This window comes from Mustela putorius, unplaced genomic scaffold (assembly GCF_011764305.1).
Source record: "Mustela putorius furo isolate JIRA1106 unplaced genomic scaffold, ASM1176430v1.1 tig00003909_pilon_pilon_pilon, whole genome shotgun sequence".
NCBI lineage: Eukaryota > Metazoa > Chordata > Mammalia > Carnivora > Mustelidae > Mustela > Mustela putorius.
This window is the reverse complement of record NW_025422057.1, coordinates 8,564,678-8,850,407: the sequence shown is the minus strand read 5'-3', so window position 1 is coordinate 8,850,407 and position 285,730 is coordinate 8,564,678. Positions and strand designations below refer to the sequence as shown.

At 45.0% G+C, this 285,730-nt stretch overlaps 8 protein-coding genes and 5 long non-coding RNA genes across 19 annotated transcripts; 8 read left to right on the top strand and 5 right to left on the bottom strand.

Moving 5' to 3' along the window:
• Window positions 1–45,550: 45,550 nt before the first annotated feature.
• LOC123386917 (deleted in malignant brain tumors 1 protein-like) lies at window positions 45,551–122,219 on the top strand (the record flags this gene model as incomplete). The annotated part of the gene is made up of 38 exons (XM_045068873.1): window positions 45,551–45,644; window positions 46,552–46,869; window positions 47,018–47,089; window positions 52,071–52,139; window positions 52,408–52,479; window positions 59,130–59,447; window positions 60,373–60,402; window positions 61,286–61,357; window positions 63,150–63,467; window positions 63,614–63,643; window positions 64,823–64,861; window positions 66,458–66,605; window positions 67,666–67,856; window positions 69,066–69,095; window positions 69,690–69,731; window positions 70,620–70,937; window positions 72,430–72,459; window positions 73,219–73,536; window positions 74,098–74,130; window positions 76,088–76,120; window positions 77,671–77,824; window positions 79,580–79,797; window positions 80,875–81,192; window positions 81,585–81,626; window positions 84,185–84,214; window positions 84,711–84,864; window positions 87,549–87,766; window positions 88,501–88,812; window positions 90,873–91,026; window positions 91,900–92,117; window positions 92,903–93,214; window positions 94,834–94,897; window positions 99,131–99,324; window positions 110,698–110,736; window positions 112,199–112,510; window positions 114,551–114,726; window positions 117,264–117,649; window positions 121,500–122,219. Coding segments are annotated over 38 exons (6,168 nt in total), but the record flags the coding sequence as incomplete, so codon positions are not given.
• Window positions 92,934–95,547, top strand: LOC123388740. The gene is made up of 3 exons (XR_006603261.1): window positions 92,934–93,214; window positions 94,609–94,659; window positions 95,509–95,547. It is a non-coding gene; the product is annotated as an uncharacterized LOC123388740 (long non-coding RNA).
• Window positions 102,717–106,641, top strand: LOC101682673. Its single transcript, XR_006603260.1, has 4 exons — window positions 102,717–102,806; window positions 105,226–105,267; window positions 106,064–106,102; window positions 106,609–106,641. It is a non-coding gene; the product is annotated as an uncharacterized LOC101682673 (long non-coding RNA).
• Window positions 122,220–126,307: 4,088 nt separating the features above from the next.
• On the bottom strand, window positions 126,308–144,576 carry CUZD1 (CUB and zona pellucida like domains 1). Its single transcript, XM_004751782.3, has 9 exons — window positions 144,462–144,576; window positions 141,359–141,509; window positions 139,180–139,394; window positions 137,673–137,823; window positions 136,908–137,125; window positions 136,270–136,442; window positions 134,818–135,209; window positions 128,039–128,307; window positions 126,308–126,802 (listed from the first exon to the last, which is right to left on the bottom strand). The coding sequence occupies exons 1-9, from the start codon at window positions 144,547–144,549 to the stop codon at window positions 126,627–126,629; spliced, it is 1,833 nt and encodes a 610-aa protein (XP_004751839.1). The 5' UTR covers window positions 144,550–144,576; the 3' UTR covers window positions 126,308–126,626.
• A 3,558-nt stretch (window positions 144,577–148,134) lies between these two features.
• FAM24B (family with sequence similarity 24 member B) lies at window positions 148,135–151,221 on the bottom strand. 2 transcript variants are annotated; one of them, XM_045068438.1, is made up of 3 exons: window positions 151,203–151,221; window positions 149,417–149,543; window positions 148,135–148,457 (listed from the first exon to the last, which is right to left on the bottom strand). In XM_045068438.1, exons 2-3 carry the CDS (start codon window positions 149,506–149,508, stop codon window positions 148,268–148,270), a joined length of 282 nt encoding a protein of 93 aa, XP_044924373.1. In that variant the 5' UTR covers window positions 149,509–149,543; window positions 151,203–151,221; the 3' UTR covers window positions 148,135–148,267. The 2 variants fall into 2 exon arrangements, with proteins under 2 accessions (XP_044924373.1, XP_004751840.1); XM_004751783.3 differs by lacking the exon at window positions 151,203–151,221 and adding an exon at window positions 150,207–151,196.
• Window positions 149,290–153,010, top strand: LOC123388651. The gene is made up of 2 exons (XR_006603111.1): window positions 149,290–149,369; window positions 152,409–153,010. It is a non-coding gene; the product is annotated as an uncharacterized LOC123388651 (long non-coding RNA).
• Window positions 151,268–161,835, bottom strand: LOC106003446. Its single transcript, XR_001179268.2, has 3 exons — window positions 161,589–161,835; window positions 154,115–154,630; window positions 151,268–151,323 (listed from the first exon to the last, which is right to left on the bottom strand). It is a non-coding gene; the product is annotated as an uncharacterized LOC106003446 (long non-coding RNA).
• A 157-nt stretch (window positions 161,836–161,992) lies between these two features.
• LOC101678554 (ATPase PAAT) lies at window positions 161,993–174,865 on the top strand. Its single transcript, XM_004751786.3, has 6 exons — window positions 161,993–162,168; window positions 162,789–162,992; window positions 164,110–164,182; window positions 166,414–166,620; window positions 168,060–168,514; window positions 173,709–174,865. Exons 1-6 carry the CDS (start codon window positions 162,005–162,007, stop codon window positions 173,941–173,943), a joined length of 1,338 nt encoding a protein of 445 aa, XP_004751843.1. The 5' UTR covers window positions 161,993–162,004; the 3' UTR covers window positions 173,944–174,865.
• Window positions 174,866–186,658: 11,793 nt separating this feature from the next.
• Window positions 186,659–212,272, bottom strand: CUNH10orf88 (chromosome unknown C10orf88 homolog). The gene is made up of 7 exons (XM_013055730.2): window positions 211,943–212,272; window positions 211,116–211,319; window positions 210,103–210,172; window positions 205,672–205,878; window positions 198,415–198,869; window positions 193,685–195,303; window positions 186,659–186,983 (listed from the first exon to the last, which is right to left on the bottom strand). The coding sequence occupies exons 1-6, from the start codon at window positions 212,104–212,106 to the stop codon at window positions 195,069–195,071; spliced, it is 1,335 nt and encodes a 444-aa protein (XP_012911184.1). The 5' UTR covers window positions 212,107–212,272; the 3' UTR covers window positions 186,659–186,983; window positions 193,685–195,068.
• An 812-nt stretch (window positions 212,273–213,084) lies between these two features.
• LOC123388649 lies at window positions 213,085–215,941 on the top strand. The gene is made up of 2 exons (XR_006603110.1): window positions 213,085–213,172; window positions 215,315–215,941. It is a non-coding gene; the product is annotated as an uncharacterized LOC123388649 (long non-coding RNA).
• A 2,923-nt stretch (window positions 215,942–218,864) lies between these two features.
• PSTK (phosphoseryl-tRNA kinase) lies at window positions 218,865–228,807 on the top strand. Its single transcript, XM_013055732.2, has 6 exons — window positions 218,865–219,436; window positions 221,582–221,873; window positions 222,121–222,319; window positions 225,110–225,185; window positions 225,676–225,769; window positions 228,538–228,807. The coding sequence occupies exons 1-6, from the start codon at window positions 218,990–218,992 to the stop codon at window positions 228,735–228,737; spliced, it is 1,308 nt and encodes a 435-aa protein (XP_012911186.1). The 5' UTR covers window positions 218,865–218,989; the 3' UTR covers window positions 228,738–228,807.
• A 681-nt stretch (window positions 228,808–229,488) lies between these two features.
• Window positions 229,489–246,277, bottom strand: IKZF5 (IKAROS family zinc finger 5). Of its 6 annotated transcripts, none has more exons than XM_004751760.3 (5): window positions 246,125–246,276; window positions 244,537–244,685; window positions 236,953–237,152; window positions 234,759–234,941; window positions 229,489–233,558 (listed from the first exon to the last, which is right to left on the bottom strand). In XM_004751760.3, the coding sequence occupies exons 3-5, from the start codon at window positions 237,083–237,085 to the stop codon at window positions 232,615–232,617; spliced, it is 1,260 nt and encodes a 419-aa protein (XP_004751817.1). In that variant the 5' UTR covers window positions 237,086–237,152; window positions 244,537–244,685; window positions 246,125–246,276; the 3' UTR covers window positions 229,489–232,614. The 6 variants fall into 6 exon arrangements, with proteins under 6 accessions (XP_004751817.1, XP_004751819.1, XP_004751818.1 ...); XM_004751762.3 differs by having other exon boundaries at window positions 236,953–237,138; XM_004751761.3 differs by lacking the exon at window positions 246,125–246,276 and adding an exon at window positions 245,862–246,113.
• A 114-nt stretch (window positions 246,278–246,391) lies between these two features.
• Window positions 246,392–284,791, top strand: ACADSB (acyl-CoA dehydrogenase short/branched chain). Its single transcript, XM_004751768.3, has 11 exons — window positions 246,392–246,540; window positions 267,164–267,323; window positions 267,540–267,640; window positions 270,405–270,611; window positions 271,093–271,263; window positions 271,997–272,122; window positions 273,803–273,895; window positions 276,395–276,484; window positions 278,147–278,284; window positions 280,336–280,435; window positions 281,359–284,791. The coding sequence occupies exons 1-11, from the start codon at window positions 246,499–246,501 to the stop codon at window positions 281,427–281,429; spliced, it is 1,299 nt and encodes a 432-aa protein (XP_004751825.2). The 5' UTR covers window positions 246,392–246,498; the 3' UTR covers window positions 281,430–284,791.
• Window positions 284,792–285,730: the final 939 nt, after the last annotated feature.

Here is a 285,730-nt window from a genome sequence, read left to right as displayed (position 1 = left end):
GAATGGATAAGGAAGATGATGTGGTGTATAGTGGTATATATACACAATGAAATATTACTCGGCCATCAAAAAGAATGAGATCTTGCCATTTGCAACGATGTGCGCAGAACTGGAGGACATTACTCTAAGCTAAATCGGTCAGTCAGAGAAAGACAAATACCATATGCTCTCACTCACCTGTGGAATTTAAGAAACAAAACAGACAAACATAGGGGAAAGGAAGGGAAAATAAAATAAGAGAAAAACAGAGGGAGAGGTAAACCATGAGAGACTCTTAACTCTAGGAAATAAACTGAGGGCTGCTGGAGGGGAGGTGGGTGGCGGGACGGGGTGGCTGGGGGATGGGCATGAAGGAGCGCACGTGATGGGATGAGCGCTGGGTGTGACACGCAACTGAAGAATCACTAAATTCTCCCTCTGAAACTAAAAAAAATAAGAAACGTCTTAAGTGAGTCTTACTGATCCAAGCATCAGGGAGACAATAGCAAAAGTGTGATCCCTAACACGTGGGCAGTGTAGAGCATCCACTTCTAGTGGGCTTGGAGGGCTCAGGGGTAGATGCGTGCAACACAGCGTGGCTCGGGGATGCAGGCAGCACTCAGCACATGTCCACTGCTCCAGGCGAGTCCCTCAGGAGACTCTGGCCTCATCAGGTGGACTGAGACCCAGGAACAAGAGGCCGGCCAGTCCCTGCAAGATTTCATTCATGACCTCTGCCTTTCCCTGGCTCTAACTTCCTGACACTACAGTGATGTTTGCAAGGTGGGCACAAACTTAATGGGATAAATGAAACTTTGGACTGAGATAGGAACCAGTGAACTAACGTTTTCCTTTGAACACCTACAAAAAACAGAAAGTGTTGGCTTCTTTAAATGTCCCCCTAGTGCAACCTGACTGCATTTTGCTTTAGTGAAGGAGTTTATTGCTTCTGTACTTGGTGAACACATAAGAATAGGAGTTTCTGTTAATTCTTAGCACTTTTCAGGAGCAGCTTCTCCCCCAAGTGACCCTTCCCCCTCTCACATGTCAGTACTTAATGCAATCCACTCCTTAGGACTGCAGGCCCCAGGAAAGAAAGACAGGTAGGGAGAATCACAAGGTTCAGAGAGAGACCAGAGTGAGATTGGGGCAGGGGGCGGCTGTCCAGGGTCCAGTGCAGGGTAGGGAATGGAGCAGGGGCTCTCTGGACACAACTTCCTGACCTGAGACAAACAGCCTTCTGCTTCAAATGCTTTAAAAATGCAACTAGTTTAGCCAAATACTGGAAATAATGTCAGTTTCCAACAGTAAAAGACAAGTAGGATAAACTATGGGGCATTCTCTACTTGAAATATTACATAGCTTTTCAGAATCATGTTTTCAAAGAACATTTAAACAAGAAATTTCTCAAGTTATAATGGTAGGACTGGGTTTTTTGTTTTTGTTTTTTGTTTTTCGTTTTAGAGCAGTAGTTAAACCATACCGCCATATATAAATTGTGAACCCAAAATTGATGATGAGAGAATTAATAAACACAACACAACAAAAGGCTTATTATATGCCCTAAAAAGCTTTAGGAGGAATATTCTAACACACTCGTCATGTGCAGCTTGGTGTGGTGATTTTGCTTTCTTCTGCAAACTTTCATGTGCTTTACATACTTCTTTAGAGAACATATATTACCTTCATTATGCTAACAACAGAAAGTTACAACGTGCACATCTGCTTTTGATTGAATTCAGCCCTCAGTTCCCGTGTGTTCTTGCATAGCCGTACACAGATTGACAAAAAAGCCAAGGAGCAGGTTTAGCCCTGGAGAGGTACTCCAGGGTCTTTAGTTGGACTGCTACCCGCATCCAGCAGGTACAACATTATTATCCCTGTTCTACAAAAGGAGTAAATAATAAGTGAGATTAAGTCACCTGCCCAACATCACATGGGCCATCAGTAGCAGAAGTGGAGATTAGAACCCAGGTCCTCTTGTTATGAGAATACTATGATGTCAGTACTTACCACAACTTATTAGAGCTAAAACTTACGGTGTTCCTAGATGGCTCAGTTGGCTGAGCAACAAACTCCTGATTTTGGCTCAGGTCCTGATCTCCAGGTGAAGAGATGTAACCCCAAGGGGCTCTGCACTCAGTGGGGATCTGCTTCTCTCCCTGTCCCTCTGACCCTCTTCCCCCCAACCCGGCCACTGGCACAAGCTCTAGTGTGCATGCACTCCTCTCTCTCTCTCTCTCTCTAAAATAAATAAATATTAGGGAAAAAAGCCAAAGTTTATATTCTCCCTGGGATAATACAGTATCAAAAAGGAGATGATTGAAGTCTTTCATCATTTCATTAAAACTGTCATTTTTGTGTATATCCTATTGTTGTCAATATTGCAAAGAACACTGGAACTCTGTCTTTTCATGCTGCGGAGTCCTCCTGGGGCTTCAATGCTCCTTGCCCCTTGTCATGTCCTGATCTGTGAGCCCAGGTTGGTTCAGCAGCATCCTAGGCCTGGCCCCATGGGTGCCTTTGGAGCACTAGCACCACGGCAGTCCAGAATCAATCTGCCTGAATGCATGGTCTCGCCTGACATTGAGACGGCTACTACTCTGCCTCATCCAGCTGTCCCTGTTCACATGATAGCTTCTCAGTCCTCCTGCTTTCAGTAACTCCTTCTCCTCCCACTGTTTCCTTCTGCCCCGTTTCACTGTTCCCCCAAGCATTTAGCCAGTGACATGCTGTATATCTTATTTGATCTGCATTGTCCATCTTGCCTTAGAACCTGGGGCTCCAAGTACAAGGGTTGTTGTCTGTTTTGTTGGCTAATGGGGTGTGATTGTAGCTCATTAGGGAGGTGCTCAGTCACACCTCACTTTGCCCTCCATCCAGGGCAATGACACTAGAAAATAAAACCCGTTATTGACCTTTTGCTCAAAAGATGTAAGAAAGGAAATATTTGGAAGAAAACCCATCTAGTTAAAAATCCTTTGAAGTGTTAGGGGTACAAAAGAGAAAGGGAGGTTGGTGGATCCTTGAGAAGCCCAGGATGAGATTCCCCAGATAATATTGGGGATTGTGGGATCTGAGAGAAACAAGACTTCTGTGTCTCCCACTGTCTGGAAACCTGAGTTGTAGTTCCCCCAAGGTCTTACAGTGTGAGGACAAGAGGAGAGAGAGCTGGGGGGTTGGCCACTGAAGTGGTTCATATCCCTGAAAGGTCTACAGAAGTTAGAGGAGGGAGAGAGACCATGTGTGAACAAAGGAACTGGGCAACCTGACAGGGTCATGGTTATGACCAGGGATGCAGAAGAGAGCAGTGAGGACCCTATAACCTGGGGCCAGATAGGACATGGACATCTTACTGACTACCATTGTGGAGGGACACAGTAGATGGAAGTATAGACAACAGCCAACATCCAGGAACCAGGGATGCTCCACTGAAGGTCTGACCCGAGATAGGACTCCAGGGTCTTAGGAAGGGGAGAGGGGAAAGCCTGAATTTACTGAAAATAAACCTGAATTTACTGAAAACCTGGATTTACTGAAAATAAACCTGAAATGGCAGGGCTTATTCGGACTTACTTTAACTAAATCCTGTAGTCTACCTGAGATAGAATGAGGGTTCCAAAGAGAGGTTGGGTTATAGGAAAACAAATAGATACTAGCTTTTGGCCTGTCAAATATTGTGCAACTCCAGTTGCTTTCATTTATGTAACACACTCTCTTTTTATATCTGTATTTTGTCTGCTTGGCTAAATTTGACTGAATTTTTCCTACAAAGTCATGGCATTGAGACTATCAGAAAAATTCAGTCTCTGGGATGAGGACATCTGTTGAGAAAGAGTATTCTTGCTCACACAAAGTACATCTCTTACATATGCCTATTTTTACTGAATCGTCCCCATCACCCTCCAAAGGGGGAAAGAGAGTAGTGCCTCGGTTTCAAAGATGAAGAAGAGAAAGTTCAGTGCAGCTAAGTTTATTATCTGAAATCACAATGGAGGGAACAAGACTCAGAGCAAAGGAGGATTCTTTGTGATTATGGGACAATTTGCTACTATAAGCCAATGACCTAAGTTGAGAAAAACTATCCATTAAAGAAACAATCACTTGAAGGGCATCAGACATCAGGCATCGATTTCCAAATTCAGCTCAGCAAATATTTAAGTACAAGGCATCATGCTAAGCATATTATAAGAAAGCAATATTATAAGCAGGATTATACGTGATACCAAGAGAAGACCTTCCTTCCACAGAGGGTGTCAAGCCAGTGGGGAAATAAGACGAAAACTCTAGTAGTTACAACTACGGCAGAATATACTGGGTGTTATAAGAGGTGTACCAAGTAGGTGCTGTAGGAATTAGAGAATGTAGTTGGGGAACAAAGAAAAACTTCAAGGAGGGAGGAAAGCAGGTATGGGTTTTGAAGGATGGGTAGATTTCAGCAGCTTCTTCCTCTAGGACGTACCCGCATGAAGGAGAATGATGCCTTCAGTGACGTCCAGGACTCCCATGGCCTCTCTTTCCCACTAAGGAACTGGGGGATCCCATCTGCCTAGTCAGGTGCCAGCATACAATTTGTCCGTTCTCTCTGATTTCACCTTCCAACTATTCCACAGGATGCTTCTGACAAGTAGACTCAACCTTTCCCCATTGTAAGTATTCCCCATTGTAAATATATACAAAAGCAAAGGAGTTGTCCCCTGCTCTGAATGCTGGCCAATCCAAACCTGAAAAAAGCATCAGATTGCAGGGCCCGCCCCCACAGGGGAGTCTGGAGAGCATATAAAGTGGGAGCCTCATGTATCCCGGTAGCTTGAAGCCTTCCCACCATGGGCTGCTCAGCCCTCCTTTGGCTCCTGGTCTTCTACGCCACTATTCCGCGTGAAACAGGTATTGCAGCTGGTGGCCCAGCACCATTTTGCTTATGCTTTGTTCCAAGTTTCAGAGGGGAAGATGAATGGTCCACCGGCACGCTTTGGGAAAGTTTAGGATTAAATCCAGACAAACAGAGCTTTTATGGTGTCTAATGCAAGCCAGCCACTGACGAGATGTCGCATAATCGTGATTGATTTAGGGGAGTTGAGTCAAATATTTTCTGTAAGATTTATTATCTGTGAACAAGGCATTTGCCAGTTTATTGCTCTTTCAAAACATGGCTCTGTTTTTAGGATTCTGGAAGATATGGAAAAGAATTAACATTTGCCTGTAGGATAATTAAGTAAGAGTTTTGAATAGGTTCTTTGGCTCATATATTGATATTCAGCACTAGAAGTTTGATCTACTGACATGATTTCTTTATTATTGCCGAACAGCGTTGTAAAAGGTGTAGTAAAAGAATGTCTTGGGGCGCCCGGGTGGCTCAGTCGGTTGAACGTTCAACTCTTGGTTTCGCCTCAGGTCATAATCTCATGGCTCACAAGGTTGAGGCCCGAGGTGGGCTTCATGCTCAGTGGGGAGTCTTCTTGAAGATTCTCACCTTCTGACCTTCCCCTTACTTGTGCATGTTCTCTTTCTCTGTCTCCCTCTGTGTCTCTCAAATAAATAAATAAAAAGATCTTTTTAAAAAGCAAACATCTTAGCCTGAAATATTTGGCATGGCATAAAGTTATTGGGACTTGACTCATGAAGTCTTTTGAAAATCTGTACATTTCTATAAAAAATTTATCAGTTTAGTATTTAGCCTTAATCTGTATTCCATGTTTAGTCCTTTAAAGGAAATCTCAATTTAATTTGGAACTAAATGGCTTTGGAGGAAACTAGTAAAGTCCTTTGTTGCTTGGCTTTCCCACTTATACTGACAAATGAAAATTTGAATTTACTCTTGACCAACAAATATCTTGAAAATGATTTTCATTAACAATCAAGAAAAACATAAGTCATCCACCACAGAATTGTGTTTGATCAATTCAAATTTTATATCCAAGGTCTTTTTTCATTTTGCAAGTAACTGTATAGATATATTTATGTCAGCTACTCAACCATATTTATTAAAACATAGTAGGGTGTTAAGAAGGGCTTAAGTGACTTTTTGAATCCTTTGGGGCCTGTGCCTTGCCTCCCTTCTATATGTCCAATGAGGTACAAGTTTGGGCCTAACTTTCTGGCCATGTGGGCCTGGGCAAGTGTTTGAAGATTTTATTTATTTATTTGACAGACAGAGATCACAAGTAGGCAGAGAGGCAGGCAGAGAGAGAGGAGGAAGCAGGCTCCCTGCTGAGCAGAGAGCCCGATGTGGGACTCGATCCCATGACCCTGAGATCATGACCTGAGCCGAAGGCAGCAGCTTAGCCCACTGAGCCACCCAGGCGCCCCTGGGCAAGTGTTTGAATCGCTGCATGCTGCTGTTTCCTCTCACATAAAAGGGGTTAATTGGATTGTTGGGGAGATTTAATGAAATAATGTTTGCAATTTACTTGGAAGAGTGCCTCAGGCATAGAAAATAGTCACTCAATGTCAACTGTTGTTTTAAATGTTGTAAATTCTCAACTGTGTATTTTCAACTGAGAAGAAATGAAAATACAGTTATCAGATTCAGATAAAATCTTACTGTGATGTTTCCATTGCCCAGGAAACCAAGATATTTTCCAATATTCAGTAACAGGTTTCAAAAAATAGATTTAAAATTTTTAACATGGGAACAGGGAAGTTCTCTTCTTCTAGCCAATCAATATTATGCAAGTAGGTACTCTGGAGATTTATGAATTATACCAAATTGATGTGGGAAATTGATGGGGTTTTCTGAAAGGAACGTTTTTGGAAATTTCTGAGGTTGTTCAAAATTCAAGTTAGTCGTATTTGTTTCAGTAGTGGCAGAGATGTTCCTGACTCTAATGGTGCTGAAATCCACCAGTAGCAAATGGGGTTTAAGTGTGAATGAAAGTGATTCCTGGAACAATCTGGAAGGAATCTTAATGAGCTCTGCCCCCAGGGTTTATTTGGAGTATATTGCTACTCTTTCAAAGTGGAAATGGCCTATGATTTCATCTGTCTGGAATTAGGTGTCCAAAGAATTTAGGATAGATGTGAAGGGAGAAAATGGAAACCAACTTGATGGATAAGTGGGTTTAATGATTTCTGGGAACTGAGACAAAAACCACCCTAAATTTCAGTGATTCTCCTAAGACTATACTGTAATAACTACTTGTGTTATTGCAAGTATGTGTTGGGGACCCCAGGAACAAAGATTAGCCCCAATTCTGAACCTAAAGCCTCTTCTCATCACACTGAAAGACCAAGTTCCAGTGAAGAAAATCTGTCAATATAAGTGCTATTTATTGCACGGCTTATCCAGTTACACCAAGATTCAACTCTCTTCTTCCTCTGCCTTATCCTGCTTTCCTTGAAATTTGCAAAATTACTGACAAGCACCAACACTACTTGCCCACCAAAGGCACACCTTCTTACACCCATGGACCCATTTTCTCAGCATAGTTCCTGGTCCATTAGAAGACACTTCATAAATAAATGAATTCTGAATAAATGAGTGAAAAATCAATGAGCAGGAATACCATACCATTGAGTAACGAGTGCTCACTGGATCCTCTCAAAATAAAGACAGCAGGATCATAGGGTCATTTCCCCCTGATTCCTTAAATCAAAGGATATTTGAAAGGCTCAGTAGCTCTTACAGACATGATTTTCAAATACCAGTTATCACTGAGGTCATTTTCTCCCTAACTCTCTGCTGTCTCCTTGCTTTGCCCCCTCCTCCAGCTCTTTGGTCCAGGCTTTATACTGTCACCTCCCCTGAACCCCAAGATGAGTACATCACTCTACACTTTCTCTGGGGGTGCTCCCAAGCTTCCAGGAACCCATGGATTAGTGATATGATCTGGCCTGTTGGCTTTATTGGGCTCCTCACACGGATTGCACAAGAGTCTTGCAGACAATGGGAGCAGTGAGACCTCCTGGGAAGCATACCCAGAAATGCAGCCATAGTTCAGTGCAGTCTTATGGGCATCAGCAGGGATTTGGGGAACTTGCACGCCACTGGAGCTCAGGAGATATTAAGGTAACTCACATAGAAAATGTGAGGACAAAGGACAATTTGTCAGCCGCCGATGAAAGGAGGAGTATTTCTAAAGATGTGATTGTTCCCTGGTGTTGAATTTATCTGATCAACACAATCCAAGCTCAATAGTCAAAATAGTTTCTAAAACCACATTATGATCAAGTTACCATTGGTTCAGCTGTGGCACTGGGCCCGTTCTGCCTGGAGCTCTGAAACCCTGACCACAATCTCCTCACCTTCCCTCACACCACAGCCCTACCCTCTTCACTTGGCCCTGCCTCTGCAGTTCCTCGGGCCCCAAGCTTCATCCCTAGCACCAGAGTGGGTGGGAAACCCATGGTGTCCAATCTCAGCGGAGCCCCTCAGCTGCCACAGCTGCCCGGTTGTCCCATTCACCCCTGGTCAAACCTTCAGCAGGTATCGTACACCTGTTGATGCTCTCAAGGCTGACCCCTCTGAGGGCCAGCCTCCCCCTCCCCCACATATACACGTGCTCACACACATGCTCACTTTCATTCACACACATTTTGTGTATACACAAATTCCCACACACACCAAAGAACACTCCTACACACTCACCCACATAAACGGTCTTACATAAACACATATACTCTCACACTCACACTCTGTCATGTACACAAACCCTCACACACATCCTCTCACACACACACTCACACACACACACACACTCATGCACATGAACTCTCACACACACACTCATGTGCACAAACACACACTCATGCACAAACACACTCTAACACACATATGCACGTGCATACACACACATTCTCAGGACCAATCCATTTCTGCCATCTTTTCCTCCTTGTTTTCAGCCCAAAGTTAACCCTGTCAGTGCTCATTCCCTGTCCCCAGTACCCTGCTGTCACTCACAAGGCTGTCTGCTATGTCCTTTCTCTAGTCTTAAGTTTTCCCCTCATCCGGGCTTCTTATCTCACATATGCTCCACCCCCTAACACTCCGGCCATCTGATGAAGGCAGCTGGGAGGCCAATCTTTTTTGTTTTTTTTTTAAGATTTTATTTATTTATTTGACAGAGACACAGCGAGAGAGAGAACACAAGCAGGGGGAGTGGGAGAGGGAGAAGCAGGCTCCCCTCTGAGCAGGGGGCCCGATACGGAGCTCGATCCTGGACCCTGGGATCATGACCTGAGCCGAAGGCAAATGCTTAATGACTGAGCCACCCAGGTTCCCCTGTGAGACCAATCTTAAGAAACATCATCCAACATTTTATTTTCCCCCTTCTATAGGCCCAGAGCTGCCATCACAGACCAAGCACAGGGCATCTTCTGCCTTGTTCCCTAGAGTAGCCTGCACCCCAGTTTACTCCCTACATTTGATTCTGACTCACTTCCAGCTACACCTGCCTTGTGCTGTCTATCATGTCTGTTCTCCAAGCAAGAATGCCAAACAACACCTCCACCATCACTTGAAAAGTCTAGGCTTCTCTTCCTATCATTCAAAACCCAAAAAACTAATCTTTTCCTCTGATCCATCTTTATAACTCTCCCTCCAACACAGAGTCGTGGTTCAGATGGCTCCCTTCTCGATTCCTCTGTAAAAGGGGTTCATTCCTATTTATCCTCTTCCTCTAAATTTAGCCCACCCATTCTTCAAGGTCTATCTGCCACCCCACACCCTTGATTCATTTTCCTGTCATTTGGTGAGTGCCCAGCAGATTCCAGGCACCGTGCTCGGAGCATGGTCCCTTCTACTCAGATCTCCTGATCTGACTTGGGGGGAGGACAAGACATGAACAGGTAGCCCCAAACCAGTAAATATCCAATGAGTTATTGAGATACTATCATTTGCCATCAGATCCCCAGTGCCCAGCACATAGTAGGTGCTCAGTGATATTTGTTAAACTTTAATGGACTGAACATAAGAACTTGGGGAGGTCAGGTTTTCAATCATGGAGAAAACATAAAGTTTCCAGCTGGAAATTGGTCTTTCTTGGATGGCTAGGTTACCATGTTGATATAAGTGGTTATGACATTTCAGGAAATTTCAAGAAAAGCTCATGAAGTCATGGGTGAATCTGAACCTTCCTTCTGAGAAAGGGAAAACAAGTTGCTCATAGGAGAGGAACTGGAAAGTGATGTGATGTGTTGGGGTTCGGGAGCAAATAGTCAAGAAAGAATTCTTGAGACATTGTCAGTGCAAAAAGGGTTGTTTCATTAAAGCATGGGGATAGGACCTGGGGCAGAAAGCGCTGCCCTAGAGCTGTGAGGAGTGACTGATTATATACTTTCAAGTTGGGAGAGGGATTAGGGATAGTGTAAGTGTCTAGGGAATTTGGAAGCAAGGGCTCCAGGACCTTGCAGAATCATCTACTACTGTCTATTAAACCTTAGTTCCGAGACCCTTCAGATGGATATCAGTGGGCCATATGTTTGGAGGATGATTGCTAACATATCTTGGGGCAGGTTGTAGAGATAAAGGAAGTTTCCAAAGGGATTTTCATATGTTAAAGAAGATTTGTAGGATCCTGGAGTTCTGGCTAATGTCAAGGTAATGTTACGATTTGCCCTTAGCTAAGTATTCACATCTAGGTGGTTGAGTTCCTGGGGGAAGGTTACTCTGCCTGTCACCTGGACAGGTGACATGGACTAAAGTGAGAAAAGACTGAGTTAAGAAAACTACTTTAAAAAAAAAAAAGGTCATGGTAGTCCACACACAAAGGAAACAAAACACACAAACCTAGTTCAAGGTGGTCACAGTTGGTCTGGGACGGCTTCAGTAGGTGTTCTGCGTGTCAGCCCCCAGGCCACCTTATTGGGCCTGAGCAGCACACATCACGGGGCTTCTCTGATAATCTAGGGGGCTGACAGTTGTGAGTGTGCTTGGAAAAGTGTAAAGTTGGGTGTAAGCGTCAGAGTTGCTCATGCACAGGATGGACTGAAGTGGCATCAAAAATGAAGGGGTTTAGCCACTTGGTAGGAGGCTGTAGGAGGTGTGGGATGAAAAGGAAAGAAGTGGGAGTGAGCGACTAATTGTCTAGACTCTGGAACCACATCCCAGCACTGCCACTTATAAGCTGTGGCGTCTGGGAAATGTACCTGGCTTCTTTGTGCCTTGACTTCCTGATCTGTTAAAATGTGCATGGAGGCACTAATAGAATCTTCTCAAGTCAACTGTGGTTTTTTCAAGCCAGTTAAACTCATGACAAGAACACAGCAGGGGTTAAATAAAGGACAGGTATCATTATTAACAACACCAACTTAGCTGAGGTCTAGAAGCCTCCCTTCCCCACGGAGTGGGGGGACCTCTCTTGGGTCTTGCAGCCCAGACTACGCATCTGCTTGCTGGGTTACATTCTGTCTGGTCTAGTGCTCAATCTCTGTAGTGGTCACGGGTTTTGGGTTTTTTTTTTCCCAGCCACAAGTACCAGGTCTGTGTTTTCTGATATGTCCCCAGGGCCTTATCCAATGACGAGGAATAGCAGGGCCGCCCCAGCAGACCCAGATGTATATGAACTATTTTAAATCCACTCAACAACTTCATGGCCTTTGTCACTGGACGGTTTGTCCACGAGCGTGGTGTCACTTCATAAAGGCTGAAAGAAGAGAGGAACAGAAGGGCACAGGGCGCACAGTGCAAAATCCACCCAAGGGGGAGCTCTGGAGGATATCACCTATTTGTTTGCTCGAAGGCAATGCTTAGATTAAAGTTATCATGCCCAGCCCAAAAAACTTAGGGGCCAGGAAATAATGGACAGCTGGGTTTATGCAGAGCAGCACCCAAACATCTCATCCCTTAGCAAATCTACTTTAAAAGACAAAGCCAAACACATAAAATAATTAATAAGTATTAATTAAATACCCTTCCAAAGAAAAAAGAAGTGAGAAAAATAAAAATAGAAAAATAAGTAAAAAGCAAAAAAAAAAAAAAAAAAAAAACAGAAAAGAAAAAGAAAAGAAAAAAGGAGGAGGTAAATTGTTTTAAAAAGATGAACTCAGGAGATACTAGAAAACATCAGTTTAAAACTAAAAGGCAGGGTCACATGGGTGACTCAGTCAGTTAAGCGTCTGCTTTCAGTTCAGGTCATGATCCCAGGGTTCTGTGTTGGGGATCCCTACACAGCAGTGAGTCTGCTTCTCTCTCTGCCCCTCCCCCTGCTTGTGCTTTCTCTCTCTCCTGCTTTCAAATAAATAAATAAAATCTTAAAAAAAGAAAAGAAAAGAAAATGCTCGAGATTAGGTACAGATAGCTGAGGACGTCTGATAATGTGTACTGGCTGGTGAAAACTTGGAATTACCAGTATAAATACTTATCTGATTAAAAGGAAGTGATAAGACCCAGTATACCTCAAGACAAGAGCTTAAGGAAAAGTGATTCCAGAACATAGGTTCTCAAACTCCACAGCACGCCAGAACCGATTGGGTTGGTAAACATTCAGATTCTTGGGTTCTCAGGTTCTCTCTGCTGAACCTGTGCGTCCGAGAGTTTGGGATGGGGCTGGGGCAGATGCTCTCTGATGCTAGGCCCTGTCAGGTCTCCCTCTGGGGAGGCTGTTTTCTCACTCCCTGGGCTGAACATACAGATTTTAACCTGGCTGTACTTCTCAGGTTGCTCCAGGAGGGACATCAGAGGACCCACAGAAAACCTATGGAAAGGACATTCTAAGAGAAGCACCGTGCAAGGCTTGCCTCCGGGGCAGCTGGATGGTGAGTCAGAGCTGGTCCATCCCCTTGGCTTGGAGGAAGCAGGGCCAAGGGCGGGTGGCCCATCCAGGGTTGTAGGGAAATGGAGAATCTGTGAATGGCCCTGGGGTTGCATGAGTAGCTCATCCCTGAAAATAAAGGAGTCCCATTTCCATTTCTGTTTCACAAGACAGGGGTCTTTATCTAATTTCATGGTTCTGACACATGAGAGACTGACTTAAAAGTCCCTCTCTCAAGTGCTCTTAAATGTTGGGGTAAGCCAAAATCAACCCCCAGAGCTTGCAGAATGGGAAAAATCCCAGGTTCCCTCGGAGACATGGGGTACACTCCAGGAGTCTGATCTTTAGCAAACCTCTCGAGAGATTCGAATACGCAGGGTCTGTGAAGACCAGGCTTTGAGAAGCCCTGCTCTGCCGCCTCTGGGACATAAGGAGCAGGCCGGGGCGGGGGCGGGGGTGGTGAGTGGGGAAGGGGTGCAGGGAACGGCCAGATGTCAGCAGCCAGCCCTTGGGAGATCCTATCAGCCTCCTCAGCTCTCTGGTGACAGTGGGTGAGGGGTAGAAAGTGACCATTGCCAGCTCGTCGGTGCTCCCTCTGCACAGGGCAATTTAGATGCTTTTGGTTCATTGATCTCTCTTGAGGCCTGTGCACTTATCACATTCCCCATCATTTACAGATGAGGAATGGGAGGTGGGCGGACCTACACAAATTGTGTAGCTAGTGAATGATGAGAGCAGCAGCAAAGCCAGAGCCAGCTGTGCACCTCCGTGTCCCAGTAAGCCCTTCCCGCCCCGAGCATTGGGAATGCCAGCGAGCGATGCCCAGCAAATGCTCAGAGAGTTCAAGTGTGGGTGCGCACTGGTCGGGCTGCAGCTTCCTGGGGAGTCCAGCAGTGTGGGTGCTTCTTGCACAGCTGTTTTCCCCCAGCAAGCTCAACTTGGCACTGACAATAAGAGTGACACGTGAAAACGGTCCAAGCATCCAGGAGGTATTTCTTAAGCTGCTCTATCAAGGAGCCCAGACTTGGAGAGTTCCTACCTAAGATGTAGATGTTCTTGCCAGACCAGAAGGGAGGATCCAGAATCAAGTGCTTCTGAAAAGACCAAAGCAAAGCCAGATGTCCCGCTACACAGCCCTCCCGTGGTTGACACCCCCCCAACAGGAGGGCCCTACAGAGATAATGAGCTAGGTGTTTCCTGCTGCCCCTCCCTGATGGGACCCCCAGGAAGCTGTACCGGGTTTCCTCCATGGTAAGATGGGGACAATAATACCCCACAAGGTAGTTGTGAGTCTCTAAAAGATGTCTGTTGTGAAGGACTTAAGCCGGTGCCTGGAGCCCCGGTGGCCCTCCATGAATAGGTTCAATGTCAGGATGAGGTCGCTGGTGAGGAACGTGGTGACTCCACCAACACTCTGGGTGGGGGGACTGACTCTCTCCCAAAGACTGGCTCGCTGTGCAGCTCGTGGAAGGCTCTGGCAGGTGTTCGGGCCGTGTCGAGGTGTACTTTGAAGGCATATGGCACACCGTGTGTGACGACTTTTGGGACAAGAAGGAAGCACAGGTGGTGTGTCGGCAGCTGGGCTGCGGGACAGCCGTCTCCGCCCCGGGAAAGGCCCACTATGGCCAGGGCTCAGGCCCCATCCTTCTGGACGATGTGCAGTGCTCGGGGACTGAGGCCAATCTGGGACAGTGCTCCCACGCCGGCTGGTTCACCCACAACTGTGAGCATGGGGAAGACGCCGGTGTCACCTGCCTGGGTAAATGCCTTCCTCTCTTCTCTGGGACTTGAATTGCCATTTTTTCCCCTCATTCATGTCCTCGGTATCTTCCCAACACAGCCAGACACCTAATCTTTTTTTTTAAAGATTGCATGATTGGTTGATTGATTGATTGGAGAGTGAGAGAGAGCACACAGAGGGAAAGGGAGAAACAGAGTCCTCACTGAGCAGAGAACCCGACATGGGGCTTCATCCCAGGACCCCGGGATCATGACCTGAGCTGAACAGAGGCTTAACCCACAGAGACACCCAGGTGCCCCAAGGACACCCCAAATCTAACCCCCCCCAATTTTTGTGTCTATTTGAGAAGCCAAGGTTAGCCTATTACAAAAAAAAAAAATCTCTAGGTTTGAATCGAAAAGGCTTAGCCCAGGCCCAGGACGGACTACATCATTGCAGGTCGCAGTGCAAGATGAACGCGCGGGTCTCCTTTTCCAGAAATTACTTAAGAATTTCAAGACAGCAACAGCCAACAGCAGAGCATTAGAGCTCCGAGTGGGGGACCCTGATTAATAACAGGGGCATCGAACATCCTTAATAAATGTGTCCCCCATGCCTCCCCTTCCTCTTAATTTGTGTTTTTGCACATTACTTCTACTTTAACACATGGAAACAATCATATTAATAATAGTAGCACCCCAAACAATGGATTTCCTCCCTCCCACCCCCACCCCCCAACTATGAGGGAAGACACCTGTTAATTCTGATCCTTCACGTGCACTTCCTAGCCAATGATGCTGTGCCAGATAGCTCTGCTTTTTGAGGACCTCTATCTTCTAGAGACCAAGTAACCATGTTTCTAATAAGCCATCTCTGCATGATGGGGCAAGTTCAGGGGTCAGGAGCCAGTGGCAGCCCCCTCCTTGATCCTTAGCTGCCAAATATGGCAGAGTTGGAGGAGACCACTCCCCCCTTCCCCAGATCATCCTTCCAAACCTGGCATGCCAGAAAACAGATTCTAAACGATTATCAACTAGCCAAGAGCCAAGCACTCATGCATTCAGAAAATTTGCAGAAGGCTTGGCTATCCAGCATTGAACACAACGTCCCTGTCCCGTGGGATTGACTTCTAGACTATTCCACGTGCCAGCTTCTGTCACAAAGCAGCAGACTCCCCTCACTTGGTGGTGGTGGGGACCAGAACCTGCCCTGCTGGGACCTTTCCCACTGCAGGTGACTCTGTCTTGAGAGCTAGTTAAATGGGTAGAAGAGAATTTCAGTCCATAAAATCAACATTCCCAAGGCCTCTTCCTGCCTTGCAGGGGAAAGGCAGCCCCAGCCCCTCTTCCTGAACCCCTAGAACCCAGTTTGTGAGCTTCCTGTGAGTCCCCGGGACACACAGAGTTGACAGGGTGTCATCTTTGCCTCATCTGGGCACTCCAGGCAGCCTAGAAAGTTACAGGAGGACTCAGCCAGTCTCTTAGGCAGCAGGTCCTTGGGTACAGCCCCTTGAGGGGAGGATGAGTCTGAGAACAGTCTAGTTAGCAAATTATCATAAGAATCTGACTTCAGGAGACGCTTGGGTGGCTCAGTTGGTTAAGTGTCTGCCTTTGGCTCAGGTCATGATCCCAGCGTCCTGAGACTGAGCCCTGAGTCAGGCTCCCTGCTCAGCAGGCAGTTTGCTTCTCCCTCTCCCCCTGCCCTTCCCCCTGCTCATGCTGGCTCTCTCTCTATCTCTTTATCAAATAAATAAATAAAGTTTTTTTTTTATAAAAAGAATCTGACTTCAGGCAATTTTAAAAACACTTTTAAGTATAGTTTTAAACAGTTGGTCTCAACTGGGGATGATTTTGTTCTCCAGGGGACTTTTGTCAATGTCGAGAGACATTTTGACTGTGACCACTAGGGGGTGGTACTGGCATCTTAGAAGTCAGGGACACTACTAAACGTCCTACAACACAGCCCAAAATATCAATAGTGATGTTTCTTAAACTCTACTCTGGAATCAAGCATGTGCAGTTGATTTTGTTTGTTTTAATAGGTATGTATTAATAATGAACTGATGGTGAATTAATTATTGCTTTACTAATAAAAGCAAAGGTGTTAATAGTTCCTTCCTCGAGCGTTAACCTCAATCCAGATTTTTTCCATTAATTTCCTCTAATTAATCTACTGATTAAAGTTGTTTGAGTTTATCATTTGGGGGGAAAGAAAATCTAATTTATTTCAAATATGATATTTTGACAGATTTATTGGCTCTTTATTATAACCTTAGCATGTAAGGTATTCCAAATCTGAGTACACTGAGTCACTTGATGGTTGTGTGTGAACCCTGTTGGGGCATGGAGCAGTTTCCAGTTTTCCAAGCACCTTCCCTCTGTTACACCATTTCATCCTCACACAATTCAAGCAGGCTTGTTTCATGATCCTTGTTTCATAAATAGGTAAACTGAGGCTCAGTGACAAGGTTAAGTCAAGGTCAAGTACCTTGGCCAAAGTCACATGGCAAATATCCAGGCCTCTGGATTCCACCTCTGGTGCTGTCCCCTTCACTAAGTATGCTGCATGCTGGAAAGCACCCTGACTCCAGGCAACATTGGCAAATGTGCCAAGTTGTCTTGCTGCTCTGAGACAACTCTGCCTCACTCTTCCCTCATATTTTAAGCCCCTCACCCATGCACGTGCCCCAAGCCCGGCATGCACATGTGTGCCCTTGAGTAGAACCACCCTAATTTATTTAAACCAGCACCTCCAGACCCACCTTCCAACATCACCAAAACTGAATGTCACCTGGGGAAATGAGCGATTGACCATATGATGAAGGAATGAATGTCCATGTGTTAATGAGCTCCCATGTTCTTCAAACAAATGCCCCAAACATCACAGCCAGGGTGGCCTGCCCTGAGCACAGACTCCTTTGGAAACCATTTATCTTCAAGAGTCAATTAGAGTTTTATCTCCAAGTTACAACACAATCATATTCATCACAATATGAAAACAAGTGTTTAAAATCTTCCACAGAAGGTAACGTTGGTCACCTAAGACGCACCTGTCTGGCCTGCAGGTGTTCCCACCCCCAAGGTCAGGGAAGACCCTTAAACAAACCAACCTTAGTTGAGTGTACTGGGCTATTCCTGAGCATAGAGTTCAGACCAAGAAGTCTGCTCTTCAGCGAATATTGAAAATAGCATAAAGGTCTTTCCTTCCAAACTTCCTTTTTGGAATAACCACATAGAGCACAAATTCCAGGCTGAACTCTTTCACTAGGATCATAGCACAGGGAGAACAGCCGATCCATCCAGCAAGCACAGGGCATTCCAGAATGTTTGTCCTCTTTCATGAAAGACTCATTTTATACAACTTTCTTTTCTTTCTCATAGAATATGAACATGAAACTTCAGGAGCTTTTGGTAAGAATCACACTACAGTATATCTTTAAGGGAACGTCCCCAAATGTCCCCAATCCTCTGATTTTATAATACAACCCATGTGGAAGTGGGGGAGGGCAGAAGACAAATAATGAATTGAATCAAAAGAACTCAACCAAGGAAAGGGGGGGAAAAGGCAGCTTCTCTGCTTTATCTATGGCAGAGAGGAAGCCTTTTCTGCCCAGACTGTTTTGTTCTCATTGCCTAAATGTATTTCAGATAGTTATGGACTGAGGATACAAACGTGATTTAATAAACTATCATTCAAAGTTACAGCTGAACTGAAATTATATTTTTAAAAAACCTAACTTCAGATTTTCAGCAAATTCAAAAATAAATGGAGAAAAGCTCACCCTAAAAGACCTAAAAGACTTCCTTAGAAGTCTCTTTATAAGCCAGAGGCGTACACTCCTATAAGCACCTGACCCTTCTGTCTTTCTGGCAGAGGCACGTTCCCACAAGGGATCCAGTTCTTTTGAACAAGGTGTGAGTGACTCTGCGCTGCCCAAATACTCAATCACGTTTCACGTGCCACTGATCAGAACGAACCTGTTGAATCCAGTCCCCAAGTTATGCCCGTACCTCAACATCTACTCCATGCGGTCGCCCTTAGCTCAGTGTCTGCCCCGTGAGCCCACCATGTCCATGCGACGCTCCCTGTAAACTTGGGTGACGTCTTTGGGATGGTAATGACACCTCAACTCTTCTCTCGTCTCTCAGATGCTGAGATCCTAACGCCATTCCCTGGCGGTGAGTCGAGGTTTTCTACCTCTTCATTGCATGTGGTTTGGTGGGTCATGTGCTAACACACAGAATGATTGCACCTGGGGAATCTCTATGCGTCCACCTCACTCATAAGCCTCTGCTATTTTCTAATGAGCTGGGGAGCCTCTGCCTTGAACCCCCACTCCCATATATACGCTCAAAACACTACAAACACCTCCCCCTCTGCCTCTTAGCATCTAGCATAGTTGTACATCTAAAAACTTAATTTTGGATTTATGCGATTACTTCCCCCAGTCCCTGCAAATTAGACTTCAAACTCTGTGACAGCAAAACCAGGTGTGCGCTGTGAACTGTGACATCTGCAGTGCTGTCTGGGGTGACCCGGGGCCTGTTCCACAAATATGTGTTATGGGTGAATGCAGAATGTGTTCCTTCTCCTGACATGTAGTGTTTTTGTGTCTCTGAAAGACTGGCCACAATTGCAACTGGTGAATGGCTCAGGCAGATGTTCTGGACGTGTGGAGGTTTTCTACCACGGCCAGTGGGGCAGGGTTTGCGATGACCACTGGGACATGAATGAAGCTGATGTGGTGTGTCGGCAGCTGAACTGTGGCCGTGCCCTCGCAGCCCCTGTGAAGGCTCAGTTTGGTGAAGGAGAGGGCAAGTTTCTGCTGGATGATGTGGACTGTACAGGAAGAGAGAGTTTCCTGGGACGGTGTCCCCATTCCGGCTGGTCTGTCCATAACTGTGGTCCTGGAGAAGACGCCAGTGTCGTCTGCTCAGGTAATAGTCGCCTCTCTCTCCGAGGGTGTTCATATCATTAAGTGGGTGGCATCTCTGCTAATCCCCTAGTGACGCTTGCATCTGTGTAATCACAGACCATCTCTGGCCACACGTATGAGCTGAGAGTAAAGAGACGCTGGTAATTCAAGAGCTTCACCTTGAGCTCGGGAATTTCCAGCCACAAGATGTTGAAATGGATTTTTTTTTTTTAATAGAGAAAAATAGTGGAAGATCTTAGTGGTTCTATTACGAGGACTAGATTTCAAAATGACTGATAAAAGACAATGTAAGTCGACAGGGACATTAATCACTCACTGAAAGCCATCTACCTTTCTTCAGGACACTGTGGGACTAACAAGTAGTTTTTCCCACTAAAAGTTTGCAATCTAAGGAAAGCGAAGAAACTGGGAGTTTATAAATTAGAAATAGCACAGAGTTTTGTCCTGTTGATGGTGAGTCCAGGCCATGTATTGCTAATCACAAGTCTTCAACCAAAATTACCGTGATCATTCCAGACCAGAGTTTTTCAATCTCAGCACTACTGATGTTTGTGAACGCATGATTCCTTGTGGAAGGGGCTGTCCCATGTCTATGAGCTCCTACCATTATCCCTCACCTGAACCAACTGAATGACCCCGCTGCCCCCAGCGCTGGCCACCAAAAATGTCTTCAGACATGGTCAAATGTCCCTTGGAGCATGTGGGATTGCTTCTGATTGAGAACAACTGGTCCAGACATAATTTCCACCAAATGCATGACTGGCATAATGAATATTATACTACCAATGCTGAAGACATAAATGCTCATGCCAGTGGGATATAAAGGAAAAAACTTAGTGGGTCTAGAACAGTGAACTTCGTCACGTGCTAAAAATTTCAATTGTACCCAACCAGAAAGACCGTATTCATATGACACTAAGGTAATTAGCAAGTTAAGTCAATTCAAACAGCAAAAATATTGGGGGGGGTGTTATTTTGTTTCCATCTACTTTTTATTTCTCTCCCCCCCCCTTGACTTGGCTTTGTTTTATTTCGATTACATAGTTGGAGTTGTGGTTTAGAATCCCATCAAAGCAGTCTATTCTACAAAGCCACTGGGTTCCTCCCCATTTCATGTGTGTGTGATGAGTGTCTGCCCGTTCCTGAGAGGTGTTATAGTCTGCAGGGCAGAAACAGCACAGGCACATCTGGGTGAAGGTGTGTTGTTAGATATACTGTATTAACAAACATGGTTCATTAAAATCATCTGAACTAAGGCAGGGAGAATCAAAATTTTTATATATGAGAATCACATTCTTTCATGTTAAAATTCATTTTGAATTGAAGTATCTATGGAAACAACTTCCCTTTTCCAACATAAGTCTTTCTTCTCCCCCATATTCACAGAGACTGAGTACTTCAAGCCTGCTTTGGGTAAGTGCATGCTTTTGTTTTATCGACATGCCATTTTTCATTCTATGTGGTACCTGGCAAGGTAATACGTAGATCATAAAAGAAAAAAAGGGAATAATGGTGGAAGGGTTTGGATTGCCATATTTTAACAATCATTATTTGCCATTTGCACACTCCTGGGCTATTAAGATGATGCTACCATTAAACTGAAAATATGGTTGGGCCACTTTCTTCCTTCAACAAAATTTAGCTTGATTTTCATTTCAGTCATGAGGGTTTTAATGTATTCTCTGGTATTGATCTTTTCACCCAGTGGAATTGCAGTTAAAAGCATGGTTAAGGAAATACCTTGGTAAATTATTTGTGTAGCCTGTACAACTCTGCAGCGTATGTTCTTTCCCACTGTGTGTCTTTTATGACTGGAGGACGGAGTGAATACTTTCACACGTTAACAGCCACTGAATTCTCAACCCCTCTCCCAACAGAGAATGCAGAGGAATCACCCCCAGCACCCCAAGGTAGGAAGTATTTTCATGTTGAATTTGCAGTATTTGTCCTTTCTTCATGCAAATTTTCCTTTTGGCTTAAAACCAGAAGGTTTTTTTGGTTGGTATTGCTGAAACAAACTTGAAGGGAGCAACATATTACGTATTTTGTACCTAGAAGATCAATTTACCGGTGTACTAGGAAACTGGTGAGTTCTGAAACTAGTAAACCCCAGGGGGAAAATGTTCAAGATAAGCCTGTGTAACCAGCCCCAGTGGGCCCTGGGATGAGGGAAAGACAATGGGTTTACAAGAGGAGGTTTGAGTTGAAGTTCATCTCCACCCTTGCTTCGTATGACCCTGGGCAAGCCACTCACTCCCTTTTTTTAAAAAAGGAGATAAAAACACTTCACAGGGCTCCATTTGGGTTAAAATGAAGTCATGTTCATGGAATGAAAACAAGAGCCAAATTTCATTGAGTGCGAAGGATATCCTGGGCATTTTTCTAAGACCCCGGCCTGCACAGTTGTTTCATCCTCTCATTCCGGGATCAAGAAAACTTCACTGTAAGAGTCAGACAGGAAATCTCCCAGGCTTTGTGGCTGGATGTTCACTTCTCTGTTTCTGCTCTGCTGCTGCTGCATGAAAGCAGCAGCCAGCACGGTGGGTAAGCTGCTGGGGGGTGGCGGGCGTGCCTGCCTTCCCCCAAAATTTACTTACAAAATAAGCACTGGACTGGATTTGAACCACAGGCTTCAGTGTCCCGACTCCTGTTTGAATGAATGAGTTCTAAACACTTTGCATGCATGACTTACTTAATTTTCACAACAACCTTATGAAGTAGGTATGATTATAATTCCTGCTTTATCTTGGTGAGAAAACTGAAGCATAGAGAAGCTAGTCAACTCGCCCAAGGCCAAGAAGTTAGCAAGAGGCACAGTTGCTGGTCCGTTAGATTATGATACCTTGCTTGGCTTTCATGGAGGGTTGATGTTAAAAATAGACACATTCTTCCTACTCAGTTAATTTCTTGAACCAGAGGCCATCCCACCTGTCCGCTTTCCCTCATTCCACACAACCAGTGCCTCAGAAACTTCTCAGGCTCTACGTCCGAAAGGTATGTTAAACCCATTACCATCTCCCAACTCCGCTGTTAAAACGATTCTCCTAAACTTCAGCATCTCAAATTACTGCAACGACTTTCTAAGTAGTCTTCTGCGTTCTCTCCTCTCCATCACACATGGAATCTGTTCCTGGCACAGAAACTAGAACTGGCTGGTAAATCACAAATCAGACCGTTCCTCTTAACTCAAAGCCCTCCAACGGCTTTCTGTTATATTTGGGAAAATGTCCAGATCTTTCACAGGGACCTGCAAGACTTGACAGGATCTAGTCCTCGTCTGTTTCTGACCAGTGAGAAAACACCTCATCTTGGGCTGTGCTCCCTTTTGGGTTTTTTTTTTTCACCATCCCTTGAAACTGACAAGGTAGTACTCATCTTAGGGTCTTTGCACTGGCTCTTCCCTCTGTCTGGAATGCTCTTCTCCCAGATTTTTCCTCAGCTGACTCCTTGTAATCAGGTCTCAGCTAAGACATCACTCCTTCAAGAGAATTCCCCCTGAATATGCAATCCAAAATAGATTCCCTCTTAGTCATGCTCTGTTTTATCAACCTCTTCCTTATCTCTTCGTAGTACCATTTGGGATTGTCTTCAGTTTCCTTTTGTTCACCTGCTCCTCACGTGCCCTTGCCACTCCACTTTCCAGAATGTGACTTTTATGAGAGCAGGCATTTGGGCAAGTTTAAAGATTTTATTTTATTTATTTGACAGACAGATCACAAGTAGGCAGAGAGGCAGGCAGAGAGAGAGGAGGAAGCAGGCTCCCCGCGGAGCAGAGAGCCCGATGCGGGGCTCAATCCCAGGACCCTGGGATCATGACCTGAGCCGAAGGCAGAGGCTTTAACCCACTGAGCCACCCAGGCACCCCGGGCAAGTTTATATCAGAGCCAAGGACAGTTCCTGGCACGTAATAGGTTCTAAATAAATATCTACTGAATGAAAAAAACAATAGACACATGCTAGCATGCTGCCTCTCGTATAAAACTGGCGTTGAAGGCAACGTATTAGTCACTATCCTGCTCAGTGATCCTCAAGCAAAGACAATAACTTCATTTAGGAAGAGATCACTTATCAGGCAATTCTGCCTCCTACAAATTATTTATTAAGAATAATTCCATTGTGTGGGGCACCTGGGTGGCTCTGTGGGTTAAAGCCTCTGCCTAAGGCTCAGGTCATGATCCCAGGGTCCTGGGATCGAGCCCCACATCAGGGTCTCTGCTCAGCAGGGAGCCTGCTTCCTCCTCTCTCTCTCTCTGCCTACTTGTGATCTCTCTGTGTCAAATAAATAAAATATATATTTTTTAAAGAATAACTCCATTGTGCACCATGATTTCCATCTCCCTTCAAATTCCAGGAATTTCAAAGCTTAGCCAAATAATCAGTTCTAATAATTAGCTAAGAGTTTTGTTGGTTAGTTATTGGCTGAATTAGTTAGTTGGTTGTTTTCCTGCTAATTTCTCTTGTCCACATAGTCACTAAACTTGTATTCCTATTTCTCTGGTTTTGCTATGCAGATATATATGTCCTACTCTCAATCACTGGAAATCTGTGGGAAGGTATATTTACTCAGATTAATAGAAATTTTAACCAATGGTCCAGGAAGAACATATCATGCCACTGGTTCCTGTGGGAAGCATAAGCTGAGAAAGCAGGTCAGAAGAAGAGAGACCATGGCCTTCCTGCTTACTTGTTGTTGGGAACCCCTGAACAGGCAGGGGACCCCAGCTTCCAGGAATCCTGGCTTGCTCTTGATGTGTGGGCACCCTGAAGAGGTACATATTACATATGTACATGTTTACATATGTAATTATGTATGTATTACATACGTAATATGTAATAGCATCACATATTAAAGCTATTACCTCCAGAATCTCTTCAAAACAATCAAATCAGCAAATACTTCTGAGATTCTATCATGTCCAAAGGACTATATTTTGCCAGTTCACTATGTTTTTTAATTATTAACATGTAATGTATTATTTGTTTCAGGGGTACAGGTCTGTGAATCATCAGTCTTACATGATTCACAGCACTCACCATAGCACATACCCTCCCCAATATCCATAACCCAGCCACCCAACCCTCCTACTCTCCTCTCCTCCAGCAACCCTCAGTCTGACATTAAGAGTTTCTTATGGTTTGTCTCCCTTTCTGGTTTCATCTTGTTTCACTCCCCGCCCCCATCCCTATGATCCTCTGTCTTATTTCTCAAATCCCTTATATTGGTGAGATCATATGATAATTGTCTTTCTCTGACTGACTTACTTTGCTTAGCATAATACCCTCGAGTTCCATCCATGTCACTGTAAAGGGCAAGAATTTGGGTTTTTTTATGGCTGCACAATATTCCATTGTGTGTGTGTGTGTGTGTTTACACACCACATCTTCTTTATCCATTCATCTGTTGATGAACATCTAGGTTCTTTCCATAGTTTGGCTATTGAAGACATTGCTGCTATTAACATTTGGATGCACGTGCCCCTTCGGATCACTACATTTCTATATTTAGGGTAGGTACGCAGTAGTGTGATTGCTGGGTCGTAGGGTAGCTCTATTTTCAACTTTTTAAGGGACCGCCATACTGTTTTCCAGAGTGGCTGCACCAGTTTACATTCCCACCAACAGTGTAGGAGGGTTCACCTTTCTCTGCATACTCGCCAACATCTGTTGTTTCCTGACTTGTTAATTTTAGCCATTCTGACTGGTGTGAGGTGGTATCTCACTGTGGTTTTGATTTGTATTTCCCTGATGCCAAGTGATGTAGAGCACTTTTTCATGTGTCTGTTGGCCATCTGGATGTCTTCTTTGTAGAAATGTCTGTTCATGTCTTCTTCCCATTTCTTGATTGGATTATTTGTTCTATGGTGTTGAGTTTGATAAGTTCTTTATAGATTTTGGGTACTAATCCATTATCTGGTATGTCATTTGCAAATATCTCTTCCCATTCTGTGAGTTGTTTTTTGGTTTTGTTGACTGTTTCCTTTGCTGTGCAAAAGCTTTTTGATCTTGATGAAGTCCCAATAGTTCATTTTTGCCCTTGCTTCCCTTGCCTTTGGTGATGTTTCTAGGAAGAACTTGCTGTGGCTGAGGTCCAAGAGGGTGCTTTGTAATAGAGCTTGAAATCTGGAATTGTGATGCCATTGACTTTGCTTTTCTTTTTCAACAGTCTTCTGGCTATTCAGGGTCTTTTCTTTTTCCATATAAATTTTAGAATTTTTTGTTCCATTTCTTTGAAAAAAGTAGATGGTATTTTGATAGGGATTGCATTAAATGTGTAGACTGCTCTATGTAGCCTAGACATTTTTACAATATTTATTCTTCCAATCCATGAGTATGGGACGTTTTTCCATTTCTTTGTGTCTTCCTCCATTTCTTTCATGAGTACTCTATAGTTTTCTGAGTACAGATTCTTTGCCTCTTTGGTTAGATTTATTCCTAGTATCTTATGCTTTGGGGTGCAGTTATAAATAGGATTGACCCCTTAATTCCTCTTTCTTCTGTCTTGCTGTTGGTGTATAGAAATGCAACTGATTTCTGTGCATTGATTTTATATCCTGACACTTTACTGAATTCCTGTATGAGTTCTAGCAGTTTTGGAGTGGAGTCTTTTGGGTTTTCCACATGAAGTATCATATCATCTGCAAAGAGTGAGAGTTTGACTTCTTCTTTGCTGATTTGGGTACATTTTATTTTATTTTATTTTTGTTCTTCTTGTCTGATTGCTGAGGCTAGGACTTCTAGTACTGTCTTGAATAGCAGTGGTGATAGTGGACATCCCTGCCATGTTCCTGACCTTAGGAGGAAAGTTCTCAGTTTTTCCCCATTGAGAATGATATTCACTGTTTGTTTTTCATAGTTAGCTTTTATGATATTGAGGCATATAACCCCTATCCCTACACTTTGAAGAGTTTTTATCAAGGAAGGATGCTATACTTTGTCAAATGCTTTTCAGCATCTATTGAGAGTATCATATGGTTCTTGTTCTTTTTTTTATTAAGGTGTTGCATCACATTGATTGATTTGCAGATGTTGAACCAACCTTGCAGCCCAGGAATAAATCCCACTTGGTCATAGCAAATAATCCTTTTAATGTACTGTTGGATCCTTTGGCTAGTATTTTGGCGAGAATTATTGCATCCATTTTCGTCAAGGATATTGGTCTATAATTCTCCTTTCTGATGGGGTCTTTGTCTCTGAGATTTGTAAATTTTACTATTAGATGATGGGGTGTTGACCAATTTTTATTGATTTTAAAGGGGGTTCTTTGTGCCTCTTGGATTTTGATTCTTGTTTCCTCCCCCAAATTAGGGAAGTTCTCTGCTATAATTTGCTCCAATATACCTGCTGTCCCTCTCTCTTTTTTTTTTTTCTTCTTCTGGGATCCCAGTTATTCTAACATTGTTTCATCTTATGGTATCACTTGTCTCTCAAATTCTCCCCTAATGATCCAGTAGTTGTTTATCCCTCTTTTTCTCAGCTTCTTTATTCTCCATCATTTAGTCTTCTATATCACTAATTCTCTCTTCTGCCTCATTTATCCTAGCAGTGAGAGCCTTCATTTTTATTGCACCTCACTAATAGTTTTTTTTTTTTACTTGGTCAGATTTTAGTTCTTCTATTTCTCCAGAAAGGGATTCTCTTGTATCTTCTATGCTTTTATTTTTTTTTTTCAAGCCAAGCTATCATCTTTTTAATTATCATTTTGAACTCTAGTTCTGACACCTTACTAATTTCCATGTTGATTAGGTCCCTGGCAGTTGGTACTGTGTCTTGTTTTTTTTTTTGTTTTTGTTTTTGTTTTTTAAGTGAATTTTTCTTCCTTGTCATTTTGTCAGAAAAGAATAGATGGATGAGAGAAAAGAATGCTAAAAGTGTAATAACGACCCTAAAAAAAATATGGTAATCAAATCAGAAGAGACCCAAATCTGGGGGGAGAAGAAAAGAAAAATGAATAAATAAATATATATAGATAGATATAGATATAGATACAGATATATATGATTAGGCTGGTGAATAGAACAGAGCCACACACTTGATTTGGGGTGTATTTTGGTCTGTTAGAAGAAACTGTCTCCCAAAATTTTAAAGAAAAAAAAAGTGTGTTTGTGTCTGTGTGTGTGTGTGTGTAAACATGGAGAAGGGATGGATGACTAAAAAGATGAAAATTTAAAAAGATTTAGGGGTGCCTGGGCAGCTCAGTCATTAAGCATCTATTTTCAGCTCAGGTCATGATCTCAAGGTCCTGGGATCTAGCCCCATATCAGGCTCCCTGCTCAGCCAGAAGCCTCCTTCTCCCTCTCCCACTCCTTTCTTGCTATCTCATTCTCTGTCAAATAAATAAATAAAATCTTTTTTAGAAGATTTTAAAAAAGGAATTGAAAAAGATAAGCAGTTGGTTGAAAAAAGAAAAAAATAATAGGAGAGAATGTGATCAGGCTGGAGACTAGAACAAAGCCATACACTAGATTTAGGGTATATTTCGATCTATTAAAAAAAACTCTATCCCACAATTTTTAAGAAAGAAAAACATATGTATACAAAAAATAAGGTTAAACACAATGAAGGGATAGAATATGACTATAAAAATGAAAATTTGTGAAAAAGATTTTTAAAAAGGTATTGAGAAGATAAAATAGTGAAAATAGGTTAAAAGGGGAAAGAGGAAAAACTAAAAAAAATAGAAAAAGAAAAAAATAACGAAAATTTTAAAAATTTAACTTTGAAAGACTAAAGAATCATGGGGAAAAAGTCATGAATTCTATGTTACTTTCCCGAGCTCTGGAGTTCCGAGTTCTCATTGATTGGTGAGCTTGGTCTTGGTTGGCTGTTCTTGCTGATCTTCTGGGGGAGGGCCCTGTTGCCATGATTCTCAAATGTTTTTGCCAGAGGCGGAATTGCGCTGCCCTTGCCAGGGGCTGGGCTAAGCAATCTGCTCTGGTTGACTCTCGGAGCTTTTGTTCTGAACGCTTTCCATAGAGCTTTGGAGGATAGGAATGAAAATGGCAGCCTGCCAATCCCAGGCCCAGAGGAGCCAAGAGCTCTGGACCCCACTTCTCAGTGCGGCCTCGGAGAGAAGCAATCAATCAATCCCTTCCAGCTCCCTGGTCTCCAGCTATGCTCTGAGCTCACCCGGCCTGTGACCGAGCATTTCTGTTTCTGGCACATGACCCCGTTTGGAGTCTCCAAACCCAGCAGACTCCTGCCATGTGTTCCTGTGCTACTCCTCCCAGTGGAGGAAGGGGGGATCTCTCCAGATCTGCCACTTCTGGGGTCACTGCTCAAGAAGAACAGTGGCCCAACTGTGCCTTAGATCACATTTAAGGTAACCCCAAGGGCCCTGAGAGTTCACTGTTCAGCCCTGTCTCTGCAGTCAGTTTCCCCACTCTAATATGTGGCAACTCTGCCACACTCAGCACCCTGGGTCTTTCTGCAACCCCCAGGGTCTTGAGACGACACTGTCCCCACGAGGGCTCCATCTCCAGCTTAGCCTCTGGAGCAATGTCCCTCAGTGGAACAGATTTCTAAAAGTTCCAGTTCTGTGCCCCACTCTTCTACCACTTGCTGGGAGCCGGCTCCTCCCCCTGCGGTCTCTCTTCCTTATGTCACCTCAGATTCACTTCTCCTCACGTCCTACCTTCCAGAAAGTGGCCGCTTTTCTGTTCCTAGAATTGCTGCTTTTCTGTTGTATTGCCTGATGATTTTGTAGGTGTTCAGAATGGTTTGATTACTATCTAGCTGAATTCCTGGAACCAGACGAAAATTAGGTCTCCTGCTCCTCTGCCATTGTGCTCCTCCCCTCCCCCCGAGAGTTCACTATATTTTACACTTTCATATTTGGACCTGTCTCATTGAAGATTTGTTGAATATCAGTAAGTATGTAAAGTAAAAGCTGTTCAATTTAACTGAAGAAAAAACAGGTCCATTTATTTGTACCAATAGGAGATGGAAATTCAGCAACCATATTATCAAGTAAGAGAATACTTTTGTGCTGTTTTCTCTGGGAATATTTCTGATTACCCGATCAAATTCAGAAAAAAAAATGAGTCACTGTTGAGTTGTTTTGCTGATTGACTCATTATAACCTGCCCCTTACTTGTGAGTATCTGTGGAGCTGATTTCCAGGGTGTTGCCATCAATTGATTCACTAACTTCTTTTTAAAAAATGAGCTTACAATGCCATTTTTTGAATAAAGACTAGAAACCATTTTGAACATAGTGTTCTTCTAATTATCTTTAATTTCATTTTGGCCAGCTGCTCTGAGAATATCCAAACTCTTTTAACTTTTATAAATGATATGTCTCAAATTTTCTTTGGAGGAAGCATCATTTGGTTACATGTAATATTTGATTATTGTAGGTGTTTTGAATGGCTGCTATAACAAATTGTTACTTAGTGGCATAAATAACCCAAGGATATTATCTTGTCGTTCTAGAGGTCAGAAGTCCAAAATAAATTTCACTGAATTAAAATCAGGATGTCATGCGGCACCTGGGTGTCTCAGTGGGTTGAGCCTCTGCCTTCAGCTCAGGTCATGATCTCAGGTTCCTGGGATCAAGCCCTGCATCAGGCTCTCTGCTCGGCAGGGAGTCTGCTTCCCCCTCTCTCTCTGCCTACTTGTGATATCTGTGTGTGTGTGTGTGTGTGTGTGTGTGTGTGTGAAATAAATAAAATCTTAAAAAAATAAAATAAAAAAATAAAATCGGGGTGTCAGCCAAGCTATGTTCATTCTGGAGACTCTAGAGGAGAATCCATTTCCTTGCTTTTTCCAGCTTCTAGAGGTGTTCGAATTCTTTGGCTTATGGCCCCATTTCTCTGTCTTCAAAGATAACAGTGTAGTGTTTTCAGATTTCTCTCTGAATATCTTCTTCTGCCTTTGTTTCCTCTTTTAAGAATGCTTGTGATTACAGGGAGCCCACCTGGACAATCAGGATAATGTCCTTTATCTTAAGACAGCTGATTAGCAACTTTAATTCCATCTGCAGCCTTAATTCCCCTTGCTGTGTAACAGGATATAGTCATAGTTTCCAAGGATTAGGATGTGGACATCTTTGAGGGTCCAGTATGCTGCCCCCCCCACACTTAAATACAATTCCATAGTTGCTATGCTCAGTGGCACAGAGGTGGACACATCTCTGAATGTACACTGAAATATGGTGACCCAGAAAGCAAGCAGAGAAGGGTGCGATAAAAAAGGGGTAGCTTCTACCTGAGTCAATACAAGAAGAAAAGCAATGTTGTCATCCACGGTTGTTTCTTCTGTCAGTGTTCCTAAGGGATACTCCAGTAATTCCCAGGGCTACATAGTGTGCAGAGTCAGGTCTGGAGATGGGAGACATTGTGGGATTGTGTGGATTTCTGGAGAGTTATCATGCTGGGATAGTACCTATCACAGCCGCAGAACCACACGTCAGTAACGAAATAGGCTGAGACAGGAAACAAGCAGAGAAAACCCATGGAAGTCATTCAGGGGGCCTGACAGTCCAGACCACCACCCAACTCTCAGGGCGAATATTCAGATCCAACACACGTCGTTCTCATCACAAAACACCAAACACCTGCACCAAAACATCGAGGATGGGAGGGAGGGAATGCAGCTGACTGAGCTGGGGATCCTCGGGACCGAGGATCAGCAGCTGAGAGGTGACCTAGGCTCTATCACTTATGTTATGGTCACTTCAAAGTTGAAGGAAAATGACCCTTTGTGAGATGACAGAGAGTCCCTGGTCGTCCACATCTCCAAGCCGTTGTGAGTGGTTACTTACAGCTAACAGACGTTTCTTCATTACAGTTCTACCTACTGCCAGCTCAGCTCAGCTCTCTCCCGTGACTCTGGCACGTCGGACATTGCCAGGTAGGACCCCCCAGGCACCCCTCGGCCCCACCCACTACCACTACCGCCATTACTGGATTTCTGGCTCTTCTTGTCATGAGAGTGAGGGGTTCCGCCACCACCAGTAGACCCTGCTGATGTTCTGTTTGAGGCTGAACGACTCGAGAAGGGCCCTGAGAGAGCTGGGATTTCATGCTGTTCGGCTTCATTTTATGTTTATTACCCATGGCTTTACAACCAAAAATCATCATAACACGTTTCACAAATTTCCCATGTTTCACAAATGTAAGGAGTAAGAGGAAAAGAGGTAGGGGTGTGTGTGTGTGTGTGTTTGTGTGTGTGAGAGAGAGAGAGTAAGAGGGTGATAGTACAAAAAGCGTCACCTTCTATCTACATTTTGAATTTAAGAAAGACAGCATCTGGCCTTATGTCTGGAAAGTGTCCAACCTGGAAAGACTCCATTATTTTCCGTATCAGTGAAAGGGACACCCTTCCTAGTCATGGGGAGTAGTGGTCACAATTATTTTATCATTGGGCTCCTGGATGCTGACTCATCTGTAACTATTGACATTTCAATTATACCATCAAATAATCCATATTCTGCCAATGATGACAACAACCCCGAAGGAGCCCTCATACCTGTACTGTCCATGTGACTACTGACTCCTTGAAATGTGGCTCCACAGAACAGACACCTGCTGTGCGTGTCCAATACACGCTGGGTCTTTCAAAGACATGATATGATAAAAAGAATGTAGAATTCCTCTGATTAACATCTTTATATTGACTACATGTTGAAATGATAATATTTTAGATATATTGGGTTAAATAAGACATATTGTTGGGGCGCATGGGTGGCTCAGTCAGCTAAACATCCATCTCTTGATTTCAGCCCAGGTCATGATCTCAAGGTTGTGAGATCGAGCCCTGCATCAGGCTCTGCGTTGACTGTGGAACCTGCTTGGGATTCTCTCTCCCTCTCCCCCTCCCCCACCCTGCTTACACACACATGCACAAAGGCATGTGTACTCTCCCTCAAAAAAAGATATATTGCTGAAATTAATTCCACCTGTTTCTTTTAACTTTTTTAAATGAGGCTATCAGAAAATTTTAAATTACATATGTGGCTCACATTTTCTTTCTAGTAGACATGCCATCTTATGCCACATCAGACAGCCTGACATGAATTTTCTTATCTGACCTTCCCAATACCTGGAGATGGAACTTCTATCACCCCTTTTTCTGAACGGGAGAAACTCATGCTCAGCTAGGTCAGATACTGTCCCCAAGGTCAATGGAATGATTAATATAGACAATCTGACTTCAAAATCCTAGAGCTTAATCTCTGAACTATCTTAACTCTCTAAATTGCTTTAAAATCCTTAAACTACTGAGAGCCTGGGTGGCTCAGTTTGTTAAGTGTCTGCCCTTGGCTCAGGACTTGACCCAGGGTCCTGGAATTGAGCCAGGCATCAGGTTCCCTGCTCAGCGGGGAGTCTGCTTCTCCCTCTCTCTTTATCCATGCCCCCCTCCCCCTCTCATGCCCTCTCTCTCTGTCTCTCTCAAATAAATAAATAAACAAAATCTTTTAAAATATACTTCAGTGTAAGCATTTTTAATAGTTTCTAAAGAAGACTGACCGGGCATGTTACCTATTTAGAAACCATAAGGATCCATTTGTAGCAACGGAAGCTGAGAGTCAAAAGATGGGCTAATATCTGAACCAGGCCTGCATTTATTTTCTTATTCTTCCATTTCTCCAACACCCACATGTCCACTGCCTATCAGTGGTCCACTAGGACTCCAGTGTCTCCCCCCTGCACACCTTGTCCAATCTTTCCCATCCCAAGCTGGCAGCAGTACTCCCCCTTCTAGATTCCCAGCTCTGTGTCTGTCCTCACCTTGAGCTTTTATTCCTCTCCTGATTGTTCTTTGTATCCACTTGTTGCTCCAATGACATGGTCAGCTTCTTGGAGCAGACAATCCACATGCTTTTCATCCATGACATTGTCTCCACCCTCACTCCAGCACCCCCCTCCCCCACACAGTCTCAAGAACAAGGCTCACTCTCTGACGGGCACTCCGTGTTTGTTAAATGAAGAAATAAGTAAATGCTTGGATAAATGAATCCCATCTGACTGATCTCAGGTTGCGTATCTATGTCTCCTTCCAAATATTAACAAAAGAGAGATCAAACACATTAAATTCTTATATCTTTTGTCTAAGTGACTAAGGATTCTTTTGAAATCTGAGTGACATATTCCATTCACTTGCCAGTACAATGCTCAGAGCCAAGTGCTGGACCACGGGGTTTGGGGCCACTCTCTCCTACCTCCCAGCTGTGTGGTCCTCACCAGTTTTTCTTTGCCTCTTTGCACTCAGTTTTCTTATTGGAAATGGGGGTAATAACTATGCATTTCAAGGAGTTGTGAGGAGTGTATCAATGAGTTTGTGTAAAGTACTTTGAGGACAGTGTGGTGCAGCCATGTGATGCGTGTAGCCGTGTGATGTGAGTATAGGCTTCTGTGCCTTCAGGTGTGTCCTTGGAACAGCACTGTTCAAGGAAGAAGGTTTCTGCTCCATGATTTCTAGGTTGGGTAATTAGGATACATCATTCCTGCTCTTTGCTTATAGTCATGGCCATTTTGTCCAAATTCCTCTCCCAGCACCTGGAAACCCCCAAATTACTTTCTATCTCTACAGATTTACCTGTTCTTGATATTTCACATGAATGGAGTCAAGCAGTGTGTGGTCTTTTGTGTCTGGCATGATATTATCAAGGTTGCTGTTCCCTTTAAAATTCTCTATGTTGAATGAGCTCATATAGAGCTAATTGAATTCTTCTCTTGGAAACATGAAGCAGATGGAAAAAAGTCCTTCCCTTTCTATTTGGTGTCAAACATCAGGGGTCATTTTCCTTGTGTTTTTTCCCCAACAGCACTCTCAACATCCACCGTCCCAGAAAATGTTAATCGCCCAACCACATCATCAGGAAGGCCAACAAGCTATGAGCTACAACCCCCCAAAATGGGTATGATACCTTGTATTTGCTACTCGCAGCATTCAAACCCATAGGAAGGATGAACTAAACCTTAGGGCCAGGGAAAATCCACAACCAAGAGATCCAGGGGTAATGTGATGCCAGTGTTAGATTCCATACCAGATTTTATGCTCAACTTTGTCTGCCTAGCTCATCACTGTCCCTCTAGCAGCTATCACAGTGGTTGGCACACAGTAAGCACCCAACAAAGTTGGCCGAATCAATAAATGAATGTACAAGTGGTGCACGTGTGGACCTGCAACTTAACCCCTCTTGGGGTCACTTCAGTCTTGGCTAAGAACCACCCTGCTCATCAGTGCAGAGGCCAGAGTGGAGGCAAATCCCTCCGTGAAGCCAAATCCTTCTACCAAATATTTTTTCTCAAGCTCAGCAGATAATGCAAAGTTACCAACTATCTTATCAGGTAGAACAATGATTCCAACCCTTTGTCCTCCAGATGGGAGGTACAAACAGATGGGTCATGCCACTAGGTTATGGGATGTCCTCTGTGCAGTCATCCAAGATAATCAGCATCCTGATAAACAGAATCCTTTTAAAACTTTTGTGCAATTCAGCAATGACTTATTTTACTACTGAAGAGCATATGCAGAACCTGGAGCTGATGTAGGGCCAGAGAAAGCAAGACATTTGGGGGCAGCAGGATCACAATTACAAGCTTCCTATCAGCAGCCTGGACTTGACTGCAATCTCATTAAAAAGTCATTCTTCCTGAGTGTGTGGCCAGTCCAGATGTTTTTGGAAAGGTGCGGCATAGCTGGTGGCTCTTCACCCGTCATTAGTCGAGTCCTTTTCTGACATGTTGTCCTGTGCCTGTCTCAGGAAGAGAAATTTCAGTTCTTTTTTTCTTTGTTTAAGTAGGTATTCAATAATATTTTTATTTAAATTCAATTAATTAACATCTAGTTTATTATTAGTCTCAGACATAGAGTTTAGTGATCCATCACTTGCATATAACACCCAGTGCTCATTACATCAAATGCCCTCCTTAATGCTCGTCACCCAGTTACCTGTTCCCCCATCCCCCCATCCCCCCACCTCTCCGGCAACCCTCAGTTTACTTTATGGAGTTAAGAGTTTCAGTTCTAATCACTGTTTCCATGTTGTTCCAGTTCTACCTGTGGTTGACTCACTGTCTTCCAGCCGCAGAGCCAATGTTCCTTGGCCCAACCCGTCAGGTCAGCAGCCTTCCCCGTAGGATGCACCATTGCAGGAATTGCCATTGCCCTTGAAGAGCCAGGGGGTCACCACAATGGGGGAAGGAGCCTGGGGGCTGCAGTCAGAGGCCTGAAAATCGCCCATGGAAGATGACAGTGAGAGGAGGAAAGATCACCACCTCCAGGACGGGTCTGGGCCTCTGACCACTTTGGCACCTGATCGTTCTCACTCTCCTGCTATCCCAGCAAAGCATTCTAAAGTTCAGAAAATACAGAGATTAAGAAATCACATAACCATGTCCCCTTTACCTACAGATGACCAATGCTTACATTTTGTTATATTGGTTTTCCAGCCTTACCAAGAAATAAAGCATCACAGATAAACATGAAGTTCCCCCAATCCCTCAGGCCCAGTCTCTGTTTTCTCCTTCTTCCTCAGAGACAAACACCCTCTTGAATTTTGGATGTATCTCCAGCTTTAGTATCTTTACAAATGGGAATTATATGATCTCTCCATATGTCATTTTGTGTTTTTCTTTCACACAAATTACCTTATCCCCTATATGTCATTCAGTACCTCTTATTCTTTACTCAGAGTTATGTTTTCGATATTCACCCATGTTGAGATATTTATGTATATTTCCCTGCTTTTAACTGCTGTAGTGTTACATTTTTTGAATAAGCCATTTAAATTTCCCCACTGATGGAAATGCATTTTCTTAATTTATCATGTCTTCCCTGTTGATGTCAAGTCCTAAAATACTAGTGCTTGATAAATACATATTCCACACATGTGGAATGGAATGGAATATATATTTTTATTATTATTTATTAAATATTATTTATTTTATCTAATCTGCTTTGTTTAGTGACTGGTAAAAAGCACATTGCACAGTGGAGTAATCACTAAGCAATATTCTCCTAGAATGCTCTTATATTTGTGGAGTAATCACAGGGTTCCCCTTAATCTGTAAGCAAGGCAGATGGGGTGAGTTCAAGAGGAAAGTTTCAAAAACTTACCTTAATTTTCATTTCCACAGGGGATTGGCCCACACTGAGGCTGGTAAATGGCCCCGGGAGATGCTCTGGACGGGTGGAAGTTTTCTACCAGGGCACCTGGGGGTCTGTGTGCGGTGATGGCTGGGATCTGAAGGAGGCACATGTCGTGTGCAGGCAGCTTGGGTGTGGCCGGGCAGTGTCTGCCCCCTTGGGTGCCCATTTTGGTCCACGCTCTGGAAAGATTCTCCTGGACAATGTGCACTGCACTGGTGAGGAGAGCCACCTGGCCCTGTGCGTCCATGATGTCTGGTTCTCTCACAAGTGCAGTCAGGAGGAGGATGTTGGAGCCATCTGCTCAGGTGAGAGGTCTTTGTGTGATCTGAATGACTCTGAAAGAATGGGTTATTACAGAAACTGAGCAATCAGCCTGTGGTCCCATCCAGCAATGGTGATGGCTTCCTCTCTTTACACTAACAGGTTCTCTGATGACAACCTCCTCCCTTCCAGGTAAGGCTGACTCCAGCCATTTTTATATCCCATTCTTAGCTCTAGTTCTGGATAGCTAATATTTATATGTGTGATAGAAGTGAAATGAAAATGACCCCATTAAATCAAGCTGTGAGTAGTTTACAGAAGTTGATTTGTTGGGTCCATATAGCTTGAAACCTAAAAGGTTTTCCCAGTCTATAGTTCAACCCACCATAACACAGGGAACTCAGAACACAGGCATGGTACTGACCTTGCTCTCATGTGCTCAGGTTCTCTCTGAGAAAACCTGCTAATCCTGACCTGAATGACCCTTCTTCTGGGCAAATGCTTGATGGTAGATCTCAGGCACAATTGAGGTGCGACTTGGCGGAGAGCTCGACAGTGAAGAGCAGTATCAGCAAAGGAACCAACTAACCACCCCATCACTCAGGTGTAGGAATCTTTCTAAGTTAGAGTGAAATTACCAGGTTTCCAGAGTAATTAGATCAGAAAATAATCCTTCTGGAGTCTGTGGGACCTTGTCCTTTCCAACAGGTGAAGAAAGAAACAACATCAGTTAAAAATTTATCCTTATGTGCCTTTAGAGTTCCTCTGCCATTAGGAAGAACCCTGAGCCATTGCAATCTTTTTTTTTTCTTTCATCCTAAAGCAGTTGGTGTTTTATTTTATTGTGTATCATAATTACCCAGAGGGCCTATTAATACACGGGTTGCTGGGCCACAACTCCAGAGTTCCTGATTCAGTGGGTCTAGGGTGGGGTGTAAGAATTTACAATTCCAACAAGTCCAGGATGCCTATGTGGCTGGTCTGGGGATCACAGTTTGAGAACCACTGTCTTAAAAGAAAGAAGGAATCTTTCTTATCCTAATAAATAGAAGCAGAATTACCATCATCTTCATCATCATTATCATCATTCTCACCATCATCATCATCATCATCACCATTGTCATCGTCATCATTATTGTCAACACCACCATCATCACCATTGTCATCATCACCGCCATTGTCATCCTCATTATCGTCATCCTTACCATTGTCATCGTCATCACCACCATCGTCATCATCATTGTCACCACCAGCATCATCACCATTGTCATCATCACCATCATCACCTTTGCCATTGCCATCATTGCCCTCCTCATCACCATTATTGCTGGCATCGTCATCATCACCATTGGCATCATCATCGTCGTTGCCATCATCATTGTCATCATCACCATTATTGATGTCACCATCCTCAGTGCCATTATCCACATCCTCATTACCAATACCATCACTACCACCAGCAAAAGCTATTCTATCTGGTAAGTCAAACTTTGTATTTATGCATCACATCTCTGGTTGTTTTTAGTTTACATGCTTTTTAACTGTTATGTGTACACAAAGCTAAGCATCCAAACAAGAGTATGAGTAAATTATTAAGAGATTTGCAAATATCTGGATATCGATGAATATGTGAGAAATCAGGTCTCTGTGGATGATTCATTTTCTATTTATAGCTAGGAGTCTGAGACTGCATTCATGGCCTCTTCTTCATCTGATTGCTACTGTCCTAATCCAAATTCTCATCACCTCTTTCTCCCTGGATGAACACAGGCTTCTCTTAACTGGCTTCCCTGCCTGCTTGCTCCCAACATTACAGTCCATTATTTACATGCAATCAAAGTTACCTTTCAAAAGTAAAAGTCAGAGGACACCTGAGTGGCTCAGCCAGTTAAGTGACTGCCTTCTGCTCAAGTCATTATATCAGGGTCCTGGGATCTAGTCCCATGTAGGGCTCCCTGCTCAGTGGGAATCTGCTTCTCCCTCTCCCTCTCCTTGCTCATTCTCTGTCTCTCTAGTAAATAAACAAAATCTTTTTAAAAAAACTAAAAGTCAGACTTATTGAGATCTAATTTATTTACAGTAAAAATCACTATGTAGTTTAAAGAATTTTGACAAAAGGTTGAAGTTGTGTAACCATCACCACCAAGATAGATAGCATTTCTATTACCATAAGGAGTTTCCTCATGCCTCTTTTTAGTCAATTCCCTCACTCAACACCTAACCACCCCTGTCCTGGCAACCACCAATATTATTTCTGCCCCCATAGGTTTGACTTTTCCAGAATATTATCTAAGTTAGTCAGATAATATGTAGCATTTTGTGTTTGGCTTCTTATCATAATGCTTTAGAGAATCACCCATGTAGCTCCATGTATTAGACACCCATTCTTTTTTATTGCTGAGTAGTATTGTACTTTACAGATGAGCCAAATATGTGTATCTATTTGCCACTTGATGGATATTGAGTTTATTTTTTATTATTGACTATTATTAATTAAGCTGATTGAAACCTTCATATACAAATTACAAACCATTTTCCAAGGTGGCTATACCATTTTGCATTCCCACCTAAAATATATGAGATTTACAATTGCTCCACATACTTGTCGACACTTGGATTTTCTACTTTTTGTTTGGTCGTTATAGTCTCTCTCCTATAATGAGAATGATATCTCTTTGTGGTTTTAATTTGCTTTACCCTATGACTCGTGATAGTAAGTGCATTTTAATGTGTTTATTTGCATCTCTTCTGTGGTGAAGTGTGTGTATAAATCTTTTATCTTTTATTTTTTTAAGATTTTATTTATTTATTTATTTATTGGACAGATAAAGATCACAAGTAGGCAGAGAGACAGGCAGAAACAGGGGGAAGCAGGCTCCCTGCTGAGCAGAAAGCCCAGTGTGAGTCTCGATCCCAGGACCCTGAGATCATGACCTGAGCCGAAGGCAGAGGCTTTAACCCACTGTGCCACCCAGGTGCCCCTAAATCTTTTATCTTTTTTTAATTGAGATATCTTATCATGTTGTAAGATAGGTCTTTATATATCAAATATTATACATTTTAAAATACTAGATACAAGTATTTTCTCAGATGTGTGTTTGGCAAATATTTTCTCTCAGTCTATAACCTGCCTTTTCATTTTCTTAAAAGTGTTTTTTGAAGGACAGAATTTTTTCAGTTTTAATGAATTCTGATTTCCCAAGATTTTTTTTTCTTTAACCAAATAGGCTTTTGTGTCTCATCTAAGAAATCTTCACTTGACCAGAAGTCTGAAAGATTTTTTTCCTGTTTTCTTCTAGAGGTTTCATAGTTGTCAATTTTACATTTAGCTCTATGATCCATTTTTGTTGATTTTTAAATTTGGTTCCAAGGACTTTTTCCATATACATCTTTAATCATTTCAATACCATTTGTCTAAAAGACTCTCCTAATTCCACTAAAATAATTTGGCACTTCTGTCAAAAATAAAATAATCATTAATACTTGGGCCTATTTCTAAACTCCCTCTTGTCCCTCTGACTTATGTGACAATTCTCATGCAGATATCACATTGTCTCAATTCCTGCAGCTTTACAATAAGTCATGAAATCAGGTAGTGTGGATGCTTCAACTTTATTCTTTTTTCTTCTTTTTTAAAAACTGTTTTGGTTAACCTAGGTTTTTGGCCTTTCATATAAAATTTTAGAGTCAACTTGTCAATCTCTACAAAAAATATCTTGTTTCATTTATTCTTCTCCTTCCCCCTTAACTCCCCATGTTGCATCTCCACTTGCTCATATCAGGGAGATTCATAGGATAGTTGTCTTTCTCCGCTTGACTTATTTCGCTAAGCATGATACCCTCTAGTTCCATCCACGTCGTCGCAAATGGCAAGATTTCATTTCTTTTGATGGCTGCATAGTATTCCATTGTGTATATACAAGATGGGATTGGTAGGGAGACAAACCATAATTGACTCTTAATCTCACAAAACAAACTGAGGGTTGCTGGGGGGAGGGGGGTTGGAAGAAGGGGGGTGGGATTGTGGACATTTGGGAGGGTATGTGCTATGGTGAGTGCTGTGAAGTGTGTAAACCTGGTGATTCACAGACCTGTACCCCTGGGGATAAAAATATATTATATGTTTATAAAAAATTAAAAATTAAAAAACTATCTGCTGGAATTTTTAGTTTAGATTGTACTGAGTCTATATGTAAATTCAGGGAAAATTGACATCTTAATAATACTGAGTTTCTGATCATCAATAAGGCGTATCTCTTCATTTATTGAGATCTTTCATTTATCTCAATATATATTTTTCCATGTACAAATTTTGCTCATAGTTATCAGACCTATCCATAATAATTTCATGGTTTTGGATGTTATTGTAAAACGTATTTTTAAAACTTTCTATTTTGATATTTATCTTTGTGGGTAGGGAATTATTTTCCCAAAACAAGGAAGTATTTATCATTGGAGATACTATAGTAATTTTTTAGTATATTCATTTCTTAGTTTATAAAATTCTTTCCTATCCATTATCAGATTTGATTCCCAGTTTTACAGATCAGAAAACAGATGTTCATTTGTAATATGTGGTAGAGTAAGAATCAGGTTCCAGAGTAGAACACTCCTGTCTTTGGACTGGAAATTCACTAAAACCCTTTAGAACTGGCTTTTGTATTTCACCAAGAGATACTAGAAATTGGTTTGGTGTGCCAGGTAACTTTCCCTCTTCTCAGCTTCAGTTGGGCATCTATGAGGGGCTTTTCATCACTAATCATGTTTTCTTTTTATTGTAGTTGCTGAAATGACAATGACACCCATTACCTCCGAGGAAGAGCAAACACCAACAGGTATTTAAAAATGCAGCTTTTTTTTAGTTTATGCTGAAATCTTTTAGCTTATAATTTATTCAAGTTTCCAAGTTATTTTGTGTTTCTAGAAAGAAGAAGAAAATAAAAATTAAAAAATAAAAATAAAATTATGAATAAAAAAAAAAGAAGAAGTTTAATAGCAAACATTGCTGGTAGTCTCCAGTCCCTACCAGAATCCTTTGGGCAGTTAAATAAAGATGTTTCTGAGAATATGCCCCCAGAACTACCAGATCAACATGTTAAGATGAATTGTACACACATACACACACACACCACACAGGCTCAATGGTCTGATGAATTTGGGAAACATTGCAGTAAAAAAATTAAACAGGTTTCTTTACTACAGGATGTCTAGGAGCCTTTAATATACAGTTAATCCTATAAATGCCCACTAGAAGTCATATTAGGCCATGGTCATGACATATACTTGACCCAAATTCCTTTTCATTATGTATCATCTCTTAGGAAGTTTTCTGCAAAATATCAGTAAGAAAAATGTAAAAATCCTAGTATCTGGGATGCATACATATACTACCACATTATTCTAAGCAAATTAAAATGCAGGGCACCTGGCTGACTCAGTCCATGGGGCAGGTGACTCTTGATCTTGGGGTTGTGAGTTTGAGCCCCATGTTGGATGTAGAGATTACTTAAAAATAAAATCTTTAAAGAAGTACCTATTCCTTCATGTCCCTGAATGTCTGAATTCAAGGTCACTGTCCTCTAATACGTGTGCTGCCTGAAAGAGGTCTACACCCTCCCATTCCACACATTTCTCAAGGCAGCTTCCCCTGCTCTCCACAAAAGGACATGTCCTGTATATTTCTGTCTTTTCTGTTGGCACCCTTCATAATCCACCTTATATTACATTCCTTGTATACGTATCCCAGCTTCTGAGTGAGATATAAGCCTTTTAAACGCAGGTACTGTGTCTCAGTTTCTTTGTATTGAATAAGTATTTGTTACGAATGGTAGCTCACAGCATTATTAATTTGCAAAGCTGATTTTATTGCCTTTAGGTCTCCTTAAGTATGATGTTCTTAAGTTTATCTTATTTCTTAAGAATTTATTTCCACTGGGCCAGGGAGTCAAAGATAAGTTTACCATGAGTATCTAAAGCATGTCCAAAAAGCTAAACAATCTTATTTGATGGTGATGATGGTGACTTACTTAGATGAATCAAGAGAAAACACAAAGTTCCAGAAGGGTCTTATAATGGATCCTTCCAGCAGTGTGCTGCCTTTTTTCTTCCTTTTTGACTGACTGATAGTGACCTAGCTTTGTGCTTCCTCCTAGATGAAAGCTTTTCGGAGACTTCACTGATCTTAGCCCCTGAAGACTTCACACCTCCACCCACAGGTATGGGAAGTAGTTCCTGAGAATTTAAGGGATGATGGAAATCATAGAGAGAGGCATTTCTCCAAGCTGGAGAGAAACCACAGGCAGAGTTAAAGTGGGAGATGACCCACTTATAAGGCATAGCATTTAGAGCAATTTTCTTCATCATTTTTCACCATTTCTGTTGCCATAACTTCCTCATCTGTAAAACGGAAAACCACGCCCACCACATGGGGTTGAAAAAGATTAAGAAAGAAATGTTTAAGTTAGTGGCTTTCTAAAACTCTGGTACTTCACAGACCAACAACAAATGTTAGTTCCTGTCTTAGGTTCCTTTACATAGTAAAGCCATAAAGAAAGATTATGAGACAAAGGCACCAATTTGCTGTAAGACTAATATAGTCTGACCAAAAAGGGGGACTACCTAGCAATGACCTACATAAGGATCGTCTAGTTTCCTATTTTGTCAATACATTAACATCTCATATTTCTACCCTTATTAATGGCAGAGGAATAACATATAGCTAAAATGATCAGGAGACCTTAGGAATTCTGAAAATTTCTTAAAGAGAGTTTCGTATTTTGACAGGCACCTGGGTGGCTCAGTTGGTTAAGTGACTGCCTTCGGTTCAGGTCATGATCCTGGAGTCCCAGGATCGAGTCCCGCATCGGGCTCCCTGCTCTGCAGGGAGTCTGCTTCTCCCTCTGACCTCTCTCCTTTCATGCTCTCTCTCTCTCTCAAATAAATAATCTTTTTTTTTTTTTTTAAAAAAAGATAGAGTTTCATATTTTGATAGGAGGATTTAGTAAAGACTCATGTAAGGGATGTGAAATTGAAGACTGTTCTGGCTGTGACTCTGTGGATACATGAGAACTGTGTGATCTTGCATATTTAAAAGCAGGGATATGACCACAAAGGATAAAGGGAACCTTCCAGATGGGAAAGCCAGTATCACCACTGTTCCACCTCCTTGTGCCTCCCCAGGGGCCTGGATGGCGGTGAGGCTTGTGAACGGCATAGGCAGGTGCTCAGGCCGAGTGGAGGTTCTCATCCAGGGCACATGGGGAACCGTGTGTGATGACCTCTGGGACCTGGCTGAAGCCACAGTGGTATGCCGCCAGCTGCAGTGTGGGCTGGCCGTGGCGGCCCCCACAGGGGCCCACTTTGGGGCAGGCTCCGGGAAGATCCTGCTGGATGATGTGCAGTGTGTGGGCGCTGAGAGCCACCTGGGGCAGTGCGTGCACAGGGGTGAGGCCGGGCTCAACTGCGGGCACCTGGAGGACGCCAGCGTCATATGTGCAGGTGAGGTGTGAGGGGCTGTCACCGCCCACAATGTCACTGCTTTTATTTCTGTTCAGGCATTCTCCACCTGCACTCACACCAGCCATTACACAATGTATTGAAGAAGCCCCCTCCGACCATATTGTAAGCTTCATGATTAGAAGCCAGGTCTGTGCCTTTCAATCTTCAGGTACTGATGGTCCACCAGCCTCCAGCCCCACCCCAGGGCTTGAAGCGTTTCCCTCAGTGGACACACTCACAGGTAGGTCACCTTTGCTTGCTGCATTTGCTTTTGCTTCTGTTGACCCTCTAGAAGACACTTCCTCAATGAACACTGTGCTAGAGGTACGTCAAGACAGCAGAGCCGCCGAATTCCTCTTTACGGTGCAAATACTGCAGATAAGAATGAGAAGGGGCAAGACTTTTACAAGATGGGATGCTTAACCCTTACTGGAATTCTCAAAGCATTCCTTTTCTGCCTCTCCGAACTTACGGCTGGGAAATCCAAATTGTATTCCACTGGTCCAGGGGTTCCGTCCATTGCAATGTAGTCAGTCTTAAAAGGACCCAAACAGGCTCAAAGCATTATGAAAAGCAGATGATGCCCCCAGTGCATCTGCCTATCTATCAGAAGGGGGCAGTGGGGAGAGCTCTTCAAACTGGTGCCCATAAGGGATGGGGACGGCCGCAGAGCTCCCAAAGCTGAGGCACCCGGTGTAGACACGGTTCCTCCAGCATCCGACCTGTGCTGGGTCTCCCTGTCCTCTGGCAGCAGCCATGGATGGCACCTGCGGGTTATTACTGAAAGTTAAGGTCGGCGCCACCAACACCACTTGGCCAAGGAGGAAGTGACAACACAAATCTTCTCTCTGCATTAACTATCCAGTCTGCGGGGTTAATTGCTACTTGACATCTTCACTAGCCCCAAAATGTTATGACAGTAAATTCTTCCGACAAATGTTTGTAGAGACAAAATGGGCAACAAGAGCTGCTGAAAATCACACATTGCTTAGGTAACCCAGGGTCTGGGTGAGTTGGCCAAACACCTAGGGCAAAGCTAAAACTTCCCCTCATTGATACTAATGCCATGTCCCCACTTGCACACAGCCGGTGGTTTCCTAAAAGAGAAAGAAGAGAGATGGCAACAGAGAGAACCAGAAATGGACTCACGGGCATTCCGAGAGCTAGAGTGCACAGGCCATGGGCAATATGGCAAAACCTCATCCTAGAGACTGGAGAACGAAGTGTTAAGACAGGGCAAAGTGAGGGCTTCCCTGCCTCAAGCATTGTGGGGGAAACCAGTGACAACACATAGTTGTCATAGTTTTGGAATGTTCCCATTGTAAGCATCTTCTTTCCTATATGGTAATAGAAGGCTCTTGGTCCCAAGTGATGTCCCTGTTTGTGCCCCTTCACAGGTGATGGACTGTCAGCTACCATACCCACAACGCGCCCTCCGACCCTTCCCTCCACACTCGCATCAGCAGGTAATGTGTCCCTGTGACTTGCCTAGGGCTGTGCTCCAGGTTTTCTCAGCATCTAGTCCGTGCCACACACAGACGTACGAGCTTTCGCTATTCTGTTCCACCACAATAACCATAAAGGAAGGTGTGATCTCCAGCATTTCACAAATGCATCAACAGAGGCTCAGAAAGGACATGAACAGAAGACACTCTGTGATGCTAGAGTCACACGACCATACGTGGTGAGGGCTGGAGCTCCCAGAGCCACCCCGCTACGGGGATCAAGTTGGTTTCACAGTGTTTTTCTTGGGCACACAGATGGATGTGGCCCCTGGGTGTATTAGCGGAGAAAGGCGTGAATGAGGACTAACTGCTCATCCCAAGGTGGTCTGAGAAAAGTCCGTGGAAATGTTGCATGTCAGGTACATGACTAGGCTGTCTACAGCAGAGCCTTACTGTGACAGAAGAGACTAAAGACAGAATGTTCACTAGTAATTTGGACTGTCCATTTCCCTGCACTGTTGCAGCTGAGCAACACTGGTCTCCTTGGCCGAATCTAGGCCTTCTCCTTAGCGCAACGAGCTAATGCCTCCCTTCAATTGCAGAACTAACATTTCCATAAGCCAAATCTCCTGTACATCTCCAGGTAACCAGCAAACAATTCCTCTCAAAATCACCTGGGGTATTGACTTCCAGGTCTGTTGGGCTACACTGGCAGAAGACAAGTCCTCTCAATACGAAGAAATAAAAAAGATAAATAAAGAAAGCTACAAAATCTGTTCTTTTACTGTAGGTGATGGGGGTTGTGACCAAGAGACAAAATTTCTGAAAATTTAAGCAATTATCACCATGCACTCTACCCCAATACGGGAAATTTCCCTGCCCTCAGAGAACTAGGTCTCCAGTCTCTCTCTTGCTTGTGCCTCCCCAGGGGCTTGGATGGCGGTGAGGCTGGTGAACGGCACAGGCAGGTGCTCAGGCCGGGTGGAAGTTCTCATCCAGGGCACGTGGGGAACCGTGTGTGATGACCTCTGGGACCTGGCCGAGGCCACAGTGGTATGCCGCCAGCTGCAGTGTGGCCGGGCTGTGGCGGCCCCCACAGGGGCCCACTTTGGGGCAGGCTCCGGGAAGATCCTGCTGGACGACGTGCAGTGTGCGGGTGCTGAGAGCCACCTGGGGCAGTGCATGCAGAGGGGTGAGGCCGGGCTCAACTGCGGGCACCTGGAGGACGCTGGTGTTGTCTGCACAGGTAAAGAGCTGTTGTTATTTTTTTTTTTTTACCATGACATCACTCCTTTGTCTCTCCCCTCACATATTTCTCTATGATTATTTTAATAACACTTACGTTATAAATGGCACTGTAGACCTTAGCTTGTGTTTTTTCTTCTGACAATTAGGTGGTGATGGTTCACCAGGCCCCACTCCAACCACAGAGCCTGAAAGTGCCACCTCTTCATACACACTGTCAGGTAAGTCCATTCTTTGCTCGGTTCTTTTGCTTCAAGACTTTCCTCCCTAGAATGTCCCTTTCATAAGGCGTGTTAGGAGGGTCTTCACACTGAACAACTTCAGGGGCACCACCCTTGTAGAATGCACTGTGGAATTTTGTCCCCATGGAGGTCATCACGTGTTATTTGTGAATGGTAATTCCTGGGGTGGTGCAGTTCAGTAGCCCACGTGGTTGAGTCACTCCAGGGTGGAATTGTTATCAGCCACTCTACATGCTACCACACTATACAGAGGGGCCCAGAGCAGAAGGCGAATCAGGTTTCTCACTTCATCATCTAGACCTCTTAAATAATTCCTGACGTCGCTAAAATGAAGCCTGTGTGTTGAGAATGTTGAGTTGACTCCAAAGGGTTCAGAGGCTCAGTCTATTAAAATTAATTCAGTTAAGTTTGAGTTAATTTCTACCAACTATGATTTAAGGTGATCGACACATATTTTTAAAACTGCTTAAAGATTCACATACCAGTAGATATTTGTGTGATCATTATATAGCATCCTTTTAATTTCAAGAATCTGGAGAATACAGGAACAAATAAGTGGTTAGAAGAAGACACAACATATAAAAATGAATAGTTCCTCTCTCTGTAGATATTTGATAGGAGAGCAATGAAGCCCGTTTCCTTAAGTACACGATACACGGATGTCATCATAAAATGGTTGCTGGTGAAATTCTCACTGACATCAGCTAGACACTCGTGAGTCCCCTTCTTTCCTCTGATTGGAACTGAGTCTCAGTTGCTTCACCATTAGGAGTAAAGCTTCTGGTGTTTTTGACATACTAAGACTGATTCTACATCATCCTATGGACAATGAACCAGAAGTCCAACTAAAAAAAATAAGTTATATGTATTTTCCCTTTTCTATTCCAGCCCATTTTAAATAACAAGTTTGGTGGCTTAACAATTTCTAGATAGTCTAGTTACAAATTATTTAAACATATCACAATAATGAAGTGACTAGTCAATTGTTTATATATGTAAAAGAATATTATGAAAAATATCAAACTCACTGACAAATGTTAAGGACAGTATCATGAATTCTTTGGTACCCACTACTGAGCTTTATCAAATTCTAATATTTTGCTCTAATTGCTCGAGATCTTTTTAAAAAGAAAACCATACAACAATGCAATTAAAGGGTCATACCTTGTAAGCAAGTGGGATTTTTTTCTCTGAGATGTAAGGATGATTCAACATATACAAATCAATAAGAGTGATATGCCACACTAACATAATTAAAGATTTCAAAAATGGGTGCGATCAATGAAGGGGATTAAGAATACACTCATTGTGATAAGCACTGAGTAACATATAGAATTGCTGAATCACAATGTTGTACACTTGAAACCAATATATCATTATATGTTAACTACACTGGAATTACCTTTTTAAAAAAACAAATAATTTTTTAAAAAAGAAATCACATGAGGCAGAAAAAGCATTTGACAAAATTTACCACCCTTTCATGATAAAAATGCTTAACAAACTAGGTGTAGAAGGAAAGTACCTCGACATAATAAAGGCCATATATGACAAGACCATAGTCAATATCATGCACAGTGGTGAAAATTTTAAAGCCTTTCCTTAAAGATCAGAAAAAAAGACAAGGATGCTCACTCTTGGCACTTCAATTCCGTATAGCACTGGAAATCCTAGCCAGAGCAATTAGACAAGAAAAATAAATAGAAGAAATGAAATGGGAAAGGAAAAAGTAAAATTCTGTTTCCAGATGACATGATCCGATTTGTAGAAAACTCTAAACACTCCACAGAGGAAAAAAAAAGAAATGTTAGAACTAAAAGAAATCAGCAAAGTTACAAGATACAGAATCAACATACAAAAATCAATTGTGCTTTTCTACACTAACAATGAGTGTAGAAATTAAGAAGACAATCCCATTTGCAATAGCATCAATAAGAATAAAATGCTGAGGCTCCTGGGTAGCCCATTGCTGGGATGCCTTCAGCTCAGGTCATGATCTCAGGGTCCTGGGATCAAGCCCTGTGTCAGCCTCCTTACTCAGCACAGAGCGTGCTTCTCCTTCTCCCTCTGCCTGCTACTCCACCTGCTTAAGCTCTCTCTCTCTGTGTCAAATAAATAAATAAATTTTTTAAAATGTCCATGCCACCACAGAGATCTATAGACTCAAAGCTATTTCCACAAAAATCCCAATGGCAATTTTTATAGAAATATGAAGAAAAAAACTAAAATTCATGTGAAACTACAAAGACCCAGAATAGCCAAAGTGGTCTTGAGAAAGATCAAAGCTGGAGGCATAACGTTTCCTGTTTTCAAAGTGTGTTATAAACCTACACTACAGTACTGGTACAAAAATAGGCATGTTGACCCATGGAAGAGAATAGAGAAATAAACCCACACATACATACTCAACTGATCTTTGACAAGGATACCAAGAACACACAGTGGGAAAAGGATGGTCTCTTTGACAGATGATATTGGGAAAACTGAATACCCATATGCAAAAAGATGAAATTGGACCCCTACCTTATACCATATGTAAAAATTAATTCAAAATAGATTAAAGAATTAAAGAGATTAAAGAATTAAAAGATTAAAGATTAAAGAATTAAACATAATGCTAGAAAATATTAAATTTCTAGAAGAAAACAGGGAAGTCTTTTCACACTGGTCTTAGCAATAACTTCTTGTATATAACACCCAAAACACAGGCAACAAAAATAAAAATTAGTAAATGGGATTATATCAACCTGAAAAGCTTCTACATGGCGGAAGTAACGATCAACAGAATTAAAAGTCAACCAATGAAATGGGAGTAAATATTTGCAAACCATATATCTTCTAAGGGGTTAATTTCCAAAATCTATATGAAGCTCCTAAAACTTATATTAAAAAAAATCAAATAACCAGATTTTTTTAAATGGGCAAAAGACTTGAACAGACATTTCTCCAAAGAGGACGTAAAAGTGTCCAACAGGTATATGAAAAGATTCTCAGTATCATGGTTAGGAAGGTGCAAATCAAAACTACAATAAGAGGGCGCCTGGGTGGCTCAGTGGGTTAAGCCGCTGCCTTCGGCTCAGGTCATGATCTCAGGGTCCTGGGATCGAGTCCCACATCGGGCTCTCTGCTCAGCGGGGAGCCTGCTTCCTCCTCTCTCTCTCTCTCTCTCTCTCTGCCTGCTTGTGATCTCTCTCTCTGTCGAATAAATAAATAAAATCTTAAAAAAAAAAAAACTACAATAAGATATCACTTTACACCTGTTAGAATGTCTACTAAATTTTTTTAGTTTTATTTCTTTGAGAGAGAGAGACTGCACACATGTGATGCACATGGGGGTGAGGGACAGAGGGAGGGGAAGAGAGAATCCCAAGCAGATCTGCAACCTGAGATCACAACCCGAGCTGAAATCAAGAGTCAGACACTTAACCAACTGAGCCACCCAGGCACCCCAGGATGGCTACTATTTTTAGAAAAGGGAGATAACAAGTATTGGTGAGCTTGTGGAGAAATTGGAGCCCTGTACACTGTTAGTAGAAATGTAAAATTGTTCAGCTGCTATGGAAAGCATTTCAAAGATTCCTCAAAAAATTAAAAATAGAACTACCATATGATCTAGCAATCCCACTTCTGGGTAATATATCTAAAGAATTGAAATCATTCTTACTGCACTACCATGTTCATGGTAGCACTCACAATAGTCAAGATATTAAAAAAAAAAAACCCACGTGTCCACCAACAGATAACTGGATAAAGAACATGTGATATACACATACAAAGAAATATTATTCAGCCTTAAAAAAGAAGGAAATTCTGCCATTTGTAACAACATAGGTGAACCTGAAGGACATAACACTAAGTGAAATAAAGTAGTCACAGAAGAATAAATACTGCATGATTTCACTTATATGAAGCATCTAAAATAGTCAAACTCGGGACACCTGGGTGGCTCAGTGGGTTAAGCCTCTACCTTCGGCTCAGGTCATGGTCCTGGGGTCCTGGTATCGAGCCCCGAATCAGGCTCTCTGCTTGGTGGGGAACCTGCTTCCTCCTCTCTCTCTCTGCCTGCCTCTCTGCCTACTTGTGGTTTCTGTCTGTCAAATAAATAAATAAAATCTTTAAAAAAATAAAATAGTCAAACTCACAGAAGCAGAGAGAATGGGATTGTCAGGGCTTGAGGGAGGGGGAAACAGGGAGTTTACTGGGGAAGAAGTTTCAGTTATACTAGATGAGTAAGTGCTAGAGATCTTCCATACAACATAGTGCCTATAGTTGTATACAATACTGTATTGTGCACTTCAAAATTTGTTAAGAGGATACACATCATGTTAAGTGTTCACATGGAAAAAAAAAAAAGGAGGGGAAAAACACAGAGAAATTCTGGGAGGTGCTGGGTGTGTCTGTTACCATGACTGTGGTGATAGCGTCACAAGTGTTTTCATATATTCCGACCCAAAAAGCCATACACATTGAACATGTGCAACCCTCTGGATATCAAGGATACCTCGGTAAAATTGTTTTAAAAAGGAAACAATACAGTACTCTATTACTGTTTTATGAGTTAATAAGATGAAAACAGGGCTGCCTTAATGTCCTATGGAAGCCTCACATGGCTTAGGTTACTCAGAGCCCAGATAAAGACACCACAAATAAATGGAATTCAGCCATTCAGCCATTAATTGATTGTGTGTCCCTGTGGTAGAACACATCTGGATTGCTCCTCAAAGGAAAAGAGGGAAAAATTCTTAATTGGTTCTGTGGGCACTTAGCAAAATGACCCACCATCCCAGTATGAGCATTTTCATCCCACAGTGAGTCTGAGATCCAGTGTTGGTTGAATGTGGCCACAAAGGAGATTGGAATGATGACTAAAAACCCTAGTAGGACAGATTTGTGCCTAGTCTTCTCTTTGCGCTTTCTGGTGTTTTCTAGCAATGAGTGTCTCTTTGTTTTACACGCACAGGTGATGCACGGACAGCAGCCATGCCCACCACAGAGCCTGCTACACTTCCTGTGACAATGACTCCAGCAGGTCAGCTGGCATTTCTTCTACAGGGAATAGAGGGAGGGCACCGAGGGCCAAACACTGGGCTGTCCCCTTCCCAGACCTGACACCATGCGGAGTGCTGATCACAGCCTTGGGAGGACTCCTTGCCTGCATAGGAGCTGAATCAGGAAATGACGTTCATGTTTGAATGTGACCTTCAAGCTGGGTTGGTGTTGGAACCTTGGTCTTTCTAAAGTTGAGATTCGGGGATGTCCCAATTACTAGAGATGCTTCTGTTTGTCCCCACCCACAGGTGATGGATTTTTTGCAACGATAGACACGGCAGAGCCTGCAGCCCCACTATCCACACCTACAACCCTGGCAGGTAAGTCCTTGGGAAAAATCCGGGAAGGAGCTAATGTTTGTGGAACAATCAAAATGTGATGAAACAGAGAATCGGTGCATTCGTAGAATGGACAGTTCGTTAAGCACTCACAACAACCCACCAGCCTTATTCTCCCCACTACTGCGTCTTTGTTCCACAAAACAAGAAAGGATCACTTTCTAGCATCATCCACCCACAACATGATGAAGTCAAGATTTGGGCACATTATCAGTCTGACTCCAAACCCACATGATGACTAGCCTTTTGGGTCAGGGGATAGCATGTCCAAAGCTACGTCTGGACTACTGGGAAGAGAACATTCTTGAAAGTCTCATTGCTATGGGAGAAGTTCATTAAGACCATAGCCAGGAAACTGGGGATTCAGCTGTGGGTCCTCACTTACTCTGTTGTTTTTAATACAAAAATCCTAATAGGAAAAACTTTCAAATTCACATTTTCCAATGGGACAGTTGGCAAAATGGCAAAATATATCATTTTAGTGTCCCTAGAACTCTGTATCGGAAATGAACCCCAATCTGTTTCTTCCTTCCTCACCCTGGTGGACCTGCCTGCATATCTATGATTACAAAGGGGAAAAGCCCGTTATGCCATTTTGGCATCTTTAAGATTGGTTCTGCAGTAATACACATCAGCAGCAACTGGATTTTTCCAGGTCAAGTCATGCACACCTGAATCATGCGAGTGTGTTTAAAATAAATGGTATGGCAGAAGTTGGTGGCTGTGTGTAGTCATTCTGCTTCCTCCTAAAAGAGCATCACACAGCAGTTACACATGACCTCTGATGTTTCAGACCCTGGCTTGAGCTACTTCTTGACATCCTTGGGGCCCTTAGGCACTTTTGTCTTCAAGGACCCCTTTCTCCATATGTATGTATATATATACACACATCTAATAATATTTTATGACTGTGTTGGTATTTAAAAAAGTGGAAAGCAGACTAGATTATATAGTCATCTTTTTATTCAAATTTTAAAAGAGAATAGGACATTTTGGGGGCCTTTTAAAAGTCACATAGCCCCAGGCAGTGGGCCCACCACATCTGATCGATGAAGCTGTCTGCTGCTCTTGGTTGTTCTGAATAACTAGTGGTCTGAACCCACCACCACCCCAAGGCTGTTTGGGGAAGAGGGAAAACATGACACTTCTGCCCACCATGAAGCTATTTCAAATTGGATGAGAGGGGATTCTGACTTATTTTACAGCTTCCTGGGGCAGGAGATTTGACTGGTTGTGGTAAGAGCCATTCCAAGTCCACAGAGTCAGAGCTGGGCTCTGTAAGCCAGGCTGCCCATTAATAGCAGTGCTTCATAGCAAGGCAGCCTGTTCTTGGGCCACGTTTGCTCACAGGAGCTTTGTTGAAAAGAGAGGTTCGTCTTTTAGGGAGCAGAGCACACAGTTCCTGGCAGGACCAAGTGAAGAACAGTAGGCAATAGTCACACTTCGGTGTTTCCATGCTTTTCCAGAATGAGGTAGAGAGGAGGGTGTCCACAGAGCAAATATTGACACCCCGGGAGAACTGGGACTTTGGGGAAGTCCCAAAGCCCCAAAACCCAAAAGAGGTTTTGACCTACAACCTCTCAGCAGGCTTCCTCGCCTTCTTTTCTGAGCATAATCTCCTTGTGATTATACTAACGGTGCACATTCCCACCTGCGATTCTACTCGCATGTATAGGCCAACTGATCTCAAAAAAATATTAGAGAAATATTACTACTTCTGTTATTCACATTATGTTGTATTATATTATATTGTACTGTATTCTATTTCTACTCCTATTTTGTAAGGTAGAGGACGTCACACAATGAGACATAGAACTCTTAAACTCTTCGTTTAACTAAGAAATCCAGTGAGGCAGTGGGTTCTGCTTCTTATCTCTTCCATGTAGGGAACTGAGACATGCTGAAGATCACTGTTGACATAACACAAAAACCCACTAGGGTTTTGCTTTTTTTTTTTTTTTAGAACATTCTAGAATGTAGAATGTCAATATCATGGCCAGGGCAACAACAACAACAACAAAATAAACCAACCATGAGAATTGCAGACCCTTTCACTCAAAATAATACAGATTATTTCTCCTTTATTAAAACTTTCATCTGTGAAGACAGCATTATAACGCAAAATAGTATCTGTTTTTCTGTATCTAACTGAAAAGAAGGACTTTTTCTTCCTTTCTACCTTGCTGAGATCTTTCTCCCAGGCAGCACTGAGGAGCTGTTAGAATCCCTCTGGTTAGCAGTGAGGGAAAAGAACAGGTCTGAGTAACTCCGCACTTACAGTAAGGATCAGAAAATGAAAGAAAATGTTGATAAAAGGAATGTGAGCATATATATTTTGCATCTACAGAAACAGATCTTCATCTCTAATAAGTTAAGATTTATTATAAAAATTCTGTAGGCTGAGGGGTACCTGGGAGGCTCAGTGAGTTAATCCTCTGCCTTCGACTCAGGTCCTGATCCTGGGTCCTGGGTTCAAGTCCTGCATCGGGCTCTCGGATTGTGGCCATTGCTGCTAGGAGCTCAGCAGGGAACCTGCCTCCCCTTCTCTCTGCCTGCCTCTCTGCTTACTTGTGATCTCTGTCTGTCAAATAAATAAATAAGTAAATAAATAAAATCTTTTTTAAAAATCTGTAGGATGAAAAGATATTACTGCTTAATAAATTCCTACATTACATGTACATGGGCAGCAGCTCCCTCCAAAAAAAAAAAAAAAAAAAGAGTGTCTTTTGTTTAAGTAAAAGACATTGTCTTCATTCCTTTTGACTCAGTTGTTTTTTGTTTGGTGTCTTGGTATTTCTATTTTCACCTTGGCTACTGAATTATTAGCTCTAAATTAGCCTAGACTCAGATGTATAGTAATACAAATTTTAAGATATAATTTGGTACCTTATGTCCTGCATATATTTTCATATTTAAATATTTCAAAAATAAAATGCACCTTATTACTAAAGACAAGAACAGGGGGAAAAAAAGAGCATTAGTCATTTTTTTTTTTATCATTATTATGTAATCTTGGTCACCATACAGTACATCATTAGTTTTTGATGCAGTGTTCCGTGCTTCATTGTTTCCATATAATACCCAGTGTTCATTGCACCAGTGCCCTCTTTAATACATCGCCAGGCTAACCCATCCCTTCTCCCCCGTACCCTCTGAAGCCCTCAGATTATTTCCCAGAGTCCAGAGCCTTTCATGGTTCATTTTCGCCTCTAATCCCCCACCTTTCTGTTTCCCTTCCTTCCCCTAATGTCCTCCGTGCTAGTCCGTTGTTCCACCTACAAGTGAAACCATATGACAATGGCCTTTCTCTGCTTGATTTACTTTACTTAACTTAATCCCCTCTGTTCCATCCATGTTGATGCAAACGGTAGGTATTCATCCTTTCCAATGGCTGAGTAATATTCCATTGTGTACATGGACCACATCTTCTTTATCCATTCATCTGTTGAAGGATATTTCAGCTCCTTTCACAGTTTGTTGATTGTGGCCATTGCTGCTGGGAGCACTGGGGTGCGTGTGCCTCTTCTTCTCTGTATCTTTGATGTAAGTACCCAATGGTGCAGTTGCTGGGTCATAGGGTAGCTGTATTTTTAACTTTTTGAGGAATCTCCACACTGTTTTCCAGAGTGGCTGCACCAACTTGCATTCCCACCAACAGTGTAAGAGGGCTCCCCTTTCTCCACATCCTCTCCAACACTTGTTTCTTGCCTTGTTAATTTTTGCCATTCTAACTGGTGTGAGGTGGTATCTCAATGTGGTTTTGATTTGAATTTCCCCGATGGCTAATGACGTTGAACATTTTTTCATGTGTCTGTTAGTCACTTGTATGACTTCTTTGGAGAAGAGTCTGTTCATGTCTTCTGCCCATTTTTTGACTTGATTATTTGTTTTTGGGTGTTGAGTTTGGCAAGTTCTTTATAGATCTTGGATACCAGCCCTTTGTCTGTCATGTCATTTGCAAATATCTTCCCCTATTCCATGGATTCCCTCTTAGTTTTGCTGACTATTTCCTTTGCTGTGCAGAAGTCATTATTTCTAAGAAAAATTTTGCTTTAGTTTTGTTATTAGGATATGTTGGTGTTTCTGAAACGTGTTGTGTGGAGTTTGAATTTTGCAAGACAGTAACACTGACTCAAACCAGGGCTCCGTTTCCAAATCTCAGAAGTTTCTCTTGCATTCATGGGTTGAGTTCTTGGCTTTGTTGTAGTCTTACCTTAGGACATCTAAGGGATTTTATTCTGTGAATAAGCTTGTGGATTCCCAAAAGGGGTTAAGTATCCACAATTTTTCCAAAATTATCTGACCAGGGAACAGTTTCATTTTTCAGGAGGCAGCTCTTAAGACTAGTATTTGGCCTAATGGGTTTTAGTGAATGGGTGAGTTCTAAATTATTGAATTCCTCCATGTGCTACCCTGAATTATTCTAAACAAATTTGGGTGAAAAAAAATTGCTTTCCAGCAGAGACACATTTGTAAAATTAGGCCTAGTTAATGTTGCAGTATAACAGGATTCTTTCCCCCACTCCCTTCCTCCCCCCATGTCCTGCCTTCCTTCCTGCCTGCCCCCCTCCTGTATTACTCTCTCCCCCTCCCCTCCCTCCTTCTTTCCTTTCTTCCTCTCTCCTCTTCCTTCCTACCTTCCATCCATCCATCCATCATGGTGTTCTATGCACATGAGCTAAAATTTCACAGTGCTAACAGGCTTACTGTCATGTAGTCTTCCTTCTCCAACTTCACCCACTTCCTTGGTTCAATACCTATAAAATATTAATCTGATTCTTTTGAGATTGTTCTCCAGTTTTCGTTTGTTTTGTTTTCTACTAAGTAAATCTTACTAAGATTTCTTGCATGGACCGTGGAACCAAATGGCCCAATTTCAAATACTGGTTGTCCAGAACTGTGTGATCTTGGGCACGTTTTTCAACTGCTTTGTGCCTTAATTCCCTTACCCACGTATAATAATAATATAATAATAGAATATGTTTGTATATAACACATCTGTGAGTGTGCCTATATGCATGTATACACACTATTATTTATATACACACATCTACACATGTATATAGATACATAGATGTGGTTTGAGAACCGTGGTGGAGGTTAAAGGAGCTGATGGTGTCAGTCACTTAGTGCTGGACACTAGAAAGTCTATATAAACATTAGCCTTATTATAACTGTCGTCATCATTGTTGTCATCAATTATTTGCTTTTTGCTGAAGTGAGAGAACTGGCCTAGGGAAATCTAAACACATTGAGAAATGGATTTCAGATGTCAACATCTGCACGAGGCCTGGCCTTTCTCCCAGGGTGGTGGCCAGGTCCCAGGCGTGTGTCCCTAGAGAAACAGAAGGTGAGTGCGTGGCAGTTCCCTCACCCTGAGGGGTTCAAGAAAGTCACAACTCACCCAGGTTTGAAGGGATGATGCAGAAGGTCTCCTTGGCACATGGGACTCTCAAGGTCCAGAAGGCCTTGAGGAATGGGAGATACTTTGTAGACATCTTTCAGAAACACAATTGACCACGATCCCCTTCTTCCTCAGCATCTCAGGCCTACATTGGTTGGCACCCCATTGCTCCAAACATCACCCGCAAGGTTTCTCTGTGGTGAGTCTGCTCACCTCTGGTGGGTAGCCACCCCCACCTAGCCCACTACAGCCCAAGTTAATGCCCTGCAAACATCCTCCTGACCCCACCCTCCTGCTCTCTAGTTTCTACAAAGAATGTGCTGAAACTTTCCATCAGCTCTTATTATCCTTCCGTCTTCTCTGTCCTTGTAGATCACAGCGTTCACATGCCTTTCTCATGCTTGGGGAAGGAGAAGTGAGGAGCTCATTTAATCAAATCATGTTGCAGTTGAAGACCCCACAGGTTTCCCTCCTGTGTGAACTTGCCCTTCCCTTCACTGTGTCTGGAGCGAGCCCCCTTTCCTTATGATCAACCTGCAGAAATAGACTTCATGTTTCAAAGCCATTTCTTCATGAACTGATCTCCCAAAATAGATAAGTGTCCATCACCAATAACACTATTAGGCTCCTAGAGGTGTTCCTCGTTATTTGTCCTGATAGTGCAATGTGTGTGGCTTCTCCATCCTGTCATTGGTTATAAATCCTGAGGGGTGAACTTTATCCAGTTTTGCATCCTAATACATCTTAAGTGAACATTCTGTGGTTAAAAGTACAACCATGCTGGTAACAAAGAAATGTCTCTAGAGCTGAAAAGAGTGCCCTATAATCTCCAGATGACACTACACTGGGCAACTTCCACAGGAAGACTCTAGTCAACTGTCCACCAAGGCATGGCTCTCAAAGGGCCCTATCCATGCAACCCTCAGGCCAAGGGTTCCCTGCAGTTCTTTTGCTGTAAGTGGCATGAGGGGACATGTATAAGGTTGAGAACCCAGGGCCTCTGGATTTCCCCTTCTAGAAGTCTGATGCTGCTGCCTACTGGGGTCTTCCAGCACTTCCAGGAAGAAGAAAGTCTAGTCTTGATGTTCCAAGACCGTAGAGGTCTCTATCTGCCCAACTGAGAGCAATTATGACATTAGCAGTATAAAAGAGCACTGTAACAGGATCAAGGCAATATGCTGACACAAAGGTCAATCTCATAATTTCCCATTGCTCTGTGCCTCCGCAGGACACTGGATGGCTGTGAGACTGGTGAACGGCACAGGCAAGTGCTCAGGCCGAGTGGAGGTTCTCATCCAGGGCACATGGGGAACCGTATGTGATGACCTCTGGGACCTGGCTGAGGCCACAGTGGTGTGTCGCCAGCTGCAGTGTGGCCAGGCTGTGGCAGCCCCCAGAGGGGCCCACTTTGGGGCAGGCTCCGGGAAGATCCTGCTGGACGACGTGCAGTGTGCCGGCGCTGAGAGCCATCTGGGGCTGTGCGTGCACAGGGGTGAGGCTGGGCTCAACTGCGGGCACCTGGAGGATGCCAGCGTTATCTGCGCAGGTAAGGGGTTCGCTGTCAACCCTCATTAGGAAGCCTACTCCTATCCCCTCACTTCTCATTCTTCCACACACACAACATAGCATAGCCCAGAAAAGTCAGTGGATTGAGGCAGGCAACTGGTGTTGTCTACATCTTTTCAAAGTTATACATCAGCCTGACCATCTCCTTGCCTCTTATTGAGTATGGTTCACTATCGCTGATCCAGGCTCAGAAGTGGCTTGATGGTTTGAAAATTTGGGCTGAACTTGAATTCGGCCAAATCAGAGTATCTGGCATAAAAATCCAAATTCTTGCATTTGTGAAAAAAATAAAACAAGTTCAGGCTCAAAACAAGAAATTGTTTGATTACATCAACTGGCTGGATCTGAGCAAGAGCTGACCCTTTGGTCAAGAAACAGCTTTCTAGTTCACATAGTCCCCATCATTCAAATCCCTTATCTGTTTTATTCCCATGGCCCTTGAAAACTTTGGAGTTTGAGTTTGTGATCTCTAGGTGATGGCCAGATCTGTCAGCTGATGTTCCAGGTCCTCCACATCTAGACCTGGTGACCTTCCCAAATCTATGAGTCCTGCTAGTTGACTCTCTGCCATACAGAATCTTTCCTGATTCCATCCTGCTGGCAGCTGAAGCAAATGTCCCCACAAATGACAAGCTCTACCAGGCTGCACTTGGCCCTTCCTGAGCCTCCCAACACCTAAGAACCCTGGGGCAGGGGGTGGGTACTGCCTTCTGAAGCTCCCCTGGGACGCTGAACATTTGCTGCCTGGTCTTGTGTCTCAAATCCCCAGGGAAAATACTGAGACCCTCAAAGGCATGGTCTCTTCCTCTCCCTGCTTCCCACGGCTCCCTCAATCTAGGACAATCCCAATAAACAGTCACTGAATAAGACATGATGACATGCACAATCTCTCTTCATGCTGACAGGTGCTGACTCCACAGCTGCTCTGCCTACAGGTAGAACCCGTGTTACATATGGCATCATCTACTAGACCTGGCATGATGTAAGAAAGATCATGAGGTTTAGAATCAGATCCTGGTTTGATTCTCAGCTTCATTTATTCACTCATCTGTTCATTCATTGGATACTGACTGAGTACCCACTGCATACTACTCTGTGCCAATAAGCACTGGGGCCACAGCAATGATCAAAATCTCCCCACCCCCAGCTCTCTGCCATCACAGGGCCTGCACCCTAATGGGAGGAACAGACATGATATAGGATCACTCTCAGTTATGGGACCTCAGCCCAGTTATAGCATCTCTTGATTCCATTTCATCTCATTTTTCTTCACAAGAGTAGGAATAACAGAGAATTGAATGATGGAGAATTAAGTATGACAATGCCCAAAGACACCTAGCACCTGACAAGCATTCACATAGTTCCTCCTTTTGGTCTAATGCCGACTAAGAGAGGTTGTGTGAGGGGTGCAAAACGCCCTGAGCTGGAGGAATCTGATCCTGGCTGGTCTGTCTCCAGATGAATGACCTGGCCCTCATTCTCCATGCCATTAGAGAGAGATGATGACCCATTCTCCATGCCATTAGAGAGAGATGATGACCCACTGATGACCTCTCTTATGGCAAGCCACATGGGGCAAACCGTCCACGAGCTTTGCTTTTCTGATGGCCATGTGGTGCATGTTCATTTGTCAATGGGCAATAACGCTATGTTCTGTTCTAAATGAAGATCTATGAGGTCATTGGCCTTAGAAAGAAATGTCATGGTTATTCCTGGTGAATCCTGGGAGGAGACAGATGACCCCTTGAAGCAACTGTATCTTCTCCCAGTGTTCTGGCTGTTCCCTGATGACAGTCCTTCCTTTTTACCCACCAATAGCCTATGAGAACCTGCTTCCCACATCATTGGTGATATCAGCAGGTCAACACCCACCTTCTTCTGCACCTCCAGGTAAGGCTGTTTCTTTTTATATTATGTCTTCTGAATAATTTTTTTCATCCGACAAAGGATGAGTAAATAAAGATGTGACACTAAGGATATATAATGTCACTGGGGTTATATAGAACAATAAACAGAGTTGACCCTCAAATAATCTAAGTTCATGGGGGAAGGAGGGAGTATCCTGTTACCAAAAAAGTGTGGTGATTGCTCTGATGGGGGAGCACAGGGTGCATAGGTGCTCAGAAGAGGGTCTCCATCTAGAGCCAAGGGGTCTGGGCAAGACCAGAAGGGTGAAGGGACAATAAAATTATGCCAGGCAAGGAGGAAACTGGACAGACTGCCTTTGGGCTGCAGGGTGGGAGACATTAACATGTGTTCCAAATTAGAATATAGGGCTGGCCAATACCATACAGAATTAGTGAGCAGTTTGGTGGTTTGAGATGGTTTTCTGCTGTGCTCAGGGATGAGTAATATTTCAGGATATTCGGCCTTGAATTAAGTTTTTTTTTTTTTCTTTTACGAATTAGGCCTAGTCTGAGGTCAGATAAGGTAGGAGTAAAACATTGAACCTCTGAGCCTTTTAATCTAGCTGTACAGTCAAAAGATTCAGGAAGGAGAGAATGGAACCATTATCACTCCCAGGGGCCTGACCATCCCTGGCAGAAGAATGCCCAGCAGGTGCCATAGCTCCTAACCATGGCAATGACCAAAGGTGTTATTGTTGGCTGTGTGAGTTTCAATCACCTGAAATCACATCTTTCTTTTTTTGTGTTTTTCATGTTAACATTATTTATATATCTATCCAAGCTCTTTTCTTTGCATACAATTTTTTATTGAGGTGTAAGTGACATATAACATTAATACTAGTTTTAGGACTACAACATAAGGATTCCACATTTGTATATATTGCAAGATGATCCCCACAAAATGTAATGTATCTAAAAAGGGAGTGTGGAAAATTGCCATTGCCGTGTAAAACCATCCCAAGACACAGTGGCTTAAAATGACCACCATCTGTCACTGCTTATGGTCCACAGGTTAGCTGGGTAGTTCTGCTCCTCTGGGATGGGCTTGGCTGGTCTTGGCTGACTCTGCTGGTCTTGTCCATGCATCTGTGTCTAGCTGACAGGTCAGCTGAAGGCTGCCTGACCTAGGATGGACTCCCTTACATGTCTTACTCTTCCATAGCTCTTATCTGAGGTGACAGAAGTGATGAGGCCACCTCACTTTGGTGTCCTCAGCTGCTCTGTCCACCATCTTTTAGCATAAGCCCTGAAGTGATTCTCCAAGGAAGCTGAGCAAAATACTACTCCTTTGTCACCCACTGACTAGCTCAAGCTTCCTTACAGGATCCCCTCAGTGTTCCCACGGAATGAACTGAAGCCTGTCATGCCTCTGGAGGCCTCAGCTCCACAGGAGTATACATTACTTCTGCCGCATTCCGCTGTCACATACCACAGCTTAAAGTCAAAGAGTAGGAAAGTAAACTAACCTCTTGACCGGCAGGGGAGCAATGACACTGTAGAGAGTGAGGATGTCAGGAAGAGAAGCACTGTGGTCATTTTTGTAAGCACTCTACCACAGGCAAGCTGTCTGAAACAGGAGTGTGGATAAGGAAGACATTACACGCTGCTTAGAGCAGACTTAGCTGGAGAATGGCATGGGAGCTCACATGACCGCGTGAAAAGTGTGGATAGCAAAGTCATGGAAAATAAGAAAAGCTAGGTTGGGTAACAGATAGTCCAGTCATGGAAAGGCAGAGAGAGCAACCATCAGCCCATGACCTACCGTTCTTTCGCAGGAGGCGGGGCCCCCGTGCGGCTGGTAGGTGGCCATGGGAGGTGCGCAGGCCGTGTAGAACTCTTCCACCAGGGAGTCTGGGGGACTGTGTGTGATGACCTCTGGGACCTGCCAGAAGCAAACATCATCTGCAGGCAGCTGGGGTGTGGCTGGGCCGTGTCAGCCCCCGGTGAGGCCCACTTTGGGGAAGGTTCTGGGAAGATCCTCCTTGACAACGTGCACTGCAGGGGAGACGAGCTGCGCCTGGAGGAGTGCTCCCACATCGGCTGGTTTTCCCACAACTGTGGGCACGGAGAAGATGCTGGCGTGATCTGCTCAGGTAAACCTCAGCTCCCCTCCAGGCAGAGCCCAGCCCTGGCTCTTCCTGAGAGAACACTTTTCAAAAGGCCATGTAAATCGAGCTGTTGAAAAGGAACCCATGCATTATTTGCTCACAGTGGATATTTTAACCCCTCATGTTTACAGATGCTGAATACTCAACCGTGTCACCCCTGGGTAAGGAAAGCAATATTTACATGTGCAGTTTCCAAAACCTTGGGGAAGCAGTTCTTCTGGAAGTTGGATGTGTCATCCTCCAGGACCATGGAGTGACTAGGACATGTGGAGTCACCTGACTGTCCAGTGGGAGAACTGGATAGTACCTTAGAAATCATTTGACCCAGCCTCACTTTCAACTTCTCCCCCATTCTGTACACAGGAAGTAGATTCTAAATTTCTCAGACATGTATATAGCACTTGTCACCAGCTCTGAGGGTCACAAGGCAATGGCAATGAGATATGGGTAGGGGGATGGTTAAGGATACTTCCTGCCCAGGGGCAAAAGGCGGGTGGGCTGGACCAGGCCAAAGTCAAGGTGACCATTCCCACCCTCTCCCTGCTTCTGCTTTGTTCCTGGTGCCCATAGAGCTCCTTTTGCTACTGGTTTTTCCCACAGGGTCTTAATGCCCACAGGGTCTTTTCCCACAGGGTCTTAATGCGAGCACACAGAGTTCTCCATGCCAGTACCCTCTCTCCTTCATCAAACCCCCAGGTTCCCTGATGACCTGCCCTCAGCTGGCTCTTGGTCAGAGAGTGGATCATGAATAAATCTGAGTAGAAAAGGTCTGATAAAGCCTCAGGCACATTCCTTCCTGCGTTGTCAGCTCTAACAGGTGGAAATGGATTGGTCCCAGGAATGGTCTCCAGTGGGGGTTTCTGGGTCAGGTGTCCCTGGGAGGAGATATGCAGGGGGCATAAAGGAGGATCCACAGCATCCTTGGGTGTCGGCCTCCCATCTCTGAGCAACACCAGGTCAAAGGAAAGGGTGAATTGGGGCCTCTTCCTATTCTTACCTCAAAGTCTCATAACTCCAGGCCTTGGGTCACTGGAATTGGCTATAGTTGGCAGAATTTCGTGTCTTCAGTGTTCTTAAACCCCCATTTTTAAAAAGATCTCATTTGTGTGTATAACAAGAGGATGATATATCAAAGTCTGGGAAGGATCCAGATCAGTGCTTTTTCCATCCCACACATTAATGTCCCCTGCATGTTCTGGCCTTGCCCCCAGAGAGGACTCAGCCATTATGGGAGGGGCCCCACACTGCATTTGTTATGAGCTCCTCAGGGGATCATGTGCAGCTAGTGTCAGGACCTCAGTGCCAGCTGATGAGCCACATGTCCTTTCTGTGTTTGACAGATCGCCCACTGGCTGTCATAGCAGGACCAATGACCACAGGTGAGACTTTGGTGTCCTTGGCTGCTCTGACCACCATCTTTTAGCTCAAACCCTGAAGTGGTTCTCCAAGAAAGCTGAGCAAATTACCACTCCCTGTCTGGGTGACCCCTTTGAACCCACGTTCTGAGTGAAGAGTCCAATAATGAAGGCAGATGGCTTTATGGTTCCAGTTCCATTGCTATGTAGTCACAGAAGGTGGTCCAAATAATCAAGTAACACCAGTGTGCTTGGTCTCCAGCATGGACAGTGCCTGTGAAGGGCAAGGCACATGGCTCCTAACAGCAGTGTTGCTCGAGCACTACCCAAGAGCACCACTGCAGAGCGCTGCCGCCATAACGACCATGTTCTTCTTCTCTACCCTTGTCCCTTCTCTGACAATCTCTTTCTTCCTTGTTCATCCTTTCTTTGCATCTTCCATTTTCCCTCCTCTGTTTTTGCCTATGTCTGGGGCTTCCAGAAGCTCCACTAAAATTTTCTTTCTTTTCTTTTTTTTTTTTACTTTTCTTTTTTAGTTTTTTAAGATTTTTATTTATTTATTAGACAGAGACACAGTGAGAAAGGGAACACAAGCTGGGGGAGTGGGAGAGGGAGAAGCAGGCTTCCCGCTGAGCAGGGAGCCCGATGCGGGCCTCCATCCCAGGACTCTGGAATCATGACCCAAGCCAAAGGCAGATGCTTAATGCCTGAGCCACCCTGGCGCCCCTCTGCTAAACTTTTCTTGACACCACTTGGAGATAAAGGGCTAAAATAATACCGATGCCTGGACAGCCTGGCTGGTCCTTCTATGGAAGAGCCATAGGTAGATGACCAGAACTAATCGAGTATAGGTCCAATTCTTGCACAGCCAGATAGTCTGATGGAGAAAGCCATTGCTACAGGTGTTACTTTTAATTTTGCACTGAATATTGGACAGATGGATAGACAAGCAGATGGAAAACAAACGGACATGTGGTGAACAGACAGACACAGAATGATGTCAGTGTTGGTGGGGTAGATGACTCAGGGAAGTCCTCTCCACTTAGTAGTGGATTTTTAATAGTGTAATTTTAATAAATTATAACAGATGGCAGATGGGACACTGACATCTTCATATACATAAAGACACCATGTAGACTCAGCTTCACTAGGGGAAATGAAGCCATTTACTTGTTACTTCTGGTGGCCTGACAAAAGTCAAAGCCAGAGAACCAACCCACAGAACAAAACCCACGAGGGGAGCAACAAGCAGAAGGAAAGATTCTGGCTGATACTGGATAACTGCTCTGCCACGGCCACAGCCACGTCAGTGATAGATTTCTAAAAACAAGTGAGAGATGTTTCAAGATCCAGACACTCTTATTGCCCTAATTTCCTAAGCTTATAAGAGTTTTTAGACTGGTGTATGCCTCTGACATGTCCTAAGACATACCCACAAGGTTAATGACCAAAGAGGCCTTTTGGGGCGGGGGGGTGGGGGGAGTGTGAATTCTAAAAGTAGTGGAAAAGAAAAGGAAAGAAAGTGTGAATGGAAAAGAAAGTGTGAATTCCAAAAGTAGTGAACTGAACAATGAAAAAAAAAAAAAAACCCTGAAATCCTAAAATATTTTTCTTCTTTAGAAAAATCTAGGTGTGGCAGAGTAATTACCAACTCATCTGGAGCGATTAGGAATCCCCCGCAGAACGAAATGCATGACAACATAACCTGTGTGTGGGAAATAAAGGCCAATGCTTCTGATCACATTCTGCTGGCATTTCCGTATCTTAAGTAAGTCACGAGTACATGACTGAAGTACACCGTGTAGTTTAAAGGTCTGAGCATTTTCCTGTGCTTGATTCTCACAAGCAAAAGAGTTCTTCATGCCCTTCTTAATTTTGAATTTTGATGTAATTGTAGACACACAGGAAGCTACAACAATAATACATAGAGTCCAATGTACCCTTCACCCAGTCCCCCCACTGGTGGCGTCATCTATAACTGTAGGACAATATCAACCCAGGAAGTCGTGCAGTACTGTGCTAAGCCACAGACCTTATTCTGTTTTCCCATCTTCCACATCCACTTGTGTGTGTGTGTGTGTGTGTGTGTGTGTGAGAGAGAGAGAGAGAGAGAGACAGAGAGAGAGAGAGACAGAGAGAGAGAGAATGTTTCAGTCTCTGGTTAAAGATGCAGATTCCAGGGAACCCCCCAGACCTCATAAATCAAGAAATTTTAGGTTTTAATATTGTAAATAGTCAATGTTGATGTCATTCACAAATGAATGTCCCAGGAGCAACCTAAATTATCTATTGCTATTGAATTTTGCTTAATCAAAAAATGACTTGGAATGGACGGGTCATGAGGCTGAGGCCTGGGGATGGTCTTCTGACTCTAACCCTACGGGCATCTGGACAAAACTTCACCAGGAAGAAGAGCAGACAGATGGGATGGCTTGCACGGAGCAAGCTGGGCAGACTTGGTAGCTCACTTCCCTCTAGGCAGGTCGCCTGCGGAGTTCCTAAATAGGTTGCTTGAAGCCTGAAGCCCTGTCCTACAGGCAGGCTGCTGCCTGGTCCTGCCCTTGGCCCTGGGCTTCCAGGTACCTGCAGCCCCAGGCCTCAGCAGGGGCCCACCTAGTACTCCAGCCTCCTATTCCCTCTTCCAGTTAAGATCCCATCCCCTCAAGAAAAAGTGGGATAAAAGGATTTTATACTATGTTGAAATGACTGACAGGCTTTAATCTGTCCCCAGTTTTATTGTCATGAAAGCCAGGTCCTGCCTCAAAGCATCCCTCTGAGATCTGCTAATGGGGAGGCTAAGAGGCAGCCATCAGTCTTTGCTTCTCTAGCCTAGATTGCACCAATGAATATTTTGAAATCCTGGATGGCCCTCCATCCTCGACAAAGTCCCTGGGGAAAACCTGCTCTGGATCCTACCTCACCTACGCGTCCTCCTCCAGCTCAATGACCCTCGTGTACTTCCGAAGCTTCAACAACATAGGGAAAAACTTCGTTGCTTATTATTACTCTGCACCCAAAGGTATGGACAGTAGTTAAAAGCAGGAGCTTTGGAGTGGCAGCTAGAATGCCTGCCTTCGGGCCAGTTACAGCACCATCACTTACTCTGTGACTCTGGATAAGAGACCCAACCTCTCTGTGCCTCAAACCATTCCCTGTGTAATGGGGATTAGAGAAGCTTCCTTCTTCCTAGGCTTGTTGTGGGGCTTACCTGGAATGACACAGGTAAAGCCCTTGCACAACGATGGTAAATCATGTGCTCAGTGCTTGGCCGATTCAACCCCAAGCCTGCTTCCCCATAAATATTCGGTACAGTTTGCCTATTGGGACACCGCTTCTGAAGTTACACTGAATCTAGTACGAGGCAGGTGTTTCAGGACCTCCAGAAGAAGCAGCTGTGGTCCCAGACTAAGAGGGGCTCACGTACAATCTGAAGCAGTTGAAGACAAACCCGTGTGATGCAATTAGAGGACAAGTAGAATAGACTAAATGAAGGCAAACAAATGGGATAGACTAGAATATACTAAATTGACATACACATGCATCTCAGCCAAAGACATTCGAAAAGAGAGAGAGCCCTGTGGGCTAAACCACGAAGGAAACATAGGAAGAGACAGCCTTAGATTTGTCTTTAAACCTGACAAGCTGTGAGTTGAGAAATGGGGAGGGGGCACGCAGGAGAAGGAGCAGCATGAGTGCAGAGTTGGGATGTACAGGACATGCGGCGAAAAGGCAGACAGAAGCTGAGCCAAGGTTTCTGATACAGCACAGGTACTTGAAGTTGGGTAATCACAGCAACAGTGATCAAAATAGAAACGAACATTTACTGAATGCTGCTTTTATGCGAGGCCACCCTGTAAGCACTCTGCATGTGTTACCGCCTTTCATCCTCACACGAACCCATGGTTCTTCCCCTTGTACAGTCAGGGAAACTGAGGCTAGAGAGGTTCCATAATTGTTCTGAGGCCACCCAACCGTGGATCCTGCACTGTTTACCACTGAGAGAAAAGAATCTGTCTCATGGACCCCATGAGCAGTTCTATCATCTGTCTTGGCTGAGGTGCTGTTCAGATCAGTCTCCCACCCTGTTAGGGAGCACAGGGCGGCTCAGTGAGCACACTTGGAAAGTATGCTATGAAACAGGAAGGAGGCGCTCCGTGTCACAAAGTGGGTCGGAGAAAGTCATTGTCACTGTGATTGAGCAGTTATTGAGGCTTCCTTGTCGTTGCAGAGGCAAGTTCAAGGACCCCACATCTAATCAGTGAGTCACATTTACTGTTGCTTCTTTATCTTCACCCCTCATTTCTGTGTCTTCCTCTGTCCCCCCTCCTGGTGCTTGTAGCATCATAGTCCCATGTTTCCTAATTTCCTGCATCGGTCCAGCTAGCCGAGAGATTCTGTCCGTACACCCTTTGTACAAGCTTAACACCCATTCGCTGTAGAACCAAGTTCCACATACCAACCGTTGGGTGGCTGTAAATTGGTAATTGCCAATTTGATTTCTTAATTCCTTGCTTTTATCAAAAACGGGAGACACATCTAATCAAGCCCTGCATACTTAGGGAAAGTTAACAAAGCAGAAGCAGAAATGGCTTTTTCCCTAGAGGGGCACCACGCATGTTTGCATTCTGGCACAGAATGGCACAATTCAAGTGTCATCATATTTCCAGTGACTGGACAGAAAGGACTATTCTGTTGGATCCTACATGTCTGAGGAACAACATAAACAGAATGCGATTTGGGAGGTCCTTTATTGTAAAGATGGTAGGGAGAATGAATCAACCAGAATCTTAGTGTTTAAGGGATGCTGCCATCTGACCCTTTTTATCTGAAGGGTGTCGTCTTGTATTCACAGCAATCCCAACAGCAACACCCAAGACAGTGACAGCAAGACCAGGTAAGCCCTGGGACGCATGCGTTCACTTACCAACTATCCTTTCCTCTTGGAACCTCCATCTGTACCTGCTTCATGGGCAGTAACAGGACCAACTATATGTACCTCGTCTATTTGAAAAATGGACCAGTTGACTCTGTGCACATTTTTAGGACCATCCAAAACTCTTAGGATTCTTTGGCTCTAGAATCATGAGCAAAGTTCATTTTTTTGTGTGTGTTTTTCAAAGTCTCCAAAGCCTGACCAACTTCCAGGCGCCTTCTAGTGGGGCTCTCTATTTTTTTTATTTGGCCAGTCTTGCTCTTGGTTAACCTGTATCTGTGTAACTAATGGTCTTTTTCAAAGTGAGTGGAGCATCAAAGTTATTCCAGAGGCAGTGAGATGGGATAGCAGAGAAAATAGTGAACTTTGGAACCAGGAGCGCTGACTTTAGATCTGCTACCTCCCAGATGTGGGATTTTGGGTGAATAGCTCCACTTCTCTGACTTAAAGTCTCCTCATGGATAGAACTGGCATGCTGGCACTCTTCCGCCTGCCTTCTGAGTTATTACAAAGGTAAAGATGAGCACATACACGCCCACCCACACGAAGGCACTCCACAAAGCCACAAATCACTGTGAATATTATATATAATGTTTTTCTGTACTTAGCTGAAATAGATTGGCACATTCCTCTGGCCCAATACATACTCAATTAATGAATGTTTTAGGCTAAATGTAATTTTGACTATCCTAATTGCATATTAACCTCCAAGTAAGAGGTTGACCAGTTGGCTGGCTCTTTTATCAAGTTCCTGTCCCTAATAGAAGTGTCAGGGTGGAGAGTGTAACCAGTTCGTGGGCAACGTGTAGTGTCCCTAGAAGACAATGATCACCAGGTCTCTGTCTGCAGGTGACTGGCCAGAGCTGAGGCTGGTGGGCGGCTCGGGACGTTGCTCAGGACGCGTGGAGGTCCTCCACCAGGGGGCCTGGGGCACCGTGTGTGATGACCTCTGGGACCTGAACGAAGCCGAGGTCGTGTGCCGACAGCTGGGGTGCGGACGGGCCATGTCCGCCCTGGGGAAGGCCCACTTTGGCCCGGGCTCTGGAAACATCTTCCTGGACAACCTGCAGTGTTCCGGGGTAGAGCGCTACCTGGGCCAGTGTGCCCACTCGGGCTGGTTGGAACACAACTGTGGCCACCACGAGGACGCCGGCGTCATCTGCTCAGGTAGCCCCTTCCCTCTCGGTTGGTCATTGTCAGTCCCACCTGCCTACAAGACCACCCTGCTAGAACTCAGAGATGGCCAGGGACAAAGACAGGGCCCTCCAACACATGGCATTTGATTTTTGTTTTATCTCTTCTAACCTGGTCAAGAATACAAGATTTTGGGTGCCTGGGTGGCTCAGTTGGTTAAGTGATTGCCTTCGGCTCAGATCATGATCTTGGAGTCCGGAAATGGAGTCCTGCATCTGGGCTCCCTGCTCAGCAGGGAGTCTGCTTCTCCCGCTGACCTCTCTCCTCTCATGCTCTTTCTCACAAATAAATAAATAAAATCTTTAAAAATATATATACAATATTTTAACTGCCAGCCTCCCAGAATAAAACCTACCGATTTTCTAATTTGGTAGTAAGATTTACCAAAGGCAGGTGGGCTTGACTGAAAACTGACATGTGCGAAGAACATATTTAACTATGGGAATGTTTAAGGCATTTATTTAAAGGTCTTTCATTCAGAGGCAGTGAGAAGACGTCAGAGCTGAGCTGAGCAGACTTGAGTCTGGACGCCAGAGCTGGTGCCAACACTCAGACTGCATTTGGGCAACACATAAGCTCTTAGAGCTCAATTCCCCCATCTTTAATAATGGGGACTGATGGCTCTCTTGCAGGAGTGTGGAAAGGCTTTGAGCCGTCTTCCGTAATGCACTTTCAGACACCTGACCAAAGGGCTGCATATCCGGTCATTTTTCCTGCCGTCTTCCTCACTCGATTCCCCAAGGAAATCGGTGGACTGGAATGGCTCACTTTAATCACCCGATGACGTCACAATTTTTTCAGATACTTTGAATTCATGCACATGCACAAATTAGCAAGGAGCAAGGTAGTCACCTCTGGAGCATCTCCTAATAACCCCTTCCAACCCCGAGAAGCCTTTCGGCAGACCAGCGCCTGGTGCGATTTAAAAGATTAGTACCTGCCCCTCCAAGTGGTGTTTGGGGTGTGGAGCTGCCCCGGGAGAAGCGGCACCCGCTCTCCGATCTGAGACGATACTTATGCCCACGCGCTTTGCTCCCTTCATCTGTCCGTTTGCTTCTGGGCGTCCTGTTCCACGCGGCAAGTCTGACCTAGCCGCAGCCTCTCGGGCCCCCTGTGACTCCTCTTTCCCAGTTCCGGAGGGTGATCGTCTACATCTGAGCTGCCCCCAGTGACTCCCCAGAGTGAAGCCCGTCCGCCACAAAGTCAGCAGTTCAAGTCGGGCCCCACACGCGCCCTTCGTGGCTGGCCGCTTCCTCACGGTGCAGGAGGCAGCCAACAGCCAGAGAAAAGCTCTCCTTTATGTCCACGATGCACCTGGCTCGCCCGGGCCTGTGTTATTTAACGGGACTAATTCTTCCCAGATCAGAGCAATAAACTTGCAACGATGTAGTTCAAACCTTTGTAGTCAGTCGCTGAAAGCAGGAGCTCTGACACATACTGACGTATTTATTCTTTCTACAAACAGAGGCCGACGAGTCGCTCATGGAGAGTCCAGGTAGGTCACGCTCACCTGGATGGGACTCGAGCATCAGCTCTCCCTGACTTTCCCTGGGGCCATTTGTTTTCTTCCAGCTCTAAGTTCACTCTCTGTCTGAATTGCCGAGGTTTTCACACCACTGAGATGTCAAGGGAATTATTTCTCTTGAAATTTTTGCATGTGGGGATGGTTCTGTCTGTGTGTGCGTGTGTGTGTGTGCGTGTGTGCATGTGTACGTGAGTCCGTACTTTTGGAGATCCGTGCGTAAGGAAACGGCATGTCAGTGTCTTTCTGCATATGCTCTTCCCCCCGGCTCAAAGGCCTTCCTCACCCCACTTCCTCCTTCACCCACTCCTCACGGTCTGGATTCTTCCCAGGTGTCGCCTCTAGCCTGTTCGTGACGCAGCACCTGTTCCTCCCCTTCCCTGTTTTTATCACACCTTGTCCGGGTGTCTATATTTGATGGAAGGACTTTAGGCGCCCCAAGGGCAGGAACCATATTTCTTTGATTTATAGCAGTATCATCATTGTCTAGCAGGAAAGACAATAAATTCCTTTGAAATCAGGTTAAACTGGCTCAAGACCTCCCCCACACCCCCCGCCCACAACCTGCAGCTCAGGAACATGCCTCAGGAAGGTGAGGACCAGGCCCCAGGATTCATGACCGGGCATGTCCCTCTGCAAACCCACAGTCCTGCTGGCCTCTGAGGCCTGGCACCGGTGCAACCCAGGTGGGTCATCTGGGCACTCACGCCCTCCCCCTACCTCTGTCTACAGGGGACTGGCCAGAGCTGAGGCTGGTGGGCGGCTTGGGACGCTGCTCAGGACGCGTGGAGGTCCTCCACCTGGGGGCCTGGGGCACCGTGTGTGATGACCTCTGGGACCTGAACGAAGCCGAGGTCGTGTGCCGACAGCTGGGGTGCGGACGGGCCGTGTCCGCCCTGGGGAAGGCCCACTTTGGCCCAGGCTCTGGAAACATCTTCCTGGACAACCTGCAGTGTTCCGGGCTAGAGCGCTACCTGGGCCAGTGTGCCCACTCGGGCTGGTCGGAACACAACTGTGGCCACCACGAGGACGCCGGCGTTATCTGCTCAGGTAGCCCCTCTTCTCTCAGGCAATTACGTCTAACGTTGTTGTTGAAGACATTTTGAAACCATGCGTCCCAGATGGAATCTACCCATCTGCCCACTCACTCATGGTTTCATGAGACCATCCTTGAGTGTCTGCTCTGTGCCAGGCCCTGGGCTCACACACACCCTTGGGCAGCGCCAGGCTGCACGTGGGAGGTCTCAAATGTTCACATACCCCAGCACCGCCTGAGGCATTGCAGTGCAGAGTCCTGGACTCTGGCCCCAGAAATCTTGACTAATTTGGGCCGGGATGTCGGAATCTACATTTTCACAAGTAGTCCAGGTGACTCAGCAGAAGACGGGCCATGGGTGATCCTGCACTGCTTGCCGTGGGGCAGAGATGACCGAGGTGCTGTGCCCCACCCCTCCCAAGGCCAGGGACCTTGCCAGAGGACGGCTGAGTCCTGTGCCCTGAAAGGCCAGGGTCCTCGGCCCTCACTCCCCACTTGCACCCTCGTTACCCTGCCCCCTCCATGCTTTCGATTCACTAAAGAGAGTGACCTGTTGCCTTTCTTTATGCATTCAGACGCAGAAGAACTGCCTCCTCCCACACCTCCAGGTATGTCCATATTTTTTTCTAGTCTGGACAACTTTCCAATAATAATAATCGTATCAAACTCACTATTTTGAACCCCTCCCATATACAACTCATTTAATCCCGCAATAACGCGTGGAGGCAATTACTCTTCCAGATAGGTAAACTGAGGCAAAGACAGTTAGCAGTGTACCCAGGGCTAGCCAGTGGATTTGAACCCTTGGCCACCAGTCTCATTGACCATATCCTTTCATTGGCCCCGGCTCCACAAAGATCAGGTAAAATTAGCACAAAGATGGAGAGACATTTTGCTCAGATTATTGCTAATCCTGCAAAAAGATCCTCTGCTTTACAGAATAGAAATTTGAGGCACAGAAAGGGTGAGTAACTTTCCTGAGATCACTCAGCAAGTTAGTAGCAGAACGAGTATTGACGCTGATCAGTCTGTCCACGAAGTACATGCTCATGGGGATCCTATGACTTCTGCCTATTTTCAAAGATTTTCAAACTTAAGGATTGAGTTTTATTCATCTGTAATAAAAACCAAAGATTAGAAAAATCAGAGCAACACATGCATTGTAAATTCTGAAATGATACTGGAGGTAAAGGAAAAGGCATTTTGTTTCATTGCAATAGACGTTTCTGAGCACCTGCGTGAGAGCAGGAATGATCTCTGTATGAATTCATGTATCTAATTCTCAGAACTGAGGGTTAAGGAGATCCAAAAGCCTGCCGAAGATAACTCAGGTCGAAAGTCGTGGAACTGGGAGCACCTGGGGGGCTCAGTCAATTAAGCATCCAGCTCTTGATTTCAGCTCAGGTCATGATCTCAGGGTTGTGGTATCGAGACCCATGTCAGGCTCTGCGCTCAGCAGGGAGTCTGCTGGAGCTTCTCCCTTCCTCTCCCTCTACCTCACTGCCAACTTGTGCATGCTCTCTGTTTCTCTCTCAAGTAAATGAATAAATAAATCTTCAGAAAAGAGAGAGAAAGAGAGAAGGGGAAAAAAGTAGCAGAAGTGGACTTTGCAGACCCCATCTGCTCTTTGAATGAACGTGGCTGCCTCCACATACACAAGTCATAAGTCATTGTCAGAAGCATCTCTCTTGGACACTTTCTTAGAGAAGACCTTGATGTGTTCTGGGTGTTCCTGGGATGAGTGGGAAGGAAGACTGTCCAAAGTTCAAAGGCCATGGATGGAGGTCAAGGGCATGGGATAGGCAAATGAAGGCCTACCTAGAGTTCTCATTTTATATAACTCAGCTATGCTGAAGACTACATAGATGATGGGGAAATGAGGAAGACCATGTTGAGTGAAAGGAGCCATTCTGGTTCTCTGTTGCTACTCTAAAAACAGAGTAGTTTACCACAAAGTCATTTAATGACGTGTTTGTTGTTGTGGGTCAGGAATTTGGGCAGGGCTCAGATAGGAGATTCTTCTGCTCCATGTAGCTCCAAGCAGGATCACTCAGTGGGGTTCACCTACATGGTGGTCTGGAGAGTTGAGCACATGCTTGATGCTTGGAGGAGACAGATGGAAGAGTGGGCTCCTCCAAGACCCTCTTCCCCTCCACGTGGTCTCTGGACTTTTTCACACAGTCTCTCCAGCAGGCTAATCATTCTTACAAGGGGGTTCCAGGTGCACAAGTGAGCCAGTGTTTCCAGAGACAAGAAGTGGAAGCTTCCAGTCCCACAGTGTCACTTCCACCATATTCTGTTGGCCAAAACAGAGGCCACCAAGGTTCAAGCAAGGAGACCTAGATCAAACTTCATGACAGAGGCATGTCCAAGAATGTGTGGCCTTCTTTAATCTGCTCAAGGACAGTAGAAATATTCACTCAGCACCTTCAGATCTTTCTCAAGGTTGGCACTAAGTACCTTGACATTTCAGAGAAAACCCTTTACATTTCACTAACTTGTAGATGAAACTCAGTACTTTTCCCCTGAATGTCAGCATGATCTCCCTTTTTCTTTTCCTTCTAGGTCTTTCCACAGCTTCTCAGGATCATATAACAGGTAGTCACTTGTTTTAAACTGTGATGGTAACTCAACACCAAGAGAACCGTCACAGCAGATGCTAGGCAGAGTGCCCAGGATGTGACACAGAGAGGCAGGCACAGCACGAGTGAGGGGCTGCTCGTCTACCTCCCAGGCCAGTCCTGTCATGGCCCCTTCCATGAGAACATTAAGGGAGTCAGCATCCCAGCCAATGCAGCCCCCTGTTCCCACCTTGGCCTCCCCAAGGGGCATGCATTCGCATGACTAATGCCTGTAAATACTGACTTGCTAGCCCAAGGGGCAGGCTGGGAAGGGGATATGTGGATCTGCCCCGGTCAGAGTAGGCGGGAGGGTGACAAGGGACCTGAAGAGAATGTGGTGGTCATACCCAGCTGCCTTCTAAGAGTGCAGTCCTGGAGGGGCCACCCACAATGGGTGTCAGCTCAGGAGTAGAGGTTTCAAGAAAACCAGTCCCAGGGTTCTCGTGTCTGTCTGACCTGGCTCAGTTGTAACTACAACACAACTGACAGGATAGCTCTAAGCTGACTTGGTGCACCCCTACTTGCCAACATCTGTCACAGAGAAGACCAAGAATCTTGGAATTCTGGGAGCATAACAAGTTAGGCAAAAACAGAAAGGAGAAAATGAAGCAACTTGGTAATTTAGGGGACAAGGTCAACAGCTCGTGTTGTGTTTTCAAATTTCCTCTAAAATAATTTGATGATTCTACGATCTCTGGTTTTTTTTTGTGGCATGCTGCGGGTGTGTGTGCACGTGTGTGTACATATGCATGTGTATTGATTTATATGAATATACTTTATATAACATAAATAATATATATACAAATATAATTTGTATCTATATGAATATAATATATTGTATATAATATAAATAATATAAACATATATAATATATTTTACATAATATAATATAGAAGAATTAGATTTCACTTGTGTAACTCTTACAAATGCAAAGACCTGTAAGTTCCAACCTCTGCAGATACTGAGTTAAAGGAAACACAATCTACCCAGAAAAGGGGGTGAAAAAGAACTTAAGGGGACGGCCAGTCCTAGCCTCCTTCAACAGGCCACGTCGTCCCCTTCTCCCCGGCTCATCAGACACCAAAGTTGTTCTGGAGCCTCTTGTTCTGCAAACCTTCCCAAACTCTCGCTTTACCTGGGCTCAACAGTGTCTGTCCCTTCGTCCTTCCTTCCCAACTCACCATGTAGATCCTCTCTGCCTCTCTCCCCACAAGAAGAATCTTCCTACCTTAGAAGAAGGAGGGGATAGTGAATAGACCTGAAAAATACAATATTTTCTTTAGCAGAGGGTCGGGGGGAGGAAAAGACAGGGACCTCCTATATATTCATATTCTTGTCGCATCAGAATGAGATCGAATGGACTCTCCCTCCCTGGAGATGCTTAGGCTAAAAGTCTGTACAGACAGACTATGTGTGCCCACTGGGGGACCACTGCCAGACTCACCCAGGTGTGAGCAGGTCACAACTGGGGTCCCCTAGGGGCCACCTCGGGGACACATGCTGGCATCCTTCTTCCTCTGGCTTCAGGAGGAAGTGGCTCCTGTGGAGGGGTCTTGTCGAGTCTGTCCGGCTCCTTCTCCAGTCCGCTGTACCCGGAGAGCTACCCGACAGACATCCAGTGCGTCTGGGAGATTCACGTGGACAAAAAATTCCGCATAGAACTCATGATTCCGAGTCTGAAGTAAGAAAACAACTTCTTCAGAGAAGATTCTTTTTAAATAAGTGTATTGGTTTCTGAATTCAAAATAAAGATATTTCTTTTAGTGGAAAACATTTGGGGAGGAAATTCTTCCCAATTTGAAGGTCAAATTAATTTTGTAGCCCTATCCAACGAGTTCCTCCTACTTGGAAAAATTGAGTAAATGGCTTACTGACAAATTCAACTCAACCTCACAAGGATAGCTTGTTCTTTTGACTTTTTTCCTAAGAATGTCACCAAGTGCTCCTTACCAGCTTTGCCCCTGTTATACAATCGGTACCAACACTTGGGCTCCTAGAATTTCTTTTTCCTTTTTCTGAATTTTAAACAAGCAGTAGGAGGCTTCCCATTCACCCACATGAGCCACCTAGTCCAGCTCCAAGTCCTGGATCTTCTCAATGTTGCCTCCAAGTGAAAGGGACCAGTGGAGGCCTGGACTTCTCTCTGACACCCAGCGGATACATTTCTCTGAAGCACTGACTTTTTTTTTTTATCTCCATGGCATGAAATAACAGCCGATGTTTCTTTTAGTGCTGCCCATGTATCCAGGCTCTGTACTATGTATTTTGTTTTGTTGGGTTTGTTTGGGGTTTTTTTAGATTTTATTTATTTATTTGATAGAGACACAGTGAGAGAAGGAACAGAAGCAGGGAGAGTGGGAGAGGGAGAAGCAGGCTTCCCGCTGAGCAGGGAGCCCAATGTGGGGGTTCGATCCCAGGGCCCTGGGATCACGACCTGAGCCGAAGGCAGACACTTAATGCCTGAGCCACCCAGGAACCCCTGCACTATGTATTTTGTATGCCTTGTAATATTTCAGCATCATGACAGCCCAAAGGTATATGCCCCTGTCAACTCCATAAGAGATGAGGAACTAGAGGCTCAGAGATGGTAACTGACTGGCCCAAGGCTGACCAGTTAGGTTTGTCCGATGTCAGAGCTCCAGCTCTTCCCCAGCATGTGATTCAGTGGGCGGAGTCAGACCAAAGCCCTCCCTGTAGTATATGACTTGCATCAAGCTGCTAACATTATACAACATTATGAGATGCTATGAAAATCCACCTTTAGCAAACACTGACTTACTGCCCAGTCCGTGGAGTCAGGCAGGCCCTAGGCCAAAGAATATCCTAGAAACATGTTGTCTTTGTTGACTCAAACCCTAAGGACACAGAGAGCCCACAAGGAAGTGAGAGCCTTGAGCCCACACCTTCAAAGTCCATTCTGTTACAGGGAAATTGTTCCTTCAAAATCAGCCTCAGGCACATCCCTCATCAGTGCCTGCCACAGTGCAGATACTCAACATGCTGACATTTTTACTTTAAAATCAAGTTTTTTCTCCTCCAGAATTTGAGTATGGAAAATGTTGTGAAATAGAGAGGTGGGAAAATCTGGCCATGATGTTAGTTACATGTTGATCATTGAGGTACTGGCCTGGTAAGAATTCATTTGCAGTGGACACCAGCACTTTTAATATTCCATGGAGATGGTGACTGGCCAGAGCCATTAGGATTTTTAAATTTCTGTTCCTCAGTCATCACCACAGTCACCACAAGTCTCCCACAATCCTCAGACAAAATAAGACTTCCGTAATAAGGCATCTGCAGTTACTGATACTTTATATATGAATATGCAGTTTATAGTGAATCCAAATATTTAATCCTATGGTTGTCATACTTTTTTAAAATTTTAAGATCTAGGAGGTTTGAACCTGCCACTAACCCTCCACTTCGATACCCCCAGCCTGGAGGATATCCTTGGATGCCCCTACGATTCCATTGAAATCTTCGATGGCCCTAGGATTGCCTCGCTGTCCATGGGGAAGTTCTGTGCCTCGGTGGCTGTGATATTTTTCTCCTCCTCAGACATCATGACCGTGGTGTTCCGAAGTGATTCTATGATCACCAACACTGGCTTTTATGCTCTGTTCAATGTAATTCCACAGGATGAAGGAAAATCAGGTAGGAAGCTTCCGGTCCTTAAAAGGCAGAACAGTTTTCTAACTTGAGAGACTCCCCTGTTCGCAGAGGCCTGGGATTCACTTTTTAAAACACCCCACAATTGGCCCCATAAACCCTGCTGTGTAGCTGTTAGATTTTCCCAGTAAGAGCATCATGTGGGCAATTGAAATCAGGCTGTGGTGTGAGGCTGAAATGACACGATGATTTGGGGGTAATGGTAGCACCTGGGAAGTCCTTTCTCACCGTCGCCTCTAAGGGGAAGAAGAAGCTTTAAATGTGTAGATGAGAAAGGAGCTTTAAGTATGTAGAGCCTGGGGGACAGAAGGGAATGCTTGGGTGAGGAGTGTGCTCCTGCAGCTTGACTAGGAATGGATGACCTTGCTCAGGGGACATGTGATGGGTGACAACGAGGGGTCATTCTAGGCAGAGAGAATAGCAAATACAAAGGTTCTTGAAGATACGCTGGAGAAACAGAAACCAAAGTGAGTGTGGCAGAACTTGTGAACTCCGTAAGGGAAGGTCTCCAGGAGACAGCATGCTCTTCCAGCTGGCCACAGATCATCGGCCCAGAAAATGCCATCCCCATGGGGCTTTATGAAGTCCTAGACAGGTTGGCGGCCCAAGTCCTTCAAAGCATTAAATTGACATTTACCCAAGTCACATCCAAAAACATAGTTGGGGACCCCTTCCTCCAGGGCCCCAGGATTGTGTCAGAGACCCACACGGTAAGACCTGCAGAAACCAAGATGTGCTGGGTGCTGAGCACTGTGCTTTGTATCCACACTCCCACGCACTCATCACCCCTCTGAGGGTGCTGCTGGAATCCCCATTTTACAGATGGGGAAACTGAGGGCCAGGGAGATAAAACAACTTGTCAAAGGTTACACAACTAGAGAGCAGGAGAGCTGAATTCAAACCCTCTTCTGCCTCACCCTTATGCCTGGAAGCCCTATTAATGAGTAAGAGAGCCTTGGGCTTTGTTCTTGCCTTTACTTACCTGAGACACAAATGCAGGAGCTAGAAATCCTTCCTACTTAAAACTTCCCAAGTTTAAAACTAAAACCGTGCTCTATTTAGAAGATGAACCCGAGCTGCGGCTGGTGGGCGGATCCGGACAGTGCTCCGGACGCGTGGAGGTCCTCCACCAGGGGAACTGGGGCACCGTATGTGATGACCTCTGGGACCTGAACGAAGCCCAGGTGGTGTGCCGACAGCTGGGGTGCGGACGGGCCATTGCAGCCCCTGGCCAGGCTCACTTCGGCCCAGGCTCCGGAAACATCCTCCTGGATAACATCCAGTGTTCAGGAAGCGAGAACCACCTTGGCCAGTGCCCCAGCTCCGGCTGGTCAGACCACAACTGTGGCCACCATGAGGACGCAGGTGTCATCTGCTCAGGTAGCTCTCTTCCCAGGGCACATTCTTTCTGACCCTTCGACCCGCGGAATTTAAGTGATGAATGGAGGGTATGCACAGAGCAGGGCCGGGAGAGCGGAGAATGGCAGCCCCGCAGATGAGCGTCCCCAGGCTGACGAAGAAAGCTGAGAGCCCGACTCCCCTCTAAAGAAATGCATACCAGAGCCGTTCTGTTGGCAGGTCGTTTTCTCTGCAACCTCTCCCGGGCCCAAGCTCCTTTTCCAGAATCTAACATGCCCGTGTTCCTATTTATGTAACATGACGCTTACCTGTTTAAGACCCCCTCACACTAAGAGCCCACCACTTGTCTTCATAAAATGTAACTTAGATTTCCTAAATTTCCTAAATTTACCTTTTTTAAAAAATTCATGCAGATGCTGGGGCCGGAACTCCAGATGTGATCCCCACATCTCCAGGTAGGTCCCATACCTCGAACTTCTAATATCTCTGCAAAGTGAATAAGAAATCTAATCTGTCTTGAGCTAGACGCTGCTGGACAATGACCTAGACACTGACCTCCCAGGGAGCTTTGAAATCCTTGATGTCCAGGCTACGCCCAGACCAGTCACATCAGAATCTCGGGGCTCACACCAACCCGGTCATCGGTAGTATTTAAAGCCTCCCATGTGATTCCAGCATGCAGCAAGTTAAGAACCAGTGGCTGGGGCAGTAAGCTAAGAGCCACATTTCCCAAATGAGACGGCATGCAAAACTCCCACCTGGACAGAAGAGCAAGGACGGACAGGAGGGCATCCATCCCTGTGGCTGACAAGAGGGTCAAGATGGAGAGGGGAGAAGGTAGGAAGGTTTGCCTTCCAAGAACGTGAGTTGGAAAATGAGGGATGGGAGAAAACACAGATGAGTCTACGTCACACTCTCCCAGTGGGTCAAGAACACGCTGAGCGTGAGAAGTGAAGCCATTTGGGGCTACTCTGGGCGACTTTGGACTTCGCCGATAACTCAGGAATAGAGAAAAGTACACGTTGTTCTGATAACCGACTCCCGAGTCAGTGTGTGGCCGTGACCTCCAAACTCAAGACTCCAGCGATATCTGAGCACGTGTGGTCCTGCCTCCTGTAGCCGCCGGTCTGTCCCGGACAGGCTCTCAGCAGCCCACTTCCCACCTGCCGACACCCTGGACCCCACCCAGCCTCCTCCCCAGCCCTCCACAGTGGCTAAATCCACCCTCTGCCTTCACCGGGGGCCTGGGTGTAGGGAAGGTCAAGGTTAAGGTGCACCCTGCAGGGTTTGGGGGCTGGGCAAGGTGGCTAGCAGCCTCTCCCTGCCAGGGTCTGGCACCACCGTGGCACACGTGGAAGGACACTTGGTGGGGGTCATTTTACCTACTCGAGTACAGATCTCAAGGGCATCCCAGGTGGAGGTCGCCGTGCCCTGGAGACTGCCCACCTCATGTAGGATGCAGAAGTGAACCTGCAGGAAGGGGCAGTTGACTTCCCCACCTGCAGCTGAGGCCCCACATTTTCATCTTGCATGGGGACCCACAACGCATCCCACAGCTGGGGACGGGAGGTAGAGCCCACAGAACCGTTTCTCAGGGACTGACAAGCAGCTACCTCCCTTTGGTGGCCTCTGGCTTTTCTTTTCTTTCCCAGTGAGGAATCTCCCTGAGTCTGGAGCCAGAGAGGAGGGGGTGGGGAGAGAGGACACAGCTGCTGGTTGCTGAGACGGCTCTGTGCCGAGCCCACTTGCCGTCTAGGGCTGCAAACCTCAGAAGGCTCTTCTCTCTTTTCTCCCTGCTACGGTATTCCTTTTCTGAGGCAGGTGTGCATAGCCCACTGAGTAAGAGAAGGCATCATGGAATAAAAGACATTATGGGGGAAATGAAATCTTTATGTCCAGTACTATCCACCTGCGGGTGAACCACTTCTCCACAAAGCATTATGTGTTTGCAGGGACACACACAAAATAAGGCTTTTGCCATTTAACTCTCTCAGGGAAACACTGCATCTCAAACATTTTAACAAAAGGGAATCGCCTCTCTTTTTTTTTTAAGATTTATGTATTTATCTGAGGGAGAGAGAGGGAGAGCGAGCGCGAGTGGCTGGAGAGGCGGAGGAGAAGGGAGGAGGAACCTTAGGCTGACCCCTCGCCGAACACGGAGCCAGACGTGACCCCTCGCCGAACACGGAGCCACACGGGGGGCTCAGTCTCACCACCCCGAGATCACCACAAAAGGGAATTGCATCTGAGACAAACTTCTGTCAGAAGAAATTTACTCCGCGGCTGTCCCGCACCCTTCCTGGCGAAGGACCCAGAAGGAAGGACAGCAGAGGGGTCGCTGTCCTCGCTGCTCGGCGGCCCAGGAAGGGCCATGGAGACGAAGAAAGCTCGAATGCATCTGACCCGTAGGCTTCACACTCCATGCTCTCTAGTCCCTGGTGTAAAACTCTGACAAGCACCTGCTTTCAAAACCTGTCCTCGACCTGCCAGGCAGTGGAGCCTAAGGACACATCTAGAATACAGAAATACTTGCTTCACAGAAATCAAAGGCAAAAGAACGCCAGAAAGGAGGAAGCTCCCCCCACTCCCCTCGGGGCCCGATGCCCTCAACGGAAGGCTTGTCCTTTCCCCACCCAGGCTCTCGGCTGTCGGGTTTTTGTCTTTTGTCCCTATGCGCTTCTGCACGTTCTGCAGTGGTGTGCGCTCGTAAGCCCAGTGATGTTACTGTGGGTGACACCTCGTGACTGATCGATCTCGGGACAGCCCGGGGCTTGGTGGGTCCTAAGGCAGAAGAGAAAAGCAAGTCACGTAGCTGTGCGTTGTCTGTGATTTCTTGGTGAATCACTGAAAGAAGGGGAGAGACCGCGTCCCCCATTAGGAGAGAAAAGAGAAATGAGGGAGCCGGGTGTAGTGGGCTCAAGGTAGTAACAGGTGCGTTCATTTGTATGGAACGGGAAGACGCTTTTGTGATACTGAGCTCCTTCCTGATCTTCTCTGGTCTCGGTTTTTGCAGCTCCCGTCCCGCAAGGGCCTCCACCGCCAGGTAAGTCTCCTTCATTGAAAGTGTAACTTGTCGAGTATGGAAACAGTCTTGATAATTCACGAGAGCAGACTAGATGTCTGCCTGTCCTAGCTGCCTGAGGGGAAGGAGCTGCGGGACGGAGCCCTCGGGGAAGGATGGATGGTCTACGCTGAATTGAGCCCGTTTGCACGGCAGGAAGCTGGGCATTAATGATCGAGAGCGTTAATGATACATCAGCGGGACCCCCCACTCCTGCCATGGACATGTCCAATCCCATTTCCAAGCTCACCTACGATCTTGGGGTCCTGCCTGGCACCAGCCACAGAGCTTTTCTTCCCCTCATTCCCTCTCAGGGCTACAACCACGCACCGGCCAAGCTACAACGATGTCTACACCACCATGATCCTTTCCCATTTTGTGATTCCCTGTTGAGCTTGATGGGATTCTGGATTCTACCCCCAGGAAAAGACAAGGTGCATGCCTGGGAGCCAACCAGTGGTCTCTTGTCTGCCCACAGGAGGAAGTAACTCTTGTGGAGGATTAATTTCAGGCCTCTTGGGTTCCTTCTCCAGTCCTTGGTATCCAACGAACTACCCCACTGACGTGGAGTGCATCTGGGTGATACATGTGGCTGAGAAGTTCCACATAGAACTGGTGATCCCAAGCCTGAAGTAAGCAGCTTTGCCTTTTTCTACTTCAATGTCTCTCGTGCCCCTACTAAGAGTTTTCTTTCCCAGATTAACCAGCCTCAATTCATTCATTCCTACTTCTTTCTCTACCTGTACCCATCTTTAAAGGACTATGTCCTATTTTAATGCATATTTATATGCATATATTTACATATTCATATACACATGCATTTACCCGAGTCACTTTTTAGTGGAAATATTGCTTTTCTTGATAATCTTTAACCTGGTTTCATGTTTCTACATCGGGTCCCATCTGGGTCATTCCCTCTTCCTGACATTGTTCACAGTCTGTGCCAGACCTCCACCACTGTTCCCACCCCAGCACGTCAGCCTCAGGCATCCAGGAGCGGAATGGTTAAATGCTGTCCTCAAAGGGGAAATAGGTCTGCGGCGGAGTGAGGGATGCATCCAACCATCCAACCGTTTTACCCGATGGCCAAAGTTCCTTTCAAAGGGAGAGAACCAAAACCAGTATCAGGGAGCATTGCCTATTGTGAGGGAAATGTCTTTTTCACTCCTTCCTTCCACACCCATGAATTCAGTGAAAACGAGGTGAGCAGATTTGGTACGGTGGATGCAAATCTATGAAACCCACAGTTCTATGACTTGGGGGCTCAGAGCGTCGTTTTCTCACTTCGGGATGATGGTTACTGCAAACAGCTGTCCTGACCCACTCTCCCCACGGTCTCAAGGTGACTTTCCCAACATAAATTTCCTACTATAATTTCAGGGTTTACAAATCAAGGAGCTTCTTCCTGTGTTGCCTATAGTCAGAACTTAGATACTGACTTCCAGATTTTGATGTTTTTAAGCCTAGATTTATTGATATTTGCCTTTTGCGTCTAAGGACACGAAGTTAATTATTTTGCACCAGTGAGTCTCAGCTGATAAGGAGAGACCCCACGGGGACATTTGGCCGTGCCTGGAGGCATTTGTTTATTGTTGAGAGGGGCAGGGAGCACCACAGTCGCACAGTGAGTAGAGGCCAGGGATGCGGCTAAGTGTCCTGCATTTCCCAAGACAGCCCCCCATGGCAAAGAAATCTCCAGCCCCAAATGTAGATAGCTCTGAGATTGAGAACCCCTGCTTGAAGCTTGCATTGTTTGGGTTTGTTTTTTTTTTTTTCTATTTCAGCTTCTATGCGGAACTATCTTCGCACTAGATCTGCAAAAATTATAACCATATTTAAACTATGCCATTTCATTCTTGCTAAGTCAAGTGTGTCCTGTTTTCATGAAATCATTTCTCGGATTGCAGTATCTCCTGTTATGGTCACACTGTTGTTGCCCTACATATAAATGTTATCCTTTATTTTCTTACTTTAAAAATGGGTCCAAAAAAAAGGGGGGGGGGTCGCGGGGCTCCTGGGTGATTCCATCGGTCGGGCATCTGATTCTTGATTTCGGCTCAGGTCGTGATCTCACAGTCCTGGGATGGAGCCCTGTGTTGGGCTCCATGCCCCACAGGGAGTCTGCTTGCGACTCTCTCTCCCTCTCTCTGCCTGTTCCCCCTACTAGCTCATGATCGCCCTCTCTCTTTCCTTCTCTCTAGCTCCCTCTCAAAAAAAAAGTGGGGGAAGGGGTTGTTTTGGGGTCCTTGGCTCTTCCTTCATTGGAACAGATGCATTCTGCAATAAACCGGTTTTCAAATGTGGTGAGTCTATAACATGTACAAGTGTAACTGTGTGCGTCTTACACAACGAGCATGTACAACGCATGCCTCAAGGGCCACTTACTATTGTTTTCATGTCAGCATGCGCACTTCCCATTTTCATCTGTTAGATTAGAGTTGATATTCTTGACAGTGTATTTATTGAACCTGCTTTCTGTGCAGGCTCTGCTCTAGGAGCAGACTTCTAGTGTCAGACAAGACAGGTCTCTATCCTCATGGAGGATATATTCTAGATGGAGACTCAAATAGTACTTGAATAAACCAGTAGTAACTCAGGGGACAGGTTCCATTAGTGTTAAGTTGATATGTGCTATGAAGAAGAATGTTTATACATACATGGTATAGAGAGAGGTAGGTACAGACAGACAGATAGAGATGGTACAGATAGAGATAGGTACAGACAGACAGATAGAGATGGTACAGATAGAGATATCCTATAGATAGGATAGAGAATAGAGGGGGTGAGGACAGCATTTGGTAGGATGGTCAGGGACAGCTTGTCTGATCATCCAGGTTGGAACCGGATGGTCTGGGGCATGGGAGGGAAGATTCCTACTGAGCAGGCTCTGGGAGTTTTGACGGGAGGCACCACTTCTCCCGGCTCCAGATCCCATTATGTGTTTTATTCAATGAGACCCTATGGATGCCTGCCCTACCCCAGGGAGTGGCAGGTTTGAATAAAGAGTCAGGGTCATTCAGGATACACTCAGGGTAGAGAGGAAGGTGGTGGGAAAGAACAAAAGCCAAGATCTCAGAAGGCGGCCACGGAAATAGAGCCAGAGAGACACAGAGAAAGGCTGCCTGACCTGAGCCAGTTCCCAGAGGGAAGGACAGAAGGACAAATTCAAGCAATATTTAAGGGACCAAGTCCACTAGCGGGACATGTGGTTGGAAGGAGGCAGCAGCAGTGACGGCAAATGGTACCAATGATGATTTTATTTAAGTCATTTCTGCAGATTTCCTTGGGGAGATTTACTGTGCCTTTACCTCCTCAGATTAGAGGACATCTATGGGTGCCCTTATGACTTTGTGGAAGTGTTCGATGGACGGCAAGTTGCCTCACTCTCCATGGGCAGGTTTTGTGCTGGGACAGAGCTTTCGTTCCTCTCCTCTTCAAACGTCATGACTGTGGCGTTCCGGAGTGACGCCATGATCACCAACACAGGGTTTTATGCTCTGTACAACGCCATTCAGCAGGATGAAAGGGAGAATGGTGGGTATCCTGATAGGGATCTTGGAGGGAGCTTAGATCTAATTTGTGTCCTTTCCCTTTATGAGAGGAGATGCTTTCTAAATCTGACCCGCAGGGTCCGTCGTCACTAATGACATCCTGAGCAACATCCACTCTGACACGAACAGCCCCAGGGACCCCTCACCCTGCTCTGCCACTCGCTGTCATTTTCCACCACCACAACGTCCTGGCTGAAGAAACAGAGGGCTGGGTCTCATGCCTTGCGTTGGCTGGGTGTGTAGATGGAGGACCTGAACGAGGGTCTCTCTTTTCCACAGGAAGGGAAGACACAGTAGGGCAAGTCCTTCTACAACAAACCTACGTCAAATTACAACTACCAGCCCACCTAATTCCAACTGAATTCCATACAAAAACCACCCAGAACAAACCTCCTGGCTTCTGTAGCAGGGCATGGGGAATATTCTAGAGCTCTCAATGGTTTATGCTTAGGGTGACTGTGCAATTTATTCTCTAATCAGGATACTTGTGAGGGTTTAAAAGGGATTCTAGAATAATTAAGAGGCATTACTTGATCTACAACGGTTGTAAATCCGGATTATTCTAGGCAAATCAGGACACAAGGCCACCCTACCTAGAATCCGATAGCCTAAGGTGAGAAAAATGTGCCCAGGTGCTGGGCATTCTATAACTGCAGAAGGTCCTAGAGTTTGGAGGCGGCACCACAGCTCAGAAGCCTCTGTTTTCCTGTCTTTCAGATGTATCCCTGAGACTGGTGAACGGCAGCCACAGGTGTGAGGGCCGGGTGGAGGTCTTCTACAATGGCACCTGGGGCACTCTGTGCGATGACAGCTGGGACCTGACAGACGTCAGGGTGGTGTGCCAGCAGCTTGGCTGTGGCGAGGCCTTATCAGCCCCAGCTCAGAGCTACTTTGATGGAGGCACTGGCCACATCATGCTAGACGACGTTCAGTGCATAGGGAACGAAGCCAAGGTGTGGCAGTGCACACACAATGGGTGGTTCTCCCACAACTGTGGGCACCACGAGGATGCCAGTGCCATCTGCTCAGGTGAGACCCGTAGGGCCCGGCACACCTGGGAGAGGGTCTCGCACATCAGCAGCCTCTGGGAAGGGAGAGCTAAATGCCAGCAGGCCATTACTCAGAAAGGACTCTAGGACTTCCAGCCAGCTTTCTAAGTCACTTTAAGAGTTAGACTTCCTTCTTTCCAATTAGTGCATCTGTAAAATGTTCCAGGTCTCCCCACCACCACTTAAAAGTTGTGATCATTAGATAGAGGATTTGTATCATCAGACATCCCATTCCTGGCTAGACATGCCACAGTGTTGGGGACGGTCCCCTGTCCCTGAGTAGGAGTAGTAGCTGGTGTCCAAAGACGGCTTAACGTGCGCCAAGCTCCACGCTGAAACCAGTGCGATCAGACCCTCATTTGACCTTCCCAGTCTCCAATAAAGGAGACTATTACATTCTCACCTCACTGACAAGACAACAAAAGCATATCTAACGTCACACACGCTTCCTTCTCTGTTCAGTATCGTCTCCAAGATACTGGAGGGAAGACTGAGCTTGGCTCGGGTACTCAATGTCCTCCAGCCCCATAACTGAGCAAAAGGAAAGAAATACCATATTTTTTTATTTGCTTTCAGTTTCAGTATCTCCGGCAATTAGATGAAATATCATGAGGCTGAAAAGCAGAGTGTGCCCCTGACCTGGCTGCCAATCCGTAAGCAGCATTGACGGGTTTGGTACTACATTCCCAACTGCCCACAAAGAATGTGTTTGATCCTTAAAAAAAAAACAAAACAAACAAACAAAAAACCCTGATTTTCTTTTGTGAACCACATGACTTACTCTTACTCATGTAAGAACCACATGTCTTACTCTTTCTTTCTTTCTTTCGGTCTTTGAGTAGGTGTCGATGGGAATCCAAAAGTAGGACCAAAAGGTACAGTCGCTCTTGTGTACATTTCAACTGCTGCCAGGTCTCTGAGTGATGTCTGTGACCCTAGTTACTGGTTAATCCTGTAATCCGAGCACAGGTGACAGCATAAACCTTCTTTTGCTCAGGAATCAGAGCAACACAGCCCACTGATGTTGACCTATTGATGGCACTGGCTGGGAGAGGGCGGGTGGGGGTTGGTGGTCAGCATTCAGGTTCACCAGCAATGTCACACGTGGGCCCCAGGCCTGCGGTGAGTCGGCTGCTGCTGTGATAGAGGGCTAGCTGCTCGCAGGGTTAATCACACCACAGATGCTGTGGAGGAGAGCAAGGAAATGGGAACCCCAGGCCAGCCCTCAAGGAGCTGTATCCAACCTCTCCCATCCGCACCGGTAGTGTGCAGACGGCCCAGCTCTTAAAGAGACAGCCACCTCTGCCCAGAGCAGCCACAGCTTTGAGTGTCAGTATTTTTGAGGAATATCCTGGATAAAAATCCTGGCTCACGTATCATTCTTCCTCTGTGTGTTTTCACAGACTCCGCTGGTGATGGTCCTGCTGCAGGTGCGTCAACTTTACGTAAACCCTTCTCAAGGTTTTAGATGTGCCTTATCGTCAGTGTAACCCTTCCGGCCGCTAGATGGTGCTCTCTTCCTCTTATATGTGAGAAGCTGCAACACCAAGGAGCCTTTAATTTAAATTTCGCACCAAACCCAGTATTTCAGCCATAAAAGGGATGTTTTAGGGGACGTGGGTGTCTGACGTCAGCTGGGATTGATATGTATAATACAAGGCATCTTCCAACACAACCAGCCAGTGACGCGCCCTGAGAAAGGATGCTTTAGGCTCGCATTGTCCTTGTGATTTTCCACGAAAACACGCACTCAGCTCTGTCTGGGCATCTAGGTCCAGAAAGCCCTGCCAATCCTATGGCGGTGTCATTCCTCCTCACGAAGCCCTGTAAGCTCGAAGGGACTGGTGTAACCCTCTTATCTGATGGAGAACAGCGTCAGAACCTCAGAGGGGTCCCCCAAACCAACTTTTCTCTTATCAGGCAAACCAGCCCTGGAGTAAACGCCCCTCGCTCCTCCTCCCCGTGCCCTCTGACCCCTCAGAAAACACCAGCACGGGTCAGCGCCTCCTCCTGATGGGGTCTCTTCGCCCTTTCTTGCAGATGAAAACTTCCACTGTGGCGGTTTGCTCACAAATAATTCGGGCTCCTTCTCCAGCCCTTGGTATCCTAAGAAATACCCTATAAATGTGGTGTGTGCCTGGGACATCCACGTGGACGCCAGGGTTCATATCAAGCTCACATTTGAAGTGGTGAAGTGAGTAACTGTCTCCCACTTTGCTCTGTTTTGTCAACACAGTTATTGTATGGTGACTCACATAACACAATAAAAAAAAACATAAAATAAAATATAAATAAAAAATAAACATAATTATCCTACCCACTGCCCCTAGCCCCACCAAGAAACAAACGAACAGACAAATAGAAAAGAGCCACCTTCCACAGTTCATTCTCCAAAGCAACGAAGGCGTTAGAGGCCCATTGGGTGGCATTGATCGAAACTTTAAAGGCAAAAGTCTTTTAATGCTGCAGTTCCAGTTCCAGAAGATGAGTCCACTGATAGTCTCATGTGTTGAGGGTAATCATGGCGATGTTCTTATAGGAGCACTAGATTGGAAACGATCTAATTGCCATCAGTAGGGGATTGCTAAACACATTTGGGTCCACCACACACTAGGGGTATATGGCCATGGAATGGTCTGCAAGAAAGCCTTGGCCAACAGGGCCGCGACTGACATCTGGGCTTAGACTCTATCTGAAAGGAAACTGTTTATAGTAACTGCTTCTTAGAAGCAGAATGAAGCCAGCCCTCTGGCTTCTCCCACCAGTCAGGGGTGGGAGAAATTTTACTTTTTACCAAACACCTGTCCATACCACTTAAATTCTGGTCTCTGTGTTTATCATGCGTGCTCAGGAAATGCAATTTCATGGAGATTTCCAAAGTGGGGGGTTTTTATAAACAGGAAGATACGTACTGCCGGTCAGCAGGGTCATACTTCCCTCCAACCGTGTGAAACGATGTGGGTCTCAGCTGGTCTTCCAGAGCCATCCTTTCCTGAAGCCCTCTGTGCAGTGCTGGGGGAAGAAAAGCCCCAGCAGATGGATTCTGAGTGATGCTGTTCCTTCACAGGTTGGAGAACTTCTACGGCTGTCCGTACGACTTCGTTGAAGTCTTTGACGGCCCGCAGAGTGAATCTTTTTCTCTGGGGAGGTTCTGTTCTGGTACAACCCCGACATTCACCTCCTCCTCAAATCGCTTGACGGTGGTCTTCCACAGCGACGCAATCGTCACCAACATGGGCTTTCATGCATCCTATGAGTCCATTGTGCAAGACGAGATCAATACTGGTAAGTCCTTTGGTCATTTTCCCTGCCTGGTGGCAGGCGAGGGCGGGTGGCCAACTTGGACAGGACACCAGGGATGGCCGGGGGACTCCCGCTCCCTCATTTACCCCCGAGGTCTGACTGGGCGAAGTAGTTGAAGACCCACTTGTGGGCTATGGAACAACACATCCACTCTCATCTCCCAGCACAAGGTAGTGGGCAGAGCTCGCACCTGACGCTGCCTTGGGACCTGTTTCATTCCACACACATGTGTCGTCTCTCCACCTGCTTCCGGTGCTGCCCACCAAGAGTGGCCACAACCAGGGTCAGTACACGTGGTGCTGCCCACCCCACACTGCCCTTTCAGGGGGCTCCTTTCGCCTCTGTCAGGTAGACAATCCTGTCTAAGGGAAAAGCTTTAAAAAACAGCCTTCAGAAAATCATACAGAGGGTACCTAGTTGGCTCAGTGGGTTAAAACCTCTGCCTTTGGCTCAGGTCATGGTCCCAGGGTCCTGGGTCTCTGCTCAACAGGGAGCCTGCTTTCCCTGCCCTCTCTCTCTCTGCCTACTTGTGATCTCTTTCTCTCTGTCAAAAAAATAAATAAAATCTTTTTAAAAAATCACACAGATGTGAGAGCTCAAACCCAAGTATCCTTGGCCCACTTTAACCCTCAGTGGCTCTCTCCCCACGTCGGAGCAGAGAGCCCTCGAAAGCTGGTCAACTCCCAGGAAATGCCCAGGCCCTTTCTCAAAGGCAGGAGCAAAGGTAGGGTGTCCAGAGCATGACCGAGGCATGTCTCCTTTCCCAGATCTGGCCCTCAGGCTGGCCGGCGGCAGCCACCGGTGCGAGGGCCGCGTGGAGCTGCACTACAATGGCACTTGGGGGACAGTGTGTGATGACAGCTGGGACCTGCGTGACGCCCAGGTGGTGTGTGGGCAGCTGTCCTGTGGCAGGGCGGTGTCGGCCCCCAGCAGGGCACATTTCCGCCAAGGCCTGGGCCCCATTGCCCTGGACGACGTGCAGTGTAGAGGGACAGAAGCCAGGCTGTGGCAGTGCCTGCACCGTGGCTGGTTCTCCCACAACTGTGGCCACCACGAAGATGCCGGCGTCGTCTGCTCAGGTGGGTCTGATTCGGACCCAGGTGGGTGGGCGGAATGGCGTTCCCAACTGCACTCAGAGCAGGAAGGAATCTTAATGTCGCTGTTTCCCAAGCTTTCCCCATTCCGACACTCCTGCATGGCTTCTGTCCGTCCACCACCCACAGCACTTTCCCCAATACTTTCTTTCTTATGGACTCTTCTTTCACTTACATGAAATCATTCTAAAGGAAGTTCTATATTCCCCCCATACGTGGACAGCCAGGATCACTTACCGTAAACAGACAATACATACCAATAGACACTGTGGCAATAAAACAATGTTAAAATGTTAAAAAAAAAATTAAAACAAACAATGGTCTCTCTAATGTGATCAATTCATGCTCATGCATATTTGAAAATATCCTTCATCAGAATGGAACTCAACTTAAAATTTTAAATTATAATGCTTTATAAATATATAACTCTTAAACTAGAAGATGCACCATCTCAAATTATCTCACGTCCCACCAGTGATGAGTCATGCCTCTGGGAAACATCTCTTTGGTTCCGCCCCCTTGTTGCCCAGGTGACACAGAGATGGCTCTTAAAGTCACAGAGCTGGGAGCCCAGGTCCCAGCCCAGCGCTGTTATCCCTCAGTTTTGTCTCGGTTGAGTTTCTGCAAATGAATTCCAAAGCCCACATTTATCTCTGCTTCTCTCTGGGTCTGGCTGGGAAGCGGCAAAGTTGTTTATCAGCTAGACCTGGCCACAATGACCAGAGGATAGAAGAGCAAGCAGGGGTGGGGGTCCTAGATGCTTCTGAGAGGAGAAGAGAGACATCAAGGGGCAGAGTCAGTGTTGAAGCAAAGCAGGAGTGGAAGTCATGAGCTGAATATGACATCTGAGGACAGGGCTGGGGGCCGAAGGAGCAGGGAGGTGTGGAACCAGGACCATGGACAGAGTCACACGAGGTGGGTGGGAAGTGATGGGGACAGAGTTCAGCTTCACCCTGGCCTGCGGCTCCTTGGCTCCCTCCAGGTGCTGATGCTCCCAGTGTGTGTCCTTGACACAAACCTAGTTCTGCATTTTGCAAACTGACACTTGCTCTGGGAGGCAACATCCAGGAAGAATTACAGAATCAAACCAACTGGAAAGTTAGGAACTCCACATAAGGCAACCAGCACTGTGGCCAGTTTGGGGGTGAGGAAGACACTGTGATGTCCAGCAGCTCGACAAAAATGAACCAGTGACCCAGGACATCTAGTGCTTGCAATCATGGCAACTCAGGGCCATCTCCCCTGCCCAGATTGGGTGCAGTTTCTCCCCAGAACAAGAGACAGACCTTTCTGTTTCAAATAAGTAGATCAACCTCTCAGGTTTGAGAAGAATGGAAGGACATGACATATGCTCACCTTTTGATCTATGTCTCTCCTAGCCTCTCTGCCTTACTCAACACCATCAGCTGCTACAAGTCACCCAATTTCAGGTAATTTCTATTAGGGTTTATTGAGTAACTGTAACGTATCTTGGCAAAGTCATCGTGGGCAGTACGACAGTGGTTTGGAAGCCAAAGGCCCTGGATCTACCATCCTGGCTTCATCAGTTACAAACTGTGGGATCTTGAATAAATCTCTGAACCCCCTCATGCCTTCTCCTGTAGATATGGATGAGGAGGAGGAGCTAAGGCCTCCTAAGGCCGTGCTGGGACACAGCGTTCTCTCTGTGTAGGATGGGCAGGGCAGTGCCTGCCATGGGGGGAGGGGGACACTATTTAGAGGCAACGGCCACCTTCCAAGCACTGCAAGGAGTCATCTTGGTGTGTGCTACTTTCTGCCTGACAGAATGACAAAGAATGAAGAAGCTGTGCACCCAACTTGGTCTTTCCCTGACTCTGTGACCAGCTCAATGGTTGTCATATTTTAAATTAGGTCAGCACCCTGTTTGTGGCAGAGTCTTCAAGAGTAAAATACAATATACAGGGGAGTTAGGAAAAAGAAATGCCCCCACACCTTCAAAGGAAACACCAGAGTAGGTTAGGCTAAACAAGGAATGTTTTCTTTAAAATCTCTCTGCTTAAAAAAAAAAAAAGTATTAACTACCATGCTCTGATTTTCTAGAATGAGCCTCAGTTGCTTGTCCTGCTGGTACATATACCAGCTGAGCGATGGCAGGGCGCCCCCCGACTAAGCGAGGACCAGGGAAGGGACTTGATCTAGAATCAGGAACTGTACGTGACCCACAAGGCAGAGGGCCCACGGACAGTTCACTGAGAGTTAAATGGGTTTGACATGTAAGATGTGGTATCCTGTTCTTTTGTGTTTTACTCTGCCCTTAGCATTTTTCCCGGAGCCGACAAAAGTTTCCACATCAGCAGGTAAGCTGTTCCTCTCTCCTCACTTGCCTTCGCTGACTTGAGTTTTAGCTCAGAAATGCTCCAGCGCGATGGCCGTGGGAGAAAATGTTGCCATTGGAAACACTCCCCGCCCCACCCCCAGCCTGAGGCCGGCGTGCAGGGAACTGCTGCCAGCGGAGGGGGCTGAGGATATCAGGGTTTGCCTGGAAAATCTGTGGTTGGCAAGTGAGTGGCAAGAAGCTAGGAGATGCATATTGACTTCTGGGGACGGGTCTGGAGGGCTGAGGGTGGCCCGCTCAGCCCAAATCTCCCCACGCCCGACTCCCACCACGAGCTGTCCCTGGCTGTGTTCTGAGCACAGCCCACCTCTGTTCCCTTCTGCAGCCCTGCCCTTCGAGCATGAGGGGCAGCCAGGAACGACCGTTCTGTGCGCTCCCCAAAGTGTCCGCACTCTTGTGCTGTGTTGCTCCCAGCAATGTGCTACGTTCCCATGTTGTGTTGTCCCAGCGACCCTGGGAACAACACAGAGGAAAACTATTGTTGTCAGATGACCAGCATGTGCATGGGCACACAGAGAATATCACACACACACACACACACACACACACACACACGAAGTGGTATGTGCACGTTAGCTTCTCAGGAAAAACCCAACAAACCCTGTGAGTGCCAGAAACCAACACTTCGCCCCACACCGGGCAGGACACGAAGCAGCTTCACAGGGAGGCAGCTCCGAGCCGCCGGCTAAGGAGCAAAACGTTGTGGCAGGCAGCTGTAACCTGCAGAAGCGCAGTCATACCCAAGGCAAGAAAGAATAAACGAGGGAGGCGAAGTGAAGCGGGGAGCAGATCTGTTGTCACCGAAGATCAGCGGACACTCTCCAAGACGTGCCGGCTCTTCTGGTGGCCGTTGGAAGTGTCCACCGAGGTCCAGGCCTGCGGCTGATGAATGGGTCAGGCAGGTGTGAGGCCCACGCTGACACCCGGGGCACGGCGTGTGATGACAGCCGGTCCCTAGACAATGCCACGTGGTCTGCAGACAGCTCGGCTGTGGCCCGGCCGTGTCCACGCTCCCGGGGGCCAGCGTCCGCCCTGGGTCAGGCAGCATCCTTCCAGACAATGTCAACTGCGCGGGAAGCGAGTCGTCCCTGGGGCAGTGTCCTCCCGGCGCTGGCTCGCTCACAACCGGCGGCACCACCAGGACGCTCGTGTCTTCTGCTCAGGGCAGGGCAGGTCCCTCGTGGGCCGGTCATGGAGCTGCCCAGGCTGAGCCTGAAATCTGCACGGGGAGTCTGGAAACATCTCCATGCCTTAAAGCTGCCCCGCATCCAGGACAGGTTCCTGTTCTCACTCCGGAAGGGTTGCCAGCTTCTTCAGATATGGAGGCCCCGTGCCACTCAAGGGACTCCAAAGGTTAATCCGCTGTAAAATAATCAGTAATGGTACTTATAAAGTTTCGGTGGATGAAACGAGTTATCCCACATGAAGCCTTAGTCAAGCATATGACACACGGTGAATGTACGACACGTTAAGTGTTTCACTGGGATTTTAGTGCCTAAGGCAAATTCTCTCGGAATCACTGTCTCGGAGGTTCAGGCCGGGCTGTAAAAACCCCAGCAGAACAGCCCAGGAGATGAGAACAACTGTTTACACAGGCTTGTTGGGCTGTTTTTGAACCGAGACCATGATTTTCAAGCCACTCAACCATCCTCATTTCTATTACTTTTTAATCTTGATGAAGTCCCCAAAATTCATTTTCGCTTTTGTTATTTTTTAAAAGATTTTTATTTATTTATTTATCTCTTTATTTGGTTATTTGGGAGGGGGCAGAGGGAGAAAGAATCTCACCCGGGGCTGCATCTCACGACCCTGAGATCCTGACCTGACTGAAAAGCAGAGTTGGACGCTTAGCAGGCCACACCCCCAGGTGCCTCACCCCATTTCTATTATTAGCCCTCCCCCCATTTTTCCTTATCTCTGCAGATTCTGCAGCTGCTGGGCATCCAGGGATCCGTGAGTTCCCTCCCATTTTATCTGCCGATGGGTGACGAGCCACCTAGTGCCGGGGGGCCCACCCTAGGTCTCCCTCACCACCCTTCAATGCTCTTCACTCCAGACCTTTCCCAGACGGCGAAGGTCCGGAGCTGTGTCCCATTCCCATGGGGCCGTCCTCTGGCCCCCGAGGAAAAGCTGTTTGGGATGTTGGCAAGCTTGAGGTCATCCTTCCCGTATAGGAGATCTGCGTGCCAGCAGGACTGAGACCCCGGCTCCTGAGCCGACATAGGGCTCATCCACAGAGCGGGTGACAGGCCAGAGAAGGCAGGAGACTCTGGGGGCAGGTGGTCCTGGTGGCAGACTTTCCCAACTCTGCCACACCACCTGGACCTCTGGATGTTAAGGCTGAACTCTGGGTCCTGAGAAGCCCTCTGGGCCGATAGAGCCATACCCTCTCAACCCCAACATCCACTTTATTTCTCTTATTGTCTTACTCCTCACCAGAATAGTTGTACACATGTGTGAGCCACCATCACGTTTTACATGCTAACCATTGGATTACACTGGACGGGGTTGTTTAAAGGCAAACCCACGCATGGGAAGGAGAGGCTGTTGAGACAACTAGGCAGTTGCATGGATGGTTTGGAGTGTCCTTATGATGTTTTCTCTTCCCCATGTGCAGCTTCTTCAGCTCCTGAGGAGCAGCCACGTGTCTTCCATCCAACAGGTATCTTTTCCATTCTTAGATTTTGTGAGTTCTTTTCCTAGGCTGGCATTGGCAGCCCCCAGAAATGTAGCCAATGTAGTTTTCCTGGCCCTGAGGCTGTAGGGAATCAAAGCTGGTGAGATGGTGGGTTGTCCCCGCGTGGGGACTTTTCCAAGGAGAACCAGCCACCCACCCTGCCTCAGTGGCCTCACTGGACGTCTTGTAGGAAGAGCCTGACCCACACAGTGCTCTTGGGGGCCCTACTCTAAGGGAACCTCAGGAACCAGATCCACTTCTGGGGCTCAGAATATGAGAACCAACCTCACCTGCTTTTGGTTCAGGGGCAAGTTTCACCCAGTCACCATCTTACCTTCTGGTAGGAGCAATGCCCCCTCTTCTGCTCAGTTTCCCAGCCCCAACCTTCTCCCTCAACCTCCAATAAATACTTCAACCTTTTTAAAATTCAAGTAAGGTGAAATTAATTTTGTTCTGAGAGCTCCATAACGTTTTTCGAGACCTGGGTAAGAAATAAGAAGTCTGAACATCAAGCGTTCTGCTGAACAGTTTTGAATTTGTAGAGAAACCACACGACAAATGATACTGCAGACAGGAAGAAAGCAGAAGTTTGTTTTTAAGTGTGTCTTCTACAAGGTCACCATGTGGCCCCGGTTCCCATAAAGAAGTGGCCCAGTGAGTGTGAACCACTGTAGAGACGGTGCTAAATTTCAGAAACCAGACGCAGTCCTTGGTCCCCTCTGCATCTATGGTGTCCCCGTAGACACAGGCTGCGCAACCAGTGGCCAGAGGGCTGGGGCTGGGGTAGAATTCTCTAGCTGGGAATGCTGTCTCAAATATTGAGAGTGGCGAGAACCTTCTCCAGCCCCTCTGCCCTTGGCCCCTGCAGATCCTCCTGTGGTGCAGGTGTGGAGATCCTCTACGATGGCCCCTGGGGAGCGGTGTGTGACCACCTCTGGGGCCTGTCTGCCGTGCAGGTGGTGAGCTGGCAGTTGGGCTGCAACCAGGCCCTGGTGGGCCAGAGGGGCAGTCTGTTTGGTGGCAGCCTGGGCCCCATCTTCCTAGACACTGTACAATGTGCAGGCAACGAGAGAAGCCTGGGGTGGGGCCACCACCTTGGCCTGTCGGTCCATAACTACAGACACCACGAAGAGGCTGGGGCCATCTGCTCAGGTCCCTGAACTCTCCCTCAGCCCGGCTTCCTGCCCTAAGCAGCAAAGCTGGACCTGCCAGGAGGCCAACCCCAAAAGCCTTGGGCTTCCAGGTCATGAAAACAGCTGGTCCCATCTGCCTGGAATTTTCCCAATTGTAGCGCTGGAAGTCCCCTGTCCCGGGAACCCCCTCAGATTCGGCTAACCCAGGACACTGGTCGCACTAGTCTCAGGTGTGTCGGATATCACAGCCTGTTCCCCTGCTCCTAGGAGAGCCAAGATCCTCGGAGCAAAACCATGCCTGGGAAGTGGGAAGTTGAGCCCCTGCTTGAGACGGTTTTTAATTTCCAGGAATGATTTTCTGATATGTGTCGATCCCATAAACTTCTCCTGAAGCTATTTCTCAGAGAGAGCTTCATAGGAACGCTCTCCTGATTTGCTGTTGCCCGACTAGGGCTTTTCTTACCATTAGGGACAATTTTTTATTTCAAAAAAGCTGAATGAACACTTAAAAACCCTGTTTGGTTACATTTTCCTACTAAATGAGACATGCAGCAAACATCTGTGACCCCCACCCCATGGCCCAGAGCCACCCCCTTCTCAGAGGGTGGGGGAGACAAGGTCCCCAGACGGGTGAAGAAGCAGACAAGGTGAGGATCCTTCTCGCCTCCTGTGTCACTGGGTAGTTCTTTTAGTCCGCAGAGGGAGCCTTTGGTGCTCCCAACACGTCTTGGTATCTCTCTGTGAGACTCAGAGTCAAAGTGTCATCAGACGCTCATGTGTCCTATTTGTGTTAGCTTCAGGCCTAGGTGGCTATGGATGGCTCCTCCCTGGAAAAGCTCCGCTAGAGCCTTTGGATTAGTGTCCATAAGCCAGGGTCTCACCAACAGGGGGGAAGGTGGTGGTAGAAATCCAGTAGCCTCTGCCAGTCCGTTCTGAGCTGGCAGTTGGCACAGATGTGGGTTCACACACCCACTCAGCTGGTGCGTCTGCCATCGTTTCGCAAGTGTGCGCTGCGCTAATGCAAGTGCCTTCAGCTGCAGAAGCTGTCCCAGAACCAACAGAAACAAATCCTACAGCCGGTAATCCTTTTACGGCTTGTTTCGGGGCTTGCCAGTATTGACTCTTTCTAGTGGATTCCCTGAGGCTACAACCAGGAATGTCCATGACAGGAGGGTTCAGGCCCAACACTGTGGAAGAGGCTGCAAGCAGGGCTGGCTCTTGGTCTAGTCTCTGCTTCTAAAATTTATCTAACTGTGAATCTGGTGTACCAGAACCAGTGTACAAGTTTTGACTAAAGAAAACCATGAAAAGTTGACTTTGACCTATTTCTATGCTGTTGCTTAGCAATTTAATGACCCAGTTCTAAAATCAGTATCTATCCTTACCCTTGAAATTATCCTATTTCTTTTTTTTTTTTAAGATTTTATTTATTTATTTGACAGAGAGACCACAAGTAGGCAGAGAGGCAGGGAGGAAGCAGGTTCCCCGCTGAGCAGAAAGCCCAATGTGGGGCTCGATCCCAGGACCCTGAGATCGTGACCCGAGCTGAAGGCAGTGGCTTAACCCACTGAGCCACCCAGGTGCCCCCAATTAACCTATTTCAAAGGAACAAGTATCTGAAATCAGAGCTCGCCCAGAAAAACCAGTCCCTGCATTTGTGGTCAATAATGTAACTTTTCCCTGTGAGACTTGGGAAAAGGAAGCAAGAGATGGTAGAGTAGTGGACTTCAGGGTTGGCTAGGGTACAAATTGCGGAAAAGTCCTATTAGAAATTACTTGCCAGAAGAGCTAATCCCATTCCAGTAACAACCCAAGTCTTGCCCAGACTTGCCCACCATCAGGTTGGCGGTGGGAGGAGCCGTTGTGAAGATACACCACAGTGGCACATGGGTGACCATGTGGGATGACCTCTGGCCACCGATGCGACCGACGTCGTGTGTTGGCAGCCAGACTGTGAGGAGGGCATTGGAGCCCTGGGGAATGGCCACTCCAGGGAGGGTGTGGGGGGCGTCCTCCTGGACAATGTGCAGGGCCGGGCAATGAGGCCACAGTAGGCCAGTGCTGGCACTGGGCTTGCCATGCGGCCACCATGGATGCCGGAGTCCTTGGTTCAGGCACTCACTCTTGACTTTCTCCTGACATTGCCAGAGCCACAGCCCTGGGGGTAGGCAAGAGGGACGTGAAAATGAATATGCGGAAGCTCAGGCCCCTCGGGGTCCTCCAGACACCTGCTATGGTCCATTCTGGTTCCCAGAAGCCTCTGGGTCCTTGTTAGCGTCTCTTAATCAGCCGATTTACCCAACGTTTGAGCCTACACTCACGGGTTCACTTTGGAGCCCTCAGTCTCTGCCCTCTTCAAAGATTTACCAGATTCCCTGTTATCCACCCACTGGGGTAACTGCTCTTCCTAGTCTTTGGCTTAAAATTATGTTTTGAGCCGAAAACTGACTTTGTAGTGCTGCTTTGGGGAGTTCCATGAACAAGACCAAGTCCTTCCCACCTGGGCCCTTTGTGAAAGCATCACCTATTTCCTGGGGGCCCCTGGTTTGAGATGGCTTCCCTTCCTCTTTTTTTTTTTTTTTCCAATTCAACCCATGTACGCATTATTTCAGGCTGCCAACCCAGTATGACTACAAAAGCAGATAAGATGAAATGAAAATACCCACTGCCCAGCTACTCTTAATTTTGTAGAGCAAAGACAAGAATAAAGAGATTCAGCGAATGCATCCATTTACTTAACAGATAGTTCCCGAGCTCTTTCCCTGCACCAGGCGCAACTCTATGGGAAGACACAGAAGTGAGCACCGCAGGGGCCGATCCTGCCCTCATCAGGCTTCCTTACCAGGGCGAGGGGTCAGGATGCCTTAGGTGTGTCAGCCATAGTAGATCACTCACAATAGTGACATTGAATGCAGAGTCATTACGTACTTGATCAGGTTGAGGAACCACTCTCCTTTCCTATTCAGACATTGGTGCTATGGTATAAACTAGGCAGGTCACTGAAAATGAGCACATCAGTGTTGGAAACCTAAGGTCAGAACTGGGAAGGTTTCTATACTCTGCAACCCCAGGAAATCTTTGCTCTGCACGGCATCAGAGAAAAAGCCTTCCTGACCCATGCGGGGTGATTACACCGTCCCCACGACCAAAGATGCGTCTCACTTCCACCTTCACGTAGCCCTAGCTCCCGTTCGGTCTCATCCAAGAGGCTTTTCTTATTTGTAATTTCACATTTCAGACATCATTTTTGTGTCTAGTTTTAGTACATCTGAGACATAAATGTTTCAAGTTAAAAGGTAGCTTCTAAATTTTCTGTTGGTGGGTGGGATTTTTGTTTGGATTTTCTCTTACTTTGGTTTTGGTTTTGCTTTACAGTTTCAGCACCAGCCGCAGAAATGACCACTTCGCCTGGTAATTTTATTTTCATTCTTGCTTTATAGAAATTACAGATGGCCAGATGGTCCCGCATATGGTTAGGGTTAAAGTTTATCCATCACCAGAAACTAAATATTGAGCTCATATCAAACTAATATAAGGTGCTCACATATTCATCGAATGCTTGGTAACTTGGGCAGATACAGCTTCCATCCCTTCTGTGTGGAGGACATCACTTGCCCAGTGTGTGCCCTTGGCCCTTGGTGCACCTGCAGGTCTCTGAGATCATATTATACTGACATAAGACTCCTTCAGATTCACACATTTGGGAATTCAATGAGTTCATTTTTGGAACAACGCAGGACTTTGGGCATCATGGGCCAATCTATCCCTGTAATCTGCATTTTCAGAAAATAATAGAGTACCACATCTCCCGTGTATGTTTCACAATACAGTACACCAACCCAGTCATATGCAAATTTTAAAAAATAATTTAAATAACTAAATAAGTCAGGGGAATACCATATCCTGCCCTTGAAGATTCTGCCTGTTAGCCCATTAATGTCTCTGACAAGTCCCGCAGTAAAGGATCTTTTTAACACTTGTTTTGACCCAGTGTTTCTCAAAATTCTTTGACCACTGAAACCTTCCAAGTAGAAATATAGCATCACAGAATTTGGAGCTCAAGAATCTTGGCTTGTGTTCTGGCTCTAGCCTTTACCAACTGGGTGACAGTGGGCAAGTGTCCTTACCTCCCAGAGCCTCCTTCTTCATCTGTAGAACAGGAAGAGGAAGCTTGTCCTGGAGATTGGGTGGCACACACCAGTGCCAGCACACACACCAGTGCAAGTGCACACACCAGTGCCAACACACACACCAGTGCAAGTGCACACACCAGTGCAGGCACACACACACCAGTGCAAGCACATACCAGTGCAAGCTCACACCAGTGCAAGCACACACCAGTGCAAGCGTACAGTGATGGGAGCTCGATAGTCACATTACTAAGGGATGTGTGTGCTGCTCTTGGCTAAGTATCTGGCTCTTTAGTTTAAGCAACACATGTGTCTTTTTGTGAACTTCCCTCTTGGGGACTTTGGGGATCATCCTAGAGCTTGAGTTAATCAATATATAGCTAAGTAAGTTGGAGACATGCCATCTCAAAACAAATAAATTCGAGTCAAGTTTTCTCCAACGGTAAACACTCATGAAAGTAGTTCTTGGTCCATGTTTCCAAAATCTCAGAACCCTCTGGCAGGCTCTGGAGAAACTGACCTCTAAGAAAATCAGATAATGAAACCGATTTGTGTCTTTGTGGTTGGGTCTGTGAGAATCAGCTGCCAGCTCTCTCAGGCAAGGTCAAGTTCGATATGGCAGCATCACCGTATAAGATTTTTTTCAAGATTTGGAAGAAACCTTAGAGACTGTTCAGACCTAAAATCACAAACAGGCAGTCCATTGAATAAGTTTGGACATGGGGGCGGTTTTAATTCAGATGAAAGAGTTTTGCCAGTCAATGTTTAATTTTCTTTTAATACCACATTTTACAAATGAGTGATTTCATATAAAAGTCCAGATTTCAAGCTCTTTTGGAGAACCCACAGAATAGGAAATGCTAGAATGAATTTTGTCAAGACACCAATTGTCCAGGGTTGAGCAGGCAGGGGACCCTTTACATGGGCAGTGCTATCTGGTTTCTTCCTGGCCTGTACCCATTATTTCTGGGGCTAATGGCATCTCTGCATGAATGCTTGATACCTCCCAAACTTCAGTGTTCAAATAAATCACCTGGAGATCTTTTTACTTTTTTTTAAGATTGATCGATTGATTGATTTTAGAGGAAGAGAGAGCAGAGAACATGAGTGGGAGAGGCAGAGGGAGAGGGAGAGAGGATTTCATGCAGACTTCCTCCTGAGCACAGAGCCCAACCCAGGGCTCCATCTCATGACCTTGAGATCATGACCTGGGCTGAAACCAAGAGTCAAACGTTTAACCTTTTAACTGACCGAGACACCCAGACACCCAGCCTGGAGATCTTTTGAAATGCAGGCTCTGATTCCATTGTTCTGGGGTGAGTCTTAAGGGTCTGCATTTCTAACAAGGTGATGCGAGGCTGCTGGTCCATGGACTGGCCCTTCAGATGCAGCAGAGGAAGCTGAGAGATGCAGCGGGACTTGTCCACAGCGACATACCTGGTTACACAAAAAGCAGAGACTCCAACCCAGGTCTCTTGGATCCCAGACCCAAATACCATCTTCCTCATTATTTATTTCCCTTAGCTCAAGGATACAGAGAATAGGAAAATCAAATAGGAACAGAGCGTAATCAAATATGAACACAGCTGGGGCAGAATTTGTAAACAGGATTATTTAAAAAAAATACTACTTATCAATAAACTGGGTGGACAAGGATGGTATTTAATTAAAATTTCCTTGAATTACGCTTGCTTTGACAGTTCCTGATTCCACTGCTGCCACAGATTTGGTCCTTGGAACTGGTAACAATTCTTCTGCTGATTTGTCCTCTTCCTGCCTTTCAGGAATATTGCTGTATTGAAATTCTACCTAGATAGTACGCTTTTACTATTTGTCCAGGGGTGGTTTGGCTGAGTTAATCCCTTGGAAAATGGACTATAATCCAGAAATAGACACAGAGGGCCTCTACACAGCCAAGTTTAGGTCCCAACATTCAAGCTCACATGAGAGTATATACAGAGCCTGTGGTTCTCACTTCCTACACACACATGGTGTCCCCACTGTGTATTATGAAAGACAACAAACCAGGAGGGGTATGGGGACAAGGAGGGAGAAGAGCTACTCATAGAACAGCCACAGTGGCAATAGCAAGAAATGCTAACCAATCATCTGACAGCCATAGAAGTGTTCCAAAACCCAGTAAATGTCACCAGACTCTCTAAATGTTACGACATGGACCCCAAATGCCTACTAACCTCAACATCCTTTGAGGTACGCTAGTATGACAGCCCTGAGCCACAGTGATTTCTTCCCCAGGAGCCTCAGTCATGCAGATTGGACTCTGTCTTCTGCTTAAAAAGACAGGACAGGGAAACGTGCTCCATTTCAGGAAAGTTTTCATTTCTAATGGTTCCTGTTTTGCTTTGGGTGCCTCTACTTTTATTCAGGAGGTTGGGAAGTAACTAGTCCTCACACTTGAATATTTCCAACAACAAAACCAGGTAGATGAGATCATAGGAAAGGCAGAATTGTGTAGAACTGGAAAATGCATAAAAACGTTCTGATCGATTGATTTTCCTGTTTGTGTTTCCTGTTTAGGCATAATGCCTACTTCAGCGGAAGTGACTTCTTCACCTGGTAATGCCCTCCGCCCACTGCAAATATAGGCAGATGGGTCAGCAAGACTGCCTGTGCCATGTCAACCAGGACAGTTGGGGGGGTGGGGGGAGTGCAGGGAGTGTCAGGTTGTCACTGTCTTTGAGCAGAATGCCCAGTCTGGGCCAAGCCCTGTGACAGAGCCAAGGTGGTGGTGTTGCCTCTCAGGAAGATAGGGACGGGTACTCGCTGGCAGGTGACATCACCTGTCACAGGTTCTCAGAGCATCACATATCTCCCCTTCATAGCACTGCTCACAGCTGCACTTTGACAGAGGAGGAGCCCTGTCTTGATTTCTTTGTTGTTTGACTCCAGTATCTAGCACAGTGTCTGCCATAGAAGGAAGGGATGAATCACAATCCATTGTTAAATACATGAAGTCCTTGATTCCTATGCTCCAGGGACAGAGAGAAGAAAATGGGTTAACTGTAAAACAATTATTTTTGCCATTTGGCAGGTTTTGATCAATTGCCTTTTCTCATTTCCAGAATCTTCTACTATTACTATAACCACCTCAACAGGTAATTTTGGTGTTATTGTGGGTTCTATCCATCTTACTTGCCATAAATTATCATGTTTGGTTTTCCAGGGAGTTCATTTCACAATTGTTTCTGTCCTGATCAAATTATTTTATTCTTTAGAGACTTTAAATATGCTTCTATTGACCTGACTCACATAGGCCACCTCTGCACCCCCGATGGGGAATGAGATCCAGGAAGCATAGCTAAATGCGTGGGCCAAGGGAAAAATTAGTTTGGCCAATTCCCAAATTCAAAAATAAGTCATTCACTGGACAGAATGTTGATCTAACATCAACTGCCCATGATGGGAGCTCCTCCTGGAAACCAGTCATGGCATGGGTGTTGGCAGGATGGTGGAGAGCCAAACCACGGCTTTGACTGGTCCTCCTTAGACATTCGTCCAGCATTTGGTGAGGATGGTCATGTGCCAGGCTCTGTGCCAAGATATTGAGAGATGCAGAGTTGACCACAGTAACAAGTAACTTTTGTCTTGTACGATAATCTTGAATGATGCTGGTTGCAATGATATCTGAGGAGTTCCTAATGTGACTTTGGGGTGAACAATTTTACAAATACAGTGTTAGAGGTTTATTTGTGGGGAGGACAATAAAGAGGGTGCTCTCCCCTACTCTAGGTGCTAAAGCAATTAAATAAGACACCAGAGTCAAGACCAAAATACGGTCCACACTCCTGAGAAGGCTTGGTTGGAGGGCAACCCTTGGTACAAGAGGCAAATGGACCTTCCATCCCCTCCTTACCCTCAGTCTGGGTCTTGGGACAGTCCAAGAGCTCGCCCTTTCCCGTGTCACTGCCTTCCAACCATTCAAGGAGAGGAAGGAAGACCAGGTGTAGGAATCCCTCCAACTACAGAATCTCTGTTAGACAAACACATATTGGGAGAAACTTGAACCAATGGTTGTTGCTCTCTAAGTAGGTAATGTTCACCTTCTCCGAGGGGAGAAGTCAAGGGTGGGCAAGAGGAATGGAAACCCAAGGACTGGAGAGGTGCCCTGGAGGCAGTGGAGGATCTAGGGATGCCCCTGTCTGGAAAGCAGGAAGACCAGACAAGCCAGTTATACCTATACCATCTAGGATGGCCACCTTTATGTCTCTTGTATTTAGCAACACGTAGGCTTGATATGGCTGTCTTACTGTTCCTTTGTTATTTTTGTTCTCCTGCAGATTTAGTAGCAACCACTGTGACCTCCACACCAGGTAAGACACTGTCTCCTGCCCAAGTAAGTGCCTCTTCTTGGACTTCCATTCATCAGTCTAGGCTGTTCCCTGGAAAGCTTATCCCCAGCCCAGCCTCAGTAAGAACAAACCCTCAAGTGTCCTCTCCTCTCGGCTGGTTTTTAGGTCTTCTCTTCTCTTTTTTACAGATACATCTTCATCCTCAGCAGAAGTGACCTCTCGCTCTGGTAAAGGCTTTCTTGTCATGTGGTTTAAATCATGAGACCAGCTTCTCACTTGCCATATTCGATTTTGAAAATGAGCCCACATAATGACCATGTTGACCACAAAGTAGACTGAATGAAAAGACACACTGAAGAGTCCTTTCTCCCATTTTTAAGTGTCCTATTTTCTCTGTCCCTATACAGATGTATCTTCAACTTCAGCAGAAGTGGACACACCCTCTGGTAATGTTTTCTGTCTGTCACATTTCTTAAGTTAAATATGATCAACTCTCCCTCTTTCTGTTGGACAAATGAACATGGGTAGTGAATATTTTGTCTGTGGCAGAAGATCTGATATGTCAACAGAAGTCCCAGCATCCTTTTAATAGAAATGAAGCTTCATGTTCTCTTCATCCATTCGTAGTCAAAAAAGTGGTCCCTCTGCTAGGACATTCCCTCCACTTGTTGGCCTGGTCTTAATCAGATGTGCTCACGGGAGGCAAGGGCAGGGCCCCCCCATCTCCACTAGCCTGGTGACCTGTGTTAGGTTACAGGTGGTGCTTTGACCTATCCCACACACCAAAATGCAAGAGAACTAGGTTGTGATAGTGTTGGTTCTACCCATGTGCAATTCCATCTTCTACCACACTACTGTTCAAACCAAAACTCTCCATTGTCTTTTCACTGATAGGTGAGTTTGAGCCTTCTTTGTTTGCAGATATAACTCCCACTCCAGGAGAAAAAGCCTCTTCACCAGGTAGGTTCTCTACTCTCTGCGGTAGCCCTGGTGAGTGACTTTCTGAGAAACCATAGCCCAGCAGGAGCGGACACACTCAGAGAAAACACACTCTTATTTCCCCAAGAGCGGTCAGGAGAGGAGAGGGAGGTATGGTTGGTTCCAGGCCACTGGAACCCACAGTAGTTATGATTCTGAACATGGTGGAGGCAAGTGCAGGGACAGGATGAGTAGGATAAGATAGCATTCAGCATCAATCCTGGACGACACGTTAGAGATGGCCCATGGCAACAATTCTCAGATGTTCATGTACAAGTGAATGGCCTGGAGAACTTGGTAAAATGCAGTTTTGGATTTCATGGCTCCAGACGGAGGCTGGATTCTGCATTTCTCACAGGCTCCCAGGTGATGCTTATCCTGCTGGTCACGGGCCACATTCAAGGAGTACAATGCTGAACCACTCCCCTTGTTTTGGAGGAAAATGAGGTCCAGAGAAGGAGGAAACTTGCCACTGCTTTAACTCAGGCAGCCATAACTAAGTATTACAGACCATGTGGCTTAAACAGCAGAAATTTATTTTCCACAGTCCTGGAGACTAAAAGTCTAAGATGAAGGAGACAGCAGAGAAGAACTGCAATGCCCACATTTTATGCTCCCAAAAAGCAGCGTGCTGTAGAAAGGGTACATGTTCTGGGGTGTCCCAGGTGAGAACTGAAGATGTCCCAGGCATGTTTACAAGCTCTCTGAGTCTCGATTTCCTTGTCTCTAACATACAGACAGTACTTCCTGGGAACAGCTGCTGTAGGGATTTGAGAAGGAAATTATAGGACATAGGATGGATGTTCAAAATGGGAATGGTTTGTTTCTCTGGCAACGTGCCAACTTCTCATATACCGTTTTACTCCTGGATGTGTATGTCCACACGATAAATAAGCAGGGTGGGTTCTGCTCTATGCAGCTTATGGGTCAGACTTCTTTTCATAAACTTGGAGTGTACAGTGTGAAATTTCAATGACATGCGATGTCATTAATGCTTTCTTTGGACTAGAAACAAATTTTTTCTCTCTCTTTTTTTTGGCAGCCGTAAATCTGATTTCAACAAAAGTGACACCATCACCTGGTAAAGATCATATGCCTGTTGCTAGATTAACCCTTAGTTGTATAGTAATTTATACAACCACAATCTATCCTAAAATGCATTGTCACTTTTTTGCTTCCCTCTGTGTATTTCACGTGGAAGTATACCTCTCAGATATGATCCTTCTCTTATCTAAAAATGTTTCTGAGAAATCTGATTGGTTTGCTTCATTTAATTGTCCTGATCAATTATTTTATTCTTTAGAGTTTTTAAATACATTTATATTGCCTGACTCAATAGCCACCCCAATAAATATTTTTCCTACAAAATTTTTCCTACAAAATCTAACACTTTCATACTCTTCCTATAAAAATTCTGTATATTTGAAAGGCTTCTTTTCTGACCATTTTTCAAATCATTTTCTTTTTGTAGAATAACAGGACATACCACTTGTTACATTTCGATAAGAAAATAAAACTTAGGGGCACCTGGGTGGCTCAGTGGGTTAAAGCCTCTGCCTTCAGCTCAGGTCATGATCCCGGGGTCCTGGGATTGAGCCCCGAATCGGTGTCTCTGCTCAGTGGGGAGCCTGCTTCCTCCTCTCTCTCTCTGCCTGCCTCTCTGCCTACTTGTGATCTGTCAAATAAATAAATAAAAATTTTTAAAAATCAATAAAAAAATAAAACGTAGTGGGCAGCATTTCTGCACCTAAACCCATGCAGAAACTCAAACAAGACGACTAGTGCCTAAACCTTGAGAAAATGCGTGGCTCCTTTTCAGGTTTGACTATAAATATGTGACTTTGATGATACGCACTTTTTAAGCTTGGTCTGTCTTTCTTACAGTTACAATTTCAATTGGTGAAGACATGGCCCCTTTACCTGGTAATTTGCTTTTGTTCTCAGCACTTAAATTATCAAATCATTATTAATAAAGTGTTGTTGTTGTTGTTTTCCAAGTTGCTAATCTCTACAGAAAACCCTTATGGGCTAATAAGTAGATATGTGCAGACACAGATGTGCATGTACACACACACCCCTTTGGGGGTTGGAAGCCCCACATTCACTTCCTGGGACCTTGCAGAAAAGATGTTTGCCTTTATTCATAGTTCGGGCAAGCATGGTTATCTTGCTCCAAAATCACAAGCAACAAATTAAATGAGGAGCAAACAATGATCCTAAACCAGGATACCATACCCACAGAGAACCCACCGCCAGGGGCATTTATTAGCTGTCACGAAACAGCTTCTGTGGGCCAAGGAAAGCAGGAAGGTTGGAAAACAGTCACCAGCAACCACTTTATATGAAGACGAATCATTTTACACACATCTACTGGTGTGACACCGCCAACATAATATAGATTTTTAAAATTATTCTTACTTTTTAAATCCCATTGAAGTACATTTATATACAATGAATTGCACACATCTATGAGATTTTTCTAATGCATCCACCTATGCGACCACCACAATCAAGACACAGAGCATCCCCATCGCCCCGAAAAGCTCCTTTGCCTCCCTTTGCAGTAAATCTCCCAGGCAACCACTGGTCTGCTTTCGGTCCCTGTAGATTAGCTTTGTGTTTCTAGAATCTCATATAAATGGAATCAAATAATAAGTGCTCTTTCGCGTCTGACTTCTCTTGCTTAACAAATTGTTTCTGAGATTTGTCCAGATGGTTCCTTGTATGGGTGCTTTGTTCCTTTTCATTGCTTAGTAATATTCCACTGGGTAGATAGTCTGCGATTTACCCCCTCCCCTGAGGGTGGACAGGTCGGTGCTCCCCAGTTTTTTCCCTCCGGTGGAGAACTCTGCCGTGTGCAACTCTTTCCCTGCACGTTTTCCTTTATCTCCAGTAAACACCTAGAAGTGGAAAAGCTGGCTCACAGAAGACACAGTTTACAGCTCCAATGTTGGCTTTTATTCATCAAGAGTAAAAGAAATTTCATGAGATAGATTTTGTTCACTAAGTCAAGCCAGTGACTCAACCATTCTACTCCAAAGATGGGAGGATTTTGCCGTTTTGTTTTCTTTCTTTCTAGTATTTTTAATGATTAAATTCTTAGTTATCTGGACAACGAGGCTGACAATACCCTCCGTTCTTTGCGGGCTTTGCTTAATGCAGGTTTGGCTTTTTATGAGACAGGGAGTGCCATGGGGTGGGGGGCGAGAGAGAGAGAGACAGAGAGACAGAGAGAGAGAGGGCAGCACCAGCAGACACAATGGATCTCATCGCAGTGTCATTTCTTCTGCGGCAAACGATGCACCAAGCAGAGGTGCGCAGTAGCGGAGGTTGGAGGTGGCGCCTGCCACTGCTGTCCCCTGACTTGCTTTCTCTCCTCCCGCAGACCTGCCCCTGCGCTTGGCGGATGGGCACAGCCGCTGCGAGGGCCGGGTGGAGGTCCGCCACGAGGGCGTGTGGGGCACGGTGTGCGACGACCACTGGGACATCAGGGACGCTCGTGTCGTGTGCCGGCTGCTGGGTTGCGGCCAAGCTCTTGCAGCCCCGGGGCGCGGCCGCTTCGGCCCGGGCTCGGGGCCCATCCTGCTTGACGACATGCGCTGCTCGGGCACCGAAGACGCGCTGGACCACTGCGGCCACTCCGGCTGGGCGCGGCACAACTGCCGGCACCAGGAGGACGCGGGCGTGATCTGCGCAGGTGTGTCCCGGGGGACTGTGCCTCTTCCTCTGCCCGTGCTCTGAAGGTCAAGGGACTGCATGTTGGCCAAGGCGCCAGCTGCTAGGGTAGCAAGGGCGTATTTGTTACACGACTGCTGTGCTGAATATTTTCATGGCACAGCATGAAAATAAAACCACAGCCTTGTGGTTTTATTCATCACTTTTGTCGAATTCCAATTCCGGACTGTATTTGTTCTGAAATAGAGCTACAAGACTATGAGGTCGAAGGAAGAAGTGGCCGTATAATACAATGATTAAGGACACAGAATTTGTGTCCTTGAGGCTGTCAGACCACAAAGACCCTTATTCAATTTCTGACAGGGTCATCAAGGGCGCGATCTTAAGTGGACACCTTGACCCCGCCCTCAGTAGTCAGAACCCCACAGTACCTTGGGCTGCCTTTGTGTCCCTTTCATCCAAGATGGGGCCTATCCCTCTCCTGGAGGACTTTTTATTACCACCAGACACCCATCTTAGCATTGGACCTCCAGAGGTCGACCCTCTTCTCTGTGGAGTAGTACTATCTTATATTTGTCCTAAATTTACCCAGGTAAACCTCAAAAAGTCGCAGAATTCTAAGATTTGGTGAACAAGTCCGAGCTCCTTTGTCTGTTTCATACTAAGTTTTTCACAGGCAAACAAAGGAATCAATCCCGATGTTTTTATCTTTGTGGGGGAGGTACTCTTGCCCTTCATAGGATTGATCATGACTAGAAAAATCATCAGAGTCCCCAAGACAAACCATCCCACAGACAGCCTTATGAGGAAGTCAGCCTGGGGCCCAGGGATCCTTATCTGCCAGGCCCTCACTCTCACTGTGTGTGTTCGCAGTTCCAACCTGTCCTTTTGCTGTCAGCAGGCCCACTGGAAAGAGTAATTCATTTTCCACTCTTGGATTGTACACCAAGGGGTTTCCTTTTCATCTGGGTATAGCCGCAAAGGACCCGAGGTCTGGAGCCAATGGTATCTGAAGAGGTTGAGTGAATGTGGCCAGCCACGCTTCCTGGGCTGGGCCCTGGCCCTGGGTTGCTGTCCTGCCTTGCTTCTGAGCTGGAGAGGCCTTTGAGAGCCACAGACTGCCTATGCCCCAGGCTGAGATCCCAAGCATGCCATGAGCATGGGAAGGGGCATCTGCCAGCTTCCTTCAAACGACGGTGTTTAGAACCTGGAAAGCCTGTATTGACTATTCTCTTGCTCTAACAAATGTCAGCATTGGCGACACCAGTATTGTCAATACTGCACCTGCACACAAATCCCTTCCTCGGGCTCCATCAGGAGACCCCAGGCCCTCTTTCCCTCCCCATCAACCTGAAGTATGTTCAAGCCACTGTACTCCAGCTGCCATAGCTAAATCCAACGAGCCCATTTCCCGCACTGTCGTTCTGCTGCTGGCCACGGCCTCCTCTTCCAAGTCAGGGTATCAGCACAGCTGACCTTGGCTTCTCACCCATCTCCCCTCACCAGGTCCGGCTGCCTCTGCTGTACCCAAGGACAAGGGTAAGCCCTCCCCTCCAGGCTGCGGGAAGCGGGAGCAGAGAGAGCAGGTGTCCCGGGGAGAAAGAATGGGCTTTCCTGTGCCTCCACTGAGACCTCTGGCATCTCCAGCCACTTGTGGGCCTTAGGAGTTTGGGGAAGAAGACTCTTCACACGCACGCTCCCTCCCGCTTTGCTGCCACTCTTTTCCCAAAACACCTCTCATACAAAGCCTCGGATAGATGTGTGCTCAACCTCGGGGGTCCTCAACATGAGAAGTGGGTTATCCTTTAAATCGTTAGACAAGGCTCTGACTCAGACCGCAGGACACGTGCCGTGGGTAGGACTCCCAGGCTCTCGTGTGACTTTTGGAGAATGAGGACATAAATTCAGTGAGAGTCAAGTCAAGGATGGGGGTGATAAGAGTGAAGCAGCCCCCACCTGAGGCACCGCCCATGCTTTGTAAAGCAAGCACACACCCACATCCCCCTGTGCGGCCGCTGGGCCAGACTGTCTTTGTGCGTTTCTTCCCACGCTCCTCCTGCAGCCCAGCTCTCCTGCCTGCCTCACCTCTTCCGAGTCAGCATTGACCGAGGCTATCTCCGGAGGCTGGGCTACTCCTCTTGGGACATCCACTTAAATGATGAGCTGTGCCGCCCCCAAGTCACCGGGCGCTACCTGATCTTCAACATCCCCTACGGTCACTGTGGCACCATCAGACAGGTAAGAAACTGCCGAGGGGGTGGCACCCTTCTGAGGACGGAGGCCAAGGAGAGCTATTTGGAAAATTCAACCACCTGTTCAAAACCTGGCAGGGACGGCGGAAAGGCACAGCCGCCGGGACTTTGTTTCCAAGTTCAGTGAGACCTGGAGCACTCAGTAATTTGTCCGAAATTTTCCTTACTTTTGGGAATTTGGAACACATGCTGAATTTGGAATACCCTGTAATAAGTGCTGAGAGCTGGTGGATGCCTGGATGGGTAAACATCCGACAGATGGACAGACGATGTTCTCTTAGCTCCAAAGCCAAGCATTTTTCATGACATGCTTCTTTATTCACCTTCAGCGCACACCTCCTCCGGGCAAGCCACGGTGCTGTGCATGGAGGAGGACCAATGATCTGTCCATCTGACTGCTGGGTTCTAACCAGGCAACCGGCTGTATTTCCACACATAGAAAGCATTTATCCAGGACAGGAGGGGATAATGAAATGTATATGTTTATTTCCTGTTCCTTAACCGCCAGCTTATTCACAGAACAGTGTCATGGAAGTTAAGCAAACAAGTAGACCAAGGATATAGGAGAATGTCTAACTATGGAATCTTCTGCTCGGTGTATCTAACAATGTAGCACATTCCACAGCAAGATCTCCAAGTTGTTCCTCTCTTCTTCTGTTCCCATATTTAGACGCACACACAAAAATAGCAAACCTTTGGCACTGTTGGAGGTTAATTCATTCAAACAGTCTCCATGGTGCCCAGTGAGCACGCTGACTCCCAACTTCACGTTGTGTCTCTTTGATTATGCAGATCATGGTCATTCTTGCCCTTTTTGCCCTGAAATGTGTAGTTTTAACTTCAGAGGTCTCTGCCCCAGGGGCCATGCCAGAAGCTCCCCGGTGTCTGAGAGGTGGGCACCCCAGAAATTTCTAGGTCATCGGAGAGGACCCTGCTGCTGTCCTCTGGGGCTCTGGCTGGCCCAGCTCTCACCGCATAGGGGCCAGACGACACAGCAGGTCAGGAACCCCTCCGGGTGATGGCCAGTCCCGGGCCACCCATGGCGAGCACACTGCCACAGAACTCGTGATTTCAGTCAGTGGCTGAGCAACCTTCTAGGTGCTGAGGTCACAGTGGAAAACGGGACTGACGGGGGTCCTGCTCCACAGCCCTCCTGCTCGAGAAAAGGGAGACTGGCACTGAACAAGTGCACATAAGAGAATCATTTTACAGATGCTCAGAAGACAGCAAAAGGAAGGGAACAGGAGATGGTGGGGGGGGGAGGAAGACCCCTTGGATGAGGGTGGCCAAGGAGCCGAGGCCTGGGGAGGAGACGAGCTGGGGAGAGGGGAGCGGGAGGAGGCCCTGCAGCGGGCAGCCTGTGCTGGCTGCAGCAGCAAGCTCGGGCGCTCGAGGAGGAGGGAAGAGAGCGGAGACCCTCCGCACCAGGAAGCGCTGGGTCCCCTCAGAAGGGGCAGGGCCGTGTGGTCAAGGGGTTGAGCTTTCCCTCTAAGCTGTCCATCAGGGCAAGACCTGCTTCCAGGGGCAAGGCAGAAACTTGGTTTCACAGGGGAACAAGAAAAAAATCTGTTTTTCTGGATAAAGCACAGGTATTTGTGCCGAACGCAGAGTGTCTTCATTGTATTAAAATTTCAGAGTGGGGACTGGGAAGGGGCAGGGGGATGAGCAGGAAAGGAAAGCAAAGGTCTAGAAAGGCAGCCCTGGCTGGAGCTGACGGGGCGGTCCTCAGAGCTTCCAAGGCAGAGCGTCCAGGATCCGAGTCACACAACCAGGGGCTTCCTTGAACCAGCGTCGCGGGGCAGGCTGAGTCTCTGGGCCGCACAGGGGGCCGTGGGGACCCGGCTTCCAGAGACAATGGCACTCTGCACGACAGCCGTCAGCACCCCCTTAGCCCTTCAAGTCGCGCTGGATTTGAAGGAGCCAGGCTGAGCCTGAGGTGAGCAGGGCCAGGCCCACAGCTCCCGAGGAGCCAGGACCGGTCTGGAGCCAAGAGAAGGGAAGAGCGGGAAGGGAGGAGACGGGCTCCAGGGGCCGTGGTCTGCGCTCGCCTGAGACGGCCACAGGCTGACGGGAGGGCAGGGTGGGAGACTTCGGCAGAGGGAGCACCAAGCAGCCAGCATGGACCTCCTGCCCACCTCACACCAGCACAGCGTGGCCCTCACGGGAGGGAAGAGGGGGAGGCTGCTGGCACACGCTCTGAACTCCCAGCAGAGGACACAGCGTCACCCCATCCGGGCCTGCCGTACCACAGACTGTGGGCCCGAGGCCTCGGGCTTCCCGCTCATCGGCGAGCTGGCGCCGAGCAGGGCTGTGAGGGAGAGGCCTCTGCGCCTGCAGAAAGGCGTCTGTCCAGCCGTGGCCAGCAGCTCTCCCCTCTCAGCCCTGGCCAGCAGCTCTCCCCTCTCAGCCGTGGCCAGCAGCTCTCCCCTCTCAGCCATGGCCAGCAGCTCTCCCCTCTCAGCCATGGCCAGCAGCTCTCCCCTCTCAGCCCTGGCCAGCAGCTCTCCCCTCTCGTCCTGCCAGGAAGGGCTCGGCTCCCTCAGCTACTCCAACTCCGTCAGAGGCCGAATCCAGGGCCACCCCGGCCGAGTCTTCGTGAGGCATAGGGTACCTCAGCTCCAGTTCACCTGTAGGGTGGACGGCCCGTCTGCAGCTGAAGTCACTCCTGGGGCTGAGGTGCCCAGGGAGGACGCTGGCTATGACGTGTCCATATCCTTCCTTGAGTTGCCCACGTCCCAGCATGTGAGGAACCCGGGGCCACACTACGCCAGCCCCAAGAAGAAAGCGGTCTTCCTTCAGGCCACCCTCCACAGCCCCAACCCCACCCTGAGGCTCTTCGTGGATACCTGCGTGGCTTCTCCAGATCCCCATGATTTTACCACCGTCAAGTACGATTTGATCCGGCAAGGGTAAGGAGAAGGGAAAACCTTCCACGACTGGCTGATCTTCACGGGGCATGCCTTTGGGGGACCTGTGGCTTCTCAGCTGGGCAGAGCCCTTGTCGTCTGGGACCCTGGGGTCCTGTCTCACCCCTTCTTGCCCGTGCCTCCCTTCCCTTTGTGCTTTATGACTTTATTAGCTCGCCGTTCGTTCGTGGTTCAGGCTCTCGGGGAATCTGGTCTACCTTGATGGGTTGGCGGGTTTTCTTGGCCTAAACTCTTAGAGTGATGAGATTTATTCAGGCTCCTTTAGCTAAAGGATTCACCAAACGAGGACTCGGGAGGTGGTTTGCCTCTGCAGCTCCTTTGCTCTCTCACAGGAGCAAAATCCTTATTATGGAAGGGCGATTGGCAACTAGTACAAAAGGACAAAATTGCATCACTTACTGGTGGTAGCTTTGAAGTGGGGAGAGCCACGGGAGATGCGTCATCGAGGTGCCTGTTTCCAAAAGCCAGGGGCAGGGCAAGACAGCGCGGTGTGGAGAAGGCGTGAGCATGAGAAGTGCACAGATGAGGCGTTAAAGTGCACGGAGTCCCTGAATCAGAAAGCTCTTCTCTTTCAATTCTCCTTACAGAGAGATCAAGGAGGGAGGCACAGTTTGGTGCCAGAACATAACAACTAACACTCTATTCTTCTGTCTGCTTTAGGTTCAAATTACTCTTTTTTAGTCTAATTTCCTCCGGTAGAGTCTTAGGTTATTGATTTTATTTAGATCTTTCTTCTTTTCCAATTCATACATTTGATTTGATCCTCGTAAATTGTATATTCAATTTCACTCAGTTCGAAATAGCTTGTAAATTTTTCTTGAGACTTTTTCTCTTACCTCTGGATCAGTTAGAAGTGTGTTGTTTCATTTCCAAGTAAGAATTTTCCAACAACCTTTCTGTGACTGAATTCTAATTCAACTCCACTCTGATCAGACTATGTCTTTGGTGTGATTCCTTCTCTGTGAATTTGCTAAGGTGTGCTGTGTGGTCCAGAAGGTGTCTGTCCCAGGGAATATTCCACATGGGCTTGAGAAAGATTGTATTCTGCGGTGGCTAGGTGGAGTGTCCTACAGCTGTCATCTAGCTGGTCAGCAGTCCTTTCCAGATCATCAGTATCCTTCCTGAGTTTCTGCCAGACGTGTCAGTTCTAGACAGAGGGGTGGGGAGCCTCCAGCCATCACAGTGGGCTTGTAGATTTCTCTTTGCAGTTCCCTTACTTTTTGTCTCAGACATTTTGACACTCTGTTGTTACATGTGTATACATTAAGGATTGTTATATCTTTTCCGTGTGTGTGATTTTTTTTTTTAATGTTAGTCCCCACACAGTACATCATTAGCTTTTCATGTAGTGTTCCATGATTCATTGTTTGCATCTAACACCCAGTGCTCCTTGCAGTCTGTGCTCCCTCAATACCCATCACTGGGCTAACCCATCCCCCACCCCCCCAAAGCCCTCATTTTGTCTCCCAGAGTCCATAGTCTCTCGTGGTTTGTCTCCCCCTCAGATTTCCCCCCTTCCTTTTCCCCTTCCTTCTCCAAATGTCCTCCATGCTATTCCTTATGTTCCACAAACAAGTGAAACCATATAATTGACTTTCTCTGTTTGACTTATTTCACTCAGCATAATCTCCTCCAATCCCATCCATGTTGATGCAAAAATTGGGTATTCATCCTTTCTGATGGCTGAATAATATTCCACTGTGTATATGGACCGTATCTTCTTTATCCACTCGTCTGTTGAAGGGTATCTCTGCTCCTTCCGCAGTTTGGCTATTGTGGACATTGCTGCTACATGTGCCCCTTCTTTTCACTACATCTATCTTTGGGGTAAATACCCAGTAGTGAAATTGCAGGGTCATGGGGTAGCTCTATTTTGAATTTTTTAAGGAATCTCCACACTGTTTTCCAAAGTGGCTGCACCAACTTGCATTCCCACCAGCAGTGGAAGAGGGTTCCCTTTTCTCCACATCCTCTCCAACACTTGTTTTTTCCTGCCTTGTCAATTTTTGCCATTCTAACTGGTGTAAGGTAGTATCTCAATGTGGTTTTGATTTGAATTTCCCGATGATGAACATTTTTTTATCCGTCTGTTAGCCATTTGTATGTCCTCTTTTGAGAAGTGTCTGTTCATGTCTTCTGACCATTTTTTGACTTTATTATTTGTTTTTTGGGTGTTGAGTTTGAGAAGTTATTTATAGATCTTGGATATCAGCCTTTTATCTGTACTGTCATTTGCAAATATCTTCTCCCATTCCATGGGCTGCCTCTTTGTTTTGTTGACTGTTTCCTCTGCTGTGCAGAAGCTTTTTATCTTGGTAAAGCACCAAAAGTTCATTTTCACTTTTGTCTTCTTGTGTTTGGAAACCTGTCTTGAAAGAAGTTGCTGTGATTGCAAAGAGGTTACTGTCTATGTTCTCCTCCAGGATTTAGATGGATTCCTGTCTCACCTTGAGGTCTTTCATCATTTTGAGGTTTATCATTGTGTATGGTGTAAGAGAATGGTCGAGTTTCATTCTTCTGTATATAGCTGTCCAGTTTTCCCAGCTTACTGTTACATCTTTTGAGAGGGCCAATCCCTTTATTGTTATGCAATACCCCTCTTCATTCCTGATAATTGTCCTGGCTTTGAACTCTGTTTTGTCTCAAATTAATGTAGCTACTCCAGCTCTCTTTTGATTAGTATTACCATGGTAGATCTTTCTCCATCCCTTTTAGAAGTCTTTATATTTAAAGTGGGTGTCTTGTAGAGAACAGTAGTTGAATCTTGGGTTTTCTTGTTTTTGTTTTCATTTTATCTGCTCTGGCAATCTGTATCTTTAAAGTGGCATATTTAATAATCACATTTAAAGTGATTATTGAGGGGCATCTAGGTGGCTCAGTGGGTTAAGCATCCAACTCTTGATTTCAGCTCAGGTCATGATCTCAGGGCCATTAAGACTGAGTCTCACGTAGGGCTCCACACTGAGCATGGAGCCTGCTTAAGATTCTCTCTCTCCCTCTCCCTCTTCCCCCAGCTCACACTCTCATTCTCTCTCTCCCTCTCTCAAATAGATAATTTTTTTAAAAATAAAGTGATTATTGATAGAGTTGGATGAAAATCTGCCATCTTGGTAACTGTTTTCTGCTTGTTGCATTGGTTTGTTGTCTCTACCCCCTCTCTCCTTTTGCTGCCTTCTCTGAATTTAATGGAGCATTTTATATTATTCTGTTTTATCTCCTTTCTTGATGTATCATTTATGCTTCTTACTGAACTTTTTCCATAGTTGTGTTAGGGTTGACAGAACACATTTTTTAAAAAGATTTTATTTATTTGTTTATTTGGCAGAGAGAGATCACAAGTAGCCGGAGAGGCAGGCAGAGAGAGAGGGGAAAGCAGGCTCCCTGCTGAGCAGAGAGCCTGATGTGGGGCTTGATCCCAGGATTCCAGGATCATGACCTGAGCCGAAGGCAGATGCTTATTAGACTGAGCCAACCAGGTACCCTAAGAAACACATTTTTAAATAATCTAAGTTTCACTTTCAAATAATACAACCACTACCTTTAATCTCCCCTTTGGGTAAAATAGAATAGAATGGGCCTTCGGAAGGCAACAGCTCTAGTTAGAAGTTAATTACGTTGTTTTTTATTATGTTTATTTTACTGTTAGCTTCTACTTCTGCTCAGGAACAGTGGTTTTTCTACTCATGGTAGTATTTTAAGTTTCTTTATGAAAGAAAGAGTGGGTAGGGGGAAGAACGCTGTTTGGAATTCATTGGTCTGATTATTGGAGTCAGGGTGAATTCCCATCACACGTCAAATTAATCCTTGTGGCTGGGGGTTTTTCTCCTATCAGGTGCATCAAAGACAATACCTATATCAACCTGCACTCCCAACAGAAGAACACGGCCCAGTTCAAGTTCAATGCCTTCAACTTTCTGAGCAACTATGACGTGGTCTACCTGCAGTGTGAGGTCGCTGTGTGCAAAGTGGGGGACCCCTCCTCCCGCTGCTCCCAGGGCTGTGTAGAACGGAGTAAGAGGGATGCAGGCCGTGTGGTGACCCCAGAAGAACAGACTGAGCATTTCCAAGTGGTGGGGCCACTGGAAATCCACAGAGGGACTGGTCGGAGTAAGACCCTTGTGTGATTTCTTCACTTTTCGCACAAATCTGTTATTAGAAAGAAAAGCCTATTTCCCTGAATAAAGTGATAAGTTTGACAAACCAGAAGCTGCCCATGGAGCCACAGGTAAAAGAAACAGCTAAGGAGGTTCTCTCTGAGTTTCGATGCTACATAAACCTTCCCTGATTGTTAAACTTGTAAGGCAGTCACTCTGTTTGCTGGCTAGAGATGCTGCATCTTCTAATTCTTCACTATCAAGAACTACACATGTTCTAAAGAACAGAGTTCTCTCTATAGACCAAATTGTCAATTTAAAGATTTTGTTAAATTGACTCCTTAACGTTCAGATGCTAGTAGATGGATCTTTTTTTTTTCTGTCCCTCGGGTGGTGTGAGAATTTCTTTTCAGATCTTGCTAAGAGTCTAATGAAAAATAAACAAGTGTTGGAAAGTCACTGCTCTTTTTTTTTAAACCCTAATAACTGGTTAGTTGAATTGAATATGTCATTTGCTTGTTTATTCGTTGTCACCTACTCAAAACAAGCTCTTCTTGCCCATTCCAAAGGGAATACACCGTGCCTCGGCTTTATTGGGTTTGGGTGACAGCTTTGACATTGACCACAAATGAGAGTTGGAGACACAATCACATGAACCACCTGTGACTGCTTTTATCACACACCCAATCTGTGTCCCAAATCCTCAAGGCTTTATAGGAAACCTGAGGACACAGGAAACCTGAGGAACACAGAGAGAAAGGTTTGCATATCCCACACCCTCATAGAAAAAGCAGGCAGCACCACTTTATCCAAGTTCTCTTTGTATCTTAACAGAAAGAGGTCTGGGCTGTACTCAGTTCCCTCAAAGCCGTCTTTAAAGAAACTGTCTTGGGGCACCTGGATGGCTCAGTTGGTTAAGTACCCAACTCATGATTTTGGCTCAGGTCAATCATCTCAGGGTCATGTAAGTCCCCTGTCTGGGCATGGAGCCTGCTTAAGATTCTCTCGAAAGATGAAAAAGAAAGAGAATAGAGGAGGAAGGAAGGGAGGAAGGAAGGAAAAGGGAGGGAGAGAGGGGAAGGAAGTAAGAAAGGGTGAGTCTTGGACATAGTTTAGTTTTGTTTTTTGCTTGTCAAGAAGTATTCAATAGCAACATTTAAAAGGAGTCCTCAAGTCCAAGAAATTGTTCCTATCTGTGCCATTCAATGGCATGTATGAGATGAGAATACGTATGGTCAAGGCTCCCAGGGGGAAGAGCAGAGTTTGAGGGAGGCTGGGAGCTAACCCTGAAGTCTTGATGAAAATCTGACATGTGACCCGAGGGTGGGCATTGCCTCTAGAGGGGAACATCTCAGTCTCATGCCAGACTTGCCCTTGATCGGTAGCCATCTTGATAAATAGGATACTTACGGTATTTTTGATGGCATTCCCTGCTTCTACCTGGTAGAAGTTGATGGGATGTAGTTGCTGGTCAGTCTGGTGAAGGCAGCATCTTTAAGTCAAAAGGGAATCACTCGTCCCCAAGCACCTTCATCTTCGGTCACGTGATCTGAGCATCGGGCGTCTATTTCACGTGAGCGCCCCAGATGAATTAAGGGGTTTTCCAAGGGCCTCTGAGCTGCTAGAGCTTACCTGCCCATTAACTGCATCTATCCCGTATGCATTGAGGAAGTGGGAAGCCAACAGCTTCCAAAGTTAGCATCTTATAGCTTTTAACAAATGCCTCTTGGGAAAAGTGTTGAGAATGAAAGGACTGACCTTATAAGAATAAATAAATAAATAAGTGTCCAGTGAGCTCCCGGTGAGCTTCTCCAGGTGTGGTTCAGCAGGCGGGACCCAGGAAGCTGCCCTCTCCAACAGCAATCCAGCGGATTCTAAGAACGCTGTAGTGGGAAGGCCATGGTCACTGCCGAGCAGTCCATGCTTTATGGATCAAAAAGCACTCAACAGGGAGAAACCTGCAACCCAGAGAAAAGCCTCAAGAGAAGCCTGCTCTCTCTAGCCAAGGGCTGGTAAAGGAGCGCCCAGGCAAGATTGTGAGCCGTGGGTCAAACTGTGTCCCTGCCTCAGCCCAGCCAACAAAGGTGAAGTGGGGAGCCGAGACTTCCTCCTGCCCCCAGGATCCCTCCCACCTTCCCTCCCCTCTGCAGGTTCTATCATCTCTGCACAGTAACTGGGGCCTCCCCAACACCCCCATGTCAAGTGGAGACCAGGTGGGGAGGCTGGGCTTCCAACCCCACCAGGCAGGAAGACCACCCCTCTGAGACTTCTCTGGGGTGGTGTCAGAGGGGACCCGTAGAGAGCCAGGACCTCTACCCCCCACCCAGAGGTAACAAGGCGATGCCACCTTCCTGGGGGGAGGGGCAGCAGAGGCCATGAAGGTAGCCTGGCTTCCGCTCTGCCCTGTAGAAATGAGGAGACCCTCCCATCTTGTCCGCACATGCTGGTATTCCATCGCACGTTTTGCTTTTAGCCTTGCTGAAATGCTTTGTTAAACCTATCTCTTGGGGGCGCCTGGGTGGCTCAGTCTGTTAACCATCTGCCTGCAGCTCAGGTTATGATCTCAGGGTCCTGGCCTCAGGCCCCGCATCAGGCTTCCTGCTCCACATGGAGTCTGCTTGTCCCTCTCCCTCTGCCCTCCCTCATGCTCTCTCTCTCAAATCAATAAATAAAATCTTTTAGAAAAAAAAAAAAAAGCATGTCTCTTGAATACAGCATAGAGTCAGAATGGAATGCTGTGGGACATTCAGAAAATCCTGTTCCTCTAGGAAGTGAGCGTGGTGGCCGCTCTGGTGTGACAGCCGTATCTCCCTCCGGTAGAACCATTGTTCAGGCTGCCGGGAGTGTGGGTGGCTGATGGCTCTCAGCCCCCAAGATTCTGTGGGGATTCCCTCAGCTCAAGGCAGCTGCCTTGGCCACGTTTGCAGCCTTCAACCAATGGCCGGTGGATAGAAGTGTGTCACATGGCGGGGGTACCGAGCCCCAGTGTGGGGACGTCTCTGACAGTCCAGCCGAGCCCAGGATGCAGGGCGTTGGCCAGGCTTTTTGCTGCCTCTGCCTCGCCACTCACCAGCTCGCTGCCAGGCCTGCTTCCCTTCCCCTGCCAGGGCTCAAGGCTAGGCCCATGCCCCAGGAACCCTTCGGCACACAAACCTCTCCACCAGAGGTGGTTGTCTCCCAGGACCCAGCCCACAACGGTCAGTACCAGGCAGGTCTGAGGAAGCAAATTCAGAAACAGGACTTGGGGGCTGCCGAGGGGGACTCATCACCAGCAGCAAGTGGTACAGAGGCAGCCCCTGAGCACAGCTCATCTCCTCATTCAACCCTCATGAGCACAACAAGCTGGGGTAAAAGGGGTGGGGCAGCTGCTACCTTCCTCATTTTAAATTGTGGAAATCAAGGCTGAGGGTGACCTGGCCAAGGTAACCCACCAGGTAAGGGGACGAACTAAAACCCAGGCCACCCACTTCAGATCTGAAACCTTTACTTACTTTACTGTCGTTTCTCCTGAAGAAAAACACTTTCTGCTGTGTATGATTTTCTATCTCTGATGCACTGGTATAGCTCAGTAGGTCCACTGCAAAGGGTTTGTGACTCATGGTGATACAGTTTTACACTGTCTCCCGAGTCACACTATGTGATGGTCTTCTTGGTATCACACTGCTGTGCCTGGCCGCCCGCACAGCTTCACGCAGTTCCTGACAGGAAGACAGCGCTGGGCCCGGGACCACACTGCCTTGACTGAGTCTGACTTGCCTGTTCTCATTACGTTCTCAAGTGCTTTCGCGTTAGGTTGGAAAAGAACTTTGTAGTAGCTCCCTTTAGTCATACAGATGAACACAAAGGAGACTAGACCACATGGCCACATGGGGCAAGGGCTTAGAAAATCCATGTGGAAATACTAAAAAGAAAATGGGGAAGATCTGTTTTCATTTGGAGGTGGAAACCCAGCAGGCCCCAAACAACTCGTGCAATAAGAGTAGAGATGCTGTTTTACTCGTGCTGTACTCCCTGGGCATGCGTGGTATCAAATCCAAGCGTCTGGGACTCAAGGAGTGTCCCTGGGTGTTCAGAAATGTGGTTGCCTCTTTGGATGTGTATTAGAACCTGAAAACATGGTGGTTTGGATGGTGGGGACGAGTTGTACTGTCCTCCTAGGACAAAGAATTCAACATGTGTGGTGTGAGTAAGTTTGTGCACATGGAGGCTTCTATACTGTGGATAGGAAAGTGTCAGCCAGAACGGACTTCTCCTTTTAGGGTTACCTTTGGTTTTGGTGTTTGGTGGTAAATGGGAGAATTGTTTTCATTCATTAACCTAGAAACCACACAGAAGGCTCTCCTTTTATAGTCAGGTTCTTCTTTCCTGTTCTTAGATCATGAAATAGCTTTTTTCTTTCCAGAGCTGTTCTCTGAAATGTGTTTAAGTTGTAAAATGCTGAGGCTCTGAATTAGAGTGAGGCATGTGAATAAACAAGATGTCAGTCTCTCTGTCACACTTAGTTTCAAAAACTGTAACCCTCGCATACATTTCAAAAGGTAGCATATTTGCATCTAGGTAACAAATATATTTAATGCCAAAGATTTAAGTAAATACAACCTTCTTCTTTTCACCTAATATTGACAGATACTGTTCCATGCTTGTGAAAAAGGACGTTTCTAATTCATCTTGGTGACTTTCGTTCTTAGCATGGACATAATGTTTGTTCATTTCAACCACGCCTGCAAGGCAGCAAGCTCTGACCACGGTGACAGCAGGAACTGTGTCATTTTTATGCGGCTTTCTCCAATTTATTCATAATATGTAGCCATGGGGCATTTTCTTTGGCATTTGGGAAAAATGGGTCTCACTGAAGGCTGAACTGGTCAGTTAATATTCTGAAGCTTCTCATATTTATAGTCTGTTCTCTGATTCACAAAATGCCTTGCTACGATCACGGCCACCATCACAACATTCAGAGCAAGGACCATGAATGAAAACAGATGCAGACTGTCAAAAGATTGACTCTGAGTTTCTTCTCCGTGTATTTGGTCCTGAAATCCTGTAAGTGGAAACCAGATAAAAATCATTTAAAGAAAAGTATTACTTGGCATTACAAAATTTTTGTGAATGGGTATCTCTCCATAGCCTCCGAGTCTTAGGCATCAATGAAGGACCTTATGATACATAATGCCAAAACAGCCTAAGGAAACTGCTAGCAACTCTTTCAATTAATGTATGTTTCCGTTTCATTTAAAAGACAAGATGTGTTTACATTTGTTTGTTTAAATAGCTACTTTGTTGCCCTGAAATAAGGTGAGAAACTTGTGGAATTTAAGCATCAAAATCAAACAGAAGTGCAGGTCCATCTACTGATGGTCACTGTCTCCCAAAGTCCCCAAAATATATTTGATCGATGGAGACACAACTAATTTCTTCTCTTCAAACAGGAAAAGGGTACTTTTCTAATGTGCATGATATTTCTATAACTTTTATTCACAAATTTTCAACTAATCTAGCCTAATATCCATAGATGCATTGTCTTTTTAGTGACTATAGTTATAAAATTACTGGATTTAATTTTTGTTCCCTTTTGTTTTTGTCATAGAAATATTTTGCTACAAACTAGAATCCTACTCCTTCCCAATCCATTCAAATAATAATAAAGACAGAGGTCATAAGATTCTCTTATGCCAGGATCATTTTCATATGAGATAAATTCTCCTAAACACTTTTCATGTAACTATGGTCTATCGAAGCCATTCAGTCGTGGCTTGTCCTTGGGCATTCACTGTTCTGGGACCTGGCAGGGCTCATGTTTCCAACCTTTAAAAAGAAGCAGGGCTGTGTTGCAAATATGCTATTTTCTCTGTTTTGGAAAAAAATCTTTTACTTTTCCCAAAAAGGTGATTTGTGTGAGATGCTGATTCACCTGATTCAACTCATTTAGGAATGAAAATACATTGCTTTTGATTCTGTTATCTGCCATGGTATGGCTATAATAAGAAGTCAGAAAGCTAAGAGAAACTGTTGTTTTTAGAAGTGAGGATATTACATTTATACTGAGAAGCCATGGGAATAATGGTGAATTATCAGTGCATCATATGCTTAAAATGTACATGGCTTTCATTTTATCCACTAACAGAAAGAAAAATTAATCTTGTGTGCTTACCTGATTATGGGCTTTCCTACAAATACTATAAATCTCTAAACTATACCTTCTTAAGAAGGAATATATTTGAGCAGAATTTTATGAACCATGTGGTATTCTTAGTTCATGAAATAGCTTTTTTCTTACCTGGATTTCCACTTGCACTTCGATCCCTTTTCAGACGAATAGGTCCTATGACAGAATCAGTCTTCCATTTGTATGAAGAAATGTCTCTTTTCCTTCTAGAGACACAGCCTTGGTTGCAGCGAGACTGATGGTCACCACTGTCACATATCAAAATCTTACACTGGAGATATACGGAGCCCAGACTTCTCAAGAATTTAAAGGCGTTAAATTGGAATCTTCCATAGTGTCCAGATAATGGATACATCATACAAGTGTCATCTTGAATACATCTAGAACAGGATTTACGGCACATTTAGAAAGTTTCCAGTTCAGTCTTTTCAGTATTGAAAAGAGATGATACAAAGTTTTCTTTGAACTGTCTGATCTGTGGATCAAAAATTTCTCCAGAAAGACAATGTCTCCCATCCAAGTACAAACCAGGCCTGACCCTGCTTAGCCAAGATCAGGTGCATTGTATGTTAAGTGATGAATTGTTCAATTCTACTCCTGAAACTGATATTACACTATATGCTCTAACTAACTAGAATTTAAATAAAAATTTGGAGAGAAAAAAAAATAGTAAAAAAAAAGACAGTCAGTGTCTTTAGCTCAGACTGTATTGAGCTAAGGCTATGGACCTGATTCCTGGGTAAAATAAAATTCCCTCCAGCAATAACATTTCTAGTCCACATAAGTTAGGTAGAAAATCAATTCAGATATATTAGAGCTCTTACACCTTACCTTAGACACTTGCTATGAAGATCTCAATATGGTGGATGTAGTTTAAGTCCATCAGCTTATAGAAAAAAAGGGAAAACTTTCCTTTAAAAAAAAAAAAACCTTAGGGGAGAGTACCCAGTGAGGAAGAAGGAGCAAGGATAAAGCAATGTAAGGAAGCCAGCTAACCTTCATGTAAAAATACTCTTATCTGGACAAAATGACAAGACGGAAAAATTCACCACAAAAAAAAGAACAAGAGGCAGTACCGAAAGCTAGGGACCAAATCAATACAAACATTGGTAATATGTCAGATCTAGAGTTCAGAATGACAATTCTCAAGGTTCTAGCCGGGCTCAAAAAAGGCATGGAAGGTATTAGAGAAACCCTCTCGGGAGATATAAAAGCCCTTTCTGGAGAAATAAAAGAACTAAAATCTAACCAAGTTGAAATCAAAAAAGCTATTAATGAGGTGCAATCAAAAATGGAGGCTCTCACTGCTAGGATAAATGAGGCAGAAGAAAGAATTAGTGATATAGAAGACCAAATGACAGAGAATAAAGAAGCTGAGCAAAAGAGGGACAAACAGCTACTGGACCATGAGGGGAGAATTCGAGAGATAAGTGACACCATAAGACGAAACAACATTAGAATAATTGGTATTCCAGAAGAAGAAGAAAGAGAGGGAGCAGAAGGTATACTGGAGAGAATTATTGGGGAGAATTTCCCCAATATGTCAAAGGGAACGAGCATCAAAATTCAGGAGGTTCAGAGAACGCCCCTCAAAATCAATAAGAATAGGCCCACACCCCGTCATCTAATAGTAAAATTTACAAGTCTCAGTGACAAAGAGAAAATCCTGAAAGCAGCCCGGGAAAAGAAGTCTGTAACATACAATGATAAAAATATTAGATTGGCAGCTGACTTATCCACAGAGACCTGGCAGGCCAGAAAGAGCTGGCATGATATTTGCAGAGCACTAAACTAGAAAAACATGCAGCCAAGAATACTCTATCCAGCTAGGCTATCATTGAAAATAGAAGGAGAGATTAAAAGCTTCCAGGACAAACAAAAACTGAAAGAATTTGCAAACACCAAACCAGCTCTACAGGAAATATTGAAAGGGGTCCTCTAAGCAAAGAGAGAGCCTACAAGTGGTAGATCAGAAAGGAACAGAGACCATATACAGTAACAGTCATCTTACAGGCAATACAATGGCACTAAATTCATATCTCTCAATAGTTACCCTGAATGTTAATGGGCTAAATGCCCCAATCAAAAGACACAGGGTATCAGAATGGATAAAAAAAACAAACCCATCTATATGTTGCCTCCAGGAAACTCATTTTAAGCCCAAAGACACCTCCAGATTTAAAGTGAGGGGGTGGAAAACAATTTACCATGCTAATGGACATCAGAAGAAAGCAGGAGTGGCAATCCTTATATCAGATCAATTAGATTTTAAGCCAAAGACTATAATAAGAGATGAGGAAGGACATTATATCATACTCAAAGGATCTGTCCAACAAGAAGATCTAACAATGTTAAATATCTATGCCCCTAATGTGGGAGCAGCCAACTATATAAACCAATTAATAACAAAATCAAAGAAACACATCAACAATAATACAATAATAGTAGGAGACTTTAACACTCCCCTCACTGAAATGGACAGATCATTCAAGCAAAAGATCAGCAAGGAAATAAAGGCCTTAAACGACACACTGGACCAGATGGACATCACAGATATATTCAGAACATTTCATCCCAAAGCAACAGAATACACATTCTTCTCTAGTGCACATGGAACATTCTCCAGAATAGATCACATCCTCGGTCCTAAATCAGGACTCAAGGTATCAAAAGATTGGGATCATTCCCTGCATATTTTCAGACCACAATGCTCTAAAGCTAGAACTCAACAACAAGAGGAAGTTTGGAAAGAACCCAAATACATGGAGACTAAACAGCATCCTTCTAAAGAATGAATGGGTCAACCGGGAAATTAAAGAAGAATTGAAAAAAAACATGGAAACAAATGATAATGAAAATACAACAATTCATAATCTGTGGACACAACAAAGGCAGTCCCGAGAGGAAAATATATAGCGGTACAAGCCTTTCTCAAGAAACAAGAAAGGTCTCAGGTACACAACCTAACCCTACACCTAAAGGAGCTGGAGAAAGAACAAGAAAGAAACCCTAAGCCCAGCAGGAGAAGAGAAATCATAAAGATCAGAGCAGAAATCAATGAAATAGAAACCAAAAAAACAATAGAACAAATCAACGAAACTAGGAGCTGGTTCTTTGAAAGAATTAATAAAATTGATAAACCCCTGGCCCGACTTATCAAAAAGAAAAGAGAAAGGACCCAAATAAATAAAATCATGAATGAAAGAGGAGAGATCACAACTAACACCAAAGAAATACAAACTATTACAAGAACATACTATGAGCAACTCTACGCCAACAAATTTGACAATCTGGAAGAAATGGATGCATTCCTAGAAACATATAAACTACCACAACTGAACCAGGAAGAAATAGAAAGCCTGAACAGACCCATAACCAGTAAGGAGATTGAAACAGTCATTAAAAATCTCCAAACAAACAAAAGCCCAGGGCCAGAGGGCTTCCCAGGGGAATTCTACCAAACATTTAAAGAAGAACTAATTCCTATTCTCCTGAAACTGTTCCAAAAAATAGAAATGGAAGGGAAACTTCCAAACTCATTTTATGAGGCCAGCATCACCTTGATCCGAAAACCAGACAAGGATCCCATCAAAAAAGAGAGCTATAGACCAATATCCTTGATGAACACAGATGCAAAAATTCTCACCAAAATACTAGCCAATAGGATTCAACAGTACATTAAAAGGATTATTCACCACGACCAAGTGGGATTTATTCCAGGGCTGCAAGGTTGATTCAACATCCGCAAATCAGTCAGTGTGATACAACACATCAATAAAAGAAAGAACAAGAACCATATGATACTCTCAGTAGATGCTGAAAAAGCATTTGACAAAGTACAGCATCCCTTCCTGATCAAAACTCTTCAAAGTGTAGGGCACACACCTCAATATCATCAAAGCCATCTATGAAAAACCCATCGCAAATATCATTCTCAATGGAGAAAAACTGAAAGCTTTTCCGCTAAGGTCAGGAACACGGCAGGGATGTCCATTATTACCACTGCTATTCAACATAGTACTAGAGGTCCTAGCCTCAGCAATCAGACAACAAAAGGAAATTAAAGGCATCCAAATCGGCAAAGAAGAAGTCAAATTATCACTCTTCGCAGATGATATGATACTATATGTGGAAAACCTGAAAGACTCCACTCTAAAACTGCTAGAACTTGTACAGGAATTCAGTAGAGTGTCAGGATATAAAATCAATGCACAGAAATCAGTTGCATTTCTCTACACCAACAACAAAACAGAAGAAAGAGAAATTAAGGAGTCAATCCCATTTACAATTGCACCCCAAACCATAAGATACCTAGGAATAAACCTAACCAAAGAGGCTAAGAATCTATACTCAGAAAACTACAAAGTACTCATGAAAGAAATTGAGGAAGACACAAAGAAATGGAAAAATGTTCCATGCTCCTGGATTGGAAGAATAAATATTGTGAAAATGTCTATGCTACCTAAAGCAATCTACACATTTAATGCAATTCCTATCAAAGTACCATCCATCTTTTTCAAAGAAATGGGACAAATAATTCTAAAATTTATATGGAACCAGAAAAGACCTCGAATAGCCAAAGGGATATTGAAAAAGAAAGCCAAAGTTGGTGGCATCACAATTCCGGACTTCAAGCTCTATTACAAAGCTGTCATCATCAAGACAGCATGGTATTGGCACAAAAACAGACACATAGATCAATGGAACAGAATAGAGAGCCCAGAAATAGACCCTCAACTCTATGGTCAACTAATCTTCGACAAAGCAGGAAAGAATGTCCAATGGAAAAAAGACAGCCTCTTCAATAAATGGTGTTGGGAAAATTGGACAGACACATGCAGAAAAATGAAATTGGACCATTTCCGTACACCACACATGAAAATAGACTCAAAATGGATGAAGGACCTCAATGTGTGAAAGGAATCCATCAAAATCCTTGAGGAGAACACAGGCAGCAACCTCTTTGACCTCAGCCGCAGCAACATCTTCCTAGGAACATCGCCAAAGGCAAGGGAAGCAAGGGCAAAAATGAACTATTGGGATTTCATCAAGATCAAAAGCTTTTGCACAGCAAAGGAAACAGTTAACAAAATCAAAAGACAACTGACAGAATGGGAGAAGATATTTGCAAACGACATATCAGATAAAGGACTAGTGTCCAAAATCTATAAAGAACTTAGCAAACTCAACACCCAAAGAACAAATAATCCAATCAAGAAATGGGCAGAGGACATGAACAGACATTTCTTCAAAGAAGACCTCCAGATGGCCAACAGACACATGAAAAAGTGCTCCATATCACTCGGCATCAGGGAAATACAAATCAAAACCACAATGAGATATCACCTCACACCAGTTAGAATGGCTAAAATCAACAAGTCAGGAAATGACAGATGCTGGCGAGGATGCGGAGAAAGGGGAACCCTCCTCCACTGTTGGTGGGAATGCAAGCTGGTGAAGCCACTCTGGAAAACAGCATCGAGGTTCCTCAAAATGTTGAAAATAGAACTGCCCTATGAACCAGCAATTGCACTACTGGGTATTTACCCTAAAGATACAAACGTAGTGATCCAAAGGGGCACGTGCACCCGAATGTTTATAGCAGCAATGTCCACAATAGCCAAACTATGGAAAGAACCTAGATGTCCATCAACAGATGAATGGATCAAGAAGATGTGGTATATATACAAAGTGGAATACTATGCAGCCATCAAAAGAAATGAAATCTTGCCATTTGCGACAACATGGATGGAACTAGAGCGTATCATGCTTAGCGAAATAAGTCAAGCAGAGAAAGACAACTATCATATGATCTCCCTGATATGAGGAAGTGGTGATGCCACATGGGGGCTTAAGTGGGTAGGAGAAGAATCAATGAAACAAGATGGAATTGGGAGGGAGACAAACCATAAGTGACTCTCAATCTCACAAAGCAAACTGAGGGTTGCTGGGGGGAGGGTGGTTGGGAGAAGGGGGTGGGGTTATGGACACTGGGGAGGGTATGTGCTTTGGTGAGTGCTGTGAAGTGTGTAAACCTGGTGATTCACATACCTGTACCCCTGGGGATAAAAATATATGTTTATAAAAAATAAAAAAAATTTAAAAATATTCCAGGGGGAGGGAAAAAAAAAACCTTAAAAAAAATTTTTTTTAAAGTAGGCTCCACGCCCGATATGGGGCTTAAACTCATAACCTTGAGATTAAGAGTCATAAACTCTACCAATTGCAACAGCCAGCACCCCTTCACTATTTTGTTTTATTTTTAAGTAAGGAATGCCACAGATACTTTATAAATTTCATTACACTTCTGTTCTAAAGTTGGAACAAGTGAAATACTCTTCTGGGATTTTGTTGAAAATAACCAAAATGTGGAGGAAAAAAAGTAAAAATGATCAGGGCGCCTGGGTGGCTCAGTGGGTTAAGCCGCTGCCTTCGGCTCAGGTCATGATCTCGGGGTCCTGGGATCGAGTCCCACATCGGGCTCTCTGCTCAGCAGGGAGCCTGCTTCCTCCTCTCTCTCTCTGCCTGCCTCTCTTCCTATCTGTGATCTCTCTCTGTCAAATAAATAAATAAAATCTTAAAAAAAAAAAAAGTAAAAATGAAAACATAAATCCTCCTTGACAAAAAATAAATTTGTTTCTACCAGCAAATATTTTGGAAATAGACTTAAAATTCTAGGGGATATGGGCTGTGGTTGTAGAAATGCTCTAACTTAAGTTATCTGTAATTAGTGCACAGTAACTATATTTCATAAAATGATTACATTTACTAAATTCCATGGTAGCAGTACTAGAAAAAAATTGATGAATCATGGATCCATGCACAAACAACACTACCTCATTCAAATCACTGTTAATCCTTGGAAAATCATGTTACCCAGCAGTACATACCCACTCCTGATCAGGTCATAGGTTGGAGATGCAAAGTCAGGTGTGGGAGAGGCAATGCAGGTATCCAGAAATACCACTAAATTTGGATCGGAGGTGCGCAGACTGACTTGCACAAAAAGAGTTTCGTTCAAATCCACGTAATATGGTGACTCCAGTATAGGCTTTTCAAATGAATTGGATTCAAAAAGAGCCATGCTTGTGTTGTATTTGCCCAGGGCGCTTTGATTTTGTATTACGTCGTCTTCCGTTATATACATCATCTCCACGGTAGAATTCGATTCCATTTCACACTTGAGAATGATCTGGAGATGCTTCTGGCGGGTGATCACTTCTGACGTGGGGGATGGGATGAGAGTGATCATGTTGGTGTAAGTGACCGAGTGATCCTCCACCTGCAGTGACATGGAATTCAAATGCTGTACAGCAAGTCGGGTAATCGTTTAGAGCCCAGATACGAAAAACATCTGCAGACAGAGACACAATTTCCTTAAATCACAAGATAGCAGCTTTTCTACCAGTGTACTCTAAAGGCTCCAAAGTGCTTTATTTAAGAAACATTCTGGGTAGGAAGAAAAAGTGTGAGATGAGAGATAGAGCTTGGCTTGGAAAGACCTGAAGACAGAATTAGAACTTTTTTCAGTTATGTTAAAAGAAATTCTGAACACCAAGTTCCACCCCTAAAAGACATGAGACCCTGTAATGCAAGGGCTTCTTCCATAAGTAGCTTTGTATTAGGGTGGCTTCCTGGGCGGGTTTCCCAAGTGTGTGCAGACAGAAGTCTTGCAGTAGGTTTCCCCAGGATGCCTTCCCTCCGGGTGTACAGAGGATGGCCCAGGTGTTCATTTGGAGCAGAAAATGATGATTTACTTCTATTCTTATCCATTCTCTGGAGTAGCTGCCATTCTTCTTGACAAGGTTGTTGTCTAATGACATGAGTGGCATGTTTAGGGTATCCAGCCTAAAGGGACTTACAGGTTGCAAATGTTTGAGATCTTAAAGTTCTAGAAAATGGAAAACAAATCACAAACTTATGTTCTACATCTCTCAAACAAGGTTCATGTTTTTACCTTCTCCCTTTACAGCGGAAAGAAGATCATAACAATCCAGCTAGATCTTTGCTAAATGTGAGCTCTAATCAGTTTCTACACAAGCACTGCTGCTGGGCTGCGACACCCGTGGCATCTAGGTATCCAGACGTCCTTCCATGATTTCCCCGAGTTCTTCTTCTTCCAGGAAAGAGAACCACCTCTAGTTACCCTGAGAATAAATGCGGCGACTTGGCAGTCGTGTTTAAATGAGTGAGTGCACGTAAATGTTCCCACAGGTTCGCCATGGATTGAGCCCTGAAGTTTTGGGACATGTTCTTTAGGGCCACCAGAAAGCCCTGCATTGCCAGCATCACCCAACACACCACTGTCATTTGACAAAACCCAGCTCAGTGCCTCACTTTACCTTTTTGATCGTACCACATCCATCAAGAGGAAAAGAAAACTCCACCACGTTTGAGATTTTCGGTCTGCAAGTTGGGTCATTCAGGTGTAAGTTATTCTCTCTGTATTTAAGTGACGCCAGGTAGGATTTACTTATGATAGCTCTCATCTTGTCAGAGGAGCAAGTTAAAGATGCTGTTCAGGAAAAAAAAGGATGATTATGTTTATGGCAGCTAGAACTTTGGATCTTGAAAAGCTGTATATACAGAAGACAATATAAAAACTCAAAACCCTTTTTGCTTTAAACCATAATCGGAAGCCTGAGCCAGCAGAGCAGTTCGTCCGCCTTCTACAAGGTTCACTGTGACCTTGTCTGCTACTTGATTCTGTAAATCTATTATTTTTGGTTGTGCCTTTAGGCAAGGCATTGCAGAAAACAGCCCATATTTTTTACAGAAATCTTTTCTAAGTTAATAAAACCATTCATTTCTTCTCATACTAAGCAACGTACTTCTCAAGGTTCAGATCATGAGTATATATTTCAAAGGATCTATGACAGGCTTGCAAATAGGGATAGCCACAGGTAGGCTAAGAATTAAGGAGCAGTTTCTATGGACACAATCTTCAAAGAGCTCCAAATAGCTAAGGAATGTGACTTACTAGTGTTGATATTTTCTGCATAAATGGAAGTGTAGGAAGCAGAGAAGCCCCGGTAGGAGTTGGCATAATCTGTTGATAGCACCACGGTCAACGAGTCTGATGAGGATTCAAAGGTGGGCCTTACGCGGCCACACACTTGTCCAATTAGGCCAGAGGTGGTGGAGGGACCGTCATAGACAGCAATGAAATCAAATCTGCAGTGTTCATCCACTTCTAAGCTAGAGAAATAGGGCCTCTGGTGAAAAAGCTTTCCAAACCAATTCAATTCTCAGCATCAGAGTCAAGTGATTAAAGAGTTTTCCTTGTGATGGTAGCTCAGGTTTAGGAAAAACCTAGGGCTTTGCCAGTCCCTGATGTGCCTTCAGACTCTTCAGGAAAATAGACAAATAGGGTGCCTGGGTGGCTCAGTTGGTTAAGCAACTGGCCTTCAGCTCAGGTCATGATCCTGGAGTCCCGGGATCGAGTCCCGCGTGGAGCTCCCTGCTTGGCAAGGAGCCTGCTTCTCCCTCTAATCCTCCCACTTCTCATGCTCTCTCTCTCCATCTCTCTCTCTCTCATTCTCTCTCTCTCAAATAAATAAAATCTTTTTTAAAAAAATAGACAACCTAGTTCACTGTAGTAGTACTGGTGTTTACTCTACACACCGATGCTAGGAGAAGTGCCCATCTATGAGGGGCTTACACAATTTCTCTCCTCCAGGGTCCCCCTTTGCCAGGTGGGCTCTCTGCATTTCGCCAACAGCAGAAATGGACCCACAGTACTTACAAAATGTCTCTGAAGTTTAGTTTTATCTTGTAACCTTTCTCCACTTGTATGTGCCACACGCAGTAGGCCAGCTGAGGATGCGAGTTCGGGTAATTGGGGCTGGTAAAAGAGCCTTCCAAGGAGTCCAAGTAACCACCACAGTCTGGAACAGCTGAAAGGGATGTGAGGGTGCCCGAGAATGTAAATCAAGAGAGACTTCATTTAGTTTCCCCGCCGTGCACTGAGCTGAATGAGCCATTCCCTACCCTCCAAATGTCGCTCCATTATCCTCTTTCCAATCGGGAAATATTCAGCCTTCTTTATCCCTGGATTTTCTAACCACTGCCCCGGGGCAAAGGGACACTGTAAGATCTGTCCCAGCTTTAGAGATCCTCCATGGCATGGACTAAGGCACAGAAAATGACATCACGCTCGCAGGACTGTCATTGCAGGCTCTTCCTCACTTGGCCCCAACCCCGCTTTCCAGCCTCATCCACACTCCACGTGACCTGCTACGCCAGCCTGTCCTTTCTTCCCGCAGCTCCTCGGAGTGTCGGTCTCAGCAGACAGGAGTCCTCCTCCCGTGCTTCTCACCTCTCCCTACCCTACACGCTCTTTCCAAGTCAGCTCAGATGTAGCCGACACGAACCCACGTTTGGTCCCTCTCTGCCCCGGTCGGGAAGCAAGCAGCTGGACAAGAGAAAGGCCACACCGAAGGCTCTCGTTCGGGGGACGTAAAACAGTGGAGGTCAGCTAAAGCACAGGAGGCACGTCAGGTAGTGGCCAGAGGTAAGGCCTGAAAAGGGGGCCTGGGTCTGGCTCTGGAAAAACCGTGACGGCTCCACTCCCGAGACTGGCGTGGTTTAAGAGGAGAGTGACGCGATCGGCTCCAGGCCTCAGGCGGCAAACCAGAGCGGAGCTTTGCTCACGAACCCATCTGCAGAATTTCTTAGCATTCTGCTTTGCCTTGTAGTGGAATCTGGGAGCTGGGAATGCAGAGCCACGGTAACATCTGATTGCCTGACGAGTTAGGTCAGCATTTCTCATCGCCTGCTTCCTAATCTTTGTCAGAGGTTTGTGGGGACCTTGTCAAAGGTGAAGGTTCTCGAGCCCCAACGCAGATCTTCTGAACCAGACCAGAGAGGTCCCTGAATGGGGGTTTCAAGGGATCTCGGGGATATTCTGAAACGGGCCAAACTTGGAGAGTCTGCTTTGGGCTGTCCCACAGTGCGCCCCGGCATGCAGCCCTCTGATCAGCCCCTTCCATCTGCCTCACCGGGAGCTAGTGAGAAAGGCAAAGTCATGGGCTCCATCCCAGAACCAGTGAAGCAGAGTCGCTGGGGTGGGAGGGGGAGCAGGGATCTGATTTCACAAGCTCTCCGGGTGACTCTCACGCATGGGAGTTAGAAAACCTCTGCTCTCACAAACGGAGAACTCAGACTCGAGGTTATGACCACCCACGCAGGAGCATGTGTAATTTCTATACTCGTAGGTGGTCGGTGCATAGGTTGCATAAGTGAAAACTCACAGCTGCCAAAAGAGAAGAAGTAGTAGAAGATGAAGACGCTTCTTTGAATTCTTACAGAGTCAGTGAGGATTTGAATCGTTAATGTATCGGATGATGATTCAAAAACAGGAATGTAGTCATGTTTACTGCAGACTTGCCCCAGCAGAGAGCCCTTGGTAGAGTTTCCATCAAAAACTTTAATGTTTTCACTTTCACATCTTCCATCAGGATCAAGCCTGCGAACAGAACATGCCACGGTTGGAGATGAGCCAGCAGCAGGCGGGTCAGGGTGTCAGCTGCTCACAGCGGCACCCCAGATGCCAACACCTGTCTGCATGGCGTGTCTGTTTCATATCAAACTCCCAAGACCAACCACCCCCCACCTCCCTCAGCATCAAACCACACCCCATCAATCTAGAAATGCCTCAGGGGACTGAACTGCTTTGCCAATGATTCTGTAAAGTCAAGGATTGGGGGGGTAGTCTGGAACCCAAGACCCTCGCCTTCCACATCCGTCTCTCCTGTTCCTCGTGCCCGTGTGGGAATTGTGGGGTGGGAGCTTCTTACTTAGAATTCATTCCCCTTGACGTTGGACATCCAGGGCTGTTGAAAGCGGGAACAACTCTTCCTCCCCGGCCCCCTCTCAAGGTAAAGCGGATTTAGCCTCTTCCCAGCCCCTTCCTTCCCTCACAGCCCCACGTCCTCATTCGTAAGGACAGTCCCAGGCCCTGCGTCGGGCGCGGCAGGGCAGGATGACTGTTTTCTGCCCGTTCTGACAGGGTCTGTCCAAACGCCCCCAGAATCCCGACGGAGGGCCACGGCGCCCTGGAGGGAAACACGAGGGCGGACACACCCCAGTTCTCCCTCCAACCTCCAACCGAGCCCCTCACTTGCCGTGGAACCTTGCACAAGCGATTCACTATTTCTTCTCCTCAGTCTCTTCTGTAAATGGGGAGTCACAGCCTTCGTCTGGTGTGGGGGTTCCTGTGTTCTCAACGGAAGCGCCTGGCGCAGGCCCGGCACGCAGGCAGCGGCTAAGTGTGAACAGCTCACCTCCACTCCCTCCCTCTGCCGCGCCGCCATGCCCTCCCTCTCCACACACCAAGAGTAATGCAGAGGATTCTCCGTAGCCCTAGAAGTCCAGGAAGCGTGGGAGTCCCCCTTCCCCTCTGTTTCCGTGAGGGCCACAGAGACCCGCTCCCCCGCCCGGGCATACGGGCAGGCACCCCCCAGCGGGCAGGCACCCCCCCAGCGTGGCGCCTTGACCAGCGGGGGCGGCAGGAAGCGCCCCTGGGCTCGTGACCTCTGCACTCCCGTTCTCGGGCCCCAGTCGCCCCCACCTGGTCCAGAATCTGGGCCCAGGGCCCAGCAACTGCACTTTCCCCTCCCCTCCCACCCCCCCCACCCCCCCGTCGAGTTGCCCTGAGACTCCCCAGCTTTAGCACCACGGGGATTGGGTAAGACTTTGAGCCCTGGAGCCAGGTGGCTTGGCTTCCTGTCCTCTCCCGCCTGTAGTCATCTGTGACTTTGGGCACGAGGTAACTTCTCTGGGATTTCTTACGCACCCAGTGGGGATTAGATTGCATCCACCCCAAGAGCTGTTGAGAGGCTTAACTGAGGCAGTTCTCCCTGAGCCCGGAGGGAGGCTCCTAGAGCAGGGCCCTGTGCTCAGCTTGGCCTCACGCTGCTGTGACCTGGGCACTTAGAGAAGCTGGTCGTGAGTAGGTATTGATTTCAAAATGAAAAGTTAAAGAAAAAACACCCGATGGCCTGGTTCCCACCCCCGGGGATTCCGATCTAATTCTCTGGTGTTCAGCCTGGACATCTGGGTTTGGGGAAGTTCCCTGCTGATTAGAATGCGTAGCAAAGTCTGGAACTGCAAGTTTAGTGTTTCAAGGCCTGGAATCTGGAACTAGACTAACTGGGTACTAATGCCAGTCATTCTACTCACTGTCCGACCGGAGACAAGTTCTCCAACCTCCCAGTGCCTGTGATAACCACACCAACCTCCAGGACCTCTGTGACCAAAGCCAGGGGCCCAGTCATGGATCAGTACTATCAACCACTATCTTCGTCTTCGTCGTTGTCATCGTCATGGGAGTTACCATTATCTCTAGGACCAACTGATTTTTTCTGACACACACTCCCTAGTGTGGCCAGAGTTCAACCATCCTCACTGGAAAATAAAGACTCTACTTACTGGAAATAGGAAAAGATGATTCTGATGCTCTTGTTTTCTGGTCTTTCTAGTGTCCAGGTGCAGTCCTCATTGGGATTGAGTTGCAGGATTAGGGCCCGGTGGACATCTGACTGGCTGGAACCTCCCAAGCTAGCCTGGCAGCTTGATTTGCCTGGGAGAGACCATGGTTCACAATGAATAAACTCAGCTGCCCCTGGCCTTCTCCTTCAGCAATTAGGTCTCTACCCCTTATAGGTAATATTCATACAAGCATGCACGTAATTGTGATGGTATTTAGTTTGTTCCAAAGTAAGCCACCATCCAATGATTTCCCCGTCTTAGAGCTCTTAGGGAGAAAAAATGTATGATTTCTCTATATGTGGATCATAAAAAATAAAGACTATAGGGGTGCCTGGGTGGCTCAGTCAGTTAAAAGTCTGTCTTCTGCTCAGGTCATGATCCCGGGGTCTTGGAATTGAGTCCCACACCGGACTCCCTGCTCAGTGGGGAGGCTGCTTCTCGCTCTCCATCTGCCTGCCACTCCCCCTACTTGTGTACTCTCTTTCTCTGTGTCAAATGAAAAAACAGAATCTTTTTTAAAAAAATTAATTAAATAAATACTATATTAGGGCTTAAGGAAAGATGGTTTTACCAAGAAGCTATATCTATAATATATAAATAACTCTTATAACTCAACGATTAAAAGACAACCCAATAAAAAATAGGGAAACAACAAAAATAGCTATTTCTCTAAAGAACACATAAAGGCCAATAAACACATGAAGAAATACTCAACATCATTAGTCATCGGGGAAATGCAATTCGAAACCACAGTGAGATACGACTTCACACCATTAAAGATGCAAAACAAAACTAGAGTGAAAAACACAAAGTAAAGGAGTCTTGACAAGGATGCGGAGAGATTGGAACCCTCCTGCAAAGCTCGTGGGAAGGTAAAATGGGACAGCTGCTGGGAAAATGGTCTGACAATTCCTCAAAAGATGAAACAGGGAATTCCCATAACCCAGCCGTTCTACTTCTAGTTTCTTCTAGGCATATCTCCAAAGGAATGAAAACATATGTTCACACAAAGAAGTGTACACTAATGTTTATTTATAGCAGCATTAGCCAAAATACCAAATAAGTGGAAACAACCCAAATGGGCATCAACTGATGAATACGTAAAACAGGGTCTATCTGTGTAATGCAGGATTATTCAGCAATGACAAGGGATGAGGTACTAATGTATGGTACGGCACGGATGCATCTTGTAAATATGACACTGAGCATAAGACCGCAGATTATAGGATTTCTATGCATATGAAAAGTCCTGATTAGGGAAATCTGTAGAGACAGAAAATAGATTAGTGGTTGCATTGGGCTGAGAGTATTGGGAAATATGGGGAGTACCTGCCAATGGGTACAGAGTTTCTTTTTGGGATGATGAAAATGTTCCCAAATTAAAGAATGGTGACAGTTGTACAATTCTGTGTGTATACTAAAAACCAGTAAATTTTACATTTTAGAAGAGTGCATTTATATATAATATAATTCATCATAATTCATATTATATGAATTATATCCTAATAAAGCTGTTACTAAAAGAAAAAGGAGGAGGAGGAAGAGGGGCAGGAGCAGCAGTGGTGGCTATAATGGAACATGAACAAGAAAATTAAATACTTCATGATGAAACCCAAAAAACAGTTAAAAACTCCACTTAGAAACAAAAAGCTTTTCATTTCCCTTTTCATCAGCAAGTGAAGGGTGATGTCCTTATAACAATAGTCTCTTATTTATTTTCCCCTAACAATTACTATTGTGTTTATTAGTAAAAAATATCAGAAAGCAAAGACAATTAAAGATAAAAGCATAGGGTCCCTGGGTAGCTCATTCATTAAGCATCTGCCTTTGGCTCGAGTCATGATTCCAGAGTCCTGCGATGGAGGCCCACATCAGACTCCATGCTCGGCAGGAAGCCTCTTCTCCCTCTCCCACCACCCGCCCCCCGCCCTGCCGCTTGTGTTCCCTCTCTCTCTGTGTGTCTCTGTCAAATAAATAAATAAATAAATAAATCTTTTTTTTTTTTTAAAGATAAAAGTATAATCCCACCCACTGAGAAAAAAAAAATTACCATTAAAACCTTGTTGTAGAAACTTCCAGAACCTTTTCTTTTCTCGTCTACTTCTAGATATTTTTTTTAAGATTTTATTTATTTACTTGAGAGAGAGACAGTGAGAGAGAGCATGAACGAGGAGTTCAGAGAGAGAAGCAGACTCCCCATGGAGCTAGGAGCCCGATGCGGGACTCGATCCCGGGACTCCAGGATCATGACCTGAGCTGAAGGCAGTCGTCCAACCAACTGAGCCACCCAGGCGTCCCTAATTCTAGATTTTTAAAGATGCTCCAATGTATATATTTTAAATCTTTTTTTTTTTTTTTTTTTTTTTTTTTTTTTTTAAAGATTTTATTTATTTATTTGTCAGAGAGAGAGCGAGCGAGAGCGAGCATAGGCAGACAGAGTGGAAGGCAGAGTCAGAGGGAGAAGCAGGCTCCCTGCGGAGCAAGGAGCCCGATGTGGGACTCGATCCCAGGACGCTGGGATCATGACCTGAGCCGAAGGCAGCTGCTTAACCAACTGAGCCACCCAGGCGTCCCTGTATATATTTTAAACATAAACACCATCATAGTGTACAAACGTCGGGTAGTCGTCTTCTCTCTTAAGGTGGATCCTGGGCACCTTTCTTACGATTTCTAAGAAATCGCCAAAGTTACACCTTTGTTTGCCTTTACAACTTACAGAATAAATGAAGGAAATTTATACTGCTTTTTACATTAGGTAAATGCAGTGTGTTTGTGTGCACTTTTATAATTATTTCCAAAATATTTCATTCACAGGAGTGAAATTACTAGGTAAAATTCTTTACCCTTTTGTATTTTTATGTACATTGTCATATAGGCCTGAAAAGCCTTAGTACTAATTCAAAATCATATCAAGAGCATACAAATAAATGTTCCCTGTATTAAGGCCATTAGCAGATATTAAAACTTGAAAAACTTTCAGCAGAGGCCTCTGGAAAGGAGGTCTCCTTATTTTGATAGGAAACAACAGGTTTAATTTTCTTACCTTCAGATTTGGTCCAATTCAACTCCGTCCAACATGGCACAATTAAGAGGGCCAAGAGGAGGAGCTTTCTTCTCACGGCCTCCATCATAGTCAGGGGAAGAACAGCCTGAAGAGTGGGCAGGCTTTTATACCTTCCAGTGCTCTATATCTGGTTTCAGGGCTTTCTGGAGACTTCAGGGCGTGTGTCCCTTTGACCACATGAGGGCCAGATTGGTGTGAGAACGGGGCAGCTGTGTGATTGATTTCTTATCCGCAACCCCTAACACTGAGTGTTTGCTCTCCCCGATTCACTCCTGGAACGATGACAGAAAGTTCCCCAAGTAAAGCTCTTCAGAGGGGATCTCCAACACATGGCACCCAGTAAGCACCAAGTAATTCCTAGCACCGACCTGGAAACAAACCTTGGCCCTCCTGCTTGTGCAGGTCACGGAGTGGGTAGCACTACTGATACTTTGAGCCTCCACTGCTCTTCACTAAAGACTAAAGTCAAAGGATCAGCTGGGGAGAGAGGTGGCACCTGGGCAAAATGTGGGACTATGTAGGTCACTCTGATGCTGGCCAGGGTACTGAGACTGAGGGGCAGAAGGAGGTGGCCCAGGACAGGGAGGAAAAAGAAAGTACAAGTCCAGGTTCAACTTCCAGGAATTCAAACCATTATGCCTGGAGAGCCTGGAGCAAGTGACCTAAAGTCTCCTAGGCACTCTGTTTTACAGATGACAGAAAGGAATCCTGGTGTCCAAGGTGACACGGGTGCTGTAGTGGCAAGGCCAGCACCTGTGACATCAGGAAATCATGCTCACAAGAACCTATGGGACTTCCCTCTTTTCACTCATTCATTTATTAAAAAATATGTTAGTTACTGTTCTACAGTCTGGGGATTTTGAACGGAACATGAGAAACACAGTCCGTGTCCCCATGGAACTTACTAGGTGGAGGAGATAGGCAACAAACAAACTGTTAAATTACAAATAGTGAGAGGTACTACACATATAAGGGAAGAGGGTGATGGCATAGACTGCAGGGGGAATGCAGTATTAGCATGAAACTGAGAAAGATGAAATTTGAGCAAACAGAAAGAGACATTCATTTGTAATCTGGACTTAGAAGCATTTTAGGCAGAAGAATGGGCAAGTGCAAAGGCCCTGAGGCAGGAATCAGTGGGGCATGTCTACAAAGTAAGGGAAGGCAGGCCAGTGCGTAAAGGGGAGGGAAGTGGGCTGTAAAGTGGGGAGAGGCAAATAATTGTCCAATTGTGAAGTATTTATAGGTCAGATGAGACATTTGGATTTTATTCAAAGTTTGATGGGATTTTTTAAGCAGGAAAATGATGGCCAATTTAAGGACTTTCCCAGCAGCTCTGTGGAGGTAATAATGATAGTTATAGACTGAATTTCTACCTTTAAACCCTTCCTGGGTGCCCTCAAATTTCCATGTTGTTCAGACTGTCCTGCAGCCCAGAAACCCTTACTTGGCTCTAGGACATGAGTTCCCAGGCAGGGCTGTGACCCAGGAGGACTGTTCCCAGTCAGGCCCCCAGATCAGGCATTTGGCATCATACCAGTGCCACAGTGGCAAGGCCAGCACCTGTGACACTGGGAAGCTGTGCTCACAAGCTTGGACACTCACCAAGGTACCTGGCACCACTCAACTCAGTTCCTGTCAGCTCAGAGGCCTCTGCAGCTGGCCACGTACCAGATGGGGACTGGGTGTCCTGGTGTGAGAGTGAGCAAGGGGCAGGTGTACAGGGTGGGGATCCTTCTGATTACTAAGGGCTGCTCACCCTCAGCTGTGTCCACAAACCCCCATGCTACCCTTACTAAAGCCATCCCCTTGTGTCCTATGGATGTGACGCCCTAGCTCCCTGAGCCACCGTCACTGGTGTAAGAGCTCTGTGGTCACTCTCCTGGGAGGGGGACTTCCAGAGGGCAAAGAACCCTGGATTGGTGATCAGGAGACAAGCGGTTCAGACCAGCAATTTACCATACAATCACAGGATCCCAGGGCCTATTAGTCTATTTTGCTTAATCCTCATGGTCACCTATGCAAGTCCCCAGTTTACATCAAGAAAAAGGAGGCTCAGAGGGGTTAAGAAACTCCCCCAATGGCACAGGGCTAGTGAAAGGTGGAGCTGGACCTGAACCAAGAGTATCTGACTCTGAAAGCCGCATGTTACACTTTGTCCCTACTGCCTCCGAGAGGGGTGTCTCTAAGAGTCCTTGTCGCATCCTGCCTCCTTCACGGACCTTGGGATGCCCTGGAATTCCTGTACAGAACATTGTCCTTCTTCCCCTCTAGTAGCTAACTACCTGTTACTAGTTAACTCTTTATATGAAGTACAACACGTGACTCTCATGGAATTCCTGTACAGAACGTGCTCGCACAGAGCCTCCAGGGTCCTGGGCTCTGTGCTGCCCACCAGGTGAGGTCCAGGGGGAAATGGGAGCTCGCTGGCAAGGAGAAAATCGAAGCGCACGTGAACACTGAGACAAGGCCAGAGCAGTAGATGGCAGAGAGGCAGAGAAAATGCTTCAGGAACTCGAGAGAAGTCACTTTTCGATGGAAGGTCTCAGAGCAGGATGCAGGGAAGATGCAGCCTTGAATCTGCCTCCTGAAACGCATTCTGGAGATAGAGGACACTCAGCTACCGTGGATTTTCTCAGCCATTCCAAGGGCTGCTCTGTGAGAGCAGCTCCAGCTCACACACTCCTTCTGGCAAAGTTCTCCACCGCTCAAGTTCTAAGACGTCCTCATCAGCCAAGCCTTCTGCTGAAAGAACTGAAACTGCTTACTTCATCGCTCTTCTCCCCCCATCAGCCCAGAGGTAAAAGCTGTTTCCTTCATTCCTTCCCATTGTCCTTTTTCTCCCTCTAGTAGCTAACTACCTGTTACTAGTTAACTCTTTATATTAAGTACAACATGTGACTCTCACAAAGCAAGGGTTTCATTAACAAGGGTAAGTAAGTACAAACTGCGGTTACAGATGGGGAGTCTGTGAAAAAGAAAAAAAGGGTCCACAAGGCTCCGTAAGGAGATCAGGAACAGAAGGGGGCTGATGAGCAGAGGTGGAGAGGAGTAGGTCCTTACTGGCTACTGCTCGGGTCAAGAGAAGCCTGGGCTTTGCCATTCAGCTGGAGATGCCTGTCCGCACTTCAAGGCACTGGCAGCTAGGTGAATCAGCACAACCCGTTGTGAAAGTGACCAAAAAAGGAGGAAATCTGCTTCTGAAGACTTGGAGAATGACAGAAGAATCTCAACTTTTTGAAATGTCCTTTAGATACCATCAGGCTCAACCCCATCCTGTAAGGTCACGCTAAACCCAGAGATGTCCCATTTGCTTGTTCTCACCCCAAGATGACAATTCTCCTTCAGGACAGTATAACGTAGGTTTCCACAGCAGAGCAGCTAGAGGCAAGTGAATGAAGCCATCATAAAGAGAAGAGCCGAACGAACTATTCCAGCTTGGGAATTTTTGATGAGTCTGAAACTGGAAATGCTCTAAGAGCAATATATATATTTTTCTTCTAATGTTAGAGATGACTGAATGCTTTTATTTTCTGCTCTATCCCCATACTGCAATATTATAATATTGTAAGATGGGTGCCCCAAGTCCCAAAGTGGCTAGTACACATATCTAAGTACATTTATAACTAACATCAACACTGGAGGCAGAATATTATTTTCAATATTGCATTTATTCAAAAGTACACAAATATGTTCTATAATACATAATGTAAACATTATAAAATTTGACTTGAATAATACTTCTACTAAAAAACTGCGCATGAAGATATTTGTGCCCACCCAAGTCAGAGTCCCTCGTTTACATCACAGAAGCACGGTGGCAGGTTATCAAAGTCGGCATATAAGTTACATTCGTCACAGCACTGGAGGTTGGGGTAGGACCCAGCGGTGAGGGCTGCAGCTGCAGCAACCTTGTCCTGAGTGAGCAGGGCTGGATTACTCTTTAAGGCCAAACAAAGGGGTGCCTTTGGAGGTCTTGGGAAAAGACATACACAAAGCAAGGCATTAGAATTTCTCTTCTCGGCCCACTGGTCACAGTTATCAGGGGTATCTGCGAAGTTTAGGCCTCGGGCCAACCAAATCATCAGAGCGGCCGGAAACTAGAGCTCGTGCCCCTGTCCCTAATCTAGTCCCTTCCTCTCTAGGATGGCTAGAAATGTAAAATCGGGTCACAGCAAAGGAGGGAGAGCAAACTGCCAGCGAGGGTCCCCCCCCTCCCGATCGCTGCAGGCCCATCAAGTGCACAGCGTGACCGGGAAGGCGCCACACCGCGCCGACCCCCGCGTGCGGGGATTCTCCTTCTAGCTCCCAGGCTGAACGGCCCGAGGATGGGAGCAGCACCACTTCTAACGACCCATTTCTCCCGGATCGCAGGTTCCTCTCCCCCAAAGTTAATTATCTTTTGTCTCATCTGCGCGCCCTGGGCAGGTGTCCCCCAGGATCTTCACGCAGCTCGGCCTCCCCATGGTCCCACAGGCCCACCTCACGCCCCCACGGCCAAGCACAGTGAATGAGAGAACACCGGGAGAGCTCCCCCACCCAGCGAAGAGCAGATCGGCTCAGCCTGTCCTCTGCGGGACTCGGAGGCACAGACTCGTTCCCAGCCTCCGCCACAGGCTGCGGTGCCCCGCGCGGAGGGAGGCCCAGCCGGTGTGCTGAGCGGGCCAGCCATGGGGCCCCTCAGTGAGGGGAGTGAAGCCAAGCAGCACAGAGCCACCCAGCCGAGAACATTCTGTTCATGAGCTCACAGCCCTAAGCCAGAAGGGGAAAAAACCAACATTCTATACTCATCTGGCTTTACCTCTTCAAACCCACCTGCTGTCCCTGACCTCTCCCTGGCTGGGACCACAGGGCAAGCAATGAGCTGGCTCAAGCCGGGAGCCCCAGGTATCCTATTCGAGGGGGGATTTGTCACTCTTACCCACATCACTCACCTCAACGCGTCGGCTATTTTGTAGTAAAGACAGATGACAACAGCCATCAGCACAAGAATGGCCACCAGGATACCGCCACCAATGCAGAACATAATTATCGTGTTGACTGTAGAAGACTTAGCTTTGTCTAGGCAGAGAAGTACAGGCTAGCAATGAATGTGGCTTCCCTCCCCACCCAGCCACGGTGCCACCTTAATAGCTTTCTTGAGTGGAAAAAGAATTGAATCCCAAACCATAGATCTTTGCGTGTATAATATACAAATGAGTCTTCCCAAGAAGGCACAGGACCCTAAACGGGCCCAGAGAGGGGTTAAAGGATTTATGTATGAGACGGGAATGAAATGCAAAACCCAGAGAGAAAGAAGCAGGAGAATCTTTTTCTTCCTTTCGCAGGCAGTAATATGCAGCTATTAGTAACAAAACAGGTCGCCCTAAAACAAATAGTCTTACTCCCAAATACCTGGGCATCCTGAAATACAGTCACTTTCAGAATCAGAATGAACTCCACCCTCTACATCAGGCTTAACAATGTCCTATGGGGATAGTTATGGGGAGGACTTTTTTAAAATGTTATGTTCGACAACACTGAAAATATACAAATCCATTTTGTAAATCATACACGCTTCAGGAAAAGTCTTCTATTCTCCCACTTACAACTGCCAATTGTCCTCCTTAATCCTCCCAGGAAATCCAGTTTTTCCGGAATAAGCAATTCGTTTAATCCCACTCCCTGAAACTGGGTAAAAGTGAGTAAGGGCTGAACAACAATCCACTGCCAAAACATACTTACTAGCGTCTAATTCTTGCATGCTCGATGAACGCCGGCAGTAAAAAAAAATTATAATTAATATAAACTTTAGGGAATGGTACATCTTATTAGGCATTCCTTAAACTTTGAATTTGATAGAGTTCTAACTGTCCCTCTTAGGAGTGATTAAGATCTAAGTCTGAACAGCTTGCTTGGAGAGACATCGTCTCCGTGAGAGTGTGACCAGAGTGGACAGCCACTGTCCAGCTCCAACTTCCGTGCCTGTCAGGCCAAAGGCTGTGTGACATCAACACTCTGGACACCAACTGCCTCTCATGGAGTTCTGAATTCCATTCCATGTTCAGATATATTTCAGGACCAGTACTAATATGAGTGTCCCAATACTACTCTACATTATTTACTGTCTCACCTTTTCAAGTTTTGTTCCCTCAGAGAACCTTTTAAGGTCTGACTGTTAATCAAAAGCAAATCTCTGATTTCAGTAAAATAAAAGAAGAGTAATGTGGGGAGGCTAATATCTAAAAACACTCATATATCTAAAAGTTCAACTATGAAGACTGGTTAGACTTTATGTTGTAGCAACACAATAGTGTTATTGACTATAGTCATTTAACCAGACTCAGGTTAACCTGATGAAGGTCCACTGACTTCAGAATATTATCAGATTTTATGGCTAAGACAAAGATTTCAAAAGCAGCATGAATAGAATGTCTGTTATAAATCAGGTTTCTACTATTTTAAGGTATTCACACCCAGCAAAGCTGATTCAATTAAATGAGGAAATTATTTTAACTATGAAGGGCTACTCCTTGTTGCTCTGGCTAAACCCTGGGTTAAGTCACAAACAGCAGGGGACTCCGCAACAAAACTCGTGGCGTAAGACTCTGAAAATTTCTTTTCTCTATAAAAGCAATGAAAAATCTGACAGAAAAACTGTCTTTTCAGTCTCTTCAACAAATGGTGTTGGGAAAACTGGACAGCCACATGCAGAAGAATGAAACTGGACCATTTCCTTACACCACACACAAAAATAGACTCAAAATGGATGAGAGACTTCAATGTGAGACAGGAATCCATTAAAATCCTTGAGGAGAACACTGGCAGCAACCTCTTCGACCTCAGCCACAGCAACTTCTTCCTAGAAACATCGCCAAAGGCAAGGGAAGCAAGGGCAAAAATGAACTACTGGGACTTCATCAAGACCAAAAGCTTTTGCACAGCAAAGGAAACAGTCAACAAAATCAAAAGACAACTGAGAGAACGCAAGAAGATATTCACAAATGACGTATCAGAAAAAGGTCTAGTATCCAAAATCTATAAAGAACCTACCAAACTCAACACCCAATAAACAAAGAATCCAATCAAGAAATGGGCAGAAGACATGAACAGACATTTCAGCAAAGATGACATCCATGGCCAACATGAAAAAGTGCTCCACATCACTCAACAAATACAAATCAAAACCACAGTGAGATACCACCTCACACCAGTCAGAATGGCTAAAATTAATAAGTTCGGAAAGGACAGATGTTGGCGAGGATGCAGAAGAAATGGGTACTACACTGCTGGTGAAAATGCAAGCTGGTGAAGCCACTCTGGAAAATAGCATGGAGCTTCCTCAAAAAGTTTAAAATAGAGCTACCCTATGACCCAGCAATTACACTACTGATATTTACCCTAAAGATACAAATGTAGTGATCCGAAGGGGCATGTGCACCTGAATGTTTATAGCAGCAATGTCCATAATAGCCAAACTATGGAAAGAACCTAGAAGTCCATCAACAGATGAATGCATAAAGAAAATGTGGTGTATATATATATATATACACACAATAGAACACTATACAGCCATCAAAAGAAATGAAATCTTGCCATTTGCAATGATATGGGTGGAACTCACGGGTATTAGGCTAAGCGAAGTCAGTCAGTCAGAGAAAGACAATTATCACATGATCTCCCTGATATAACAAATTTGAGATGCAGGGCAGGGGACCGTTGGGAGTAGGGAGGGAAAAAATGAAATGAGATGGACTGGGAGGGAGACAAACCACGAAACAAACTGAGGGCTTCTGGGGGTTGGAGGTAAGTAGGGATAAGGTGGCTGGGTTATGGACATTGGGAGGGTAAGTGCTGTGAAATGTGTAAGCCTGATGGTTCATAGACCTGTACCCCTGAGGCAAATAATACATTATATGTTAATTTTTAAAAACTTGTCTTTTTCAGACTCTGGAAATTAAAAGCTTGCTGCAGCTCAGGAAACATTTTAAAGAACAACTCTCTCAGTATGAACCGCCGGCTTGTGCCACTGTTCCATCATTCACTGTCCAGCTCCATGGCAACCTTGAAAGTAAAACCCAAGCTCCAATGCAGCCACCAAAGGGAAAGTAGAGGTAGAACTCTTTCAAAGCCTCATTCCCGAAGAACTGTCATTCTTTGACCTGTCTTTTGGTCACCTGAAAATCCTCTCTTGCAAAGCTACCTGTATTTGACCTAACTTGGAGTTCTCCCGATGCAAAAAGTCTTCCTCTAAAGGGATTTTGGCAAAAACAACTACAATTGTTTTAACTTCTTGGCTGCCTAAGGTAGTAGATAACATTTGGGGCAAATCACAGAGTAGCCAAAAAGCTTAAAGGAAAGCTGGTAAATCACCTGTCCATAGGAGTTTTGAAAAGCCTTGACATATTCCTGAAACTCTAGGCCATGCATGTGTGCTAGGTGCGTGTCCAAGGCTGTTGAGTATCCTCAAGAGAGACACAAGCATTCACCTCTGACTAACCCTAAGGCTTTTCCCAAGCAAAAAGTGAAGGCTATGGCAGAGTTTTCAACTGCTTGGCTAATTGTTGAAGACATGCCCCAATATGGAGTCTCTCATGAAAGACTGGGAGATTTACTGGTTCCAGGAATTTAAAGTAATCTTTGTCCAATCATTACCTGATCACGAAGCTAATCAATAGAGACTTAAGTGTCAACATACAGCAAAGAATTCAGACTTCAGAATTTGTCAAGAGAAGTCACCAACAACAAAGCTTGGAGAGCAGGGAGAAACGGATTTCGAGATTTCCAGAATTGCCATATTCTATTAAATGTCTAGTTTTCAACAAAAGACTAAAGATTAAAGAAAAGAGAAAGGGAAAGGAAGAAGAGAAAGGGAGGGAGAGAAAGGAAGGGAGAGAGGGAAGGGAAAGAGAAAGGAAGGAAAGGAAAGAGAGAAAAAGAGAAGTAAGACTGATAAAAAGGTAAAGGAAAGCAATTAATAAACTTTCCCTAGGAAGCCCAGGCATTGGCCTGACTAGACACAGTCTTCAAATCAACTATTTAAAATACATTCAAAGGAATCCATGTCTAAAGAACTAAAGTATGAGAACAATGTGTCCAATAGAGAACAACAATAAAGAGAAATGATTTTTTTAAAGAGTCAAATAGAAATTTTTGAGTTGGAAAGTATAACTGGAAAAATTCATTAGAGAAGTTTAACAGCAGATCTGAGCAGGCAAAAGAAATAACCAGTGAATTCGAAGATAGATCAATCAAGATGATCCAGTCTGAGGAACAGAAAGAATAAAGAATGAAAAAAATGAACACAGAAATTCCAGTTCCACTACAACACATAGAGAGCTTGGGAGTTGTCACCCTCAAAACAAGAAAAAAGCTGAACCAAGTTAATAATCACCATGTCTTTCTAGGTCTACCAGAGAACTGATGTCATGGAGCAAACAGGCCCCATGAAAGTGAAGAGACAGATGAGTACGGAGAATCACAGCTTCTCAGGAGCAGAAGCCACTGCCAGAGCCAGCAACTGGTAGGAATACTTAACTGGTAAGTGATAAATTGCTGGAGGCTGAAGGAGGACCAGCATGAGAGAAAACAATTCTTGGGGGGGGGGGCCTGGTTTTTCTAGTCGGGGGGATAGCCACTTTCATGAATTTTACCTCAAGGAGCTTGATGACGGTCTTATAGTGAAGATTGGAGAGTGATGTCCACTGACACCACAGCAGTGGTGACCCTGTTGCTGCTGGGAGATGGCGAAATTCCTCAGTCTCCAGTTAGCCTCCTGATACCACCCCAGCAGTTAGGTGAATTGTGCAGCTTTACCACTGGGTCGAGGTGTAAGCTCAGACTTCCCAGGATCTCCACTGACTGGGGAGGTGGGGGTAGGATCAGTCTCCTCTGATCCTACTCTGGCAGGAAGGGGCGATTTGGGACAACTCTTTATAGCCTAGTGAGAGTGAAGGTCTAGGCTCTCCACTTAGTCTTGGCTGGGGGAAAGGCTGGGCTGGGGGTGGAGCCACAGTTTTTTCTGGGATATCTGACTGGAATACAGGTTCCCTGGCTTGTGAGGCTCCCTTGTCCTTGGTCCTTTGGCTGGAGACAGCAAGATTTTCTCGGGAGCTTTTCTGTCTGCACCCACTGGTGTTTCCATGCCACTGGCTTCTTCATCGCCAAGTCTGGAAATATGAGACAAAACAAAACCCAAGGAGTTCACCACCATGTTCCTTGGATTTCAAGTTTCCTAGCTTGTCTATTTTCTTCCCTTCACCTATCAGGGTCCTGCATTTGTTTTCTATATAATGTCCAGGATTTTTAGCTGCACTTGGTAGAAAGCATAACACAAAGTATATCTACTCCATCTTCCCAGAAGTAGAAGTCCCTCATATGGGGGATTCTGAAATCAATCCTCTACTTGATCAAAGCCACCGTGCCGACCCTAAGAGTGGATGCCTCCTTAAATTTTGTGTCCCAGGCACCTCACATGTGTCATCCTAGGCTGTGCTGTCAAGGATGCCAACATAATTTATCTTTCCAGCTTCATCTCCCACTGCATCTCCCCATACCCCATGTATTTTTATGCCTCTGAGCACTGACCGGCTCTTTCGGCCCCTCGCCTCCTCTACCTGCTGTAACGCTAATCCTGCAAGGCTTCTCTCAGTGCCGACTCCTCTGTAAAATCTTCACGGATTCCCATCTGTCCCCCATGCTAACTAACTGCTGCTTTTCCTCTGTATCTATGCCATTTGCTTGTACCACTCTAAAAGTTTTGAACTCATTTGTCATAAGGATCTCTGATACTTGTTCTAACTCTGAATAGATACTTGTCCTGACTACAGGAACCTATTATGCTCACTCTCAACGAAGCCAACAATCTGGAGTTGAATTAACTGTGGGGTTTTTTCCTACTTTTTACCTCACTCAAAAAGGTTTATTTTTCCAAGTTTCTTTTCTATGCCCTCCATCAAAGCAGCATCTATTCTGAGGGACATGGCCTGGAATGAGCTTAGTCATGATTAAGGAAGACAGGTTATGTAGTCCTTCCCTACAAAGATGACCACTTCATTTCTCGATTTCCTTTTATTCTTGTAGTTACTTGACTTCTCTGTCCAATGAGTCTACAATCTTTTTCAAGGTGAGTTTCATGAGGCAGGAACTCTGGATCCCCAGCATCAAACAGAGGGCCTAGCACCCATTAGGTGCTGACACATTTCATGCGCGATGAGCCAAACATGAATCTTGTCAATCTGACAAAAACTTTCTTGATCCATGTCTCTAAATTCAGACAGAACAACAAATTCAGACATAACAGCAGTGCCTGGGTGGCTTAGTAAAGTGTCTGCCTTCAGCTCAGGTCATGATTGCAAGGCCCTGGGATCCAGTCCCACACTGGACTCCCTACTCAGCAGGGAATCTGCTTCTCCCTCTCCCTCTGCCTCTGCCATTCCCCTCACTTGTATTCTCATTCACCCTCTCTCTCAAATAAATAAAATTTTTAAAAAATCAGACATAACAGTACCAAGAGTATTATTACTTCATTTACTGATAAGAATATTTTGTTCATCTCTTTTAAATCCACAACATTAAGCTACTCATCTTATTACTCCCAACATGCTTTAGCAATATCTTTGAGTTTCATTGCTGATGGCCAGAAGACAATGCAAGGACTAAGACTTTGGCAGATGAAGAAACAGATGGTCAGAGAGCAGAAGTGATTCCCTACGGTCCCCTAGCAAGTCACTACAGGGCAGGGACTAAGGCCTGGTTCTGTGACCTACTCCTCCAGACCCCTCCTCGCAGGTCCAGTGCCCTTTCACCCCCCTCAACCTATGAAGTGGTGCTCCCCACTAACTCTATTATACAGAGACTTTGACTTTGGCTCTCAGCAGAAAGATATGCAAAGAAATCCAGCTGCATTTCATTTAGGGAAGGGCCTGGTCATTGACAATATTTTCATCCTAGGTGTTCATTGGCAATTCACATGTAGTGATTAGCAAACGTAGTGAGGGTGATGGAAGGGGCCCAGTGTCCCAGACAGCAGAGAGGAGGCAGCAGTTGTGTACAGAATCCATGAGCTGAACTTTGTGGTGTGATCCAGATTACAGGGGCATCTTCCCTGTGGCAAATTCTTAGTAATTCACATACACAAGGACTTTCCCCCAGATCTCTTATTTTGCCAACTGCCCATCCTGTGACTAACACCTGGGGGCCGGTGGCTGCAAATACCCTCCTACCTATAAACTGCGTATCTAGTGGCAGAAAGCAGCCCAGGTCCCAGGCTGCCAGCAGTAGCGCTGTGAGCCCCCCTTAGGTGACCCAAGTCCCCTCTCTGTGCCTCTTCCACCGCTCCTGCAATTTACCTTCAGACTCCTGCTCAGCTGAAGGCTTTATTGCGGTCCCGGCAACTGTCGTGAGAAGAGCGTAGTTTTGCCTTAAAGAGGGAGGATCTTCTAAATTGAAATCCTATTCTAGCAATACAGGCTACTACAGTATAGTACAGAATCTGTACATGGTAGTTATGTTAAATGCCCTGATAATTCCAAAATCTGTGTCATACGTTAAAACTGGTTCTAATCCTTGCTTTATCTCTTTGGCATAAGTTTTTCTTGCCTTTTAGCATGCACTGTAGTGTTTTGCTGAAAGCCAGACATACCTTTAATGGAGATATGCATAAGAACCGAGGTTATCATGTTCTTAGTGTGGAATTTCATGTTAATCTCGTTAGGAGTTAGGCTGTTTAATGTCTGCTATACTGTAGGTGCCAGAGGCTTCAATTTCCTCTAGTATTCTTGCTTTTGTCCCCCCATTGTCTTTTGCTTTCCCTAGAAACTCCTTTTAAAATAGTCTGCATCCTAGTCTCTTCCTTGTAATCTGTTTTTATACTGGAGCCCTGTTGATGTGGCGCTAAGGCACTGGGGAAGGAAAGCACTCCGTAATCTTAAGATTACGGATGAGTCCCTAGCCTGTCATCTTCAAAAGTGTTTGTCTTCCTTTCCAGCCTCCCTCCCCTACACGTGGCAGGAAGGCTGAAGCAATCGAACTGCTCACCCCCCCCCGCCCCCCACCCACACATCTTGTTCACAAAAGACTGGCAGTTCCCCTGAGAGTACACCTTTGGGGTTTTTTTTGTTTTTTTTTTTTTAAGATTTTATTTATTTATTTGATAGAGAGAAATCACAAGTAGATGGAGAGGCAGGCAGAGAGAGAGAGGGAAGCAGGCTCTCTGCTGAGCAGAGAGCCCGATGCGGGACTCGATCCCAGGACTCTGAGATCATGACCTGAGCCGAAGGCAGTGGCTTAACCCACTGAGCCACCCAGGCGCCCCGAGAGTACACCTTTGTTAAGGAGAATACTGTGGACTGTATTTCAAAATGAGCCCCCGCCCCGCCCCGGACAGAGAGCCTGAGGAGATTCTTCTCCATCTTCCTGTGTAAATCTGGTGGGACTACTGAAGTAAAACCCATAAAAGTATGGGGCCTCCTAAAAGTGGGCTCCCAGGAGTATCCTTCTCTCAAACCAGTCCACACTCAGACTCCAGCAATTCATCAACGACCATTTAAGTGTCCCTTCCAGTTACTGCCTCCAGAGGGTTCTGTTCCTGGTAAGCAGATCCCCATTGGGATTTTCTGTATTCACCCACCTCTCCAATTGTCAGAGTGGTGTTTGCCCTGTGACATCAATTATCTGGCGGATTTTTAAAAAGTCATTGATTTTCGGTTTGTTCAGCTTTTTTGTTGTTGTAAAGATGGTTGTCATAAATTCCAAACTCTGTTCATGTCACAGCTGAAGCCACAAATGTTGATTTTTCTTTAAATTAGTAATATAAACCCACATAAACAAAAACTCTTTGATGTAGTCAACATACGAGTGCATAAATGATCCTAGACCAAAAGTGTCTGTGTACTAGGCATGGTACAATATACCATCAATCACGATTCACAGGGTAAATTCTAGATTGACAATAAATTGCTCTTTAAAATGGGCAAGTCCAGGGCGCCTGGGTGGCTCAGTGGGTTAAGCCCCTGCCTTCGGCTCAGGTCATGATCTCGGGGTCCTGGGATCGAGTCCCGCATCGGGCTCTTTGCTCAGCAGGAAGCCTGTTTCCCTCTCTCTCTCTGCTCCATCTACTTGTGATTTCTCTCTGTCAAATAAATAAATAAAATCTTTAAAAAAAAATAAAATAAAATGGGCAAGTCCAGGGGCGCCTGGGTGGCTCAGTGGGTTAAGCCGCTGCCTTCGGCTCAGGTCATGATCTCAGGGTCCTGGGATTGAGCCCCGCATCAAGCTCTCTGCTAAGCAGAGAGCCTGCTTCCTCCTCTCTCCTCCTGCTTCCTCCTCTCTCTCTGCTTGCCTCTCTGCCTTCTTGTGATCTCTCTCTGTGTCAAATAAATAAATAAAATATTTTAAAAAAATAAAATAAAATAGGCAAGTCCAAAACTTATATTGTGATACTGGTGGGAAGTTCTCAAAAACATGTTCTATTCTTTATTTAAAGTGGGGGCGGGGGGGCGAGAAGAAACATTTTCAATTTATGATAAGAATAACTTAGTACACTAAAATCACAGTAACCTCTGCACTACCACTACCACAACTACTCTGATATAAGATATCAGACTTAAATTGAATTTACTGATTTCTCCTTTTTCTACTCCTCTTAACATTGTAATACAATTTGGAACCCATACTGCTTTCCTTATCAATTCCATTGAACAAACCTATTCTGAACACATCCACCAGGTACAAAATAATTCCTAATCTCAGAGCGCCTGGGTGGCTCAGTGGGTTTAAGTCTCTGCCTTTGGCTCAGGTCATAATCTTGTCCTGGGATCGAACCCTGCATCGGGCTCTCTGCTCGGCGGCAGGGAGCCTGCTTCCTCCTCACTCTGCCTGCCTCTCTGCCTACCTGTGATCTCTCTGTCAAATAAATAAAATCTTTTAAAATAATAATAATAATTCCTAATCTCAATAATCACTCAAATAGTAGGGAACACAAATGTGAGAATTATTTTATAAAGCGCTGAAACGCAAAGGAATTAATAGTACCTGAAAATTCTTAGTACAGAAAAAGTAGTAATTGATTCTGTAACACAACAAAGTTCTATACTTGGTTTTCATTAATAAATGGGTTTTCCCTGCTATGCAAGAGACAAGATATTGCAGGTAGAGAGGAAAGCTCATGCAAAGGTAGAGGAACCTGGCATGTAGGCAAAAGTACCAGAGGCTTTATACGCTGCACTACTGGGCAAAGATGATGGTGGCTCATGAGCAGGAAAATCAGAGGACAGTGCACAGAATGAAAAGAAGATGAAGGGGCGCCTGGGTGGCTCAGTGGGTTAGTGCCTCTGCCTTTGGCTCAGGTCGTGATACCGGGATCCTGGGATCGAGCCCCGCATCGGGCTGTCTGCTCCGCGGAGAGCCTGCTTCCTCCGCTCTCTCTCTCTGCCTACTTCTGATCTCTGTCTGTCAAATAAATAAATAAAATCTTAAAAAAAAAAAAAAAAGAGAGAAGAAAAAGAAAAGAAGATGAAAATGGGAACTAATGACCAGTGAAGAAGCTCCTGAAACTATCTGAATGAAAGTTAGTGCTTGGAAACAGAAGAGGCAGAGATGAAAAAAGGAAATTTTGCCTTAAAAAATTATATATATATATATATATATACACACACACACACATACACATACATGTGTGTATACATATAATTTATACATATAGTTGTATATAATTTTATATAACATATATAATATATATATCTCAAGACTTGGGGTGATTTACTGGGTATACGGGAGTGAAAGAAAGCAAAAGACTATAGCAGTCAAGTTTTCTAAACCGTGGCTTTCAGCTTTGTGTAAGGAAGTCAACAACCAGTTCACAGTATTCATCTTGTTCATTAACTTGCAGGTTGGTACTTCTAAAAAAAAAAGTCTATTTTCCTCTGGAGACTGTCCAATACATAAACATGGATTTAAGTTATGACCATAGAGGCAGGACGTACATAGGGGAAAAAAAAAAAAAGAAAAGAAAAGAAAAACCCACTACCGTAGGCAACTTAAAATAAGTCTGCAGTACTAATCTCTGAAAACATTAAAACCAGGATAGGTACAATCAAGGACTTCTAACTTTTCTAACTTGCGGAATAGTCTACAGATTTATCTGATCCTTTGTTGGGGTTTCTCTTTCAAACTTGGTGAATCCATCTAATACATAGTCTGGATAACAGATTACTTACAAAAAACCCTACATTCCAACTTTTCTAAGACCGCTCCACAGATTAAAAAAACAATGAAACAGGTATTGTGTAAGTAACTCCTGATCTCCCAAACTTTGCAAAACACCACTTAGCTTTTATGAAAGACCTATATTAACACAGTAAGCCTTTATTTTCATAAAAATGAAATCCTGTTCCCCTTCCGTTTGGTTATCCAAAACCGGCACTAGTGTAGGTTTTTGTAAAAAGCAAAGGGGAAATACTGGAACCTTTGGAAAGCAGAGGATACTCTTCCCTTCAAGCCATTTCAGCCTAGAAAAGTTTTTAAAAGAACGGTCTACTTTCAGGTATGAGGGAAATCTGTGTTCTCACTAGGTACCTACCCTGACATAACACATAAGCCCTTAAGAAAAACAAAATAAAAATTATTTGGCACTGAAACAAACAAACAAAAACCCTGAAAAAGAAGTCCTAAAAATTAACAAGAGATAAGAGTGAGATTTCTATTTTCTAGAGAGAATACCAGCACAAACACATGGCTGACAGCCCAGATTCGAAGACCGCTTACATTCGAGTTTTATTTGAATCTCACCATCGGCTTTTCCAAGATGAGGTTAACAGGAAGGAGCAGGGAGGCACCAGTTACCTTCCTACCCCGAGGGGCAAGGAGGAAGCTCCATCTGCTCCACTTTTCGGACCCAGACCTTAAAGGTCCTTCAAGCCCCAGCTCAGAGGCTATTCCAGCAAAGCCCCGACGTCTGCTCCCGCGCGCTCCTGCCGACCCCCGCCTGCTACCGCCAAGCTGCCCGCAGCCACCCACCCGCCGCCCGCTCCGCCACTGTGGGCAGGAAGGCCGCAGCGTCCACCGCAGACAGACCGACGGTCCGCAGCACGTCCTCCGCGGCGCGTGCGGCCACCGCACCACTCCTACCTGACCACTGACTCTCCTCATTAGACTGACCCTCCCGGGCCGCCCGGCAACCGTCGCCCACAGCCCCGGCCTGCCATGTCCGCGGGCCCACGTGCAAAAACGGTCCGGTTCCCCCGCGCCCGCGCCGCGCCTGCGCACATTTCCAGCCCTAGGCCCGGGAGCCTTAGGGGCGCATGCTCCGCCCTCGAGTTCATCCACCGCGCAGGTTTGGAAGCGCGTGGCCGAAGCCGACCGGCGCGCGCATGCGTGTCTCCGGCACCTGGTTTTCTTCCCCACTGGGCGAGAAGCGGCCGGTCTTAGGTTTGAAGCCAGCCGAGCCGGAAGTCGCTCTCCTTCTTCGCCTCCCTTCTGTCCTGGCGGAAACGCAAGCCCTGAAAGAGAGGTTCCGGACTCGGCCTGGGCTGGGGGGAGGCTGAATGGAGACCCCGGCCGAGGACGCGGGACTGACCCGCCGCCCGATGCTGGCCTCTTCCTGGGATGCGGCCCGCGGAGTCCTGGCCCACAGCCTCCGTCTGACCCGGGCTGACCTCGGCGCCCGGGACTTGGACCGGGAGGAACCGCTGACGCCGCCTGCCGCGGGGTGCGCCGGGCCGGCGGGGACTGGGGCCGCCGCTGCGGGACGGTCGCGCTCCTCGGGAGGCCGGGAGGGCAGGCGGGGGCCGTGCGGGGAGCGGGTGTGGGCCCGGGATCCGGGAGCGGAGCGGGCGGCGGGTCTGGGCCGGGAGCGGCGGCCGGGGGCGTGAGTGCCGGGCGCGGGGCTGGCGGCCCGGCCCCCGCACCTCCGCGGGGTCGGCACCGGCCCCCGCCTCCCCCTCCCCGGCGCAAACGCACCGGCCGAGGCCTCGCGTTCCCCCGCGTCGGCGCTAGCACGTGTGGCCGGCGAGAGTCCCGTCCGCTTCCCGAGGGAGAAGATAGGCGGGGCCTCTCGGGGCCTCCCGCCTCCCGCTGCGGTGCGCGCCGCAGGGGCCCGGGGACGTTCCCCGTCGGGAGAAGGGAGTGCGGGGGGTGGCGGCGGCGGCGGAGGACGCGGTGGGCGCCGAATCTGTGCCGAGCGTCGGGCGGTGCTTGGCGGTGCTTGGGCAGGCGCGGGGCCCTCCGTGTCGACGCAGTGGGTCGGGAGCACCCGCGGCCCGGCCAGAGGGTCGCGAGCGGGGTTCGGACGCGCCGACTGAGGAGCGCGCGGGACGCGTTTCCTTTCAGCCGCGAGCCGGTGGTTTTGAAGAGCGGCCCGAGCGGCCCCGGGGAGCAGCCCTGCTTCCTTCACCTGAGCTGCGAGCCCGGCGGGGGCGAGGAGGTCGTGGCCGTCGGCCTTCTGAGTTCGGCCCGGAACATGGAGGTGTACGTGGGAGAGGAGTACTGCGGCACCAGCCGGGGCAAGGCCGTGTGCGGCGACCCGGGCGACAGGTCTGTGAGCGCGGGGCTCTCCGAGCTGCGGTGCTGTTGGCGGGTGGCCTGGCGCGGGCCGGTCCCGGAGCAGTGGGAGTCTCCCCTGAGCGTCCGGGAGACGGTCCGAGCCCCTCGCCCCCGGCGCTCGGGGTGGAGGCGTCCGGCCCCGTGAGGCGGGGGGCTGCGTGCAGGGTCGTACTAGTTCGTGGAAGACTTTGATCAGAGCTGATGTTCTGAGAAACGTTTCTTTGGAAAACAGAGGAGTCTGTGTTTCAAAAACTAATCAGTCTGGATCTTTGAACACATTTTCTCGTAGGAAGCCCATTAGGAATAATGCAGAATCCCCAGACTGTGCCATGCCACCACATTTAACCTGGTATTCTATTTCCGGGTGGGGTTTTTTTTTTCCCCTGAATTCTTTTTTGGGGGGTGGGGGGAGTGGCAGAGGAAGAGAGAATCTTAAGCAGGCTGTCTGGGGCCCAGACAACTGGATCCCACCACCTGAGATCATGACTGGAGCAGAAATCAGGAGTCCAACACTTAACTGATGGGGCCCCCCAGGCACCCCGAACTTTTTTTCCCTGAATTCTTAAGATTCTGTCCTAGTCTTTCTTTAATAGAGCCCAAAATATGAACTTTTACATACCAGGTATGTTGGAAATAATGGATATGTTTGTTGAGCTTTAAAATGTGCTCTGCGGGGGCTCCTGAGTGCCACAGTGCATTGACCACCGGCTCTTGGTTTTAGCTCAGGTCAGATCTCAGGGTGGGGAGATCCAGCCCCTCATCTGGTCTGCGCTCAGCCTGGAATCAGCTTAAGATTCTGCCTCTGCCCCTCCCTACCACACCCGCCTTCATTTTTTCTCTTTCTTTCTCTCAGATAAAGAAATCTTAAAATATGCTCTGTGCTACATGATTATACATTTGTTACCAAACTGAACTATCTTATATAGATAGTAAGTGACAGATGTAGACTTCTTACCCAGTGCAATTCAATATGAAGCCACCGTTCCTTATGCCTCCCCAGGAAAACTGAGTGTCAGTATTTATGGATTGTCCTTGCCTTCATTTTTAAATGTAACTATTAAAAGTGATAGTATCTGGAAGTTTTAAAAAATTATTTTTTTATTTTCAGTGAAGATGAAAAGATTATTTTGTACAAAAAATACCTAAAATTGGAGTCCTCCACACATGCCTGTAAAATAAAGGTAAGTAATCATTGAATTACAACTAATCTGAAAACTACAGTTGTTTTTGTACTACATAAACTTATTTTCTGATGGTTGTAATGCGATATGTCCCACATGGTCCCCGGGTTTAGCTGAGAAATACTTAGTAAACATGTAAGAAGAAATTCTCTAAAAAATTGTCAACATTCTCCTTTTAAAATTTGAACATTTACTAGCTATGGCAATGCCATGACATATACTGTTGTTCTTAGAGTAGTATACTGTACTTTTAAGTCTTGAAAACTGAGATTAAATATTTTATATTTATATAAAACTTAGGTGAAAACCACAAGCAGATTTTGTCCCAAAATACCCCACAAAGAACACAGAGAAGTTTCAGGCAAAGGCATCACAGAGTTAAAGTACTTGGGAATGGTGTCCTCAGCATGAAAACTGTTGTTAAATATTAATTAACTAATTAATTAATTGTTACAATTAAAGCAAACTTTAATGGTGTCATCAGAATCTAGGGAAAGAATCCCGAACTAGACATTGTAAGCCCAGATTTAAGTGTGCTTTGTTCCTAACTAGCAGGAAAGCCTTGAGCAAATTTCTTCACCCATTTGGACCTACCTTGAGGTTTATTTTAGGAGGCTGAAGACAATAAATCCTTGGATTATTTTCATCACTAAATATTTTATCTCTGAGCTTGTTATAACTTAGAGAAGTTCACAGAACTGATGTTGTTTTAGGTAGTGAATGCTAGTAGTATCTAAAGTCATTTAAGTGAAGTGATTCATTCATTCAACAAATATTAGAGTTCCATTCGCTCCCCTAAGCATTTAGGAATTAGCAGTAATAAAATAAATTAGAGCAGAGCCCTCACATTGCTAGTATTTTAGGGAGCAAGGCAGAGAACATGTAGATTCAGTATGTGCTGAATATTTATTAATATATATATTATATATCTACTATATATTATATCGACTAAATGTTATAATATTTATTATATTGTATATTATATAATTATTATATATCATATATAATTATATATTATAATATTTAGTAGAAATGCTTGGGAATTAAAAAGCAGGAAAGGGATCATAGGAGATTGGCATGTAAATGTATAAATTTAGTGTGATGATTACTTAATTGTTGATGACAGTCCCGTTTGGTGCCAGGCTGAGTTTTTAGGTCATGGATCTGTATCCACCTGTGTCTCTGTGTAATATATGGGATCATGTGTCTGTGAAGGTGAATGTGTTGAAACAATTCTATGGAAGTATGTGGGAGCACCAAGTCTTGTTTCATTTAGAGGGATCTTATGAAGGCTTCTGGAGCAAGACTATAGGAAAGTTAAAATAAAAATAAGAGCTACTGCTGCATATTTTTGAGCCCTTAGTCAGTTGTCGGTACTGTAAATTTTAGGAAGTAGTCCTCAGAACAACCATGTGAAACACGGTTCTCGCTCTCCCTCATTTTGCTCCTCACTGAAGTTTTGGCATTTGCCCAACATCACATGGGCTGTACATTGCAGAGTCATCATTGTCATCATTGTATGCAGGTCTGTCTGATTCTAAATCCTCGTCCCTTTCCACTTTGCTACTTTGTTGTCCGTATCACACAGGAATTGTCTTTGGTTCAGAAACATGGACAAAATGAAGCAGCATAAAGTATTGGGAAAACAACTGGGGTCAAAGCTGGAAGAACTAGTTTCAAAGCTCCACCTTTCCTTCTTGGTGTCCTTTGACAAGTTAGAAAATCACTCTTGAACTCATTTTTTTTAAATAAGTAAACAGTCAAGCTATATAAGATCATCTTGACATTCTTTTACAGTTTTAACTTCTAAATGACTGATAATTAATATTTCACTAAACACTTAGCGTGGGCTCTCCGCAGCCTTATTTTCATTAAATATTTATATTTACATTGCAACTTGCAGTATGTTAAGGTCTCAGATTGGTACAGTTTATTTTCAGTTTCTTAAACTAAGTGAGTAAATGTTATTTTATGTTCCTTACCCCCATTTGCTATTTTATGTGTAGTTTGTTAGTTTAAAAGGACTTTTTTATTTAAATACTTCTGAGCCTCATGATAACTTGGATTTTTTCTGACCATGACTATGCTAGAGAAAAGTTAAAAATGAAAAATGTATTTAAAGCTAATTTGTTGATTCTCAAATGCTTCAATCTTAAGCGATAACAAGAAGTGACTATAAATGCTGATTGTTTTTAATATCATTATTTTCTGGAACTCTTGCTTTATGATAGTTGCTCTCCTTTGGTGAAAAGCCGCGTGTGTTCATCAGTAAAATTGTGGTACAGTTGAGGCGGGTTTCAGCAAATTCTTCAACAAGCTCTCCTGCTCTAGGATCAAGGATAGACCTGCAGAGGGTCCAAACTCTCATGGAGGCCATGGGGTCCAAGTTGTCACCTGGTGCTCAGCAGTTGATGAATATGGTTAAATATCAGCAGCAGGTAGGTGGACATGGATTCCCTCCAGGTACCATTAACAGTCTCAAAAGGACAGCTTTTTCTAAGGACACGTATCGACTTGAAAGTTTTTCTTCGAACTTTTACTGTTGATTTGACTGCTACCTTTATTTGCTTTTGTAAAATAGCATTCTGTAGACTTTCTCTTCTATAAAATATCTTATTACAGATCTTCACAATTTTCTGTGAATTTACTCACTCATATGTTCATTCAGCAGATACTTATTAAGTACCTTCTCAGTGAGTAAGGCACTGTTTTGAGCACTTTAGAAGGTTTTCTCAAGAAGCTCAGAGATAAAGAGAAAATTAGAAGATGGTTGTGAAAAGGAATATTGGGAATAATGGAAGAATTTGTCAAACTTGTGAGACTTAAGCTGTTTTAAAAGAGTTTAGGGCGCCCAGGTGGCTCAGTCATTAGGCGTCTGCCTTCAGCTCAGGTCGTGATCCTGGGGTCCTGGGATCGAAGCCCACATCGGGCTCCCTGCTCAGCAGGAAGACTGTTTCCCCCTCTCTCACTCCCCTGCTGTGCTCGCTCTCTCTCTCTCTGAGAGATAAATAAAATCTTTAAAAAAAAAAAAAGTTTAGGGTATCTTTAAAGTATGATCCACAGAACACCTGTATCAGAATCCTTTCCAGTTTTTACAAAATGGATATCCCAGCCACATTTTTGACTGGGATCCAGGGATCAGTATTTTAAATAAGTATGCTAGGTTTAACTTGGTAAAAGCATGCTGTGGTTTGAGAATACCTTTTTCAGTGCAAAGATTCTATGAAGAACTAGGTTGGAGATTTTAAAAGAGAGGCCTTTACAGTGGAGACGTTAATGCTAAGTTTTACTAAGTTTTACTTAGTATTTTTTTTACTAAGTTTTTACTAAGTTTTACTAAGCATGCTAATATTTAATATTTCCTTTAGGGAAAATTGCAGTGAGATCATTAAAAGTCTTGACTCTGGGGGCGCCTGGGTGGCTCAGTGGGTTAAGCCTCTGCCTTTGGCTCGGGTCATGATACCAGGGTCGTGGGATCGAGCCCCGTATCCGGCTCTCTGCTCAGCGGGAAGCCTGCTTCCTCCTCTTTGCCTGCCTCTCTGCCTACTTGTGATCTCTGTCTGTCAGATAAATAAAAAAATCTTTTAAAAAAAGAAAGAAAGAAAAAAACCGTCTTGACTCTGGAGTTCGGTGGTCTGGGTTCCTGTCCCAGTTCTGCCACTTACCGGCTGCATTCCCATAGCCGGGTTACCTTTAGCCTTGGTTTCACCTCAGCTATGGTCTCTTCAGCTTAAGATCAGGTAGTACTTGTAGCCTACTTCGTGTGGCTGTTCAGAGGATCAGAGAAAGAAGGCACCTTGCCGGACTCACAGTAGTTACCCCAAAAGTTAGCCGTCACCACTACCGATAGTAACGTGTATTTCTTTCCCTTGCTTAGAACTGTGTTCCCGTGGGAGAGCAGCTTCAGGCGGTTTTGGGAAATACTGGCTACAGACGAGTGGCAGACCTGCAGTCCTCAGCTGCTTCGGGAGCCTCCGACAAGTCCCCCTCCACGCCTTTCCCTTTCAGAACCGGACTGACGTCTGGAGCCCTGACGGAAGACTTAAACATTTGCGTCGATAAAAGTCCGCAGCCACCGGATGGAGGAAACACTACACACCTCAAAGACTATAACATCGTGCCGCCAAACCATTCCCTTCTGGAGAATGACCTCAGAAATGCAGTTTCTTCTTTCCTGCCGAAGAAAGCAAGTGACATCTCAAACATACCTAACTCTGAGTTGCTGCCTTTTCTCCAGAATTTATGTAGTCAGGTTAACCATCTCCGCGTGGGACATAGCGCCAAGTGGCAGGAAGGCATCACTAAGGCCGGGGAAGGCGTTGTTGGTGTTGCGTAAGTATTTGTTTTGAGACAGATGTGCTTTAGATTAGGTGGGTGTGACAATCAACTGAAGGGAAACAGCCTTGTCTCCATGTATACTGCCTAAAAACCTGTTTTCAGAAATAATTTTAGGAGCTTATACATTTTACCATGAATTCACTTACAGGGAATAACCATTATGCAGAATAGAATTGGTTGCTTTGAAAGAGGTACCTAAAAGTGAAGATTTGGGGCCCTTCCCAGGGATTTTGTGGACCACTTATGACCATCAGGTAGACATTAGAGTCAAAAGTTATTTTTATGAGTGGAGAGGAGTTGGGGACTCAAGCTTTACATTTTTTGTTTTGTTTTGAAAGATTTTATTTATTTGACAGGGAACACAAGCAGGGAGAGTGGCAGAGGGAGAGGGAGAAGCAGGCTCCCTACTGAGCACAGAGCCGTGTGGGGCTCGATCCCAGTACCCTGGACCATGACCTGAGCTGAAGGCAGATGCTTAATATACTGAACCACCCAGGCGCCCTAGCTTTACATTGTTTTTATTTATGTTTGTAATGTTCTTCAGCTGCATATGTTGAGCATGTCATTATAACAGAATTTCTTTTTTGATCATGTTTGGCCTGGGCTAGTTTTGGCATAACCAAAACTGTATTAAGATCGTAATTATTTATACTATATAGGATCTTATCTCCTGATCTTGTAATATCATGCTTTAACAGCACGTGTTTGAGTAAGAGAAGGTTAAGAATTTAGTATGTTCCCTATGCTTTACGTACATATAGTTTGCCAAAATAATCTGTCAGACTAGAATTCGGGACTTAGGTTGTCATTTTGGTGTACCTACTTTGTCACAGTTTTAATCTCTTGTAACCTAGAGTTTTCATCTGAAGATGAGTAGTTTGGAAATAACCATTCCATCCCAGCCATCAGGATCTGAGTAACATTTATAAAAGGCTCCACCAAGAATAGCAGAATACACATGTTTTTCAAGTACCAGTGGAAGAGTCACAATGATAGATGATAAGTTATAAAGTAACCTAATCAAGCACTGAGATCACACAAAGTATATTCTGTGACCATAAATGAATCCCAACTAGAAACCAGTAACGAACACAATAACAACAAATTTCCAGACACTTGGAAACTCAACAACTCATTCCTAAATCTGTGGTTCAAAAAGGAATTCCCAATAGAAATATTAAAAATACTTGAAAATACAGTAGATCAAACTGTGGGAGGCAGCTAGTAAACAAGTGTTGATGGGTATTTATGGCACTAATACATTAGAAAAGGGGCGAGCTCAGTAATGCAAAGCTACGACAGAGATGAAATAGTCCTATATAACCATTAAAGAAATTGTCACTTAGAAGCCTAGCAAAATAAATCCAAATCAAGCAGAAAGAAGGAAATGACAAAGAGTGGAAATCAACAAAATTAAAAACAAGGAAACAGTAAAGAACATCTGTGAAGAAATTCAATGATACTAATAAACTTTTAGTAAGATTGGCTAGCATGCCTGGCAAAGATGAAACAACTCACCAATATAAGGAATATAACTGGAGATGTCCCTACACATCCTAAGTCCATTTTTAAAAAGGAATATTGCAAACAACTTTATGCTCATAACTTTAACAATTTGGAAGAAAAGAATTCCTCAAAAGCCATACAATACCAAATTCAACGGAGATAAAATAAGCAAAAAAGAGTCCTATGACAATTAACAGTTCTGAATTCATAATTTGCAAGCTGACATAAAATAAATATCTAGGCCCAAGTGTTTTCACTGGAGAATTCTACCAAATCTTCACAGAACACCAGTTGTAAACACTTCACAGAAAAGAAGAGGGGGAAAGACTTCTCAGCTCATTTTATGAAGCCAGTATGCCCTGCAAACAAAATTAGATTGCTCCGAAGAGAGTAAGATACATAAAAATACATGTAAAATATGTGGATCCATTAAAAAAAATTATAAAAACATAAAAATTTAACAAGACATAGATAGGGTCCATAGACTAAAAATTAAAAGATGATGAGGAAAGAAATCAGAAGGCCAGAATAAATGGAGAGACATACCATTCATTAATTTGAAGATTCAATATAGTAACTATCCATTTTCCCAAAATTAATCCATAGGTTTAATGCTATTTCCTCTAAAATTCAAAATATCTTTTATAAATTATTCTGTCAAGATTATTCTATAAAGTGGAAATGGAAAGAAAAAGGAACTAGAATAGCTGAAACAATTTTGAAATAGAAGAGTAGTGAGAGAAATCATTATTTCATTTCAAAGCATATTATTACATAGCTACAGTATTTAAGACCATGGTATTGGGAGAGGAACAGAGACACAGATCAGTCGAATAGAGCACACAGAAATAACCCCAAACAAGTATGGCCAACTGGTTTTTGACAATGGTGCAAAAGCAAGTCGGGAAAGGGTAGTCTTTTTTTTAAACACATGCTATGCTCCAGCAGTGGGATATCCAAAGAGCCAAAAAAAAAAATGAACTGTGATAACTGTGACCTAGACATACCTCGAAATGGATCATTAGCTCGAAACGGATCAAGCACTTAAAACATAAAGATACAAAGCTTTTGTAATATGTCGGAGCACCTGGCTGGCTCAGTGGGTTAAGCCTCTGCCTTCAGCTCAGATCATGATCTCAGAGTCCTGAGATTGAGCCCCGCATCGGGATCGAACCCGGCATCCGGCTCTGCTCAGCAGGGAGACTGCTTCCCTCTCTCTAATATGTAGGAAACATTGTGGGGACCTAAGACTAGGAAAAGTGCTTTGATGACACCAGAATCACAGTAATGGAAATGGTGATATATTGGATTCTATCAAATTTAAAACTTCTGCCTGTAAAAGACTCTGCTATGAGGACTAGAATACAGATTACAGACTGAAAGAAAATATTTGCAACTACAAGTTTAACAAATGACCTATACTTAAGTACCTGTGAGAACTCGGAAAAAAATTCAGTCAGAAGATGGGCAACAGACATTTTAGTAGAAAGGGTAACACGTGAAAAGATGATCATCATTGACTTTGTGTCTACTAGGAAAATGCATTTTAAAAACACAAGGTACTACTTCACAGTTATTCCAAGGCTAAAATTTTTAAAATGGTACTTCCAAATGTGGATGCAGATACGGAGAAACTGGATTTCTTCTACATTGCTGATGGGGAGTAGAGAGTGCTACAGCCACCCTAAAAATATGTTGGCAGTTTCTTGAAAACTATACATAACATTAACCGTGTGATCCAGCAATCCTACTTCTAAGCATTTATCCCAGAGAAATGAAAACTTTTGACAACACAGGAAACTATGCCCGGTTCTAAAACAGCTTTATGTCTACATAACAGTCCCAAACTAGAAGCAACCAAATGTCTTAAACTAGATGAACAGTTAAACAAACTGGGGTATATTCATATCACAGGATGCTAATCAATAAAAAGGAACAGACCATTGACACACAGCAACTTGGACGGCTCCTGAAGACATTCTATGCTGAGGGACAGGAGAATCTCAGGAGGTCACACACCAAGATTGCATTTGTGTAACGTTCCCAATATAGAGTTGTAGAGATGGAGACCGTATTGCTGGCTGCCGGCGTCAGGACTGGGGGGCATTAGGGAGTGGCTGTGACAATGGGGAGATGTTTGTAGTGAAGGAATAGTAGTGATCTCAGTTGTGATGTTCACATGAACGTGTGTGCGTGTGGGAGGATGGCACCCGCGCACACTACCCCAACATCCGTTTTCTTCTTTTGTATTCTCCAGAGTTGAGTGAGATGTAACCATTGGGACCATTGGGGAAGGGTACTGGGGAACTCTCGTATCTTTACAACTTCCTCTGAAGCTAGAGTTAATTGAAAAAAAATAATGGTTTTTAGAAAAACCGCTCATATATTCTATTCAAACTTTTTGGTCTCAGCACTCTCAAAAATAATTGAGGACTGTGAAGAAGCTTTATGTAGAGTGTATGAAAGGATTCATTTGTTTAAAAATAACAAACCCATTATATTAGTAACAATTTTTATGAAGAAGGTATTTTCTCAAGAACAACTCCGAATGGTGTTAGGTGACATGTAGAATCAATGTTAGAGTCTGCTCGCGGTCTCCTCTGTGTTGCCCTCCAGCATGTGGCTTCAGTAGCCGATGAGGGTGCAGAAGTGCTGAGAACAAATGGGGATCATGCTGAAGACACTATTTAGACCCTAAATTGACTGGCCTTGGACAGTCTAAGACACTAAAGAACACTTGATCACAGCTTCTGTTGCTCACCCGAGCGGTGACATCACACCTCGTGTAGCCTCTGGGAAATGTCACCGTATGTTCCTGAGGATCCAAGGGTGAAGGGTTCAGACATCATCTTGGTCGTCGTGTAAGAGCGCTTGCTACTTGGTGGAAGCTGAAGAAGTCATGGGTCCCCGGGGTGTTGTGGGCCACGGCCTGAGATTCACTGCCCTGGTGTGCATTGGTTGTGAACCTGAGAAACTGGGCTGCTTTTACTGGATTTTTTTTTTTTAAAGATTTTATTTATTCACTTGAGACCGCATGCATGACGGAGGGGCAGAGGAGAGCCAGACCCCCTTCCCCCACGCACCACCCCTCTGGAGCAGGGACCCTGAGCTCATGACTCCAGCTGAGGTCAGACCCTTAGCAGACTGAGCCCCCCAGGCTCCCCTTCTCAGTTTGTTATTTCTGTCTGCCCATTCCAGTTACGTTCGTTTTTACATGTTTTCATGTTAGGTTAGAAGAGAACCTTCCAGTGCTTAGTGAGGTTGTGCGGGTGACAAGAAACAAACCTTGAAATTGTGGGTTTGCTTGGGGAAGTTCTTGGAAGACATACGTGGAGACCTTAAGAAACATTGAGGCAGATCAGTTTTGATTTGGGGCTCAAAATCCAAGACCCTTTGTAGAGACATGTTCTGTGAGGGGGACACTCCCTCGCGTCGCCGTGCCCTCGTTTCACTTGTGTGCTGACATGTGGAAAGAATCGGACATGCGGCCCGCTTTGGGCGCTTAGGGCTGTCATTGCCCCTTGTAGATGGATGTTGGCACCGGAAACCCCTCGTACCCAGACGGCAGCATTGCGGAGATAGATTTCCGCATTGTCCTTTGGGGGCTCATTTCGTATGGTTTGCTTGTTTCTGTTAGGATATCAGGGATAATTGTTACACTGGTTTTTTAATTTATTTTTAGAACGGGAGAGCAACCCGTGTGCTCCTACTTGGAAAAGATTCTTACTAAAAATATGGAACTGCTGGAAAAGAAGCTTGTGGACTCCATGGATCAGCGAATACGTCAACTCCAGGAGCACGTGGACAGGAAGATGGCTGTGTTGATGGACCTGCTGCAGAATCCCCCGTCCCCACCCCCCGGCACGGCCCTGACACAGTGTGACTCTGGAGAAAGACTTTCCAATGGAGAGAGATAAGTGCTCAACCTGTAGGATGTGCTACAGATATTTATTACGTATTTATGGTAAAGCCTAACCCCCCAAAGTTCAAGGCAGTGATTTAATGTCACTTGAGGGCATCATCTTACGTACATCGAGAGACCTCCGTGTTCATTTTAAGTGTACCTGTTCCTGTTAGTCCAGGACTGTGCAGGAGGATTAACCTGATAAGGGTCATCCGTTATTTTTGTTCGCAATATTGTTTACTCTTAACAGAAATTTATCTATATTTCTGGGTTAAGTGTTTAAAAATGTTAAAGGTTTTTAAGGCCATTCATGAGTCGCTGTTGTATAACGTGTTTGATAAAGTACATTTTTATTTATAAAGGGGTTTATATTGTAGTCTTAGGAGTATGATAAATGCTTAAAGTATTGGGTAATTTTTCTTCTTCAAATTGATTTTTCATGGAAAATTGGATACTTAAAATCCTCCCACTGGGATCACTATATTTGTAGTGTTTAATTCAGAGAATGAGTAAGACGGCAGTGTGAATGACGTGCGAAGACATGGGGCCCCTCCTGTGGCTGCTTCTATGTGTGTCAATTCACTGTAGCTGGAAGTTGGAAAGTCAAAATTAGACCTGGCCTATTCCTTGTTTGGATTATCTTAGATCTAGTGTTTGATGTAAAATGGGAGAGTGCCTCTTGTTTTAGCTCAGTAAACACGGAAAGTATAAGGAACTCTGCCTTTTATGGGCAGTGGCGGGTGCCTCCCAGGCTCTCCTCTGGGGTGTTGAAACTGAGATGCACTGCGCTTGTGCACAGAAAGATTGAGGCGTGGGAATCGAGAGGATTGTGCTTCTCTCCAGCAGATGTCATTTTCGGAAATTAGAACTGTTGTCTATGTGTTGAAGAGTGATGTATTTGCACTTAAAAATAAACGTATCTGCTTTGGAAACTACTTAAGTAATGGAAATGCTTTATTTTCAATGAATCTTTGCTTAAAATGCTTTATTTTTATGCAAGTGGGGCATTTCACACTAACGTGATGTTTTGGTGAATTTATTCATTACAATAAGGGCTCATTTCAATACCCTGTTCGTTTCTGTAGCACAGCAGTACTGCCCTCCAGGGAACAGGCTGTGACCCACAGTCACTCAAGGATTTGCATCTCACCTTTTCTAGTCTTTTCTAATTTAAGGGACATTCACAGCATAGATCACAGTAGCATCAGATTTCCTTTGTTCTCCAGGAGAAATGTGTCTCACCCGGAAGAGTGCCCCAGGGCTCACGTTAGCCTCACAATTTACAAAGTAGGAAAACATCTGTCTTCATCGAAACCTCTCAAACCTTAACAGCTACTGTCCTCACCCCCTTGTCAACCACCCAGCATCCAGGATCTCTTCACTGTCCTGAAGAAGCAGGGCTCAGACTGAACCGATTTGCCAACGATTCTGTAAAGTCAGGGGTTGGGGGAAGGTGGGTCTGGAACCCAAGACCCTCGCCTTCCACGTCCGTCTCTCCTGTTCCTCGTGCCCGTGTGGGAATTGTGGGGTGGGAGCTTCTTACTTAGAATTCATTCCCCTTGACGTTGGACATCCAGGGCTGTTGAAAGCGGGAACAACTCTTCGTCCCCGGCCCCCTCTCAAGGTAAAGCGGATTTAGCCTCTTCCCAGCCCCTTCCTTCCCTCACAGCCCCACGTCCTCATTCGTAAGGACAGTCCCAGGCCCTGCGTCGGCGCGGCAGGGCAGGATGACTGTTTTCTGCCCGTTCTGACAGGGTCTGTCCAAACGCCCCCAGAATCCCGACGGAGGGCCACGGCGCCCTGGAGGGAAACACGAGGGCGGACACACCCCAGTTCTCCCTCCAACCCGAGCCCCTCACTTGCCGTGGAACCTTGCACAAGCGATTCACTATTTCTTCTCCTCAGTCTCTTCTGTAAATGGGGAGTCACAGCCTTCGTCTGGTGTGGGGGTTCCCGTGTTCTCAACGGAAGCGCCTGGCGCAGGCCCGGCACGCAGGCAGCGGCTAAGTGTGAACAGCTCACCTCCACTCCCTCCCTCTGCCGCGCCGCCATGCCCTCCCTCTCCACACACCAAGAGTAATGCAGAGGATTCTCCGTAGCCCTAGAAGTCCAGGGAGCGTGGGAGTCCCCCTTCCCCTCTGTTTCCGTGAGGGCCACAGAGACCCGCTCCCCCGCCCGGGCATACGGGCAGGCACCCCCCAGCGGGCAGGCACCCCCCCAGCGTGGCGCCTTGACCAGCGGGGGCGGCAGGAAGCGCCCCTGGGCTCGTGACCTCTGCACTCCCGTTCTCGGGCCCCAGTCGCCCCCACCTGGTCCAGAATCTGGGCCCAGGGCCCAGCAACTGCACTTTCGCAACCACCCCCCCACCCCACCCCCGTCGAGTTGCCCTGAGACTCCCCAGCTTTAGCACCACGGGGATTGGGTAAGACTTTGAGCCCTGGAGCCAGGTGGCTTGGCTTCCAGTCCTCTCCCACCTGTAGTCATCTGTGACTTTGGGCACATGAGGTGACTTCTCTGGGATTTCTTAGGCACCCAGTGGGGATTAGATTGCATCCACCCCGAGAGCTGTTGAGAGGCTTAACTCAGAAAGTTCTCCCCGAGCCCCGAGGGAGGCTCCTAGAGCAGGGCCCTGTGCTCAGCTTGGCCTCACGCTGCCGTGACCTGGGCACTTAGAGAAGACGGTCGTGAGTAGGTATTGATTTCAAATTGAAAAGTTAAAGAAAAAACACCCGATGGCCTGGTTCCCACCCCCGGGGATTCTGATCTAATTCTCTGGTGTTCAGCCTGGACATCTGGGTTTGGGGAGGGTCCCTGCTGATTAGAATGCATAGCAAAGTCTGGAACTGCAAGTTTAGTGTTTTAGGGCCTGGAATCTGGTACTAATGCCAGTCATTCTACTCACTGTGCGACCTGAGACAAGTTCTCCACCTCCCTGTGAGCCGAAGCTGGGAGCACAGTCTTTGGGCAGGGATTGTCAGCCATTCCCATCACCAGGGTTTTGGGATTTACTAGCACAGCTCTGGGAACAGCTGACATCTTCTCACAGAGATTCATCATATGGCTGAGACCTTAGCCATCCTCTTTAGAAGGCCACACCCTCGACTCGAAGCAGGAAAGGTGATTCTGATGCTTTTGTGTTCTGGTCTTTCTAGTGGGCAGGTGCAGTCCTCCTTGGGATTGAGTTGCACAACTAGGGCTTTATGGGTCTTACCTCCTACATGGGATCCCCTACAACCTGCGTACAGCCATGTAGGTAAGAGTAAACTGTATTTAGCTCATCACACAGTAAGATACCAGAAATGGATTTCCCCTCCATGAAGTTCTGAGGATTTCTCTAGGTAGAGTCCATAAAGAATAAAAGTATATTTATTAGTCCTGAAGAAAAAATCACTTCAGAAAAAAGCTTTGGGGCACCTGGATCGCTCAGTGTGTTAAGCCTCTGCCTTAGGCTCAGGTCATGATCTCAGGCTCCTGGGATCCAGTCCCGAATCGGCTCTCTGCTCAGTGGGGAACCTACTTCCTCCACTTTCTCTGCCTGCCTCTCTGCCTACTTGTGATCTCTCTCTGTATCAAATAAATAAATTCTTTTAAAAAAGAAAAAAGAATAAAGCTTTGATTGAACGTGAATGAAACCATACTTCTTAAAAGGACATAAGGGTGATACTCCACTTTTAGAGAAATAAGGCTTTTAATTTATTTTTTTCTGGGCCAGTGAGTGATATCCTTACAAATATAATCTTTTACAGTAAAAACTAGTATTTTTACTAAAATATAACACTTATTGTTTTGTAGGTATTATTTTTGAGATGTGATTGACAAATAAAAATCCTGTGGTTTAAAGATTGTATACCATGATGCTTTGATATATGTATGTAATGTGGAATGATTACCCAAATCAAGCATATTAACTTTTTTTTTAAGATTTTATTTAATTATTTATTTGATAGACAGAGATCACAAGCAGGCAGAGAGGCAGACAGAGGAGGTGGGGGAAGAAACCTCCCTGCTGAGCAGAGAGCCCAATATGGGGCTCGATCCCAGGACCTTGAGATCATGACCTGAGCCAAAGGTAGAGGCTTAAACCACTGAGCCACCCAGGCGCCCGTCAAGCATATTAACTTTTCACCCCAACTAGTTCCCAGTCTAAATGTACCTGTGGTGAGAACATTTGATATCTACACACTTAGCAAATTTCGAGTATACATTATAACCATCTGTAGCTATCATGCTGTGCATTAGGAATGCAGTATTTACTCATCTTGGAACTGAAAATTAGTACCCTTTATCCAAAGTCTCCCATTTCCCCCATACCTGGTCCCTGGTAACCACTATTCTACTCTACTATCTGTTACAATAAGTTCAACTTTTAGATTGCACATGTAAGTGATGTCACGCAGTATTTGTCATTCTGGCTTGTTTCACCTTGCATAATGTCATCCAGGTTCACCCGTGTTACTGCAAATGGCAGGATTTCCTTTTTCCTTTTTTTCAAAATTTCATATAGTTAATATACAGTATTAAATTAGTTTCAAATATAACAGTGATTCAATTCTCTATACCACTCAGTGCTCATTAGAGGATTTCCTTTTTAAGGCTGAATAATAAACTCAAAATGGATTAAGGACCTAAAGGTGAGACCCGAAACCTTAACAGTCCTAGAAGAGAGCACAAGCAGTAATTTCTCCGACATCAGCCATCGCAACATTTTCTACGGTTGTCTCCTCTAAGAAAAAGGAAATAAAAGCAAAAATAAACTATTGGGAATACATCAAAATGAAAAATATTTGCACAGCAAAGGAAACAACAAAACTAAAAAGCAACGTACAGAATAAGAGAAAATATTTGCAAAAACATACTGATAAGAGTCACTTAGGGTTTGTCTCCCTCCTGATCCCAAACTGAGGGTTGCTGGGGGGAGGGGGGTTGGGAGAGGGTGGTGGGATTATGGACATTGGGGAGGGTATGTGCTATGGTGAGTGCTGTGAAGTGTGTAAACCTGGCGATTCACAGACCTGTACCCCTGGGGATAAAAATACATTATATGTGTATTAAAAAATAATTAATTAAAAAAACATACTGATAAGGGTTATATATCCAAAATATATGAAGAATTTATGCAACTCAACACCAAAAGAAAAATCCCATTATAAAATGGGCAGTAGACTTGAACAAATATTTCTTCAAAGAAACGAAGAGACCCACAGAAACATGAAAAGATGGGCAGCATCACTCATCCCCGCGGAAATGCAAATCAACCCCACATTGCGCTATCACTGCGCTCCTATCAGAAGGTCTAAAATCAAAAAGACCAGAAATAACAAGTGTTGACAAGGATGTGGAGAGAAAGAAACCCTTCTGCACTGCTGGTTTGCAAACTGGTGCAGCCATGGTGGAAAACAGTATGGAGGGTCCTCAAAGAACTGATAACAGAACCACTCTATGATCCAGCAACTGCGTTCCGGGAATACATGTGCACAAACGCTGTGTTCAAGAGATACCTGCTCTCCCACGTTCACAGCAGCACCCTTTACCAGAGCCAAGACATGGAAAAACCTCAGAGTCCCCCAATGAATGAATAAGGATGTGGACACACACACACACACACACAGGAATATTATGGAACCATAAAAAGAACGAAATCCTGATTTTTGTGACAACATGGATGAACCTTGAGGCCATTATAGTAAGTGATATAAGAGAAAGACAAATACTGTATAATTCCACATAGATGTGAAATCTAGAACAAAAAGAAAAAACCAAACTCCTAGAAAAAAAGATTAGATTTGTGGGTACCAGGGCACCTGGTTGGCTCAATGGGTTAAAGTCTCCTCCTTCAGCTCAGGTCATGATCTCAGGGTACTGGGATGGAGCCCTCCATCGGGCTCTCTGCTCAGCAGGGAGCCTGCTTCCTCCTCTCTCTCTGCCTGCCTCTCTGCCTACTTGTGATCTCTGTCAAATAAATAAAAATCTTAAAAAAAGAAAAAAGAAAAGATTTGTGGGTACCAGTAATAGGGGTGAGGGAGACGTAATTGAAGTGAGGTGGTCACCAAAGGTACAAACTGGTGTTTCTAAAATAAGCATTAGGTCTCTAACATTCAATACATGACTCTCATTAACCCTGCCACATGATGTGTGGTGTGTACGAAAGTTACTAAGAGCTTAAATTTAAGAGTTCTCATTAACAAGGAAAGAAACCCCCCTTTTTTTTTTTTTTTGCATATGAGAGAAGGGATATTAATCTTATTGTAATTTCACAATATATGTAAGTGAAATCATCATGCTATACATCTTAAACATATACACAGTGCTGTGTGTCAATTATATCAGTAAAACTGTGGAAAATCCCAAAGGTTAGTTTCATTAATTTTTTCTGATCTCTGTTTTATTATTTCTTCTTTGATTATTGTTATTTCCTTCCTTCTGCTCTCTTTGGGTTTAGCTTGGTTATCTCTTTCTAGTTTCTTAAGGTATTAAGTTAACCTATTTATTTGGGAACTTTCTTTTTTCATAACATAGCCATTTATCTATAAACCTCCCTATTAAGATTGCTTTCACTGCATCCTGTAAAGTGTGATATGTTTTGTTTCCATTTCTATTGGTTTCAAGATACTTTATTTGCCATTTGGATATCTTCTTTGACCTGACCTATGGGCTGTTGGGGAGTGTGTTATTTAATTTTCTTTTTTGTGAATTTTTCAGTTTTTATTATAGATTTCTAATTTCATATCATCATGGCCAGAAATATGACTTTAGTCTTTTTAAGTTTCTTTTTTTAAATTTTATTTATTTATTTGACAGACAGAGATCACAAGTAGGCAGAGGCAGGCAGAGAGAGATGGGGAAGTAGGCTCTCTGCTCAGCAGAGAGCCTGATGTGGGGCTCGATCCCAGGACCCTGGGATCATGACCAGAGCTGCAAGCAGAGACTTTAACCCACTGAGCCACCCAGGCGCCCCGTCTTTTTAAGTTTCTTAAGACTTGTTTTGTAACCCAGCATATGATATGTCCTGGAGAATGTTTTGCGTGTGGGTGAGAACAATGTGTATCCTGCTGCTTTCGTATGTTTGGAAGGTCCATCTGGTCTAAAGTTCTAATGTCTCAGTATTAAGTTTCTGTCTGAATGATTTATCCATTGTTGAAAGTGAAGTGTTAAATTATCCTACTATTACTGTAGCATAGTCTATTTCCCTATTCAAATCTGTTAATATTTGCTTTATAAGTTTGGTGCTTTGATATTAGGTGCATATATATTTATAATTCTTAAATCTTCTTGAAGAACTAATTCATTTTTCATTAAAATGACCTTCTCATCTCCTGTTATGGTTTTTGACCTAAACTCTATTTTATCTGATATAATTAAAGCTACCCCTACTCTCTTCTTGAACATCCTTGTCTAACTGAGGTATCAGGGTAATGCTGGCCTCCTGAAATGAGTTTGGAAGTATTGTTTCCTCTTATGTTTTCTGGGAGTATTTGGGAAGGATTGATATTAATTCTTTAAAAATTGACTTTTAGAAGTAAAACACCTGCTAGAATTCTTTGTGCTTTTTATATTTTTACATATATTTATATATATTGTCACATCATCTGGAATAAACCTGGTACCAATTTAATGTCCTACTAAATGTATATGAGTACTTTTTTCCATATTGAGAGTAGCAGAACATGTTAAAACTAAAGACCTCTGGCAGGTGCCTCTTGACTATCCCTGTGTTGATGGGAAAAACTGGTTCAATTTTCTTACCTTCAGACTTGGTCCAGTTCAACTCTGCCAAACATGGCACAATTAGACGGGCCAAGAGGACGGGGCTTCTCACAGCCTCCGCAGTCAGGGCAGGAACAGCCTGAAGGGCGGGCAGGCTTTTATACCTCCCCGTGCTCCGAATCTGGTTTCAGGGCTTTCTGGAGACCTTCAGGGAATGCCTCTGTTGGACCGTGTAAGGGCCAGATTGGTGTGAGAATGGGGCAGCTGGTGACGGATTTCTTATCCGCGTCCCCTAACACTGAGTGTTTGCTCTCCCCAGCTCACGCCTGGAATGTAAACAGAAAGTTCCCAAGTAAAGCTCTTCAGAGGGGCTCTCCAACACGTGGTGCTCCGGAAGCACCGAGTAATTCTTCCTGGCCCCGACCTGGAGTCGAAACTTGGTCCTCCTGCTTGTGCAGGTCACAGACTGGGTGGCACTACTGATACCTTGAGCCTCCACTGCTCTCTGCTAAAGAGGAAAGGCTTTGGGTTCTAAAGGCGGTGTGGCACGCGGGCCAACTCTGGATCCGACTGGGTTGCTCAGAGATGCTGCCAGGGTGCTGCCGTGGAGGAGGGGGGTGGCCCCGGGCGGGGAGGAAAGAGGAAGTGCAGGTCCGGATTCGGGAGTTGCAAACCATTATGTCCAGAGAGCCTGGAAGCAGGTGGATTAAGATCCCTTAAGTGCTGTGTTTTGCAGACGATAGAAGGGAACACTGGCGTCCGCCGTGACCCAGTGAACGACTGTGTGGTGTCGCCCTCTCCTTTCTCCTCCCTCCCTGCCTCCCTTTCTTGTTTTCTCTCAACAGATATTCATTAGTCAGTGTTTTAGGGCTTGAGAATACTTGAACACGAGAGACACAGTCTTGCCTTCATGGAACTCATATTTTAAGTGGGAGAGACAGAAAACAACAATAAAAAATTCAAATAGGGGAGCGCCTGGCTGGCTCAGTGGGTTAAAGCCTCTGCCTTAGGCTCAGGTCATGGTCTCAGGGTCCTGGGATCGAGCCCTGCATCAGGCTCTCTGCTCAGCGGGGAGCCTGCTTCCAACCCCCACCCCAACTCCTGCCTCTGCCTGCCTCTCTGCCTACTTGTGATCTCTGTCAAATAAATAAATAAATAAATTCTTTAAAAAATTCAAATATGGAGAGGTCTATCAGTATAATAAAGCAGGGTGAAGGGGTAGTGACTGACTCAGTAGTGGGGGTGGGGTGCAATATTAGAGTGGAAAGGGAATGCATCTTGAAGACGAAATCTCAGCAAACAGGCTCTCACGTGTGATCTGGGCTAGAGCGGTGCATTAAGGCAAAAGAAAGAGCAAGTGCAAAGGCCCTGAGGAAGTAGCGAGTAGCTTACTCAATACCTGCGCAAAATAAGGGCAGCGTGGTGAGTGTGGTGGGGATCAGTGGGGGAAGGGAGATGGGAGGTGAGGGAAGGAGAGGCAGATAATGAGCAAATGGTGAAGGAGCTTTGGTCAGATGATGAGTTTGGATATTATCCTAAAGTCAGTTGGAACTTAGAGTAAGGAGAAAGCAGTAGATACAGACTGGATATTCTAGGTTGAAATGCCCGCAACCCTTCTGTGATAGACCATCCTACAGCCCTCCCTGCGGGAGGGCACAAGCCTATATTGGGACTCGAGGGGGATCCATTCCCAGTCAGGCCCCCAGATCAGGCATTTGGCCTCATACCAGTGCCACAGTGGCAAGGCCAGCACCTGTGACATTGGGAAGCTGTGCTCACAACAAGCTTGGACACTCGCCAAGGTACCTGGCACTGCTCCACTCGGTTCCTGTCAGCTCAGAGACCTTTGCGGCTGGCCACATACCAGATGGGGACTGGGTGTCCTGGTGTGAGAGTGAGCCGAGACAGGAGTACAGGGTAGGGGCCCTTCTGATTACTAAGAGCTGCTCAACCTCAGCTGTGTCCACAGACCCCCATCCTACCCCGCACTTTCTCACTAAAGCCCTCTCCTTGTGTCCTATGGATGTGACCTTCCAGTTCCCCGAACCGCTGTCACTGGGTATGAGAGCTTTGTGGTCACTCTCCTGGGAGGGGGGAGGGAAAACACACTAATTCCTTCCCCCGAAGAGGAGGTAAATAGTTAAGTGATGTTTATTCTTTTCCCGGTATCCTGTAACTTAAACACTATGATACAAAATTAAATACTACTTAAATACTGATATAAAGTCAATACATGTTATATTACATGATATGGGGGTAAAAGAAGAAAGAAAACAAAGATTTGCTTAATAACATGTGTATTATGTATATGTATACATAAGTCCAATGCATATGTATATACACACCAGGACCTTCATAACAAGGAGGAAACACGTATGTTAATTACAGTCCTTGGTTCTGTAATTGGCCACGTGGCAATAGTGGGATTTATAACTACCTCTCACAGCTCATCCTGTATTCTTTTTGTTTTCACAAACAGTTTGATGACCCAAACCTTCATTCCTGAAGGGTCTAGGTCATGAGTTGTCCTGCCTGGACTGTGTAGTTGTCCTTTTCCATTTACCTCATCCTCAAGCATGGTATTAGGAAGAGGTGTCCTAAGGGGATCCTGCTTTTCAAACCTACTCCTCCCCTCTACTGTGTAATCTCGTTTCTCCTGGGAAGTCTGGATCAGTTACCCCTGTCAGCACTGGAACGCCCCTTCTCGGCCTGTTGACTCCCAAGGCCCGGTGGCCCGGAGTGGCTGGGTGGCAGTCCTAACTTCCAGGCCACGGCAATCCTTGTCCCATGTCCTAGCAGAAGCATTCCTCCCTGAGAACTAAGACCTCTAGCTCCGTGGGCAGAGCAAACCGTTGCAGGAACAGGAGACAAAGCTTTCGCTTAGAGTGATGGTGCTCGAGATAAAGGGGGAGTGGTGCCACTCCCCGTTCCTGCCCTTGATTCCTGGAACTGTGAGTCCTACACACAGATTTGGATCACGCACAGCCTTCTGGAGAACCTTGTCCCGGATCTGCAAGGTACTGCCATCCAGCTGGTGTTGCCATCGAGTCTTGGAAGGCTCTTCCACCGCTCTGTGAAGCCGGCTGCTTCAGGGAGGGAGAGAAAAAGCCCCATCTAGGCTGCGACATGTGGCCGGAATGAGCGCTGTCCCTGGGAGGGAGCCAGGCTGCGGACACACTTTCTTCAGACTTGACCACCTCATCTCCGGGCCCCACAAGACCCAGGGTGACTTGACTGCTGTTTGGTAAGCGCTAGAGGGTGTTCCGCTTTGTGGACTTTTCCCTTTTCAAGGTGTTTATGAGCACCTGAGAGCAGGAACTGTGTCTTACCTCTGGAGTAAGTGCCTAACAGAAAGCCTGGAACCCATTATGTATCACAGGCAACGACCCCAAAATGAACTCTGTCAATACGGTAATAGCTTTGCTTACCCAAACCTCTCAATTTAAACACGACAGTAAATTGAAGACACAGGAATAAACCCTCTGTTAAATTCTTTCGATTACTATTTTTGACGATTTTGTTTATTAGAGAGAGAGAGCATGAGCAAGGGTGAGGGGCAAAGGCAGAGGGAGATGCAGGCCCCCCGCTGAGCAGGGAGCCCAATGCGGGGCTTGATCCCAAGACCCTGGGATCATGACCTGAGCCGAAGGCAGAGGCTTTAACCCACTGAGCCACCCACGTACCCCTGAAGTATCTTCTTTTGAGTTCCAATGGAGATACGGTGGCTCAAGCCTCTTTTAGATAAGGGCAGACACTAAGTTCAGAGAGCAGAAGTGACTTCTGCGCTCCGCTGAGTCAGGACAGATCAGGACCCAGCGCCTGGCTCAGTGATCTCGCTCACGTCTCCCCTCCCCAAGTCCAGTTCCCTCCACCACCTGGCCTTTGTGAGCCTTCAGAAATGTCCTTTCCCAGGCCTGGCCCTCGGATGCTATGAGCTAGAACACTCCAGCTCTGAGTTGGAACGTCTGCCAAGAAATTCAGCTGCACGCAATTTAAAGAGAGAAAGGTTTTTTTTTTTTTTTTTTTTTTCCTTTTTATCTCCTAACTGCTACCTTCCTGGCATTGCACGTTGAATAATATCTAGGAGTGTGGGCGGTGATGAAGTCTGGGGGTGTAACAGAGGCAGGGGGAGCGGCTTGTGTTCGAATTAGGGAGCTGAACTTTGTGATGTGATCCAGGTGACAGGGGCGTGTCTTCCCCGTGACAAATTCCTTGGAAGTCACACCCACTGGGACTTGCAGCCACATCACTTATCTTGCCAGATGCCAACCCTGCGACTAACCCCTGACACCTGCAAAATGATGTCTCCGGTGCCAGCAAGGGGCTCACATCCCAGGCTCCTGGGAGTAACCCTGGGAGCCCCCTTACTTGCCCGGGTTCCATCCCGGGGCCTCGCTGCTCCTGCTCTGCTCCCGGGAGTCTCATCTTTGCCCTCAGACTCCTGCACCCCCAAGAATCCCACTGGGCCCCTGGCACAGGCCATGAGGAGAGTTCGATTTTGCCCATGGAAAGGCATCTCCTTACAGAAATCCTGCATCCACAGAGCCAAATTGGTGCCCCAAGGGCCTGGACGAAACAGCATCTGGACTGAATGGGCCCTTGGGTGTTAGCACGTGCCAGGTTCGAAACTGGTTCTGAGTCTTTGTAAATCCCGAAGGAAGAGGAGGTCCCTTTCTTCCGAGTCTCGTAGAGAGGGCTCCAAGTAATAAAATCCAAGCAGAATGAATCACCAGCAGTAATCAGGAAAAGGTCTGTCGCTTAGAAATGCCAGTTCCCTTTTGGTCCAGGCTGCTGTGAAGCTTAGTCTAAACTTAGTTTTCAAAGACTTTGAGTTTTCCACCCCAAGCACCTAGCACAGTTTCCCTTCCTGTGAAATTGTTTACGGGCCCTTTTCTTCTCCACTCTAACTCTCCTTATGCTGCGGTACACTACAAGCTAGCTGCCCCAAGACTCAAAGTGGGTAGTACAAAAATTTAAGTAATTTAAATACGTAGCTATCAGCACCAACAAAAATACCGCAGACATTTTCAGTAGTGCACATTTATTTGAAAGTACATAAACAATAATGTTACAGAGTATATAGGATAAAAGCACTATTTGAACTTGACTTGAAAAATAAACTCTACTGGGAAAGGAAGGACTGCGCGTGAAGATCCTTGTGCCCACCCAAGTCAGAGAACCGGGGTTACGTCACAGAAGCACAGTGGCAGGAGTTCAGAGCTGGCATCTGAGCTACAATCGTCACAGCACTGGAAGCTGGGGTAGGACCCAGCGGTGGGGGCTGTGAGATCAGTGACTGTGGCTTGATTACTGCCGGCGATGAAAAGAGCAGCAGGTGCCTTTGGAGGTCTTGGGAAAAGACATACACAAAGCAAGGCATTAGAATTTCTCTTCTCGGCCCACTGGTCACAGTTATCAGGGGTATCTGCGAAGTTTAGGCCTCGGGCCAACCAAATCATCAGAGCGGCCGGAAACTAGAGCTCGTGCCCCTGTCCCTAATCTAGTCCCTTCCTCTCTAGGATGGCTAGAAATGTAAAATCGGGTCACAGCAAAGGAGGGAGAGCGAACTGCCAGCGAGGGTCCCCCCCCTCCCGATCGCTGCAGGCCCATCAAGTGCACAGCGTGACCGGGAAGGCGCCACACCGCGCCGACCCCCGCGTGCGGGGATTCTCCTTCTAGCTCCCAGGCTGAACGGCCCGAGGATGGGAGCAGCACCACTTCTAACGACCCATTTCTCCCGGATCGCAGGTTCCTCTCCCCCGAAGTTAATTATCTTTTGTCTCATCTGCGCGCCCTGGGCAGGTGTCCCCCAGGATCTTCACGCAGCTCGGCCTCCCCATGGTCCCACAGGCCCACCTCACGCCCCCACGGCCAAGCACAGTGAATGAGAGAACACCGGGAGAGCTCCCCCACCCAGCGAAGAGCAGATCGGCTCAGCCTGTCCTCTGCGGGACTCGGAGGCACAGACTCGTTCCCAGCCTCCGCCACAGGCTGCGGTGCCCCGCGCGGAGGGAGGCCCAGCCGGTGTGCTGAGCGGGCCGGCCGTGGGGCCCCTCAGTGAGGGGAGTGAAGCCAAGCAGCACAGAGCCACCCAGCCGAGAACATTCTGTTCATGAGCTCACAGCCCTAAGCCAGAAGGGGAAAAAACCAACATTCTATACTCACCTGGCTTTACCTCTTCAAACCCACCTGCTGTCCCTGACCTCTCCCTGGCTGGGACCACAGGGCAAGCAATGAGCTGGCTCAAGCCGGGAGCCCCAGGTATCCTATTCGAGGGGGGATTTGTCACTCTTACCCACATCACTCACTTCAAGTCCTTGGCTAGTTTGTAGTAAAGACAGATGACAACAGCCATCAGTACAAGCATGACAATCAGTAAGCCGCCACCCATGGCCATCATAATCTTAAGGTTGAGCCTGTCACGCACACCTGGGCAGAGAGGTGCAGGGAAGCAGTGAGTGTGGCCCCTTCCCTACCCGGCCACCTCGCGTCCTGGGCAGGCTTCAGTCAGCGGGGAAGCAGGAGCCCCAAACCACAGAGCTTCCATGTGTAAGTGTGTGTGAATGCTCCCGGGGAGGCCTGGGAGCCGAGGCTGGCCAGAGCAGGAGGAAGGGGTTTCTTAGTGGCTGGAAAGCAACCAATCTGGACTTGAAATGCCAAGTCCAGAGAGAAGGAAATCAGAGAAATTGGGAAGAATCTTTTTCCTTTCCGCAGGTAGCAGCATGCGGCTACAGAACACAGGCCGGCCCTCGCATAGGTAGCTTTATTCACAAACACCAGGGCCTCCTGACATCCAGGCCCTGAGTCAGGAGCGACCCCTTGCTGTTCATCAAGTTTAAAGTATTTTCTGTGAATGACTAAGGAAATGTCTTTTTTCAAAATGTCCTGCTGTGCAATGCTGAGAATCTGCAAACCCACATTATAAGTGATACGGTTTAAGGGAAAACAATGTTTCATGCTCCCACTGACAACTGTCAGGCCCTATCATGATTTAAGGAGATTCTAGGAGCCCTTGACCTGCATTCTGTCTCTCCAGGAGATCCACAGGCCCTTTCGACATTTTTCCTCCTAATCCTCCCAGAAAAATTTGTCTGGAATCTAGTAAGCTGTTTAACGCTCTGAAATTAGGGGAACAGTGAGCCAGGAAGAAAGCATCAACAAGTTAACTGCTAAGCAGATTTTGAGTTAAACCACCCAGATCTGGATGAAGGCTAACTACTAAAGTAAATTTTTTTAATTGAGGGAACAATTTTATGAAACCTGTAATTTGAGAAAGAAGGGTGGAATCATCCTTTCTAGAAGGAATTAAGATCCCAGGTTGAAGAACTCGCTTTTGAAGCAGCCGCTGCCAGCCCCATGTTCTATGTCACATGCATGTGACATCCGCTCTCGGACAGTAGCTCTTCCATGGGGTTCTGAATTCCATCCTGTGTGTAGGTGGTCTTCAGCCCCCAGGAAACAGATATGCTGTGTTGAACCATTTCACTCTAAGTCTTTTCTCTGCTCAGGTCTTAATTCCCTCACATTGATTCTCAGGATTTGACTGCTCCTCAAAAGCAGGTTTAAGATTTCAATGAAAAAAAGAAAAAGAGGGGCGCCTGGGTGGCTCAGTGGGTTAAGCCGCTGCCTTTAGCTCAGGTCATGATCTCGGGGTCCTGGGATCCAGCCCCGCATCGGGCTCTCTGCTCAGTGGGGAGACTGCTTCCCTTCCTCTCTCTCTGCCTGCCTCTCTGCCTACTTGTGATCTCTCTGTCAAATAAATAAATAAAATCTTAAAAAAAAAAAAAAAAAAACAAAAAAAAAAACAAAGAAAGAAAAAGAAATATGGAGAGGCTAAAAATTAAAAATCTCTTAACTTTAAAGTTTAGAGAAAACTGAATAGTCTTTATGCTTTAGCTCCCAAATGAAATAATGCAATGCCATTTACAAGGATTTGTTGATATTGAAAGATTTTCACACTTGATCGGGAAGATACCAGGGTTATAGGTGTGTATGACACAGACCCCAGGCCAGGCAATCTAGTAGCCCTGAATGAGGATGAGCAGACTCCAAGTACAGGCGACATGGCTTAGACTTGTTTCTCCCTGGCTCTCTCCAAAGTACAACTGTAATCCCTGGGGGAAAAATACAAGAGTCAAATAAAGAAATACTCTGGAGGTTGGAAAGAGGAAAGCAAACAGTTTAGAGACCCCAAGCCTGGATGAGCAACACAGCTGCAGAAAAGAAAGAGGCATCCGGGCCAAATCTAGCAGCAGGAGGTGGCACCAGTGGGTTTACTGCTCCAGGATTTAATGCAAGTCCTGCCAACACCACCACACTAGCACAGCAACAATGGCAACACGTGTGGTGTGGGAGTCCCACTGACAGCAAAAAGCCAGGAAGAGTGATCTGCTTCCTTGCTGATGCCAAGATGTGTCTCTGCCAGGAAAGAGTGAGGTGGCTAGGTGACAGCCCCAAGAGGACCTACCATAAGAAGCTTCTCTGTCCCTATGAGCCAGATTCCCTTCTCCACGTACCAGATGGCTCTAGCCTGAACAATCCCCTGCTCCTCCTGGCTGCACTGGCAGGGCCCCAAGAGCCCCAGTGGCACCACAGAAACTGACCAGATCAGAACAGCACTGCAAAGCCTCTGGACATTAAATTGTCATTAGAATCTCATCCCATAGTCATAGACTGGGACCTGCATGGTAAACCTAAGCAGTTGACTATCTGATACAACTCAAGATTTACATAGGAGTTAACTAAAATATCCAAGATTCAGTGGAAAATCACCCATTGGACCAAGAACCGGAGAAATAACATCTGAATGAGAAAAGACCATGAACTGATGCTAACAGCAAGATGAATCAAATGTTGGAATTACCCAAAAAAGGATTTAAAGCAGCCATCATTTAAAAAAAAAAAAAAAAAACCAAAAAACTTCAACAATCAATAACTAATCTTCTTGCAACAATCAAAATATAGGTATCTCAACAAAGAAATGGATGTTATAACCAAAGAGCCAAATGGAAATTACAGAATGGGGTGAGGGAGAGGCTCACTGGATGGACTCAATGGCAGATGGAGACACAAGGACCAAATCAGTGAACCTGAGGACAGAGCAAGGGTATTCACCCAATCGGAACAAAAATCTAACATAACCTCAAGGACCTGTGGGACTATGACAAAAGATCCAACATTTATGTTATCAGAGTCTCAGAAGGAGAGGAGTAGCAGGATGGGGCGAGCTTCTGATGAAACAAGACAGACAGATTCAAGAAGTGGAGAAAAGGCCAAACAGGATAAACCCGAGAAAATCCACAGCAAGGCACATTAAAATTAAACTCTGAAAACTAAAAACAAAGAAACAAACTCGAAAGCAGCCAGAGAGAAACAAGACACTACCCACCAGGGGGATGCAGGTTCAAACCACAGACCTCTTATCTGTAACACCAGCAGCCAGACAGAAGTAACACATGACGTCGCTTGAACGCTGAATGAAAAGAACTCCGAATTCTATATCCAGCAAAACTATCCTTCAGGAATGGAAGGGGAGAGAGACATTCACAGATGAAGAAAAAGAATTTGTTCTAAATATCTCTAGCCCTTAAAGAATGGTTAAAAGAAAAATAAAGGGAAAACAGCTGATCCAAGTGATGGGGATGGAGAGGAGGAATTTAGGGATCATAGTCAAAAAAGGCCTTTCTGAGGAGGGGACGTTTGAGCAGATGCCTGGAGAAAGGGAGAGATCAAAGTGAGCAGGTGCATACCAGGCAAAGCAAATATTGACAGAATCTTAAGGCTGCAATGGGTTTGTTGTGCTCAAGGAACAAGAACAAGGCTGTTGGGGCTAGAGTGGGATGCGTGAAAGGGGTGGCAGCAGGACACCATTTGGAAAAATGAGCCAAGGATCCAATTTTGTGGGGATTTAAAGCCTTTAGTAAAAAGCCTAGATTTTCATCCTGCTGGTTGTAGGACATCTTTGCAGTGTATCACAGGGGTTTTAGGAAGGAACTCATGTAAGCTGACTGCTGGGTGTGTGGTTTTAGACATAAAAAATGGTTCTCACTGTGAATGTGCCGAGTCGGCAGGTGGGCTTCAGGAAACGTGAGGCCTGGCCCCACCCTGAGTTTCTGACTCCGTATGTCTGATTTGGGGCCTGAGAATCTGCATTTCGGTAAGTTTCAAGATGCTGCTGCTGCTGGTTCCTGAACTAGACTCGAGAACCACTGCTCAATAGAATGATTGTGAGCCCTCCTGTACCTAAGGTAGGATAGAGAAGAGGGACTTTAAAAATTGCCGGAATAGTAATGATATTAAGAAACACGTGTGTCATTCCTGCCATTTCAGAAGACAGCACAGTAGAAAAAGGGAGAGAAAAATTTAACATTTGCCATTTAACATCTGCTATAAGTATCAGAGGAGTCATGCTCAGGGTATCATAAGCTTCACGCCATAGCATGAGGTAAGCTGTGATAGCCCCCATTTTACAGAAAACTGAGGTCAAGAAAAAGGCAGAATCACTCAAACAAAGTAACGCAGCAGCTGCGTGAACAAGGTGGAAGGAGTTCGGGTTTGTCCATCCTTGTGTGTTTTCCTCTAAGCCAACTTGGAAATACGTCTTCTAAGGGCATTTAGAGCGACAATGTCAAAACGGTAGAAAAATATGTGGAAGATGCCAAATTTGCTGTACCTTGAGACAGGGGAGCCATGGAAGGAAAGCTGCTTTACCTTTCAACAGCTTTGGCTTTCAAATGTCAGAGGGGATCGATTCTAAGTAGTTAGGTCCCACCCCACAATCCACACAGGCCTGGAAAACAGGAGCGGTGGGTTCCAGGCCTACCTCCCCGCCATGACTTGTTATAATCGTTGGCAAGGCCATTCCCCTCCCTGAGCGTGTTTCAAGATAGTGGGTGCTGTGTGGTCTGACAAGGGTGGTGGTGGCGGCGGCTGTTGATCTTTGAGAGGTTTCAACTGAAACCGCCACATCACACTTTGTAAACTGAGACACTAACATAAGCAGTTGGCCCCTCTGCTGGGGCTCACCTCCAGCCACACGTGTGCTCTGTCTGCAGGCTGGATCTCAGTGGAAGATGTAAAAGTGAACACACGACCAAGAGCCACACGTGTGCTCTGTCTGCAGGCTGGATCTCAGTGGAAGATGTAAAAGTGAACACTCTACCAAGAGCTTTCTGCTGAGAGAAAGTCTGCAATAAAACCAACTATGTTCCGCTCGAGTCATTTCACAGTTGAGAAATTTGGATGCCAAGAAGCCAGAGGTGGCTTAGTCCTCCATTACTCCTCTGGAATCCCTGGTTCTCATTTAAACAGAAACTTCCAGAAGCATCTCCCATATACACAAGGTTACACAGATACGTGTCCTGGGTGTTTGAAATTGTGGGTCTCTTTCTTCAGAGACATCCATTCTTTAAAGCAGAGGTTTTCTAACTCCCGTGCGTGAGAGTCACCCGGAGAGCTTGTGAAATCAGATTGCTGCTCCCCCTCCCACCCCAGCGACTCTGCTTCACTGGTTCTGGGATGGAGCCCATGACTTTGCCTTTCTCACTAGCTCCCGGTGAGGCAGATGGAAGGAGCTGATCAGAGGGCTGCATGCCGGGGCGCACTGTGGGACAGCCCAAAGCAGACTCTGCAAGTACGGCCTGTTTCAGAATAACCCCGAGATCCCTTGAAACCCCCATTCAGGGACCGCGCCTCCCTCTCTGGTCTGGTTCAGAAGATCTGCCTTGGGGCTCGAGAACCTTCACCTTTGACAAGGTCCCCACAAACCTCTGACAAAGATTAGGAAGCAGACGATGAGAAATGCTGACCTAACTCGTCAGGCAATCAGATGTTACTGTGGCTCTGCATTCCCAGCACCCAGATTCCACTACAACGCAAAGCAGAATGCTAAGAAATTCTGCAGATGGGTTCGTGAGCAAAGCTCCGCTCTGGTTTGCCGCCTGAGGCCTGGAGCCAATCGCGTCACTCTCCTCTTAAACCACGCCAGTCTCGGGAGTGGAGCCGTCATGGTTTTTCCAGAGCCAGACCCAGGCCCCCTTTTCAGGCCTTACCTCTGGCCACTACCTGATGTGCCTCCTGTGCTTTAGCTGACCTCCACTGTTTTACGTCCCCCGAACGAGAGCCTTCGGTGTGGCCTTTCTCTTGTCCAGCTGCTTGCTTCCCGACCGGGGCAGAGAGGGACCAAACGTGGGTTCGTGTCGGCTACATCTGAGCTGACTTGGAAAGAGCGTGTAGGGTAGGGAGAGGTGAGAAGCACGGGAGGAGGACTCCTGTCTGCTGAGACCGACAGTCCGAGGAGCTGCGGGAAGAAAGGACAGGCTGGCGTAGCAGGTCACGTGGAGTGTGGATGAGGCTGGAAAGCGGGGTTGGGGCCAAGTGAGGAAGAGCCTCCAATGACAGTCTTGTGGCCACAGTATAAGAGGAGTCCTAGGGCAGCAGCATGCACTGCCCGGCACCCAGAGCACTGACAACCCAGTGGTGCGAAGTAGGATGGAAACCTCAGCTCGCCCCCGCGGGAAACAGGGAGATGTAATAACACCCAAAGTGCTAAAAATGTGGAAATTAATATATATAACCTGGATCTTGATTCAATTTCTTGATCATCACACATCCCTTGCAGCTACTTCAAACTCTGGTGTTTACCCGTGAAGGTGCAATGGCTAGCTCTTACTCCATACTAAGCTCTTACTTACTGGCTTATTACGTGTGCAGGAAACTTACAAGAAAAAAGACTTTGAACAGAGAGTTTTTAAGTACCGTAGTCTGCTGCTTCTGCTGAGCAAATTCAGGCAGTATTTTCTTAGGAAATAATAATAAAGCAATAAACAGATTTATGCACAGCAGTTTATAAATATAAGAAAATCAGTACCTCTAAATTTCTGATACATATAAAATGTTAAGTATACTAATGTTACAGAAATACCACATCTAATTTTTTTATCTGAAATAAACAACATAAAACGTAATTTGGTGACTGGAAATTAAAAGGTTACAACACTGAAGTACTCTATCTAGGGTTCCCAAAAACAATCAATTAGAAAGAGAAAAAGAAACCAAATACTATATTTTTTTCACACCCCTAAAACATAAGCCCTTTATATAAATTAAAATGGTAAACACATATACAATATAGACTCATGAATTAAATTAGAAATCCTTAAGTTTAAGCACTAAACAAAAATAAAAATAAATACAAGTAAAAAATAAAAGTAAACAATATTGCCAACAAAAATAACGGATGACCCTATCAGGTTAATCCTCGTGCACAGCCCTGGACAGACAGTAACAAGTACATTAAAATGAACACTGAGGTCACTCAATGTACGTAAGATGATGCCCTCAAATGACATTAAATCACTGCCTTGAACTTTGGGGGGTTAGGCTTTACCATAAATACATAATAAATATCTGTAGCACATCCTACAGGTTGAGCACTTATCTCTCTCCATTGGAAAGTCTTTCTCCAGAGTCACACTGTGTCAGGGCCGTGCCGGGGGGTGGGGACGGGGGATTCTGCAGCAGGTCCATCAACACAGCCATCTTCCTGTCCACGTGCTCCTGGAGTTGACGTATTCGCTGATCCATGGAGTCCACAAGCTTCTTTTCCAGCAGTTCCATATTTTTAGTAAGAATCTTTTCCAAGTAGGAGCACACGGGTTGCTCTCCCGTTCTAAAAATAAATTAAAAAACCAGTGTAACAATTATCCCTGATATCCTAACAGAAACAAGCAAACCATTCGAAATGAGCCCCCAAAGGACAATGCGGAAATCTATCTCCGCAACGCTGCCGTCTGGGTACGAGGGGTTTCCGGTGCCAACATCCATCTACAAGGGGCAATGACAGCCCTAAGTGCCCAAAGCGGGCCGCATGTCCGATTCTTTCCACATGTCAGCACACAAGTGAAACGAGGGCACGACGGCGAGAGGGAGTGTCCCCCTCACAGAACATGTCTCTACAAAGGGTCTTGGATTTTGAGCCCCAAATCAAAACTGATCTGCCTCAATGTATCTTAAGGTCTCCACGTATGTCTTCCAAGAACTTCCCCAAGCAAACCCACAATTTCAAGGTTTGTTTCTTGTCACCCGCACAACCTCACTAAGCACTGGAAGGTTCTCTTCTAACCTAACATGAAAACATGTAAAAACGAACGTAACTGGAATGGGCAGACAGAAATAACAAACTGAGAAGGGGAGCCTGGGGGGCTCAGTCTGCTAAGGGTCTGACCTCAGCTGGAGTCATGAGCTCAGGGTCCCTGCTCCAGGGACGTGATAGGCTGGGGCGGAGGGTAGGAGGGAGGGGGAAGTCTGACTCTCCCTCAGCCACCCCCATTCACGCGGTCTCAAATGAATAAATAAATTCTTAAACAACAATAACAACAGTAAAAGCAGTCCAGTTTCTCAGGTTCACAACCAATGCACACCAGGGCAATGAACCTCAGGCCGTGGCCCACAACACCCTGGGGACCCATGACTTGTTCAGCTTCCACCAAGTAGCAAGCACTCTTACATGACGACCAAGATGATGTCTGAACCCTTCACCCCCAGATCCTCAGGAACATACGGTGACATTTCCCAGAGGCTACACGAGGTGTGATGTCACCGCTCAGTTGAGCAACAGAAGCTGTGATCGAGTGTTCTTCAGTGTCTTAAGACTGTCCAAGGCCAGTCAATTTAGGGTCTAAATAGTGTCTTCAGCATGAACTCCGTTTGTTCTCAGCACTTCTGCACCCTCATCGGCTACTGAAGCCACATGCTGGAGGGCAACACAGAGGAGACCGCGAGCAGATGCTAACATCGATTCTACATGACCTAACAGCATTCGGTGTTGTTCTTTAGAAAATACCTTCTTCATAAAAATTGTTACTAATATAATAATGGGTTTGTTATTTTTAAACAAATGAATCCTCTCATATACTCTACATAAAGCTTCTTCACAGTCCTCAGTTATTTTTGAGAATGCCGAGACCAAAAAGTTTGAGAACCCCATTCTAGAATATATGAGCAGTTTTTCTAAAAACCATTATTTTTTTTTTTTCAAGTAACTCCAGCTTCACAGGAAGTTGTAAAGATACGAGAGTTCCCCAGTACCCTTCCCCAATGGTCCCAATGGTTACATCTCACCCAACTCTGGAGAATAGCAGAAAAGGGATGCTGCGGCAGTGTGCGCGGGCGCCGTCCTCCCACACGCACACACGTTCACGTGAACATCACAACTGAGATCACAACTATTCCTTCACCACAAACATCTCCCCATTGTCACAGCCACTCCCTAACGCCCTCCAGTCCTGACACCTACAGCCAGCAATATGGTCTCCATCTCTAGAACTCCATTTTGGGAACGTTACACAAATGCAATCTTGGTGTGTGACCTCCTGAGATTCTCTTGTCCCTCAGCATAGAATGTCCTCAGGAGCCATCCAAGTTGCTGTGTGTGTCAACAGTCCGTTCCTTTTTATTGATTAGCATCCTGTGATATGAATATACCCCAGTTTGTTTAACTGTTCATCTAGTTTTTTTTTTTTTTAAGATTTTATTTATTTATTTGACAGAGAAAGATCGCAAGTAGGCAGAGAGGCAGGCAGAGAGAGAGGAGGAAGCAGGCTCCCTGCTGAGCAGAGAGCCCGATGCGGGACTCGATCCCGGGAAGTGAGATCATGACCCGAGCCGAAGGCAGCGGCTTAACCCACTGAGCCACCCAGGTGCCCTGTTCATCTAGTTTAAGACATTCTGGTTGCTTCCAGTTTTGGACCGTTACATGAAATAAAGTTGCATGAAGAACTGGGCATAGTTTCTACTGTCAACATAAGTTTTCATTTCTCTGGGATAAATGCCAAATACATTGCTGGCTCACACGGTAAATGTTTAATTTTCAAGAAACTGCCCAAGTATTTTTTACAGTGGCTGTAGTATTCTATACCTCTACCAGCAATGTAGAAGAGATCCAGTTTCTCCATATCTGCACCAGCATTTGGTATTGTTACCATTTTTTGTTTTTAATCTTCAAATAACTGTGCAATAGTATCTTGTTTTGATATTCATTTCCCTAGTAGCCACGAAGTCAATGATGATCATCTTTTCACTTGCTTATTTGATATGAGCACCCTTTGTAATGTCTCCATGTCCATTGCCCATGTTCTGATTGAATTTTTTTCTAACGTGAATTTTGGGAGCTACAGGAATGGATGCCATTTGTTAAATTTGTGACTTGCAAATTTTGCTCCCACTTTGTATCTGTATTTTTATCCTCTTAACAGGGTCTTTCACAAGGCAGAAGCTTTAAATTTTGATGGGATGCAATAGGTCAATGTTTCCATTATTGTGATTCTGGTGTCATCTAAGGGTCTTTTCCTAGTCTTAGGTCTCCAAATGTTCTCCTACATATTGTCAGAAAAGTTTTATAGCTTTATGCTTATTTATTTTTTTAAAGGATTTTATTTTTAAGTAATCTCTACAACCCAACATGAGTATCAAACTCACAACCCCAAGATCAAGAGTTGCATGCTCTGCAAAAAATAAAAAAATAAACTAAAAAATATAAAAATTAAGTTTAAAAAATAAAAATAAAAATAATTTAAATAAAGAGTTGCACACTCTGCTGATTGAGCTAGCTAGGTGCCCCTATAACTTTACGTATTACATTTAAGTCCATGGTCTATGTTGAGCTATAGATCCTAAAAATACTGAAAATAGCTACAGGCAGCAGTTACTGAAACAAATCTATTTTCCTCCAACTAATTCTTCTATCTATGAAACCTAAACCAGATTTGTCTGAAATACTTACGCAACACCAACAACGCCTTCCCCGGCCTTAGTGATGCCTTCCTGCCACTTGGCACTATGTCCCACGCGGAGATGGTTAACCTGACTACATAAATTCTGGAGAAAAGGCAGCAACTCAGAGTTAGGTATGTTTGAGATGTCACTTGCTTTCTTCGGCAGGAAAGAAGAAACTGCATTTCTGAGGTCATTCTCCAGAAGGGAATGGTTTGGCGGCACGATGTTATAGTCTTTGAGGTGTGTAGTGTTTCCTCCATCCGGTGGCTGCGGACTTTTATCGACGCAAGTGTTTAAGTCTTCCGTCAGGGCTCCAGACGTCAGTCCGGTTCTGAAAGGGAAAGGTGTGGAGGGGGACTTGTCGGAGGCTCCCAAAGCAGCTGAGGACTGCAGGTCCGCCACTCGTCTGTAGCCAGTATTTCCCAAAACCGCCTGAAGCTGCTCTCCCACGGGAACACAGTTCTAAGCAAGGGAAAGAAATACACGTTACTATCGGTAGTGGTGACGGCTAACTTTTGGGGTAACTACTGTGAGTCCGGCAAGGTGCCTTCTTTCTCTGATCCTCTGAACAGCCACACGAAGTAGGCTACAAGTACTACCTGATCTTAAGCTGAAGAGACCATAGCTGAGGTGAAACCAAGGCTAAAGGTAACCCGGCTATGGGAATGCAGCCGGTAAGTGGCAGAACTGGGACAGGAACCCAGACCACCGAACTCCAGAGTCAAGACGGTTTTTTTCTTTCTTTCTTTTTTTAAAAGATTTTTTTATTTATCTGACAGACAGAGATCACAAGTAGGCAGAGAGGCAGGCAGAGAGGAGGAAGCAGGCTTCCCGCTGAGCAGAGAGCCGGATACAGGGCTAGATCCCACGACCCTGGTATCATGACCCGAGCCAAAGGCAGAGGCTTAACCCACTGAGCCACCCAGGCGCCCCCAGAGTCAAGACTTTTAATGATCTCACTGCAATTTTCCCTAAAGGAAATATTAAATATTAGCATGCTTAGTAAAACTTAGTAAAAAAAAAATACTAAGTAAAACTTAGTAAAACTTAGCATTAACGTCTCCACTATAAAGGCCTCCTTGATTTATGGTGATAAAATACAGTACTCTCAACTGAGGCACAATAATTGATAATATACTTAGCATTAAATATCATCCATCAAGTTTCCCATATAACAAGCTAACCTAAGGAAATTTTTTATAACTAGCTTATCACGGAAGATACACCAGATAAATTACATACTAGAAGTCTGATGTTTTATTAGTACATTTGCAACATCTACAATGACTAAAATGAGCCTACTTTTGGCTCCGTCTGCTTTAATGATCTGTAGGATAACAGTTATGTTTTATGGCCTCAACTGAACCGGCTATGCCGTATTAGTTCACGACAACAGTCCGGCTCACTTCTGTAATGAAGTCACATGGCTTCCCACGCAGGGGCATGTTCTCGCCATGCTCCTTGCTGTACTCTTGAATTTCTCCACAACAGCAAAGCAAAGCAATTACTTCTGGCCCACTAAGCGGTTACATTACAAGGCTGTATCCTTATTCGGGAACACCAGCACATCCTTACTGCTGCTCAACACCTACTGAAAGAGACTGAGGCCAGTATTATACAAGTCAGCTGAAGAGTCTCGGTATATACATTGTCTAGAACTCGAAAAAATGATTTCTGGACCAAATAACCAAAATAACCAAAACTCATTCAGTCAGCAAACATTTATCAGAAATCTATTCTGTGTTTCCAGCATAGGAAATATGTGCATGAACAAGACAAATGAAAATTACTGATATGTGGAACCAATACAGGAGCAGGGAACAATGGAACGAAGAAAGGAAGGAAGGAAGAGAAGTCGGAAGGCAGGCAGGCAATGCAGCACGTGGGTGGAGATGGTGGTAAATACTTTGGGGGAAAATAAAGGAGGCAAGGGGAATACTGAGAGCCAGGGAAGTTGGTGGGAGAGCAATGGGAGGGTCTCCATGAAACTTCTTTTGCTAAACTGTACTTTGGAGGAATACTCTTGGTAAAGAAATGTTATCCTCTACTGAATGCAAGTTTTGGATAACTCTTAAATTAGTCCTAGAAGATGGACAGCATATAGTTATATAATATATATAATTATAATTTTGTATATAATTATACATATATTATATATATATTTTGTATATATAATTATATATAAAATTTTAAAATTCAACAACTCTCCTTGTGCAGAAAGGAGCCTTAATCGTGATGACAAAGCTAAACTATTTTTGGTAGTAGTAAACAATCCAAAAAAACCTTAGTGACAGAAAATTGAAAATACTTTTTTAAACTGTATTTTATTTTTAGAGAGAGAGATACCATGAGTTGGGGGGTGGCAGAGGCAGAGAGAAAGAGAGAGAGAATTCCAAGCAGGCTCCATGCCAGGTACAGAACCCAACTCAGGGCTGGATCTCATAACCTGAGCCAAAATCAAGAGTCGGATGCTTTACAGACTGAGCCACTGAAGCACCCCAGAAACTGAAAATTCTGTATAAACAGCAGTGAAATCAATGTCAAAATTGTATATGATAATTAATTTGGCAGAAATTTTAATTAAAATCTAAGTGCAAATAAGGTATATGCTCTGTGAGGTTTTCTTTTCTAATATATCAAATTTTGACTAGAAGAAATTCACTGATTATAAAAAGTGGTCATATTTTTCTCAGATGACAGCTCTTAAGGTAATTTCCTTTTCCTCCTGGTATTACATATGCTGGAATTTACAGGTGAGTCTATAGGGCAGTAAATAAACCAACTTTGGGTGCTGGTGGCTATTCTTCTGTTTCCTTTTCTTCAATTCTTAATTTTCTTGTGCTGCCTGTCACATGTTGCCTTGCATGGTCCACCAAACCCTTTTAAAAGTAGGCAGGGGAATGGGGAGGAAATAATTTATACGTATTTATTGCTTAGGCTCCATGTTACATGTTATATAGAAAACACAGAGTAGCTTAAAAGAACATAAAATCATTCATGTTGGAATTACGTCCATATACCTATACGTGATTATGTAAAGGACTATTATCTGTGTATACATATAATTTAATATATGTGTACATTTACCCCCAGACTTGTGAAAAATTAAGTGTTTATTTCTATCTTATCAGATATCTGAAAGGATTATCTAACTTTTACTATAAAAAATTTAAACAAGTATGGGGGCACCTGGGGGGTTCAGTGGGTTAAAGCCACTGCCTTCAGCTCAGGTCATGATCCCAGGGTCCTAGGATTGAGCCCCACATCAGGCTCTCTGCTCAGCAGGGAGCCTGCTTCCTCCTCTCTCCCTGTCTGCCTCTCTGCCTACCTGTGATCTCTGTCTGTCAAATAATTAAAATCTCTAAAAAAAAAGTCTCTACCACTAAAAAAAAAAAAATTTAAACAAGTATCATCTTGAGAAAGCAAGAAAAAAGATACTTGTATTTCAAAGGTGAAAAAAGGAAGCCGTGTAAACCCTGCATAACTGAGTATGTTTTCTTCGAGAAAAATGGGGTGCACCCTTTCATTCAGGTAACATTAAATGAAAACTATAGGCTAGGCACTTTGATATATAATTCCTATTCAATTTCCATAAATTTTAAAGCAAAAACAAATCAGAGCCAGCAAATTTTACCTTCAAACTGAATGAAGTAAGAAAAAACTTTAACAAAACTTTCAAGAACACAAGCAACCGCAAAGCACGGGTGAAGCAGGGAAGGTAGAGGGCTTCTAACAAAGCTTCCCAGGTAGCTTCTCTCTCCTTCACGACAGGCGCGGCCCAAACTAACGTAGGGGGGTTCTAGTGTATGCAGTTACACAGCTTGTACCAAAGGAACAGTTCTGGTCATGAGACAGCCCTACTTTATTTATTTACTTTTAAGATTTTATTTTTAAGTAATCTCTACATCCAACTTGGGGCTCGAACTTACAAACCCAAGATCGAGAGTCACACACTCTACCATCTGAGCCAGCCAGGTGCCCCAAAACACCCTGAGTTTATACTTAACAAACGGTTACACAGCTTACATGACATTTTCCAGGGAGGCAGTCCATAGATTCCTGCTTTTTATTAAAATACAATCCTAGAACCAGGTAAGCCCTGTAAGAATCATCCCATAAACAGAGCCTTCCCACCTGGAAGAGGTCTTATGTTGGGATGTTTAAAAGAAGATTTAACTGAATCACCTTCCTTTTTCCCAGGTGTTCCCCCATATGTCCCCATATACAAGGATTTAGTGGGGGGAGGGGGCAGGTCACAACAAGTGCACTGGAGGGAAGGACCTGCATGTGTTTCTACATACTCAGAAAACTCTAGGATATGCACCAAGCTGGGGAACACAGTGAGAGCTGGGAGAGCACTTTTATGATTTACTTAATGCACTTCTGAATGGATTAAAATCTCTGGCAAAGAGAACATGTTATTTTTGGAATTACACCAAAAAACTTAAAGACATGGCAAAAAACAAAAACAAAAACAAAAAACAAAAAACCTATCCATGTCATCTCTTTTTCCAAAGTGAAGTTTTTAGAGCATAAAAATCGGTCCATGAACTGATTTAATTTATTAACCCTCTCTGACGTTTCCAAAGAGTTGCACACAAAAAAATAATTTCCTCTTGTTGTACATTTTCTATCTCCATGGGATCCTTCTCCTCAATCATTTGTTCTCAAAGTATACTATGCATACAACTTATCTGGAGACGTCTGTTTGATAAACGGATTCCTGGATCCCACCTTTTGGGTTTCAGGTCATTGGCGCCAGCCAGGAATCTGCTCTTTATAAACATTCCAAGGGATTCTGGTACAGGCGAGCTCCTTATCGCTCCCATTCCTGAAACCAACCCATTTACCCTGGGTACCTCCACATTTCAACTACCCCCATTTACTCCCTACTCCCTCCGAATCTGGTTTCTGTCTCATAATCATTCTATCTGACCCTCTGAAGAACTCCAAGAAGCACTTAAACTTGACCATCCAGAAGGCACATACATCATATACTTATTTGGAGCCACAAACAAGAGAGACCAGCTCCCTGTCGGCAGGAAGCTTACATTTTAAAGAGATAAACAGACTGATACGTAAACAACAGCAAAGGAGTCAAGAAGGCTCTGACAAAAATATGATGCAGACTTGGCGGGAAAGGCTATTTTAAACTGGTGGTTGGGGAAGGTCTCTAAGGACGTAACATTTAAGCCGTTATCTTAATAAAAAAGAGAAGTCCAGGCTCACCACGGTCTGGAAAAAGGGCTTCTCGAGAAAGAGAACAGTTAAGAGTGTAAAGGTCCCGAACACACCTGAGTATCTGAGGACTAACAACGCCAGCGTGCCTGAGTCCGCAAAGCCTGGAGATCTGGCCAGAGATGAGGTTAAGGAATCAAAGAAGGCCCAGATCTTAGACGCCAGGGTAAGGAATCTTTGGGTTAATTCTAAGTGTGATGGGAAGCAGTCAGATGGCTTTACACAGGGAAGGATGGGTCTGATTCACTCTCCGAGATTATTCTGGTCACCCTGTGGGGAATGGATGCGGTGGAGAAGGAGGACCAGTGAGGGACTTCTGGAGGGTCAAGGTGCGGCGATGGTAGGAGAGAAAGAAAAGTATGGAACCGGCACTTTTTCGAAATCCTCCTTTCCAGGGTTCCCATGATCACCATCAACTCTCCCAATTTCCTGTCTCGGCCCATTGCTTCGGTGACACCTGTACTAAATGACTATTGGTAAAATTCGCAAAAGGTACATCCGCTGCTTATTTAGACTATTCCTTTTAAATTTTCCCCTTAATCCTTTGATCTTAGCAGTATTATCATTTAGATTTTGAACACAAAGGAATTCATGGAAAAAGATGAAGCACTGCCAAATTACACAACTACTCATGTCAGCACCACACCCTGAAATCAGGTCTCCTGACGTACGATTTTCCTTCGCGCTACTCGGTCACACCACCGGTCTTCTGCTGTTCTGTTCCTTTTCCTGCTCCCGATATCCTTACCAAACCTAGCTACTCCCCGAAGGACATTTCTTCCTTGCTCTGGCTCTCCCTGGACCACTTTCCCTGCCGTGTGGGGTCCACCGCTCAAACCTCCCTTCACTCCTCCACACCCACGCCCACCTGTGCTTCCAAATGCTCGCACTCTACAATTCATGTCTACAACTTAATATTCCCAAATCGAACTTTTTCCCCAAGCAGTCTCCTCCCTTGGGTTCCATTTATATTGTTGGTATCATCATCTTCAAAACCGCAATATCCCTCTTTAATTCTATTTTCCTCCAGCAAACCAATATCAAGTAGGTTGCCCCGAGCCAACGGCACCATCGTTGTATCATCTCACAATCCAGGATGTCTAATTTTAGACCCTCCTTGACTCTCGTCTGGATGAGGGAAGGCACAAGGAACTGCTCCCCCTGGAGTCACACATCCTTCTGATTCATTGTTTCTTCTCATTCCTGTACACGCATAGCATAGCTCGGGGTTAGAGTTTCTCAAAATGTAAGCAAAACTACGTATGAACCTCAAAAGTAACATTCAAAGCCCTCTATGATCCAGCCCCAAACTAAACTCCCCCAAACACTTCTTCACCCATAGGAGTGAACTTCTATTCATTTCCTAGCTATATCCTGTTCCTTCTGGCCCTGAAGAGTTAAGCCATGCTATCTTCTCTCTCCCAAATTGCATCCCTCCAAATTTACTTGCCCAGTCCCCACCCTTCTTCCTTAAAGGCCTAGATAAAATGAAACTATAAATATCCTTAAAGATCCTTAAACTAATTGATCTTTGAACTTTCTAAAGTGTTCAAAACATTGCCTTATTCACTGAGAAGGTGCTTAATACTGAGTGAGTAAATTCACAGAAAAGTATGAAGATCTGTCGTAAGGTATTTTGTAGAAGAGAAAGTCTGCAAAATGCTATTTTACGGGCACCTGGGTGGCTCAGTGGGTTAAAGCCTCTGCCTTTGGCTCAGGTCATGATCCCAGGGTCCTGGGATCAAGCCCCGCATTGGGCTCTCTGCTTGGTGGGGAGCCTGCTTCCCCCCTCTCTCTGTCTGCCTCTCTGCCTACTTGTGATCTCTCTCTCTCTCTCTGTGTCAGATAAATAAATTCTTTAAAAAAATAAAATAAAATAAATGCTATTTTACAAAAGCAAATAAAGGTAGCAGTCAAATCAACAGTAAAAGTTCAAAGAAAAACTTTCCAGTTGATACATGTCCTTAGAAAAAGCTGTCATTTTGAAATCGTTAATGGTACCTGGAGGGAAACCATGTCCACCTACCTGCTGCTGAAATTTAACCATATTCATCAACTGCTGAGCACCAGGTGACAACTTGGACCCCATGGCCTCCATGAGAGTTTGGACCCTCTGCAGGTCTATCCTTGATCCTAGAGCAGGAGAGCTTGTTGAAGAATTTGCTGAAACCCGCCTCAACTGTACCACAATTTTACTGATGAACACATGCTGCTTTTCACCAAAGGAGAGCAACTATTATAAAACAAAGAAGTTCCAGAAAAAAAATAATATTAAACAATAATCACTATTTAAGGTCACTTTTCTATACAAACTAGAAATAATAATGTATTTAGGAAAATTTATAGAAAATAGAAACTTTAAATACTCTTTCATTTTTATATTTTCCTGAAAATTGTAACAATCAGCACTTCTAATTTACCATGAGGCTCATAAGAACTGTTTATATAAAAGAATGTAACTTCAAACTGAAAAAATACACAGAATACAAAAGGGACTAGAGTAAAATTTCATTCACTTACATTAATGAATAAAAATAAATGATACCAATCTGAGAAGCTGGCACAGCTAGCTATAATACTGAATATAAAAGAAGGCTTTACAAAAGCACTTCCAAAGCATTTACTGAAATACTAAAGATAAATCAGTCTTGCAGAATTTAGAATTAAAAGAGAAAGTTAATACGGTCTAACATAACCTTCTGGTTCACACACAAAAAAGACAAGGTCAGGGGTGATTTTCTGACTATCAAAGGATTATGTAAACTGGTAAAAGTCCAGCTTGGAACCTAGACAATGGCAGTGTCCTGCCCAGTGCTTTATGCTGCCTTATTTCACCCATGTTTCTGAACCAAAAGACATTCCTCTGTGATACGGACAACAAAGTAGCAAAGTGGAAAGGGACCAGGATTTAGAATCAGACAAGTCAATGGTGACTCAACTTAGAGCCTGTGTTTATCCCGGGAAAAGGCAAAAACACGAGTCAGGAATAAAAAAATTAAAAAAAAAAAATGAGGGAGGGTAAAAACAATTATTTTACATGGTTGTTATGAGGATTAGGTGTTAAAATTCCCAGTACCTACCACTGAGTAAATGCTCAAAAAGATGGGTCACTAACTATTAACTTTCATATACTATTGCCCCAGAACAAGCTTCGCTACATTCCCTCAGAACTTCCATTTACCACTTAAAAAAAACACTTACCTTCAGAGACACACATAAAACCATATGTAACATGACAACACAGGTCAAGAACCCATAATCTAAGAACTCTGTGTGTGGTACCAAAAAGGTGACTGTCCTCAACAATTAAGGAACTTCCACATTAAATTTATACACCTACCCTAATAATACCCTAATACCCTTTCTGCCCTTTTTTTTTTTTTTAAGATTTTATTTATTTGACGGAGATCACAAGTAGGCAGAGAGACAGGCAGAAAGAGAGGGGGAAGCAGGCTCCCCGCTGAGCAGAGAGCCCGATGCGGGGCTTGATTCCAAGACCCTGGGATCATGACCTGAGCCGAAGGCAGAGGCTTAACCCACTGAGCCACCCAGGCACCCCCTTTTCTGCATTTCCATCCTCACTGCCCCACCACAGAATTAGGGACATATCTGACTCACTGACTCAACTTACAATCTATTTCATCACACCAGAATGTGAGCAGTATGAGGGCAGTCATTCCTTATATTACTGCTAATTCCTACCTGCCTAATTATAGTACCTAGCATCACTAGGCATTCAAATATTTGTGGGATGCATGAAATACTTTATTTAAATACATCTGGAAGCTATTAATACATACTATACAAAATAGTATCTTGGAATAATCAGTTCTGTAAGTTTGCTACCAACAGGCTGACATTACTTATTTTTTCTTATTCTAAAGTCTTGTAACCTTATATAAACTAATGTGGAGATAAAAAGATAGCAAGAATTTATTTCCTTATAAAAAATTTTAAATTTAAAAACACCTTTATTGAGATATAATTAACATGCCAAACAATCAAATAGTTTAAAGTATACAATTCAGTAGATTTTAGTATATTCACAGAGTTGTGTAGCCATTACAGTTTTATTTTATTATTATTTTTTAAAATATTTTATTTATTTATTTGATAGGGAGAGATCACAAGCAGGCAGAGAGGCAGGCAGAGAGAGAGGGAAGAAGCAGGCTCCCTGCTGAGCAGAGAGCCCGACGCGGGGCTCGATCCCAGGACCCTGGGATCACGACCCAAGCCGAAGGCAGAGGCCTTAACCCACTGAGCCACCCAGGCACCCCCCAAAATGTCTATTTTTGACTTCTATTTTTTAACTGGATTATTTAGTTATGGAGTGTCAAGTTTGGTAAGTTCTTTAAAGACTTTGGATTCTAACCCTTTATCAGATGTCATTTGCAAATTTCTTCTCCCATTCTGTAGGCTGCCTTTTAGTTTTGTTGATTGTGTCCTTCACTGTGCAGTAGCTTTTTATCTTGATGAAATCCCAATAGTTCATTCTGGCTTTCGTTTCCCTTGCCTCCGGCAAGAAGTTGCTCCAACCAAGATCAAAGAAGTTGCTGCTGGGGGGCGCCTGGATGGCTCGGTGGGTTAAAGCCTCTGCCTTCAGCCCAGGTCATGATCCCAGGGTCCTGGGATCGAGTCCCACATCGGGTTCTCTGATCAGCGGGGATCCTGCTTCTCCACCCCCCTCCTCTCTGCCTGCCTCTCTGCCTACTTGTGATCTCTATCAAATAAATAAATAAAAATCTTAAAAAAAAAAAAAAAAGAAAAAAAAGAAAAGAGGTTGCTGCTTGTGTTCCCCTCTAGGATATTGATGGTTTCCTATCTCACATTAGGTCTTTCAACCATTTAAATATTTTTTTTGTATCTGGTGAAAGACAGTTGTCCAGTTTCATTCTTCTGCATTTTGCTGTCCAATTTTCCCAACAGCATTTACTGAAGAGACTGTCTTTTCTTCTTTTTTTAAGATTTTGTTTATTTATTTGACAGAGATCACAAGTAGGCAGAGAGGCAGACAGAGAGAGAAGGAAGCAGGCTCCCTGTTGAGCAGATAGCCCGATGCAGGGCTCAATTTCAGGACCCTGAGATCATGACCCGAGGTGAAGGCAGAGGCTTAACCCACAGAGCCACCTAGGGGCCCTGAGACTGTTTTTTTTCCACTAGATATTCCTTCCCACTTTATTGAAGGTAAGTTAACCGTATAGTCATGGGTCCATTCCTAGGTATTCTGTTCCATTGATCTACATGTCTGTTTTTGTGCCACTACCATAGGGTCTTGACTACAGCTTTGTAGTACAGCTTGAAGTCCTGAATTTTAATGCCTCCAGCTTTGCTGTTCTTTTTCAGGACTGTTTTTGCTACATGGGGCCTTTTGTGGTTCCATACAAATTTTAGGATTGTTTGTTCCAGCTCTGTGAAAAATGCTCACGGTGTTTTGATAGGAACTGCATTAAATGTATGACTGCTTTGGGTAGTATAGATATTTTAACAATGTTTGTTCTTTTAGTCCATGAGCATGGAATGTTTTTCCACTTCTTTCTGTCCTCTTAAATTTTATTCATCAGTTTTCTATAGTTTTTAGAATATAGATCTTTTACCTCTTTGATTAGGTTTATTTTTTGGTATCCTAATGGCTCTGGTGCTAGCCATTGCAATTTTAGAACATCGCCCAAAAAGTAGCCATGTATCACTGGCAGTCACTCCCCATCCCACCAATACCCACCCCGCAGCCCTAGATAATAACTAATCTACTTTCAGTCTCTATGGATTTGCCCATTTTGGACCTTATATATATATACACACACAGACTCATACAACATTATGATTCCAACTTCTTTCACACAGTATGTTTCAAGTTTCATCTGGGTTTCTATATGTATTTTTTTTTATGACTGAATACTTTTCCATTCTGTGGGTACACCATATTTTGTTTACACATTTAGTGATGGACAGTTGGGTTGTTTTCTTCGTAACCTTTTGGCTATTAGGAATGATGATGAATGTTCATGTACATATAAAGAATTTTTTTTTTTTGGTCAGCTAATTTATCCATAAGGTAGTTCGAAAGAAATAAAGAGACCTGCACCAGCTCACTTAACTAGGCAACAAAACAGGAAGACTATCCTGGCCTACGCCTTCTTGCTCAGTAACTTTTCTCTAGGCTCCACTGAGAACACTAAAGTTCACCTCTATGATATTTTTCATATTTAAGACATAAGTCCAAATCCCTTTAACTTCTGGATACTCTTCTCTGAAACTTCTCCAATTCCCTTCTTTCTTGATATAGCTTCCTATATCCTTCCCTATAAGCCAAAACTGCTTATAGTTTTCATGATACATATTTTTATGTAATCAAAAATAAAGTTGGACTAACCATATTACTGAACCAACAGAAAACAAGTACAAATTATACAAAAACATTTGCAGTTGTCAAATTAGTTAAAATCTAGTGATGACTTACCTTTATTTTACAAGCATGACTGGAAGACTCCAATTTTAAGTACTTTTTGTAGAAAATAATTTTGTGCTCACTAAAAAGAAAATAAAACTTAAGTTACTTTTAATTCTATTATTTTAAATAGTTACATTTAAAAATGAGTTGTTCCAAAAGAATACATAAAGAAACAGCAGAATCAAAAAATTCAGAAAACAAACGGATGGTTGCCAAAGGGATGGGCAAAATGGATGAAGGCCAGTGAGAGACACAGGCTTCGCGATAAAGAATGAATAGGTAGTAGGAATAAAAAAGGTTCAGTATCGGAAACTTCGTCAATGACACTGTAACAGCCTTGTATGGTAACAGAGGATACTCAAAGAGCATGATCTCACTGAGACTGTACTGGTGCTGTATGGTAACAGACGGCAGTTTTCTCCTGGTAACAGATGGTAGTTAGACCTGAACACCTTACGGCCCATAAAGGTGTTGAATCACTACGTTATACACCTGAACTAACGTAATGTTGCATGTCAACTGTTCTCAAATAAGGAAAAATTGTTTCTGAGCCATTCCTTAAATCCTGGGATTGAATCGGGGTAGAATCTTTGCATCAGAACCTGGAGAAAAATCACGCTGTAGCAGGCTGAACTGTGTGTAGGTCGCAGACTGGTGAGGCACAGTCTTGGCCTGGGCACCACTGGTCATGGGCTTCCTTTCAGAAAAATGTGTTCACTTCCAGACTAACTGCCAAACTGCCTCTGAAAACAGGCCACCGCGTGTTCAGGGAGAACGGCAAGAAGGGGCAGTAAGGAAGGACTGACGGCCTGGAGTCCGCACAGTGCACCCGGTCTGCGAACTGCTCCGCTCCACGCAGCCCCCCGCCTCACGGGGCCGGACGCCTCCACCCCGAGCGCCGGGGGCGAGGGGCTCGGACCGTCTCCCGGACGCTCAGGGGAGACTCCCACTGCTCCGGGACCGGCCCGCGCCAGGCCACCCGCCAACAGCACCGCAGCTCGGAGAGCCCCGCGCTCACAGACCTGTCGCCCGGGTCGCCGCACACGGCCTTGCCCCGGCTGGTGCCGCAGTACTCCTCTCCCACGTACACCTCCATGTTCCGGGCCGAACTCAGAAGGCCGACGGCCACGACCTCCTCGCCCCCGCCGGGCTCGCAGCTCAGGTGAAGGAAGCAGGGCTGCTCCCCGGGGCCGCTCGGGCCGCTCTTCAAAACCACCGGCTCGCGGCTGAAAGGAAACGCGTCCCGCGCGCTCCTCAGTCGGCGCGTCCGAACCCCGCTCGCGACCCTCTGGCCGGGCCGCGGGTGCTCCCGACCCACTGCGTCGACACGGAGGGCCCCGCGCCTGCCCAAGCACCGCCAAGCACCGCCCGACGCTCGGCACAGATTCGCCGCCCACCGCGTCCTCCGTCTCCGCCGCCGCCACCCCCCGCACTCCCTTCTCCCGACGGGGAACGTCCCCGGGCCCCTGCGGCGCGCACCGCAGCGGGAGGCGGGAGGCCCCGAGAGGCCCCGCCTATCTTCTCCCTCGGGAAGCGGACGGGACTCTCGCCGGCCACACGTGCTAGCGCCGACGCGGGGGAACGCGAGGCCTCGGCCGGTGCGTTTGCGCCGGGGAGGGGGAGGCGGGGGCCGGTGCCGACCCCGCGGAGGTGCGGGGGCCGGGCCGCCAGCCCCGCGCCCGGCACTCACGCCCCCGGCCGCCGCTCCCGGCCCAGACCCGCCGCCCGCTCCGCTCCCGGATCCCGGGCCCACACCCGCTCCCCGCACGGCCCCCGCCTGCCCTCCCGGCCCCCCGAGGAGCGCGACCGTCCCGCAGCGGCGGCCCCAGTCCCCGCCGGCCCGGCGCACCCCGCGGCAGGCGGCGTCAGCGGTTCCTCCCGGTCCAAGTCCCGGGCGCCGAGGTCAGCCCGGGTCAGACGGAGGCTGTGGGCCAGGACTCCGCGGGCCGCATCCCAGGAAGAGGCCAGCATCGGGCGGCGGGTCAGTCCCGCGTCCTCGGCCGGGGTCTCCATTCAGCCTCCCCCAGCCCAGGCCGAGTCCGGAACCTCTCTTTCAGGGCTTGCGTTTCCGCCAGGACAGAAGGGAGGCGAAGAAGGAGAGCGACTTCCGGCTCGGCTGGCTTCAAACCTAAGACCGGCCGCTTCTCGCCCAGTGGGGAAGAAAACCAGGTGCCGGAGACACGCATGCGCGCGCCGGTCGGCTTCGGCCACGCGCTTCCAAACCTGCGCGGTGGAAGAACTCGAGGGCGGAGCATGCGCCCCTAAGGCTCCCGGGCCTAGGGCTGGAAATGTGCGCAGGCGCGGCGCGGGCGCGGGGGAACCGGACCGTTTTTGCACGTGGGCCCGCGGACATGGCAGGCCGGGGCTGTGGGCGACGGTTGCCGGGCGGCCCGGGAGGGTCAGTCTAATGAGGAGAGTCAGTGGTCAGGTAGGAGTGGTGCGGTGGCCGCACGCGCCGCGTTGGGCCTGCTGCGGACCGTCGGTCTGTCTGCGGTGGACGCCGCTGCCTTCCTGCCCGCAGCAGCGGAGCGGGCGGCGGGTGTGTTAGGGTCGAGAAGACCTCAACCTAGGGAGGCGCAGAGGAACGACACCAAGGCAGCTCTTTCTGCAACAGCACGGGCTTTATTCCAGCATGCTGGGGCTCTGCAACATACCCGAAGATCAGGCAGAGCCTGAGAGCCCCATCCAAGGGAGTATGGGGTTTTTATATCGTTTTTAGACAAAGGCTTGGTACAAAGCCACAATCACAGTGACCTGTTTACACAGTTACAGTTCCTGGTATGCTCTGCACAGTTTACATTTTTCAGTTAGCCATGTCTTATCGTCCCGGTGTAGCTGGGAGGCTGTGAAGCCAGGACAAGACAGTTCTCTTCTTTGTTAACCACAAGCATAATTCAAGGACATCTCTTAAGCAGGGACCGTGCTCAGGATGTGGGGCCTCGGGGGAATGGAGGGGAACACAAGGGGAAGGCCATGCTCCTGTTTCTCAAGGTTCAACCCGCAAAGCAGCAGAGCAGTTACAGAAAAGCAAGTTAGAAGCTCCACACAATTGAACTCTTTCAGCTCTGGATCTCTTCAGGTGGGTGGTTTCGGGCCTCAGGCGGAGGTTTGCACAGCGTCCCGGACTCGTAGGGTAGTGGCGGCGCTGGCGGGACGTGGCCGAGTCCGTGAAGCGCTGGCGTGAGGCCCAAACGCCAACGGGGCTGACCTCGCGTCCAGTGGCCTCAGCGCTGGAGCGGAGGAAAGAGTGGGGCCGGCTTCTCGGCGCTCTGGCGGAGGAGCTTCTGAGCTGGATTTTACGTTTGGGTCCCGAAAAGTGGAGCAGATGGAACTTCCTAGTTGCCCCTCGGGGTATAGGAAGGTAACTGGTGCCTCCCCACCACCTCCACCCAGTCCCCATCCTGGAAAGGCTTGTGCAGATGAGTTTTTCATCTTTTGAAATAAAAAAGGGAATTAGATCACAGATAAGTTCCAGAGTCCCTAAATGTAAAGGTCCTAGGACGTTTAGGAAGATTTTCAGTACTCCAGATTCGTTTTAGGTCATCTCCGTCAGTTTTTCCATTCTATATATCCTGCTTCCTGTGGTCATAAATGTCCATTCGTGTTAACAATTTGGGGAGTCCTAAGGAAAATACACTTTTCTTCAAAAACACCTACCTTCAATTAAAGGAAAGAGATCAATGTTACCAGCTGGATTTTGACTTCCTTAAATAGGCTGAATGACCAGGAGTCAAAAAACTAAAGACTGTGGCTTACCCTTCTCTCACTCCCATGCATTCAATAAATCAACAGGTCTTGGTTCTCTTTCTTTCTCATTCTTCTTCATCTATGGGTCTTTTGTTTACAAGCACTAACTTTCATCTGAACAATTCCTGGAGTTTCTTTACTGTCATAAGCCTTCATTCTCATAACCTCCATTCCATCCTCTGCACTGCCCTCTTTTTCTTCTAGTGCTTGATGTCATCGTCACCTTTACGCTTAGCATGACTTACAAAGCCCTTTGTACTGTGACTCTTGCCTGCCTCTTCCTACACACTGCCTCCCTGCCACACGCACACATACTTTCCTCTCCAGGTGGAATGCCCCTTTTGCGGGTATGTAGGGAATATCCTGTTTATTATTCAAAATCAGGTGATAGTCCCTTCCTATAGGATTAAGCTAATTCCTCTGTACTATACTTGCCCTTTTTAAGTATGTCAAGAAAAACCAGAGCTGGATGGTAAAAAAACCATTTTATTCAGAACTACGACATTGAGAGAAAGAGGTTCATAAATAGAAAGAGGCTCCATTCTGAATATAGTGTTGGCAAGTAGGAATTTATGCCCAAGGAACAGGTGGGGAGTCTGGTGGAAAATTACTAAGAGAAATCATCATGGGTTAGGGGAGTTCTGGCTAAGCCAGCCTGACAGAATTTTTGATGATGAGATGCCAGGATGATCAGACAGCACCTGGGGGATGATGGAGGATGAGGAATCTGGAGTGTACTCCCCATCAAGGTGGTTATAGGAACTTAAATCCTTAAAAGGATTAACTTGTTCAAAACTTGCACATTCCCAAAAAAAGACTTGCAGTTGCCCAGCTCCTGAAAATATCCTCTCAGCTGTTAGAATATCCTGCTTGATTAAACTGTCTTTTAACTAGGGGCTTGGGGTCCCACCATCTCTAGGTCATGCTAAACAATATGATTTATGATGAAGGGTCACATTCTATTAGATTGACTTCTGAAAGGGTTGAAAACCGAGTAACGTCAGCATACGGGTGCTCTCTGCCTACATGACTGACCCCCAATGACTCTGAGATCGTGACCTTAATCAAAATCAAGTTGGATGCTTAACTGACTGAGCCACCCAGGTGCCCCTATAGAGTTTTATTAGGGGATAGTGTTCTTCGCTTTAAAAAAGAACCCCATGCTATTGTTACAGGCTTTTCTTGCTTCCCAATGCTGCCCACCATCACTACCCAAGAGTCTTAGTAAAGAGAACAATTTAAAAATAAAACTAAGAGAAGAGATTTCTTTAAAATACAAATAGAGGTATTAGGGATAAGGTAGGTACGAATCACATAACTGTGTCTTGTCGCCGTGTGTGCCTTACAACAGATTCTTAAACACTTTCATTTTAAGACCCCTTTATTCCCTTAAATTACTGAAAACTGCAAAGAGGTTTTGTATGTTTTATCTTCATAATTGAAAAAAATTAACTTATTCTGCTTGAATCTACAGTGATGTATACTGATGGGAATGAATCCAGTAAAAAGTAGACTGAAGAAGTAACCAGCATGAGTAATATGGGATCTGTGGAAGAGTCCACGCCAGCTTCAGAATACCTGACTTAAACTGAACTTTTGTAAATGGACTGTTGCATGGGACTGTTTGATCCTACTTTCTTGGGGACGCAGCAGTGACTTCTGGGTGAACCATCTCTTCTTTTGGTAAATTTATAAGGAAGGAAAGTAGCATGCAAGCTAAATGAACCATAAGATGTATATTGCTATTTTTTGTTTTTGTGACACTTGCACGTTCTGAATAAGTAACATATCAAAAATTCTACAGAATATGCTCATAACTCATTTTTGAATACTCCTCTGAAAAGTATTCATCTTTATGCAAAATTACAGAATTTTGAGATATGTTAATGTTCCTCCAGGGATAGGTTATAATACTGGATTTCAGGATAAGGGAAAACTATAAAATCCTTATACCAGTTTTACTTCGGATAGCTGTCCTTTTATATATGATATAACATGAACAGCCAAGGTAAATTTTCTTAGTTGATAGTTCAATTTATCTCCAAATGCTATGGACATTGTACTTTTCTCATTTTCCTCAAATAAACTATGAGGTTTTTTTTTTGTTTGTTTGTTTTTTTTAACTGCAGAAGATGTCTTTACATGTGGATACCCAGCATTTAACACAGTATCTGGTACACAAGTACCAAACATTGAGTAATTTTCACAGTGTTAAAATACAGCTCATTTATTAGACTGTTGAGTTTGTTTTAAACATATTTTTAACTATTTAAAACATAGAGCAATCGTAGGAAGTAAGGAAATAGTGAGAAAACTCATTGGAATTTTCTTCCAGGGGAGTTGCTCTGAAAGCTCAAGAAACCATGAAGGACAGTGACATCTGTTCCGTCGTTGTTACTATAAATCGGATGTTGCCCCAGATCCTCCTTTATCTTAGCAGAACTGCTTTTTGTACCTGTGGTCTTTCCTCAGCCGCTTTGGTGTTTCTTAGGGTTAATGAAATTAATGATTATTCAGGTCTCAGTGCCCACTCTCAGTACAGTAGATCATTTACACGCTTTCACATACCACATTTACTCACCTCACCATACCCGGGGCAGAGTGGTCTTGGAGAAATCAGAAAAACACTACATATTGTAAGAATAGTTCCAGATCTGGTAACATTTCAGTATGTGGCTCACATTTTAGGTTACCTTTGTTAAGTTTTTAAAAAACTCAATAGGAAGATAAGATTGGTGATGTGAAGATGATCCAACTGGAAATGATATTGATAGTATAGAAAAGGAGCCAGTAAGCTCGCAAGTTTTACAGCGGCCTGAAATTTACAGGAGTTTTTGAAATGGGTATGAACAGATACCTCGCTGGAGAGCAAAGAAAGTTCTTTTTCACAGGCCTTTGAGGAGGTGGCAGCTGAGGGGACAAGCACTTACTAAATGTCTACTGGTTATGGAATAACATGTCTTAGTTAATCTCGTAATGGGAAGTGAGAGTTTGCAGAGGTTGTGAATGTCAGGTTTGCAATGCCATGTTTGGGTTAAAGTAAAGCGGGTCGAGGTACTTTTTTTTTTTTTTAAAGATTTATTTATTTATTTGAGAGGGGAGGGGCAGGGGAGAGAGAGTCTTCACACTCCCAACTGAGCATCTCACCCGATGGAGCTCAATTCCACAACCCTGAGAGCGTGACCTGAGCCAAAATCAAGAGTTCTGACACTTGTTAGACAAAGCAACCCAGGCGCCCCAGGTCAAGGTATTTTTAAAAGTCTGACTAGAAAAGGGTTCCAGAAGGCTTAGCTCTAGGAATTAGTAAAGAAAAAAGAAATTGGCAAAAGAGGTGAGGAGTGAGGTTTTACTCCCATAAATGTGATTAAGGAAATCAGGGCTTTGTCAAGCTAGATTGTTAGCGTTTCTGTTGGCAACTAAAGAACTTGATACTGAGTTGGCAGGAAACAGTGTTAACCAGAGGACCCCTGCTTCTGAAGATACTGGGGATTGTCAGAAGGTGGAATCTCAGAGTTTCTAAGCGCCCCTCTGCAGAGTTATACAGATCAGGAGACTGAAACCCAGAGGAGTCACACATAGCTCTTTAAGTTCACTTGCTCTCAGATTAATATAGTTCCCCTTAAGGACAGGCAGCTGACTCAGAATGAACTGAAAGCTCTCGTGAGAAGAAACAAAGCTTCCAACATGGGACAATTAGCTGAGGCAAAAATTGAAATTGGGTCCTGAGCACTTCCTACAACCTATGTGGTAGTCAGTCCCAGCAAAGGTCCTGGGCAATGCCCAGGGTTCTGAGGGCCAGAACTGATGGACTAGAACTAGGAAGGGGAGGCATGTCATGCAGTCTCACCGCGGGTTCAAAGCAGACTGACTGCTCCAGCATGAAGGTTACTGACCAACCTCCTTGCTTCTGAGGATCAGAAGGAAGGGAATGAGGACAATCGAGGCTGCACTTAGAGTGCCATGTGACAACCAATCTAAGCGTGATTTAAATCAAGTTTAACATCGTAAATAGGAGGGATCTGTCCCCTTCAAATTATGTTTGTATGTGAGGTAAAATGGGCCACAAATGTCTCTTGAGGATGGGATTGCTTTTTGGTCCCGTCTGTTGCTCCCTGTAACTACTGCAATGACACCAACGATCAGATCAGTCTGAATGTAGGTACTAGATCTACCAGCAATGAAAGTTTGGGTCCTTTCCCTCCCCAAAGTTCGTAGTATGCTCAGCTTTTTCCTTAAACCAGCTGAGGTGGGAGGGAACGGAGGTGGAGGTCAGTAAGCAAGGCTCCTGAAGTTCTAAATAGCTCTCTGCTCAGGCTCCATAAATGAACTGGATTTCTGCCCAAAGTACTATATCTTCATTGCTAAAGCCATTTGAGCTGTGGGCACTCTGACTCAGCAGCCACCCTGGGGACCTTGGGCTTGCTGCCCCACTGGCACAACATTCCTTTCTCGTTCTTGCACTGGACCGATGACCAAATCCTGAAATGACTATGTTTAACCCAGGGCTCACCTTCAAGAGAAAATGTATGTGTACATCCTCTGTAGTCAAACTATCAGATTTAACATTGCATTATTGATTGTATTGCCCCCCCTTTATTGATTCTAACCTCCTTTGCACACATTTTGAACACACCACTTTGTGACTAAGAAGTAATCCCCTTTAAAATAAAGTGATAGTTAGAATCCGAATTCAGCTTCTCTACATCCCAACTCCATACAAGAACTTTCTACCGCCCCACAGCCTAGTACATCTCCTTGAACACTAGAATACCTGCGGTCCTCTGCATGAATACACTGGAACGGAGGTCTGGGGATGTTCCTGTCCTGTCTCCACCTCCTCACACTAGCCGCCAACTCCGGGCGCGGTAGCCAGTGTTTCCCCTGCCCTGCACCTGTCGCATTTAGGAGGGTCAGTGGAGCGCGGGCGTGGGACTGTCGACTCCGCCTTCCATTCTAACAGCTCTTGACCTTTCAAAGACCGCTGGGGGAAGACGCTCAGAGTCTCTTCCGGGATTTTCCAAGCACCTCGCCTTAATGAACCCCAGGTGCAATTCTCGATGGCTCGCAAGTTTCCAGCAGGGAGGATAAATCTGACCACTTAAGTCCAGCTCTCTGACCCTTCGGGTAACGTCCAGGAGTCAGGAAACGCATGGCCGTGGTCCCCAGCCTAGAGGACTCGCCCTACAAAAGGAGCTCGGCACCAGCGGTTCCAGTGGCCACGAGGAGATCGCGGAGCCCGCCGGACCGCGCACCGTGTGGGGATCGGAAGACGCGCCGGTCCGTCCCTCCCGGCCCCAGGCGGCACAGCCACTGCGCGTGCGCGCTGGGCGGACGGTTCCGGAGACGGGGCTCCCCGCCGCCTTCCGTCTCCCGCGACAGCATGAAGACCGCCGAGGACGCCAGCGGTGCGCGCAGCGAGGGGCCGCGGGAGGTGGGCCTCTGCCTTCTCTGCGGCCTGCCGGCAGCAGGAAAATCGACCTTCGCGCGGGCCCTCAGCCACCGGCTGCGCCAGGAGCGGGGCTGGGCCGTCGGCGTGATCACCTATGATAACGTCATGCCGGACGCGTTCCTGGAGCAGGCGAGCGCGCGGCCATTGGTCAGCACGGGGGGCGGGGCCGAGAGCCCGGTCGTGGACGGAAGGGGGGTCCCACTGGATGTGGGACTGCACCTGGTGTGGGAGGGGCGCCCCGATAGAGCGGGAGAGACCCGGATTCGGGAGAAGTGGAGCCGGTTTAGCGCAGACGCTGCTGACTCCATCTTAGAGTAATTCCTTGTGGAGATCTGTGTGGCTCTGTGGGGCCTGTTCGTACTGTCCCTTCTACAGAGGGAGGCTCAGGACCGCGCAGGTGTCGCCAGCGTGCAAGAGGGAGCCCCCGCCCCCGTGGTCAGGGATGCTCTCGAAAGATCCTTGGGGTCTTAGGAAGGGGCGGAATCTCTTAAAAAAGTCAACACAGCCCGTTTAACATGCAGCCACGGGCAAATCTTTGTGGATCTATTATAAGTTTATACAATTTGCAGAAAAAAAATTTTTTTAAGAAGAAGGATACAGAATTATAAATAACAAAGTTCCTAGGGTCCCTCCAGTGATAGTAGAAAGTGGCTGTACAAATGAAGGGTCTGGCCTCTGAAGCTCACTCTTCATTCATCTCAGGGTGAATCTGCCTCCGCCAGCATAGGAAAAGATGATGGCCACAGATGAAGTAATGGGCTTCTGTTCAGTGACCAGCTTGCACGTTCCAGCTGCACACTTGAGGCCTTCAAATCACACTCAGCACAGTGAGGTGCATCCCCTTGGAGAAGCATATAAAAACAGAGCTCTGGGGGGGAGAGTAAATTTATATCACCCATCTCACTCTCTATAGCAGATCCTCTGACAGATTCTGAAAAATTAAATTATGTTTGTCGTTTAATACCCTAGTGTAGATGGATGCACGTAAATAATGTGCAAATATGATGTGACTCCACTCTGTAAATATATATGTACAAATATAGTCCATTTGCTGGATGGAAACATTTTGGACTGCTCCAGCAAGATTATATATACTTTTCCTATTCTTTTTTTTAAAGATTTTATTTATTTATTTGACAGACAGAGATCACAAGTAGGCAGAGAGAAAGGTAGGCGGAGTGGGGGATCAGGCTCCCTGATGAGCAGAGAGCCCGATGTGGGGCTTGATCCCAGGACCCTGAGGTTGTGACCTGAGCCGAAGGCAGAGGTTTTAACCCACTGAGCCACCCAGGTGCGCCATACTTTCCTATTCTTGTTTAATTGTGAGGCAAATGCAGTATCAAGTCCTGGACAGCACTAGATTTAGTTGGACGGTAGTATTTTCACCACTTGAGGGAAAGCTGAAAGCTGTTGATAGGGATTGTTGTATTGCTGGGCTTTTTCCTCCCTTTTATTATCTTTTTTTCCACTCCTCCCTACAATGAAGCCCTTGGGACTCATTTAGTCACCATGGGTAACCTTCTAGAAGATCTTGTTTCCTTTTCAGTAAGTTTAGGCGATGTATTTGTTGTCTCTGATGTAATCTCAGTGATGTGGCAGGGCATGGACAGGCGGGAGAGGGATCCTTTTCTGGTGTTCCTATGTTTTCTCCAGCCTAGACCTTATAACTCTGTCCCTGCTATCCACAGTCCTTGAGCAGCACAAGATTACCTGGATTCTCGAGTTACTTATTCTCTTCCCTTCCGTCTACCTTCTCTTGTCGTTCCCCATCCTGTTTCAACTCTGTTGTTAGCCTGAAATCTTTTCATCTTGCCCCACACACCTTTCAGCTGATCTTTTCCGTCCACAACTTTCCTCATTTCAACGGCAAACCAGCATAGCTCTCTAAGCCAGACTATTTTTATTTCAGCAGGATATTGATTTTGGCTCCTCATTTCTCCTGGAGGGTAACAGCGGACGATTGATCTAGCAGAGAAATAGAGATGTGAAAACAAATGCCTAAACCCTCTGCTAGAGCAGGATGCCACGTAGGCAAGGGAGCTTCTGAGCTGCCTCCTGTGTGACTGAGTCTGAGGAGACTTCAGAGGACTAACATCAGGGAGTAGGAGTTGGTGGGCAGAGGAAACCATGTATACTGAGATACAGAGGCATGACAGAACAGGTTGTGCTCAGAGAATTCCAAATGGTGCAGCCCTGTGAGCTGAAATGTTCATGTGCGGTGGGTGGCAGTTAATCGTGACCACCCTGCTGGCCAGAGCCCGGCACAAGTTGTCATTCTTCCATCTTTTGCAGCCATCACACTGGAAATTGCTTCGACAGGAACTGTTGAGGTATCTGGAATACTTCTTGATGGCTGTCACGAACACGTGTCAGATGTCTGCCCCACCCAACAGGACCGCAGCCATGTGGGAGGATTTTATAACCTGCTTGAAGGATCAAGATCTGTTATCTTCTGCTGTGCTGGAAACCCAGTCTTGCTACCTCTTAACGAAGACTGCTGTTTCTAGACCTTTGTTTTTGATTTTAGATGACAACTTTTATTATCAAAGTATGAGATACGAAGTCTACCAACTGGCTCGGAAATGTAATTCAAACATTTTTTTTCTTATACACAGACACTTGTTTGCATATCAAAATCATCATCATTCTTAGTGAGAATTTAATTGGATGGGGAAGTTAGTATCGTTTTACTTAATTTTGAAGCTATATGTTCAGCTTTGCAAATGGTTTTTCTTGCTGCTGCCAGTATCATTTGTCTAATTTGTTTATGTCACAGTTTGGGGAAAAAAAAAAAACAGTGCACCAGTAATTTTGTGGTTTAACATTTTCAGATTCATTAGGCTTCTGCCAGCTCTTTTTAGACTGTTCTCTCGAGACCTGTTTGCAGAGGAATGATCAGAGACCCCAGGCTCTGCCTGCTGAGACCATCCACCTGATGGCAAGAAAGATAGAAAAGCCCAACCCTGGGAAAAATGCTTGGGAACACAACAGCCTCACAATTGAGAGTACGCCGTGTTCTTCTGAGGCCAGGTACCCCACACAAAGCTGACCTTCACCGGCTGCCTCCCTGAGCCCAGCCAGCTGTGCTCCTTGCTTGACTCATGGTCCCTTGCTTGGTTAATCTTTCCACAAGTGCTGGAGAGAGATTGTTGTCTTCCCTTTATGGAGAGGAAGCAACTGAGTGAGAAAGTTACTTTGCTCAGAGTCCTCAAGCTTGCGGCAGCTGAGATGTGAACCCGAGTTTGTGTGCAAATGTGAGCTCTCGTTAAGACTGTGTTGTTGTGAGAGATCAGAGCAGGGCATGCAGAGTAGGGCACATCTTTGAAACTCTCGCTACAGCATTAGTGCAGCCTAAAGAGTTTGCCTGGTCATTTTCCTCTAGAAAGAAAAAGGGTAAGAGGGGCAGAGTCCGAATTTTGCCTTAAACCTCCCTGTTGTTACACTGCTGCGTGTGTGTGAGGCTTCTGGGCTGAAGTGCTGGTGCTTCCGACCATGGTCTGTGTCTTGGGAGTTCTACAGCAGCACATTTCTAATGGAATTTTCACTGCTGATGGAAATGTTCTCTATTTGTACCATCCAGAGTAGTGCCTGCAGGGCACCTGTGACCTTGAGCTCTTGAAACACAGCCAGTGCCTCTGAGGGCCAAAGTTTAAAATTTTATTTTAATTGCTTTAAATGTAAGTAGCCTCTTGTGGCTAGTGGCTGTTGTGTCCGACAGCAGAGTTCCAGAGCCGTATTCCCCAAGTCTCCTCAGCCCCTGCCTAACTGCTGTCCATGGGGCATCAGCAGGTTTTTTTTTTTTTTTTTTTTAAAGATTTGAGAGAGAGCATGAGTGTGGGGGGCGGGGGAGCAGCAGGCAGAGGGAGAGAGAGAGAAGCAGACTCCCCACTGAGCAGGGGGCCCAAGGTGGGGCTCGATCCCAGGACCCTGAGATCAAGACCTGAGTGTAAGGCAGAGGCTTAAGCAGCTGAGCCACCCAGGTGCCCCAGATCAGTTATTTTTAAAAGGCTAATTTTTTAAATTCACTCCTCAAAATGTTTAGTTCCAAGATATCGTTTCCACCCATTTCTTAATACATACTTGAACAGGCTAAAAAAAAAAATGGACTTAAGTGACTGTTGTTTATAGGTTTATGAAATAAGCTACTGCTGAGGTTTCTAATTTTAACTTGTAATATCCTGAAACTTTGAGCAGGTGCATAACCAGCTGATTACTGCTCACTCTGGAATACTTGACATTTTTTTCTTTGGAAGTGAATGGCTGGTTGAGGCATCCAGGTATCTATCCCATGAGAGTGGCCTAATGTTCTCAATGCTCTGAGACAAGGGAGGGCCAGTTCTTGCAAAAAGGAAGGAAGAGTGTTTCTCCCATGCTTTTGCCAATGCTTACCACAGTCTGTTTTGTCTTGGGTCTTTGGAGCCTGGCCACCTGTTCTCACATGTCCAAAATAGTCACAGCACCAGTGAAGGGGGTGCTTGAAGCCTGGTAGCCTTGTATTAGAAGTTGAAAGATGATCTGACAAGCGTTCATTTTCCCGGCTTCTATAAAATACTACTTCACCACCACTGCCACTGGTAGTGTTACTGCTCACAGTACCAGCTGGTGAGCAGATAGAGACTCTGTACTGGACATGTACTGAACGCTTCCTGTGTTTAATCTCATTCAGTCCCCACAAACAACTCTTGAGGATAAATGGAATTATCCCCATTTCATAGATGTGATGACCGGCAGGTAAGCCGGGTGACACATCCAGGTAGTAAGTGGCAGACCCATGGTTTGGACCCAGCACGGTCTCACTCACTCCAGCTCTTTTCAGCGTGAGAAAGATCATCTTGAAGTTGAGCTTCAACTCCCGCTGGCCTAAATTGTTTCAGTGGTTCCCTCTGCACTCGGAGTAGAATCCAGACTCCTTACCATGAAGCACGTGTGGTCACCCCAGTTAACTTTGCAACCGCATAGCCTACTACTTTCCCCCTTTGCCGCTTTTCAACCAAACCGGCCTTTGTTCCATGAACCGGAGGAGCTTGTTCTTGCCTCCGGGACTTTGCACTTCCCGCCTCTCGGCCCTTCCTACTTACTATGCGTCACTGCCTTTCCTGCCTAACTAACGTGAGCAGTGTTCGTTGGACGAACAGGCCACACTCTTTAACACCATCACTCTGCTTATGGTCTTCATTCATCCACTCGTCACTGTCTGAAATTATAACTTTTTGCTGAAGTAATGAGACAGACAATGCAGCCGTTAACCGGGCTTAGAGAGGGTAGGGGTTTCACTGCACTTCCTGCTTAGCACACAGTGTCTCGTACAGTGTCTGTATTTTTCATATAAGAAGATACTCAGTAAAACGTCGTTAAATGAATGAATGAATTCACCCTCAGCCCTCCGTGGCCCCTTGGCCAGTGGGGAACTTCTCTAACCTACATTGGTAAAGAAACAGAGGCCAGAAGTACAGACTGAGTATCCTCCTTTAGGGCATGAAGGTGAGCTATAGTGGGCTAACATTTAGCACTTAATGAGGGAAAAGAGAGAATGTCTTTTTCAAAGCTTATTGAAATGAGTCTTAAGAAATTAATATTTTTTTTAAATAAGAGGATTCTTTTGCCTTATAGTTTGTTTTAAGCTTCTACTTTTAGACTTTGAAAGTAGAAGGTAGCTTCCAAATTGTTTCATTTTCCCCCCTTTGGCTTAGGGCCTTTGGGTTACACCACTTTTATTCCTCTAGAATTCACTTTAGTGTTCATAAACACAACTTTTTGGTGTTTTTTTTTAAAGGATGTTTGATATAAAGATTTATTTTATCTCCCCTCTCTTTCTTGCAGCCTGAAGTTGACTGATTTATTGCTTACTGCTTTGGAGAATCCAGTAAAATATATTGAGGACAATGTGGAACAAAAGGTAAATCTTCCGGATACATTTAGCATAAATGAAAAGGCACCATTTTCGGAAGGAGGGTCTTTTTGAGCTGATTGTAAACCGTGGGTAAAATACGGAAAATGCGTGGCCACTGCCTTGGCGTCTCCGCCGTGTTCCCGCTTCTGCTCCTGGCTGTGGTGGGGCATCAGCTGGCCAGAGCCATTTGTCCAACCCTCAGGAATGTCGGAATCTGTTGCCATCACGCTGGTGTTGGTGACTTGAAATGGGCAAGGACAGGAATACGTGCACTGGGGACACGGACAAACACTGGAAACGGGGTGCGTTGCTGTTGTTGCTGGAGAGCCTGTGACTAGACATTCACCAGCACCCGCGGTCTAGACGGGCCCATCTTCTCGGGAAGGAGAACTGGAACCGAAAAGCCACCTTCATTTATCTTTTCGTCCCATCAAATCCGCGTCCTACTTTAGCCACCTCTCACAAAACTTGCCATAACAATGTCTGTGTTCCACAGGAAACAGACAGAATCATTTGTTCAACTAATGTTCTGCATCAAGCCGACCAGACGCTCCGAAGGATTGTCTCTCAGACGATGAAAGAGGCCAAAGGTATGCCGGGTGGTTGCCTGGGCTTTGGTTGGTCCGATGCTGCTGCTGTTCCTGTCCCCTTGACACAGCGGTGGCTTATTAGCTCTCAGTCCTCACCTTCACATCATGTTCCAGTTTCAGCATGCAATGTGGTTATGTAAAAACTAAATATCTGACCCCTGGAACAGGGTCTTCATCCGTCCAGTACATTTTTATTGAGTGGCTGCTCGGCACTAGGCTTTATTCTAGATGCCGGGGCATCAGGGAGCAGTGTGTTATACTGAGCAGACAGACGACAGACAAATATGTGAGTGTCTGCTGGTGCCCTGGAGAAACATAGAGTAGGGAAAGGCAATGCGGAGTGAGGGGAGAGCTGCTCTTTAAGGGTATTCTGGAAGGCTTCTCAGCGATGACATTTTAGCCGAGCTACGAATCCACGGAAGGAGCGGACACGCAGTCATCTGCCGGCGGATCGCTCTAGGCAGTGGCCACAAATGCAGGAGCCCAGAGGTGAAGTTGTCTGGTATGTTCTAGAGCAGAAAACGGGGCCATTGAGTTGGGTGGAGGAAGGAATGGGGAGAGGTGGTCAGGGCCCACCTGGCAGATGGGCAAGCTCAGTGTGTCTTCAGTCGGAACTTGAATGGAGTATGTGCTAGTTCTAGAACATAACTCCTTCAAGTTTTAAATATTTAAATATTGAACTCCTTGCTATATTTAAATTTTGATTTAAAAACTAATGTTAGCTTAACATTTCTTGAGTTTTTATATGCTAAGTGTCCCTATGAGGTGAGTGTAGTTTTACAGATAGGACATGAAGGTTCTGGGAGGGTCAAGTAACTTGCCCAAGGCGGAACAGCTCTAAGGCACTTGGACAGCCCGGGTTCAGAGTCAAGTCTGCTTCCCGTGTGTGCTTTCTGTTAGACTCCCTGTATCACCAGCTTTGATTATTAATACCTTTACAAAAGCTTAGAAAGTTGGAAAAGCAAACGGTACACTAACCATACAGTATTTTTCATACCCCCCCCCTTTTTTTTTTAACCACGATCCATAAGCGCATTTTCTCTTGTATCCTGGTGTGTGGTCCGGTACAAGAACATGTGCGCGCATAGTGACAAATTTCACAAAGCCCTCACATGTGGAGTGAGCGCTACAACATTCTATTTGACTTCATTTTAGAAAACGACTGCCTGCAACCTGCATCTCACTTGTAGCTTACAGTCTGGAGTTCGGAAACCAGAGGCCTGGAGCAGAAACAGCAGCATAATTAGAGACAAAGATGGTTGTAGGAGTTCTCTCTCGGCCGTTTGCCGTTGTTGCTTTCTATATCAAATGAAGAGAAGAAGGGGGAATAGGATTATGCCCAAATCCCTCGACTCATTTTTCACCCATTAAAATGACACCTTTTCAGGTTTATTTATTTATGTGAGGGAGGTGCTTCTAGCTCCTGGATCCATACCCAAATGAAATAAAAAATTCAGTTCTCCTACCATCCAGAGAACATGAAAAGACAACCCACGTATCAGGAGAAGGTATTTGCGGATCCTTTGTCTCAGAAGAGACTTGTCTCCAAAATAGGTGAAGGACCGGTACCACCCACTCAGCGATACAGACAATCCCATTTTTAAAAATGGGCAAAGGGTCTGATAGACATTTCCCCAGGGTAGATACAAAGATGGCCAAACCATAAAGAAAACACAATTATCAGTAGTCCGCAGGGAGGACTCCTGAGCACACGTGCTGGGCCGGCCGGAATCAGGAATCAGGAATCAGGCCACGCGGGAATCAGGCGCGGGCGGGATGTGGAGAAGCGCAAACCTGGCCTGCTGGTGGGGATGTGAAGTGGTGCAGCTGCTTTGGCAAACAGCCGAGCAGCTCCTCAAACAGTTCAGTGGCACTACCGGGGGAGTGGGGGCAGCCCGCCCACTCCTAGGTATCTATCTGCTCAAGAAAATTGCCAACATATATTCATACCAAAATGTGTGCACAAATGTTTATCAGCATTATTCCTGGTGGCCAGGATGAACCCTGAAAACAGGATGCAAAGTGGAAGAAGCCACCACCCAAAGCCACGCTGCTTGAGTCCGGGCCTGTGAGGCGCCCAGAAGCGGGATACCTGGAGCCTCCCGAGCACATCAGTGGTTGCTTAGGGATTCAGGGAGGGGCCGAGGCTGGGGTAGGCGGGTGGGAGCAAAGGGACGCAGGTTTCTGAGGATGAGCTGTTCTCGAATGGACGGTGGGGACAGTCGCACATGCCTGCAGGTAGCCAGATCGTGGTTTAAATGAGTGAAGTGTATGGTTTGCCAGTTTAATTTCAGCAAAGCTGTTTAATAACATTACAGTCTTATTTTAGTGACATTACCCACGTGGCTGGTGGCTGCTGGGTGGGGTAGGACAGAACATCTTCATCATCGTAGGAGGTTATAGATCGCAGGGCCCTGCTAGAGAGAATTTATCAGCTTCAAACCGAAATGTCATTGCCTAGTCTGCTTTTTGGCCTTTCTGCCTCTTAGTTCACAAAGACTCTAAATCACTATCTTGTCGACAATAAGGAAAATCCTTTTCAGGTTTATCTTTTCTGCTCTTGCGTTTTGTGGCCAGGTACTGAAAAGATCTGTTTGCTGTCACATGAATGTGACCTTTGTTTCTATAGGACACCTACTGGACTGTGATTATTAACTGCATACTCTGATTGGTTTGTCTGAAGTATTCAAATTCATTTCCTGATGTTATTAGACAGCCCAACCTGATTAGTTTACACAAATAATTGTAAGAGTATCTTTTCATTTTAGATGAACAAGTGCTTCCTTTCAACTTGAAGCTCCTAGCAGAGGAACTCAACAGGCTCAAAGCAGAGTTTTTGGAGGACCTAAGACAAGGAAACAAAAAATACCTGTGCTCTCAGCAAACCATCCACATATCAGATGTTATTTCTTTTTTTCACTATGAGAAAGACAACATTGTCCAGAAATATTTTTCAAAGCCACATTAAAACTTCTGAACTTCTGGGCGCCTGGGTGGCTCAGTGGGTTAAGCCGCTGCCTTTGGCTCAGGTCATGATCTCAGAGTCCTGGGATCGAGTCCTGCATCGGGCTCTCTGCTCAGCAGGGAGCCTGCTTCCCTTCCTCTCACTCTGCCTACTTGTGATCTCTCTCTGTCAAATAAATAAATAAAATCTTTAAAAAAAAAAAAAAACAACTTCTGCACTTCCAATCAAATGTCTGATTTTGGTTAAGATTTTACAAACTAAAACAATTTTGTGTTCCTGGATGTTTTCTCGCCCAGTGATGGGAAATGCCAAAGACTTACTTAAAAAAAAAAAAAAAAAAAAAAAAAGCAACAGTCTATTCTAAACACTCATTTGTCATAACAGAAATAACTTCAGTCAGTCACTTGTCAGACGTGACATGGGTAATTAGGCATCAGAAGCAGGCAGGCTTCCTCTGTTCTGTGCCAGAAACCTCAGGGTGGGGCTGGTGGGGACAGGGGTCTTGCTGAATGGATCCTCAGGAAAGCAGAGAGACTAGGAAGGAGACGAGAGGTGGGTACATGGAGCTGTTTTTGTCTTTAATTCATGTGACCGATCTCATGGGTAAGGCATTCTACAGATTCAAACCAATGCAGCCATAAAACCTTTTTCTTTCTTTCTTTTTTTTTTTTTTTTGTTAAATTTATTAACAGTTTACATACTGGAAAATTACTAAAAAAATTGGATCCTAGTTTTCAAAGAAGAAAAATCGAGATCAATAGAAAAGTGTTATTTTTTTTTTATTCATGTATTACAAAAGCAAAGCTTCATTCACAATAGGAACTACAGACTGGATAGTTATTTCAGCATTGAACCGCTCTCTGGAATCCCTAAACAATATAGTGTTTTGCAACCAAAGTCAAGTTTTATGTTTTGCATACAAAATATGTTCTTTACATCAAAGTACATATTAACAAAAACAAGGTCTAGAAATCATATACCCTCTAAGACTACTTAAGGAAAAAGTCCTTAGCAGGGATTTTTTTTTTAATAATACATCCACTTGATAAATATTTTTGTAGAACTTAAAATGAGGTGATATCTCAACATTTTTAAAGTAATATTCCCTTTGTCAAACGATTCTGCAGATGAATGGCAAACACTTATTTCTAAAATGAAATAGCACTGGAAAATATTCAAAGCAAAAGTCTAGCCTTTACTTGAATTTCAAGAAGTTGTAGCTACATACTATATTAGTAAAATCTGAAATGAAATTATTCCCTGTTAATCTCTTCACAGTTTCTTAAAAAAATATTAGTGGAGATAAATTATCTACCAACTTTAAAAATCTAAACTTATGTTCACTGAACAAAAATACATTTAGTTTCAGAACATTGCCTGTTAACAGCAAAGTACTATAAATAGTTCACGTTCAGCTTTTCCTAGCAGCTCATTTCTATAAAATATCTGATTAAAAATAAAATGGGAGAAATGTATTCAACACTTAATGGAAGATAGTATCATCTTTCCATGTATAAAATTTTAACTCACAGAAAATTTAAATAAAAATCCTAAATCTTTTTAAAAATACAATACTAAAAAAGTTTATAAGGTAGATTTGATTCAAAAACTTTAGTGCATTTAGAATTTATGGTAGCTCTCAAGCATTGACACCTTTGGAATACCAACTGTGCTCTTTTTAAGTCATAAGAAAATTAGAATTATACATTCTAGTTTATAATTATGAAAAAAAGATATTTTCTGTTTAAATTAAAATGTACCTTCAAAACATCTATCTTTAGTTGCCAGAAAAGAAGTGTTTGTCACTATTTGGCCCAGAATATAAATTTAATAAACTGGTTTTAACAAGAGGGTTCTTTCTCTTTTAATGAAAGCCTTCATTTTTCTATCTTGGGGTATTGCTTTTATGTGAAAAATAAAAGTGAGAAGGAAGAAAATAATTACAAAATCTTCCAAATGACAGCAACCTGTTTCTTTCTGGCAATAAATAAATACTAGAGCCAAGTTCCACATTTGGAAATGGTTGCATTCAAGCTGATCTAAGCAATGAGTGATTTAAGCAACGAGAAACTCAACTGTAGATTTAGAAGCCTCAGGCAGAGGAGAGTTTGGACAGACTCCTCACTGCTCTTTGAACAATGCTGTTGAGGTTAGTTTCGACTGGATATTAAACCATGAGAACTCATTTTTAATGGCTTTCTAGCATTCGGAAGGGAGGGCAGAAGATCCATTAACTTGGCCCGTGGGGGTTCTGGTGGACGCCTACCATCAACACTTCCCTTTTTCTTTACTATAGAAGAGTGGAGGTCCTGTTTGCTTAATAAATGCTTCATAGTTGGGATATTCTCTTTAAGAAGCCAATTAGCAACACTTTCAAGATTTGAACCAAATTAAAAATGAAACTTTTGCAAAGTACACGGAAACCACAGTTAGTAACAATATATTTTATTGTTTGACCAAGCTCTCTTCAGAGTAAGCTAGTTATTACACAATATAAAAACAATAGCCTCCTATTCAAAATTATTCTAGATTTAGCAAGTCTTATTTTTGTAAACAAATATCACATTTAAATGCATTTTATATCTATTTTCCCCTTTTGTACCCTTTCCTACTAAGGTGACAACTCAGTCTCCATATAGTTTTGTCACTGTCCATGAAAAACGGGCAGAACTGCAGATTAGCATTACAAGCTCAAGTCACAGCAAATATTTTAAATGGCCAATTCTGAAGGGAAAACCAGGATTTGTTTTGGACACGTTTTCATCTTTTTAAGTATTACTTCACCATCCTATTTGCCCATGTGTTTCTACACCCACCTCTTCTTGGAAATTATAGGCAGTAAATGGACAGAAGGCAGGAAACGGAAACTTCAGAGATTTTTTTTCTTTTGAAGGACCGCATTTCCAAGGAATAAGATGGATGACTCCCACTGTACCTCTTTGGTCATCAAAGGAATAGGAGGAATAAGAGATTCTCAGTGTACTTATTAAACTCACCCGACACTAATGACGTCAGAGTGAAGAATTGAAAGGTTCAAATTAAAAGGAAAAAACAAAAAGGCATCTTTAAAGATAATCCTCTGATGTTTCTAGCATTCTCATGTGGTTTTTACAATAAATCAGAATAAAAAGAATCCAATGGAAAACTTGACACATATTTAAATTAGAAATTGCATAAACAGGTATTTTAAGTATTAAACCCATTCCATTTAGGTTTCATTTCTTTTCAGAACTTTTACCTCATATTTTTCTAACTTGAATTTAAAAAGAATGACCTGTTTTGCATTTCCCCTTAAGGAGAAAAAAAAAAAAGGATCTGCTACCCTGACTAGCTCTGTGATCATCAGGTGAAAGGAATGTACTGCGAACATTCCGCAATGTGAACAAAACAGCACATTGACAGAGAACGAGGTTAAGGGCAATTCCTCTACCAAACACTGCAATCAACTGTTCATAACAGACTTTGTTAAGAGACGGTAATTCTACCATGTTGAAATATGGCGGAAATAATATCTAGCTTTGATGTGTATGTTGAATACCAAGTATCAGTAAGCTCAGAAGTGTTTACAGACCGCAAGCATGGGGAATTTAAATGATACCTGTTAGGGTTACGACTGCACTCCAGTTCTCAACCGTCTAAGTGAGAAGAAGAAAACAGACTCCGGTGTGTCTCACTGCTCTAATACATAAATGAGCCTGACCAGGTATTTATAGAAAAAAAGAAATTTTGTTTCCACTGTCAAACTTTTCTATAAATATATAGACTTTAAATTAGCAGACACCTTATTAGAACGACCCCCCGCCGAAAAAAAAAACCAACAAACAAAACTATAAAACACAAAATGGTAAAACCAAGTAAAGCATAATGTGATTAGTTTCAATCAGTGTTGGTTATGCTGTCCCCTTGCAAAATGACAGGCAAAATCATACTTGTTTTTACATTTGCAACCACATATGTTACACTGAAAAGGATTTTCATACCCATGACATCCCATATGAATAGTGTAAAGGATATTGTCGGCAAAGTACATATCACAGTGCTGGCAGTGGTGCAGAAGCTGCGGGTCCTGGACCGGCAGGGTCGGAGCTGGAGTGCTCGGCTGGCTGTTTCCTATGCTGGGGGTACTCGTGTGGGCACTTGGTTCACTGCTCGGACCCGCCACTGGACTGTAGTTCCTCTGACTATGTGACGGCCGAGGTTCAGGGCTTGTGGGAGAGGAGCTCTGTGGGATACTTGCTGACACAGCGGCAACCACTGCTTGGGCAGAGGGCTGCTGCATCAGGAAAGGCTTCTCATCGGGGCAGGGAACTACGTCAGGAGACGCAGGGTTTTGGTTTTCTGGTGGCAAACTAGACAACTGTCCTGCCAGAGTTGAGAGCTGATTTAAAGGGTTGTCAACCATGAGTTCTTGGGGGTCCCTTGGTAGGCCACCAGCTGATGTTGTTTTTGCCATACTTTCATAGGAGTCAGTCTGGATATTTGGGATTTCATGGGTAAAATCGTTAAGGTAGTCTGGCTTCTGAACCACCATGGAAGGTGGACTTAAGTTGATTAACGCTCTTCTGCTATAGCCCAGATTGCTTGTTTTCTTCTGTAAAACTCCCCACATTTTCTTGCTGCTTAAGGAAGACCTAGTACCTTTAATTGGTACCATTTTATGCTTGCGCCTTCGGTGATGGGACAGGTTACTTCGATCACTGCAGCGGAAGGAACATAGTTCACATTTGTATGGTTTTTCTCCTGTATGGGAACGCATATGGGCTTCCAGATGACGCTCGTAAGCAGATGCGAACGGACATAAGTGACATCTATGAGGTTTCTCACCTGTTTAAAAAGAAAAATGGGGGAGAAACTGCAAGAGTAGCTCATTTATGGAAAGCTTTGTGTGCTGCCCATTGGTTAGAAGAAATCTGTCAACTTAAAGCTTAACTTATCAGCAACAACTTGAGATCTATAGATATGTTCTATTAGTCAATACAGTGTAAAAATTGTTATGGTTTCAACTGGCATCTGGGGAAAGGAGAGCAAAACTGACAGTAATATTCCCTCCGTAATAATGACTTTATCAAAGTACATGTCAGTTACATGTTTATGGACACATCTATACATGAACACTTCTTCATACATATCCACACACCAATACCCCTTCCTCCGGAAAAAATACAAAAAACATTTTCTAAAAAGTCCTTCTATTAAACAGAAAGCTCAAAATGGAAATAAGCTTCCCAGTCCAAGTATGAATTATGCTAAGTGTCCCTTCAAAATGGCAGTGCTTCACCTCTATCTTCCTCCCCTCCTCTTCAGTTGCCAAAAGGGACAACTGTGGGTCAGTGCTGTTAGCTGAAAATGGTGCAAATATATAAAATAAATATCTGGAATAGGAGATTTGGTCATTAATGGAACAAGTAAGTACTGACTCCTTACTATGCTCTGTTAGGCTCTGTGGGCACAAACATGGCCCTGACATGAGCCCTGTCCCCAGACGCAGCCTGAGACCCCATGTGGCACAAGGGTGAGACATGGGCCCAGGTCTTGCGCCAGGGGAGGGCAGTAAGGAGGGCTTCTCAGAAGGAGGGAGGGCAAAGGAGCCCTGAGGATTAGCAGTGCAGTCTGCAACTGTTTAGATTAGCAGTGCAGTCTGCAGTCTGCAACTGTGGCAAAGCCTTGTCCCTGGTCAGCAACTGAAACATACTTAGTAAGCATAAAAGTAAAAACATTTTATCACTTCACACTATCTTCAGCCATAACCTGCCCAGCCTAAGAAGCAGACAGATGCTGAGAGATAATGTGAATGGAGAAGAAAGACTGCTAAGGAAGGGGAAGCTCTAGATGGGGCCTTACTTCCCGTTTCTATGTTGTTATGCCATTGTTTGGAAAAAATGGAGTAACTTCCTCATTTATTCATACCCTAAATCAATCTTCAATTTTAAACTATCAGAACTACTTATATGCCATACCAACTTGCCTCCCTTGGCCCCTCTCCTGCTCCCAAAGAAATGCTTTCTCCAGACATTTTGCTGTTACCTGTATGGATTCTAATATGTTCGATAAGCCGGGCTGTTCCTTTGCTGGCATAGTTGCAGTACCGACACTTGAGCTTTCCATCAAAGGTCCTTTCAAACCCGTCTACTAACATTCCTGAGTTTTCATCCAGGGAAACTTCAACAGATGGGTGATCAAGTCCATTTTGATCACCATCTGTTCCAGCTATAAACAAAGTGTAGCAAAAGAAATTATGCATCTCAGAATCAACTCAATTTAGCATTTTAGTCTTGAGTGGTAGAAAATCTTTCATAAATTGATAGTTTATTTAGCACAAAAGCCAAACTCAGAAAATACAGACTTTCCAAACAGAGGTCAATTTCATACAAAAGTAGTAGTATATTCTGTTCAGAACCTTTTATAGGGGGAACTCAAATTACTTACACATAAATTTTATCAGTCTTCAGCATGCTTTTGAAGAAGAGAATAGGGTATTATCCTTATGTGACAGGTCTGGAGAACCCAGGGGAGTAAACAGTAATGGCAAAGCTATACATGTTTAAGACTCTAGCCCGTTCTACAAGGATTAGAATTGGCAGTCACGATAATTTCCCCAAATCCTAACTCAGTTTACTGTTGTCTAAAGCAATTAATCTTGAGTTTTGCCCTGTTTCATTTGTTCTAGATACTGGGATGCATTTAGGATCTTAAAATTTTAACGAGGCACATAAAGGAAGATACTGTATCTGATAGCCTTGAATGTTAGAACTGTAAGAATTTGAAAGCTACAAGATATTCATCTAGTCCTTTACTTTTAATTTAACCCAACTACTTTTTTGTATCTATAAAGAAACTGAAGGGGCAAAGTGCTCGTATCAGGAAATCCAGCAAGCAGTGGGGACTACAACCCTGGTCTGTTGAATCCCGGCCCAGGAACCTGTACACTAGAGTGTCGGGAGGGACATTTTTATTCCTACAACTTCTTGGGGGAAACTATTCTACTCCATCCACAGGAAACAGCAGTACCGGTATGAACAAGTCAAGCCCCCTCTTCCACTGCCTGCCCCCGCCCCTCACTAAGAGAAGAGCAGTGATTTTGCTGGTTGGTGCAAATCCAATATCCAAGGGGGCCACTGCACTGGAGGAACAAGGCTCAGCGTCCCCATCTTCGATTTCTCTCCCAACCCAGTGCCTCTCGAAATTCAATGTGTGTATTAATCATGTGGGGAGCTTACTAAAACAGATTCTGATTAGGCTATCTGCAGTGGGGTCTGACAATTTATACTTCTAACGAGCTCCCAGGTAATGCCTAGTCTCTGCTGCTAGTCCCTGGACAACAAGGCCACAGACTATCTACGTCAGGGGGCAGCAAACTCTTCCCATGAGGATAAGATACTAAATACCTTACGCTTTGTGGGGGCATCTGTTCTCTACGAGATCTACTCAGCTCTGCTGTTCTAGCACAAAAACAGCTCTAGAGAATATGCAAACAAGCAAGTGTGGTTCTGTTTCAATAAAACTTTAGGGATGCTGAAGTCTGAATTTCATACTATTTGCATATATTATAGTATTCTTTTGATTTTTTTTTTTTTCCCAACCATTTTAAAATGTAGAAATCACTCTTAGTCCTCAGGTCATACAGAAACAATTCGCAGTCCAGATGGGGCCCACGGGCTGTAGTTGTTGACCCCTGAGCTACGTTCAGGAACAGATTCCAGACCGTGTGGTAAGCAAGCCAGACTAAAGTCTATCTGGAGCAGGCTCAAGTGCGTCGCCGCCTTCTCTGTGCGGGTTCTCTGTCTAGAGAAGTAAACTTGGTAAGCCCTTTCTTCATTTAAAGAGAGAAGAAAAAGAAACCCCTATTGTGTCTCTGATCAAATACAGATTTCCCACTGGCCAAATCCTTTGTGTAGAGAAGCTAATGCTGCACCCCCTTTGGGTTCCTTGTGTCTACTGTTAGCTCACAGAACTTAGAAGATGGGGCAGGTATTTAGAATTCCTAACCTTCCGACAAGACTGTAATGCCTCTCTAGACCGTGTTAGGCCCGGGGGAAGTTTCATTCTCCCTCAACAAAAATCTGACACGTTTTAAAAGGAAAACAAATTGCCCTATGTCTAAGTGAAACTGGAATGACACACATTAGTGAATAGTGGTCTTCACCACATGGATAACTACATACAAGTATTAATATATTTATGAAAAATGAATTATTTAATAGTATTAAGATGAGTCTACCTCCCTGAAGAGCCTCTGCTTCTTTGTCCCCACTAACTGAGCCAGAAATCATGTTCACATGATGAGTCTGCTGAGTCAGATATTCCTGGAAATCTTTCACAAAGTCCAAAGGCTCTGGTTTCTTTTCACCCATCTTTGCTTTATCCTTTTCTTCTTTTTTCTTTCGAAGTTTACAATTTGTTATGCCTAGGGGAAAAAAACTGAAATAATTTCACACTATTTAGGGAGATCCAGTATGTATCAAAACAACAGTGACAAAAATTAATATGTGCAAGGTATACAAAACAACACAGAAAACAGTACCCGCCATTAAATATCTTATTTTCTTGGTGAACTAGAGAACACATAGAGAAAATTGTGAAAATTTGCTGAATTTAATATTTAAATAAACTGGGACCAAATTCAGTCTTAAGTGGATAGAAAAAAGTTACAAAGACTGAAAAAAAGAGAAAATAAGTTCACAGGAAAGAAAGAGGCACAGCAGCAGGGATTATCAATGAAGGAGACAAAAAAAAAAAAGGTAGCTCGATCAAGGCCAGAGAATTTTCTAGATAGACATGTTACATATCTCCGTTGTCCAATAGAGTTCTGCTTGCCACACACAGCAATAAGCACTTCAAATGTGGCTGATACAAATGATGTGAGTTTTTTATTTTCTTTAACTAATTTAAATGGAAATAGCTACATATGGCTAGTGACTATCATTTCAGACAGCAAAGACTCTCAAATCATAGGGTTCACATGAATGCTCTAGAAATAGGTGCACTAAAACAGGGGCTGGCAACCCTTTTCTGTAAAAAAGGTCAGACAGCAGTATATTAGGTTTTGCCATTATGAGGTCTCAGTTGCAACTACTCAACTCTGTCATTATAGCTAAATGCAGCCACAAATCACGTGTGAGCAAATTGAGTATGGCTATGTTCCAAAATAAAGCTTTAGAGAAGCAGGCCTTGAGCCAGGATAAGGCTATAGGTCACAGTTTCCTGACCTCTGCCTTGGAAATCCGAACCACCATCTCTACCACCATGCATCATCTTAGTCACTCTGAGAATGAGGGGAAAAATTAAGAAAGAAAACAAAAAATAAATCACTGAACACTACATCAAAAACATGCTATGCTATATGCTGGCTAACTGAATATAATAAAAATTTTAAAAAGAAAATTAAAAAAAAAACACAAATTCTAAACTTTATATGCACCCCTATGATTATTGCAAAAAACAAAACAAAAAAAAACCACAGAAATACCTGATCCTCATGTAGAGGGAAATCTCTGAGGAGATTTTGTGACCACAAACTAAAGTGGACTTCACCTAAGTTTATGGCCCAAATTCAGAAATCAAATAACCAAAAAGTTTCCTAGTAAGAACAAGATAAGAAAATCTAACACCTAGGAGACAAAGGTCTTTACCCCCAATAAAAATTTTTATGCAGGGACGCCTGGGTGGCTCAGTTGGTTGGGCAGCTGCCTTCAGCTCAGGTCGTGATCCCAGCATCATGGGATCGAGTCCCGTGTCGGGCTCCTTGCTCGGCAGGGAGCCTGCTTCTCCCTCTGCCTCTGCCTGCCATTCTGTCTGCCTGTGCTCCCTCTCTCTCTCGCTCTCTCTCTCCCCCCCCCTCTCTGATAAATAAATAAAATCTTAAAAAAACATTAAAAAAAAATTTTATGCAAATGTGTAAGATCTTCTTAAGTATGTCTTCTGCTCATTTTTTCCCCTAAACTCCAACTATTAAATAAGTAATTTCTACCTTAAAAAATCCTTATCTTTAAAAGCCAGTAAAATGGAATTTAAGCTAAGAATAGTTACTTCTCAATGTATATGCTTAACTTTTTCTCAAAGCACAGCATACACAGAGAAGAGCACATAAAGCTCGACGAGTCATCACAAAGTGAACATACCCATGAAGTCTCACCCACATGGGGAACCAGAAGGCCACCAGTGTCCCAGGGTGGACCCTTCCAGTACTGGTGCCCCAGAGCCTGGCAAGGACTCTGCGACCCTGACTTCTGAAACTGCTATGTCATAGGGCTTGCATATATTCAGCTTTGGGCAATGCAAAATGGCTCTTCAAAGTGCTTATGCCAGTTTACACTCCCGCAAGCACTGAAGAGGAACTCTGTTCTTCCATATCCTCCTCAACATGCAGGTATTTTTTGCCTTTTTCATTTCAGCCATTCCAGGGAGCTCGTGGTGGTATCACATTGGTTTTCATTTCTAGTCCCTGATAACTAATGAAACTGTACACTTTTTATGTAAATTAGGCACAGAGATACCTGCTATTTTCGTACCCAATGAAATATCTGTTCAAAATATCTTTTGCTCATTTTTTTATTAGGTTTTCTGTCTTTGTCTAGTTACTATGTAGGAGTTCTTTATAATAGTCTGGATATGAGCTCTTTATTGGATACGTATATTTTCAGCGGCTTCTCTCACTCTGGAAGTTGTTAACATAGTCCAATTTACCCATTTCTTTCCTTTACATTTAGGGTTGTATCCTTGCCAACATCTTCCCTGAAGATGTTCTGCAATTTCTCCTAAAAGCTTTACTATTTTTTTTACTTTTCATACTTTATCTGGAATTGAGCTTTGTGTATGTATACTATGAAGTAAGAGTTGAAATATACTTTTTTCCAAAGAGAGAGACAACTGTCTAGCAACATGCATTTCATAGACCAGCCTTTCTCTAGACTCTGTTACTACCCTTGTAAATCAGGTGATTGTATTATGTGACCCTATTTCTGGATGCTCTATTCTGTTTCACTGGTCTATTTTTGTCTGTCTTCACACCAATACCACCCAGTCCTAATAATAAAAATCTTAATATCTCAGTCATTTAAGTCCACCAGTTAAGCTTTTCTTCTTTGAGAATGTCTGGACCACTCAGAGTACTTTTCAGCCTGTTTTCCAAAGAAAGAACTGTGGAGTTGAGAAATGAGAGGGCTTCAGTGACGGCACATTTCCCAACTGACCGTAGCTTGACTGATGTTTTAAGACCCAAACTTTGTTTTTAACTAACTTAACTAGCACTCTACTAGATACAGACTAACCCTTGACTGTGATATGGTGAGTGCTGTTCCTCATAGAGAGAGGCGTACTACACAACAGTGCAGTGACTTATTTCAGGAACTAATGAAGGATACAGGGCTGTTTTTGGTTTCCCTTGTTTACTGGCCCCAGACTGATTTATTTAATTTCTGTATTTCTTGTCTTCCTCTCTCTTCACAGTTAACTTGTTCTTTATTTTGAACATATGTATCCAAATAAGAACGTGCAGGTGACAAAATTATCATTGTTCTTAATGCAACATTTGTGAAAAGTTCTTTTCCACCCTTCTGAGCAGATGTCGAGGGGGATTTAAAAGGCATTATTATTACCACTACCACTTTTCAGTTTTCAGTTGGATGAACAGAGTATTACAGTATTAGCCCAAACTTACTAGCTTGAAGACTCTGAACAGAAACTTCTCTCAGCTATAGTTTCTTATTTTGTAAACCAGAATAATATTATCACTGGCAGTGCTGCTGTAAGCTTTACAGTATCTATATGTAAACCATCCCCCAACACCTGTAGCATATGACATGTTCTCTGCTATTTTTGCAGCAAAAAATGGTTATACCTCAGGTCAAAACATTCCTCTGTCCCAGATTCAGTATTTTTCCCTTTTTCTATCAATCACCTCATCAACTGAGCATGCTCAGCTCTCCTTTAAATCCATTCTTTGGTTAGAATGAAACGAACATAGTTTACCTTTGTCTCAGTAATCCACAGAGTCCAAACTGCAATCGCCCAAACTCATACTTACTTTACTCTTTTAGGCTCTCTATTTAAATCACTTGCTTTGGTCTGGCTCAACTTTCTTAATTTTAAGGATTACTGTTGGTTTCTGAACAAATTTGTTTCAGTTGCTTTTTCTCATCTTACCTGGCTTATCTGAATTGGTTCTCTCTGCTTTCTAATCAGTGTATTACTATTTGTTCTGTGACTACTGTTGATTCTATTCATTTGTCCTTTAAAATTTGCCCTCTGGTGGCACCTGGTTGGCTCAGTTGTTAAGCCTCTGATTCCACTCAGGTAATGATCCCAGGGACCTAGGATCCAGCCTGGTTCTCCCTCTCCCACTCCTTCTCTCTCCCACACTCCCCCTGCTTGTATTCCCCCTCTCGCTGTCTCTCTCTCTCTGTCGAATAAATAAATAAAATCTTAAAAAAAAAAATTGCCCTCTGGTTGAGGGGAAAAAGTGAGCCAGTCAGATTATGAAGAATGATATCTACAATAATCTGTGGTAACACTGTATCTCAATAAAAGGAAAAGGAAAGGACAACAAAACACACACAAGTGGAAAACAATGTAAAATATACACATTAAAAGGTAAGAAATAGGGGCGCCTGGGTTGCTCAGTGGGTTAAGCGGCTGCCTTTAGCTCAGGTCATGATCCCAGGGTTCTGGAACTGAGTCCCACATGGGGCTCCTTGCTCACAAGGAGCATCCTTCTCCCTCTGCCTGGCGCTCCCCCTGCTTGTTCTCTCTTTCTCTCCCTGATGAATAAATAAATAAAATCTCTTTTAAAAAGTAAAATAAAGTAAATGAGAATTCTTTTTTCTTTTTAAGATTTTATTTATTTATTGAGAGAGAGAGAGAGATCACAAGTAGGCAAAGAGGCAGGCAAAGAGAGAGAGGGGGAAATTGACTCCCCGCTGAGCAGAAAGTCCAATACGGGGCTCGATCCCAGGACCCTGAGATCACAACCTGAGCTGAAGGCAGAAGCTTAACCCACTGAGCCACCCAGGTGCCCCAGTAAATCAGAATTCTTTTAAAAAAGAGAAAAAGGTAAGATATATAGCAGATAGAGTTCTAAAATGAGTTTCAGAAACACAGAAATGTAAACAAAGAGAAATATTTTTAAAAAAAAATAGCAATCAAGAAATTTCCAAAATTAAAGATTCCTTTCAGATGGAAAAGGATCATAGAGTGCAAAATAGTATATGATACTAAAACAACACTTAGACACATTTGAAATTTTAAAACCTCAAAGAAGACAAAGAGAATATAAAACTTCCTAGAGAAAAAAAGACAGTTTACCCACATAAGAAAAACAATCAGATTGACATCTGAGTGCCAAAGACCACACTAGGGGCAAGAAAATCACAGTAATCATTTATTCAAATTTGGAACATTGAAACTTCCTCAAGCTGATAAAGGATATCTTCCAAAAACCTACACCAATTAATGGAGAAAATTTAGTTGCCTTCCCTTTAGAATCAAGGATAAGACCATATGATTACTATTTCTACAGCTACTCAATATAGTACTAGAGGAAGAGGCCCCCACAATAAAAGGAAAAAAGAAATAAAAAGTATGAGGACTAGTAAGGCCCTATAGATTGTCTGTGTCCTAACTAGAAAAGTTATAATTAAGAAAGAAATGCTGATATTTGGGATGTTTCCACTTTGATAGGTTTCAATAAGCAAGATAAATCCTACCAATTCCTGATTAGAAAGCCCAACACTGCTACAGGAGAACATGTGATCGTGCAGAAAAAATGCACGAGATTGCCAGTAAGCAAGCAGAACATGGTATTTTTATACATGCATCTCAAGTTTTAAGAACACAAATGAGCCTAATTACAGAGGATGGCTGGCATATTTTGACAATCTTGGCTATTATCACATTGTCACATTATAAATTTCACTGCATTCTCTGCCATAAATTGTGTGCTGATTTTCAATCATAAGGCATGATGGACTTAAAAAAAAAAACAAAACAAAGAATGCCAATGCAAAAGGGAAGATTACATTGTAAAAATGAAAAAAAAAAATTTCTTCTTAAAGAGTTTTAAAATATACTGATATGGTTTTCAACCTCAGACATTCTGCAATGACTTAAAAATTAAGTGTCACTCCGTTCCTAAGCACTTTTTGCGCTCACTTGACCTTTGTCACATCTCTCTCTCTCAAACCCCCCCTCCTCCCACCGCGAAGGACAGGCCTTTGCCTAAAGTGCATGGAGCCTTTGGTTCAAAATCCTGCTTTGTTCATCTCAAGTCACTATTTCTAAGCGACAGTAAACAGGAAAATAGCAATAACTGTGAAACTACAGAAGACTTCCCAGTATCAAAAGAAAATAAAGGCTTTATAGCCAAGACATCTTCCTGTCTTTAATAAAATAATCATCAGTCTCTGACTGAAAGTTTAATCTAAGAACTCCACAAAACTGAAATCCAAAAATGGCCCCAAGACACGGATAAATTTAAAAACCTTTGCAAACATACCATAAAAATCTACTTTAGGACATCAGCAAACTGTTTTTACTGAAGGTATCTTTTCCATGAGCCATGAATCCAACATCTTGGAGCCAAAAGAAACTTACACAAATTTTAATATGTAAGATCATGTCTTCAGAAAAAGGAACATATTTGAGTTCTCCAATTTATTACAGATTTGGGTGGTGTATTCCTAGCCTGATCTACTTTTTCCACTAACTGATTATCTAATTACATCAACCAGAGAAGAATTATTCCCATTCTGTATGATTATCATTCCTTATGATATGGCGAACTGTTTGAGTCCTCCCTGTGATTACTCTGAGCTGGGTCTAGTATGGGATTCCAGGAGGTATAGGTACATGTGTGCATAAACTGGGTAGAATGTACCTGAACTATTTTCATGCCAACAGTTTCTCCCAAATTATCCATTCAAGGCTCAAAAATAAGGTTCTTACAAAACAACCAGGTGCTACACACACTAGTGAAGGAAAGAAATATTTAAGAAAATAAGCTTCGAAAAAAAAAAAAGAAGAAAAGAAGCTTCGGTATCCCAGAAGAACATGAAAACCTCTTCACCTTTAAACCACTCACTTAAAACTATTCTCTGACTTTCCTTGGTTTCTGATAAAGGATTTATTTGCATGAAGTCTTCTGATATTAGTTCTTCAGTCTCACATTATAAATAGGAAGTTATTGACACACATAAACACACACCCTCTCAACCAAGAACTAACAAAACAGGCATCATGATGTGAATTGGAAGGCAGCCAAAACTACAAAAGAGCAGTGACATAAGAACCAGATGAATCTCTCTAACCTACCTTCTTCCCAAAGTCTATCTTTTTTAAAAGCTATGGGAGAATTTTGAGAACGTGATTAGGGAATAGAAAGATCTATTTTATTCGCCTACCATTTGGGGGTTACTAACCATAAGGTAGAATACTTAGCAATTAACTTATTGATACAATAGCTTAATTTGGCGGTTAGGTAGGCCTTCATAAATAAAGTGACTACAGTTCAATAGATATGCTTATTTTAATAGCCCAATAATTATAGCCACTGAAAGATTTACTCTGCCATAGAATACACATCAATGAAGAAGCCTGACAAATGAGGACTGATTAGTATAGAGAGTTAACACAGACCTTCAAAGACAATGAGAACACATTTCCTCTGATTATAGAACTGTCCAAAAAAAAAAAAAAAAAATTCCTTGAATGCAAAAAGGAACATTATGAAGCTTTGAGAAATCAAAAAACATAACATAAAAGTAAAACATATAGTCAGGAGATATCCAAAACAGGAGCTACACACTCTAACCTTTTCACCCCAAATCAGTTCCTCCTTTTTCTTGCCACTCCAACATTGATGAAATGTAGAGTAATCGAAATTTACTCTGGAGACACACCAAGGGACTCCAAAAGGCCATGGAGAGAATTTCAACTAAAATTGAAAAGCCATACAGAGGTCTGCAAAGAAAAGCACACCACAGATCAAAACCTTTATGAGAAAGTTAATTAGCATCTACAGGTTTAATAAGAAAATAACTTCTGCCACTTTTACCATTACCAGAAAAGAAAACTAATCTAACAGATAATCAAAGAACAAAGCAACAGGTTCCTGTCAACAAAAGCTCCAAAGAATCACCAAAGAAAAACATGCACTATTATGACTCCCCACCGCCTCCGTGGATTTCTAACAATTTCATATTTGGCAAACTCTTAATGTCCTTCTTAAATTTAAGTTATTAATTTCATTTGTGCTCTGTGCTGTACACTTAAAGGGTCAGGCTTGGTACTGCTAGGCAATGCACTAGCCTTGCAGGAAAACATTCATGGGAAAGGGTTAAAAAGAAAACCTCCAGGCACCCCCAGCAAGGGAACATTTGATTCTCATCCTTATTATGGTCTCTATCACAGCCTCAAACACAGAGTTTTCTGGGAAACAGTTTGAACCCCGAGGGGCAAAAAAATACCAAACATCTCAATTCCCTGTTACGATTTCCCAATGATAAACTTTATCTGTGAAGGCACCTCATCAATTAAAATTAAATGGAATTTTAATACCATTAATCCAGACGTTTAAAATTTTGTTCTAAATAAGTTTTGTTTCTTCTAACCTGAATTTCCTTAGGTCTCACAATTTAAAGTGCCTTTATTTCTTCTCCCGCTTGTCTCTCTTCATTAGGGTTCTGAACAGCACATTAAGGGGACACTAAATGGGCCACGTGGTTGGTAGTGGTAGCTGGAACCGGTTTAACTTCGATTCAAATTCAGTTAGAAGAGCACTTCATAGGTGCACGGCTTGGCTACCTGCACTACAGTTTACTGACAGACTTAAACCCGTATGAACCCGAAGAGCTCTTTGCTGCAAAGCCCTCCCCAAACCTCACATCTCCGCAGAATTAGAGGGCACAAACAGTAGAAACTAACCCAAGCTGGACCACTAGGTAACAGACAAGAGGTTTTAAAAGTCCTCCCAAGGAACAGCCCAGGACTGGCGTCTGGGCAGCATCCTCATCAGAACTCGGAGCACCCAGGAGACCCGCGCCTCCGCTGAGCCCCAGGAGGTGGGACCCGGTGAAGACGCAAACCTCGGGGCGACCCCCACACGACCACCTGTCAGAGCGAGAAGCAGGTCCCTACCCAGGAGTCTCCAGCCCCTGCCCACAGGAGCTGCTCCCTCGGGGCTCCCGGAACCGAAGGACCACACATTCCGCACTCGGGCCAGGAACGTCCCGGGTCGTGACCCTGCCCACCGACCGACCACGCCCAACCCTCGGCTGAGACTGACTCCTGGGTGGGGTCAGCCGGCCCGCCGCGAACCCGGCTCTCGCCTGCAGCCGCTTCTTCTTAACCGTCCTGCTCAGCTGTGTCGCCGCCGTCCGAGCCGGAAGCCTGCTACTTACCACCTGACCACAGCACCGAGTAACTCCCACTGCCTTGTTTAACGCCGCTGCCGTCGCCACCGCCGCCGCCGCCGCCGCTGTCTTCGTCACCGTCGCAGCCGCTGCCGCCGCCATGTTTGTTGTGTCTCCGATTCTCTTCCCGCCCCACTGCCCTGTCCAAGTCTCGCGTGAACAGTGCGCAGGGCAAAGGCGAAGAGGGGACCTGTATGTCTCTCTTGGAGTTCCGTAGGCGCGAGGGGGCGGGGCCAGATAGGTGTGCTGGGGGCGGGGGCGGAGACGAGGTCCTGGCTCCGCCCCAAAGCGCTGCCGCCGGGCCCCGAGGCACTGAGCAGGGACTTATTGGGCTTGGCACAGCGACTTGGTCTGCAGCACCCATGGAGCGAGCGGCTGCTCGGCTACTGCGTGGCAGCGCGCTGGTGAGTGCGCTGGCGCCGGGCGTCCCAGGAGTCGGGGACGACCTTGGCACTGGCGGCGGGGGCTTCTCATATAACGGGACCGGGGAGCCCGCTGCACGTCCCGGGTGGGAGCCTCCTCTACGCCGGATCGGTCTCAGACCCTTCACCCGGGGCTGATCGCGACTCCCATCTCCCTCCAGGCCTCTGGCGGAGCCGGCCTCCGCTTCTCTTAGGAGGGCTGACAATAGCAGCTGGTGAGAAAGGGGCTGGGAGCTATTCTAGAAGCTTCTTTGCGGGAGCACGCACCATGAGTGGAATCGGAGCCACTAGGCCCTGGGAGCCTCGGAGTTTAGGATCTTTAGGGGCATTCTGCAGAGATGTTACCTCCCTATTGCCACGTTTCCCCAATTATTACATTTCACCCCCACTCCCAATTTTAACTGAAAAGATGGTTAAAATACAGTCACGGTCTCTTTCTGAGCAGAGCGTTTCCCTGTCTTGTGCGGCCCATCTCCAACATTAGGAAGGGACCTCGGAGTTAGTCAGACTTAGCGACCAGTTAAAGAATTCCCTCTGCCCTTTATCTCATTACTGGAGCCCCAGCATCTTCCATGGGTGAGCTCTGCGCGGTTCAGGGGTGCCCATTCCCGCCCCGCTGCCTTGAACTTGAGCTGAAACCTGCTTCCCAGGGTTACCATTCCACCTGTTGTACCCAATTCTGCTCTGGGGACTGGCCCAAACTGTAGATTCTTTGATACTTCGTCAGGGTTTTCTCATCACATTAAGCATTCCCACTATCCAGCTTTTTGTCCTAGGGCATGCTTTCCAGAAAACCCGCACACATTTGGATATGGGGCACTTCGTAGTCATCTTGACTTCTGCTTCATTGTAAACGTTTTCATTCTTCCCATTTGCTTTAAAGGCTCTTCAGAGTGCTCCTTCAGTGAGTGTTATGCCCAGAGGCAGAACTCTTGTTTGCTTAATTAGGAGTAGTTAATGTTATTTGATTGTTTTACGGGCTTGGGGTATTAAGAAAATTACTAAAGTCATATTGGGATATTGCTGCAAAGATATAAGCCTTTATGACACTGTGAGTACTATTTTATACTTGTTTTAACAGTTCAGTAAAGAAAATTCCCAGGGCTTTGCAGTTTGACTCTCCTTTTAGAGTCAGCCTTCATTGACCACATACTGTGTGGCAGACTTGTTCTTGGCTCTACCTGTGTCATCTCATTTGATTCTTTTTTTTCTCAAGACTTTATTTATTTATTGGAGAGTGAGCGAAAGAGCACAAGCGGGGCTGGGGGCAAAGGGAAAAGGGAGCTTAGCAGGCTCAGCAGGGAGCCTGATGCCTGGCTCAAACCCAGGACCCTGGGATCATGACCTGAGCCAAAGGCAGACTTTTAGCCAGCTGGGCCACCCAGGCACCCCTGATCTTACTTAATTCTTATGAACCATCCCACACAGTGGTAGTTTAATCTGTTGGCTACAGAGGCTGATGCTGAAAAAAACATCATGTGACTTGCTCAGGGTCACTCAGCTAGAAAGTGGTAAGAGCTGGTGTTCCAATTCCAGTCTGATGCTAAATTTCATGCACTACTGCCTCCCTCCCTTAGAGGTAGTGGAGACTTATTTCGTTTGGATTTGTTTTGGACTTTGTTTGGATTTATTGGGGTTTATTGTCTTTCATATTTTTTAAAGCTCATTTACATTAATTAGCTAATGTGATTGATGGGATGGTGACTCTAGCACCGTGGTTAAGAATGTGGTTTTGCAGCCAGATTGCATGGGTTTGAGCACAGGCTATGTCACTTCGTAGCAGTATAATCTTGGACAGGTTACCTCTGTGGATCTTAGTTTCTTGATCTATAAAATGGGGGAGAATAATAGCATCTAACCATAGGGGGATGTGAAGCCTTTAAAATAGTGCCTCGGGGCGCCTGGGTGGCTCAGTGGGTTAAGCCGCTGCCTTCGGCTCAGGTCATGATCTCAGGGTCCTGGGATCGAGTCCCGCATCAGGCTCTCTGCTCAGCAGGGGAGCCTGCTTCCCCCTCTCTCTCTGCCTGCCTCTCTGCCTACTTGTGATCTCTCTCTCTCTCTGTCAAATAAATTAATTAATTAATAAAATAGTACCTGGTGTAGAATCAGATGTCATTTAATGTTAGCTTTTATTATTGCCATGCGTGAGGCATCATGTCCCATGGCAGATACACTAAAGACCCTGAACACTTAGCTTTTAGAAATTTCTCTTTTAGTGGAGAAGTTAGAACTGTATCCAACAAATCTGCTGTTATGAAGACATACAAATCCCAGGGGTCCACAGTCTGCCTGTGGGTTCGGAGGAGGGAGCAATGATCAGGACCATTAGGGGAGAAAGAGGCTCTTTGGGAGCTGGGTTTAGATTTTAGGAGAAGAGAATTGGGAAAAACACTGTAACAAAAGGGGGGCATTTTAAGGAATGCTGGCGTTTATCCTTTGGATTGTCCAGAGCCTTGAAAGGTTTTGAGCCTTGGTGGTAGAGAATCATCTATGATCTCGGTTTATTGCTGTCATAGCAGGTGGCATGGAGGGTAGAGAATTGCGAAGTAGGGCCAATTTTGGTCCCTCTTAAAGATCAAAGGGGCGCCTGGGTAGCTCAATAGGTTAACTGTCTGCCTTCCGCTCAGGTCATGATCCTGGGATCAAGTCCTGCCTGGGCTCCCTGCTTAGCTGTGGGTCTGCTTCTCCCTCTCCCCGACTGGTGCTGTCTCTCACTCTTTCTCAAATAAAAATTTTTAAAAGAAAAAGATAAATGGAAAGGCAGAATTTAGTGAGAATTTACAGTAGGCCAGGGAGAGCATTTTATATCCTGCACCCAATGCCCTCTTTCCTATTGGACAGGTAGTAGTGGCTTCATCTCACCAATGAGGAACTGGGAGGTGGTGAGTGTTCAGTGTGCCCTTGACATCCAACAGTAAGGTCACAGCGTGGACACTCAGCCACGCTTGCCTTCTCAGAAGGACTTTGTTGTCCCTGCAAATACATCAGAACAAACCTGTCCCTTATGTTTGGGTAACCCAATTTGTAGGGAATTGACGTCACCCCATGGTTCCAAAATATTTTAGGCAACTTGATACTTCACAAAAGGTCATTCTTTTTTTTTTTTTTTTTAAGGATTTTTATTTTATTTATTTGACCGACAGAGATCACAAGTAGGCAGAGAGGCAGGCAGAGAGAGGGGAAAGCAAGCTCTCCACTGAGCAGAGAGCCCTATGCAGGTCTCGATCCCAGGACCCTGGGATCATGACCTGAGCTGAAGGCAGAGACTAACCCACTGAGCCACCCAGGTGCCCCACAAAAGGTTTTCTTGAAAAATATTCTTGATGCGATACTTCCTTGTTAGGTTAATCCTGTAAAGGACTTTGAGTTGTTGGAACTGCTAAACTAGATACATATCTTGTTCACCTTTTTGTTATTCAAGAAAACCGACAGCACTTTTTTGGACATCTGTGGCATCTGGGCAGTGAGAGCTGAGTACGTGCATAAGCAGAAATTATTCACCTGCCATAAATCCAGGCCCTGGAGTCAGAGCACCTCTCCACTGCCTCATAGCGGGACAACCTCAAGACAGGTTCTTGAGGTTCTGCTTCTCTTTCTTTTCCTGCAAAGTGGGGAGGACAGTAGTATTAGGGCGATGTTAGATGTTAAGTGCTTAAAACGGCCCTTGGTGCTTAGTAAGTACTCAGTAAACGCTCACTGTTAATATGCACAGAGTCCATTACTAGTAACTCCAGGAGGAGGGGGTGGGGTGTCTTTGTGCAAAGTACTCTGATTAATGTTGGGGGTCTGTATGTTTACAACACGGTCTTTGACCTCAGGGAAATTACATTTTTAGTTGGAGAGACAAGGTATATGTGTTAAGAAGTGCCATTAAGGCTATAGAAGATTTGATTTATTCCCAGTGTTACATAAATAGCATGGGCACATGTGCTTATAGAAGGAGGGGCTGGAACTGAGCGTCAAAAGAAGGGATGGCTTAGGTTTAGGGAAAGCAGCAGAGGGTTGGAGATTATAGGCCAAGGGAGCTGTGTGCACCAAGGTATAGCGTAGCAATATACAGCACTAGTTTAAGAAATAATTATTCTAAGACTGCTTGTGTGGTAAGTTCGCAGTTTGATGGAGTGAGTTAAAATGACGAGTCTCTATCACGTGTCGTGGTTATGTCCATACTTGTTCCTGTAACAGTGAGAGTTGCTCCAACAGGGTTATCCACAGTCCCAGAGAACAACCCTTTGTCTACTAAAACACAAGCATTCATAACGTTATTACTCATCAGTACAGAAATGCATTTTTTCCAATGCAAATAGGGCCTTCTTTCCCAGCCTTCTTTCTTTCCAGTGCCAAGAAGACTTAAGTAATCCTAATGATCTTCTCTGGCAGCGGTTAAGATGCTCTCTCCTTTCTTCCAAGATCCTTTCACCAGACTTGCCTTGGGCTTACATGGCTTTGACTCCTCCTTTCCTAAGTGCTAGACCAGGGGTTCTCAATTTGGGCGCTGTCGACCTCTGAGGCCAGACCGTTCTCTGTTGTGGGAGGCTGCCCTGTGCATCCCAGAGTGTGGGGCACCCCTGGCCCCTGCCACAGCTCAGCCTGTCTCCAGGTACTGCCAGCGTTCCTTCGGGGCAAAAGTGTGCCGCTATCAGATCCACTGGTATAGACCCGTGCTCCGTGTGTACTCCGAGGGTGGGAAACTGTGGCCCTTCTCCTTATAACCTGGGAGAAAACTGCCTCATCCTACTATTTGCCCCACCCAGTTTCTTGACCATAGAAATTGGTTTTCAAGATCTCAGCAGGAGCCACTGAGATCCTGAGCTGCTGTTGGCCGAAGAGTCTCAGCAGATAAAACGGGCAGTACCTTGCAGAGGAAACCCGAGAGGTTAGATCCCACTTAGACCACTTCAGAAGTTCGCCTGTTGGGGGACAGGCCCTCAGCTAAGGTGATAACCACTGAACGGGGCATTCATAAAGGAAGCCTTGAGAAGATTGGGTCATCATCTTGAAATGGAGGAATTAGATGGACACCATGTTTTCTGAATTGAGTAGTTGAGTGATGTGCAAAGATTGGGGCGTCTGGAGGAAAACAGTTTAGGGGGAACAGAATGAAAGATGATTCATTCTGCTTTAGATGCCAGACTTCTAAAAGTGTCAGTTAAACTTAGGACTGGAAGCACTTTGGAAGCTGAGGAGGAGAGGGATCTGGAAACTAGTAGAATCAGAGCCAGAGTTACAGGTCTGAGCCTTTGGTGTCTATCACAGACCATTTGGGGGGACTGTTGAAGACAAGCAAGGCAAAGAGAATTATTGTGGGGTGTCCCTTAGAGGAGGATTTGTGACGAGTAGGCTTTATTGAGAACTGGAGCAAAAGAAGGAAAGGATGTTTAAGTCCAGTTGTAGGAGCAAAAGTACCAACAGAACTTGAGCCAGCTAGAGTAAAGAAAAGAACCCCTAGGGAGCAGGGGCAGGATGTTTTCAGATTTGCAGAGGAACCCAGGGCTAGCCTTCGGAGATGCTGGAATGCCCATTGAGGCAGGGTGTGAACTGAGTCTGTTTAAGGAGAGAGAACCGCTTCAGGTTCTTAAGCTCGGGTCGTTCCTTTCAGTGTCCACCAGCCCCTGCAGGCATTTAGGTGTGCAACTCTGTGTCTGGAACCTCAGGTCTCTTGACTTCTGTGTTAACTGCTCTCTCTGCTGCTAACCTGGTTTACCTGCAAAGGAAGGCAGCTCCCATACCTGGTAAGGTGCTGGATCCAAGTTAATTACACAATTAAAGATTGTTTTAAAGGGCGCCTGGGTGGTGCAGTTCATTGAGCATCGGACTCTTGATTTTAGCTCAGGGTAGTAGGTTCAGGCCCCCTCTATGAAGCCTACTTTAAAGAAAAATGTTTTAAGTTCATTAAAAACTTCGTCTTGTAAGTTTTCTTTAGAAATAGGGATAGTTTTGGAAAGAGAGTTGCTGACCTGGCCAGGGCCATATGAAGGCGGACAGGTTTCCTCTATGCTGATGCCCTGGCCCTGGGCCCCATCTTGCTTTAGTTTGTTCTCTCCTGAGACCAACCATCTCTGTGTATTCTTCTCCTAGAAAGTGGTGGCATTGTTCCGAACCAGTAGATACTGGAAGGAGGAGCCCCAGACTGGTGGAAGGGAAGGGCTGCCTTTTTAATAGCTCCAGAGAACTCCTAGCACAGAAGCTACTGGTTATGGAGAAAGCAAGCAGAGGTCAGAGGGGTTCTGTTCTGGTGGAGAAGTTTTGGCTCAAGGATAGGAAAGCAGAGAAAGGATCCACTTAAAATTTGAAGTGGGATATGCAGTACTTAAATGAGATCTTAAAATGGATATCCTGGATTTAGTTAGAATTCAGTAAGAGATCTGTCTAAAAGATGAGAATCCTCCTTTAGAAAGTGGGGAAGATGGGGCGCCTGGGTGGTTTAGTGGGTGTTAAAGCCTCTGCCTTAGGCTCAGGTCATGATCCCAGGGTCCTGGGATCAACCCTGCATCGGGCTCTCTGCTTCCTCCTCTCTCTGTGCTTGTCTCTCTGCCTACTTGTGATCTCTGTCTGTCAAATAAATAAATAAATAAAATCTTTAAAAATAATAAAAAAGAAAGAAAGAGAGAAAGTGGGGAAGAAACATTGCGTCATCGAGTCTACGGAAGAACCCAGAAGCCATGGTCAATACCGCAGCATTAAGAAGCAAATCTCCTTACCGCCCCCACTGCCTCTCCTCCCCTTGCTGTACAGAAGACTAGCCAACTTTGCAGGGCCCTGCCTCCTCCTACCACAGAGCCCGAGGCAGTAGAAGAAAAATGTGGCCAGCTGATTACGTAAAAGGGCCCTGTGTCAGTTACAAGTTCTGTGTTAAATACTGTCCAGTAAACCTGCAAAACTATTTATATACTAAAGTGATCTTCATACTGCAAGGAGCATAAAAACAGTGCAAAAATCACTGTTTTCATTTTGATTAGGTTAATTAAGCTATAGCAATAACAAGCAGTGAGCATAATTAAGCACATCAGCATTTAACCTTGCCTTGTATTTATTCACTTTTTAAAAGGTTTTATTTATTTACTGGTCAGGGAGAGAGAGCATGCGTGTGCACAAGCAGGGGGAGCAGCTGGCGGAGGGAGAAGCAGGCTCCCCACTGAGCAGGGAGCCTGGTGTGGGACTCGGTCCCACCTGAGCCGGAGGCAGATGCTTAACTGACCCAGGCTCCCCGCCTTGTCCTTACCATGTAACATCTTGGCAAAAGGGACCTTCCCCTCTTCACTACTACTTCCTGCTGGAATATGTCTTAAATTTATATGTTTTAGAAACAGGTGCAAATTTTAAGAGATGTGATGTTTAGCTTTTTATTCATTCTTCTAAATTGTTGACAAAATTCTCATAAGCCATATGAATTTCTGTAATGTAAAGCTATGACATTTGGTTTCACTAATTTTAAGATTTTTATTTATATATTTATTTGACAGACAGAGATCACAAGTAAGCAGAGAGGCAGGCAGAGAGAGAGGAGGAAGCAGGCTCCCCGCTGAGCAGAGAGCCCGATGAGGGGCTTGATCCCGGGACCCTGGGATCATGGCCTGGGCAGAAGGCAGAGGCTTAACCCACTGAGCCACCCAGGTGCTCCTGGTTTCTCTAATTTTAAAGCAGCCTGTTTAACTTAATTTGGGGGGAGTGGCGATAGAATTTTTTAAGACTTTATTTTCAGTAGGTAATCATAAATTCTCATGCAGCTGTCAGAAGCAACACAAAGAGAATCCTACATACTCTTCAGCCAGTCTGCTAGTGGTATCATCTTACAAAAACTCCAGGACAGTTACACAGCCAGGACACTAACATTGAGACCATCCATCAGACTTACTCAGGAACCTGCAGCTTCACCTATAAATGTATATATTTAGTCCTGTGAGGTTTCCCCACGTGTGTGTTTATGTATCCACATCCACAATCAAGCCAGAGGACATTCCCGGCTTCACAAACATCCGTGCATTCCCCTAGTTGAACTGCATGACGTCCCTGCGCCTGGCGACCTAGTGCTTCTGTTCTCCTTCTGTATAATTTTATCATCTCAAGAATGTTGGATAAATGGGGCGCCTGGGTGGCTCAGTGGGTTAAAGCCTCTGCCTTCAGGCTCAGGGCTCAGGTTGTGATCCCAGGATCCTGGGATGGAGCCTCACATGGGCTCTCTGCTTACCGGGGAGCCTGCTTCCCTCTCTCTCTCTCTCTGCCTCTCTGCCTACTTGTCTCTGTCAAATGAACAAAAATCTTTAAAAAATAATTAAAAAATAAAAAGAATGTCGGATAAGTGAAATCATAGCTCTGTAACCTTTGGGACTAGCTTTGTACATTCAGCAGGATTCTCCTGAGATGCCAACAAGTTGTTTCCCGACTAAATAGTTTGTTCCTTTTATTGCTGCGCAATATTCCCCTTTAGAGGAGGGAATTCTCTTCTGCCCTGTTGGGTTCAGGAGCTGGAGTCTGGAAATTAGGCTGACAATAAACATTAACTGAAGGAAAAGGTTTATTTCATCTGTATGGGGGACCCAACAAAAGGAGCTGGCTCTTCCAAACGTTGAGATTAAAGGCTTCCATTCCTTGGTAGGGACAAGGGAAGTGGCAAAAAATGGACTCAAAGGGAAAAACAAAAAGGTTTCTTTTAGGAAAGACATGGATTTTTAGGAGGGCAGGCAGGAGATAAAGTTGTTGGTAATATTTGTCTATACAGGTGTTGGTACTCTTTCTATGAACCCCCCCAAGAAGGGATTTCTGGCAGCCTCCTTTCCCAAAACCTACTGCTTTTAGACAGATGAAGGATACTCCAAGAAGACTTTTTTTCTGCATCTGTTAATCTCAGATGTCTTCAGGTTAAAACCAACCTTTCTGCCAACCCTGGGGTTCCAAGTGGATTCCCCACCATGAGCCATACACTGTCTGTGTGTCACTGTTCACCTCGCAAGACATAGTTGGGTTGTTTCCAGTGTTCGGCTCTGAGCAATAAAGCTGCTCTGCACATCTGTGCGCAGGCTTTTCTTCAAACTTGCAGTGCTCATTTCTCTGAGTGAGTACTCAGGAATGCAGGGACACACGGGAAGTGCACAGTTGTGTGAAACTGCTGGCCAGGTTTCCAGGCAGTCCTGTCTCCTGTGCCCGGTGGCCGTGGCGTGTGAGAGCTATTTCTGCCTCATTCTTGCCATTGGTTGGCAATGTCACTATGACTTTTTTTATTTTAACCAATCTGATCATCTCTCACTGTGTTGATTTGCTCTTAAAATGTTTTTTAGTTTCCAGCAGGATCAGAAGGAGAGGGATTCTGGTTGTTGGCGGTGAAAAGATCCTTTTTTAATGGATTATACATATTTAATTACATCATAAAATAATATTATTTTATCTTTTCTGGGTCTGTAAAGTTGAATCAGTACTGTGAAAGAGAAAACCGGAGGCCCAAAATGGTATGGTTTGAGTTAAGGGCCCCAAGGCGGGGGACCAAGAGTTAACACCTAACTTAATTGTTTCCCCAAGAATGTAACCTTTAATGGGTCAACTTGGAATTTCCTGGTCCAACTAGGAAAGGTACTGAGAGACCCCTTCAGCTCCCCTTAGGAGGGAGGGCAGCCTTGCCTAAACAGTGCATTCCTTGATAACAAATTACTTTCTTCTTTTTTTAATGCTTCTCTGCCTTGAAAACCTTTCTGTTGTTTAGCTCGGTGGCTCTCCCCTCTGCTTGCTAGATGGGATGCTGCCCATTCATGATTTTTGGGCAAAGCCAGTTAGATCTTCAGATTTACTTGGTTAAAAACACTTGTTTCTTAATAGTGCAAAAGGACATGAAAAATACCATCAAGGTCTGTCTACCAAGGGTGAGCACTTTATCTAGCTGTAGAATCATTATATGATTTTTATGGACTTGGAAATCAAAAAGGACTTAGGGGGAGCCTGGCTGGCTCAGACACTGGAGCACGCCACTCTTGATCTCAGGATCATGGGTTCCAGCCCCACACTGGGCATAGAGCTCACTCTAAATAAAAGTGGGGGAGTACTTAGAAAAAAAAATGAAATCTATTCATGCAACTGTTGTCATTAGCCAGTGTTAAATGCCTATTAAATTAGAAAATTAAATGTATAAAATACTAAAAATAAGCAAGGGCAGATCCCTTTCTTAGCTTACAGTGAGGAATGTTATCCTCATTAAAAGCTGGGTGTCATCTCCCAAAAAAAGAGTAAGAATTTTGACAACAGACTTCTGCATGACAACACAAAACAAGTATAAGCGAAGTCAGAAGACAAATGGCAAACCGGTTTTAGAAAATTAATTTCCTACTCCTGGAAATCAGGGAAGAAAAAACAACCGAATAGGAAAATGGGCAAAGGACACGAATAAACCGTAAATAGAAAAAGAACGACAAATGGTTCTTAAACATATGAAAAGATGTGCAAACTCATAGGAGAAATACAGTATGGGAACACTGCGATACAGTTCTCCTCTGTTAGATGGACACAGAAGTCCAAAAGTTGAGCAATGTGCTCTGCTGGCCAGGCCCTAGGGAAGTGGGCACCCTTTCACACTTATCAGTGGGAGTAAGTGTGGTTTCACTGCTGCCAACGACAACCCGGGAACACTTAATCCGAATTTTTTTTTTTTTTTAAGATTTTATTTATTTGACAGACAGAGATCACACGTAGGCAGAGAGGCAGGCAGAGAGAGAGGAGGAAGCAGGCTCCCTGGTGAGCAGGAAGCCTGATGCGGGGCTCGATCCCAGGACCCTAGGATCATGATCTGAGGCGAAGGCAGAAGCCCTAACCCACTGAGCCACCCAGGCGCCCCACTTAATCCGAATTTTGAATTCCATTCATGCTCTCTAAAATAGAATTCCCACTTCCAGTGTGTGCCACAGGCAGAGTTCCCAGGGAGTGAAATCATACAGGTCAGAGGTCTCTCACTGAAGCAGTTCTTTGAATTCTCAGAAGCTTATTTTGAAATTCGTAATGAGGTGCCAGGAAGTCACATCAATTGGAAGGAGAGATCCACCCACCATCAATCAGATCAGATGGGACCAGCACCCTTCTGCTGCCCGTGGTTACCTTTTCACAGCCGTTACCAGAACCGGAAATGAGCATCACAGGCTGAAGGAATTAGCCCACCTAAGTGGTGCAGAAATTATTATTGTGAGCTTGAAAAGCATCTGAGCAGTCGCGAGGAACGCTGTGTGAACTGAAGCCTCTGGAAAACAGATTTTAGATGAAGAAACTATCTTTTCTCCTGTTAATCTGTTTCTTGTCAGTGCCCAGCTGCCCCCTCCCACCCACGCCTCACACCCTTCCTGTAGGTAAAGGAAAAGTTTTCTTTCCAAGAAATGTATTATGTGTGTATAAATATACACACATACTCCAACTAGGTGTGTATAGATCTGCCGTGTTCTGTTGCCTTTAGCTTTGTGTAACCTTGTCCACAACTGAGACATGCGCTGACACAGTGACACGGAGGCCCCCCGTGTTGCAGCATTATTTATAATGAAATTATTTTTTTTAAATGTTTTGTTTATTTATTTGACACAGAGAGAGAGAGAGATCACAAGCAGGCAGAGAGGCAGGCAGAGAGGGAGAGGGGGAAGCAGGCTCCCTGCTGAGCAGAGAGCCCAGTTCGGGGCTCGATTTCAGGACCCTGAGATCATGACCTGAGCCGAAGGCAGAGGCTTAATCCACTGAGCCACCCAGCTGCTTCCTTTCACAGAGGACAAGGAGGAAAATAAGGAAATGTATTTCTGTTTGCTTAGATTTGTATATAAAGAATGTGACAAAGGTAATAAGCTAATCAAGTGGTCACCTGTGCGGGAAGTTGAGAAGTGGGCCGGATCGGGATGGCACAACAGCTTTGGGATTGGCACAGTTTTTTTTTGAACCTCGTTACTTGTTTAACACAAAGAAATTTTAAAGCCAGACACTTTGGGGGAAGAGTGGGGAGGGAGGGGGAAGCAGGGAGGCACATTCATGAGTCACGACTACAGGCAAGGAAATGGTTGAGCTTTTGAAACTTAGCTGCAAGAGGGGTTGAGTTTTTACTCTCCAAGTCATGCATGTAAGCCAGGTTCCAGCCCAGGCTATGTCTCAGAATCGTCCAGGGAAGCTTTTTAGAAATCCAGAAACCCAGGCTTCATTTTGGGTCTCTTAAATCAGGGTCTTAGTTGGTAGGGCTGTACTCTCTCTCTTTTGCTGGAAGCTGCCCCAAGTTACCAAGAGTGGCAACCCCTGATTTAAACATACTTGTTTCCAAGATCTTAATAGAGTTGGTAAACATTCCCAGAATAAACCATTTTTTTAGTTTAATTACATGTAACTGTTTTTGACAGTTAGGTTCTTAAGAAATCCATAAAGTTGTCCCGCGGTGTGATGCTGAGCACCTATCTAAAACCTATACCTGGCATTTTAAAGGCGAGCCTACTTCGGAAATCCAGAGCAGACATGATTTGGGCAATGACACATACTTTTAGAAAGGCAAAACATTAAATATTCTTAGAAAATATTTCTAATATACAAAAAAATGCAGGGAACAATATAACTGGCAACCTACCTTTGCTACAGTTTTGGGGTTTTTTGTTTTGTTTCGTTCTGTATTTAAGAAGCAAAACACGTGGGGTGCTTGGGTGGCTCAGTCGGTTAAGCGTCTGCCTTCGGCTCATGTCATGGTCCTGGGGTCCTGGGATCCAGGGATCCAGCCCCGCATCAGGCTCTCTGCTAGGGGAAGAGGCTGCTTCCCCCTCTCCCTCTGCTGCTCCCCCTGCTTGTGCTCAGGGTCAAATAAGTAAATAAAATCAAAGGAAGGAAGGAAGGAAAGAAGAAACTTTACACAAAGCCCATACTTCTACTTCCACTCCTCCTGCAGAGGGAACCATAATCCGGACTCTGTGGCGTGTGCTTCTTGTTCATGTCTTTAAACTTTTACTGCATCTCTGTGTCTCCCTAAGAATATATACTATCATTTGGTGTGTTTTTAAAGTATCCATAAATGCTATCATCCCAAACAAATCCTTTTGCAAATTGCTTTGTTAACTCAATATTATATTTTCAAGGTTTTTCCGTGTTGATATATGCAGCTCCCCAGTTCACTTTAAGTGCTCTACAGTATTCTGTTGACTTACAGGAGAGGAAAAAATATTCTGCACTATACCCTCCTACGTTCTTGGCTCAGATTCCTCTGTCATAAAAGACAGATTAACAGGGGAGAAAATTACAAACAAATTTAGTAACCTGTACACCTTATGTATGAATGGGAGAAACCCAGGAAAACGGAGTGATTCTGAAATGGCCCAAGCCACCATCCCCTTAAATACTGTTACCAGCTAAATACAAACGCTGGTACGTTTATGGGAGATTGCCAGGAAAAGCACAGTAAATAAGGGTGGGGTGGTTATGCAGGTTTATGTCCTTGCCTTTTCTAGGGATCTGGTCACCTGTTCTGGCACAGAGAGGAAGACGTGCTTACACAGGGAGATCTCTCTTACGTAGAGCAGTAACGCCTCCCGCAGAAGTGTGACTGACGTGTTCTCAGTTTCCAGAGCTGCCCTGCTGTTTCTTACAAATAACCAGCTCGAGAAAATCCTTCTGGCAAACAGACACATTTTTGCCGTGGCAAATTCTTCTCCTCTTCAGAATGCAATTACAACTTACGCATTCCTTTGTTGACAGAAATTGGATTTTTAATGTGTCACCTTTGTAAATTTCACTGCATTGTTTGCAAGCGTGTACTCATGCGTATGAACGAAAGGGGAATTGCTGGGCCTTGGTCTGGACTGTCACTTAAGTAGTGATTAGACCTGTTTTTACACTCAACCCGCAGAGCAGGAGAGTTTCTTCCCACTTAAAGAAAAATTATTCATGACCTGTGTTAAAGACGATAAGGAAGACTTGATTCAAGGAGGGGCTTCTGCATGGGATTTTTGCAGTAGGGAGGTGAGATCAAGCTCAGTACCAAAGTACAACAAGGACAAATGGAGATTTCTAGCGAACAAGTCGGGATAGAAAATCACTAAGAAGGAACGACAGGGTTAAGCGAGATTCTTGGGGGGGGGGGGGTTGAGGGCGAGGCTGGGGGCAGGCCACCCGAACATGGACCACCTTGGCATGAACATTATTATGAGTTAAAAGCAACCAAAACCCAGCAGGTTCAGGAAAAGCTCTCTACCTCCCCCTCACCTGCCTGCTTGTACCAGGAAGAGAGCTATCAAGAGTACATAGTAGAGTAACCTGTGGGGTGCCTGGCTGGCTAAGTCAGTAGAGCATGTGACTCTTGGTCTTGGGGTCCTACATTGGGTGTAGAGCTCACCAGAAAAAAAGAAAGAAAAAAGGCTATCTTTTGTTTTCCAAACATCTTCCTCCTCCTTCCTGCGAATGGTCTTCTCCACTTCGGGCCCCGGCCGTCTGCCCCTCCTTAGCTCACAGAAACACCGTGTTGCCTGTCTTCGCAGTTGCCATGTCTCTGTGGACTGCCTGTGCTTGTGCCATTCAGTTTGATTTTCTCCTGTTAATCTGTCTCTTCTCAACTGGAGTCTTCAGCCAGCCAGAAGGACCCTGAAGAGTAGAAAAAAGTCTCCCTCTCCAGCACTTGCTAGATTCATTCACACTCACCAGGATTCTTGCTGGAGGCAGACCACGCGATCAGATACCGAGGGCTGGTGTTTTCCTGAGGCTGACCCAGCAGGGTTCTCGCCGGAACTGAACTAAGCAGCCCAAGGGCAGTACCCGAGGACGGTGCCTAAGATCAGGGCCTAGTTAGAGAGACTCAGGAGCTGACTCACATTTGGCTTAGGGCAAGCGTCTTTGTCAAACATCCTCAGCACTCAGATGGTGCTCCTTTTTTTTTTTTTTAAGATTTCTTTGTTTGGGGGGGGGGGTGGGCAAAACAGGAAGGGACGGCAGAGGCAGAGGGAGAAGCAGGTTCCCCGCTGAGCAGGGCGCCCTGCCTGGGGCTCAATCCCAAGACCCCAGGATCATCACCCAAGCTGAAGGCAGCTGCTTCACGGACTGAGCCACCCAGGCGCCCCAAAACATTTGGTTCTTGTTTGCAGTTCCTGAAGTCCTCTGAGAACCTTGAAGGTGAAATGGGTACCTTGTTGTACTCATTGTACCATGTTGTGCCCTTGGGTACCCCCTTCCAGTCACTTGGGTTTATGCTAATGAGGTGACCTCTGGACTGCAACCAAGGGTGGGGGCAGGGTGCGGGCGGCCAACCATATGATCAGAGGACCTTACAGTTTGACCCTCCAGCCTCCTGGGAAGGAAGAGGAGCTACCGGTTGAATTCCTTGCCGCCAGCCAGTGATGTAATCAATCTGGCCTCCATAAGCACCCTCAGGGAGATGCTGGGAGAGGGGTGCCCGAGCAGACGGTATGGAAGCTCCACTCCCTTTCCCCCAACCTGGCCCTGTGCCTCTCTTTGCTGGCTGTTCCTGAGGTCTATCCTTTGATAATAAACCAGTAATCCAGCAAATAATCTCCGTTCTGTGAGCTTCTCTAGTAGACTGAACAAGACTACCCCCGAGGAGCAGGTGGTAGGAACCTGTAGTCTTGTAGCCCGTGGGTCTGAAGCATGGGGGGCAGCCTGGGCTTGCCACTGCGCTGTGAAGTGGACCAGGAGCCCCTTGACCTGTGGGACCCGATGCCATCTCTAGGTAGATAGAGTCGGAATTGGGTTGAATGGAAGGACACCCGGCGGGTGTGGGAGAATAGATTGTTGGTGCAGGAGAGAGAGGAAACCCCACACATTACAGTTGGTCCCACAATTATCACAGGAGACACATCACCCCACAAAGGGGGTAGGGAAGAAGAAGGTGCAGAAACAGTGTTTTGACAGGTACCCCAAGGCCACAGATGAAAAGAGCTGTACATGAGCACCGCACCGTGACAGGTAAATCTGTTCTCAGAGCGGCACGGGTAGCACTGCTGAGATGGCTGTACGTGTGCCCTAGCTTCGCACAGGGAAGTCATCCTAGATCATGAGAGCCAAGCTTCTCACCACCAGAAAGTTACCAGTGAGGGGGTGCCTGGGGCGCTCAGTCGGTGAAGCGTCTGCCTTCAGCTTAGGTTGTGATCCCAGGGTCCTGGGATGGAGTCCCACATCGGGCTCCTTGCTCAGCGGGGAGCCTACTTCCTCCTCTCTCTCTGCCTGCCTCTCTGCCTGCTTGTGATCTCCGTCTGTCAAATAAATACAATAAATAAAATCTTTAAAAAAAACTTTTAAAAAAAGTTACTAGTAAGAAAAGAAGACAAGATAACGTGAACTCTGGAGTGCTGGGATGGAATCAAAGGGGGAAAGACCACGCCTTAGTGCACACATGCAGAAGAGAGACCCAGGAGGGCACATCTGGTAGGAACCCCTGAGTATAGGCATTTAAGGTGGAGCCCTCTGTGTTCTATCAGAACATTTCCTTTGGAAAAGTCTAAGAGGGACTTTGCAGGTCAGCAAACTTCTCTCCTGTGTCCTGTTTTACCTTTCGGGCATCGTAAAAGCCTGTAGACTTAAGGCACTCAGAGGATGTTTGGAAGGATATTCCATTATGCTGGGACATAATGGAGAGGGGTTATGACTCCCAACAGCTAAGCTTAATGAGTTTAGCAAAAAATCTACCAGAACATTCAGCAGTCCGGGGTTCTTTACCGTTTTGTGTGCTGTGGAGGAAAGGTATCCAGCAATATAGTGAAGTTTAATGGACCCTTTCTTAAAACGTTTTAAAAGGCATAAACTATGCAGGATTACAAAGGAACCCAGTTATAAAAAGCCATAAAAATGTTTTTAATTGTGATAATAGTAATAAGTGTTTCTTTAATAAGATCTGGTAACAGGTCAGCAGGTTTGAAGTCGGGAGGTGCCTCAAGATCTGTGCACCAGCTGTTATTTGATATAAAAATACCTGTAATTTCTCTCCGTGACAGTCGCAGACAACATGTAACTTGGGGCCTCCGTTTCGCGACTGAAGGAAATGTTTGACTTAGGTTAGAGGTTAGTGAAATAAAGATATAATTTCCCCCACCCAAATTCACAGGCTTCACTGGAGTTCACTGCGAACCTGGAGTTCGCAGACCCCAGGTTTGATCATCAGTACTAGTAAGGGCAGCAGAACTCTGGTCCGTTGAGTCAGAAACAGATCAGACTCGAGCTACAAGAAGTACTTGGCAAGGCATAAATAACTAGGATTCCACTCAAGTAGCGATTGCTGCTCTATACAAAAAAATGTGATGATGTGGTGCAAAGGGTTATAACTGTGGAAAATCATTTTGATGGAGTGGATCCCAGCGCTGCAGAGGCTGAGGTCAACACCGAGGGGCAGGGACTGTTGAAAATCATCATTGAAACCTCGGACTGTGGGTTTAAAGGCAAGGCAGGGAAATGTTTCCTTTATTAAAGACTGTCCTACTAAAAGGAACATTGTTTTTTTTTCTGCCCGAAAGGATAGGACATAACGTTCAGTTGTAACGTTTGGTTAAAAGGGATCCCATCTGCTTAGGGTATAGCCGCTGTATTATATGTAAGCTCACCCTGACTCCCTAACGCCACTACCCACTTTGTAAAGCACATTCACCTCTGTGGTCTCCTGAGTCTAAAATAATTCTTATGTGTCAGGGCACCTGGGTGGCTCAGTCAGTTAAGCATCCAGCTCTTGATTTCAGCTCGGGTCATGATCTCAGGGTTGTGAGATCGAGTCCTGCCTCAGGCTCTACACTCAGCGTGGAGTCTGCTTGGGCTTCTCTCTGCCTCTCTCTCACTCTTTCTAAATGAATACATAGAATCTTTAAAAGAAATAAAATAAAGTAATTGTTATGTGTCCAACAGTCATACACAATTTTTAGACTAAGTAGCAGGTTTTTTTAGCAATTTTTAGTCACAGCAGTGTCAAGCAGGAACAGCTGGGTATTATCATCATACCTGCTGGCTTCCCGGGTTTCTCCGTGGTGGGCTTTCTGTGAAACTCAGTACAAAGGTGATAGGTTGACTCAGAGAGACGAACTCTGTAGGGGAGTCTCGTGAAGTAAATAATCTCCCCTAGAAAGAATAATGGAGGGCAACGTGTTGGAGTTTGCAAATGTAACCGGCTAGTTTCCTGATCGTTTTGTGGAGGAGATTAGTTGGCTCCTTGTCTCACGAATTCCTAAGTCTGTGGAGGGCCCCATGCAGGACTTGCCCACCCACCGCCTCCTTCTCGGTAACCCCCCCGTCGCCCAGGCCCATCTGTCCTTGGTGCCTTCCGTACTGATCACATTCTGTCCTGATGCTTCTTAGCACCACTGCTCACCTCCTAAAGTCCTAAAGCCCCTGTGCACCTCCATTTCTTGCCTCCTTCCTCCTTAGCCGTGGTTCTTCCATCTGTTTCGTTGAGGAGAAGACATTACTACCTTCCTTCCTTCTGGTCCAAAGTGTTCCTTGCCCAACCAGGTGTCTTAACAAGGTGAAAATGTTCCATACAACTTTGCCCTGAACTATCTGCCTCCTACTTCTGCAAACAAAACAAAATAAATTACAAAATTGAGAGACACACATTTTTCTTCTAACTGGCCAATGTTTGTTTTCGCTTCTGAATCTGGAGCAGAGTACACAGACTCCTGGGCACATTAACCACAAAACCAAGTGTGGGAAAGATCAACAGCGGTTTCAAACATAGTGACTCATGTTTTCTTTTGTATTTTTTTTTATCAATAAGCGTTTCCATGTGTAAGCAAAACTATTGAGAAAAAATATATTGCAGTATACTGTTATATTTGCTTTTTTTTTTCTTTTTTTAACACCATGTATGGTTTTTAATCCTGCAAAACTTGGCTTTACTCTTGCCTGTTCCCTGTTCCTTGAGCCTTATAGAAGAATTCCCCCTGGTATCCTGCGCTCTCAGGCAATTGTCAGATGCCCAGAATGTTTGTTTTTAAATCTTGTTGAATGAAAGGAAAACATTAATTCTTTTTTTTTTCCCAGCAGTTTTATTGAAGTAGAATTTACATACCGTAAAATTCATTCTTTTAAAGTGTATAATGAAATGCTTTGCTGTTCATTTACGGAATTGTAGAACCGTCTCCCCCACCCCCCACACCAGCATCAGGCAACTGCTATAGTTTCTATCTCTGTGGCTTAGTCTTTTCCGAAAATTTATATAGATAGGATTCTAGAACATGTGATATTTGGTTAGCTGGCATCTTTCACTTAGCCTGTTTTTAGTGAACCTACAGAGACTAATAACTTGTTTGTTTCCCCTGTAATAAAATTCTACAAAATAAAATTGGAAGAATACAGCAAGCATTTCAAATGGGATGGTTTCTTTTTTCAACGAAATGGGAGTAAATCCATTGTTTGAACAGCAGTTGGCAGGTTTGAAGCATCAGGGACGTAGCAGCAGGGGGACACGCCCATGGCTGGAAGAGTTCCCCTTCCAGTTTGACTCTGCGGCGGCGGCTGGGACTGCCTCCATTAGGACCGCCACCCCCTGTTCTCCCAGGTCCCAGTAGGAAGTCATGACCATCTGCCAAGCTCTTGCTGTACAGCCAGCCGATGCCTTACCAAACCCTTCATGGCATGGGTTACCGCATTAGTCCTCACAAAACTCAAGATGATGGTCTACACGTTTCAGGGTAAGAAACAGACAGAGAGGTTTTACCTGAGGTTGAAATCATTGGCCCCAGTTCACTTGGCTGCTAAATACCAGATGCCAGATTGGAAACTAGTTCTTTCAGCCCGCAGAGCCTGTTTCCTTAACCCCGATGCTGTACCATCTCTTACTGATGAGAAGCTGAAACAGAACTAGTCAGGAGAACCAGGAGAGCCCTGGTGCCTGCAGCCACCCTGGACAGGTCAGGACAGCTCCCACACCCTCACCTGTTCCCGCGCCACTTGATGACGCTCTTTGCCATGGTCCCCCCCATACCGTTATTACATTCGGGTTCCCCTCCAAAGAAGTCCATGAAATGTGACATTTTAAGAAGGAGTTCTGGGGCACCTGCGTGGCACAGTCAGTTGAGCCTCTGACTCATGATTTCGGCTCAGGTCATGGTCTCAGGGTTGGGGGATCGAGCCCCAGGTGGGGCTCCGTGCTCAGTACAAAGTCTGCTGAAGATTCTTTCTCTCACTCTGCCCCCCCCCCAATAAATAAATAAATCTTTAAAGAAAGAAAGAGTTCCACCTAGAAAGTTTTGTTTTCTTTTTTTTTTTTAATTAATTTTTATTTATTGTGTTAGTCACCATAGCGTACATCATTAGTTCTTGAAACAGTGTTCCAAGATTCATTGTTTGTGTGTAACAGCCCGTGCTCTGTGCAGTCCGTGCCCTCCTCATACCCGCCACCGGGCTCACCCATCCCCCCCACCCCCAAAGTTCTGTTTGCCTGAGGGTAAAAGGTAATGCTCTGGGAAATTTGTTGAGTTAGAAGAGCTTATTGCTTGGATAAAGGACATAATGTTAAAAAGGAATTGTGTTTTTGTTCACAAGACAGTGAATTTTAAAATGTGAGAGCTTCCACTCCTCTTTTGGTGACACAAGAGGTAAGAAGGGGTTATAAAGTTAATTCCGAAGAAACCGATGTTCACCTACTTCTCTTTACTTTTGGGGTGTGTGTGTCCCCTGTTCCATGGGACTGTTCCCACAGCTAAGAAGAAACTTCCCAACTTGCCTGTCTTCTTGGAAAAATCCACCCCATGTCCTAAAGTCTTCCCAGTCAGAAGCTCTCCTCAGTACAATAAACCCTGGGCTGTTCTGTGCTCCACTGCAGATGTTTACAGATGAGGAGATGATGATAAAGGATGCTGGTGAGTACCCGGCCCAGTGTGCCCTCGGATCCCTCTGGTCACCAGCTGGGTCTGGTGTGAAATCCCATGACGGGCCTAGGGGGTGTGTTCACCTCAGTTTGTAAATGGAATTTTTTTCACATTAATTTAAAAAAAAAATTTTTTTTTTTTTTGAAAAAAAGTAAAACCTATCCTATTAAAAGAGTAAAGACTTAACAGTATTTTTTCCCCCTACAGTTAAAAAATTTGCCCAGGAACAGGTTGCTCCTCTGGTTTCAACCATGGATGAGAATTCAAAAATGGACATATCGATAATACAAGGACTGTTTCAACAAGGGGTATATACTTTATAATTCTTCCCATTTCAAACTTTCCTATAAGTACTGTCCAGCATTCAAATGTATGCATGTGACTAAATGCAGGAACTGTCAGGACGACTTAATGAACTCTTCTTTTCCTAGTCAAAATTATCTGTGTTCTCTTTTAAAGATTTTCATTTTTTATTTTTGAGAGACAGAACATGAGCAGCGGGGAGGGGCAGAGGGAGAAGGAGAAGCAGGCTCTTCACTGAGCAGGAAGCCCGACGCGGGGCTCGATCCCAGGACCCCGAGATCCTGGAAGGCAGACGCTCCACCGACTGAGCCACCCGGGTGCCCCTCTGTGTTCTCTTTTAGTTTGAAATCCTGGCTCAAAGTTTCTTTTAAATTGACTTAGCGTTTTGAGTTAGAAATACTGTGCTTTTTAAGAAAAGGGCTTGGAAGCAAGAGAGTGATTTCTTTACACCTATGGTCCCCAACCGGAGGCTGTTTTTGTCCCCCAAGAGACATCTGGCAGTCTCTGGAGACATTTTTGGTGTTCACAACTGGGAGTGATGCTGGCACCTGGGGGGGTAGAGGTCGGGGTCCTGCTCAGTGTACAGGACTGCCCCCCAACATGGGGTTGCCTCCCTCAACAACCACCAGGATTAAGAAGAGGATTTTAGTGAGACTTCACAGTAGACCCTGTATCCCACCCACGTCCCTCTGCACACCACAATCCTAGAAGCGGAGGCGACCTCTGAATTCCGCACCAACCAAGGACCCCGGCTTCCAGCGGCCTAAGTCCCAGAGCCCTTGACTAGAAGCCCAGTAGACGCCACGGGTGACAGTAGAGCGCCCCAGCGGTAGGTTATCCGCATGGCGGCTGAAGGGGAACGTTTTCAGAATCACTGCCCTCACTCATCATCTCTCCGTCTCCGTAGCGAGTGATGTCGAGTGACGTTTCCCTTTCACTGTGAATATGGGATATCCCAGGACGGGTAGTTCCTCTTTGGAGCCATGGGCTAAAATTTTGTCTGTCATCCTGCTGCAAAAATACCGCCTTTTTCACCCAATGGGAATAGTTTTTGCTTCGTCCTGTTTTGAAGAGACCGGCTTTGTTTTATCCTGCCTAGTTGTGATTTTTCTACCTTTTCTTAGGCAATGAAACGCTTGGGAATGTGGCGTCTTGAATGGAGCCCTGGGGTCGGTGGCATCTGGGGGTCCCGTTTCTCGGGCTGGCTTCATCTTCAGCGTTGGTAGAGCCCTTGGGCCGCTCTGAGAAGGCTTAGGGTTCTGCGCGCTGAACCTCACTCTGCTGGTGGGGGGGCTTCCTGCGGGCGGGGTGCTCTGAAGCCCACCAGCTGCCCTGGCTTAGGGGTCATGCCAGCTGCAGAGTCCACTTGGTGGCACCTCCTACACCAGCTCTTCTGAGCCTCCTCCTGTTCCTGTGCGGTCCCCTGCTGTAGCAGTCGCCGACAAACACGGTCTTTCCCACGGAGGGAAAACCGGTGACTTTTTGGGAGAAGCAGTGTGGCGACAGCTCTTCGCCATCCTGATGATGGCAGCTTTGGACTGCCGCCGTGCCCTCTTCCTTCGGTGCTTCCTCGTAGAACATCATTCCTGGATCTCACCCCGGCCTTCCCCTCTGCTGACCCTGACCGCTGGGACCCAGACAGTAGCTCGCTGTGATTCCAGAAGCGGCTGGGCAGAATAGAAAGCTGCATTATCCTTTTATCTGTGCACAGCTTTGGGGCATGAATTACACGTACACACATGCTCCTTCTGAAATGGGGACTTTCTGAGAAAAACAGAACTGCGGGAGTTTCACGGTCCAGACTTAGGAGTAGCTGCTGAATATAGACGGTCCTTGGAAAGCTTGGCCGGCATCTGGTCCTGTTCACCAGGCCCCTTCCACCTTGTCTGTTGGGGTTTGGGGAAACACCACCAGATGTCTGCTAACCACCTAGAATGTCCCAGAAGGAGCGATCCCTCAGTTACCAGCTTGGCTGAAGGAGTCAAGGCAAGGAGCCTGTCTAGAAGGGATTGTGCCGCACTGCCTGCCTCCAGGTCCTTGCTGCCCGAGACACTTTCTCCTTCTTCCCCTCCATCATCCTTCAAAGCATTTTACAGATTCTTGTGTTTCAGATACCACAAGGAAACAAATGGCAATTCTAGCTTATAACCACTTCCTTTTCAGAGAGGTACGGCTTCTACTCTAGTTTTTGTTACTTACAAGATAGTACAAAAGCCATACCAAATTAAAATAAAATGTACAAATAGACTTTTTTTTAAAAGTTTTTTTGATTGATTTGACAGAAATCACAAGTAGGCAGAGAGGCAGGCAGAGAGAGGGGGAAACAGGCTCCCTCCTGAGCAGAGAACCCGATGCGGGGCTCGATCCCAGGACCCTGGGATCATGACCTGAGATGAAGGCAGAGGCTTAACCCACTGAGCCACCCAGGCGCCCCTACATACAGAGTTTTAAAATTAGGAATTTATGTAGTTAAAATTTAATTTTGAACTTGTTCTTGCGAGAAATTTTCCCATATGAAAATTAGCTGTCTTGGAGCATCTGGGTGGCTCAGTGGGTAAAGTGTCTGCCTTTGGCTCAGGTCATGATCCCAGGGTCCTGAAATCAAGTCCCACATCTGGCCTCCTGCTCAGTGGGGAGTCCGCTGCTTCCTCTCCCTCTGCTGCTATCCCTGTTAGTGCTCTCTCTCTCTCTGTCAAATAAATAAATAAAATCATAAATAAAAATAAAGAAAATAGCTTTCTTAATCTGTTTCCTTGTTTTTCCTTTCAGTTGATGGGTATTGAAATTGAAACAAAATATGGAGGAACAGGAGCTTCCTTTTTTTCCTCTATCCTAGCGATAGAGGAATTAGCCAAAGTTGATGCATCTGTGGCCTTGGTATGTGACATCCAGAACACAGTAATTAACAATCTGATTAGAAAATATGGAACAGAAGAACAAAAGGCTACCTATTTGACCAAGCTTGCGACAGAACAAGTGAGTCCACAGGAGTTGTTTAAATGAATCTGATCTCTGTTAAACTTGGGACACCTCCAGCTACAATGTTGACAGCTCGGTACCGTTCAGTGTACTCTGCCTCTTATTTCTGTTTGGAAATTCAGAGAATAATCAGCAGACAAAAAAACTTTTTTTTTTTTCTTTTGGCCCCAGTTCTATTTCCTTCATACTTTGGTTGGTGGTTTCATTTACAGTGAGATGTCTAGAAAACTGCAATTACTAGAATGAATTTAATTAAATTTCACATTGAATCTGTGCACTTATATCTTTAAATCTTAGACAAGTAGTAGGGTATATACTAGAAAGTAACACTTTGGAAATATAATTATGATTCTGATAAGTACAGGCTTTTAAAAGTGGCTAAAGTTTTAAATGACACTTGTTTATTTTACTAAAGTATTTGTTATGCACAGTACAGACACAGTTAATAACTTAGAATTTTTTCTGCTTGCATATGTAGGTTGGAAGTATCTGTCTTTCAGAGGCTGGAGCTGGTAGTGATTTATTTGCTTTGAAAACCAGAGCTGATAAAAAGGGAAACTATTATGTCATCAACGGATCAAAGATGTGGATCAGCAATTCTGAATACGCAGGGATCTTCCTGGTGATGGCCAACGTCAACCCTGACCTTGTAAGTTGGAAAGCAGGAGTTCTCCCCCACCCCAGCCTCTTCTCTCGTGGCTCTTTCCTGCCTGCATTTCCTTTTTACAGCTTTGTCTTAAAGTCCTCATTCTCCTCAGTACTGAAAAGTTAGATAACTGACATCTTTTCAGCCTCTCATTTACTGTTCTCCCCGAATATATACAGTTGATGTGATTAGTAACTACACAGAAGTCTGTTTATTCATTGCCACCAAATATGTTATATCAGAAGCTAACCTTTCGTTTTGTAGGATTTCACATTTTCTATTTGAGGATGAATTTAAGTACCTACTTACTACATTCATTTTAAGAATATTTGGTTTAGTTGGAAAATAGGTATATGACAAAAAGGTAAGTACATTTGATTGTCCTTTCTCTGACATAACATTTAATTGAATTATATTTTGAAACTTGAACATACTTAACAAATGAAGTTTAGAACATGGAATGCTCATGGTCACATGATACTTTAGTGTATCTTAATAATTTTAATAGCCATAATGCTTTCTGGAAAAGTAAAAGAAATTATAGACTTCTTAATTGCAAATCTAGTGTTTTCCAAGTTTCCTAATGCACGTGTTGCAGCTCTGAGTCCATTAATATTAATGCCAAAGTTCAGTTTTAGTTTTCTGTCAACTTTCAACTCTTGGAAACAAGGGATCTTACGAGTTCAAGTGTGGCAATAGCATTTTTTTTAATCAGCATTTTGAATCTTCTTTTTAGGGATATAAAGGAATTACCTGCTTCTTAGTAGATCGGGACACTGAAGGCCTTCACATAGGGAAAGCAGAAAACAAAATGGGGATTAGAGCTTCTTCCACGTGCCAATTAACATTTGAAAACGTCAAGGTGGGTATCTTAGAATTTCCAGCAAAAGCCTGGCATGAAATAAGCGACGCATGGAACTGTAGATGTGTGAGAAAAGGTCACCTTATTGAGCACGTGTAGGACGTTCTTAGGTGAGCTCTTGACTAAATGTACTTTTCACAAGAGTTTAGGCAAAGAGGGGAACTTCTCTGCCTAGCAGCTGGCCACAGAGCCAATGCTAAGGATTAATCCCGTTTATACTTTTTAATTTATATGCCTGTGAACCATTTATACTTTATAAACTTGATACTGACTTCAAAGACAGACGTGTGGTGTGGGTCTACCACAGGCCACAAGGTGGGGATGTTGCTCAATGAGCCTGAGAACCCATGAGGCAGCGCCCCACAGTTTAGAGTGGAATCTGTTAAAAGTGAGGGAGAGAAATAAGATGAAATCAGAGGGAGACAAACCATCAGAGACTCCTGGGGCACTTGGGTGGCTCAGTCGTTGAGCGTCTGCGTTTGGCTCAGGTCATGATCTCAGGGTCCTAGGTTCCAGCCCTGCAGCATCGGGCTCCCTGCTCAGCGGGAAGCCTGCTTCTCCCTCTTCCACTCCCCCTGCTTGTGTTCCCTCTCTCGCTGTCTCTCTCTCTCTTTCAAATAAATAAAATCTTAAACAAACAAAAAAAAACATCAGAGACTCTTAACTCTAGGGAACAAATGGGGCTGCTGGAGGGGCGAGGGGTAGGGGAATGGGGTGACTGGGGGATGGGCACGAAGGAGGGCATGAAGTGATGGAATGAGCGTGGGTGTTACATGCAACTGATGAATCACTGACCTCCATCTCTGAAACTAATAATTCAGTATATGTTAATTACATTGAATTTTTTTTTTTTTTTAAGTGAGAAAGAGAAGACTGCTAGAATGTTATGCTTTAGAACTTGGCATGGGTGGAACAGGTTGTGACAGGCTTCTTATCACTCGTATTACAACTTGATCCTTTGGTTCATGAGGGAGCGTGCGCACGCACGGGCTGGCTTTGCAGACGGATGGTCCAGCCTCACTAATTGCCCCGGACTGGCTTCCTTCCTGCCTGCCCTTTCTTTCTCTGTTCTGCCCACTCCCTCTCTTGAGGTTATAAAGCTAAATGGATTGTTTTATTGTTCCCAGTCTACATTATTTTTAATTACGAGTAAACATTTTAATCTGTTTCTTCTCTCCTTCCGCCCCTCCCTCATATGCTCGTGCGTGTGTGTCGGTGTGCGTGCGCGCTCACCTCAGGTGATTTTTACAGGGATGATAGTGGCAGCAGAAGAAGGGTTGGATACCCTTGATTTAGCCAAGTACTTACATGTTTTGTGTAATTCCCAGTATGTCCTGTCTCGCCATAGCATACAGTTAGGAACTGGGGAAAGTGATTATTCATGTTATTGATGGATTGTACGAGAGTCCCTTTTTCTAGATCCATTCATTTGTTCAACACGTGCCTGTGCTGGGCACTAGCAGAAGCGATAGCAAACAGCACTGACGTGAGTCCTGTCCTCTCCCAGAGCTTTGTGGGAAGCCGAGGAGGAGACAGAGACTACGGGTAGCCTTGGAGCTCACGAAGTCCTGGGCTAGAGGCCTGTCACACAAATTGGGGATGTTGTGTATATAAACCTGTGTAATCAAAACGAATTATGTAAAATTAAATGTAGAAATAACTGCACATTTTTCCTTTCAGGTTCCAGAAGCCAATATCCTGGGACAAATTGGACAGGGCTATAAGTATGCCATAGGGAGTCTTAATGAAGGCAGAATAGGAATTGCTGCACAGGTTAGTCACATTTTAGCCAAACTGCTTGACTCTTCCACAGTGTGGGTCAATTAAAAGGTAGAAAGAAAAAGTGCGAAGGAAGGAAGAGAGGGAGGGAGGGTAAGCAAAACGGGTGAGTGTTGGAAGCTCGTGAACACAAGATGGCGCCCTTCCCTTCCGTGTGGGGAAGAAATGGCTTCTGACTGGTTTCTTTCATATCCCGCTTGGGTCAATTATGTAATGTCCTGAGAACCAAACAATGGCTCAGTGGTGACGCTTTTTCTGCTTTGAGAATGTTAAGTATTATCCAGTACCTGGATCGATAACTTCCCAAATATATTGTAAATTAAATGTGTCTTTGGGAAAAAATCGCCTTTTCAGTTTTTGAAGTTCATTCTAGAAGAAAATTTTTTTAATTAAGAATACCTGATATTCTGTGTAGTGAGGGTCTGTAATCCGTAAAGAATGAAAGATTTGCTGCTTAGCGTTTTGCCTGTGAAAATCAGGCAATCTTGTGTTTGTGGTGCTTGAAATAAAATAGCCATAATTAGACAGATATATATAATGAGAACTATTCCATTTTTTTAACCAAATTTGCCCTTTATAATGCACATTACATTGTTCTATGAAGTGAGATCGGTTGCTTTCTTGATTAACACAATTAATAGCATCTGGTTTTATTATAAATGTCATTTTGGGGGTGCCTGGCTGGCTCAGTCGGCGGAGCACATGATTCTTGATCTTGGAGTTACAAGTTCAAGCCCCACATTGAATGTAGAGGTTACTTAAAAATAAAATCTTTTTTTTTTTAAATGTCATTTTGTAGAATATATTTGTTTATTTTTAATCAACAAATATCCCAAATTCAAAAACTAACAGCATTTAGATTTTAAAGCCATTGGTATAGTTAGATGTTGTAGTATCCCTCTAGATGTTTTTTCTGCTGCTGTTAATTTGCTAACAAAACATCCTTAGATCAAAACTTAACCCATGTTTCTCACAAAGCTAGATAATGAGAGAAATGGCTTATTTGTTCTTTTTAATGTTTTCCTGTGATTCAGTTTCATCAGATACGACATTAAAAACTGTAGGACTAGATCTCCTTGTTCTCAGATATAAAATAATATAGATCTTCTAGTAGTAAAATACACAGCCTGGGCTTTCATCTGATTACTCCAAGTTATCATATAACCTAATTAAAAGTTAAGGTCAGGTAGTTACCATTTCTTGGTTAACACCATGGATCCCTTTTAGAGAAAGAGTCACAAGTTATATCAAACTGAAGGTATCTGTCCTCAAAACTGCAGCCAAAGACCATTTAGTTTTTCGTTATTGATAGTGAAAACGTCTTACAGAGATGGAGAAGCCTATTGTGACTGACAACAGGTCATTTTTAGGATATTATCTGCATGCCATAAACGTTAGTCCTGAGTTTGGTGACCTCATCTTATCTCAGCCCCAAGTGCAGTGGGTTGGTGCCTCACCGAAGTTTGGGTTTTGCGGGGGATGGTGTCCTTTAATCAGTTTTAGTTCAATATTCTGTTCTCCAGGAAATTCAAAACAAAAGGTTGAAGGAAAATGTAATGAACACTAATAAAATATTGATAAGTTTGTGGGCGTTTCCCCCAAAACTTTCACTGTTTTTTTTGTTTGTTTTTTAATTCTTTTTCTAAAACCCATATAGTTGACATCTTGCGGGACAGTGACTTCATGGCCACCTAGTTTTGGAAGGGAGCAACCATTTCTGAGCTTGAATGGGTCAGTAGGTCGGTTAGCAATGAGACCGTTGAGCTGAGCTTGCCAGCAGGCCTGACTGGTTCCCGTGCATAAGTTCCCATGCATAAGTCCCCGTCTTTACCGGGTGCTCTCAGTGTAACCCTGCAGGAAACCGTTCAGGTCTGAAAACCCTGACACCTCGGCCACTCAGGCCCTCCACTCCAAGCCTTCAGTCCTTAGACACCTCACGTCGCTTTTTTTAATCAGGTTCCCACAGATGGACCTAATGTGTAGCTGGGGTTGGGAAACCCTGTTCTTTTATGTTCTAGTGCCCTTTCCCTGAAGCGTTTATTAATCCTTATCGTATGCAACACGGACAGGAAGATAGAAGGTTAGGAAGTGACCTTCCACACTGGCCTTCTAGAAAGACTAGAGGGAGCTACTCTGTAGTCTTCAAGGCCAGTTGAGAGCAGCATTTCCAGGGCTTGCTTTATGCCTGGAGAAGCAGAGTTTAAATGAAGAGCTCCCTTCGAAGTAACCTCGTGGTAGGAGCCTGAGACTCACCTCTGCTAGAATTAAATAGACCCACATTTATATGAAACCACTCGAATGATTTCTCGCATCTTCTCCCAGCCTGGAAGTTAAGTTCTACAAATGCAGTGGGTGAAGGTACCACTTGGTGCCTCCAGTTCTTCCCCTGCCCACAATGACTCAATTTGCCTATAAAAGGAATGTATCCCCTGAATAATTAAAAGCATAAACTTAATAACAAAATAAGAAACCCTGCTCTTTTTTTTTGAACAGATGCTGGGACTGGCCCAAGGGTGCTTTGACTACACTATTCCCTACATGAAAGAAAGGATGCAGTTTGGCAAAAGGATATTTGATTTTCAGGTATGTCATTATTAGCCTCTCCGTTCAAGCCGTCCTCTCGAGGTTTCTGTTAATGAAGAGCTGTGCCATAAAGCCATGGAGGGCGTCCCCTCGGGGCGATCTTAATGGAAGAGGTGGGGAGGAGGAAGGAACAGGTCTCAGGGCGCATACCTGTGAACACCTTGACCTTCTCCAGGGGTAGGACAGTGGTCCTTGAGGCCCACCTGTGGTATGACTCCAGACTTTCTAGTGAGCACTTTACAGTTGACTCCGCACTGCTTCCCAAGTTCTAGGGCATGGGGTCTGCAGTCGGGCACCCAGGGCTCAAATCCCAGCTCTCTCTTACCAGTTGTAGGCCGTGGGCAAGTTACCTCACCCTCTCGGCCCCAACTGCCCCATTTCTAAACTAAAGGTAATGCTAGGGTGACTTGGCCTCAGAGAGGTGTGTGGTGTATGTAGCACGTTGCCTGAGTGGGACGAGTGCTCAGTAAATGGGAAAACTTATTAGGAGCCCTCTGCGGGAACCACACAATAATCCTCCGAAGACTACACTTGGACACTTCTTGAAAGCAGAAGGTACGGTTTGCTGCAGTGAGTCAGATGAGAAGTTCTCAGCCAAGTGCGTTGAAAGAAGCTGGCCTGGTCTAACGATGTGGCTTCTCGGAGCTCCCCAGTTATGGGGGCTGTAGGGGGCCATGGCATCTTCCAGTCCATGTGGAAGCCTAGCCAGGTGAGGGAAGGCCCGGAGCCGCAGCTTACTGCGCTTACTCAAGCACTTTACCTAAAAATCCAGAGTAGCTGTTTCTCGTGTTCGTGAAACCTCCCCGCAGGCAGCTCTAGGCTCCAAGTCCGATTTCTTACTACATTTCTGGCTCTGTTGTGCTGCGTTGTCTTCAGGTGCTGCGATAAGGACTTGGCCTTACACAGGCACGCACAGATTGCCTGCGCGTACAGGTTCTGGGCACAGTGTGAGCGTACGCGGTCAGTTCAAGGCCTGGAAAGACGGAGCGCGGCCGGCCTGGCCAGGAACCCCCATAGCCCGTGCTGTCCTTGCATCTTAGCCACGGGAAGCAGAAGCCCCTGGAACATTGAGTTCCCAAGGACATCAGGTGTCAAACCATAGGTGTTTCGTCTTGGCTTCTGGTCCTATTTTCATTTAATTATGCTAGAGTACTTTCTCAGAGCCAGCTGCCACAGAGATCGCAAGGAAAGGGACAGAATATGAAGACAGTTTGTGGCAAGCTTTAGATCTCCTTTGTACAGAGAAAACAATGTTTCTGAGTCTGTGGAGTTGGTGAGGGAAGGATACGGCGCCAGGTGAACCGACAGGGGTAATCGTGACCCTTCTCAGATGCCAGGTGTGGGTGATTAAAAGAAAACTGTGAAGCTTCATTTTGATCCTAAAACGGGTTTAAATTAATTATTAAATATAACAAATTGTTAAACCTAATTCTGTGATTATTTTTTAAATCTTGACAGTTTTACAGAATTACATGAACTTTGAATGTTTTTCTAAATCCGTTTCCTTGTAGATTGCAGATTTTTAAGTATTTCTATGAAATGAAAGCAAATTCCATTTCGGGGGTATATTTTCATCCTGTCAGTGTTCCACATCCGGGCAAGACTTTGAGGATAAGCTATTTTTTCAGACATCATAATTCTCTAACGGGCCCGAATTTCCAGGGGCTCCAACACCAAGTGGCTCACGTTGCCACTCAGCTGGAAGCTGCGAGATTGCTGACGTACAACACTGCCAGGCTTTTAGAAGCTGGAAAGCCGTTCATAAAAGAAGCATCGATGGCGAAATACTATGCATCAGAGGTAAAACAACAAACAACCGAAATCCGTAATTCAGCCTTCTTCTCCTCCACCCCCCCATTATGTATGTATGAACCTTTCCACTTAGTATTGATTGAGCATTTGTTTTTCAAGTAAAATAGCATAGACTTTGCGGTTCCTACAACAGAAAAGCAAAATCGCAAGCCTTTCATGGAAAAGTGCTTTAATTCTATGAGGTCTCGGTGTTATCACGGGCTCTTCAGTGGAAACCGAGTCACGCAGTTGGGGTAGAACACGCATCACTCCGTCAGCTCCATCTGAATGTGGTCTCCCTCCCCTGGTGCCTCTGGTTCGGGCAAAGTGAATACCAGGGGAGATCACCCGAAGTAAAAACCCCAGGAAGAGACTGTTCACGTTTTGAGGGAATGCTTTCTGTTGATGCCTCACGCCTTCTCCGTTTAACCCGGTAGACGCTGGCTGGAGATCTTGCCAGGTCACCGAGTGCTACGTCCCAGCCTCTGTCGCTTGTCTTCGTCACTCCGTAGCTTGGAGTAGTTCCTTAACCGCTCAGCCCCCTAGTTTCAGCTCCCACCTCTGCCTCCCATCTGAGTTCCAGACTAATAGGTCCGGTTTCCACTGGGCCTGCCCGCCCCGTTGTACCGGTCAGAGGCCTGAGCCGTCTTGACACCCTCGTCCCCCTCATCCCGGCCTGGAATCCCATCATCCGCTGGAGGATCCGGCCTGGGCATTTCTCGCACTCACAGGTTTCTCCGCTTGTCCGCTGCCCCCTGTTGTCCGAGCCACGGCGTTTCTCGACCGGAGGACCCCGCTCACCTTCCGGCTGTTCCACGGGGCCTCTTGCTTCTCCCTCCAGCCCAGTCTTCCCTCTTCAGAATGTCCAGGAGCCCAGGTCGCCCCCGCTTAACTGTCGTGGCTTCTCACAGCAAGTGGGACAATATTTGTATTCAATTCCTGAGGCTTTTAACAAATTAACCAAAAATTTAGTGGCCTAAAGCAATACAGTTGTATTCATCTCGTGGCTCTGGAGTTCCGAAGTCTGAGTTATCACTGGGATAGAATCAAAGTGTCAGCAGAGCTGCCTCTCGGAGGCTCTGGGGAGAATCTGTTTCCTCGCTCTTCGCGCTTCTAGAGGATGCTCGCCTTCTCCCCCTCAACAGCCCCGGCCTCCACCTTCAAGGCCCTCGAGGTAGCGCGTTCAAATCTGGCTCTGGCTCTCCTGCCTCTCTCTTTCCCTTAAGAGGACCCTTGTGATGCCGTTGAGCACACCCAGGCTATCCGGGACCATCTCCCATCTCAAAGCCCTCAACTTAGCACAACTGTGGGCCCCCATGGCCACGTAAGGTGCAAACATTACAGTTTCTGGGGATCAGCATGCAGATGCCTTTGGGGTCCGTTACAGTCTTCAGTCGGCCTGCCATCGTGAGGCCCGCCTGCCTGCCTCTCCAATGTCTTCACAGTTTGCCCTGACCCCCGTGCACGGGCCCCCTCAGGTCCCTGAGGTTGATAAACCCATTTTCCTCTTGAAGCCTTCCCACATGTTCCTCAACTTGAAATGTCCCCTAACTTGTCCTTTGGGGCTCAACAAAGCTGTCATTTCCTCACACGTTCCCCCCACCCCTAAATCAACAGCAGCTTTCCTAACCGGCTCTTCTATGACCCCGTAGAGTTTACTTGTTTCTGTAATTGTTAGTTGGACGTGTGAGCCAAAAAGGACAGTGACCGGCCACCCCCCCGCCACACTGGGGTTTACCCAGCGGCTGGCAGAGTGTGTGATCGAAAGAAGGCCCTTGATAAATATTTGCTGAATAAACAATGCCTGTTGGCAGCATGTGATTGGGTCTGATCAATACCCTAATTTTCCTAAGAAAATGGGAATTTTGTGAATTAATAGGGCAGTTTGCATTAGTCGTATAGGGAAGGAGACTGAAGAGACGATGCTGTCTTACAAGGTCACTTCAGTCCTTCCACTTGCCGGTAGCCGTGAACCCGCGTCACTAGAATATTCTGCAGGAGTGTTTATGGTGCATCAGTTTTGTGGTTTCAGCAGGTCCTCTGCCGCTTGGTTTTGGCAGGTGGCGGGCCTCACAACCAGTAAGTGTATCGAGTGGATGGGAGGAGTCGGCTACACCAAAGATTACCCTGTGGAAAAATACTTCCGAGATGCGAAAGTCGGTAAATAGATTTTTTACGTTTCATTTTGTTTTCTTTTATTCGCCTCTGTGGCTGTCGGGGCTGCTGTCTGTGTTTGATTTTCTGCTACTGAAATCTTTGAGCAAAGGCAGTGGAATCTCTTCCATGTCGTGTTTACTGGCTGTCTTCTTCTCTGTGGTTGGTTTTCCTTCCCCCGCATCCTTCCTTCAAGAAAAAGATGGATGTTTATATATTTTAAAACCTCAAGTTGCCTTTTTAAATGAGTCCACAGGCCTTTTAGTAAAAGTGCAACAAAATCAGCTGTTGTAATTTTTCTTTTCCTAAACACATTAATACATTTGATGCGTTGAATGCCGATCTTTGAAGCAAAGTTCCAATTCCAGAAGCTTCATGCCTGATCAAGCCTGAGTGTTCTGATGCTCCACTACCAGGTGGGGAGCTCAAAATGAGGGGCTTTCAAAGCTTCCTGTTCCTGAGGGACAGTCCAGGCTTACGTACAGATAGCTGAGGAACAACTTTGGTGTTTCCTACTGATTCTGGAATCAGAATCCAGTTTCCAAATGAATATTAACATCTCGTAGGCAGAATGACTTTGTCATACAGTACCATATTCAAGGGTATGGAGTGTCACTGGGGACAGTTGGGGTGTTCTTTTTAAAAGATTTATTTATTTCATTTTTGAGAGAGAGAGAGAGAGAATGAGCCGGGGAAGGGCAGAGGGAGAAGCAGGCTCCCTGCTGAGCAGGGAGCCTGACACGGGACTCGATCCCAGGACCCTGGGATCAGGACCTGAGCCAAAAGCCAAAAGTTTAATTGAGCCACCCAGGTACCCCAATTGGGGACAATTCTATAGCAATCACAAAGGGGAGATGTGAGAGTGATTTCTTGTACAGACGTGTGGCCATGGGAGCACTAATTGTTCCTTTCACTCCATTTTGTTTAAGGCACAATATATGAAGGAGCTTCAAATATCCAGCTGAACACCATCGCAAAGCACATCGGCGCAGAATACTGACATCCGAGGGAGTGGGTCCTCTCCCCCGTTCGCTGGTAGAACATTCTAAACTATTGTGCCTTGTTGGGGAAGTAAACCTCCACAGCATCGAAGCATTCTGTTTAGGTCCTTAGTCATGATGCTTGGGGTAGACCTTTGCTGTTTGATCTCTTGTTCCGGGCTGCATCACAGAGGCACAGGAAATCATTTTTCAAATTTGGGAAGAAAGGCATCCGTATTTTTCCAGAACTATTTTTAGAGTTGTGTACATATTAATCATCCCAGCTTCAGGGCAGGCAGACGTTTCACTTTGTCAGCATTTGGAAAAATACATTTGAAGTATTACTTACAGACATGGCTATTTTATATTCCTGTTAAATTTTTATTTTTTAGAATCAGAGAAGATTTTGTCACAGTTGACAATTCTATAGATCAATTCTAAGTTTCTAAAGTAGGTAGCAACTGAAAATGTATTTAGAAAAATCTAAAAAAAAAGTTAAAGTTAAAAAAAGAAAAATCTGAAAGTTCTAGTTCTGAATGTCTGGAAGCAGGTGGAAAATAAGTGTATGGTTCTATAGATCATATGACTGCAGACGTTATTTTAAGAGAGTAAAGCAATATAATTTGTTACTGTAATTGACCTGCATAAAGGATGCATTTCATGATGATTTCAGCAGATCATTTTAAAAACAAGTCTCTTGGGGTACCTGGCTAGCTCAGTTGGTAGAGTAGCACGTGACTCATGATCTCAGGGTTGTGAGTTCAAGCCCCGTGTTGGGCATGGAGCCCAGTTTTAAAAAAAAAAAAAATTCCAAACAAGTCTATTAGTTTTCAACCATAAAGTTAAAATAGTTTGGTATTGGTATTGTAATCAAAATATATTCAGTATTATAATATTCATTCTTATTGTGCATTATTTTTCAATGTCATTTCTTTCTATATTTGAATTGAATAGTGTTTCCTCAAACTTAATTATTGGGCCTGATCATGAATAGTAATGCAGAAATTGTGTTCTGGTTCAGTGATACTCAAGAGGGAGAAACCTTGTTCCTATAAAGAAGTATATCAGAATCTTACAAAGAATGAGAGAAGGGGCCTATAGGGTTTGATAAAACATATTTGGTGATGTAAAAAATAATATAATAATTTTATATCTGGGAAGGCAAAAATCTATTGTTTCACAGTACAGATTATAGAAAGGCAAAGTTCAACAAAATACTGGCTATACCGTTTCTTCAGTATCGGGGATTCTCAATCAGGAGAAGAGGACCCCGTCCCCCTCCCACCCAGGGTGCATATGCTAAGTCCCCTCCAGGAGGTAGACATTAGAGTGGTTAGAGGTTTGTGTTTTCTGAAAAGGTGACATGGGTTAGAGATGTTGAAAAATGTTTCAAGGCTCACAATCACTACTGTTCAATGGGAAGCATTTTAGTACATAAATGAGAGTATTGTGTTTATTAAGAAAACGACATTTTTAGAGTAATTTTGCTTGGCACAATCATGTTTCTTGAATTGGCTTAATTTCTATAATGCAAAACACACTTAAATATTCAGAATTGGTAAATACAATAGAGAGAGGATTACTTTAAAATATCAGGAAGAAATAAAGACAAATTTAGACCTTGGATCAAAAGAGATAAAGTCTACTTGACTTTCAAATAGGGAGAGGATAGAAACTAATTTATTCAATCTTTCCAAACAAAAAGACAGTATGGTCTGATAAGGAAAGTAGGGGAGTAGATGAAATGCCCTAAAACAGGACTGGACGTCTTTAATTTCTATGATTATATTAAAAAGGGTGAACTTTACAAATAATGCTATAGAAGCCAACATTAGTAGAAAAAAGTCCCGACGGGCTCCTGTGCAGTCCTAAACGTGAGAAACTACAATATACCTCGTGTTCAAGTTAGCAGTGTTGGAGAAACTCCTGAGTGGATCCAGACCTTGAATTTGTATCTTGTCCTGATAAAATTCTAATGGTGTGTATATATTGTGCATGTTCACAAAATCCAGTTGAAAATTAATTGGGTATTATATTAATGTATCTACCTTCTTTTATTAAAGAATCATTGTGTTATTTTACCTTCTCCCAAAGAGGATGTTGTGGGGTTTCCCCATAGCTCTTCCCTTACGCAGGGCTTGAACTCATATCAAGACCTGAGCTGAGATCAAGAGTTGGACCCTTGGGGTGCCTGGGTGTCTCAGTTGGTTGGGTGTCTGACTTTTGATCTTGACTTGGGTCATGGTCTCAGGGTCATGAGACCAGGCTGGCGGCAGCCTCAGCTCTCCGTGGAGGGTCTGCTGGAGATTCTCTCCCTCTGCCCCTCCCCGTTTCTCTCTCTTTCTCTCTCTCCCAAATAAATAAATCTTTAAAAAAGAGTTGGATGCTTAACCAGCTGAGCCACCCCAGCACCCCCCCTCCCTTACATCTTTTCTTAATAACCATGACTTTGGGGTCTGTAAACTGTCTGTCCCGAGTTAGTGTCTCATGGAGGATGAACATGTTCACCTCTTGAGGGCTGTCGCTTTTCTTTGTTAATTTGAGGGTTGGGCCTCCGTGGTTCTCGGTGACCCAAACACCAAGGAGCCGCTTGGGCTGTATTTGTGTGGGGGAAGCTGGACTCCCCCCAACAGCCAGGTCAGTATTGTTAGAGATTTTACTTATGTTACAACATGAAAGTGACTCAGTGTCAAAGGCTTCAGAGTCAGGGAAAGTTAAACCTAGAAAGACCTTAGAGAACGATCCGGCCAACTTGCTCATTTTTTTTTTTTTAAGATTTTATTTATTTATTTGACAGAGAGAGAGAGAGAGAGAGATCACAAGTAGGCAGAGAGGTAGACAGAGAGAGAGGAGGAAGCAGGCTCTCCGCCGAGCAGAGAGCCCAATGCAGGGCTCGATCCCAGGACCCTGAGACCATGACCTGAGCTGAAGGCAGAGTTTTAACCCACTGAGCCACCCAGGCGCCCCCAACTCGCTCATTTTGAACGGAAAGGATTCATAGCCCAGAACATTCACCCTCGGTCCTCCAGCGGGGACAAAACAAGACAAGAGTCCAAATGTACTGGCTCCCAGTATAGTGCCCTGCCTTCAATTTAACATAATTTCTATTCGACAAATTTTGGATTTCAGTCTCGTTAAATTTCAGTATTCTTGGTGAATTATTTTAGGTTTAACTGATAAAGAGTTAACATTTTGAAAGTATTGCCATTGATCGCTGTCATTATTCATATATATTAATCACCTGCCAATCACCTTGCTGATGTACTTCCGCTGATCTTTCATAAATTGAAAGTTTCGTTTTCGTGGTATGTATCAAGCAGGCTGTTCAGTATTACAAAATCAGAATTCTGTGGAGAATAAAAAAATATATAGCACTTGTTAACTGGAGGGTTTTGCTGCTCTGATGAAACAAAACTGTTAAGCATACGGATGAAGTCACAAAATAAGGTCGTCTTCCTGCGAAATACAGAACACCTGTGTTTCCCAAGCTGCGATCTTGCGTCTCATGTAAGCCACTTTCGTTTGTTTTCTGAGAAAGGGTCTTCCGATGGAGGCCAAGTTTAATTTCTGAAGCTAAAGAAAAGTTTGCCGGAGGACCCTTTTGTTTATTTATTTATTTATTTTTGCTAAAGCTGCTCTCCAGTAGAGAGGTCCCATCTTCTGACATTTATGCCCGCGCTTTCTGGTACTGCTTTTGGAAACTTTGTATTGTTGTGCCTGGTACTCGGTGATACGCCTTAGCCTCATGCCATCGGAGGCTTCAGCTTGTCTGTTCCCCGTTATTTCCTACATTAGTTTGGAAATCTAAATGTCAGTCCATTTCTTCCTTTGTCACTCAAGGGCACGTGTCAAGCATTCACGGCCTCCGGGGGTCTCAAGTGTCACACTGAGCTGAGAAAGACTGGATAGTTACTGGAACGTGTGCTCATCCCTGGTGCCGTCTTGCTGTTCTCATTAGTGTGTCCTCACACAGAGATTGAATAGGAAAAGTCCAAGGTCAACCCCACGCATAAGTATTTCTTCAGATCCTTTAGAAGGGTGATGCTGAGTGCCAACATCCCTTGGGCTCTCATCAGCCATTACTCTACACTCTTGGCACGTGCGGTAGGCTTTCCTGTTAGCCCATTTGACAGACCAGGAGACTGAGGTGTGGGGAGCTTAAATAAGATGCTGGCTGGCTCATGACAGATGATGCAGACTTGGGCAGCCTGGCCGATGAGGTTCTCTTCAAACGGAGAAGCTAGCTGGGAAGAGGGGTGCGAGACGACCCAGCAGGGGTGGTGGGAGCCCGCGTGTCCTGGGAGAAGGACTGGGAGCGGGA

What these genes read in the sequence shown, in the direction of transcription:
- CUNH10orf88 (XM_013055730.2), bottom strand. Translation starts at nt 212,106, where the DNA reads ATGGAGACCCCGGCCGAGGACGCGGGACTGACCCGCCGCCCGATGCTG. An exon ending in TGGTTAAATTTCAGCAGCAG is followed by an intron (nt 198,870 to 205,671) that starts GTAGGTGGACAT and finishes TCCCTTGCTTAG; the next exon opens with AACTGTGTTCCCGTGGGAGA. An exon ending in GAAGGCGTTGTTGGTGTTGC is followed by an intron (nt 195,304 to 198,414) that starts GTAAGTATTTCA and finishes ATTTATTTTTAG; the next exon opens with AACGGGAGAGCAACCCGTGT.
- FAM24B (XM_004751783.3), bottom strand. Translation starts at nt 150,300, where the DNA reads ATGCCTAATAAGATGTACCATTCCCTAAAGTTTATATTAATTATAATT. An exon ending in CATGCAAGAATTAGACGCTA is followed by an intron (nt 149,544 to 150,206) that starts GTAAGTATGTTT and finishes TTCTCTGCCTAG; the next exon opens with ACAAAGCTAAGTCTTCTACA. An exon ending in AAAATAGCCGACGCGTTGAG is followed by an intron (nt 148,458 to 149,416) that starts GTGAGTGATGTG and finishes TCTTTTCCCAAG; the next exon opens with ACCTCCAAAGGCACCCCTTT.
- IKZF5 (XM_004751763.3), bottom strand. Translation starts at nt 237,085, where the DNA reads ATGGGTGAAAAGAAACCAGAGCCTTTGGACTTTGTGAAAGATTTCCAG. An exon ending in AGCAGAGGCTCTTCAGGGAG is followed by an intron (nt 234,942 to 236,952) that starts GTAGACTCATCT and finishes CTTTGTTTATAG; the next exon opens with CTGGAACAGATGGTGATCAA. An exon ending in ACATATTAGAATCCATACAG is followed by an intron (nt 233,559 to 234,758) that starts GTAACAGCAAAA and finishes CTTTTTAAACAG; the next exon opens with GTGAGAAACCTCATAGATGT.
- LOC101678554 (XM_004751786.3), top strand. Translation starts at nt 162,005, where the DNA reads ATGGAGACCCCGGCCGAGGACGCGGGACTGACCCGCCGCCCGATGCTG. An exon ending in CTGACGCCGCCTGCCGCGGG is followed by an intron (nt 162,169 to 162,788) that starts GTGCGCCGGGCC and finishes GTTTCCTTTCAG; the next exon opens with CCGCGAGCCGGTGGTTTTGA. An exon ending in CACATGCCTGTAAAATAAAG is followed by an intron (nt 164,183 to 166,413) that starts GTAAGTAATCAT and finishes GCTTTATGATAG; the next exon opens with TTGCTCTCCTTTGGTGAAAA.
- ACADSB (XM_004751768.3), top strand. Translation starts at nt 246,499, where the DNA reads ATGGAGCGAGCGGCTGCTCGGCTACTGCGTGGCAGCGCGCTG. An exon ending in GATGATGATAAAGGATGCTG is followed by an intron (nt 267,324 to 267,539) that starts GTGAGTACCCGG and finishes TTCCCCCTACAG; the next exon opens with TTAAAAAATTTGCCCAGGAA. An exon ending in TAACATTTGAAAACGTCAAG is followed by an intron (nt 272,123 to 273,802) that starts GTGGGTATCTTA and finishes TTTTCCTTTCAG; the next exon opens with GTTCCAGAAGCCAATATCCT.
- PSTK (XM_013055732.2), top strand. Translation starts at nt 218,990, where the DNA reads ATGGCCGTGGTCCCCAGCCTAGAGGACTCGCCCTACAAAAGGAGCTCG. An exon ending in CTACCAACTGGCTCGGAAAT is followed by an intron (nt 221,874 to 222,120) that starts GTAATTCAAACA and finishes TAACATTTTCAG; the next exon opens with ATTCATTAGGCTTCTGCCAG. An exon ending in GACGATGAAAGAGGCCAAAG is followed by an intron (nt 225,770 to 228,537) that starts GTATGCCGGGTG and finishes TTTTCATTTTAG; the next exon opens with ATGAACAAGTGCTTCCTTTC.
- CUZD1 (XM_004751782.3), bottom strand. Translation starts at nt 144,549, where the DNA reads ATGATGGAGGCCGTGAGAAGAAAGCTCCTCCTCTTGGCCCTCTTAATT. An exon ending in CTTCTTCTCTTTTGGCAGCT is followed by an intron (nt 137,824 to 139,179) that starts GTGAGTTTTCAC and finishes CATCCCTTTCAG; the next exon opens with CTGTTCCAGACTGTGGTGGT. An exon ending in GATGTGGTACGATCAAAAAG is followed by an intron (nt 135,210 to 136,269) that starts GTAAAGTGAGGC and finishes ATGTCACTGCAG; the next exon opens with GTGGAGGATCACTCGGTCAC.